At 36.6% G+C, this 288,358-nt stretch overlaps 1 long non-coding RNA gene across 2 annotated transcripts; it reads right to left on the bottom strand.

Annotated features, from left to right (window-relative positions):
* Positions 1 to 59,880: 59,880 nt before the first annotated feature.
* On the bottom strand, positions 59,881 to 285,075 carry LOC308178620. 2 transcript variants are annotated; one of them, XR_013939856.1, is made up of 3 exons: positions 284,890 to 285,075; positions 61,200 to 61,312; positions 59,881 to 60,912 (listed from the first exon to the last, which is right to left on the bottom strand). It is a non-coding gene; the product is annotated as an uncharacterized lncRNA (long non-coding RNA). The 2 variants fall into 2 exon arrangements; XR_013939857.1 differs by lacking the exon at positions 284,890 to 285,075 and adding an exon at positions 96,290 to 98,221 and having other exon boundaries at positions 61,200 to 61,315.
* Between the last annotated feature and the right edge of the window lie 3,283 nt (positions 285,076 to 288,358).

Raw genomic sequence — 288,358 nt, 5'->3', positions numbered from 1 at the left:
GAGACAGTTCTCTTAAATGTTTTCATAAATGACTTGGATGCAGGCCTTCTTCTTTTTTTTTTTTTTTTTTTTTTTTTCCAGGCATCAAACATTATTTTTCATATAAATATAAAGCTCAACAGCCCCACTTTATAAGATAATGCAAATACTGTTATTCATTCAAGTTATTGCTAAATTTTGACTAGAACAACATTATTATTCGTTCCTATTCTTGAAATTATTAACTTCTAACACCATTCAAGGGTACTGTGGGCCTAGATGTAACTAACTGGATTGTAATAGTAAAGATAAATATATTGGGTGTGTCAAGTAGGGAGGTTGCACACATCCCTGCAAGAGGGGATTTTATCTTTCTTCTCATTGGGCAAAAACCCCATTATACCAGTCAGCTCATTGACTAGAGCTGTCTGAAAACTCAAATGTTTCTAATCTACTAATAATTTAAATGAAATGGCAAGTACTGTAGTCTCAGTCACAAAATAAATAAATAAATAAAAATAAATATCCTCTTCGTCCTACCACAGAGATCAATAATGAAAGTGATAAATTCAAAGTTACATGCTTGATGATGAACAGTTTTTCCTTTCCTTTCTGGGAATTAGACCTTCAGAAGGCATGTTTTCGTTATCTGTGAGGTTTGGTTTGAAAAGTTTGCTGTTCTGACTGCCACTGTATGAAGTAAATATAAAATGACAGCTAACTGAGGTTTTCTGCTGATGCTTCTGCAAATTTTGCAAATAAGTTCTTTGAGGATGTCAGACCAAAAGATCTTTAGGATAGTGGACAGATCAGAAAATTAAGGAAAAAAAATCATTTTTTAGAGGAAATAATATGTACATGTGTGTGTTAATATATATGCATGAATGTATATAATTATTCAATGAAAAAAAGCCTAAAATATTTATTATTCCTTTCTACTGTCTTGGAATGCTTTTGGACATTCATGATATTTATGCTAAAAATAGGATATTTCCTTTAACATCATTCTACCTCCTTCCTTGTAAGCACTATTGCACTGTCATAATCTTGTCTTTACTCATTGTGCCCACATTAATTTTAGGGGCAAAAAATCTGGTTACAGCACTGAGATTTCAATTTACACTTATGAATTACAATTTTATTGGTGTTAAAGCTATTGGCTATGAGAAATCTTTTTCAAGCTGTCAGATGTTATCCCACTAGTAAAAGATGACTGAAAGGACTGTGGTTCCTATATTATTTTACAGATGTAATGCTTACCTAGCATAATTTTACATCAATCAATACATGTAAATCACTTTCAGGATCTTTGATCAAATGAGATATATTATTGCAAAGTATTGTTAATTAGAGTGTCTAGTATTAATGGGTTGTGTGCAATGCAAACAAAACCAGACCTGTTTTATCAGTCTCTCCTCTTTCTGTCCTGGCGACATTGTTCTGGCTAACCTGGAAGCTGAAATTGGCCTAGGTATTGGCTGGGGTAGACGCCAAAGTTCAGTGCAGAGACATTTAGGAAAGGAAAATTCTTTAACATAAGAATTACCTTCACTTGTCAGCTGGATGCTTACCAGTGTTACTGGTGGTGTAACTGTTGCTTCTGGGATCCAGAGATCATTTCCAGCAACTCTCATTTCTGTAACAAGACTCTAGGATTGGATCTCTACATAGGGAAAAAGAAAAGAAAGAAAGAAAGAAAGAAAGAAAGAAAGAAAGAAAGAAAGAAAGAAAGAAAGAAAGAAAGAAAGAAAGAAAGAAAGAAAGAAAGAAAGAAAGAAAGAAAGAAAGAAAGAAAGAAAGAAAGAAAGAAAGAAAGAAAGAAAGAAAGAAAGAATAAGAAAGAAAGAAAGAAAAAGACTGTTAACAATATAGTTACAGATACTTCATAGTTATATATGTCCGCCAGCTGAAAGAGCTGGCGGACATCATCGCGGAACCTCTCTCAATTATTTTTCAACGATCCTGGGAATTTGGAGAGGTCCTGGTAGACTGGAAGCTGGCAAATGTTGTGCCGATTTACAAGAAGGGTCAGAAAGAAGACCCTAGCAATTACAGGCCTGTCAGTCTCACGTCAGTGCCTGGTAAAATCATGGAGAAGATGGTTCTCGAACTTATTGAGGCTCACCTGGGGTACAAAGCAGTCATTGGTCCCAGCCAGCATGGGTTTGTGAAGGGCAGGTCCTGCCTAACTAACCTGATTTCCTTTTATGATAAGATCACCCGTATGATGGACCAAGGGAAACCAGCTGATGTGATTTTTTTGGACTTCAGCAAGGCTTTTGACACGGTTTCCCATAGGATCCTACTGGACAAAATGTCCACCATACAGCTAAATAAAAACATCATACGATGGGTGAGCAATTGGCTAACGGGCAGGGCCCAAAGGGTTATGGTAAATGGGGCTGCGTCAGGCTGGCGGGCGGTCACCAGTGGGGTCCCTCAAGGCTCCATTTTAGGGCCGGTACTTTTCAATATTTTTATAAACGATCTGGATGTAGGAATAGAAGGTATTTTGAGCAAGTTTGCTGATGACACCAAACTTGGAGGAGTTGTGGACTCGAATGAGGGTGGAAAGGCCTTGCAGAGGGATCTGGATAGGTTGGAGAGCTGGGCGATCACCAACCGCATGAAGTTCAATAAGAGCAAGTGCCGGGTCCTGCACCTGGGATGGGGAAACCCTGGCTGCACGTACAGACTGGGCGATGAGACGCTAGAGAGCAGCCTAGAAGAGAGGGATCTGGGGGTCGTGGTTGACAGCAAGTTGAATATGAGCCAGCAGTGTGCCCTGGCGGCCAGGAGGGCCAACCGTGTCCTGGGGTGCATCAAGCACAGCATCGCTAGTAGGTCAAGGGAGGTGATTGTCCCGCTCTACTCTGCGCTGGAGCGGCCTCACCTCGAGTACTGTGTGCAGTTCTGGGCACCACAGTATAAAAAGGACATGAAACTGTTGGAGAGTGTACAGAGGAGGGCTACGAAGATGGTGAAAGGCCTGGAGGGGAAGACGTACGAGGAATGGCTGAGGTCACTGGGCCTGTTCAGCCTGGAGAAGAGGAGGCTGAGGGGAGACCTCATCACAGTCTACAACTTCCTCGTAAGGGGGTGTCGAGAGGCAGGAGACCTTTTCTCCATTAACACCAGTGACAGGACCCGCGGGAACGGGGTTAAGCTGAGGCAGGGGAAATTTAGGCTCGACATCAGGAGGGGGTTCTTCACAGAGAGGGTGGTTGCACACTGGAACAGGCTCCCCAGGGAAGTGGTCACTGCACCGAGCCTGTCTGAATTTAAGAAGAGATTGGACTGTGCACTTAGTCACATGGTCTGAACTTTTGGGTAGACCTGTGCGGTATCAAGAGTTGGACTTGATGATCCTTAAGGGTCCCTTCCAACTCAGGATATTCTATGATTCTATGATTCTATGATATATAATATAGTCAACAATATAGTTGTGCTATTAACCTGGGGTATTAGATGGGGCTCTGTCTCAGACAAAAGACTTTTATAAAAAATTCAGGTCTTCCCTCTTGTTCAAGCAATACCTTTCCTATGCCTCCAACCTTGTGGTGGGGTCAGGAAACAAGAAGTCATAGTGACCATTAAAAGTCCTCTTTTCCCCATTTTTTTTTCCTGCCTCAGTCCAGGCAAAGCCTCTTTCCTACTGGGATTTTCCTACTTGAATCACAATTCTAGGTGTCCACGAGGCTGGGAAGAATTATAATCATTTTGATACCTTTGCTTGAAATATATTTGCTTCAATGGCATTTAGTTAATATGTTTCTAGATTACTTTAATATGAAATTCTGTGTACATCCCAGGTTATAAACTTGCAGGTCATATACATTCTGTCCATTACATGTCAGTCAGAGGAAATAAATTGAAATGGTAACAATATAGTTGCATATAATTACTGCAGAGATAATGTAAAATATTTCCAGAGGTGATCTAGGCCCTCTTTAAGAGGTGTTTATTCAAGCATATGGAAAGAAATTGTTTTCTGCCTTGGACAGTTAAAAAATAAATGGAAGTAGGTAAATTTGTACCTTATTACTGTCAAGACTTTTAATGCTTTTGTAATACAGAATAAACATTATATGGAAGTAAATCTAGATATAGTCATAGAACAACTGACAGCTAGCTAACAATTTCACAATTACAGCTAGGGTATTTTAAAGCTGTCATTGTTTTCAAGACTGGTACTGACAGTTACCATATCACTTATGTTGAGAAAGACTCCTAATTCGTGGTTGTGAGGCTGGATCTTCCCTTGAAAAATCACTCTTCTTGAATACCTGTAGTTGAAATCATGTCATTACAATGGCCTTTCCCTATTTTATAGTTCTTAAAGTGCTTAGTCTACATAAGTAATCAATCACATCTTGAAGCCACTGTTCATATGGACAATTAAAACCTAAAGAAAATGAAAGGAAGTAAAGGTATAATTTTAAATCAGTTCAGTTAAATATGCTGTAAGTGGATTTAAGATCTAGTAGTAGTCTCCGAGGGTGAATTTTTATGTTTCAATTAATGCACACACTTCTGTATAAGCTGGAGCCAATTTTTGCAGATAAAATGGATAATAGTGAAAACGGTTATGTTAGCATATGTCCTCTCCCACATATAGCTATCCTGTTTGCTTTACGAGATGTATGCTATGTACATGAAAAAGGGACATCAGTTTGCATGGTTCCTTTCTATTACTGTAAGTCTTCATAATTTCAGTTATGGATCGTTATGGATGACACACCCAAAAATATTTATTAAAAATATGTGTGTTTTTAGGAGAAGAGTAACGGAGTTTATATTGTGCAACAAATTGCATAGTCAAATGGATATAGTTAAATGGAAGCGTATAAAAGCTGTTGTGCAAAACAGAAAGGTGGGCTTCATGTAATGTCAGGCACTTTAAAGACTTAGGCAATATTATAGTAAAATTAGGCAATTTTATGCGACCACTGTTGTCAGTTGAAATAGGCAGCTTTAGGATTTTGTCTCATCCTAAAGCAGACTCCAGAATAAGTCAGTAGACTTATTCTCTTGAAGTACCTAAGCTTCAACATCAAAGAAAAGCTAAGGATGTCTGCTGAGATGTTGATGGTTACAATGCCATGATGAATCTCACTTTGGGATTCTGTGTTATAAATGTGGGATGACTGGCACAAGACTCAATGTGCCACAGGACAAACATTGACTCAAAATACATACTTTGCTTTTTAAGTCATTAAATCAGACAATGCGCTGTTGCTCTCCATTAGTGTGTGACATCATGTGATGTATCAGCATATGTCTGCCATCCACTTATTTTTCTGTCATAACAAGAATTCATTTCATACATATGTCTTTGTCGAAACCATCCTATTCTTTCAATCTTAATGAAAATGAACAAAACAAGCAAACAAAAGAGTTTTCTTAAAAAGGTCACCTTTGATATTATTTTATTATGCATGCTATGTATTTAGGATTGACTTCTCATGCTTACTTGTATCTTTTCTTTCTCCCAGATGTTTTTGAATAGTCTTATATGTTGCCCGATAAAAAATCATCTCCAGTGAGATAGTATAGGGGTAACCTCATTGTTCATGCTTCTTTCTTCCACGAGTATTATAACTCTTAAGTATCTTTCAACAAGATATTTCTCTTGCTGTCCTTTCTGAGAGGGGCCTGTAGTTCTCAGATATGTTCTTTAAACTGGATGATTGCCTACAGCATATATTCAGTCCATCTCATCATGTCTTCCTCCCTTCAAAGAGCACAGAATGCCTGTTCTTTGTGATGTACTGTGTAGGATGATTTCTTTGTTATGATAATTGTTATAACTCTGGCTTAAAATTTGGCGTAAACTTTTTTCTGGCTGTCAAAACTTTTTTTTTTTTCCTAATTTCCATCACAGGAGCATCTTGACACTACAGCAATGTACTCTGAAATACTTTCACTTCATTCTGTTTTGTACACTGGATGCTTCCACTGAAGCCTGGAAAACCTGCCTGGGGTTCGTTATAGAATCTAACAGGCATGGAAATATACATAATACATTCTATGTATTATTCTCCTACCTATGTGATTTTACTGAGTAGGGGGAAATACATACAATTTCCTTTTTTTTTTTTTTTAACTTTGAAATAAATACACTTGGCATTCAAGGCTCACTTTGTATTTTCTGCTTCTGTCAGTTCTCAGCCCTGACCCACCTTCCACCTGCTGCTGAGTGATCCTTCTCCTAGAGAATCCTTGACTGGTGCCTTCCATGAGGGGTCTGAGTGATCTTCACACTTCTGACACACCTGCTTCATATGGTTCAGCTGGACTGAACTGGTATTTTTAGATCTTGATTCAGGCTTCCTTCCTTTTCCTCTAATCTCTCTGTAACTTCTCAACATTTGTTACAGGTTCAGACATGTGGCTGATGATCGCTGAAAGCCTTCTCTATTTCAGTGTGAAATCCAGTTAAAATGGTAAGCTCACTCAGTGCCAGCTCTTCTAATAGGATCAGAGTATAGCTCCAGGCAAGAAGAAGGATATATCTTTTCCTACAGATTAAGAGAAAGTAAGTCATAGAGAAAGATAATTTTATAGTAATATGGGAGGCTGAGTTTGGTTGTATCCCATCTTTTTGTGTGTCTGGGGGGGTGAGGGCGGAGGGGTGGGGAGCTGGTCCAGAACTAATATTCTAAGGTTTTAGAGTGTTGCAAAATGACTGTGATTCAAGGCAGTAACCGTTCACTCAGTGTAGAGCTTGATGTATAGGTAACTTTATGAAGTTACATTTAGATAGCATAATCTCAGTATGAGCAGAATATGAGGTGCTTTTCAAAGAGCAGTGTCGGGGAAAGTGTGCTGATTCAGGCAATCAAAAATATAATGAAAACATAATAATTTGAATTATATATATTTTGTCACTGGACTTGTGAAATGCATCATCATAAGTCTCCTTTGTAACATTACCTTTGTAAGTTACCAACTGATGCAGAATTATATGTATTTCATAGAATCATAGAATGGATTGGGTTGGAAGGGGCTCTTAAAGATCTTTCATCAAGATTTGGAATTCCTATTACATAACACTGGAGTTTTAACAGAAGGAGAATAAAATGTTCAATTCTATTGAATTTCAATTGGATTTATTCACTTGACCTTCTTTGGATATTAGCTATTGTTTAAGATCACAAACTTTTTAAAAGACATTAAACCTTGTGAAATATATGAACACTTCTTTTGTTTCTGAATATTTCAAAACAACTGAAATATTATGGGGGAGGAAAGAAGGGAGGTAAGAATAAGGAAGAAGAAAACAATGTGGGGAAAAATGGCAAGGAGAATAAGTACATAGAAACAAATGAAAATGGAAAGATACTTTCCATAAAGCTGCAAACATTTATAAAATGTTTAGAGGTTCAAGAAGCTTATTTCTGGTTGAATAATATTCATTCACTCTTCCATATTTTTTTTTTTTCCAAAATAGAATATCAAGAAAATAAATTTGTTTCTGGTGAACCTAAAGCAGACATTAGCTGGGCTTATGCTGAAATGTTTTATAGAAATATTAATTTCATGGTATTAGACATTTCAAAAATTTCCTTTCTTTTCATTTGTGCCCATTTATAAGTAAAGAGAACAATTTCAAAATTAAAATTCAAAAAGACAAACAAATCACTTAGAAATAATTCCAATAAATGTAACATTAGTTTTAAAAATACCAAAACAGTTCTTATCAAAATATTTCCTTAAACTATTCATAACCAAAAGAGAATTCAACAAATACAATTTGGTTAAGAGATTTAGTTCACTCTGAAATGCTCTTTTGGGGGACTTTCCTGTTTGTTGAAGACATTTACTCAACTTTCTTCATAACATCAGATAAATGAAAATCAGCGTGTACCCAATCATTCAAAAATTCTGTACAACAAAGACTATTTTAATCCCTATAGTTAACTTTCTCTTGCTGTGTTACTTCTGGAGGTGATGAAAAAATTAAAAGAAAAGACAGAAGTGGTTTTACTTTCTGAATAAAAGTTAAATGCGAAAGTGTGTTAGGAAGGATGAAGGAAAGGGGTGAAAATGAAGAGGGTTCCAAATGTTCTCACTATAACATTACTCTGGCTGCTTCAAAGATTTCTACTGAAATTTTATCTGTAGCTTCTCAGTGTCCAGAGATAAGAAGAAGGTGATGACAGGATGATACTAATGTAAGAATTGCATTCATTTATTGTGAGAGATATTTGGGTTGTATGTCTAGTCTTGTATATGCCATTTCATTATGAAAAGAAATATACTTTTTTCCATGCCAAACATACACACACACAAAACACAACAAGCAATAAAAGCTACAAACAAATGAAAAATGACATAACAGAAAAACAAAAACAGAAAAGCAAACAAAAGATTAAAAAAACAAAACACTCAGATAAGACATATCCTGAAAGTGAGCATATCTAAACTAAGAAGAGGAAGTGAGAAAGAGTAAAAAAGAAAGGAATTAATACATGGAGATGAATATACAGTATAAGACACTAAAATGCAAAGACTGAAAGCTCATCCTTTAAACTTTCTTACCTTTCTTAACTGACAAAGATGTTGCATATCAGTAAGATATTAAACATTAAATAGCTACATAGACTCCTAACTTCTATGACATCTTCCACTATTTGCAAGAAGAGGGTAAAATGTATGTTTGCAATTTGAGATCTGCTGTGTTAGATTTCTCTGGTGCAATTTGCGATATCTTATTAAACTCTGTCTGGCAGAAATAGAATCAGTTTTAAAAAGTGCTGATATTTTTAATGTTCTTTAACAAAATAATATTTTGTATTAATTAATAAGAAAGAATCTATTGTGAATAAACTAGAAAAATCACTAATGAGATGTTCCTTATACAGATTTTGGGTCAGGCATCAAGAGATAGGGCAATAGTATATGAGGAAAAATATTACATAATGTTGTGACTGCATTTTGATAGATGAGTAGGTGTAGTGGGTTTACGTGGCAAGGTTTTGGTAGCAGGGGGCCATAGGGGTGGCTTTTGTGAGAAGGATCTAGAAGCTGCCCCATGTTTGGTAAGGGCCCCACTGCTGACCAGAGCTGAGCCAATAAGTGAGGTTGTTTTGTGCCTCTGTGAGAGCATATTTAAGACAGGGAAAAAAAAAACAAAAACAACACACCGCGCCACACAGCAGCTGGGAGAGTGGGAATAGAGCTGGGAGAGGAACAGCCTTGCAGGTGCCAAGGTCAGTGAAGAAGGAGGGGGAGAGGTGCTCCAGGCGCCGGAGCAGAAGTCCCCTGCGGCCTGTGGTGCGGACCATGGTGAAGCAGGCTGTCCCCCTGCAGCCCATGGAGTACCATGGTGGAGCAGGGTTCCACGCTGCAGCCCGTGGAGGAGACCACGGTGGAGCAGGTGGACCTGCACCGACGGAGGCTGCGGCCTGTGGAAGACCCCTGCCGGAGCAGATTCCGGCCTGGACCTGTAGCCCGTGGAGAGGAGACCACGCAGGAGCAGGGGGTCTGGGGGGAGCTGCCGCCCGTGGGGGATCCAGGTTGGAGCAGTTTGCTCCTGAGGGATGGACCCCGTGGTACGGACCCATATCTGGAGCAGTTCTTGAAGAGCTGCTGCCTGTGGGCAGCCCACGCCAGATCAGTTTAGCAAGGACTGCATCCCGTGGGAGGGACCCCACAGCACAGGGGACGAGAGTGACCAAGAAGGAGCGGCAGAGAAGAAGCGCTATAGACTGACCATAACCCCCATTCCCCTGTTCCCCTGTGCCGCTCGGGGGGAGGAGGTAGAAGAGGGTGGATGGGAGGGAAGGTGCTTTTTGTTTCTTTCCTTTGTTTCTCGCTTCTCTAGCTTGTTAGTAATAGGTAATAAATCTTACTATCTCCCTACGCTGAGTCTGTTTTGCCTGTCACGATAATTACTGTGCGATCTCCTCGTCCTTATCTCAACCTTTGAGCCCTTTTCATCGTATTTTCTCCCTGTTCCTCTTTGAGGAGGGGGAGTGAGAGAGCGGTTGTGGTGGAGCTCAGCCGCCCACCCGAGTAAAACCACTACAGTAGGAACCATGTGAAAAATTTTATTCCTCACAAGATTCACAGAAATTTGTTTCAATAATTGCTCATTGTCATCAAAAACCTCACAAGAGATAACCAAAGATCATTTCAGAATGCATTTGAGATTGTTTGGGAAGGCTGCCAGTACCCTGGCATGCTGAAACCCAGCCTTTTATTCTCCCAGCAGCCAGACAGTGCTGCAACACAGATGTCATGGTGAACAGATAGGCATTTGAATGCAGGGAAACTGGCTCAGATTCTGCTCGGGCAAAGAAGATAGGAACAGTAAATGGAAAATGTTCAGGTTAGCAAAGCCTGGATGGGGTGTTAGTAAAGTGGAGGGGAGACTGGCTTTGAGGACATGCCACAGGAAAAAGGCATGCCAAATGCCATATAGTGGGGCAGTAGAAGGACTTCCTTGAGCCTGGGAAATGAGGCAGAAAGATTGAGCCTATTAGTTTCAAGTGAAGAAAGGAAAGCATACTTGGCAATATAATGAGACAAAAGGAAAAGGATATGACCAAATGAAAGGATACAATTGCACATGATCCTTTGACATCAAACTGCAGCTTTCATTGGTCCCAAATGCACATCCTTCAGTTCCTATCTCCTGTTAAGTTGTATATGAAAGGAGAAGGCATCTTAGATCTTAATCAGTATTAGCAGCAGTATGACAGGCTGTTTTTTTTTCCCGACACTTCCACTAATTCCTAGACTTGATAATAGCTTTCTTCCCCTATGACATGGAATACTTTTAAAATGATTGACACTAAATGTTATTATACTGTTAGTGGACTCAGAATTAATTTTAATCAAATGCTCTAGGAATACTTTAGTTGTGTTTCCAATATGTTGTTACAGATTTCAGTGATATAGCCAACTGGTGATTTATCATTTACTACATCTGCCAATTGATACATTAATATTCTATATTTTTATAGCAAATCTAAAAATTGTCATTGGATCTGAAACAGTACTTCTTACAAATGTTAAATAAAATATGTAATGCCTTAAAATTATTCCTATGTTTGAAAGGGTATGTCCTGCAAGTCAGAAAATGCTCTGCCTCAGAGAATAAAATAATGAATATTTAAATCTCTTCTGGATTTACAGGGGCAATTTTTTCCATCCTATTTAAATTATGTTTAGTACAGGGCCAGTCAGCAACAGAAGCCAGTTGCTTTATTTTTTCTTTTATTCTGAATCAGCTGGGATATGGACCAATCTTTTGTGAAGCTGTTCCAGCACTGGGGGATCAGAAAAATGACTTCATGTGTGAGTTGTGCTGGCCACATCTTCTTTACAGATTCAGCAGAGAATGCCAGACAATTTCCATATGCAATCTTCAGACACCAGTTATCAAGAACCCTGTAGGAAAGGTAATTAAAATTCTCTTCATTAGTAGCTTCTTTTCCTTTTCTTCTCTATATTTGATATAGATCTGTGATCTGGGAGGATTCGAAATTCCCCACTTATTCTTTCCATTTAGTAAGACAGGGAGCAGCAGAAGCAGTGAGATTTCATTTCCTTCATGTGCATATTGAAACTATTGCTACATTCGGGAGAAAAAGAGCTACCTGGTAGAGTAGACCTGTGTCCATTGTCTAAACAGACAGAATTTTCCCTACAGCCTTTGTCTCTGCTACAGAGGGCTCTCTTTTACCAAAAGTGGTGAAACTCGTGGGAACATAACAGTTTTTTTAATTTCTGTTTCTCTGTTGAGCTAGACTGAGACTGGCAAAGTTTCTAAAGAAACCAAGAAGAAAACCCAGATGGAAAGACAGAATGTGATCACCTAAACCTCTTGTCCCTGAGAAAATGAGCTGAATAACAACCACCCACCATTTATTTTCAATGTTGTTTAAGGCTCACAACTATTAATTACATTCCTTTCTTGTTCTCAATTACTTGCTACATTTCAAGGCTTTTTTATTTTCTGAGTTCTAACTTGACAATAGAGTTTCCCATAATGTGAAAAATCTGTCAGGATTTTGGTGCCTGACTAAATTTTCAGGGGCCAGCTTGACACAATACTGTGGCTTTGACACAGTTCTGGATCAAAATATTGAGAATACCTCAGTGTAAGTAATATTACAATAAATGGCATAGGGAAATTTTAAATTATATGGCATTATTTTGCATTGCTCTGACATTTGAATTTCATGATTAATCTACTTCCTAAAAGCCTTTACTGTAGTTAGAGCCACCAGAGGGGCATAAGTTGACTTGAATCTTATATGCAGATATAATACAATCTCCAAAAGGACTATATATAACTTCATCTTACTATTAATTTCTGTATTTTGGTATCAGTACAAATTTGCATCCTAACATGCAAATTCTCAGCAGAGAGCTCACGGACCTTTGGATTTACTGTGGAATTTGTGAAAGTAGTATTTCAAAAGAAAACTTTCTGACAAAAGCAAAAAAAAAAAAAAAAAAAGAAGCATTTAACTAGTCTTGAATGATGTACATTGTGTACAGATAGACTCATCATTTGAGAACAAGGTCAGATGGAAATATCTCTTGTTCACTCTATGTGCTTAAATATGTTGTTCTTTTGAAGACAGACACAATGTCCTGTCTCATATTGCTTCCAGTTCTTGCACACTGATTAAGAATTTACTGGAAATTACAGTTCTCTGGCATGTAAGGAGGAAATTTTGCCAGAAGAAGAGGATAACAACTCTCAAAATGTTCACCTCTGGCCAGTGAATTTGGAATTGCTTGATTGGTGAGTGCGGTGAGCTTCTGACTTTATAACACTGTGCTTTTTCAAAAGCGCAGCTCAATATAAACAGTTTCCAAGGTTCATTTTTTTTAAGCAAAATGAAAAAAAAAATGTATTTGGCATCATATTGTTTCTTCACACAGTTCAATGATAGGAATAAACTATGCATACCAATTAGTGGCTTTAGTGGTTTGTTACCTTCCACAGGGACCAGCCAGCAGAGGGGGAGGGGTGGATTAAAAAGTTTCAGAAGTGTCTACTGACAACAGGACACTGCTGAATTACATAAATTCTAAGTTCTTCAACAAATTTGAAGAAAAATATATATCCTAAAGGTACCCAGCTCAATTCTCCCAGCACCTTGACTTAGTCTTCTCTCAGTTTTTCACTCCAGCCTCCCTCCCTTGCTGACAGAAGGGAATCTGTCCAGCATGTTATCTAGCAATCATTTTTATGTCTGATGCTGCAATGAACTGTTGGAAAGATCTTGATTCCTGATCTTCCCTCTTCTGATTTAAAGGACAGGGTTAAAGATGCTCTCTATGTGTACCAGAAAGGATTCATGCATAAGATTCTCAATTCTTACCTGATGTCCTCTATATGATTGGCACATTTTGAAGCACATTGCTCTAAAGCTATTCACCTGGGCTTTCATTCAGTTAGTTGATTTGACTCTTCTAAATCATAGCACTTAAAAGAGCTTTGAGGCTTCGAAGAGTAGAGACTGGAAAAGCAGATTTACAGAAACTGTAGTTAGTCTCTCCCATTCAGTGCTTCCATATATAACATTTTCCAATATGTGGTACATATATTCTAAATGTTTAGAAAAAAGTTCAACTATTCTTAAAGGTCCAGAGATTCAAATGCAGATTTAAATTACTTTTGCTTGGATATGAATTTGTTAATACCATACGGTTAAATTTTACTTGTTAAGAATTATTATCTAACGATTATTTTCTCAAAGTATGCTGTCCCCCTAAATGTAGTAATATTCTGTTCCTAGCTACTGAGAGTTGCTTAGTTTGCCCTACACTGCATATTTGAAGATTAGTCATATTAACTATAATTAAAAGAAACATTGCAATATAATGCTGTATAAATATTTTTTGGTCTCTGAAGTGATTCACTAGATAATACTTCTCCAATAAAATTTACCTCTGAACAGAAATCTCAGTAGACATTTTGAAGTAAAACTGAAGGACAAACATAAGATGTTTGATCATTTTATTTAAATAAAATGTTTTCTGGTGGGAAAGCATCTCAGCAACAAGTCTGAAAGTTAATTAGGCAATTCTGTGGCAAAACATTTGGAGAATCTTAAAAAAAAATCCCTCCCTGGCATTTAGAAGACTGAAAAAGAGCAGAGGGAATTTGTGGATTGTTGTCAAACTTTCAAAGCAGCATATAAGAACATTTAAAAGTCTTCTGACATTTGAAACTTTTAAGACCTATCCACCAGGGTTACTTGCTGTGGTAAGGAATACATTAACCAGAATAATCCCTAAAATAAATTATGATAGTCAGTTGAATTTGATTGTAGTGACTGAATTAAAATAATTAATTCAAAGAAAATTTACACTCCAAAATGCCAAGAGAAAACTCAGAATCACTATATTTCATGCAGCAAAACTGAGTTTGCATAAATATAGTCCAACTTTACATAACTAGAAAGTGAAGGAGAATGCAGGGAGAAATACTGTAGTTTAAAATCTATTTTTAAATGAAAGCTCAGTTGATGGATCAAGGAACTGATGATGTTTAGGTCATCTGAGAGGCTGTGGGCTTATTAGGGATTACTTAGATACTAAAATGCTAAACATGAGGACATTTATACCATTCACACATCCAAATGAGCTGAATATTTGCCTAGATTCCAACATAAATATTAGCAACACAATAGGCTATCCTGATCACTTTCATCCACTTTGCCTTGCATTTCATGTGCCTGCATTTTAGATTGTAATCAGCTTGGGAAAGGAGCTGTCTAAACTGAATTGAATCGATATAGACCACTTCTGACAATGAAACGATAGATCTGCAACTAAGGGTGTGACTGATTCACTAAAGAGTAGAGTATTATTCAGGAAATATCAGAAATAAAGAATTAAGACTAACCTATATTTTCACACACACAATCCATCCATCATGTAGCCTCAACCCTTTTACAAGTAGTGGTCCTTGAAAGGAGCACTGATGAACCTTATTCTCAAATACCCATAGTGGGTGAAAGAGTGTCCATTGCCATTAGATTCACTTGTGCTGCAGGGAGTCGAGGGACTGACCTGTGCCAGGGAAAGAGGGAAGAATGAACCCTCCTTCATGTCAGGGAAAATGCTCTGGTCAATAAAATTTACCTTGTATTACCTATCCATATGTTTAACCCTCAAAACTGCAGAATTAATTAATTAATTAGTTAGTTATTGGCAGATAGCCTGTAGGTTATTCACATGAGAATATGGCGCTTACAAACACTGCTCATTTTGCAAATAAAAAATCCTTAATAAAATCTAGTTGCAGCTGTGATTTTGTAGTACTCTGCAAGTTCATACAGTAACACTTCAGTTCTCAGGAGTCTAGGGAAACCAAACCAAACCAAAGCAAACCAAACCAAACCAAACCGAACCGAGCTGAGCCAAACCGAGCCAAGCCAAGCCAAGCCAAGCCAAACAAAAGCTAGAAACTTTAATACTACACTGTTATCTTATGACATTAATATCTCATGGATTCTGGAGCACTTTCTGCTTCACATTGTCTGGAAACTCACAGAGGCTTCAAACCTGACTGTATGCTATCACTAAACTGGGCTTGAGGCATGGAGGCACACATTAAATTACAAAGCAGGGACCAAAAATCCTGTATGTGTTTATGGACCAGAAGAAAGATTTTTTTATGAGTAAATTGCTGTCACATCTAAAGCAAACTCCAGAAAGTTAATAGCTCAGAGGTTAACAGCTCAGGAGTATTTGTGAAGGCCAAATTTCTAGGATGTTACGGTTTTAAATTTGGTTTATCTTTAAGAGCGAATTCACTGGCTGGTTTTCTTAGATTTCTCTTGTTTTCAGGAGCAGGAGTTTTCCTTGGAAATAATTAAAAAGGTAATTCCAGTTTTGTCTTTGTAAATCAGTGTATGACAGAAGCCATGAACAGAGGGGAATGACCAGCTAAGATTCTATAAAATGGATACCAAATGCTCCTTAAACAAAAATCCCTGAAACATTTAATGGTAGGTAGCAAAGTGAAGGTAGCAGACTGAGGGGTGGTAAAGAACCTGTTTTAGAGTATCTTAGGTGATTGACCCTGTGGAGCTGGTCCGAATTCCTGCAATCTTCAGAGAGCAAGAGATGTTGTTTGTATGCAAATTCCTACTACAGGAAAATGGATATATGGAGCTCATTGCTGACATGGCTGTTACCGTTTTCCTTGTCAAGTCTTTCTCGCCAAAACCAAGACGAACTGAACTGCAGCATAAGGGGCTGCATTGCAACATGGCAGTGTGACCATGAACTCAGATCCTCTGCTTTCCCAGACTGGGGCACCAGACCCCTGTGCCCCTGGGGACAGCCAGGCACTTCATCTCTCCCTCACAGAGTGGAGAGTGAATCTACCAACAGCAGCTCTGCTTCTGTCTCTTCCTCCTTCCAGAAATTCCCTCTCATGGGAAGAATGACGTCTCTCTGGTTCTTCCCACACAACAGGTTGCCCTGTTTTTTGTGGAGGAGTATTTATGGAGGTGCCTCCTTCTGTAGGTCTGTTTCAGCAGAATTTTTTAAATAAACTAGAAATAAAATTATTTTTGACAGCAGAACAACTTGTAAAAACAGCTGCACCATCAAAGTACAGTGCACGGACACTGAATTTCTCCATATATTCCTGTTCTTCTTTTAGTGCTCATATATACATATATAGTCAAATCATTAAAATATACCACATATTTTATATGAGTATAGCAAGCTGGACACATCCCTGAAATGAATGACAGAGGGTCGAGCCTTATCTCCTTTGGCCACAGTAGGGTAACATTCACAACATTCTGATTGTATGTTTGTTCATGAGCAGTACTACAGGTAGGGTGAGAATCAGTGGCTTAAACATATGTATATAATTTTAGGTGTTGTTGGCCCACAGCTGCCACTCCAGAGGTACAGAACCACCTAAGGCCATATCTGTTAGCCACTTGTAGATGTTCTGCGGGTATCCAACAGCTCCAGTCATCTGTGTTAGGACAACAGGATCATTTCTCTTAACACCATCTCCTAAGAAACTAGATGGTAAGTCTTTAGGAAAGATGGCCAGAAAGGAATAGAAAAGCTAATGAAAGACTTTCTATTCATCTTTCTGTACATAAATTAGTGCTTGCTTGTACACACTCAGAGGGCACTTATTATTACAAGCATTACACAGGTTTGTGTTTCCCTTAGAAAATAACCATGAGACTAGAACATGGAGTCCAGGATTCAGAGTCCCTGAAAAAGCTCTCCAGCCATCCTTGTCTTATATGGTCATAATGTATTTTCATTAATTTATATCTGAAATACTTGCATCCATCTCAAGTAAAGCTTTGGAATTTTATTTCCAAATCCCTTTCCAGATCTCATAAAAAGACCCACAAACTTCAACTGATTAGTGTACATTTTCTTCAGCAGCAGAGGCATACTTGGCAGTTGCTAAAGAAAAAAATAAAAGATTTGCAATTTTTTGAAGGCTTTCAAGTTGTTACATAAAGTGCTTGGTAGATTAAATAACTTTCTTGATTCATATGCTGAGAGAAGAGACTTCTCGCGTAACTGCTGTGCTATCAATTGGTCTGACCCAGTTGTACTGCCAAACTCTTCTACAGTTCAGAACTTGTACTTTGGCTCTTCCTTATGGCGTCAACCTCAGCAAAACTCAGTTTTCAGATAAAGACTCTTTACTCAATTCTCTGTCCATTCACAGCTCTGAATCTCTTAAAGCAAATAAATGCTTATGTTCACTCCCAAAATATGCTGTCTACATTAGCCATTGCAGAGTTGAAGGTAACTGTCCTTCATTTTTTTCTTTGATGAACTGAGTATTGTAGTTTGCAACATGACAGACCAAAATTACTCTTTGGGCAGCTTTTTCTTTATATTAATATTTGCGATAGGTTATGAATGCAGTGTTTGAATGGCTTCAATGATGACTGCTACTGCAATGACTCTAAAATCAATGAGCTTACACTGGAACTCTGTCTATTGCAACTTCCTGTTTAGGAAACAAAGCAAAAATCAACAATCTGTTCATTTAAATCATTGTCTGACTGTAAATGCTATTGAATAGGTGATTTGGAAAAGTAGAAGCAGTAGGGAATAGTGGGGTTAGGGACACCTGTCCTTATATTTTTCCTCGGCTTCTCTTTTACAAACATTTTTCTTTGAATATCTCCAGAGTTTCTTTGGTGAAACGATCCAGGACAGAAGGTTTAGATAGTTTAGGTAGATACACAGGATAGAGAGTTTAGACTTTGACCATACGTATGGCACTGTACAGCTTTTGTCTGAGGTTCACACAGTTTGTGGTAGCTACATCTCCCACTTAGCCTTTGCTGAGAAGTAGAGAACAGCATAAATGTCTTTGGTTTCCTATTTTGAGTATCAGTAAGGGCTCCTCAGAGAGACAAGGATGTCAGCAACACATCCCAGTACTGAAAACTATCATTTAAATGAAGTGGATCTGCAGCACTCTTCTCTTCTAGGCACTCTTCCATAGTCAGGCGTGTGTTGCTACTGTGACACTGAGGAGTCTCTCAAAGCTTTGAGCCTCTAAGTGACACATCATGGGAAACAGAAGGTGCTGCTGGTAACTCTCAGCAATTTCAGACAGGTTTTGCTGTACAAGATAGAGTTGGGCTGAATTTTCATATTTTATTTCAAAATCTGTAAACATAAAAATTTTCCTTTAAAATTAATGGCTTGAGCTGTTGGCATACTATAATATACCAGGGGCCCTAGACATTGATGTATTTTGCTTATACTGCTCACTTTTGGGTGGGATGTTTTTTCAACTTGAAAGGAACTATGACATCAAAATTGTCAAAGAGCAGAATGCTCTGGGGTTGGATGATGATGCAAGCCTATCAATGACCTAAAATGCTCACAAAACACTAAATACTTCATATCCTGCTCCTCATCTTTGTTACTGCTACCTGAAAACAGCAGCAAAAATTCTGTACTTGTATATTCATTATCTTTTTTAAGAAGGTTGAGCACATTCTGCACACAAACAGTACTATCTGCTCAAACATCTTCATAATGTTAAAATTTTATGAAGTATTTTGCAATTAATAAATCTCTAAATCAGTCTGGAATAATTGTTATATCACAGGAATAATCCTAAAATACCTACATAAAGTTGAATTGACAGCATATATTGCATTACAGAATTATTTACCATTGCTTTATTCTTCTTTTCATAGTTCTACTTCCTGCTGGTTTTCAAATATCTTTTACATTCTTTCAATCAGTAACTGCAAATTGAAAATATATGCATACTGATATCACAGAAATAAGAAAAAAATTACATTAAAACCCAATAAATTTTTATTACCTTTTACTTTTTCGCTTGCTGTATTGCTTACAATGGAAGTATTTATGCTTTAAGCATATTCAAGCATGAAGAAACATGTTTATACATGTGTAAACGTGTGTCAAATTCAAATTCTTGCAAAATGAGGTAACTAGCTTTTTATTTTTTTATTTTTTATTATTTTTATTTTTTTCCTTTTTTTTTTGATGTTTGTACTGCTTTTCCTCTAATAAAAAATGGGTTACATTCATTATATGGCGCCTGCATAAAAATTCCTTTTTTTTTTTTTTTCTTCTCTACTGGATTACTGACTGAAGCATACTCTGGAACTGACAGAAACAGCACTTGCAGGATAATGGCCATGAAAGTGAAATGACAGTATTGGTTTCCAGTCAGAAATACGCAATGTTATTTGGAGCACTGGTGAGCTATTTGCCACATTTCTTGAAACAACATCTATTGGCTTACATGACAAACCATATGTTTATCTTTCCTTTCACTTATTAGATTCAACTTTAACATAGATCATTTTATTTGATTGTTACTTAGCAATAAATCATTATAGGATATAAGCCTAGTTATGCCCATGGCTTTCAGTCTCAAGGCATACAAGAAGCGTCCACTCTTTCTGAAGAAGGATTATGAAGCTAAAGGAAAAATATTGGTCTGCAGTATTGTCTTAATTCCTCTGCCTGTTTTCACATTGAACACTGGCAGTCCTCCTTTAGACCTCCTTTAGATTAACTTCTAAACTAAAGAAAAAGCCTGTTTCCTGAATGTCTGTACATACTATGTCTGTACCAGGGTATATTTTTGTCCCCAAACTGTGCAGTTACAAGTCCTAAAACTGCATAGAAGTGTAAGAATAAACATAGGTAACATGGGTAAAAGAGGCATTAATTAATTTATCCTGCATAGCAATCACTAGTAGGGATTTATCAAGTGTTCTGGATGGAATTAAAGGTGCTGTTTCTTAGAAGAATACTTCCAAGAGAGTGGAGATAGAAAGGCTGCCTACTGTCAGTCAAGGATTCATCCCAGATGAGCTTTATTGGCGGAGAAATATAAAATTTTATCTTCATGCATGGCAAACTTAAATCGAGGTGCCTAAAACCACAAAATGAATTACACATCTAGGCATCACCTCAGTGCCAATTTAAGCATCTAAGCTCAGTAATGACCCTGTAAATGCATCATCTTCAGAGCAATCTAATTCATATATTCCCTTTCTAGACATTTATTACTGTGTTCATGCATTTTACATTTCTGTATATTTTGTTCAAAACATAATATTTTTCTTCTAGACTTTCAAAGGACATTTTAAACTTGTGTTGCATTTGTGGTTTATATTCTTGCTTCGGTCCTTTAAGTTTAAATGCTTCTCTGGTGTGTTGAATAGGATATTTCAAACCCAGAAAGTAAAATGCAAACTGCAAACATTGTAAGTTTCAGAGAGTTTTTATGCTTAACTCTTTTCCTCTATAAATAACTGTTTTGTTGTTTGTATAACAAACTTTTCCATTCCCATTTCTTCTGTTTAAAATCTGAAGCCAAATCAGGCAGGTATTCTGGTGCATGAAAGAAATGACACTTTTCTAACTCATACCATGGAAGAAGTAATTTACTGTCCAAATACCACTGAAGGTAGAAACTCCATCCCTACATTTCAATAAAAGTACTGCACATGTGGGGCTGAAACATTGCACTCTTTTGCATCCAAAATGGTGTCTGAATGACTTGACAAGTCTTAGTGACTTGTCTGAAGACTTAATATTGGTCATAAATGCTTGGTAAACATTATTTTTTTTACATTATTTTGAACATGCTTAGTACATCATTTTCATCCTTGTCATTTTAGACATATCGTTCTCCTTCTCTGTCTCCTAATGTAATTAACATTAAGACGATGTTTGTCAAGGATGTAATTTTAAGGACACCTTCTGCCATATAGACCTCATTACGAGCTTTTGAAATATAGAATACTAATGAAAGCCCCTTGTGGCAAGACACTTAGTTTAGGACCCACATAGCTTAGGGTGTCTCAGTTTAAGATATTGCTGCTAATGAGACAGACGGTCTCGTTTACAGAAATATCAGTGCTGAGGTAACTATAAAGTTGAGACCCAACAAAAACACCCATTCCCTATAAATAAATAAATAAATAAATAAATAAAAACTCAGACTAACCTGATAGCAAAATTTCCTCTTCATGTTTTTTTTTGTTTGTTTTTGTTTTCCTAATAAATGAATTACAGAGAAAATATAGCAATAGCATCAATACACTGGAAAAATCTGTGGGCTTACAGTATGTGGTTTAAATTCCCATTTACTTTGCTTTCAGGCAAGTGTGGATCAGTTAAAAATGCAAAATTTCACTGTCATATGACTAGTCTGTTAGTACTGCTAGTAGTTCAGGCTTAAACAGCCCATGTCTCCTCATGGCAGGGTAGTGTCTCAATGGGACACACGTGGTCTGTGTTTCTAGGGACTGTATTCTTACTATAGTCCGATTGGTTTTACATCTATAACTGATCATCAGGACCACTGAAGATTAGGACTGTATGCCTACAAGGTTAAGCAAAAAGTGAATGAGAATTTTCAGACCACTAGCACTGCTTAAGCACAAGACTGGCCAGATCTTCTGTGTCTCCATGACCACTGTCACGATATCAAATCCTGTGTACAGTTCTGCTCTCCTCCTTTCTCTGTCAAAAGAATATAGCAGAGTTGGAAAAGAAGCCAAGGATGAACAAACACAAAGAATGGCTCCTGTGTGAAGAACAATTAGGTAAGATTTTTCAGTCTGGAAAAGATATGATGGGAGGTCTATTATGATGTCTGTCAAAATTATGAGTGACATAGAGAAGAGGAATAGGGAATGGCTGTTCACTCTGTTGTAATACAGGAATTAGTGTATCAGCTGAAATTAGCAGATTCAAAACAAATGAATAAATGTTTTTTCTGAAACTCCTTAACATGGGGTACTGTGGTGGGGGATGGTACAAGTTTATCTTAGTTCAAAACTTAATTGGAAGTTAAAACTTAATGGAAAAACAAACAAACAAACAACAACAACAAAACTATAAGACAAATAATAATTACAAAAATCCTAGGGCTGTTAAATGTGAAAAGAACAGTTCAAGGTAGAGACAACCTTGAGCTGCAAGTTGCTGAAAACTGGGATTAACTGGAACTGTCACTGCATGCTCATCCTCTCTTCTCCAGGTGTTCACTGCAGGCCACTGTCAGAGACAGGGCAGCAGAATAGATAGATCCTTCATCCAGCTGGGTTATCTGATGTTATCTTCTTGTGCTGGTACTCTTTTCTCCCTGTGCAACTGATGCTATTATAGCCATACCATCTTGTTATATAATGACTTCCACAAAAAAGCCAGTGACTACATATATAGTTACCTGAGATGGTGTCATTCCTTACCTGTAGAGAATAAATGGACAATATTGATTACCTATTTTTTATTCTGCCTGCTGGTTAACATTGCTGAGTGCTGAGCTTAAACAAATACTCTTCTTCTTTGTTCTGTTTTTTTTTTTTTTTTTTAAGATTTATTTCCTTTATATGACATACCAAGAATGTTCATCATTACACATCATTGTTCTTTCAAAGTATTTCTAATCTATCTATTTGCTCTACTCAGCAGTGGTGAGGCCTCACCTGGAATGCTGTGTCCAGCTCTGGGCCCCCCAGTACAAGAGAGACCTAGACATACTGGAAAGAGTCCAACAGAGGGCTACAAGAGGATTGGAGCACTTCTCCTATAGAGGCTGAGAGAGTTGGGACTGTGTAGTCTGGAGAAGAGGCTCAGGAGGATCTCATCAATATATATTAATACCTGAAGGGAGGGAACAAAGAAGATGGATCCAGGTTCTTTTCAGTGGTGTCCAAAGCCAGGACAAGAGGGAATGGGCACAGACTGGAACACTGCTCCATGCTGACCCAAAACAGCTAAAGTCCAGTTCTCTTGGTCACTGGCAGAAAATTCAGAGGGGTTCCCAGATTAGCACAGAGGGCAATAAAGATGCAAATTCAAGGTTTAGAGCTATTGGAGTTTTGAAAAATAAGTTTGGCGTCTTGCCCTGGAAATAGACGTCTGACACATCAAGGGTCTTGTCATGCCCAACATTCACAGACAATTTGTGAATTAGGCATGTTTATCATTGTTCAGTTGTGAATTTATCTGCATGGCAGTTGTCTTCAGTTTCACAAATTAGGTACCTGTCTAGAGCCGAATATGTTAGTTTATTTTATCATCTTAATAAATACATAAACCTATTATCTGATAATAAACTGATTTGTCATGGTGCTCAGATTTGTTCTATAGTCTATGACAGCTTGCTTACCAAATAAAGCATTCATATTGTTTTCAGTTTCTTTGTATTCCTGGGAGAATGGGAAAACTATTTTAGGTAACAGCTTAATATCAGTAAGGCAGTGTAAGCTGGAGTGTTTCTAGAGTTTCTGGAGAGATATATTTCAGCTTGAACCACAACAATCACCTGAGGCGTAAATGTATTAATATGACATTTACACACTGTGTGGGGTCATTTCTCTATTCTCCAAACCACCAAAGCATTGATATTTGAATAAACTGGAAAAAGCACACTAGAAGATACAATCTTTTACATTTAAATCTCAACTTTTCTGAATGATCTATTTGCTAGTTTAATTACTACCTTTCTGTAGAGATCTTTAAATCAGTGATTTCCCCTTTATCATGAAAAGAGTGTCTGTACTGCTGTCCCTTCCACTCTTTCTGTACAGCCTGACCACTGATTGTAGCAATGCTTTCCTGGGAGGAATACAATCTCATTGTGACTTGAGCCAAGTGGTATGCTTTGAGGAAGGGTTATGTAGTGATTTATTGGCTTAATTTACCTGTCTCTCCTCAACTTTCTTACTGTTTTCTTGTGGTGAAAAAGGGATCTCTTGTCGCTTCATGCACCAACTCCTTTCTTACAGCTGCCAGCTTTAATCTGATCTCTTCACTTTCCTCAGAGACTCTTGCTCACAAGGAACGTGCATTGGCTGGAACTCTTTCCTTAACTGATTTAAAAACAGCCATCATCTCCCAGACCAAGGAGTCCACATTCTCTTACCCGCTGCTACCCACAAGGCATAGCAAGAGATCTGCTTGACATAAACAAACTACTGCAGGGAGTTTTGTCTCCCATCCTAGCTATATTGCAGGTGGGCACAATCTGAAAGATACAAAAATAAATGGAGCTATTATGCAGCAGCTCTTTGGTGTTTCCATATGACTGCTTCTGGCTGCATTAAAGTTCACTGGATTTTGCAAACACAATCAAGTCTTGTTTCCCTAGACATTGTGGCTGTGCAGTGATTGTATGGTATAGCACATCACTCATTTGTCATTTACTGCTTGTACATGCCCAGGGAGCAGTTGATCTACTTGGTCTTTTGCAGAAAAATGTACTTAGATGGCCAGATATGAGTCAGCTATGCAGTTGTGCAGGACCCGAGTTGACAGCCATGCAGCTGCATTACTGGATTATTGTGTCTGAGTAAATATGGTCACAAACACTTCTGTTTCTAGTTGATAGCTTATAGCTGGTTTGCATCCTGTCATCCAAAAGTTCTGGAAAAACAAGACTCAGTCTGAAAAGTATCAAATAAAGATAACCTGGAGTCATATAGGCAAATTTTAAAGGTATGCATTATGTATGTACCTACTATGAACAAGTGGGAAATGCACATTCTGGAGGTGTTGAGGTTCCAGAGCTGAAAGCTCTTAATAATGGAAGCCAGAAGTGGCTGGACAAATGGCAACAGGCTCTGTGGAGAAGACATACATTTAGCTTCCTTTCCAAATAATCCATATTCTTCCTTTTTTTTTTTTTTCTTTTCTTTTCTTTCTTTTTTTTTTTCCCCCTCCACTTTTGGTACTTTCTAACCATAACAATGGTACTTTCTGGTATTAGTTTTTGGTACTTTCTAACCATGACAATGGGCAACATATTTTGTATTTAATTTAATTTAATTCTTCCTATTCACAAAAATAAATTTGTAAAATCAATGGCAATGTCATGTTTGTTATGTAAAAATGGAGTCTCACTGGTTGCTGTTTGCCTGCCACTTCCAACATCACATGTGGGTGGCATAAATATATATATTTTTTTCTTTTACAGCAAACATTTGCTAATGTTTCCATTCTATAAAAATATGATTCCAGTTTACTTAAATAAAAATTAACTGAGATAAATTTAGAAACAGAAGCTAATGAAATTTGTTGTTTGCATTTTTCATTTTCAAGTGTTTTCCGTATTCTTGTGAATATATTTCTATTGCTTATGAACAGCAACAGAACTTGTAGTTGCATTACTGGGCAGAAAGGTTGCACTTTTCTATTTATAAGTAAAAATAACAACTTTAGTCAGACTCCTCTTGAGAAAGAATGAGGATGTTTTTTTCACATAAAAATGGAATTTGGAAAGTAGAAACTTAAGACCCAAGGAAAGTCTAGTAGAAAATGTTATATCAATGGCTGTTCAAAAATCACAGAATCACAGAATTGCTGAGTCTGGAGGGCATCTCTGGAGGCATCTCTCTTTTCCAGTGTTTGTTGACAATCATGACAAAGAATGTTTTTTTCTGGTGCTTGAATGGAATTTCCTCTATTTCAGTTTGTATCGATTGCCTCACTGGGTACCACTGAGAAGAGTCTGCTTCCATCTTCTTTAATCCCCTACCAGATACTTATACACATGGAAAAGATCTTCCTGAGCATTCTCTTCTCCAGGCTTCACTGCAGATGTGGCTCACCAGTGCTGGAACAGAGGGGATGGATCACCTCCCTCAATATGCTAGTGACACTCTTCCTAATGCATCTTAGGAGGCTGTTGGCTTTCTTTTCTGTAAAGGGACATTGCAGGCTTGTGGCCAACTTGCTGTCCATAAGGACCGCCATCTCCCTTTCTGCAAAGCTGCTCTCCATCTGGTTGGCCTTCAGCGTGCATAGGGCTATTCCTCCTCAGGTGCAGGACTTGGCCTTTTTCTCTATTCACTGTCATCAGTTTCCTGTTGGCCCATCTCTCTAGGCTGTTGAGGTCCCTCTGTACAGCAGCACAACCATCTGCTATAACAATCACTCCTGCCATGTTCGTAACATCTTCACACTTGCTGAGAGTGGAGCCTGCCCAATTGTACAAGTTATTATTGAAGAGACTAAACTGTGCTATTATCAGTCCTTGAGGTAAACCACCAGTGGAGACCAGTGTAAAGTTCTTAAGGTGTGATTTCCCCTTTTTAAATTCATGCGGATTGATCCTTCTTGCCCTTGTTAGGAAGGGTTTGGAAATGGCTTCAAGGATTATTTGCCCCATCACCTTCAAAGGGATAGGACAAATATTAAAATTCAGATTTTTTTCTCATATCTTATGCAAAAATAAATTGTGTTTATTCCAAAAAGACTTAAATTATTTGGAATTTCAGCTACTACAGATTAATGTGTCTTCTTGGTGAATGTGTCTTCTTGGAGGTCTCTGACACTGATAACACTGATATTACATTGTGTGAACTTCTAATAACTTTTCCAACAGTCTATAACACTTGCTTTTTGACCTAGAAGTGCCAAAGTGATTTTGATTTGCTAAAAGAAATTCTTTCTTCACAGGCTATACTGCCATAACTCAGATCACTGGCAGTTTTCAGGTGGGACCATCTGAAAAGGTGTGACTGGGGAAGAGAAAAGACCAAAACAGTAGTTGATTCTGGTTTGTTCCTTTCAAGCGGAGTAAGGAACTCTCTCTAAACTTTATGTTTATAGCTCTGCCTGCTGCAGGTGTCCTGAACTTCCTGCAACTATACAGGAGACGCTTTTTTTTTTTTTTTTTTAACTCCCTGCATAAACTATTACCCACAATCTGTACCTGAAATAGAATAAACCGTCTTGACACTGGTTGATCAATTCTAATAATGTTCCAGTCAATCTACTGTTATTCACTTTCTTTGGCCATTGTCAACTTTACCTAGTAAAATAAGTATCTTAATATATCGGGTCACAATGAACTGAAATACATCATTACCATAGTTTATACGTGTTTGTCACTTTACAAGCACAATGCACATGAAGCTTTCTGCTACCCAAGATGAAGGGAATAAGTAATCTAGCACAAAGGCTGAATAGTCAATTCACATAGTCAATAGGTTCTCGTGTAGGGGAAAAAAAAAACATATATATATATATATATATATATATATATTGTCCCTGAATCCCCTTGGTAGTTTTAAAACATGTTTAAATAATTACTGTCTCAAATACTGTTCTAATACTTTTTCTCCCATCTGGGATTAATTCTCTTTTTCCTTGCAGTAGTGTACACAGTAGTCAGAAGTACTGCCACTGAACTTGGCAATTTTATGCTAGAGTAAAAGTGGCATAATAAATAGGAAAATCTTCCCACAATGATACTGCTCTTGAGCTAATCCAATGAAAGCACTGTTGGGTCCCTAAAAGAAATACATGGATTACCTGTGTATCCAGCAGCTTGGATATTTTCTAATGAATGAATTTCTGTGAAATCATATGGCATCAGTTATCATAGTACTGAAAATGACCCTGTAGAAGTGGCCTTGAGAAACCCTTGATAAAAGAAGAGCGGTAGACTGGCTTTACAACAACCAACAAAAGAAAAAATGTTCTTCTCAGTATGTGACAGCTATTCTCCTTGCTACTGGGCTAAGATAACTTTCATCAAATTACTCTACTCACCCCTCTTTTCAGTTTGATACAAAGTATGGCTGTTGGTTGCTTTTGTTTCTTTTTACCATGCGGAGGGATAATAAACTGTGCTTTCTTGATCTTCTTTCTGTCTAATATCTCAAACCTTTAGCCTATCTGTGAATCATTCTCCTCCAGTGTTCCAAGGAAAGAATTAAATCTGCTTGCTGCCAAGATCTGTTTGAATGATGTCCACCTTTTGAAAACAACGGCAATTGTTTTCAAAATGGTTCCCAAAATGATCACTTCTGTGAATATGGCAATAGCCAGCCTACAGGTAAGAATGACACCATGGCATCCGCAACACTGGAAATTTGATGACTGACATGACCTCTCAGCAGTTCATAGATCGCAATAGAAAAACACTAACGTAGCTGAGAAAACAAAACTACACAGTTCTATATATCAGACTGAAATATGGCATTTCCTCTACGTGCAATGTGTTGTGGTTTGTTTACAGAATAATTATTCTGATCTCATAAACTGCATATGACTGTCACTTATTAATATCAGATCATCTTATATTCCATGACAATTGCTTTTGAGTTATTGTCTTGTTCTCTGCTGAATGCCATTTAGTTTAATGAGACAGTATCACCTTATTAGAATGCACCTAGGAAACTGTCACTGTGGCCAGGGTGCTTCTAAAATGGTTGAGACAAATTAATATTGTCAAACCCAAGAGAGAGATTATAAATTCTCCTTTAAGCTGCCTTTGTGTCTTTCAAGGACAATTTACCCCCTGCAGATTCAGCTGATGCTTTAAGTACTTCACACTGTCATTCCGTTAAGTGTTTTAAAATGCTTTCTAAACTCAGATTTTTTCTATTTATTTATATGTAAAAGAAAAGCAATGCAACTCCAAGTTTTAAGGTATTGATATAGATAATAAATGCAGATGATAACAGAATTGTCAAGGGAACAAAAAGATTTTAAGTAATTATTGTGTATAATATTTACATTTAGCTGATGCATCTAGAAAACATCATTTGAAACAGTCAATATTCAGGCTCATCTTCATTGCAAGCAGTTTTTATTTGAAAGTAAGAGACCTATATTATTAAATATTTATTCCATTTCAGACAGAATTATTTTCAAATTCCACATAAAAAACTCTAAAAGAATCCTCATCTCAAGTTCAGCAGAGTTTTAAGCATTCTTGTAATATGAAATTCATCACGGATATAAACAACGTCAAAACATTGATCTCCTCTCCTGCAGTGACACAACTCAAAAAAAAAAAAATCAGTTTCTTTACCTTAACCAGATCTAAATGACCTCAAACATTTTCACAACCTTTAATCATGCAGTTTCTCAAAGTGTGCGCTCTTCAGAGTGTCCTAAAGATTAACAAGGTCAACTTTCATACACCGAGGTTCACCCAGTAAACTCAGTAGGAAATATTTTTTCTTCTTTCTCCCAGGTAAGCCTCTACTTTTTGTGTCTCACTACCAAGCTTGCTGTGAGAGGGTCTCTTTGCTAGTAGATGGAGCATCGTCTCAGTATACCTTCTTACTGCTTGGAAATAGAGTTTTCTTGCACATCATTTCTGACTCATAAAAAGGTGGCCTGTAAAAATGCAATTACTTAAAAACAAATGAAGCCTAAAAATATCCAGATCATTAACGGAACTGTTGTATTTGTCTTCAGGATTTTTGGGCTCTGCTGTGAAATTTGATTTCACAACATAGAGAATTTGAAGTTATACTCTTCCACAGCTCAATTTTGCATCTGAATACAATATTGAAGTAAAAAGGCTTGAAAAACACCCCTAAATATTTAAAGACTTACAATAAACATTTCAGGCCCAATATCTGGAACAATTTCATAAAAATCAAAACATTACGTAGGAATATGACAATTCTGTAGAAATGTCACAGAGGTACAGATTCTGTTTTTCAATAGTTTTTTCCTTCAAAAAAACTTCCCCTCTCTGCATGTAACTTATCAAAAATTACATTTTTTAAAGTTGAAACCCAATACTTCAGATAATCTGAATTACTTATTTTAAAAAACATTTATTGAGAAATTTCAAAATTTAGGAAGATATACAAATGTATGCTAGTTTGGGCCATCATTGTATTTCAAAATACCAGTTGAACAAAAGTTCTGAATTTTAATTGAATTATAACATGATAATATGTCAACATTCTTTTTCTCTCCGCCCCCCCCCCCCCCCCCCCGCCCTTTTCTGAAACAAACAATACTAGATACAGGGAGTAAGACAAGACTCAAGTACTTGAAAAATCAAGCTAGCAAGTAGGAAAAAATCCTTACCTGAAGTAAGTCAGTCAAATTTATTTCTATTACAATTCATGTAGATACCATATTTAATTTTAGCCAAATATATTCCTTCATCCAATACGCTCTCTCTCTTACACCAGCACATACCTTCAGTGCAAAGTTAGAGATCCAGAAGATGACCAAAAGAGGAATGCTCTGAATTAAAGTAGAACATTGAAAAAAATGCATAGGGAAAGATCACAAGATCTAGGTATACTGCAGCTTCTTCTTTAAGTTGTATTATTTGCATTTCAAATAATATTGATTTATTGATTTTTTTTGTTCAATAACATTTATGGTTCCTATTCTTTATCATGCTCCCATTTTACTGATGTTTATATGTTTCTTTGATTTTTGACTTTCATCACCTTCTTACTTCTTTGTTATTTGAGCCATGAAATAGTCTGTCTTAAAATACAAAAGATTACCATTGTTTCAAAATATTTTTGATTAGAGTTTACCTTTGCCTCAAATAAGACATTCAAGTAATTTTCGTGGCAGCCTAATCTGGAAGTGTAGCATATTGCTGCTACATGTTGTGCAAAATTTATGTTGTGCTATGTGCTAGCAGTTGGGGAAAACTGGACTTGCAGATTTGTAGAAAAAAGTAAAGGAAAGGGACAAGAATACTTTGAAAATAGCTGTTCCATGTTGTTTTCTCCATCCCCAGCTTAATATTTGCAATATTTTTTCTATTCATTTCTATAACTTCATGATCATTGAGTTTTATGATTAAAGTACCTGTTGTATCTAATGTTTCAATATCCCATCTCATACTAGGCAGACCAGAATTGGTTATTTTACAATAACAGAAACATTTAGCCCAATCTTATTAGGACATTTTTGAAGTCCAGAATGAATTAAGGAAAGGAAGAAAACATAATTAAAAAGCCTCCGTCTTAAAACCATGACTCTTAAGGCCAATGAAGCAGACTTCTTTGGAGTCTTAGGCAATCTAAATTAGGTAGCTTTTAGATTGAAGGAAATTAGTTTATATATAAACATAAAAAATATGCCTTGAAGTATTTCTGACTACCCAAAGGAAACAGCCTATCATCTTGTCAAACTAGTAAGAGGTATACAGGAAATAAAAGGGAGGTTTTGTAACACTTTATTTACAAGAGAGGTTAGTTTCCTTTCTAAATGAAATAACCATTTTATGAGTAGGAACCTGTTTGAAACAAACAAACAAACAAAAAATTCGAACTACATCCTCTACATCCTCTCTTTTTCTCAACTACTTATTCTGCACTAGTAAAGATAGTTCTAAATGAATTTCACTTTCATACAATTACATTAATTACATGATGAATTTACATCATACATTCATACATTACATGATCACACCATGTATGATTACATCATACAATCATACATTACATGATGAAATTACAATGAAATTACATTTCATACAATTACATACAAATACATTAACACATGCTGTGTTAGAATAAAGTTGCTTTGTATTACTCAAAATCAAATAACAATGGAGTCATGAACTCCACTTTTTTTTTTTCTCGATAAAATTCCAGTTTTCTACATAGACTGTCATTTCTATTACTATTTTATCACTCTATTTCTTCTTCTATTTTCTTTTTCTATTTCTTTTATCACTCTATTACTTTCATCCTCTTTCTTGGAGAGGGTCAGGAGAAAGGCAGCCTTGACAAGGACACTGACCTGAGAGTCAACAGAGTGGACCATGAGTACCTGATCTTTCAATGGCTTTATGAACTTGGGTAAATCTTTTGTGACCAAGTTTGAAAAATGTTGTTGTTTTAACTGATTAGCTGTGAAGAGAAGAAAGAAGAAATTAATAGCCCTGTGTTAAGTTCACAAAATTGAGCAGGCTGGCATAAAAATTGTTTATGATGATGATTAGAGGGGAACAGGCTTTCACTTCCCTATAGCTTAAGTATCAGCCTACCTTCAGGAGTCTAGGTGTAAACCCAAATTTGTAATTAGTACTTAATGTCATTCGTAATACCTAATGTTCAGGGAGAGCTGTGTTAAATGTTACAACCTTCCAAGTAGATTGGAATCCATAACCCCCAAAGAGCATTTTAATCATTACACTTCATCAGGAAGATGCTCTGAGGGATGAGTAACCCTCAACCTGTTTTCTTGACATTGTTCCGCTTCGCATAAGTATTTGGGTATCTTCCAAAGAGATCACTCATCCTGAGGAAAGAACCAGTGCACCAGTTCCTTATTCCACTAATATTTTGCTTATTTGTCTTGGAAAGGAAAGGGAAAACTAATTTTCCCTCCACCTATGAGTGTGAACTGACCAGTTACATAATCAGTTTCACATGGCCTTGGATGAGTCAATATCTAATTACTCTGTAAATAGAGTAACTTCAACGGAAAAAGAAAATTTGGAACATTTAGTATGCGAGGTTTCTCAATTAAAAATCAAATCTAAGGCTACACAGATGGAGAATGGAAAAGAACAAGATCTTCTATATCCTAAAAACAGTCTGTTTACAGCTTTCCAGACTATTGTCAGTTTAATGCCTGCTCTGTATGTGACTGATCTGATAAGTGTTCTTGGAGAATGTTTTACTTAGGACCTGATGATAACTGCTTTGTATGCCTGTTTTGCCCAACTTCTCAGGGTATACAGGTCTAAAACAGGTTTGGACATGATCAGATGGTCTTCAAGTATCTAAGGAAATTTAATTATGGAAATTTACATCCTGATGGATTTAAGGATTACCTTCATCCTTAGTGTGAGGTTTTGGGATACAATTAGAAATGTAAATGTATGGAGTCATAATACCTAACTTTGTTATCTAGCACTTCTATTTTGTGTACAATGCTTCCATCCTAAAACGTTCTTCTATAAAAAGGACAAAGTAAAATATCTCCAATTTATATGCATTGTGCAACTAAAGTTATTAAATCTCACAATATTTAATGATCAGATATGAGACAATGGAGGAAAATGTGAACCCTTATAGATAACTAACAAAACACACCTGCTACTATGATATCAAATAATTTATTCAGTGACCGTACTGAATGTTTTATCTTTGCCAGAAAACAAACAAACAAACCTGCAAAGATTATGCTGTTAAAGCTAGCTAGAGAGTTCTCCTCATCTGCAGGATTCTACAAATATTAACTAATCTATACTCATCTATGGCATAATTGAGGTTGCAATCAGATTTTCCTTTTTCAATTGATTCAGTAGTTAATGATGATAGGATGCCTAAGTTTAGAATAGTCGTCCAGTATCACAAAAAGCAAATCATAGTCTTTTGTTTTAAAGAAGAAGAAAAAAAAATAGCATTTCTGTGTCAGTCAAGAGAGTACCAGCAACAAGAAGGTAACACTACAGACAGAAAACAGAACCTTTGCTTCAAATTCAAAGTTAGGAATGGGATAGAGGAGGTGGCTGTCAGAGGGTGGAGAAGGGCATGGAAGTTCTGCTCCAGGACATTTCAGCCATGCCAGAAAGCTGCACCATTATGTGCCCAGTTTTGCCTGAATCTGGGTTGACGGAAAATATCTTGACCACATGAAGGATGTTCCTCTTAATTTCCCTCAGTGTTGATGTCTTGAACCACCCTGAATACTGGCAATAGCTAATAAGCTAATCGCTATAGGTTGAAGCAAAATGATCTTATTACCTGACACCTTGCCATCTTCATTAGAGAAGATTTATGCTAACTATAGAGAAAACATCACCAGATTTATAGACCTAAAGTAATAAATGCAAAGATGCTCTTTAGTCAGCAAAAGGACCCTTGTGGAGATTTATATCAGAAAGCCACTTCATCAGTCTCTGATTAATAATTTATTAAAAGCATGGACTCATTCCATTATTTCTTTCTAATATTTTCACTTTTTTTCTTTCTCCATCAAAAACATAATTCATTGTAATATGCTATCAAGGGTGACTGGTGTAACTGAAGATGAACTTTAAAAAGAAATATGCAATTATTTTTTAAAATATATGAAAAGTTTCGTGCCCACAGACTTAAAAATGACTAATAATTACCAATTTAAAACAATATTTGACCATCCGCTATTACTTCCTGAAGACAAATATTGGGAATACATTTTCACAAGGTTGAATAATTTTATCGCCAGCAATATCATCTCTAGTTATTGAAGTTGAACTCTTAATAGTGTTAACTCCTACAAAGATAAAACTAAGGATAAGAAAGTTTTGGCTGAATATTGAGATAAACAGTGAAATCTATTATACTCTACCATCATTTCTAGAAGCACATCCTTTTCATATTTATTTTAACCTCACTGCCCCACAAGTCATGCTGATTTCAAGATCAAGGCACTTTATGGAGTTTGACTTTAAACACAGCTGATTGAGAAAGAAGACCGCATACATTTCAAGTTAACCTTTCTGTGATTGCTTCTATTTTCTTCTTTTTATATGGCACCCACTTACCAGGCATTCTAAAGTTCTGAATAAGAACTATGTCTGCCTGCTGAGGAAAGAAATCACTCTTATTTTTTAACTCCATTTGCAAAACATTCTTCCAGATATATAATATTGTCAGATGTAACTTGTGACTTTTACCATCTCCTTATAGAAAATATTTTGGCATAAGGAAGGGATTTCTCTACATTCTCTACACATTCTGTCTTTTCACTAATTAATTTAAAAAATATATATACTCGGGAATGAAGATGGTCAGATAACATGATACTGCAGTACCAGTTGTTTGCATATATTTTTCCTGATGGTTTAGAACTGGTGACACAGTGTATTAGTGAGTCTTTCAACATTCCATGCGTCAACTTTCCTGAATCCATGAAGAAGAAAAGATGTAAGAAAAAAAAATAAATGAATTATTGATTGATTTGGGGATGTGAGCTTCACCTGTGGTGATTAGAGGTGATTTCTTGGATTTGTTGCCTACACAACACAATACATATGTGTTATATGCATACATAACTGAACTTATATGAAAAGCTGCACTAGATTTCTTATGTTCTTATTATGGTCAGCCTTCAGTCTGGCAGATGAGGAAGCAATCCAGCAGTGTCTTTAGTCATTATGAGAAATACCAATCTTGTCAGTTAATTTCACACAAAACTGTGTGTGACCAATAACTCTTACTCATGTCTGTTCTTGCTAGATGTAAGCATATTATTTTGGGATGAACGGTCTTTATGATGTGCCCAACACGCTTTATTTCATGCAGTCATCATGAGGGAGATGAGCATGAATAGGACATAATTAATGATGGATTTGTAGTAAGTAGTTTCAGATATTTATACTTCAGAAATTCATCAGAGTAAATTAATTACAAATGCTATACAAAAATCTAGGACGTATATTGGTGTGTTATTTTTCTCCATTAAAAACATAGAAGTGACATATATTGGAAACTCATTGCAAATGATCCATCTTCAAAGATATCTTGTGATAATGTTTTTGCTATTTTCAATCCTAATATGGGGTGTGATATAATTTATCAAGCCAAACCTTTCCAAACCATACCTGGAGAAAGCAGCTCTGGATAGTATATTTTGTGATTTCTGGAAGACAAAATTATCTTAGCCAATAATATATTAAAAGCCTTTTGTTACATACTGTTCCTATGACTCTTAGGTGACCTATTATTCTATTTAGATGGCTTGTTAATTAGGGACTGAGAGACTTATATATAATATATATCATATATATATTATGTATTTATACATATACATATATGTAATATAGTACATATATATATATAAATATTATATATAAAATACTAAATCTCCAATATCTGTTCTTCATAATCTAGTTGTACATTGGGTATGTAAATAACAAGCTTATATTTAAACTAATGCCCACATTAACTCTGGTATGAAACAAAACAAAACAAAACAAAAACAGTTTTCAGTTATGTTTTCAGAGAAAAGATAAAATTTGAACATTTTTACATCCAGATTAGTGTACTACAGAGTACAATGGTGTGGAAGGTGCTAAGGGGCCCCCACATGCCTCCACCTCTGTGAGAATGAAGAAGCATGGTATTCTTCTCTTTATCCAAAACTACATCTTTTTTTTTAAATAAAGATTAATAAATTATGAACCACATTTTTCACATGGGCATTTGTATTAGCCCAGGATTTCTGCTCATCATGTCACTAGTTTCTCAGGGTTTTCAGGCTCCTATTGAGTCTAAAAATGTACCTTCTGGTGATAGTTTAGAAAAGATGTATATAGAAAGAAGTCAGGTCTACATAAATCATAGAATCATTAATGTTGGAAAAGACCTCCAAGATCATCTGGTCCAACCATCACCCTACTACCGATGTCACCCACTAAACCATGTCCCTAAGCACCACATGCAACCTTTCCTTAAATACCTCCACAGATGGTAATTCCACCACCTACCTCCCTGGGCAACCCATTCCAACATCTAACTACTATTTCTGAGAAATGTCTCCTAATTTCCAACCTGAACCTCCCCTGGCACAACTTGAGGCCAACACAGTTTTGCCAATCTCCATTTGAGAAGAAAGAGGATAAATATTTCTGAGGAAAATAGAAAAATGTTTCCTGTGGATGTTATGTTTATGCAAAATTGGCTGCTACTAGCTCAAGGTCAAAACTCCCCCCCCCCTCAGTCGTTGGAATATAGTTGTATCTAACTGTGCATTTTCTCTTTGTATGGTATCTTCTGCCTCCATTAAAATCATCTCGTAGTGCAACCTCCACTTTTGATTATGCTTTGGTGGTTTTTTCCTGCTGGGCAGCTGAACACCACCAACAGCTCTCTCACTCCCCCTCCTCAACAAAAAAGGGGGAGAAAATATGATGGAAAGGGCTCAAGAGTTCAGATAAGGACAGAAGGATCACTCAACAGTTATCATCATGGCCTAAACAGACTCAGCACAGGGAGATTAATATAATTTGTTGCCTATCACTAGCAGACTAGAACAGTCAGAAACTAAAAACAAACTAAAAACACCATTCCCCATCCACCCTCTTCTATGTCCTCCCCACAGGCAGCACAGGGGAACAGAGAATGGGGGCTGCGGTCAGTCCCTAACGTTTCATCTCCGCCGCTCCTTCACGGTCCCTCTCTGCCCCTGCTCCACGCGGGGTCCCTCCCACGGGATGCCGTCCTTCCCCAACTGAGCCTGCGGGGGCTGCCCACAGGCAGCAGCTCTTCAAGAACTGCTCCCACCTGGCTCCGTACCACAGGGTCCAACCCCCAGGAGCAAACTGCTCCAGCACGGGTCCCCCATGGGCAGCAGCTCCCCCCAGACCCCCTGCTCCTGCGTGGGCTCCTCTCCACGGGCTGCAGCTCCGGCCCGGGGCCTGCTCCTGCGGGGGCTCTCCATGGGCCGCAGCCTCCTCCAGGCCACATCCACCTGCTCCACCGGGGGCTCCTCCACGGGCTGCAGCGTGGAGATCTGCTCCGTGTGGGACCCATGGGCTGCAGGGGGACAGCCTGCTCCACCGGGGGCCTCTCCGCAGGCCGCAGGGGAACTGCTGCTGTGCGCCTGGAGCACCTCCTGCCCTCCTGCTGCACTGACCTTGGGGGTTGCAGGGCTGGTTCTCGCACATTTTCTCACTCCTCACTCTCTCAGCTGATGTGTCACAGCAGGATTTTTTTTTTTTTTCCTCCTTCTTTCTTTCCCCTTTCTCCAATCTGCTCTCCCAGAGGCCCAACCAGTGTCGCTCACTGGCTCAGCTCTGGCCAGCAGCAGGTCCCTTTTGGAGCTATCTGGAGATGGCTCTGATCTGACATGGGGCAGCTGCTGGGCTCTGCTCACCCTTGCAGCCTTCCTGCTACCAAACCTTTGCCATATTAACCCAGTACATATGCTAGAAAAATACATGATAGATAAATGCTAGAAAAATAAGTGATATCCTGGATAAGAAGAAACTTATGTTAAAAATCACACTGGACAAAAACTGCAGACTGAAATTGCTGAAACCTGTAACAGATTTGCTATATGCAATGCATGTAGATATAGACAGAAATCTTTTTAGTATTATTGAAACCAAATATTCCTGGGAAAAGTGTGAAATCTTTTGCTATCTTAAGTTTCCAAATACATATGCAGCTGAAGATATAACATTATCTAGAACCTACACTTGGACCTGGGTGGGGAGGTCAGAGGAGTCATACAGAATCATTCTGGTGATTAATCACATTAAAATCATGTTGGGCTTAAGCATTACACCAAAAATAAAGAAAGGGGAAAATATTCTGCAAATAAAGTAATGTTTTAAAGATCAGAAGATATAAAAATAAGAGTTGCCAAAAGTTAAGCAGATCTAGATCCAGCAAAGGAAATCAATCAATTTTTTATCCAAGACAGGCCAGAGTGTATGTAGTGGTTAAACTTTCCATACTTTTTAAAAGCAGATGTTTTAAAAGCAAACAAGTGGCTTTTGAATTTGATAGATTCCAAAGCATACAGGGAAAATGTTTGTTTTGGGATCTGGCGTATTCTATCATACTCCTTGATGAGATCTTTTGCCTTCTCTATTCTCTGGGTTAAAAATGCTTGGATGGAGATGGCAAGAAAAAAATAAACAGCTCAGTTTGCAGGCCTTTGAAGCTAGGTCTGATAGTGAAGTAATGTATGAATATACAATGCCCAAAAAAGGAGCTAACTTACTCAGGACTCTGGAAATTGGCTTATCCCAAGGGATATATTCTGCCTGCTAATCCTCTTTCTCCTCATTTCCTATCTTGTACACATAGAATTGATATGGTAGTGGAAGTTAGTACAGTTTTTCTCTCTCCAATGCTCTGGAATTCAAGCATGGCATGCCAGTGTAGGGGCTTCTAGGATCTGGGTGGTATGTGTCTGCATCACGCCAGAGAGCCCAGTTCCTTATATACATTTATATTTTTGCTTGAAGTTCTGTCTTTTATTCCACGTTCAACCATTTCTATTATAGCAGTTTGGAGGTAACATAAACGTGATATAAAACACGAAATTGGGAGTGATAGATCACTATAAAATGTTTTCTAAAATCTAAGGAATGAAATGGTCTTCTGTAAAATCACCATTACGGAAACAATGGCTTTTGGTATATAAAGAAGCCCTTTTTAAGTGCTATAAAATATCAAACTTTCACATCTTGTCAAACTTCACAAAGTTGTTGGGGTTAGTTCAAAGCTCCATTTAGCTGCCATGTATTTTTCCCCTTTATTTCCTTTTCCATCATTTTTGATTACCAAGATTTGATGAACTGTTATCACAAAAACATAAGTAGTGGCCACTTGAATCAACTTGCTTTTCTGTCAAGAATGTCTCAGCAGTAGCTTTCATTCCTTTGAAAGATTTCTCTTCAAGTCAGATGGAAAGCATTATTTTATAAAGAAGTACCTTACTGCTTTATAGCTCAATTTTCCAATGCTTCTGGAGAGAGACAGAAAGACTTAGGAGTTGAAGGCACTTGGCACCCTCCAGGAGGCACTCCGCACAGCAGAGGATTGAATCATTAGATATGGTATTTTTCATAGCACACATACAAAAAAATATTGGCTTTGAGCTCTGTTTTGTGAATCTGTACAATGTTCTACTTCCAGGTAATACTTTTACAAGTACTGTACTTGCTATACTGTAATCAGAAATTGTTGGGTTGTTTTTTAACCTGCTTCTGTAAATATTATAGAAGACCTATTGTTGTGAAATGTAATGTTAAATATGGTTTCCTTAGGTAGTTTCACAAGGACAGGATTCATTCTCTTATCTGTTGAGGAGTCTTTTTTGAGATACAGTGAACACTGCTTAATTGCTTATGTGTTTTCCAACACATCTCTAAAGCTTGTGACATTCTTATTATTAGAATGTGGATCAGAAGAATAAGTGGCAAAGGAGAGCATAAGTGCTATGCATTCACGTGGGTTGCAAGTATCCTGGCATATAGGTAAAATAACATAACAAAATTAGGTGAAAGAAAAGAGGATGGTGAATGATGTGTGGATAGTTGGGAAAGTTATATCAAGACCAGCTGAGGTGCTAGGAATGGAAATTTTCATTAATTTCATTAATTTCTGTGATTCTGTGAAATTAATGAAACTAGTGTTTCAATGTCTAAGAACAAAGAGGAAAGAGATGTAAGGAGAGGAATTACAGAAACCATACTGAGAACATGACACATTCTTAGGTAGACTGCAATAAATAATGGCTGAAGATAAAAGTGAGAGTCCAGGCAGCAGTGGACCAGAGAGACCTAACCATAGGAGCAAAGAGAACCTGTAGAGGGAAGTCAGACATGGGGGGGGGGGGGGGGGGAGAAGCATGATGTAGGGAAGAAAATTCACAAAAAAAACCTCACTTTTCCAGTAACAACTTAATAGCTGTTAGGTAACTCATACATGTTTTGTCTAACTGTTAGGAATTCAGTGTCCATAAGCATCGTAGTTTTGCTTGCAGTGTCCTTTACCTGCCAATTTATATTTCCTAGATATAGCTTTAGTGCCTATGGGCTGCTGGGAGTTTTATTTTCTGAAATGTAATGAAAATTTATAGTGTTGGAAATCTTAATTTTTAGTACTGTGATGCCACTGGGCAGGAAGGGATGAAGCATTGTCATAAGTGAGAACATGGTCAGGGAGATTTGAAACGTGGAATAGAAGGCACAGAAAATAATGCACTGAAATAAAAGAAGCCAGTAGAAATAAAAACAAGAGAGCATAAAAGTAATTGAATAAACCATTGAATTTAATTATGCTACCAAAATACTACTGAAAAGACTGCATGGATTTATATACCATATAAACTAGTTCATATTAAAAAATATATTATAATTCTTCAATTAAAAAATGTTAGGTTTTAAAATTTTATTTTGTAATAAAATGTTGCAGTTTTAAACTGAGAGGTTTAGGAGGTAAGAGAGGTATTTTGAAATGTATTTTGGGAGACAAAATCTAAGCATTTTTAATAGAATATTGAAAATTCTCATTTTTATTCAAGAAACCCTTTAAAATAGATTGTGAAATGACTGTCTTTAAAACCAATGCAGCATTGTTTTAATTTCTTCAAAATCATACTTTTAAAGTAACTTTATCTTAATAGAGTTTTGTTTTCATTTCATAGGAATCTTTTTTTTCAAGGAAATTGTATTTGCATTATTTCTATTTTATTTTTTCATTTTGCAGTGGTTAAAACTGCTTTTATTCTTGACATCAGAGAAGCAGATTAGACAAGCACTCAAGATATTTATAAAAATAAGAAAGCTTATATTCATTTGGAATTATTAAAATAAAGTAAGATAGACAGGAATTTGGGCTTCTTGTTCCTTGTTTTCTTCCATTTTCCATTTCCAGGAGAAACATGTGAAGATACCACCCCATGCTTGAGACATACTGGATGTTGCTAAGAAATTGAGATATAGTCATGAGTAAACAGTGAGACTATTGAGCATAGTGACAGAGTAAACAGTGACTATTTGCAAGACCAGCTATTTTAGTATGTCAGGTACAAGGTTCTAGCCTGAGTTCAGAGAGTAAAGTAATTGCTTGATCTTGCTTAGAGCAAGTGTTTGCAGATACACTTTTGGGTTTGTCTGGAATTCTTGAATATGTCATACTAGCTAATATATTTTGTGGAAACCAGAAGACATCCAGTCAAGGAAGCTATGGTGCAGAATCTCTATTATTGTGCTCCTTAGCTGCTGACTGCCAAACAAAGGTTTTTAAAAAACTTTTTTGTTTGTTTGTTTTCATTATATCATGCATTGTTCTTATGGAGGTTTCAAGGTCTGAAAGCTGTAGAAATCTACTTCTTCTTCAGTAAATTCCATAAATAATTATTGCATCAGAGTATCATGTTATATATCAAGAGAAATTTGCTAAGTTGGAAATAGCATAAAGGCCTTTAAATTTTTAGCATGCTACATATTTCATCATTTATTCATATTACATCAAGTTACAGCTGCAATGGTACATTATACAAAAGCACTAGGCCATTAGGGAGAACAAAAATAAACACAAAATACAATTGGATTTTGAGTAGCTTCATTTTAAGTGAGCAAAAATCAGAAAGGAAAGTTTCTATGCTTTGAGAATAATTCTTCATTCTCAGCTCTTATCTGGGTCTCTGTGAACACTAGAGAAAAAACTGAAGATAATTCTGTCTTCTTTCACTCTACCTTTGTCTTCCTCTTTTTACTGTGATGTAATTCATGAGTGAAGAATTCAGAGTAATTAATTAAACAGAACACCATATTCAAACATAAAACCATTTCTTAAAACAAATGAGGTGATTTAGTTGGGTCAATTGGTGATTCAGTTGGGTCAATTTCTTCCAGCATTTAGATTTTTGGCAATACAACAAAGTATATGAAACACTGAATTCTACTGGATTATGTTGCATTAGATCAATTAAGTGAATATAACTCCTTAATAGCATGACAGACTGAAGACAGATATTGAAAAGTGATGAGCTTTCTTTGCCAATTGCATGAAGGGTTAAAAATTTGTATGATAAAAAACATTGCTTGTATTAACAAAAATTGTATTTTTTGAATTGTCAGTTTAATATAGCAAGGCAAAGACATTTAAAGATACCTTTTATATTAATCTTACAGATGTATTTGAGCTGGGGAGAGCAATAAAAATGAAATCTCTCAACATATGATGTCCCACAGGCACATGTATAATGCCATATTCTCACTGTATCCATTAATAGTTAAAATCCCGGTGACACAAATGCGAATATCGTCTGGCTCTTAAATAATTAATTTTATCATAATAATTGCTCCTCTTTGTTGTCCTTTATCTACAATTTCAGGAACTCCAGTTTCACCGATCTACTTTCCTAGCTTTATACCAGAACACCAGAAGTTACAGGACTCTGCTACCTGTAGCAAAGAGAAGCAGGAATCGTCACAGCATTTCTTTGGTTTATCAGAACTTCCTGATTTTCCAGAGTCACTTCACCTCTCAAAATCTGTAGCCTGAGGGTGAAAATTGATAAGAAACTGGTGGTTTTTTTTTTTTGGTTTGTTTTTCATTTCAATTCCTGGCACTTTTTACACATGACACTGAAACATGCTTTTTAAAAATGTTTGCAGTATTTCTTATTGCTGGAAATGAAACTGAAAAGGTCAGTCAAATACTTTAGAACTTTTAAAGTAAGGCACCATTTTTTTTTTTTTTCTTCAGGACTAGAAATGGTTCAATGTTTGATGATTTATTTATTTTTTTTTTTACTATCTACTTATGAAATCGCTACTTCTTAAAGGCTCTTAGCAACAATAACTGTTAATAAGGACTACCCTCTACCAAACAAAACAAGAATACCCACCGGTATCAGTTTGCACAAATTATTCGATCCAAGATACGTAGTCCTCTAATCTATGACAAGTTTTCTATAGAAGTTCAATTCTAAATCATAACTCACCACAAGGGAAAAATATTTAATCATAAAGAAAATACAAATATATATATATATATATTGCTGATAAGCTCGTGATTCAGAAAGATGAGAAGGAAATATTAATCCCAAATTAACCACATGATAAAACACCAGTGTTCACATCAACATAACGTGTGGACTAAAGCACCTACCTCTTCCTCTTTCAGTTCCATCTTCTTAAATGTTTATTTTCTCATTCTTTTCAAATCAATAGATACAATAGATGAAAATATCAGAGACTGAAATTTTCAAACTTGGATTTGACATTTTCCACTGGGTGGAGTTTATTCCTTCTATTTACTGGTGTCAACCAGTTTTCAATCTCATGCTGAGCAGATGCTTTACTAATGCTTTGCACAGTGGTTAATCAAATATTTATGCAGCACATGAATGAAATATACTTACATTTCACTGCAGATGATTGAGTAAGTTCTATACAATTTCCCCCGTGAATAGAGTCACTTCCAAACACTTTCAATTATTCATGTCCTAATTTGCAAATATTGCAAGGAATTCTTATCTGGCAATGCTGCTAGTCCCATAGCTGAGGAGAAGCAATGAAATAAATCCTTCCATGTATAGCAGATATATGATAATGAGTGATTCTGTTCTCTCAATATTGTATGCTCAGTGCCAGGTCCTGGCTAATCCGGAAATCAATGCTAATATAAACATATATAATTTTTCTCTCTTTCATTACATCTTTCATTCTCTCTTTCATTACAACGGAAACATTCCGACACTTTGTGTGCTCTGGAATTTTGAAATGCATGGGTTTAATCTTAAATAATATGGAAAATTCTTATGAAAATAATATATCAAAAAACAACATATGCAGAATCTTGCCTCTGCCCTCAAAAATGTAGATTAGAAGCATTTTGAGGAATTTGAAATGGATGGATAGAAAAGACAAGGTCCTGATTCTGGAGACTCCTTGTTTATGTAGTCCTTACTCATACAAACGGTTTCATTTTAATTTTGCTGTAGTAGGCAGTAATACATAATGTATACTTTATTACCTTTCAGTTGTATTTTTTGTTGTTATTGTGACAAGCAGAATGCATGATTTTATTCTTAGGTAATACATTAAACATTAATTAGAATTCTATACATAATTAAGATAAATGTGTAGTTAACCGACACACAGTACTATGTCTATAAACCAAACAAAATTTAAAAAGGAAAAAAAAAATATTGCTTCTTAAATCTGAGCTGGCATCAAGCTGGGAGGAGCTGCAAACACACTTTAGGAGATTATTAAAATACAAAATGATCTTGAGAAACTGGAGAAGTTATCAGGAAAAAAAAAAAGTACTTCACTAGGGAGAGAAACACTAGTTTTTTTACATACATGTTGGGACAACCAGATTATCCCACAAAAAAAAAAAAAAAAAAAAACCAGAATGAGACTAAACTGATCATATTAGTGTTACACTGTGGTAAACAGGGGTATTGTCAACATGTCAAGCAGTCTTTAAGACCTTACTGATAATGCTTCAGTTTGAATATTTTGCTCAAATGTTGGAGCTGTGTTGTAAGCAAGACACAGACCATTGAGAGAATATTGAGAAGACAAGAAGAAGCAACAGTGCTCTGTTGTATATGACAGTCTGAAGAAATTGTAATTTAGGAAAGTGAGCTTGGTGTTTACAGTTCAAACTTTGTAAGAAACAGCTCTGTATGAAAAGGAAATGTGCAATTATAATACCAGGAAAGTAAAGGTCTTCAGCTGTAAGTACGCACGTTTATAGTAGACATCAGGAAAATTTTCTGGAACAGAACGTTATGAATGCGAGGAAATGTGGAAACAGGAGTTTTTAGAAACAGTTTTTATTAACTCCTGTCAGAAATGGCTTATGCAGAGCTCATCTCACCTTTGGCTAGGCAATAAAGCTGATCTCCACAGAAATCCTTCCAGCTTCACAATCCAATAGTCTTACCTCAATGAGAACCTTTTTCTTTTTTTTTTTTAAAAAAAATTTCTTCTCTTTTCCCCTCTCCAAATTGTATTTCTGCAGCTGGAGGCTTCCTATGTACAAAGATCAACAGAAAAGGCACTCCTGAGGCTTTCATTTTCAGAAAAAAACATGATGAATTATCAGCCCTGTGAAGTAGTTCATAATTCAACACTTTTTTTTTTTTTCAGCCAAAATATAGGCTTTTAGATAGCCTAAAGATGAAAAAAAAAATAATACCTTAAAAGTTGAAGGAATGGGAGAAAAAAGGCTTAATTAAATCTCAGCTTTAGCAACTTGCATTATCAATGCTACAAAATAGAAATTATTCAGAAAAATCTTACGAAATAGTTTAATACAGTTATATATCATGACAATCTGTAGCAGTAATGGTGCTACAGTACACAGAAGAAATTTATAATACGATAATTAGAGTCTCGAGAGTTAAAACACAAATCATCACTTGTCCATGTGTTTCTTCACAGAAAATACAATTATATTTATTGCATGAAAATTAAAAATACATGTTGCTATGCTTGAGCGCATCATCTTGTATTTCAAAATTTATCATTATACACATTTTTATTACTTTGCACAGATGAAGTGAAAGAAACTTGAAGCTCATAGGTTTCTTATTAACTATAATAATCACAATATTTTCTTACTGTCCTGAAGAGATGGGAAAATGTGTGTTTTTCTCATAACTGGAATATTTGCTGAAGAATATAACATACATTTCCAATGGAAACTCTCACAAAAACAGACAAACAAACAAACAAAAAACTAACTTACTTTTAATTATTTGTCAATCTTCAGATAGAAATAAAAATAGAAAACTGTGTAACAGTATGAAAAGGTCTGTGTGAAAACATCATAATTTAATATAAACTGGCCAAGCATGCTTATTTACAGTACATTAATTACAGTGTGTCTCTTCTATGTAGATGAATGGACTTTCTGTCTAACAGTTTGCTTAATCTATCATTTCTATCATTTTTGAATTTAAGCAAAAGACATAATCTAAAAATATGCTTTGTTTTGCCTTTTTTTTCACCTCTGACTTATTCTATTTCCATATATTTTATTTGTCATAGAGGAGAAAAGTTGAGTCTTATACTCTTCAACCCAGATATGCTGAAACAAAATGTCAAAGTGTTTCATTGCCTCTCAGTAGAAATGCCTTGGAATTTTTTCTTGATGGTTTATTCAGAAAAGGAATTGTGGATATCAGAACTTCTGAATAGAAATTCCACGTTCTCATCTTCTATTATGAAACAACAATTACTTTGTAGCATAGGCAATGTTCTTTATCTTATATTTATGAAAGTTAATGACATGACCTAATTAAAAACAAAAACAACAAAAAAACCACTGTTAACTTCTTATATGAAGATCTTTTCTATAATAACAAAAACAAAAACACAACAACAACAACAACAACAAACAACAAAGAACACCTGTACCATAGGATTCTTTTCTCATATATTCAGGTCCTTTCTATTTTTGCAATTTATTTTCTCAGCTGCTCTACATAAACAAAGCTAGTACTGTGACAAATAAACTGTAGAAAGAACTGAGAAAAGTGAAACAGATGTTAACAAATGGTTCAAAAGCGAGAAAAGGTGTAAAAATTTCACTGGTGTAAAAAATTAATCTTTCTGTTAAATTCATTTATTTTATTCCAGTTGGGAATGGATGCACAAGTTTGCAATAGTCTGGATCAATATTAAATGAGTGAATACGGCTTCAGGATACACAAGGGACAATCACCGCTGGAATGAAGGTTTACCGCCAATAGAGAAAACCCTTTCCTTCAATGAAATAGTGATCAAGGTGGTTTTAAAGGGAAGCAGAGGAAGCTGAGGCTGCGTAGGAAATCTGGTTGCTATACCACAAAGTTTTAAAATAGGATTGACATGGGAAAGAAAGTAAAGACAAAATGACAAAAAATGTAGTAAATGTGTTGTGAAAATATGTTTAAGAAATACAATGCAGATACAATATAGCAACAAATGTTCTTGAACGCAGGTATAAAACATCTGCAGCAGCGAACTACATACAATGTCCAAAGATCCTTCAGATTATAATTAACAATTAGAACATTATTTTAATTAACATGTATTAAATTACCATACCATTAACCTTTTTTATTTTTTTTAATCACATTTCATAGAATTAAAGGCAACCCAGAGGATAGTAAGTGATGGGCTAAAGCTACATTAGCATTTGCAAAAAACAGTTAGGCTTAGCTCCCTGCTAGAAAGTTTATATTCATTACGCATACAAACATTATTATATAGAGAGGTTCATATTATGCATTTTTCATTTCTTTAGAAAATGTTCATTGTCTTCAAACATAGCTGCTGTTACAACTCAAGAAAAAGAATAAAATTTTGAATACCATTCATTAAACTGTAAGTGAAAAATTTGCTTATTTTGATTGGGATGACTTTGTATTCAGAAAAGTCATCCCCCCCCCCCCCCCCCCAAAAAAAAATGTTGTTGTTTGTTGTTGTTTGTTGTTTTGTTTTGTTTTGTTTTTGTAAGCCTATGAGACCATTACCTTTTGTTCTTTTTTGGTGGGGCAATTATTTAATGCAAAACTGTCATCTCTAAAAGATATAAAAAAAATATGTTTCTCACATGACTGAAGGTGAATTCAAGCTGGTTCCAATGGGGTATAAAAATTCACTATCACTGAGAAAAAATGACAACATTCAGCTCAGTTTATCAGAATTATTTTTAAAAGATAATATGACAAGAGTAGATATAAATTTATTTTAAAATACAACTTTTTGCATTTCATCTTACATCTTCATTTTAGATCTGTGTTCCCCATTAAAATGCTTTTATAGCTATGGAGGAGAAATTGATGCAAAAGGAATAAACATGAAATCAGAATGCCAAACCTTAAGATTTAAGAAATGGTTTTTTTCATAGAATCCATTTCATTTCATTTCATTTCATTTCATTTCATTTCATTTCATTTCATTATCAAACCAGGAGATGACACATAGAGACAGCTGGGGCTTCATGGAGATTTTCTAACTTTTCAGTCTCTTGATGGTCTTTTTTTAAGCCTTGTCCCCTTGCAAGCAAGAAACCACAAGTTTAGAAAATTGTTCTTTGAATTCATATTTAACTCTACTTTTTCGAGAAAAAAATCAATGCATTCTTTTGGAAGTCTAATGCCCAAATTAGCAGAACCAAGGATTTAAAATCTCACACTGGGCCAAATTCTACTAGCTTTTCTCATACTAGTTCCTTGACTAGTCAGCAATGAACTGAAATCAATGAACTTTTTGCACAATTCTCATTATTAGTAAATGCAGAAAAATCTGTATGGTAAACTGGTAAGCAAAATGATAGAATATGCTGTTCAGTGAATGTCTTCTTATACTTTTATCTTTGATAAATGCAAAGGTTCTCAACCAGTATTTGAATTCTTATTATACTTCAAAGCTTTTTTTTTTTTTTTTTTCAACTAATCCTCTTAGTCTACATAATATAACCTGCATTTAGGATCTTGATGTTTGAAAAAAATTCTGTCAATAGGAGTTAAAAACCAAAACAAAATAAAACAAAAAACAACACAGCACTATAGCTGAATATTTATTTTGTACTTTTTTTTTTATTTTTAACACAAAAAGCAGTGAAACAGTTTTACAAGGACCTAAGTGGCCAAGAGTCTCATAGGTTCTGTTGCTTTCATTTTAATTCTTTCAATTTCTTTCTTTTTGTGTGTTTGTTTGTTTATTTGCTTTTTTGTTTGCTTTTTTTTTTGTGTGTGTGTGTGACCACTATTCTTTACAAAATGTGCTGTGAAATTTTGGCTCAAGTGATGTTCAGCATAAAACTCATATTCTCTGTAAAGAAGAGTTTTTCTTCAACTCAAAATGTGTTCTATTCTCTTGCTTTCACTTTTCTCGTGTTTGTTCATGGTGTCTTTTTCTCTGTTTTCTTATTGAACATAATGCTGTTAAAAACCCATAGTTTCACTGCTTTCCCAAGTACCATGTTCCACTGCATGCTTATGATTGAATTCTCTATATACTTACTCTACAAATTATTTTAGCAGATGTTTAGTGTTCGTCTAAAAGGTAAAGTCAAAGCCTTATTTCCCTACCAAATCCTTCATCTTCATTGTCAATCCAGTTAGTACTTAATACAGAGCTGAAATGTTCTCAGACAAGAGGAGAATTTTTTTGAAAGTTAGAACTAAATCAGGCAAATTAATTCTGAATTGCAAGACACTGGGTAGTACTATATATTTTCTTACGTGTTCCCACAGACAATTTTAACTTAATTGTTTAGTAAATGGCATAAGTCCAGAAAGAAGCCAGGTATGAAAATTAAGCATACAATAATACAGGCAATTTCCAAGAGCTTTTGTTCCACTCTCCACTCCACCACCCCTCACCTCCTGCTCCAGCATTTAATAATTCAATACCTAAGGATATCTTGCTGCAGAATGAAAATTTGCTGAGTCAAATATTTTAGTTTCTAGAAATTCCAGCTAAAAGAAGCAATGTTCTGTAGAAGTCTCTCTAAATCAGTCATTCTTGAGAAATCTCTGCTTACTTAGAAAGATTAAGATGAGGAGAGACTAGGTAAAAGAATTTATATTAGAGTCAACACGGCCAGAATCTTGTGGAGTTTTAAAGTACCTTAGAGTACAGAGCTCCAAGGTGATAATCTTACAGAGTAAACACTTAAAGAGCAACATAGCTAACCACCAGGTTGCAGACAAATTGATATGGATATTTCCTGTTCCTACTTCGTGTTCCATGAAGTGGAAGTCTTTAATGATTTTTTTTTTGACCAATGTCAATACATGGATTCATGACTGGTGGGAGGCAATTTTATACCCTGTGTTCAAAGAGAATGATGCTTTTTGGCATTTGGATCTTCAACTTTTTTCCTGGAAATAAACAATCCTTTGCTGTCTGAATTCTTTACCCTAATGCATACACCCCATGAGGCCACAGACTCTATATACAGTTGTCTTACATTGCACAGATAAAAGATCTGAGTTATGCTTATTCTACTTGTGATGATGCAAAAGCAGTTTACTGCATAGACCCTAGATGCATTTTGATTTTTGTTCTGACTTTTGGGCCTAATCATTTAAATCTGGGAAATATATTCAAGGATCCATATCATTTCAGGAACCAACCCAACCACATCATCACAAGGCTAATGGATTTTATTTCTACATATTGATTGAAATGTAGCTTTATCCCAAGCTGGAGGACTCACACATTCTCTTAAAACCAAATGTGTTAGCTGACAAGTTTCCTGGGTGCAGTTGCTCATTGTTACTGGCCCCAGCATGCTGTTTGGATTGCTTATGTCACTATTCCACTGCATTTAAAACATCCCTGCCATTAGGTGAGATATTATATTTGAACCTTTTAATATCATATGACTCATTTTTATGGGATTAGGGAGAGATTGCACAAAGTATTCTGCTGCTGAGATGAAGGAGGAGGTGGTGATGAGATGGGATGTACATGGATCAACAGCCTCTTCAACCAGTTAGCTGAAACTGGTAAACAAGGTAGTTTCACAGCCTCAGCTCTTTCAGGTTCACAGCAAGACAAGCCTTCTTGCACTATAATAAGTCTACTAGTCATTCAAAACGGATGAGCAGCACTTGTGAAAACCATAGGCACCTTTAAATAATCAAATGTAATGCTGTGAAAGATGCTAAGATTTTAGCAACAGAGTCCAAATGATTTGTAGGTAAATTAATGCATGAGGGCCTACTTGAATTCATGAGGCATAGAATAATTTCAGACTATAATGAAGGGTTTTGTTTGAATTCAAATTGCCAGTGATACAGAGGCCTGCATGTTTGCAAAAACAGTCAACACAAAAAGTACTTTAAAAAAATTGAAAGAAAAATGAAAGAAATGTTGAGCTTTTTATGATTTTTAGGTAAGTTTGTAGAAAATGTTGTTTCTTCTGCCTCTAAAAGCAACAACTAATATCTACAAGGAGGTGTTATTCAATTTCTCCTGGTTAGTTTTTATCAATGTGTGGATGTAATTTGAGATGTTTCTTTCTTTTCTTTCGCTGTTTTAACTTTGTAAGTTTTCTTGCAAAATGTGTGCCATTCCTTGCAGCATCCACAATCTTTCTACATATTTTGCCCATACTCAACCAACAATATATATATATATATATTAGTTCTGAGTTACACTGCTAATTTAGAAAATGACACCATCTTGCAATGCATTTAAAGGAAAAATAATTTTGGATTACACAACTACAGATATTATTACAAATTTTCAGTTTGATTGGTTTCATATCAATGGTAGATAATGGCACTGAGTATTGGATCTAAATATCTGTTACTGCAAGAAATCAAATAAATTACTGAAGGCTCTCCTGCAGGTAGTGCACATAAATTAAAACCACCTTCTGAAAATTTTTGTTCTCAGTTTGTACAGTAATCTATGCACAATCATTTCTGTCAGCATGGCTAGTAACAATGCATGTCCCACCTATGTCCTGGCTTCAGTCTAGGGGCAAGACTGAGCAGTGCAGCACTCCAACTGCCCCACTTCCCATCAAACCTGTTCCTCAGTGAACATGTTTCCATGGAGATTAAATCTGAGCATCAGGGCCAGGAGTTTTTTTCCAAAAGGAACAACATTTACATAAGAAAAAGCCAGGATCCTGGTGCGTGCAGCCCAGCAGGTAAGGACAAGCTTTGTAACACTACACATATTCATGAATAGCCATTCATCGTTGCAGTATTTCTATGGAATAATACAGTCTTTGCCTGATTTTTCACTGTGTCCACCTCTACAAAGTTTTGATTTCTTCCTGGAAAATGCCAGTGACAACAGTTACAGTGATATAGGTAATGAAAACAAACTACTCTGTGATGTAGAGAATCCTTTTGTAATTGCATTGTTCTGATCTTGCATGTCTCCACAGATCTTCCTGCAGCAATTTCTCACAACTTTGAAATTTTTCCAGCAGTCCGAGCCAAAGTTACAAACTTAGGCCTTATCCAGTTGGGCTTTGCATCCTCAGTTACAAGCATCTGAACCCCCATGGAAGGGGAAAGGTTACAGAGAGAAGTTACAGTAAACTTCTAGTCTCTTACATAACAAAACAAGATCTATTAATTTAGACTCAAAACCCACTAAAAATGACTCCATCTTGGTGAAATAATAAATTGGAAGCATGATAAATAATTTTAAGATATGCCTGTCTTTTTTAGATTCCTTTCTTCCTGGTGAAAGCCCTGGCCCATTAGTATTAATACACTAACTTTGGTCTTTGGAACAGCTTCTTAGTTATTTAATGTATTTTATAATGAAAGGTTGAAGTTGTCTGGAATATTGGTTAGAATGATATCCAGGAAAATAAAATTTACTGTTTAGTACTGAGGAAGGAAATCCAGCTTCCTACAGTGGTAGAGTTCTCCTATGTAGCTACTCATATAAAAGCAAATATTGCTCCTGATTCTTGTTTGATTCTCCAATCAAATGACCTGACAGTTTTCTGGAAGAAGATTAAAATCCAAGTCACTGACCCCTGCTGTCTGCCTGTCCCTCCAACTGAGGTTGCAGGGACTTCTGATCCGCCTTTGTGCCAGTTCCTTTCATCCTGGTTCACAATTGCATTAAATACCTTTCCCAGAAGGGGAAGGGTGAAGCTGGGCCCTACCAGAGAGACTGGGTATGGCAAGAGTTCCACCAGCCGGATTTAAATTGCCTCTGAAAATCTGTCAGGGGCTGGATTTAAATTCTTTATCCCATACCCCTCCAACCTCTTTGCCTTGGAGACTTAATGTGATAGGCCTTTGAAAGCATTTCATTAATGATTGAAAAGTCTCTGTAGGCCAGAAGTTGAAAGGATGAATTTTTCATATGTGTAGTGAAGAAGTGCAGGTAAATAATACACATTTTTAGAGACTACTGTATATTTACCATTAGGTTTTATTCACATTGAAAAGGAAATGCCTTTCTTCTAAGTACATAAATAATTCTAGTAGGGAAAAATTAGTTGTTATTCTTTCTGAACGTTGAGGTATGGTTTTTCCTTTTGTCTGAAAAACATTCTTCAACTCTGCAAAATATTTTTCAAACATCAAAAGCTTTTTATTAACCAAAATCAGTGAGAATGGGGAAGGTTAGGGGAGAGATGTAATCTGTAGTCTAGCACAGCTCTCATTCTCTGAAGCTTGCAAAGCATTCCTACTCTGTGTGTGTGCATGTGCACACAGGCACGTGCATAAATCACTTGCTCAGGTGAAAAGCTTACATTAGCAGCAAGTGCAAACTCACATAACCAGGAAAATCAGAGGCTGACACAAAATGGCAAATATACTGCAGCATTAAAGGTCACTTAGAAAATTTCTGACAGTTTGGAACATTAGAAGGTCAAAAATCAACAGCACATTGTCCTGTTTGGTTAGATGGTGCTACTACACTCTCTTTATGGACTCTTATTATCTAAAATAATTGCATGCTTTTTTGAAATCAGACAGCCATTCAAAGACCGTATTTCCCATTATAGTAAGAAATGAATCAAGTGTAGTGAACAGCTTATTTTATTCCAGCAGTCCTTTTAACATGCAAATAGTAGAGCCAATGAGCATGCTTCTGTTTATGCCATTAAAGATAATGTAGGAATAATTGACGATCCTTTGCAAAGTTGATGAAATTCACATAAAATGTATAATACATTTAGAGTAAAACAGCCTGTAAAACAAAAGTTAACATATCTTCTTTCTGTGACGGAAAACAATACTTATTTATATTTTTCTATTTACTGGAATGGGTATCCTAGAATACAAAATACAGGGATACTGTACTACTGCAACTAGGAGCACAATTAAATCTCATCCACATTAATCATAAAAGACATTTACATTTGCTTTGTGTGATAACAGGTAAGTGTTAACAAGGATGGGCTGTTGGCAGAAGCAAAGTTGTTCAAGAGACTTTTGTCTGAATGGATATGCAGCTTCATTGTGACTGTTAATATTCTGCTTGTCATGCCTTTGTAGTCCATTGCATAAAAACATTTAAAGTCATTTACAGAAAAATATGAGACTATAGACAGCATGAAAGGGCAGCTTTTCCTGCCTTGTGATAGTACAAGGTTATGGTGGTTTGAAGAGATAATGTCTTTAGGTAGAAATTATATCGGTTTCCAGACAATACTGTGGACATGCAGAAATAAAAATAGAATGACTGCAGGTAATTCTGTCAAAGGCTTAAATGTAAGTGAGCCATTAAAAAAAAAAAAAAGGCACAAAAAAGAGAAGTGGGCATGGGGGCATAGGAACTTTTCATCTCAGTTTGTCATAGGCAATTCAGAAGGTGGAGCAATGAGGGATATTGGCCAGTTTAGCAGCAGTGCACCTAAAGGTTGCCTGTTATTCACCTATGTGAACAAAAGATCTCATAAATATTTATTTATTTATTTATTTAATATTATTCCTGATCTTTCTTCTCTGAGATTAAAACAGTAATAGAATCACTGCTGACCACTGATATATCAAGCTCCCTGTCCTATCATTTATGGATTTCAACCACCCAAATTATGCTTGTTTTTCTAATTGTTTTGTTTTGGAAAGCCTGAAGATTGTATTTTATGAGAAAAGGCACTGAAGCACAGACAGACTGGGAAATGTCTTGTGGATCTTAGCAGAGAGAGAAAAAGACATAGAATTTCTTCTCCCAGCTCACCCCATTATGTTACGAAGAAAATAAGAACTCTTACACAAAACTTTCAGATTCCCAGAGAGCACATTCATTTTCACTCCAAATTTCAAAAGATACTCTTGACAACTCTTTAAAGTAAGGATTTCTGGGAACCTATTTTCTCACCCTTCTGTTACTAGCCCATCCTGATTTCACAACACGCAGACTGTGCACCTTACAGAGACCTCTATAAATGCATCCTGCTGTTTCCACAAAGAAAATGTGTGAGCCATGTTCAAAAGGATGTCATTGTTAAAGGACAAAGAAGTCATGATGTTGGCCAAACCTTAAAACAGGTTTTGTCAGTATCATGACAACATCAGAGAGTATATGGAATTATATTAGTGAGGATTATTGAGAACTTTACCATGAGCTTCACTGTATTTCTTAACATTTGAGAAATATGTGCATCTGGACTGGAGTTGCAAAAGGTGTTTTTTGAAAAAAGGGACATGAATGCTACTTCATACATTATAAAGCAGAATGTATTGAATTTGTGTGAATTTGTGAACACTTGCTTCATAAGGGATATCATAATAGAACATTAGTGAGCTCTGAATGGGATTATGGAGATATTTTACAGTAACCTACAAGTATAGTAACTGCAGCAATTTAGTTATTATGAATTACATTGGATTCAGAAACTGGATTTACCTCAGCACATTTAATGATTTAACTTTTTTTTTTTTTTTAAGAGCTGAGGAGGAAGTATTTAACTTATTTTTTATAAACAGGAATGTTTAGAAACAGAAGCATATTAAACTATGAAACCTATGAGACCTTCAAAGACATTGTTTAACTGTGAAAACTCTGATACAGCCAGTGGGAGTAAGAAAATCTGTGCCTGATTCTCTACTACTTCATTTTACTTCAGAGCTATCTAGATTAAAGATTAGGGGAAAAAAAAAAAAAAAAAGGATATATATATTTTTAACATTTAATATGATTTTGGTTATTGACATTCACTTCTTAAAAATGGAATCTAGGCTTACAAAAAAATGAAATGTAAGGGAAAAACAGTTGCAACCCTAGTAGAACAGATATGTTAACTGATTTTTGTGTAATATTCTACTCTTAATCTACAGCCATGACATCCTAAAAATCATCTGCTGGAATGGAAACGCCAGTGATCTCTTATTCCAAACCTCTCAGCATTTGATTTTATCTTAGAAAAAAAAAAAAAAAGAAGAAGAAAAAAAAAAGGAAAGCAGTCACTGGTCTAACATGACAGATGATGTAGTAGTAGAAAGTTGTCTCAGATTTAGGTCATTGTTATAGACAGGATTTGAATATAATAAACAGGCTCCTGATTTCATGAAAAGAGATTTTGTTCTTTCAAAGTAAGCCGGAGTTCTCATCTGTTTTAGTCTGTGATCTGTTCTTTCTGAGGAGAATTAATTAAAATGTTGAAATAAATAAATACTAGGTCATGTCTAGAGGGTTTCTCTTTTTGACATTTGAATGACTAACCTCTCTGTTGCTACAGACTTAAAATAAACCCCAAACCTTTCATTTTCTGAAGAGAAAGTTTATGCAGAAAACTAATTCTAACCTTCTATTCCAATTCTTGTGACAGTAGTCCCTTCTCTGTGAAAGCAGAACTGTCTGCCAGAAAATTTCTCAGATGTCCAGAGTCAAAGTATGAATATTAGTGAATGTAAGTTTTCTGTAGATAAGAGAGATCAGAATAATTTTGTGACCTTTCAATTAAGTCATGCATAATAAGTTTGTTTGCTCTTATCTTCCGTTTCATTTTTTTTCTGCTTCTGTGTGTAAGCCAAAAACTTGGAATGTATCTAGCTACGGAAAAGATAATAGAAATATTAATGTAAAAATTGGTTTTATACTGCTTTATAGAACTACCAATTACTGTAACATATCGCTGTGACTTATATCTACAAGCAGACTCTTACCTCCTAGAATCTACCAGGCATATTTAGTGGCTTTTGCTCTTTGCTGCTAATGGTACAAGTCTTGCTGCGTTCTTTTGTTGAAAGCAATGATAGACTTGTTCCCTGATAAAAGGTATACTTAAAATATGTACAATAATAAAAAAATCCCTTAGGTAGTATTCTGTAATGTTCTGTAATATTAATATTTCCCATAAATAAAGACTACAATAAATTGGACACTGGGGTAGGATACATTGTACTCAACTGTAGAGGTCTACAATGCAGAGTTTTATAACCAAGCTGAGCTGCTTTCATGATTGGTGGAGAGGAGTGAACATTTTTGAAGCATGATTCATGAGATGTCTTTTCAACACCTACCTTCGGGTGAGAGTCATTGTGCCCTGAAAGTGGCTATTTCTCTCTAACCATGAAGAGAGCGTAGGATGACTCTTTCAATATATATGAATAGCAGAGATGGGTGCCTGCATTTGTCAGATTAATCCCATACACAGCTGTATACACATGCATCCATTTGTTGAAATACTTTGGCTAAGGTTGGAGTGCACAGTGCTTTCCCAAGTATAAGGCCACCCATAGGTGGATGTATTTTAATACCAAGAAACTATCTACCCCTAAGAGTATTTTAATGCCTGACTGCATAGATGTCAAGCAGTAACACAGTGTAGCTGGATCATGTTCAGACTGCTTAACCCTGGTCCCCCACCTAAATTTCCTGCTAGGCAATGGCTGTAGCAGCAGTCCACATCATTTAGCTGGCAGATTAATTTTGGTTATGTACAATTCAAATAAATGAATGGTAGTAATACAATTATCAGGACATATGGAATAACCATGTGACATTGCCACAAAGGCAGCTGATCATACGAGATGGCTCTGCTGGCAATGACGTGCCCCTCACCTAAAAAGGACAGTTTGTGTCCTGGATAAAAGTCCCCCATACCTAGTTCCTCTCTGAATGCCATCTCAGGCTGGAGCCTTAATGTTGACTTGCATCCACAAAATGTGCATGTAAGCAAAATATTTAGAATGAAATACATATTCAGGTCTGCCTTCCAAATGATGTTTCTAATCTATGTGGCATAGAGTTAAAAGATGTGAGAAGACCTTCTCATCTTTTTAACTGCTGTTATCTTCTTAGAGACAATAGCCTTTAGAAACTATTTCAAAGTATCTTCTTAACATTCTTATAATAGCTTTAAGACAGATTCATTTTTTTCTTCAAATACTCACATATTGACTGTATGAGAACAAACCTCTAATTTCGCTCAGATCACTTTAATAAAAGTAATAACTTTTTCTATGCAAAATGTGCAATCCTTTATTCACCTTAGTTGTTCTTCAGTTATTGGTATTTTAGAATTCTAAAGTGCGTATTACTATTTTAAAATTATAACTTTATGCACTTGTAGGGTAGGAAGGCTCTACAGAGCAATCTGGATAGGCTGGACTGATGGGTTGAGGTCAACTGTATGAAGTTCAACATGGCCAAGTGCCGAGTCCTGCTCTTGGGGCACAACAACCCCATGCAACGCTACAGGCTGGGGGAACAGTAGCTGGAAAGCTGCCCGGCAGAAAGGGACCTGGGAGTACTGGCTGAATATCAGCCAGCAGTGTGCTCAGGTGGCCAAGAAGACCAACAACATCCTGGTTTGTATCAGAAATACTGTAGCCAGCAGGACTAGGGAAAGTGATTGTCCCCCTGTACGCAGCTCTGGTGGCCACAACTGGAATGCTGTGTTCGATTTTGGGTCCCTCACTACAAGAAGGACATCAAGGTGCTGGAGCATGTCCAAAGAAGGGCAACAAAGCTGGTGAAGGGTCTAGAGAACAAGTCTTTTGAGGAGCAGCTGAGGGAGCAGGGGTTGGTTAGCCTAGAGTAAAGGAGGCATTATTACTGAGGAAACCTGCAATAAAAGTCCAGAATACATGCACTTTACTTATCACATTACTCATCAGTGTAACATACCAGTGCTTAGACGGCAGAGAAATAGTTATTCAAGAAGCACCATATCATGGGAGCTCAATGAATGATGCTGACTACTCATTACACAGAGATTCACTAGTGTTTACCTTTTGTTTTAATGCTATCATTTAAAACAAATATCTGTATGCTACTGAATATGGGCTAATTTTCTCCAATGGAAAGATTTTTTGCTGTTACAAACCTACAAAATTCTTGTTGTTCCCAGTGGGAGTTGGAGAAACTTGCAGTATTTGGTCTTTTTGCTCATTTTAGAAAACATAGAAAAAATCACAGAAACGTTTTCACAATGCTAGCAATTTAAAGGTACTTTCTATTTAATCACTGGGTTTTCCTAAATCTATATCAACATCTTTACCTTCAAATTAATCTATTCCAAACAGTATGCATTCTGAATACCCATCTTCCCACTGTGCAGATTTACTCACAGAGGGTCTGTTATCACAACAAGATTAGTCACATCTTGCAAATTCCCTGTATGTTTTTAGCTTTTCTTAGTAATGTTTTTTTTTTGTCCGTCCCCTCCTTCTCCCCCCCTCCCCCCCCATGTCATTCACTTGGGTCTAGAACAATTTATAAAACTTCCCCCCCCCCCCCCCCCCCAGGAATATCAGTTCCTGGCAGACTCAGCACTCTTTACATAAAGAAGTGCCAAGTCTCCCTTGAGCAGGGTCAGGGGAAAGTGTTTACTCAGTTAATTTCAATTAATTGAATATCCATTTTGTCATATAAAGATGCACAACAAAGTACTCCAGTATAACTGACTTAAATAAAACTGAGAGGTTGTTGGGCACAAAACCAGCAACCAAATTGTGTTCAGCCATAACTCTAACTTTTAAAATGTTTTTATTTAACTCGTCACTAGACACACTTGTCACAGACACGCTAAACTCAGACATTCACCCAGTGATTTTCAATTTAGAAGGTAGGTCAGAAAAAATAGTGTAAGACAGAAGAGCACTAATCAGGTATCTATGCCATACAGACCTCCTGTTCACTCTGAAAGTTCTTTTAATGAAGAAAATGTGCAGAGCAATGAGATCAACAGTGAAATTTCAAGTATCTTTTATACACAGGGATCAGTGGGTCCACAGCCACATCACCCCAGAGTTCCAAATGAACTACCAAAAATACAGCAAAAAGTAGTTTTAATGTCTGCCCCTCAGATGATAACTCACTGAAGAAGAAACATTTTTTTAATATGTAGATGGAACAAAAGAGTCTTGTGTTTTGTACCAGGAGGTGCTGGTCCATTATGATCCCAGTAAGAAGGGCAATCAACCTCTGTAAGTATCCGTTAAAATGATCCAGTGTTGCATAGAAATGAAAATCCCTTTAGGCAGTTTGTCAGTATTGCTACAGAATAAAAATCTCTTTCAGATGCCAAATGAGAGACTAGGTCAGCATTTCAGGACATCAAAGGAAATATTTGAATTACAGACTGAAACAAGGAACCTATCAGACTTACTCAAGCGAGTTGTACCAGTCTTTCCTTCTTCCACTTACAGGATCTAGTCTCACAGCTCCCCGGGAACACCACATTCGGAAGATAAATAGAGACTGTGGATTCAAGACCACAGAATAGTATGTCTCCCAGGGAGCAGAGAAAGAGAGATAGCAGTCACAATCTCTTTCCTTCCTAGAACAAGCTGAGAAAAGAAAACACATTAACTTGTTGGTTGTTTCTTGTTAAGGTCTTCCATCCCATCCTAAAGGTATACTGCTGTGTTTATCCAGACTTCCTGATGTATTAAATGATCTGGGACAGGTTCTTCCCTGTAATTTGAGAGCAATTCCACTTTTTGTCTTCTTGCCAGGGTAACTTCATTCAAAATGTAAGCTTTTCACATTTTACATACAATCAAAGAAGAGTATTTGTGTACAGTATTATTTCTCATTAGCAAGTGTCTCTATTTCCCATTCTCTCTTGCATTACCTTTAGCAGCTGAGGAGCCAGTGAGTTGAATATTCAGCTCGGTGATCAAACTCCAAGTGTATACAGTTTTCAATCCCAGATGAGAAAAATGTTTCACACCAGAATTCCTGAGACTCCTATGACATAGTGAAAACATTGATTTGAGATTTCAAATATTTGAAGATACTAAATAAACATACATGGGGAAGGGGGTGTGAGGTGGGTGGGTTGTAAATGAAGAAAAATACATAGTTTTTCACGGTAATGTGCAAAAGCATAGCCTCCTTTATCTCTAAATTACCTGTCTTGTCTGTCAGACTGTTTTCTGCCTATGTTCAGCACTATCTCTAAATCCAGTGGTGCCAAAAGAAAATTATACCCTTAATTTCTTATTAGAGAAGCTTTTCTAGCCATTTTTGGGGACTAACCTTCTTATACACCATGAACCACAACACTCTGAGGAAAACCTAAAGCTCTGAAGAAACACAACAGGTTGTAACTGTAGGAGCAAAGAACATTCCCCTGACCACTCTCTGTGTGTAGTTTGAGGAAATATTCCTTGTATTCCTGATGCACCCATGTCCAATCAGTCTGTCAGTGAGGTTGGCTGCTATAATGAGTTTTATAGAGAAAATAACATAGGGAAGTTAAGTTTCCAAAGGAATCCCCCACCACCACCACCACCACCCCCAAAAAAAAATCCGCAGATCTCTCAATGACAATTTTAGTTGCCCTCTTTAAGAGTTTTGTTGTAAAACTTCCTTGATTGCATCCCTATTACAGAATAGATACATGAGCTAACTGCAGAGTTTCCGCATTGACATCAAGATGTTGGGGATTTCATACCACAAGTTATTTCCTCATCCACTGGTGTACAATCAGACAATATCTGATAGAACTAGATTAAAATTAGTTTTTACTTTCAGTTTTTCCACACTCAGTCCTTCAACGTCTTGTTTATTCAGCCATAGATTCTCAAGTGACATGAATCCAGCATGAACAGTGGTTCCCAAGATGTAGTGAGAAAGTAAAATCCTTCAGGGATTTTCTGATAAAACAGTGTAATGTTATGAAAATCTCTGAAGGAAACATGAAATGGATTAAAGACAAGGAAAAAAATGGAGAAAGGCAAGAACAAAAGACTAAGGAAATGTAAGACATGAATAAAAGAGTGCATTGAGATGTAGCACAGCAGAGCTGCAGACAGGCAAAGATTAAGTGGACTACAGACAGAAAGCAGAGGACGTCTGGTCATTATGGGATTATAGAAAAGCAATCACACAAAAGGAGCACCAGAAGCCAAAAATAAGGAAGATGTTCTGATTCACTTGAGATCTATAAGGCTATAAGTATGCAGGAGAAAATAATATACATATATATGTACACATATATTATACACACATATATACATATATATGTATACAGATATATTTTTATATGTGGGGGACAGGAAGAAATGACTTATCTTCTTACAGCATGGTTATAAAAATGATGCAATTGTAATGGAGACACACATGAACAAACTCAGAACAGGTTAATTGAGTACTGATAGCAACCTGTCAAGCACAGCATATGTAGATTTATCTTTCTCTTCTGGAAGCGAGATATGCAAAATGTCTGTGAAAAGACCTTGAGTAGAGAAAAACTTATATTTTTTAGAATCAGTATTCTGTTTTTAAAACATGATTAAGCATCTGCAATGTAAATAAACCTCCTCTGATCAACAGTCCTGTCTATAGATTTCCCTTGGTCTGGATCTCGGGGCAATAAATTTTTGAGTTTGAGTAAAACTTTGCTCACTTTTGCCTGATTATCAAACAAAGTTAAGGAGTAGAGTTTATCTTCTGTCAAGAGATGCTGTACCTAGCCAGATGACCAGTCCTGAAATGGAGACTATTGAGGACCAAAAAAAAAAAAAAAAAAAAAAAGTTGTTCATTGCAAACCTGTTTGAGGGCACAAACTTGGAAGGTCTTCTCAGGAAGATGAGGATTTACATGCCAGTTTTCATGCCAAACCGGACAGTTGTAGTCCAGGAGTAGAGGGTTGCAGAGCTTGTTGGAGGGAGTCTGTCAGGCACCTTTGTAGGACTTTCAGCCTTCATTCCCCCCATCCCACCCAACCCTCTGTGGCTTTCCTTTAGTGCTGCACACCTGCGCGCTGTCTGCAGTGCAAAAATGTGGCTGTTGAGACAGCCTCTCCAAGAACGTCTCTTAAAAAGAAATGACTGCACATTACATTTAACAGGGAAATTAAAAATCCTCTCAAGCAGGATCCAATTTATTTAGAACAGCCTCTACAGGAAGTCTCTCCCCAGGGATGTAGTTCTGGTAGAAAATTATGCACTGTGCGTGTACATGATAAAGCATTTTTTCAGAGATGTTTCATATTCAAAGATACCATGAGAGCTCTGGTCAACACTGTCATATCATTGCACTGTAAAGGAATTGTAAAAGGGAGCAAAAAAGAAGTGTCATTCTGGAAATACAAACAATTACTTTGGTTTTTTTTTGCAGAAAGTCATTCGGATATAACAGTGTTTGAAATCTACAAAACAAAACAAAACAAAACAAAAAAACTCCTTATAGAAACATTGATACACGGTTTGTTGAAAAGCAATGATTGGAAAGAAAAACAAAAACAACCAGCCAAAAGCAAACCAATTTGATCTAGTCACATAAGCTATTGCAGACTGTTGATTTTGTCTTCCTTTATTGTAGTTCCTAATGTTTTTCTGTCCCACTGAGATGGCCGTTATATGGGTATACTTCAGAGAGAAGTGATAAAAGAGATTTTTTGTTTGTTTGAGAAATAAAGCTTTGTTGTTTTTATGTACTGCATTACTGGGTAGGAGTATAAATAGACAGCAAAACAAATGTATCCTATGTATAACCAGACTGAAAAATACAGCAGCAGGACTGAGTCTAGACCAATATGCTATACTATCTGCAAGGGAAAACAAAAACACTGAAGAGATCAGGCTAGATTTCTACAAAAACCTTTAAAAGCTACAGTGTACTGAAGTCTCCACTTACTGCTTCTCCTTTATATTCTTCCTATCTAAAGTTCACCTGAAATAGCTTTAAGGATTGTGTTACAGCCTGCTTTCTGTGAATAAAGCACACTGTTTTCCTGCCTGCAGTGCACATAATATTCTCTTATCTGAAGGCTCCATTTGTATCAAGAAAGTGAAAACACCATGTAAAGACCAAAGCTCATTTGCTTCTAATCACTCATGGTAATTTTTCTCTAGCTGAAATTGTATTTTGATATTTTCAATATTTATATCTTATTGACATATTTATTGCAATGCATGTATAAGATATGCATTCCTCTTTGCATTACACTTGTTCTCACAGAACTTTCCATTTCCAAAGGTATTTCATAATCAAGGAACTTCCTTACAATATTGTAGGGTAAAATCAAATATCTATACAATGTCTCTCTTAAATAAGTAAATAAAAAAAAAAAAGGAAAAAAAAAAAAGGATTAAATCAGTTGAAAAGATTGGTGATGCTAGCAGCTCAGGTGCCTGAGCTCTTTATTTGAAGCAATTTCACCAGTGAGACATTTTCTTCTGGTAGCAAACTGCTTACAAACTAAACATGACTTTTAAAAACGTGTATTTATTTTCAAATCCAAAATACAGATGTTGACAGAATATTTGTGCTATAGATTAAGCACCTGCTTGATAACTGTAATCATAGACAAACAACAACAGATGCATTGTTGTCCGTGGTTCTGAATATTCATGCACATGTGGCATCAGATACATTTTCTAAACCCTTCTTCTCCCTTTTTGTTTCCTGCACAAAAAAAAAAAAATGTTTCCACTGGTAGTTATGGGTACAGTTATGTTTCTGCACCTGTTTCAGGGCTATTGTTTGGTTATTTGACTACTGAAGTGTCTGGTGATGCCTAAAACTGAAATCGAAATGAGAATGATCTCAGATGCGGTTTAATAAGCAGAAGAAGTCTGGTAGCTGACGCTGTTCTCACTGTTGTGATAATTGATATTTTTGTCTGTTTGAATCACTGAATGCGAAAATAAATTCTACCTTTTGGCTACTTTAGGGCATACACTACGAAGATAATGGAGTTGGCAATGGATTTAGGAGCATCAAATGGAAGCTGTCACATGAAAAAAATATATTATTTTGGTTTGAAATACCAGTAAAATGTAACCACATGGAAAAACGGTATGCTTTCCTGTACTACATTATTTCTACTTCTTGCAGGTGAGAGAAAAGAAAAACAAAAGCAAGTCTAGGATTGGGAAAAAATGATTTTGGTTGCTCATCTGCTGTAGCAACCAGAAAAAGAAATATCTTTGTTTTCAGATTTATAGGAACAAGTTTTGCTTGCAATTATACCAGGAACTTCTTAAAGACAGGCCTTCTTTTTGTTTAGCACTGAACACCGATGGGACTGAGACAGCTGGAGTCCAGGAGGCTGAAATTTGTGTGTTGATTTAGTTGATCAGAATAAGCAGAAAACAACTTGAAGAAAGAAACAGGTATATTACAAAATGTAAAAAAGTGTAAACAGCTAGGGCTCAGCAAGCAGCATAATTTAGACTACGGCCTGTAGCAGTTTTCATCCAGGATGTAAGCCCTTTTCACATACACAGAGCAAAAATATATGTCCCCAAAAGCTTTGTTGATCAAAGTAATGTCTTCAAAGGCCTCACAGGCACTTCGATAAAAGGATGCCACATTCTACTTGAAATGGCCACAAGTCTTTCACAAATAGCAAAAAAAAAAAAAAAACAAAAACCAACCAAACAACAACAAAAAACATTTGAAATTGGAGCTGCTTGAGAAATCATTAAAAGATAGTGTCAATAAAAATGTTAATAAAATTCATAATATATTTTCCCCTTATAAATTATTCTTTTTTTTTTTTTTTTTAATGATGCCATACAGTCTTTTTTTGTTGGGGGGTGGGGGGAGGGTGTTGTTGTTGTTTGTTTTTTTATTAGGTTTTTGTTTTGCTCTGTATTTTGCTTGCTGGAATTCTTAAAAATACAGTAAAATAAAACAAAAGTGTTGCTCATAAATTTGTCTCTCCTGGACTCAGCAAGCAAACATACCAGTAAAAGGTCGGCTCTGTGAGGACAAAAAATGTTGGCATTCCATAAAAGCTGGAGGCCTGATTGGCTCCCGTTGCACATTCAGGCCTGTCAAGAAGTTGTAGCACCTTACATCTTACAGCTGAGCAGAAACCAGGGATTTTTTTTTCTGTCATAAACAGCAGTACTTTGTATCAACTGAATGCCTGTAAGGTGTCCTTATCAGACTAGAACTAACAGTAGGGCATGTTATGAAATCTGAATTTCCCCCCTGGCTTTTAAAAGACCTGGATACAAACAAGAATTTCTGAAAGATAACACACGACAGCAGTTAAGTGCTAGCGTGGATACTGTAAATAAAAAAGAGCTTGTAAGTTACTTGTAAGTTGGATTGAAGACCTCATGAACAGTGGGATTCTGGACAGTGACTTATAAAAGCATAGTCATTTGAGCATTTATTGGATAATTTATATTGCAATTTTTAAAAGCTTGAAAAACATACATCTTGTCCACCTAAGAGTTAAAGAGGGGCAAGTGAAAAACAGTAGGTGGTGCTTATTCTGAAGGCCTTGAAAATTTTGTAATTGATGCTCAAGGTCTGGAAAAGGCTATTACTAACTCAGCGTAGAGGTGACGAACCAGCAGTGCCAGAATAGTTCTGTTTAATTTTACCTAACTTTCATGGGATGGAGATGTTAAATGTGATGAAAGAAGCCTTGATTTGCATTAAACATAGCAGAAAACAGGATTTGTTGTAAACACACAAAGTTAACTGTATCTTCATATAATATAAAATTTCATTCAGGAAGCACAGAAAAGACATATCCTGCAACAGAATGTGAGTTTATCACTATAGGTGCCTGTGTAACCCTCATCTAGGTTAGAAAAAGAATGACAAATATTTGATTAGTGAGAAAACTAAATCCAAATTATCAACACTTATTTAAAACTAAAACGACCATACCAACATAGCTCATTGCTGTTCAAGAGTTATTTCATCTGATTTTCTTGGCTGTTATGTGATCAGATGCATTGCAATTTATATGATAAACTAAATATTCATTCAAATGAATGATACTTCTGACATTTGTCTGCACTACTAGTAATTATTACTGTGACATTGAAACTGTGTATGTGGGCAGTATGATACTCAAAACTCATAATTTAAGTTAGTAAGTAGGTTTTTCACATTTGATCCACATCAAAACCAAAATTTTCAGTCTTCTGCTGCAATAGTTTATAAAACTAAACAGATAAATGACCCCAGGAAAGAAGATAAAAAATAAGAAGATAAAAATATTAGTGTAGACTGATAACTGGCATTTCTGGACAACATACTTTCTCTTGTTTATGTTGAAAGACATATGAAAGTATGTTTGGACAACATACTTTCTCTTGTTTAAAACATTGATACAAGAACACTGCTGTGCTTTTCTGTTTGTTTGTTTGTAAATAGTTCTAATTAACATTAATAAATTCAAATGCTGTTTATACATACATAGTAATTGAACTGGATTATGGAAAGAGTATAAATACAGTGGGATTAAGAAACAGCGGAAATTATTATGTTATTTTTTTCCATATGAAAAGCCAAAATAATGTGGGAATAGTAAATATGGGATGGAGCTTTGATTCCCTGATGAAAAGTATAACATTTGAAGAGAATGGCAGACTGAGAGCTTTATTCAAAACAAACAAACAAACAAATGCTTAAATTGAGTCTGAAATTTTAAGAAGGAAAAATGAAAAACTAAATCTTTTTGAGAAGCACGCATATAGATGCGGTGGTTTTGCCCTGATGGGCAGCTGAACTCCACCACCAGCTCTCTCACTCCCCCTCCTCAGAGAAAAATGGTGTGAAAATAAAATGGAAAGGGCTCAAGGATTGGGAGATCCCTCAACGATTATCATTATGGGCTAAACAGACTCATCATAGGGAGATTAATATAATTTATTGCCTAGAACAGTCAGAAACTAAAAGCAAACTAAACCCACCTTCCCCTCATCCACCCTCCTCCTCCCAAGCAGCTCAGGGGAACAGGGGATGGGGGCTGCAGACAGTCCCTCGTGCTTCATCTCTGCCGCTCCTTCACGGTCCCTCTCTGCCCCTGCTCCACGCGGGGTCCCTCCCACGGGATGCCGTCCTTCCCCAACTGAGCCTGCGGGGGCTGCCCACAGGCAGCAGCTCTTCAAGAACTGCTCCCACACGGCTCCGTACCACGGGGTCCATCCCCCAGGAGCAAACTGCTCCAGCACGGGTCCCCCACGGGCGGCAGCTCCCCCCAGACCCCCTGCTCCTGCGTGGGCTCCTCTCCACGGGCTGCAGCTCCGGCCCGGGGCCTGCTCCTGCGGGGGCTCTCCATGGGCCGCAGCCTCCTCCAGGCCACATCCACCTGCTCCACCGGGGGCTCCTCCACGGGCTGCAGCGTGGAGATCTGCTCCGTGTGGGACCCATGGGCTGCAGGGGGACAGCCTGCTCCACCAGGGGCCTCTCCACAGGCCGCAGGGGAACTGCTGCTGCGTGCCTGGAGCACCTCCTGCCCTCCTGCTGCACTGACCTTGGGGGCTGCAGGGCTGCTTCTCTCACATTTTCTCACCCCTCTCTCCAGCTGCTGTTGTGCAGCAGGATTGTTGTTGTTGTTGTTTTGTTTTGTTTTTCCCTCCATTTCTTATATCTGCTCTCCCAGAGGCCCAACCAGTATCTCTCACTGGCTCAGCTCCGGCCAGCAGTGGGTCCCTTTTGAAGCCGTCTGGAGCTGGCTCTGATCTGACCTGGGGCAGCTGCTGGGCTCTGCTCACAGAGGCCACCCCTGCCACGCCCTCGCCATGTAAACCCAATAAAGTACAATAAAAGAGTCACAAAGCCTCTAAAGAAACTTTGAGGTATATGTGGAGGGGAGATCATCTGGTATATGAATTACTTCTTTGTATTGTCAAATGTGTGTTTAATACTTTAGAAATAAAAAAGACAGTCCTGGCCCCCAGGAGCTGAGAGATAAATTCAAATTGAACAGCAGATACACACCTAGCTATGTGTGCCAAAACGTGATACATATATCTAAAAACGTCCCAAAATATAGTTTGAGATTAATGAGTGCCACCAGGGGCACTTATCTCATTGAGTCAAGTAATACAAGATTAGATTTCTGTTTAGATCTTGCAAAATATTTTTGAGCTATGTGAAAATTTCCTTAAACATTAGTTATGATAAATATTCACTGTATGTTTAAATGTGAATGAAAGTAAACGATCATACAACAGATATTTTAGTAAACTCATAGTAAAATAACATAAATCAAGGACTTAGAGTCACAGAGAAAGTAATGATGCTTTTGGAGGCATTAGGCAAAAACATAATACTTTATGAGAAGTATTATTAGAATTAAATTAGAAATCTCTTATTATAATCAACAGAGGGTCAAGAGCGTAAATTGTGTGATATTTAGGTTACGAGTCACAGATCAAAAGATTAAAATTTACTATGGGCATGTGCAGATGTCCATATATCTCCTATCTATATGTATATAACATATTTATATGATATATACACATACATAAATAAGTAAAGGCAAATTTATCTCCAAAGCAAAATGACTGCCAGTGAGCAAAAAAAAAAAAAAATCTATATAAACTGGAAGAAATGGTTGGCAAGTACTTACAAATTTGATCATAAAACGGATTCATCTGTTCTGAATGGAAAATCTGTAAATAATTAGTCAGTTCTTATGAACTGATGAGTACTAAATTATGTAAAATCTTCATTTAATATTGTTTAACCTGATCTTTTGTCTTGTGATGATTTCCCTCCCAGCTTTTAACTATTATTCATAAATTTTATTCATAAAACATCAAACTTAAAATATATAATCTATCTAAAGCTCTTTTCTGTTCAAGTAACAGATCTCCTCAGTAACTAGCTAATTTTACCATCTTTTAAAATCTCTGATCTGATTCATAGATACTCATCTTCTTAACACATTTGTGCTATCTTACACAAAGCATATTTGACTGTGTTTAAAAGAAGGGGAAGTTTAATCATACTTGATATTCTCTAGTCAATGTAGTGTCTAAATATTCATTAAGAAAAAAAATCACGTAAGAAGGAAATGGCACCCTGAATAGAACTGACTGTAAGGTCAGGTTTAAGATCTCTGCACATAATAGAAATTCTAAACAAATGAGCTCTATGAATACCAGAAAACACTGATGCAAGCCTAGAAACCATTCTGACTAGCAAGGGATATGTGTTTCATTTTCAATGTGTGATTGTTAATATAAATATTTAATGAAAATATTATTTAAATATTCAGATATTGAAATAAATTAATGGAAGTACCACCAAAAGCAACTTGCTTAATGTTCACTAAATGAAATGGAATCATTTATCTTGAAAATTATTTTATTCTTTAAAGAAGTTGCGCACTTCGCACATTTTAGAACAATTTAATTATTACATCATTATTATGAATACTCGGTTTTTTGTTGGTGGTGGAGATGTATTTTCCTAAATGAGATGATAGAATTTGGGGGGGAAGAAAAAACAATGTATGCCTAGGAAAGGAAAATGTACTTTATACAAAAGCTTGACTTATCTGTATTCAGACTCACCAGAACCTTGTATAAATGTTAACTTTTCTAGTATTAAAAAACAACAACAGTGTTTGCAGGTGTACTAGATAACTGAGCAGTCATACTTTCTAATGAGCATTTTGTTGTGACCCAGAATAAAATGAGAGAAAAGTGAGACCATAGGTCATCACCTACACCAGCTTCTGTCAGATGTTCATTTAGAGTAGTGCTTTAGCAACGTATCTTGACAGAGAAATAAAAGGAAAACTGGAAGTTTATAGCCAGTCACTAGAGATGAATATTTTAAAAGCTCTGTGCTGACTAAACTCTTCTTAAACCTGAGAAAGGATTGCATAACATGTCCCTCTTCCAACATTTTTTGAATCTTTGGTTATAAGATTTCCTTTGATTTAAAACTTGGCAGCAAATTAACCTTATTTTCTCCACACTCTTCCTCCTGTTGGCAAAAGGAGCATCCTCGAAGTTACTGTTGTAACTGCTGTAACAACTGGCTGAGGGGTGCCTGGTCTCTGTAGCTCCAGTCAGGGCCATATTCCAAGGCAGTGTTAGGCTGCTCTTTCTGTTCAACAGCACTAGTTACCAGGGAAATCCGTGCTCTTTAAGGTTTTAAGGAAGAAGTTACAAGAAACTTGCGTGTGCATTGCCCACATTCTTCATGAATATACTGAACTGAGAAAATACCCAGAACCAAGCCCAAGGCATGCTCTCTGGAGCCTGTTTAAATATCCCTGCAGACTGGTAGCAAAGCTTAATTAGCTAGTGTTGGAGAGCACTCTTTCAAGACATACATTCACATTTTACCATGCATTCATCTAAACTGTACTTTCCCAGTCAAATGCTGTGACAAAGTCAGGGTATTCAAATGACTTCCTGAAATCAAAATGCAGCTTTTCTTCTTATGCACTAGATGTGAAGGACACTAGATATTTTAGAAAAAGGTGGTACTCTGCTTTAGCAGGAGTTTTTTCTTGACAAATCCAAATTGGTTGTCTTTTTAGTTACCTTGCAATTTTCCGAGTGCTTATAAATTGATTTTTTTACAAGTTTTTTCCTCAAAATTTCCTGTGAGGTCAAAAGTAGGCAACTTAGTTTTTATTCATTGTAAAGCCTCCTATCTTTCACTACAGAGATGGATAATATGTTTGTCCTTTTCCAGCCCTCTGGGATCTTCTCTGCCCTCTTTGAAATCTCAAAGGTAAATGTTGATGGTTAGTTCTTTAAGTATTGTAAGATGAATTTCATCAGATCATACTGACTTCAATATATCTGTCATCTAAATATTGTTTAAGCTCTTCCTGTTCTATTTCAGTGTATGTTCCTAGCATCCTTGCTAAAGTTAAGATTTATATACCTGTTCATTATTAATTGTTTGTGAAAACAGCCTTCAGTTTACCGTTGATCCAGTAGAACAGGAACAGCCACACATCAGTATGTCATAATTTAAACCGATGCCTATAGATGCAAAATTAAAATGTATGCTACAGAACCATATAGAAATATAAGCCAGACAGTAGAGGGAAATTATGTCAGAGAGTAATATCCAGTCAAGATGTTTCATTTTAGTTTGTTGGTGAAAATCTGAATGGAAGAAGTGTTGAGGAAGAAAAATAGTCACTTTAATGGTAAAATGTATTTACACAACTGCAGCATCTTGGTGTCAGCTGCAGAGACTACTCCTGGAGCACTAGAGATTAGGGGTGCACAGGGAGGCTAGGGCTGTCTGACACTGCTGGCCTGCATCAGACACTTTTTCATAACTAGTAAATAGTGTTTGGGCTTGATTCTTTCTTTTCTTCATCTTCACAATGATAAGATCCATGACAGTGTCTGAGTCAAAATTAAAAGGAGGAATTGTCATTTCATGTTTTATTTGGATTCTGTGATAACCCCTCACATTCCTTGTGCCTGTGCTGCTGTTAGACTAGTCATTCTGCCTCTTATCTGTGCTGCTAATTAGTCCGTCTTGCTTTGCATTTGTCCTCTTGAAATTACATTCTTTTCTTCCTTTTTTTTTTTAATTCAACTTGTTCAAAATTAATGATATAAACTATTCTATCTTCTCACAGCCTATTTAGGGGAAACGCTAAAATGGTGGAAGACAACTAACACATCGGATCACATACAGACACTTTGCCTGAATAAGACATTTGAGAAGTTCTTAAATCACTATGGTTATTTTCTATCTATTTATACATTCAAAGGCTAGTGATGCCTTACCCACCCCCCCAAAACAAACAAACAAACAAACAAAAACAACAAAAATGCTGCATGACTAATTCATAAAGACCAAACCAATAATCTGTTGTAGGGATTTCTTTTAATGCCAGTGGTACAAGTTTATCAAAATTAACATTTTCTCCCCAACCCCAACTAGAAACAAATGTTTGTGACAAATACATCTGAAGTGCAGCAACATACTATGCAATTCCAAGTATGTTTTGCTGAACATATTAACTAGTAATATAATTTACTATTGACACATTTTGTCTTTGCAGTCAGCAACTATATATTTTCAACACAAAAGAAGCTATTTGTATGACTAAAGATTTTCTGAAAAAAGAAATCCATAATTAAATTGAGATGATGAGAGCATACTCATTGCCAGAGATTAATCATACCCATTTTGTTGAGAAAGCATTTATTTTTCTTTTCCAGTCTGTGCTGTTACTATATATCCAGTTCCTCACATAATCCATTTCTGCTTTCTAGAATTATATAGCACCAGTGTTATAGTTAGCCTGCCTGATAAAGCAGCATTATTTTCAAAATAGGAAGCCAGAATGAAATGAAATGGTAACTACCACCCCAAAATGACTACTTTACTACTATGACTAGGTGTACAGAAAAATGACATTTATTAGTGCCTTTCCTTCCGGACTCTCATAGTCCTTTAAAAATACTGCACAATTTCATCAGTGTGATACCACTGAAGCATAGCCACCAGTACAGTGGAGCAGATATTTTGCTCCCACTTGACAGTTGTTGGTTATTATGACCTACTTCTTTTTACATTTATTTTTTTCTGGAAAGCAGATGAGGGAGAAATCCACCTACCAGGAGATAGGCAAAGACCATCTGCAATGACTAATTTCACAGTTATTCCAGGCAGCATTTTTACCAAAATCCCAGAAATGAAAACCCAGTTGCTGTTATAACTTAAGCCAGTTGATGTAAAATGAAGCAATGTATTCAGTATCTTTCCATGATATTACCAATGAACACAGATCTGCATTAAGATCGTAAAGACTTTTGAATGCCTTTCTGAATTCAAGCCGAGTTCCTTTGAACCATTTAGATTGTTTAGTCACATAAGACTAGGTCCTACTTCCTTGACTAGTTAAATATACTGAGCTCAGAAATCTGATTAGACAGATCTTTGTATTATACTGACATAGAGGAAACGAAATGGGAATGTGTGATCTACATACAGAAATTAAAGATTATTTTATCCTAAGGTACTACCTGAAGTACCTGTCTTACATTGATGAAATACTGCTAATTTCTCCTGCAGTCAATGGAAAGAGACAGATATTCCACAGAACAAATATGAATTATTCTCTGAAGCACATCTCCCTCTCCCTTTCTTACCTTACTGATCCCAGAAGTACCATGGCATGGATATGTTCTTAACCTACTTTTTAGCTGATATATGTGCCTATGATCTAAACGTATGGAGAGCCAGACTGCTTAGCCTAGTGTTGTGCATAGACCTAAATAGGGCTACATGGGTCTGTCTACTTGGATGAATATCCCTTGACCCTGTGGATGAAATCCTGTCCTTTGGAAGTGATTGAGACTTCTTCCATTGCTTTATCTAGACTCATAATTTTATGCTTTTTCTGTAAAAACAGATGAGGAATAGATCTCCATGAAAATAATTTTTATTTAAAAATGTACTTTTCCTGCCACATATTGAACAAGGTCCAAGTTTGCTTCTTTCTTATACAAGTTTACATATCAATACTCACCATCAGGTTGTAAGATAAATTAAACAAACAAACAAAAAAGTGTATTAGCTACTGAGTCCTTGACAATCTCACTATTTTTTGAAAGTTTCTATACTTTGAGTCAGTACATTTCTTGTATATGTATGTAAGAGAAAGTATTCTGAAGATATGACCTGAATCTTACACAGCAAATTAAGAATTGATCTGTTTTCTAACACATTTTGCATGAAATAAATCAATTACAGCCAAACCATAATCCATTCTAAATGCAGTAACTCAGCAGCTCAGATAATACATGACCAAATCAATAAGAACAAGGCAAAAATCTAAGTCAGGTTGAAAGGTTCAGGAAAAAAAAAAAGTGGATTAGAGAATAATCAGGTTAAGAAAAGTATGAAAGAAAGGAATGATCTTTACCATTCTTTTCAAAAAACAGATCTTCTATTTCAGTAAGAATTTGGTTAACAATATGAAAAAATGTTAGTAGAATTAGCCTTTTTTAAAAAATTATTTTTTATTTGTAACTAATTGGGCCAACATTTTTTAAGCTGCAGCTAAACTTCAGGCCTGGAATTCCACTGACTTAATACTGTCCCCCCAACCACAAAATCTACTCAGAAACTAGAAACCAACAGGAAACAGGAAGAAACTATACGGAGACTAGATTAGGAATGAATAGGTTTACATTCACAGGCAGGATTAACAAAAGAACCAAGGGTTGCAACTAAAAATATTTTGTTCCTTTTATTCCAGCCTTCCAGACTGAGCTTAGATATTTTCAGGATATCAGGCTAAGCTTTTCTTATATCTCAAGCTAGGCCTTGAATCAATTCACTGCAGATATAAAGATAAGAAGTCAGCAGCACCTGTCACACAATATTTCGGCTTTCTGCACTTCTACATCTGATTTTTATGTAGTTTTATAGTTAAGAGTTGAGATGGAAGGTATGGCAAGGTTGATTCTTGCTTGGTAAGGAAGCGGCAAATTTTAGGAAAAAATTCTAAGGACTGGCAAAGGACTTTTCAAGTGATTTGAGTTGCATGATGCTTAGGTTTATCTGGGTTGCTAGCACAGACAAAGAACACTAAATGATCTTAATTTCTGCAGCCAGTACCTGGTGTGCAGGAGGAAAGTAATCTTGAAGTTAGTCTATATTTTGTGCTTTCAGTTTCCTTTACTGACCACTGGAAACAAATCTGACTTGTATTCTAACTCTTTAATTTGCCTGCTCTTAGAGTGGTCTTTAGATTTGTTCAAGAGCACAACTACTTAAGAGGATTTTATGAGAAAGAGATAAACTTTAGAGAGAGAAACTCTAAACTTAGAGAAAACTATCAACATATCTCAAAAAGCTATCCAATTTATGTTGTTTAGAATGCCTGCCAGTGAAAGGTAATGGAGGTAAAGTTAAACATTGCCTTTTGTGAAGGAAAAATATATTAAATATTAAATTTCGGTACCCCAAATGTCTATGAATACAATTAATAGTAAAGAAACAACAATAATAAAATATAAACCAACCTAAATCAGGTCCACACTCGACATGAATTGAGAAAAGTCTATTAATTGCAGTGAAGCAAAATACATTTCAGGAGGTTATGAACCTGATGTCCTGATCATGACTTTTTAATTGCTTTGAGAATATATATATATATATATATATTTTCTGCATAGGCCTTGACTGATCAAATTTTCAAACTGCTGGTAGTTTGGTAGTCTTCCTCAATTTTAGTGGGAATATTTACAGGTCATAGCATTCATAGTATTGTCTGCCTTTTCTGGTAGAGGTCTGGGAGATTGTTTCTAAATAGAATAAGATGAGTCTCCCTGATAGCAGCAGTACTCCTGAAAAACTGACAAAGAATATAAAATGAGCAAACTTATGAGGTGATATGTATGCTGACTTTAGAGCTTGAGAGGTGCAGAAAGAGGTAGTTTATATCATGCTTTATGTAATACCTGAAAGTGAAATCTCATTCATACATGTGAACAGTCTGTGGATCCCAAAGGGTTTTATTAACATTAACCATCGAAGTCTGTTTATAGAATAATAGAAGGAAGCAGTGTTAGGGATCCCATAAACATGGGAAAGAAGATATGGTTGACAGGAGGTACAACTAGCAAGCTAAAGCAAATTTCAGTTCCCAAGGACACATTAAATCAAGGTCATTAGATCTAAGAATATTCCTTAATCATCCATTAACTTTCACATTATTCTTTTCCCCTATAATAGGAAAGTACTGAGCTGACTAATTGTGCATGCAAGGTGAGTAACAGCACTAAGAGATATTCCAAACGCTTTCTGGAGGCATAATTTAAAGAGGAACAAATTCCCATTTAAAATACTTAGAAGGAATTGATCCTAGTCTGACTACAACAGTAGTGATTGCAGATTTGAATCTTCAATGAATATGGAAAATATGGAGATAAACCATAAGTTGTTGTTAATGCTAGTATGGATCTAATATTACTAACAGCCCCCAAATTTTGGGGGGCAAAATTCTTCTTTCAGACCAAGTTTCCTTTTAATATTACTAACAGTAACACCTGAAAGATATAAGAAACTACAAACCAAAAAAAACATAGTAGATCATTCGATACAGTGCAGGAAGTGACACCAGACAATCACTCTAATAAAATATTACATTCTATCTTAAACAAGCCACATCTTCACCAGAACTGAAAGGAATCTAGTCCAGGACTTTGCTTCTCTGATATGTCAGAAATTTTCTGACATGGGAAAGCTGTTCCTGGCCAGAATATACTGATTTTATTGAAAAGCTTAGTTCTCCTCTCTGACTTTTTTCATAAACAATTTTCATCAAAGCTTTATTTTTGTGCCTATTTCATAAATGAAAATATTAAAGATCTGTTGCTGGACTAGTATTTCCTATTATTCTTCCTCTAGTCTGATAGTTTTAACACTATTTTAGGCATTTTTCCTTCTCTCTGCATATCTTTGACTGTCTCACATGCCACTCTAACTAATCATTTCTCACAGTGAACAAGGTTGCTTGTTATTTTGAAATCCAGAAAAATCCACAGTATTTATATTTCCTAGAAATTCTGTCATATTAACAAATAAAACTGTGAGATTAGTCTAGCGTGATATAACATCAGTAATACCTTGTTACATTATATTTTTTTTTACCCACATCTTTAATTAGGTTTTCCTTTAAAATATTAAGTCTTTAATTCTATTGGTGAAAAATGGCTCAGTTTGATAATTAATTGCATCACTTCTCTTTTTGTTTCTTAGTGGTACTGTGCTAAATACCATTCAATGGACAGTAGAAAAAGGAATATATTTGTGGCAAACTTTCAGGTTGAATAAGTTAAGAGACTGTGTTTACCCTGTATCTAGATAGAATATAGGAGTATAGTAAGTACCTGGAGTTTTAATTACACCTTGGTTTGAGTAGTCTGATAATTGCTATCATGTGTATACCCCATACTCAACATCCTTTCTTTAAACAGAGACAAAAGATTTACCCAATATTAGTCATGTTTAGATTATCTTGTCATGATGCTCTATTTATTATACAACCCCTATATTCTTTCCTTCTTCTCTTTACTTGTATGGGGGAAGAAACTTTGAGGTTTAATTTTCTCAAATGGTTTACCACAGATTTACAGTGAAAATTTCTGACTTTTTCCCATGCTTCTTGATGTATATGTTGATTTATTTTTTTCACTGTCCTTTATTACACTCTTTACCTCCTACAGCTTTTGCAAGACATTTTTTTTTCCTCAAGGTATCTCTAGTCTCCTCTTCTTTCTGTGGCCTTTATGCATTTTCTTTAGTGTTATACAAATATCTTTCGCACACAAGCAAAAAAGTCAGAAAACAAGTCTCCAATTGAGCTCATTAGTCCACACTTTCTTTTCTCAGTTTTAGTATTAAAAGCATGTGGGGTGCACCCAGGTCTTCATGCCTATCTGCATATCTCAAATACCTAACAATTTATCCTTGTCTTGCCTTGCCTTGTCTTGCCTTGCCTTGCCTTCCCTTCTTTTCACTTCTCTTCCCTTCCCTTCCCTCCCCTTCCCTTCCTCTCCCTCACCTCCCTTTCCCATGTATCTTGCAAAAACAAATAAATAAAAATAGATAAAAATTGCCAGACTATTATAGTGGGAGTATTCTGAATACCAAAGCAAAATCTAGTTAGGATTCAAATCTATGTCTTAAATTGAAGGCTGTAATAGAGAAAAGGCAATCTGGAACTCTACTTTAAATCTGAGATTTTAAGTCACTGCATTTCATAAACGGCTACTTTATTGCAAGTAAGTTAATTTAATCAATTAATCATGTCTAAACATACCCAAGTTAGTAAAACACTTTTGATAGAGTTATGATCTATTTAAATAGCATCATCTAAATTTCATTAATTTTTTAACCCTCATTAATTTCTAATTTTCAGGTTTCGGATGCTTTTTCACACTGCTGACATTTTGGAATTGTACTTGTCATCACATGCTTCCTACACTGGCACATGATATGAAACCAAATATATCCTTGTTCTCGTGTGCAATATAGAATCAGAAGACTGAAAGATTTAAAAAGTCTCTCTTTTCCATTTCATCTGATTTTCTGCTTAGTTGTGGATAATTTTTCAGGGCAATGTATTGGAATTTTTGCGTACTATTTTCCATGTTTATTTTGCAGACAAACATCTTCATATTCAAATGTTTTTATATGTATACAATAGGACGACACAGACAGAATGAGACAGAGGATTAAGTATTAAAATGTATTTTCCTGAAAGCTGGAGTGTAAGTATAAACAAATATTTTAACATCTCCAAAACTGTCAGCTTAAATGTTCTTAAATGGTCTGATTCTTTAGGAAATTAACAAATCTGTAGCAGAGACAGTATACTGGGAGAAAGAAATGTGTGAAAAGACAAATATGGAATGGACAACAGGTGGTTCACATATGATTCATTCAACAATTCTCTATGCTCACTGTAGTATGGCTGATAAGTCTGGAATTGTTATGTATTTCCTCTGGTTCTTCTGACAGTCATGTTTGCCTTTTAAATTGTTTTAATTTTAGCAGTCATGCATTTTCTTATCCATATAATGACTGTTTTGTTTTTTTTTCTTTTCAGAGTTTGTGATATAACATAACATATTACGTTCAAGATTTTCTTTATGAGCAAAGATGTAGCACACCTTATATATAGGTAAAGCCAAGACTTTATATATAATACAAGTGACATCTTAGGATCTAATCATTATTAGTTCAAATCTAGTTATTAATAAGAAATAGTAATAAGAATGAAATTAAAATTGTTTTACCTACAGTTTTACCTACCTAAATTGTTTTCTAGCCCTTTTCATGGTGCTATTCTCACCCTTTCCATGCTCCCCTGGGTCCTAAGTTTTCATACTTAATGTCAGTGGCTGTGATGACAGGGGCACCAGTTAGCATTTGGCAGACCTCACCAGGACAAATATGATGTTGATGGTTTCTTCTTTCTCACTCTAGGATCCACTTGTGGTCATTTCTTTGTGTTTGCTAGTACCCTTTTGAGCCTTTGCTCTTTCTTCACTGGTTTGCAGCTCCAGGTAACACCCTAGTTTGCTGTAGATGGTGACTTTTACTTACATTAGATATTATTTCATTTTTCTCTTTGTTACCCAAAGAATCATCAAAAAATACCATTTTTATGCAGCTGTAGGTCTGCATTTCTCTAACTGACCATTGGTGAGTTGTCTGTAGTTGTGGAGGCTGCAGTGCAAAGGTTGGACCCCATCACTTACCACCCTGCGCCTGCACTACTCTTCACTGCGTCCTGTGTCTCTGCTTCTCAAGGCTTCTGCCACCACACCAGGACTGTACCTCTCTACACTGTCATTGTGTTAGAGTTGTAAATACTTCATTCTGTCATTAGGTGTATAAAACTATATTGTGAGTTGTACCTCACAAAGTTACACAAAATGAAAACAAACTATCGATAGACACCTGGCCAACTAGAGTGCTGTCACAGCTTAGCCAAGTTTCAGACTTCAGGTCAAGAAAATTTCAGAAAGAGCAAGCCTGACAATCCTCAGTCCTGATGCCTACCTAACTTCCAAACAGAGCTTATAGCCTGTTATTAATAATGTCAGTACTTTGTTTGAGGATACATGGTTCTACTGCTTTTTGGTAAAATCTTCATTAATGGTACTTAAAATCTTGTTTTGACATCGTCAGAAAGCTGTCTATTGAATCTAAGTATAGGCACTTTCCCTTTCCATTTAATCATGAAACCATTTAAATCAACATGAAATCATATTAGATACAAATGCAAGGATGCTGGCACATTCTAGCTGCAGTATACAAAAATAATTCTGATTACACTGGCAGATAGCAGCACTTCCCATGCACCTTAGTGGATGGAAATGAAACATTAAAAATGAATTTGTAACCCAGACCTCTGTATCTACTTATTTGGCATATTATCTTTAACATTTTCCACTTTATTTCCTCAATCTGATCAGTAGCTGGTCATCAAAACATATCTGGTACCACACACATCTGCAAAGTTCCCAAGTGGACCTTGCTCACTGGAGGTATGGCTCTCTCTGACCTGTATGTGTTTCTTGGCTTTTCACCCACACTCCCTCTCCAAAATATTCCACTTCATGGATGAAGATGATAGTCTGCATTTGCTGCAGATGGGCTGGGACCTATCTGGGTCCACTGGTGGGAAGATAGCTTTCCAATATTAAGAGTAATCCCTATTCACCTTTCTAAGGTAAAAATCTGTTTTCAGATTCCCGTTGACTTCTTTTTTTCTTTTTTTTCCAAAAAAGCATTTCAATATCTTTAACCGTAATTTAAAATCTTCTGCCCTAAGCATATGTGTTAACAGAATTAAATATTGCATAAAAAATCTCATGTAATCAAAGTGACATTCAGATGCCAGTAGTGGAAGCAGAAATGTGAGCAATAAGCACGTGGATTTTCATCTCTGAAGTGCCAAATGTTCCCTCCCTTCCTCTGTCTTTTGTTCATCATCTATTTGGTGCTTCAGGTTCAGTTTGGTTGTATTGGAATGCAGCCTATTGTTCAAGGCTTCACAAGAGGACTGCAAAATGTTATGGGAGTTAGGAGCATCTGGCTGGTTTGGCTGAAACTCCCTAACAAGCTTAGTTACCGTAGAAGCTAAAATAAAACATGAAGCTGAAGCAAAAGATAATGTTAATGAAAAAACTTCTTGGCTTTTGCATTAGCAAAACAAAAATATAGCCAATTTCATACCGTTGCAAGTTTACCAAGCAAAATGATAAAATATCTCAGCAAGTAAGAAACAGTTATTGGATATATTACCAAAGCCACTGAGAACTATCAACCAAAAATATACATTCTTTAAACTTAAGAATTTGTCTGCAATAGTGAAAAGCTATCATTGTTTTTCCCTTTCTTTGTATAAAATATTTTTTTCTGTCTCATAAGTATTTTTAACCATAAATTTTATGTTTTCAGATTTTATTATTTTCAGGGAGTTGGCTGAATAAATAGCCATGGTTGCTAGGTATTGGTAGGTATCTCCATTTCAACCCAAAAGTGGACTTTTTGCTGCACAGTAGTGATCTCTGTGTATGTTTATTCATCTGTATTATCACCAGTGATCTCTGTGTATGTTGGCTAAATACACATTGGTATTATCAGCCTGAATGTGGGAAGGCGTGTAAGGGTGCCTGGAATTTATAATGTTGTAAAACTCTAAGCAAAATGTGCCTCTGCTGAGAAGGCTTCTGCTTTTTTGTGTCCTTTCAGCTGTGAGCTGAAATGCAGTCCTGTCTGTCTACAATAAACCAGGTTATCTTTGAGGTTTGCAAATATGGAATTAGTCTGTGACGTAGACCTGAGAGACACAGTCTGTCCTATTTCTTAACGGAGGAATAAATAAAACTCATACAGTAATTAGTGTGAAGATACTTCCCAGCTTACAAATTCAAATGACTCACAGTACCAAATAAAAAGGTTAAGTTTCTTTTTCTAACTTTCTTATAACAAAAAATGAATTCTGATGAGATATCCTGCTAATTTTAATGACAGGCTTAAGAACTTTAAGATGAGATTTCAACAATATTGACTTTCCTGAGTTGCAAAATCACTTTGTTTCCAGGGATCTGAGTGATTTTCACTCTTTATCTTTTCAGGGATTTCCATCCCCCTAAATATCTCGTTAGTAGAATAATGTTAGGTAAAACAAAAAATAATAATAAAAAAATATCGGTGTCACTTGAGATCAGATCTGAATTCAGATTAGTTCTGTAACCTGTAGGCACTAAGAACATCATAAACGTATATCCAGTGGGACAATATAAGTGTTCAGAAAAGGAAGAAAACTTCTAGTACTTTAAAGATCCCAATTTTCACCTTGAACCATGAATTTTAATATATGCCTATTGTAAGATTTATTATTATTAATGGTAGCTTCAAATACAGATGTTATCTGATCTATATTCTTGATCTCAGTCACTATATATAACAACACATTTCACTGTTCAGTTATATGGTTTGAGGTGTTTCACTTCTTTAATAAAGTTGCAAAGATAAAAATTGAAACTTCCTTCCTCTTAAAGTGTGTGAACCATGGAGCCTTACTCAGAATGGGCACTGTGCAGCCTCTGAGACAAAGCAAGACAAGGGACATGGGCATGGCTGTCAAAGAGAAGAGAGCAGAAGCATTCTTCAGGAAATGCAAGAACTGATGGTCCTGAGCTATTTCATATTTTATTATTTAATATATTTTATATACATATTTAATTATTTATTGTAATATATTTTAGTATTTATCACAGTGTTTAAAACACTGTTCATGTGTTTTCTTATTTGTCTCTTTTCTGAATGAAAATAAAAAAGCTAGACCTGCTATAAGCACTTTTAAGTATTTTTTATGGCCTTGTCACACTTCTCAGAGCCACTTCTATCACACAAACATATGTCTGATGAAAACTTGGTACACAATTACAGTGCAAGCAAGGCAGTGCAGCTGATTTCTGATAGCATTATAATACTTCTTTTTTAATACAACCTTATTTACATTTTTTTCCTAACAGTCTCACATTGAGCGGAAGTGAGATTTCTGCAGTTTTCCCAGATCCATTTTTAAAAGCAACAGATTTCTAAGGCATAGAAAGCTTCAGTTCCTAAGGCATATGGGCCCTTTATTTTTTCTCCTGTAGTGGGACATAGAATTCATTCATACTAAATCTCATTGTTATCCTGTGTAGATCTCTAAAATTCCCCAGGTTGTCTCTGGTTCCAGACTAATCCAAGCCACATTCATCTCCCTGCAGGCGTCTCTGCTTCTCTAATCACCTCCTTAAGATATTTAATAAATATACAAAACAAGTCCCTTACTGAAGAATGTACTAACATACTTCTGGCAAATTTTTGCCTTGATGAAAATCAAACATTAACCCAAGTTTTTGTTTTCTGCCTTCTAGGCAACTTTGCTTTCTGCTTTTTGGTACGTTACAGGTGTTTAGAGAGAGTGCAGCGTGTTAGAAGCCTAGAAAACTTTTCTGCTATTCTGGACTTTATTGTAAGAGATTTCTAAAACAAATTTTCTCAACAGATCTGTGAGCAGGCTATATTTTGCCACAGGTATTTAGAAGTGGCACTAGCAGCGAGCCTCAGTGAGCTCTGGTTTGTCTGGCTTCTCAGGGAACAGACACCAGCTCCATAATCAGCCACCTTCCACCAGAATGCAGATAAGGACCACTGATGTAGGTCACACACAAAAGGCACTTAATCACTGCTCTTCCTTGGAAATGCAGTTTAGCTCTCAGCAGTGACATTATGGGCACTTAAAACCATCTCTGAAAAGAAATGTCAAACAGTTTAATTAGTGTTTTCTTCAGCCAGGCTATCACCTCCTTAGTCAGACCTCTGCTCTTTTCCAGCTTTCCTCAGATTTTGCATGTCTCTCTTAAGGAAGTTAAGTTGTAACTCGATTACAACACAGCAACTTTAACCCAAACGTAACAGCAAAGGCCCTTTTCTGTAACTAAAAATTGTGAAAGGTGGGAATGAATATTCAATTAGTGGCTCCTTTGGCAGCAAAGAACCATGAAAGGCCCCTAAAAATGTCAAGTAGTAAACACCAAAAGTAGCTTTAAACACAGACATCTTGCCAAATGATTTTAACTTCAGATTGTATTTTCACAGAACAGTTGCTGTGAGAAGGAATAATACGAGCTTAGTCTAGTCAGAACATTAACTGGTGTACAATTTATAGACATAGCCCTTCCTACAGAGTGAGCCAAGAAAAAGGGAAACTCAGAAGTGAGGAGTGCTTTATGCAGTCTTTTCTGAGTGCTTTGTACATCCAAGAATAAGTCGTCTGATCTCACCAGCAACCAGACACTGAAATTGAACAGCCTGAATAGAATCACATGCCATTGAAGAATTCCTGTTGTCACATATCACAGTGAAATGAAATGGCAGTTTTCCTGGTGCTTTTTAAAGTAAAGGAACCTGTTCCTTTATTGTCTGTTGGAAGGATCCTGTAGTCATGCAGAGTATATTTATATTGTCATGTATTCTACACCCAATTCTGCATTTCAACTTAGTCCCTCACCCGCCACCCTGCCATCAACACCCTCTACATGCTTGGCCACATTTGGATTTTGCACCAGTGCTTTCCAGCTGTCTTCCTGAGTGTGGAAACTTGCACGCAGTGGAGAGATGAATAACACTCCAGTTCTACACCTACGTGGATAATAAGTATGTGTAGTATAACCTGTATAAAGGTTGGTAATATGGATATAACTCTGCCAGACCCAGCTCTATTTTACTTCCCAGGAATCTTGCAAAGCTGTCTAGCAAACCAGGCACTTTCTTCAACAGTTATCTCATGCTCAGTTCTGGCAGGCTACTGTGAAATGCCATGGCTGGTGATCTGTGAAACAGCCTTTGCATCCTCTGGATTAAATCCACATCAGTCATATCAGTTATTTTAGAGGCTCATATATAGTTGCCTATATAGCCAATCTGAGAAAGCTCATGTCATTTTGAACATTTGCAAAGAACAACCAAATTATTATTTAGTATTCAGGAAATTTTCTGTGCATTTACTGTATAGAAAACATAAAGAGTCATTCTAACAGTGGACTTGCATTGATTCAAATAAAAAAAAATAATAATAATATAAAAAAAAACAGTGCTAGGTGGTTTACTGCAGGCCTCATATCAGAAATTACATTTGCCATACTTCACTGTGCTGCTAGAATCTCTCTCAAAAAGTTCACACTAAGTGTAAGCAAGGCCCCCTAGAGCCCAGAGTAGACGGTCACTGGTCTCCCAGATCATGCACATTGACTGTCTCCATATGAGCTCTGGAGGCACCACTGAGACTTTCTGTCCAGATGCCATCTACAGCACTACCAAATGTCTTGCTGGAAGCAGTACAGGGGAAGACAGAGTGGTCAAAGTCCATATATATGTCTTCTAAACACAAGCCTCTTTAAAACTTACTTTGAATGGTGGATGGGCTCAGGTCAAGAGGACACAATGCCGAGGTGTAAACAGCATGCATCAGAAGCACATCTTATCTTGTCCCTCCTTTCAATATAGTTCACCAACCCATCTTCGCCAGCATGAAAGGGCTGCCAAACTTCCAACCAGAAGACTGAAATGTGCACTTTGTTTATAATAAACAGCATTTGTCCAGCCTGGCATTTTTTACACAACACAATTTCAAAGCTAATGTCACTACTAGAACCATCATAATATTGTAGTACCTGCCGTAATTTTGCTGCACAATAATTTCCATGTGATTTAGAAATCCATAACCTTCCACAGTTGATTCACAATCCTCACTGTTCTGCTATAGCGCTCTTAGCAGGTGGTTCAGCAGTAGCTTCTGGATGTGCTCTGAATTCAGATGTGCTATGGACTTTTATGTACAATAGTTTAGGGAGGTCTGCATTCATTGTGCTTACATGGTCTGATCCTGGAAAAGAAAAAAGCCTGCTCTTCTTCCTCACAGGAGGAATCCCCTCTGCTGATTCTTATCTTCCTATCCTCAGCCTTCTTAAACCATAAGCTCACAAAGGCTCATGACAGCACTGCAGCCACCCATTTTGAGAAAATTCACTCAGCTTTTCTCAGGACATTCTAACAAGTTATTTGGGTCATAAATCATGCTTGTAATTTGACAGTGGTCACTCTAGCTGTAGATGAAACTGGAAAAATGTACTCCCGGCCAGGCACAGAATGATGAGACAAAATATGTTTGCTTCTTCATGTAAGGTAGGCTTCAGATACTCACCAAGACACATGATGAAGTCTTGCATTTGACCTTTGGCACTAAACTTCTTTCCTTCTCAAACAAACCAGTTCTTTTCTTCTCGTAGGTGCCTTGGTACAGCTCCAGCTTTTGCTCTTGCTTTTCCCTTCACTGCTCCCAGCAACATGTTCCTCCTTTCAAAATCAACATTATATTTCTGCCAACAAAGATATTGGATGCTATAATTTACCCTTACCTTTCCCTATAAGAAGGAAAAATTACCTTGGGAGGACAACTCTGGGACCCAGAGGAGAATTGGAAGAGTGAGGCTTGAGTATATCATTTTTCCTCTGTTATCGGGAATGAGTTGAAATAATTGGATAATTTGGTTTAGGAGTGTTATTATCAGTGGACCTAGACTAATAATTAATTGACCAGAACATCAAGACTAACAGTAAATTCTTGGCTTCATATATAAGGTGTATCTCTATAGACCACCTGAATTGGATGCGATATTTTCTCTGGACCCTATTCTTGTGGACTGACTGTTGAAATACAGATATAACAACTGGTGAAGAATACAGGTAGCCTAGTCTGTGATTTGCAGTGATGCAACTAGATCCTTGCCATCTGCAGATTACCCCAAGTATATCTACACTGTTTAAGACACAGTGTATTCTGAAACATTTTCATCATACCCTTGGCAAGATCCTTTTAGGACATCCCACACTTCATTTATATCCATTGAACTACTTCATTACCTAACACCAAAACCCTCATTAAACTGTTACATTCTTTACTCAGACTGAACTTACTGTAGCAGCAATTGAGACAAAGTGAGTGCTGCAAGTCTGAAAGCAAAGAAGGCAGACTAGACACACTCTGTATCATCAGAAGCGCATATATTGTTTTCACATTCAGCTTTGAAAACAGTGATTTGCAGTAATCCAGCTAAATGCATTCCCCTAGCACCCAAATAAAGGACAATAAACAATTGCTTTCAAAGGAAGTCAAGTTTCAAAAGTGAGAGGAGAAAGAGACTGCATCATCTACTAATGATTGTTAGGGATTTTACTTCACTCAGACAATTGTCTGATGGATGTCATTATACAGCTCTTACAATTCTAAAGGGATTGCAGCAGAGGGCTATTTCTTAGAACAGCAGTTTATTGTGGAGAAAAGGTCCTGAAAATGGAGACAAAAGGGGGACTTTTAATCAGAGCACTAATGTGGGCTGTCTGTGATGAAGCTCTTACCATTCTGCCACAAGAAGTGTTCGGCACTCAAAGACAGATTCTGTGCAACGGTAATAGAGGCTTTTAAATCATTATTTGCACTTTAAACATAGGGAGATGTTTGATTGATTCACAAAACATTACTCAGAAAGGAAAATAACTGGGAAGATGAATTATGACCTTCTTTTTTCTTTTTTCTTTTTCTTTTTTTTTTTTTTCCTGGACACAGTAGCCTGTGGTTATTTCTTACTAAAAGCAAATCTAGTAGTTCAGGCCCAGTTAATTTAAGTTCTGTCTGCAAGTAGCCTTCTAATTAGTGACAGTTTCATTGTTCCAATGACATGGATATATCTCTATAAAGGAAAATAATAGCATAAAGAGAAAGTGACTGATCTGGTAGGTAGGCTAATCCCATAATAGGTTTTGAATACCAGGATGAAAAAAAAAAAAAAGGCAGATAAGTAGGGGTCAGTTCAAGGGAAGCATAACAGTCAAGTGATACTCAAAGGTGAAGAAATACTTGGCAGCTCTGCCTGGTTCATAGGGCTAGAATGTTTTCACTGAGACATTCTGAATTAGATTCATCACATTAAGAAAGAGACTATGGTAACTTTAATGAAGAATGAAATAACTTGCAGCTAGTAAAATAAGATGCCAGAAAATTGCATTTTGCCATATCAGGTACTTTTCAGATGCAGAAAAATCTTCAGGGTTTCACTCTGAAACACTATGGAAGCCCAACAGATTCCAAGCTGGAGTTCACATAACTTCACTGAAACTTCAGTGACCTTCACTGAAAGGTGTGTTACAGAGAATAAGTTTTTAAGCTGCTGCTTCATTTTTTTATGATTACCACATTAGGGCTCCAAGCTAGTGTGCTGCACACAGAAACTGAATGATGTTTTTTAGTTTGTTTGTTTTAATTTCAGTTGAATAGAACAGAAATGCAATGTTTGTGATTACCTGAAGAATTCTGCTTTTATTTTTCTAATAGGTCTTAAAACATTTTTTGTACAGCTTTGAATAATATGGAATTATACAGAATACAGCTGAATTCCACTGGTGATATTAGTAATTCTGTGCAAAACTGAAACAGAGTACAATATTTTGCATGTGCTAATATGCCAGTCAGGACTGTTCTTTCATATGTGTGGAAGTGCACAGGGGCAAAAAAAAGTACCATCTAATGCACCATTATGTAAATAAAGTTAATCATCCACACAAAATATCCCAAGAAACATAGACATAGAGAGTAAAAAGAAAGCAATTTAATAAGCTTATTTATCTTGCACTAAGAAAGTTATTACTCCATGATTTAATTTATTCTAAAAAGAAAGAAATACGAAAACATTCATTTAGTTACATAACTGCAAGCTTTCTGATTACTTGCTTTCTGATTACTTTCAGACAGACTGTATCATTGTTATTTTTGTCTTTGCCAAAAATATTGAAAAAAAATATGAGAAAAACTTGCAATCTAAGTGAAATATTGAAATGAAATATGAAATATTTTCAAAATGGTTATATTTCTTTAAAGAACAATAAACATCATTGTTTTATATGAAATTGCAAAACAATCAGTTTCTAACATTGGTATCTTAAGATTTTATTTTACTTTTTTTTTTTTTTTCAAATAGTCAATACACAAACGCATCAAAGTTATTGATAGTATTCAGAAAAACAAAGCTTTTTGTATAACATTAATTTCCTCTGTATTCACTGTCAGAACAATGAAAAGGAAACCACTTAAAAACATTTGCCACAATATATGAAATATTAAAATGTTTGCACAGAATGTTTCCATTTTTCCTAAACTTGTTTTTTATATTCAATAATCAGAGAAAATCTTTTTTTTTATAATGTGAACAGAAGTAATCTCTGAGTGTGTCTAGATTCTCTTTGTTTGGGATTTCCAAGGAGGAAGAAGAGCCTGGGAAATGTTGCCTTTTAACCATGAGGAATAACGAAATCTTTGTTTTGGGGTAAAAGGTAAAGACTGAACACACGTTGAAAGCTCTTACCAATGGGTGTTCATCATTCTGAAAGATGAGTCCCTATCTTTCAAGTGCCCTACTTGAAAGTTGCCCTGTACTTCTGTCTTCAGTTCCCACCCCAGATGATTTCTGCATCTTGGCTGACAAGCATCCAAAACACACCATTTCCCTTTCACTTCTGTAGCTCGTTATTTGGCCCATTTGCTTACTTTCCATATTCACCTATATTGGCTGTCTTTTCTAAGCACTGCGCTCTGCCAGGACTGTGATCAGATTTACCTCCTGCCCACTGAACAGCACCCAGCAACTCTCCTGTCCATTCTTCTCTCCCCACTACCCTGCCACCAGCAGTCCTGCCTCACCTTGTTTCCCAGCCCTTCTTGTCTTCATACCTTGTTCCCTCTGTCACTTGAAATCTCCCCTCCTCCATCTTCAGCTCTTTTTCCCCCTATATTCTCAACAGGTGTATACCTTGTCCCTTAAGTCCTTCTTTCCTCTTTTATTTTTCCCCTCTCACTCTAATTCTACTCTTTTAGTCCCTAGGTGTCTAGGTAGTTTCTAGTAATTAATCTGTTCTTCTTTTAATTCACTGCACTCTCCCCTTTTAGTATAACCTTTTCTTGGCAGCTTTGCCCGTTCTCTCCATAAATATTATGTACCAAATAACACTGAGTTTTTTTCTAGTCATGCTTACATTTCTTTGATCTTTATGAATGACTTAAAAAAAAAAAAGGAAAGAAAAAAAAAAGATTAAATTCCCTTCACACATTCTTATCCTTATCCATCTTATAAACCTTAACCTGGCTCCAAAAATGTTTTGAGACATCGGAGGCTTCAGTAAACAGCTCATGTCTGACTGTTTTTGCTGGACTACTACATGGGAAGAGCAGGTCTTTTATTTCCAGTGCATAACTCAACATGTCTCTATACAGGTGCATTATATTTGTTGAAGTTATGTAACAATAATAAAATCAACTTTGTTCTGAGACAATACATGAAAAATTACTGTTAGTGATATATTTTTTTCTTTGTATGTAGAATTAGTGGTGTGTGAATGCAAGGAGATATAATGAACCATTTTATCACTTTTAGACTTTGATTAAATAAAGAGGGAAAAAAGGTAATTATGTGAAAAGATACATTTGGGGTGGTGGTGAGGATAAAACTAGGAAGTAATGGGTTAGAATTAACTCAAACCAAAGCAATCCTCAAAAAATATATATATTTTTACTCTTTGCAAGCAGGTATTGAAAGCTCATATTCAACAAGTAGTGTTTGTTTTGTACTGGGACAGGATATTACTTAATTAACACAGCAATGAGGGATTGATATGAACTGCAGATGTCTCCACTTTCCAAAATAAATATAATAATCATTAATTGGCAAACGTACCCTACATAATAGTAACTACTTCACAAATGTAGAATAAGGGTAGCATTTCCAAACATAAATTCATTTTCCTAAATGTGGATTTAGTAATTTAAAAGTATAAGCAAGGCTTTCCAAAAGCTTCACCTATTTATGTGGACTTTAGTCTCCCTAGGTGTCTCACCTGAGATAAGTTGTTTAAACCTAGACTGGACAAAGTCACGGTAAACATAGTGAGGAAAAATAGCAGGAGAAATGACTAAATGTGTATGTTTCTGAACATGTGTAAGAATGTATATATACCTCTATTCACATAGGTATGACCTATTATAAGTATTTCCATTCACACCTATATATATCCTATTTATAATTTCTATGCTATATCTAAAGCTCTTCAGATAGATGAAGTCCCATATTTATTTATTTGCGTGAGATGTCATAATATAATACAATTTAACACAACCCTTCTGGTAGACAGAAAATTATCAAAACTATATGACTTCTGTTTTTTTAGACAGTCAGAATCCTTATTACAGAATGTTTCAGAATAGCTAAATAAAAAATAAAGATATGAAAATAGCCTGGGATGCACTAAAGAAAAAAAAAATAATTAAAAGATCTGCAAAGAAGGGAGAATATTTATTATCCCAAATTCTGTTGCTCTTTGTAACGTGTTCCCATTATTTTCATCATCTAGGTCTTAAAATGTTTTTTCTTTTGTTGCTTGTTTTTTGTTTGTTTGTTTGTTTTTTAATTGTCATTTATCACTGTCTGCAACAGCAGTTTGTGCGTTAGATGCTTACCACATTTTAAGTTTCATCCACATGTTCTTGCATTTCTAAATACATGTGTTGGATGATTCTGCCAATGGGACATGTTTAGCTCCATTTCAAAAAAAGAAAATCAATTAGTTGAGCCATATAATTCAGGGTAAATTTTCTGTCAGATCCTATGACTTGGTGGAGCTGGTTTGCAAATGCCTTCTAGCTTGTTGTATGACATCTTGAACGGACTTTTATTCTCTTGTCTCTCAATAAGAATCAACTCAATTTATACCTAATGAGTATGCATACAGGAATTTATACTTTTATCACATCTGGCAGTGTGCTGGACAGCTATCCCATCAATTTTCTTGAGAAACAGACAAATTAAAAAGCTTTGGATTAGGGGGACCTCAAGTTGTCATGCAGCTTGAGTGCCTTTACTGTAGTTTTATCATTAGTGTCTCTTCTTTGAAAGAGACTTAAAATAGTTGTTATCATAAACCATCTTTTCCTCCTCCACACTACTACTTCCTAACATTCTGATGCTCAACCATCTGGATGTGCCATGTTAATCTGTCTTATCTGGTCTAAGCTTATATTTACTGCCATTACTTAAGTCTCCATCATACTTTTCTGGATCTTCTAACATTCAGCTTACAATATTATCTTAAAACGTTTGCCTGTATTATTACCATAGTCAAATCCCCCTGCCTGGTCTTGCTTCCTCACTAACTCCATTTTAGCTAAGGAGTTGGCAGAGGCCTTCCTTCATCTTCAATTTTTATTGTACTGCCTAGATGTACCTTCACTCATCCTAACTTTTCAGAAACAATAGTTTACAGACTTGATTGTGTAATGACAAGCTTTCACTGCCTTTATTTACAGTGATTATTACATACAGCAAACCATGTTCTATGTCTCCTCCCTAGCACTGAACTTAGAAAAAAAATCCAAAATGAGACTAACAAAAGCAAATCAAATACAAATTTTGTGTGTTCCCACTCTTCTCTAGCTCCTGAAGGTCCTTTTCTATTTTCTGACTTTGTCTCTGTGTGTTTCTATTCTTATCCTGTGTGGACAGAATGCGGTACCAACAAATAATCATGAATTACAGACATGCTTGGTGAGACGCTCTGGTGAGGCTGCACCTTAAGTCCTGTGTTGAGTTTTGGGCTTCTCACTACAAGAAGGACATCAAGGTGCTGGAATGTGTCCAAAGAAGAGCAACAAATCTGATGGAGGGTCTAGAGAACAAGTCTTATGAGGAGCGGCTGAGGAAACTGACATTATTACACTAGAGAAAAGGAAGCTCAGGGGTGACCTTATTGCTTTCTACAACTACCCCAAAGGAGGTTGTAGCGGGGTGGGTGTCAGTCACATCTCCCAAGCAACAAGCAATAGGGCAAGAGGAAATAGCCTCAGGTTGTGCCCGGGAAGGTTGAGGTTGGATATTAGGAAAAAAAAAATTACTGAAAGGGTTGTGGAGCATTGGAACAGGCTGTCCAGGGAAGTGGTTGAGTCATCATCCCTGGAGGCATTCAAAAGATGTGCAGACGTGGTGCTTAGGGACAAGGTTTAGTAGTGGACTTGACAGTGCTAGGTTAAGGAGTGGACTTGATGGTCTTAGAGGTCTTTTCCAAGCTAAATAATTCTATGATTCTGTGACGTTCCTTGGGCTTTTTTTTTTTTTTTTTTGTAAGGGAAGAGAAGGACAAATAGCATTAAGATTTTTCTTAGGGAATTTAGTATTTTGAGTTTATATCCTGAGATATTTCATGTGTTTTTGTTTTTGTTTTTTCCTAAAAGAAAATGTTAATATCTGCAAATGGTATTTGAATTAGACACTGGATTGCTTTCTGTCTCCCAGACAGAATGATAGGGAAATTATTTTATAACATTTTTTTCCTCCACAAATTTTGCCACAGTAGATGGAATTATGCCCTTTCCCAGAATTAAAATTATGGAATTAAAAATACATACATATCAAATATAAATAATGTCTCTTCTCATTAGTTAGGTACAAGACTGCACGGTCAGTATGGCAGGGCTGTTAGAAACTTGTAAGCACATATCGTCCTCTATATATTCTTCCAGGTATGATGACATCATAAATTTTGTTATCTGTTTATCGTGGCTTATATTTAGTGACCCAATACCTAACATTCGGTGAAGCTAATGATTGTATTTTATGTAGTGATATTCCCTGCTGAAATACTCTCCTAATAAAAGGCATGCTGGGTAATGGTTTAACTTTTCTGTGTAGATAATAAAAAGGGCATTTCAGGACAACAACAAAATATTTTTCCTATTAGATCTTTGGTCTTTGTTGTACATCTACTTTTCAATTCTGTGGAATGAAATGAAATAAAAAAGAAATTATTATTTTGAAGTTGGGCTTCCACTTACTATGTTTCGATATTACCATGAGTTTCGTGAAAAAGGCTCTCATTCATGTTCCCACCTCCCTCTTTACAAAGTGATATGAGGATCCTTTTACATAACTTACCTATTAAGATTTTATGTTTACTGAACTGCAGCAGAGAGCTTAACATAGGCATGAAACTACAATGTCTGGACAGAAACAACTGTTTTAGCTGTCTCCAAAGAGTAAAAGCTATTTTCTGCAAATTTAAGAGCTCCTAAAGTGGGTTGGTACTGAATTGAGTCATGCAGAGGCTACCTGAGACCTCTCTAGCAAGGGGAACTTTTAATCTGTCCTATGTCTGAGACTAAGAAGCCTCAACAAGCCTAAAGATATTTTGGACTGTCCCACTACATCTCTGACTAGGGAAAGTGAAACTGTATTCACCCCAGGAAGAAGAAAGGTAAATGATTATTTATTTTAGCCTTGAACAGAAGGCATAGCTTCTTTATTTGCCTATATTAGAAACCACGGGGAAAAAAGGGAGGGATTCAATCTGAAATCAAGATATGTAATTAAAAATGTCAACATGTAAACTAGGTGTCTGAACTTCCATTACAGTCAAAAGCTAGACTATGTAGAGCATGATTTGAGTAGATAACATAAGTATCTGGTACCATCTGATATACTCTGGGGTTTCTTGTCTGGTATCTACCTGATGTCTGTGTTCAAGCAACACACAAAGATATGAAGAAAAGCACAGTTGATATAATCTAGCTCTAATGCTATCTTCAAGTTATATGGAACAAGATAACAGAAAGTCCTAAAAAGGAAAAATAGAGAATAAGAGATCATGATCCTCCCATTGTTTGAAAATGATAGGATGTCTCTTCCCTTTTTTACCCCTTTGGTTCAGATTAGACCCACTTCTGCAATTCCCCAAAAGGAGTTCTGGACAGATTGATTCAAATATAATACCAAAATACGTATTAGCTTTTATACTATGTAAAATATATTTTAAAAATTATATTCTCTGCAGTAAAATACAAAGTGAGGATCAAAAAATACAAGCATAAGAGGCAGTTGCTGACAGAGGATGTCACAGATTGCTGAGTTGCACTGTGAAGACACTAACCACTGACTAGCATGAACTTCCTTCAAGATATCTTCAGTTCAAGGACCATTCATTGTTTGGAATATAGGCTGCATGGAGAACATTCTGATTCTTCCTTTGCTCTTGTAGAATGCATATCTTCAAATCATAAAATGTTATTTCATTATCAATGGTTCCTATTGACATGCTTAGCATTTCTCATAGCAGATACAAATAAACCCAGAAACTCAGCTTTTGTTATTTTCATTCTACAGTTGTATTTGACTTACTCAGAAAACAAACAAATACAGCAGGTACATAAGAAATAATTAAATGATAGAACCTCAGCTGTACTTCAGTCCCAAGGGCTTGGTCCAATGTCTGAAGATATTTTATTCCACTACAAACAAGAACTACTGTGCTTATCCCCCTGGAATGCAGCATTTATTACTTACCTGGCAGGTGTGAAGTGTTGCATGCTAAAAGGATTATCTCCCCCTCCTTCTCTCCACCTCCTGTTTTGTTCAGGCAAAGCAGAAGAAGAGAGGGAGGAGATAATCCTCTTCAAATAGAGCATTTGTTACCTTAGTTGCGAGCATGAAGCCCTGCTTTCCAAGAAGAGTTATCACAGGACAGTCTCCTTATACAAGTATTAAACCCCATTGTAAGCAAACTAAATATTCGTATCAATCTGACAGCTGCTTTCTTGAGAAAGTTCAAGACTTTTTACCATTCTTTACAACACCATATTGAAACCACGTTCTTCTTATTGGATTATTGGTATAGAGATTTTTAGCCAACAGATACAATCAGTTACAGTGATTGTAAAGCAACGATTATTAATATTTTATTTTGCATTTCCTTGCCTTTTTTTTCTTTTTATTTCAGACAAAAGCCTCCAAAACAAACAAACAAATAAATAAATAATCTCTTTACATGTTGTTAGAGGTTTGTGTTGGATGGATTTGCTCATTTCAAAAGCATCAATTCTTTGTTTCACAGACAACTGCCTTTGTGAGCAGTTCAGCAACGCAGCTGCTTGCTACAGATCTGCTGGAGGAGTTTCTCTTGCTGGAGGTGAGTTCCTCCGTCTTTCAGTTAAAATTAGCTGAGTCAGTGCTGAGCCATAGCAATCTGAGGCATTCTAAATAAACTTGACTACCGCATCCACTCTGGACCTTGCCATGTAGTCCTCGCCTCCCTGCTACAAGAACTAGTGCTACTCTATGCTCATTCTGACCCAGTTTGGCTTGAAAAAAATTACAAATATAGAAAGAGTGTCACACAGGCTTGAGTACCACCACAAAGTAAAGAGAACACCCATGTGGCTATAGGGCAAGAGAGGGAAAAGGCACCACAGGGGTTTCAATTTAGCTTGGTTAATGCTGTTGTGGAGCTGCAGTGTGAATGAAAACACCCTTCCATTTAACTTAGGCCCATTTTGCTGTAGTGGGTTACTGAGCAAACGGAAGAGTCTCAAGTCAACAAATTAGGAATTCATGAATTTCCTGCAGGAACAGGGAACTAAAGTGGTGAAGGAAAGTGTTAGTTGATGTAGACAAGGAGAAGTGGGAGAGCAAGCCTGCCCACTTTCTTGGAGCAGACAGAATAACAATTATAATCACACCAAAGGCTGTGATTTGCAATTACAGTATTTTTTATCTAGACGTGGAATATAGTCAAAAGGGATTGGTACAAGTAGGAAAGAAAAGATTCTAATAAAAATTGTTCCTTGAAGCAAAGAGATTGATAATTCTGTGGAAGCTACATTGGGGGACATATCTCTGGCTTTTTCTTTGTAGCTTCATGCAATTTCATTGAGTCCTAAAATTTCCTATAAGACATTCAGGGTATCTGTATTGCCAGAATAATTCTTCAAGGAAAAAGGTACCATTAAGCAAGTTTTCATGCAAATTGATCTGCAGGAGCAGGTTTGCCAGTTAGGAAAACAGTGCAGACTCCAATATACGCTTTACCTAGGCTTCCTTACAGAAAGATTTAAGGACAAAGTCCCAACATGTCTACTCCTATTTTTAACTGTCATTCAGAAGTAGAAAATGCAAAGGGCACAGCATGTGTTTCCAAAGTAAGAAGAAACAAAGAAAAAGAAAATTGCCACACGGACAATATTTCCTTGTACATATGCCAGCTGGCAATGTAGCTGTTTGGTTACGCTGACATTGATTAAATCACTCCCTTGTGCAGAACCTCTGATATTTTGTACTTTCCATCTCTCTCTTAACTGTGTGAAAACTTTTGTGTGCAATTTGCTTCTGTTATCCTTTCTTTTGAGAGAATTTCTAATTCATTTGCAGCACTACCAGCTTTTCAGGATTCATGTAGAGGTTCGGTAACTATGCTTGCTTTTATTTTCAGCCATTGACAGCATGCTATAGAAGAGGAGAATTGAGGATAAATGATGTGCTTAGTATTAAACTGCCTAAAACACCCACTTTGTTCCAAGAATGCTGTTGCTCTCTCTCAGTGCAGCTTTTTCAACCAATTCTGAGGAAAAAAAAAAAAAAAAAAAACCTCCAAGCTAAATTAATGTTTGCACCTATTGTTTTACACAATAAAATAATGTTGTCAGGGAAAATATTTTTCCAAAGTGTACTTCTTTGAAGAACCAGAACATTCAAGAAGCTAATACTGTTAATGCAGAAATGGTTTAGAATATATGTAAACACATTGACAATGGCAATACACATCTGGATTTTCTGTGTAGGGCATTACTCTCTATGTTTTGCTGAGTCACAGGATCTATTTAAATGACAAGGTGATTCAATGAGGAGAGGATACTGTTTGAATTCTGTTCTTTTTTAAATAAAAAGGGCTTGATATTGTACATCCAAATACTGTGTGACTAAATACCTAGGGCTCATTATGCTTTCAGTAGTTATTTTGTGAAACCAGAAATTTCATTAGTGTATTATTTGCTATTTTTTCACTTACTGGTCTCCTGCTAATAAATTTGTCAGGCAGTAAAGGAACAGAAATACTGTAAGATCGTTTGAATTGAACAGCCAATATAAACAATCTGTCATCTCTGTGTAACACATACTGAACATTCAGAAAATGCTTATGTATTCTAAGTATGTTCACAGCCAATCTGCTTGCCTCATAAATGTTTTTCAAATTAATGAAAAACTAACATTTGTCAAATTTCTCTGATTAATATTATTCAGTCTATATTTGTTTCTTCTCCAGCCTGTAATTTTTTTTCTTGCCTGTCAAGACAAAAGGAAATTGTGATAAGATCTGAAACATATAACTGAAGACATGAGAAGGATCTCGTTATATATCTGTATTTAACAACAGAGTTGGTAGGTCATTATGTATTCCTTTGCTAGTGTCACATGTTGCCCCTGTGGGCCAAAATGGCTTTTATTTGGTGTACTAATAATTTGGTATGCCAAGAATCTTCTGAAAAGCAGAATGACTTATATGGGTGGTACACAGAGTTTAGTGATGACTAAACACACTATATATATATATATATATATTTAAATAGATAGCAACAAGACAAGTCTCCTCTGAGCATTCCATATGAGATCACCAACCCAACTTTAGCACCCTTGATACTATTACTCCTTTGTTGCAATCAGCTTATAATGTAGTGGGATCCTGCATAGTTTGTATGAGATTCTGGTAAAAAAAAGTGATAGGCTGACCGTATGATGATAAATATGTTATAGGACACTGGTGTGAAAAAGGATGATGAAGATGCAAAAATTTGAAGAGTCCCATTTTTTTTTTTTTCTTTTTTCCTCCTTTCTATCATTTTTTTCCTGGGTTATTGTTACCTATTATCTTTGAAAAAAAAAATATGGAGGACAGAGATGGGTAAACATCCTTGATCTATTATCCGAATGAAGATGCTTTCCTTCTGTTCTGTTTAAAAGCCTAGCTTGTAATTTTTTTGTGCAGGTATACTGCAAACATCATTGTGACTTTTTTTTTCCTTTTTTCTTTTTCCCACCAAAAATACATTAAAAAGCAAATACCCAACATTATTTTCCAGATTTCTACAGTAAAAAAAAAAAAAAAAAAAGTGTTTTAGGAGATCAATATGTTTGGCTTAATTTCTCAGCACCTGACACATTTCTCATACAAAATATTCAATCAATAATCATTCGTCATGAATTTGGTGCTCTTTCTGTATAGTTGTTTTTTATTATTATTTCAATACAGAAAAAGGTCTTTCTGTGTTTCATGGCAGAGGATTTTATTCTGTTTCTAATACATTTACGTATGATGAAAGCTAGCTAAAAGAAAAGCAAATCCTTAGTCATTCTGATGCCACAGCAGCACCAGCAGTGAAAATGAACAGGCTACAGCTGGATTGCTGCAGTGGAAAGTAGTTGAATAGAACTAGACTGGACACTTTATGGAGGCTGGAGATTTCATATATCCATCCATAAAAGTATCACAGTACAAAATGCACCTAGAGAGATGTAAAATAATAATAATAATAATAATAAAAAGTATCTGTTCATGCTCTTACAGATCCATTGGTCAATATGGTTTCTTTACCCCTTTCAGTGTACGAAAACACAGTAATTCTTAGTACAGCCATACTCAGCAATCCATCACATTCATGAAGAGTGTGACAGTTAGTAATTCAACAGCAGCAAAGCAATTTTTCCTATAAGAATCAATGTAATATGGGGGGTAAGAGGGTAATTTTTTTTTTTTTTTAGAGAGAAATCTGAGAAATACACCCAATCTAAATGCACAAGTGGAGTTTATGTGTTTTAAAGGCGGGGGGGGGGGGGGGGGGGGGAAGGTAGGAACACTGTCATTAGGACTGTCAAACACAGGAGATATAAGCCTTTTGGCATCTGGCTTTTTGAGAAGAGACCACTGTTAAAAGGATCTCAGCTGCTTTGTCTGTAGAAGTCCATGTAAATTTTGTAGCTTAGGCATTTTTGTGGCCTCTCTCTGTGTTGTCATTATCTTCCTCAGACAAATCAAGGTCAATCAAATCAACTAGGGGTAAAGGAAATAAAAATGGGGTGGGGATGTTGATCAGGATTTATATATTAATAATGGAACTCAAACATTAAATTGTAAGGGAATGACTATATCAGCTCAACTTTCGTAGGTCCATGGTGGTGATGGGGGAAGAGGGGGGAGGGGAAGGAGGGGAGCAGATGGAATTCACCCCAGAATATTGAAGGAATTAATAGATGTTGTAGCTGGACCTCTCTCAACAATTTACCAAAGGTCATGGGAATCTGGAAAGGTTGCTGCTGACTGGAAACTTGCCAATGTTATACCCACCTACAAAAAGGGCATTGGAGAATGCCCCCAGTAATATGCTCAGCTTCTGTTTAGCCCTGAAGTGATCAGGCAGTTGGACTAGATGATCTTTAATGATCCTTTCTAACTGAACTACTCTACTATGATGTCTAGAAAAGCAACAAATTTCTAAACTGAATTATGTTGTGATCTGAAACTGGTAAAGACAACTGACTGAATTTAACTCTAGAATATTTGTTGGCAAGAAGTGGCAGAATTTATAGCAAATGCTAAAGAAAGTAACAGCATTTTTTTTTTTCCCAGCTCTGGAGTAATAGACTTGTGTGCCAGGAGAACTGCATGCAAAATGTGAAGTGTATCAAATGTTTCTTATTAAACAAATTGTAGTGTACGGAGGATGTCCTTCAAACATTTTCAGAGGCAGGATTCATGAAACATCCCTTGGCATCCCTTTATAACAAAGCCTATTTCCAAAATGAGAAGAAGGGAACATCCAATATGAAGAATGATCCAGAATGGTCCAATTAAAGAGCTGAAAAAATGAAATAAAAGCAGGGTGTTCAACTGTATATACCTGTTGACATTTACATGACAATACTTGACATTTATTGTGGCCTACCTCACTTGCTCCCAAAGACCCACTCTTATATCCATGCAGAAGAAACAGAAGGAATAGGAGGCATTTTCCTACAGCAGTTGGCATGGCCTGCTATTTTTATTTGTTGTCCAGTGCTATAATCCTTGAGAGTGGTTCTGACCCTGACAGTTAGTATTTGCTGCTAACAACATTATCCTAGTTTACATCAGAATGACTCTATAAGCACAGATAGGGAAAGTGTTTCCAGGAACAATAAATTCACAGAATTCACAATGAAGAAAATATCATAATTACAATACTTTTGATGTATATAGAAAATAGAATCTTTATAATGGCTCCAGTGTTTCCTTTTTTCTTGGTCAATTCTACCAGTGAGAAGCACTAGGATTACTACTGTTATATTCCCAAACCAAGATTTACCTGAGGTTTTCTAGGGGAGTAGGAACATAGCTACCTGCTATCTGGGTGATATTTTCCTTCTGCTTAGCTTGTTTATCTAATCCTGAGTACAAAGTGTTTTGAGAAAAGAAAGTCCTATGTACATTGGCTAATATAAATTTATTTACTCTGAGACATACCTCTGGATGTAGTATTTTAATTTTGTAACTGAAAACCGAACACAGCCGATATGTACAAATAATGGTGCCAGTGACTTCACCATTTCACCACTAATTGCAGACAGCTAGATCAACTCCTTTTTCAGAAAAGCCACAACTGGTGAAAGTTTACATAAAAATGAACTCATCTGGACCCAGACATTTTCTGTCCTTTCTCCAACCCCTAGGGTATAAGCTTCCAGGCTGCTGGCAAGAAAGTGTATACAAAAATTTTCTTAGGAACACATTAGGTCAGAGAACGTATGGGACAAAGAGAACAAGAGAAATCTGAGCACTTTGCAGATGCTGATTCACAGTCATACAGATACATCCATATGCATATTCAGAAGGTTCATGCAGGTCAGAGCAGGGGTGCACTGTGTGCATAATTTTTCTGTGCAAGGAAGAGTTGTAAGAACCAGACACAGAGTGTAGACTCTCTGACTAGGTGAGTCATAAGCCTCTCACAGAGCCACGGTCCACAAACAGCACTGGTTAGCCATTATTCCAGATGAGACTACCATTTCACGTGCCTGATGTAAGGACAACTTCATCAAGAAATTCATTCAGTTTGCCAGGAGATGTATGTAGAGCTCCAGCTGTCCAGACAGCAGTTGCTCTCAAGTCTGCTTAGAGGTCCCTATTACATAGTGTTCATATACAAGATTTTTTTTAGTCTCGGAGAAGGGACAGAGATAATACTTCTTTGACTCTTCTGCGTGTCTCCAATTTTTTTTTGAATGCTGTTTTAATTGTGTTTAATTTTGCCTCTTTACACAGTGTCTAGCCAGGAAGATAAAACAGTTCTTTGTTATGCAGAAATAAGGAATCTCTTATGCCTGCCTTATCTTTAAGCTGATCACACTTGTTCTGAAAAAGGAACATAAGGTCTGAGGATTTAGGGTTTGGTGATGACATTTATCTAAACAGCCATACCTGCCTGAGAGTAATCCACAATCAGTATGTGAACTTCCTTATAACCTCAAAACTGAAGTGGAAAGTGAACAGTCTTCTTCTTTTTTTTTTTTTTTTTAAATGTTTAAATCCTTCTTTTATATTCATTCTGATATCACTGATTTAAGTCAATAACAGTATCCAGTACAGCACAGAGAAAATACTTCCCACCTGAAGTTTAGTCATAGAATCATAGAATCATTTCAGTTGGAAAAGACCTTCAAGTTCATCAAGTCCAACCATCAACCTAGCACTACCAAGTCTACCACAAAACCATGTCCCTAAGTGTCACATTCACGCATTTCTTAAATACCAGCAGGGATGGGGACTCCACCACTTCCTTGGAGGGCCTGTTCCAGTGCCTAATCACCCTTTCCATGAAGTTGTTTCTGATATCCAATTTAAACCTCCCCTGGTGCAATTTGAGGCCTTTTCCTGTCATCCTATACTTGTCGCCTGAGAAAAGAGACGGATAGCCTCCTTGCTGCAACCTCCTTTTAGAAAGTTGTAGAGAGTGATAAGGTCTCCTCCCAGCCTCCTCTACTCCAGAGTAAATAAACCCAGTTCCCTCAGCCAGCTTCTGACATTCCTTTTTTCTTTTTTCCTTTGTTTGTTTGTGTCTAGAGAACCCATCTTTCTGTGCCTCTGAATTTATCTATTTCTATTTAGAAAAGATTAAAATATTTAAGCATTTTGTGAAAACACTTGAATGCAGAACTGTAGAGAGGGAGTATTTATCTGACTAGGTGAAATGAATATTTTAGATGTTTTCTTATCTATTATTTCCTTCTTTTTCCAAAATCAAGTTTTGATTGAAATCAGAAGTAATTCTGCAAAAGAAAGCAAGTGCCAAAGTACATGTCAGTCATTTCATAAATGAAAACAAAACCAAAACCCATAAGTTTTATACATTTATGTGAAGTAGCTGAAGATATATGTTGTAATTCATAAAATAATATTTCATTAAAAATCATTAAATGATCTCAGGCTCTATAATAATAAATAAATTTAGGATGGCAATTTTTTTTAACAGTTTCTAGAGTTCCAAATAGTTGTCCAAAATGCTTTGGATTGAGACATTATCTAGGTTATAGTAAGAACAGGATTTTTCTGAACTTCACAGGAAAAAAAAAAAAAAAGGCTTAAAAGGCTTCCAACTCCCAGATATTATCTCCCTTAAATAAATAAATAAATAAATAAAAATTAAAATTGCATGCAGAGAGATGTGGTAGGCATTGTTGAAGTAAACACAGGACTTCTAAGAGAAGAGAGGGTAAAAAATTAATTTTACTACCAGAAAAATGTAGCAAAGGCAAAACCAGGTGTTCCTCAGTTTAGAAGATTCTGACCTTGAGTATTGTTAAGCTGCTCTCCAATGAGAGGCCTCGGGTACTCTTAAGTAGTTGATAGTTTATCTTGCCTACCCACAAGCTGAAGAAATGACAGAAGAGCAAACAAACTGAAGAACAAATGTTCTGTAATGATTACATCTAAATTTTCATTTACAAATATCTGATTAAATAAATATGAAAATAGAAATTTTTATTTTAATGAGTTTGGTTGGAAATGACCATAAAAAGTAGTAGAAGGTATTAAATGGCATCACTGAACATTATAAATGAATGAAGAGTATCTCTGTCACATGAAGTTGCATTTGAGAACTTGACAAGGACACTGAAAATCAGCATTTCTGATCTTACCAAAAGTTTCATTAGAGTTTAGAATCAATACATCCAGTAAAAATGTAAGACAGCGATTAAGCTCATTGTAACGTATCTGAAATACATCAGGTGAACCTCATGCTAAAAGTATCTATTTTTCCCTCTTGTCTATTAAGGGAGCCTCTGGAGATTTACTTAGCCTGATGCATCTGTACTGTAGATGTTAAAGCAGGTAAGATGAATGTTACCCTTACCATATAATTGCATCCAAGGCATGGCATGGAACCCCAGAGAACAAGTGGTTTGATTTAATCATATGTCAGAAAAAAGAAAGTCACCTTCTAAACTATAAACAGCACTTCCCAGAAACATCTACATGTTCTTTCAAGTAGTCTTATTCAAATATTGGCCTGGTCTGACCCTTGACAGTTTTTAAAAACTGACAGATTTGTTGTAACTTAGAAGAAGCTTCCCGTTTCCCCTATCCTCACAGTTAGACTTGTATGGAGAAAAAAATTCTACAGCTGAAGATTTGTAAAAGTTCTCATCCATAAGATTCACTGTATCAGTTTCTAAAAATTTCCCCCAAATAGTTATGATTTTCTGTCCTCTTACTTAAAATAACTATTCTCAGAACTGTCTTTTAGAACCACAGTAAAATACTGGATTTTTTTTTTCCTGAAAACAGAGATGCTGAATAAAATTTCAGCTAGTGTAATACTCGATGGCACATTTTCAGCATGTTCAGTGAAGTTTTATAACTGTAAGTCCTTATGCGGTAAGATAATACAAACTCACTAGGTACTTATTTAGATTATTCGCTTCTTGTTTATGAGAGTATTAAAAATTCAGCATGCCAGTGGGACTTTTGAAGTATCATTGGTATTATTATTATATTTATAACAACTTGAGACTTCTCGGATTTTCTTTAAAAGTTGTAGAGAATCCTGTCAATATGGAATCTTCAGATATATCTTCTGTCAAATTTCAGGCCAAGCTATTTCTTAAACCAGGATGAAAAAGCCGTGTTGTTTCAAAACAAACCTTCAAATATCCAGATGAAATTTGGGGCAGAAATGAGGCAATCTTAGGCAGCAAGGCAATTATATGCAAACTGTGTTTTTGCAGTATTATTACACTGCTTATAGAGACCATGAAAACTAATATTCTGTAGCTATTATTTTTCTGTTTTAGTTACAGTTTCTAACTCTTTCTTACTGCAAAAAATCATAGGTGAGAACCACTAATGAGACAGCACAGAAAAGGCTTTAAACCTGTTTAGTTTCCATCTCCCTGTGGCCTCTGTTTTATTAACAGAATAGGCCAGTGTTTCACTCCCTGAGTAAAAGCAAGTAAATCCATTAGCCACACTCTCTGAAAATAAAATAAATAAATAAATAAATAAATAAATAAATAAAGTCACATGAGGTGTAGTTAATACCCTCTTAAAAATCTATATAGCCTTATTATCAGAGGTATATGAGATATGTTATCAGATCCCAAAACAAATTAACACAATGGGATAAAGGAATATCCCTAGATGATTTCACAGCAGCTGTTTTCTGGTACTTCTGAGGCCAAATATATATATATATATATATATATATATTATCACTAATTTCAACTCTGGTTTGTATTGGTTCAGGTTAACTCCTGAAATAAGTGAAAAGTCAAAGACTCCAAGAATAATCTGATTTTTTTCCTAATTTATTATTAATCCCCTGTGTAGTCAGATGACCTGACTTTTGGACATTATGTCCAAAAGAAAACTCTTAACAATTTATCATGTCCCTTTCCATATAGACTAACAAATACTTCTATGTTTTATAAGGAACTATTGATTGTTTTTTCTGCTGTTCCTGTGAAATGCTACACCAACACTCTCTAAATAACCCATGCTAAATAAAGGTGTTGAGGAAAATGTGATGTGTAATAAAAGATACTCCAAATAGTTGGAAATTAGCAAAATTAATGAGTTTTTCTGGAATCCACTGATGAACTGTGCACACTTTTTAGATTTTTACTGAGTGGTAAATTTTTATACTGAGTCTAAATTATTCTTAAATTATCAGTGTCTTTTTATCTGTACACACTGCCTATGTACACACTTTAACTCGTCATTATTCCACAGCTGGTTACCTAGTTGTTGTCCAATGCCATAGTGACTGCTGTGAATGTTTTGGTTCACGTCTGTATTCTTGTTCATTGGCAAAAGAAACTAAATATTCATATTTTGCTCATTCTTCACATTTTAGATGGTTGCAGCTGCAATTTCTGTAGAGTGGCTTTGTCAATTTTCAGACAGCTATAAGAATTTGACTGGATAAATAAATTTCAGCAGGAGTTAGTCTCTGATCAGGGAATATGTTATGAAAATACCTGAAAATCTCCTTCTTCTGAAGAAGAAATCAAATGCAACCTTCAAAGCTGGGGGGATAAAACATCCAGGATCAGGAAAACAACAGGCAGAAGATGGAATTTATGAAAACTTAATGAGTATATTTATTTCAAATGATAATGAATACACAAAATAAAGTCAGGGCTGATAACTGATCTAACAGCCTTAGAACAGTGCTTCCTAAATACAAACATTTTATACATTTTAAAAAAGTTTCAGAAAAATGCAAAAGAAATACTTTAAAGCAGCTATATAGCTCACAGCCAGGATACATACATAAATGTCTATTTGTGTTTAACTTTAATGGGTTTACACAGTGGGGAGCATTGATTAAGTTTATACAAGTTAACTCAGTTTGCATCTTGTGGTACAAACTCCAGGTTATAGACAGCTGTTATCATTTTTATGTGGTTGTGTTCAGTATACAGGGAAATCTACAAGTGCCATATTTACAGAGAGGTTAACTGTGTTATAAGCTTCATATCATTAAACTGGTGTAACAGAAAGTCTAAAACACAGGGCAGAATGCTTACATGATGATGTAAAGATGTGCAAGCACCTGTACTGCTGGATGCTTACCTTAAAGCATTCAGCTTTGGATTGCTTAAATCCAAACTCAAAAACATTAATTGAACCAACAGAAGGGGTGTTAACACTTATAACTTTTAACTGATACTTTAGCATATAGAAAAATTATTAATAGCGCTCTTTGCACTCCAAAGGGAAGTACACAGCTCACATATGATTCATTTAGACTGTCTTCTGACAAATTAGTCAAAAGACTATTTATTATGCCTTACTAGTAGGGTTTAGAATATTTGCAAATATTTGAACATTGGTCTATTTAGTGTACAGTGATAATCAATTCATGTACTAATAGGATATTACTTGAATTATCTGGGATTCTGGTATTTTCCCTTTGTTATCCAGACTTTTGTTTAAATCATACCATGTGTACAATTTCCATAGCCAGGGCTCACTCATTTGTTTAGTCTGTCACAAACGCTGTTCCAGATTCTGAATTGGCTCCAGTAAAATGATTCAGATCATTTCTACACCCGGTATACCTTTAATCTTCCAAGCTAGGATTAAGATAGAGGTAAACCTTATGAACTAGCCCTTAACACTTTTTGCAGGCACTGCGATAGCAAGGACAGCATAATGTTTCTGGAAGATGTTACAGATGGACATTTTGCTCACCTTTTTTTGTGATCTGTAGGCAAGTTAGATTTTGAATTCTAGTAGGTAATTCACAAGGGGTCCATTTGTCTGTCAGAAGAAGTGATATGTTTCTCTAATTCTGGTGGTACAACATGTTGTTGCAGTTCATTTGTTTAAATTCTGATTTTGATCTTTGTAAATACTGTTACATTTCTCTAGTATAACTCAAATTTTCAAAATTGCTATTTGGTTACTAATAAAAATATAGTTAAAAGGCTAGGAAAACAATTTCTGTAATTTCGCTATAAATTTGGATCACATTGCATTTGTTATTCAATTATCTGAGGGATCTCTAAAGGTCTTACAGGGAAAATTATATTTATGGTTTCACAGGGTCTGTTGCTGAGTACTAAGTATAATAGCAATGTATTTGCAGTAACAGATATGCAAGTGAAAACATTGTGAAAGCTTTTTTTTTTTTTTTTTTTTTTCCCTTTAATATCTCAATGTTATTAAGCTACTCTGCATTGTGATCCCTCATGGTACCACTGTAAACAGAGACGAGGACAATATTGATTAGGCTGAGTATACGGGAAGGAATACAAAGAGGAAATATACCCATTGAATTTTCTACAACTTTTTGAGAAAGTAGATGGCTTTCATAACCATCAATGAAACCATTTTATTTCTAGACATTCTGTGCCTTTGCAGAACTGGATTTTGCAATTGATTGAACCATCCTTTTAAAGATACAACTTTCATGTTTAGACAAACAGTTGGCATATTGCAACTCAATAAAGCCTACAATCTTGATTGTCAGTCTTATGTAACCATGGAAGCAAGTGAGGAAAATTCACCAGAGCAAAACATTTGATAGGAAAGGGAGATGAATTCTGTGTTTTAAATTAATTGGTAAAAGCAATTTTAAGAAAATGAGAAACAGAACAAAAAAAACAAACAATCAAACAAAAAAAACTGAGCAAGCTGGCTTAAAGAATATTTTTACTCTATATTTAATTCAATTATACCATAATCACCTGATATTCCTGCCCCTAGCAGAGATAGGAATATTCAACCCATTAGTATTTCTACTGGAGTTTTCTCCTGAAATGATTGTATTGAAGTCAACTAGGAGTTGCCTAGAAGCCAGATGAGAGTCATGAAACATCCAATTGGAATGGCAAGATCTAGGCAGCACAAGTCTTTGTCCTGACATCTAATTTGGCTGAGGTGTAATAACAAATCCATAACCTTTTTCAAGGATGAAAAAATTGCTTTTACAGTAAATGACTTTCCTTTATTTATTAAATCCCACCTTCTTAAATATTTTTCAGTTGATTTTTTCCAGTAAGTACTGCGGGGAGTGCTTATGCAATGTCACAAACTTGGGTTGGATTAAATTGATTTTTTTACTATTATTAAATATCAGATAGATGTCTATAATGCTCTGCTTTGAGTTAGCATGCCACTGAACAAGTCACTGAGCAAACACAGAGGTAGACAGTCCTTCTCATTTAGGTAAACAAGAAGCCTCTAAATAAAATGAAGATTGTGAGGAGTGTTATATACAATGAAATATAAACAGATGTTTCATTTCCTTGTGATTATTTTCTTTTTTTAGACATATAAACATAACTGGGGAAGGTACAAAAATGGGTATGCCCGTAGAGGTAGTGGAGTCTCCCTCCTTGGAGATCTTCAAAAACAACCTGGATATGGTCCTGAGCAACCTGCTGTGGATGTCCCTGCTTGAGCAGGGGGGTTCGACCAGATGACCTCTGAAAGTTTTTCCAACATTAATCATTCTGTGATTCTGTGAACCTTGGGATTTCTCTTCTGTAGTCATATTCTAGTTTCTGAATTTGCCTTCCAGCCTAGCCATTAAAATATGTGATAAAGATGTGACAGAATACTGGGGTATTTTAAAGCATTAAGAAGAGAAAGTGTTTATTTTCTGTGTTAATTTGGGCAATGAATGTTAGTTGAAAAAAAGAAAAATGAACATTCAGCACTTGTAGGAGAAATAGAAAGATGCTTGTTACGGCTGGACAAGTGTAGAAAAGAAAAGGAAGTCTGGTGAAGATCTAATAGCAAGAGTATTTTATATGTGCATAGAAAATTCATAGAGAGTCCAATATTTGGGGACCTAATAAGTGTAATGACTGAGGGATAATGAACAATTAATTTATGGGAACTAAAACATTACCATATATGTCTTAACTTGACTTATACAGTTAATGTTTCCATAGCCACATACAGAACACACACTTTTGTTTATCCACACTCTAAAGTCTTATTTATGCATACAGTGAGACTATGGATTAGAAAAATGGCCAGTACAGAAAAGCTCCCTTCCCTTCCCTTCCTTCCCTTCCCTTCCCTTCCCTTCCCTTCCCTTCCCTTCCCTTCCCTTCCCTTCCCTTCCCTTCCCTTCCCTTCCCTTCCCTTCCCTTCCCTTCCCTTCCCTTCCCTTCCCTTCCCTTCCCTTCCCTTCCCTTCCCTTCCCTCCCCTTCCCTTCCCTCCCCTTCCCTTCCCTTCCCTTCCCTTCCCTTCCCTTCCCTTCCCTTCCCTTCCCTTCCCTTCCCTTCCCTTCCCTTCCCTTCCCTTCCCTTCCCTTCCCTTCCCTTCCCTTCCCTTCCCTTCCCTTCCCTTCCCTTCCCTTCCCTTCCCTTCCCTTCCCTTCCCTTCCCTTCCCTTCCCTTCCCTTCCCTTCCCTTCCCTTCCCTTCCCTTCCCTTCCCTTCCCTTCCCTTCCCTTCCCTTCCCTTCCCTTCCCTTCCCTTCCCTTCCCTTCCCTTTTTTTTTTTTAAGGAAACGTTAGGTTGTTTTCGTTGTTTTCATATTCCAAGCAATTTTTATGCACATTTCTGTATTACTTTGCTCATGCAATGCACATGGAAATTTTCAAAGTAGCTGCTTTCTGTAATTGCTGACTTTAGCTCCAGCATGGAAAGCACTAAAATCCGGGCCTACCTAGCATTACCAAGATACCAAGTATCTGTATTCAAAAATTGAATCAAACAGGAAACTAAGCCATCTTTTTACTAATAACCTAGATATTCAATGACTGTAATATAAATTTCATGGTTGTAAGTATTTAATTTACATGACCTTCCAGATAAAGCATTCAGAAATGTTACATTTTCATTTTTGATAATGACAGGTCCTAGGACAGGTAGCATTAATGTTTGGAATTGCCATCTTATAAGTCTGCAATCAACTTCACAAAATAGCTACGCAAACACTAGAAATTTGAGCTCTGGTTTTCAGTGATTATAAATGTATTCTTAAATGCATTAAGTTTGCTATAGGCTTCTGAGAGTGTTCTGTGATTTACTTTTTTAAAGAAATTATTCAATAGGTTAGCAAATCTTTAGAAGAAATATTAATCTATAGAACCTGTGAAATTCAAAGATTAAGAATGTGACTTCATCTTAAAATAAATTTTGTATTCACCTATGCCTTATCTCTGTAGCCAGAAGACCTCTGTACCACAATGTACCAAGGAACATTTTCATCCAAGAAATTACATGTTTTAAGTAGTTCTGAAACTCACATAGTAGCTGGCAAACACACTTTAAATTAGACTTTTATGGCCTACACACCAAATTTATATCTGGAGGTTGTACAAAATGTTATGTAACTTCTAATTTGGTTATTGGCTTGTGTAAAATGTGTGCATCATTCTTTTTAAACAGAAGAAGACATGATCTTCAGAAGTCCATTAAAAATGGATGTAACATGATTTCATATTTATATGTATGCTTTGAAAAATAATGCATTTCTATTTTAGAAAATAATGGTATATATTTTCAGAAAGAATGTGAGAGATGTATGAATTGAAGATGTCTTTAAAAAGTCTAAATTCTCCATTTTTTCAGAATTTTATCTTTTAAAGAAATTTTGAATATCTTTTTATCTTTATATTCTGTAGTTCATAACAAACACATATGTTAATTGACAGCTTTTCATTAAAGAAGACTGCGCTAAACAGGTGTGTGTTCCAGTCAATAAATGTTGTGTAATACACCATCCCTGGACCGGTTACTGTACTTATGTTTACATTGCTGTATTCTTACTTAAAAATAAATAATTTGCAGAATCCATGTAGCTTCTGTTTCTATCAGAGTTCTACACGATGAAAGAAGTCTCAGAAACAAACAAACAAACAAACAAACAAACAAACTTACATTTGAACGAATTTGAAAGTTTCCTCTGTGGTAATTCCAGTGTATTGTGGGAGAAAATGTAAAAGTGTTTTCCAGGCAATCTGGTTCTTTCTTTACCAGGACTGTTTTTCCTGGGCCCAGATTTCTGTGTCATGTATAACAGTAACATAATAGAGACTCCACATTACAGAGCCCAGCTTTTCCTGTTGTGACTCAGAGATTTAAGATGGAGTACTCAGACTGCAGGTAGACAATGCAGTGGAACACAGGCCTGTCTCTGTATTAAGGCAGAGGATGCTCTGTGACTCTTCATCTATGCACCTCCAGCACTGACACCATTACACTAAATAAAGGTCAGAAATGTGGGAACCTGCACAACTTGTAACACCTTTCTCACACTACATTATGTCCCTCTTGGAAGAAACCTGGTATAGTGGTTTTACCTTGCTAGGCAGCTGAATTCCACCACAACTTCTCTCTCCCTCCTAAGAAGAGGAGGGGAAGAAGAAAAGGAAAAAACCTCACATGTTGTGATAAGGATGATTTAAGTAAAGAAAAAATAATTATTAAGAGAAAATTATTATTAATTAAATAATTTAACTAAAGGGAAAAGGAAGGGGGGGCAGGGGAGGGAACAAGCAAAGACTGTGTGGAAGCACAGAGAGAGAGGAAAGAAATTACTCTCTACTGCCCATCAATGAGCGATGCTTGACCACGTTCTTGAAGCAGGGCCCCAATACGCATGGCCGTTGTTTGAGAGGACAGATGTTTTCACAATGAGAGCCCACCCCTCCCCTCTCCTTCCTTTTTTCCACCTTCTATTTCTGAGTATGACATCATAGGATATGGAATATCCCTCTGGTTAGGTTAAGTCAGCTGTCATGGTGATGTTCCTTCCTCACCTCTTGTCCACCCCCAGCCTGCTGGCTCTGGAGGGGTTAGAGGGAGTCCAGATGCTGAGCCAGTATTTCTCAGCAGAACAATGGTGTAATACCAATGCTGTTCTAGCTACACGTGCAGAGAATAGCACTGTATGGGCTGCTGCAGGGAAAATTAAGTCCATGCCAGCCAGACGCGGTATAACTGGGCAGACCCGTCTTCCCTAGAAGAGTTAACAAAAAAAAATAAAAAAGTAAAAAAAATCTTCACCTATTTTGCTAGTGCAAAAATGATTCAAAAGGCACAGTAAATGCAATTGCAATTCTATATCTCTAAGCAGCAAGCACTATTGGTTAAACAGGTAGTAGTGGCCTCCTATTTTCTGAAGTCATTCAAAGTAGCCAGTGTATTCATGGCTTTATATTTACTAAAATTAAGACAAAGACAGAATTTAGAAACTCTTTCCTCAGACAGGTTCAGCTTAGATATACCGTATCTGGAACAAGGTGTTCCTTATAGCTGCTTTTCAGGAACTGTAATTTATTGGCAAAGTGTTGTGATCCATAAATTGAATTTTACAAGGATGAAATGTTTGTCTTGAGATACAACAAGGAAAGTATTTACAAACTTCTTGCTTTTAACCAGTTCTCTGGGGCTTCCTATGAATGTTTTTGACATGTACAATATTGAGCCTGCAGTGATACAGTTTTGTCAATAAATGTATAATGTTTTGGACCACACAAACTTGTTTTTTCATTCTCTATCCATCATACAAAGATAATTCTTATTTAGTAACCCTCAACTCATTATGTTCAAATCAAAATAACACAGAAAAAATATTATATTGAATTGATATATTGCCATGCTTGGGTATTTAAAGCTCAGTAACAAGTTAGAACATTCAATAACACAAAAATAAGTACTGACAAGTAAAACAAATGCTTTCCATACTGCCACCATTTCAGTACTCTAAAACGCCCACAGGAGTTTCTTTGCCCCCCATTTATTCAAGGACTCACATGTTTCTATATCTTACTGTAAATACCATGGTAAAAAAGAAACACTGAAGGTCAGAAAGAACTCAGTTCCAGGTCTAAGCCTTGCTAATGCAACCATGTAGATCTGACTGACATTTTTCAGGAACCATTATTGTCAAGGATGTCAGCATTATACAGGAAAAAAAAAAATGACAACATGCTATTTCTGTGATATGTTTCATATATTAGGCGGTGGTTTGGACAGACTTCCCCCACACACACTTTTTTTTTTTTTTGACATTATCTTGTTTTATGCAGAGCTTTTGGTTTCTGGATAGATATCCCATAATGCCAAAAATATCTTTCCAGGAGCATGACATCAGGTTTTACTTGATCTCCATTTTCTTGTCTGACATGTTGTGTCATTGCCAAGACTATAGCTATCCTACTTTATTTCCACTTTTATGGTGCTTAGACCTAACCTTGTCAGCAGAGTTCTTATCCGATTATCAAGGCTTGAGGTTTTTTTGAATGTTAGTAATTTATCTCACTGCAGACAGAGCTTCCAAACTGTGAACCTTCTTATAAATTTGAGTCTTACTGATTTAAGTTACCTCCAGTTTTCCTGAGTGTCAAACTGAGAAAATATTTAGTAAGCTTGAGAGAAAATAGACTCTTTCCTTCAGGATGTTAACCTAGTTCCCATTATTTTTATCACTAATTAAACTTGTCATATAAATATTATGATATTATAGTTTCCATAGTATAATTGCATAAAGGAACTAGGAGGCATTTTACATGATTTTCAAGAAGAAGCTGTTGTTTTCCACCAATTCTTTTGGCCAGTTCAAAAACATATTTTTATCATGCATCTTATTCCTTCTTTCCCTAATATCACATCAGCTTTTACCTTCTGTCCTCTACCTGCTACTCATCTGTTCTAACGAGCTGTTTTTTCACTTAATATACGTGTTTTTGTCAAATATGAAAGTAATGTTTAAAAATGTATTAAAAAAAATGTTTTTGGAGTACTAGGGCTAACAGTGCAAGTGTGGGAAAACACTTCATGAAAACACATGAACAGAAACATTTGACAAAGAAAATATCCTCTGTAGAAGTAGATGAGTGAAAATAATAATAATAAAAAACATACTGCAGAATATGTTGAAGAACTTGATTTAAATACATTTTACACCTCACTTTCTTTGTTAGTAAAAAAAAAAAAACAAAAAACAAAACAAAACAAAACCAAAAACCACTAATGGCAACATTTGTACTATACTACGTTTATATCACTTACAGAATGTCAAGCTCTTTTTACACTTGATTTTATTTATTTGAAGGTTGTTCTGCATGAAGGTAGGGGTGAGAAGGGCAGGAGATGGTGCATATTTTTTTCCTGGATCTCAATAAGAAAGGCCTGGAAAAAAATGGCTTAATGAAAGATCTGTTTTAATAAGATAAAGTAAAAAGAGGAAAATTCATGATAAGTACATCCCTTCAGATAGTGGAGACCCTGATTTCATGCAACACTGGATGAGTTCCAAGTGGATTTTCCAACAGCAATCCCTTTCTCACTTTAATACCACAGAGGAAATCTCCCCCATTTTGACCATTGTAGTTGTTATGTGATTTTAATCCGGATCAGGGTCACTGCATTCACCCCTTGATCCACATACAGCTTGCCTTTACCAAAGGTATTATAAATTACAGGTTATGTTAATAATGGAGTTTCTCAAACTCTAAGTACAAGACCTAATAGAGCACACATGGCTGGTTCAAGGTCACTCGCTCCTCGAATATAAGGTCTTCTGCAAGGCTCCAAACACAATGATGCATTCCGATCCTTGTGTACTGTATTGTATGTCAGACCAACTCCAGGAAAAAAAAAATACACAGGTTTTGCTAATTATTTATATGTTACAGGACAAGAGCTAAATTCTTACTATAGATTTACTATAAATAAAATGAATGTTAAGACTAATAAGAGCTGATTTAATTATAATTCTATTAAGGTCAGGGCTCAAACGCTGCAGTTCTTTGTCAGACAACTTCTTACTGAAATTAATGGTATAAATCAACCTGAATATCATTAATTAGAAATGATTCAACATCCTTAAGGGGATACTTCAAGTTTATATCCATACATGAAACTAAAATTAAAATATTTACAACACTGACTCTTGTTGTGGTACTACAGACCATCAACTTTTCTTAATTTTATATTATTTCATCTTATTTTGTCCTTCTTTCCGTAAGATATTTCCAATTTCTTGACCCATTCTCTCTATAGTAATTTTTATGTTCTTTTCCATACCTCATAAACACGATGCTCTTCCCAAGCTGCAGCTTTGCAATGTTAATTCCCTCCACCAGATTTAGAGGCTTTGATCCAGCCTACTAAACCCACATACTTGAGAGGCACCAGTAAAGATAATGTTATATAAGTTTGGTTATGGTGGGTGAAATCATCTGCAGTGTACAACACTGTGGTGCTGTAAAATCATAAAGCTGTGCCGTCTTAGACATTATATTGTCTGGTGTATATAAAAACAAGTCCATGTAGATGGGAGTTGGAAAGATAAAGGAAGAGTAATCCAAAACAAAAGAAAAAGCTTCAAGTTATCATCTTTTCAAAATAGGTGAATCAGGAAATACAGAAAAATTATGGTTATAACATTAATGGCTAAGAGTAGTAGTTATACATCTGTTATGCATCTCACCTCCCTTTTCTCCTTCTGCAGTGACAGAAGGATATGGAGCAGAGATCTGTGGAAGCAGATAATGGAAACTGGAGAGCAAGGCTTTGCTTACTATTGGAGTAGCCAGAAACAAAGAGAGCTCTGTCTAATTAAGGTATTTACCATCTTGGCAGAGCTTCATGACTTGTCTGCTGTTTTCAAATAGATATACCTTACAAATGGAAAAGGAGGACTATGTTCAGTAGTTGTAGGAAAAGTCATTTTAAAGTGACTAGCCTATTTAAGATCTTACAAAATGTTTAGTATTCTGAGTAGTATTCTGAACTGGCTGTACTTTGTTGCTTTAGTTATGTGGAAGAAAAAAATATCCTGATAGAAACAACAGATCGATCTCAAAATAATGAAATAAATCAAGAAAACTGTGATTTTGCAACAAATTAAAATTTATAAGTCTAGATATGCTTCTTATTTTCAATCAGGGTGTATCCTCCAAGGATAGTGGTATCACAGTCCCTGTGACTGGGAAATAAATCTGGATCCCTATTCTATCTAGGTCCCAGATCTGTAAAAGCAAAATGCTCAGAAAGCTAGAATATGGGGTAGGAAAGTCTCACTTGCTATTAGTAGTTATATGTCACTTGCAATATTCCTTTAAATACATCCAGCAATCCATTAATTATCTTCCAAGGCAAACTGATAATTCTGTCTTTTCTATGTCGTGAATAGTAAAATGTGAATGCAGTAATTAAAAGCATTCTACCCTGACTCTTCAATTATTTCTTGAACTAAATATAACCAAATGACAAATTTAAGTTTATATTGTGGAAACTATAGATTATATATATTAAAATCTTGGTAATAAAGGTGAACTGCTGGACTCAATATAAGTGGTATATATTTTAATCCAAAGTCCAATGATATAAAACTATTAATGATGTGATGACAGGAATTCTGAATGATGGATACTTTATGACAATCATGTATGTAGATATGTGTAAAAGTAACATGTAAAAGTGTGTGCGTGGGAGGATTGGAAAATAATCTCAAGAACTTGACTACAAAAAATCTCAACCAACCATTCAGTCTCCAAAACTGGCTAATTTAACAGAAAATGTAAGGTATATAAATTAGTGTGTAGAAAACACATTATGGATCTGGCACTGTAAAAATTTCAATTTACCAATATGTTAGTCTTCTTTTTAGAGTTAATATTTCAATTTGTTTCAATGATTCATCATGTATCCTCCAAGAATAATACAAAGTACACTGAGAAATTAATAAAGGAATAGAAGAATGAAAAAATAGGATAATGGGTAGATACAAAAGATAAAATAGCAGATGATGAAGAAATGACAAGAGATTACTTTAGATAAACTGGTACATTTGTATAGTGAGACATACAGGAACCAGTAGATTGCAAAACATCAAGATACATACAGAGATTTCTGTTACATTTGACTATTTTTAAGTCAACTGATTTCATCTTCCAGGGTCTGGGAAAGGCTGAAGATGTCAGAAGAAAAGCAAATGCAGACCAAAGGCAATTGTAACTCTATGACTATATTTATGCCTGTAAACTAAGGAATGGCAAGGCCCATCCTTTTATCCTAACACCAAGCAGCAAAGTCCTGTCTAATATATCCAGTTAATTTCCCTTATTCCCTATAGAGGCTGGCCTCATGAAAATGACCCATTGGGAATAAGCATTGGTTCATACAAAGACTCATGCAAAGCCCAAACATTTGGGGAGTAAAATGGTACTTGGCCCATGCCAAAAACAGGCCACAGTAATTAATACACAATACAACAAGATAGCCGGTGGAGTTGCAGTGCATGGGCCTTGGTCCCCACCCTCTTTAACTTACTTGTATGAATGTAGCTTGTGTTCTTAATCATGAAATATTCTGCAAAATACATTTTACCATGCTTGAACCTTATTTAGCTTGTGGCTAGTTTTCATTTTAGAATAATTACTTTAATTTCTGTCTTGCTAAAGTGTTCTTGAAAAATTGCTTGATATCTGGAATTAGCCACAGAATAACAAAATATTGGCCAAATTCCTTGTTTCTGCTTCTCCAGTATGTTCTAACACAGTGTGGAATGAGTTAATCTATCTTCATGCTTCTGGAATATTTCTTTTCATGCATGTATGGCATGTCTGACACCCTAAAATCCAAACTCACCTCAAATTTCTATCTTTGTTTAAATAAGTTAAGAAAACAGAAAATGATTTATGAAAAGCTAGGGGAGCCATGACATTAACTGTGAAGAACAGCTGCAACAAACCTCTAGTAGAAAAGGAGTGAGGATGGCTAAGTGGCTTAAAAATTGAAACGTTTAAACATGGATAATATTTTAGAAAAGGCACTAGAAGATAAATCCTGATAAAGCAGATAATTGATTGCATACTTGTTTCTTATCTGTAATCTGGAAATGCTTTTTCTAGAAAACCTCTATTCTCCTGGATTTTTTTATTGGTCTTAAAGTCACCAACAAAAATATATTCAGACTTCAGACTTCATAAATAGTTATCTATATTAGAAACAGACCTGGAACAAAAGGTCACTATGGTCCAGCACACAGCTTTCAGCAAGATTGCTTTTACTCTTGATGCATTTTGATATTTATCTTTGGATACTGATCAGACTTTTTGTTTAACTGAGAACACATCACTAAAATCAAAATCACCTATATACTTAGTTTCACATTTTCTAGAAACTACTAATAATATAGAAGGCCACAATAAGCCATTATTGCACATGTGTAATGTTGTGCTTGATGCACCCCTCGGTAGGATTGGACCTTTTGGCTTTCAGGGAACACTGTTGACTCATATTCAACTTGCCATTGACAAAACACCCCAGATTCCTTTCCATGGGGCTGCTCTCCAGCCTCTTATCCCCCAGCCTCTATGTAAAGGTATGTCTCAGGTGCAGAATCGCTGGTACTTGCTCTCATTAAACTTCATATTGTTAATGATTGCCTAGCCCACTAAATTGTCAAGATCTCTTTTCAAGGTCTCTCTGCCATTGAGGACGTCTTGAGCTCCTTCTAATTTACTGTTGTGTTCAAACTTAGTATATATTTGAGTCCTGCATCCAAGCCATTTATGAAAACATTTAAGTGAAGTGGCCCTAAAATGCAGCCCTATAGAACCCCACTGATGACTAGCCACCAGCCTGATGTAACCCCATTTACTATAACTTTTGAACCTGACTTGCCAGCCAATTGTTCACACATTCTATTATGTATTTATCCAGTTGTATCCTGAACATTTTGTCCAGAAGGATACTGTGAGAAACAATATCAAAAGCTTTGCTGAAATACAAAAAGATTACATCAACTGGCTTCCCTTGGTCAACTGGGTGGAAGGAATTTAAGTTCATTAAACAGGACTTTCTCCTCATGAACCTGTGTTGGCTGTGACCAATGAGAGCTTTGTCTTTCGGGTGTTTTTCAATAACGGCTAGAACAATCTTCTCCATAATTTTATCAGGCACTCAGGTGAAACTGACAGGCCTGTAATTACCAGAGTCTTCTTTCTTGTCCTTCTTGAAAATTGGGACAATATTTGTCAGATTCCCAAGGCCATTGAAAACTAATGGAGAGAGGTCCCATGATGATGTTGGCCAGTTCTTTGAGTACCCTGGAATGAAACTCATTGGGCCCCAAAGACTTATATGTACCCAGCTGGAGCAGCTGGCATTTTAACATTCCTGCAGTCATGGTCCTCCAGCTCAGGGCTCTGAGGATTCCAGGGTCCCCATCAATGTTGAAGACGGGTGAACAAGGCATTAAACTTCCCTGTTTTATCTATGTCATGATTTGTGAGATGAACATCCCCATTAAGTAACAGACCAATGTTCTCCCTGGTCCTCCTTTGCTGTTAGCATATTTTTAAAAGTCCTTTTTGTTGTGCCCCTAAACGCCCCCCCCCCCCCCCCCCCCCCTTTCCCCCAGTGTTGGTCGTTGGTCAGCTTCAAATCTAATTGAGCTTTGGCTGAATGAACTTTTTCCATAACATGGTGAACAGCATCTCTGTGGTCCCCAGGTCACCCAACCTTGCTTCCAGTGGCCATACACTAACACAATAGGACATGACTATGTGATGTACCAATCCAAATCTCTCTCCTATATGTACGTTACAATTCAGAAAATTTCACACCTATGCTTTAATGAAAAATAATATCTGATTTTTACAAACTAAGCACTTCAAAATGGCAATGTGACCTTTCCTACTATGCAATTTCTGTAAAACAATCACTTTTTAAAACACCTTGTTATTGAATCCTCAGAGAAAGCAACTCCATCAAAATAATAGTAAAGGGATAGCATATTTTCTTTGACAAGATATTCGATATCTAGGAATAATGATAATTTCATTGTAGAGCAGGAAAACATTCAGTTAAAGCACTGCTAAATAAATGAGAGGAAAAACAAGTAAGAGTTATTGGACGTTTTTCAAGGTTATAAATTACAGAGTGTTTCTATCAAAACTGATATTGGATTCAATGTATACTTCACACTGTGCTAAGGATTTTAACATATTTTTAACCACATTAACCACATGACATTAATAATTTTTACAAGAGACTGAAAAAGATAGAGAAATGGGCTGTTATAATGAAAATTAAAACTGACATTTATCAACATCTTTGTACTAAATTCAAAGTACTTGAAATACTTATTCAGTGAATTGAAACACTTATTCAATGAATATGTAAATTTAAGTAAAAAATATTAATCCCTTTCAGACTTGAGCTTTTGTGGTATCACGAAATCCTGTGTTGTTGTTATCTATAAACCCTCCTGCCTAGCCTGAATTTTCATCAATTATTTCACCCTCTGAATGTTAATCTTAGATGAACAATACATCTGCAAAGTTTCATATTTTTTTTCCTTCATCTTATGAACATGAATTAGCAGTGTGCCCAAGTGACCAAGAAGGCCAATGGCATCCTGGCCTTCATCGGAATATACTGTGGCCAGCAGAACTAGGGAAGTGACTGTCCTCCTGCACACAGCACTGGTAAGACTGCACATCAGGTACTGTGTTTAGTTTTGGGCCCCTCACTACAAGAAGGCTACTGGGTTGCTCAAGCATTTGCAGAGAAGAACAATAAAGCTGGTGAAAGGACTAACAAACAAGACTTATAAGTACTGACTGAAGGAATTGGATTTGTTTAGTCTGGAGAAAAAGAAACTGAAGGGAGACCTCATCACTCTGTACAACTACCTGAAAGTAAGTTGTGGTGAGGAGAGTGTCAGTCTCTTTTCCCAGGTGACAGGTGCTAGGATGCAAGGAAATGGTTTCAAGTTGCCCCAGGGGGAGGTTTAGATTGGACATTAGAAATAATTTTTCTATAAAGAAGGTTGTCAAGCATTGGAATGATCTGCCTAGGGAAGTGGTGTAGTCACCACCCCTGGAGGTATTTGAAGGATGTCTAGATGTGACACTAAGACATATGGTTTAGTGATGGGACTTGGTAGGTCAGTTTGACAGTTGGACCTGATGATCATAGAACCACAGAATGGTTTGGGTTGCAAGGGAACTTAAAGATCATCTTTTAGCTCTTCAGTTTCATCAGGTGGTTTTGAACCTGCTCTTTGCTTATAGTGGGAGGGACTTTGCTCCCCCAGCCTCGATCTATGTGTTTAAGGAAACCAAAGACTTGTGAAGCCTGACTGGCAGTGAAGGCTGAGGCAAAGAAGTTGTTGAGTACCTCAGCCTTATCTATGTCTGTCGTTACCAGTTCACCTCCTCATCCATCAGAGGGGCTCTCCTTGGTCTTTCTTTTATGACCTGTGGAATCCCTTCCTGTTATTTTTTGCATTCCTTGCCAAGCTCAGTCCCATCTGTGCCTTGACTTTCCTGATCTCATTCCTACACATCCAGATGGCATCCCTGTACTCTTCCCAGGCCATATGGCCCTGCTTCCACTGCCTGTGCGTTTTTTTCTTACACCTGAGTTTGCCCAGCAGGTCCTTGCTCAGCCATGCCAGTTTCCAGCCCTCCCGGCTCACTTTATTACACATGGGGATGGAGAGCTCTTGCACTCTTAGAAAAGCATCCTTAAAGAGTTCCCAGCTCTGATCTGCTCTCCTGTTCCTAAGGACAGTGTCCCAGGGGATTTTATCCACTAATTCTTTAAGCAGCTGGAAGCTTGCTCTTCAGAATTTCAGGGTCCTGACTTTGCTCTTTGCCAAGACCATATTCCTCCAGATCACAAACTCAGCCAGGGCATGATTGCTGCAGCCCAGATTGCCTCCAATCTTAACTTCTTTAATGAGTTCATCTGCATTGGTGAGTACCAGGTCCAGTAGTGCTTCTCCTCTGGTTAATTTGCCTAATACCTGGACCAGGAAGTTATCCTTGATGCACTCTGGGAGTCTCCTGGATTGCTTACAGCCTGCTGTGTAGCTTTCCCAGAAGATCACAGAATCACTGAATCACAGAATCATCTAGGTTGGAAGAAACCTCCAAGAACACCTAATCCAACCTCTGACCTAACACTAACAAGTCCTTCACTAAACCATATCACTAAGCTCTAAATCTAAATGTCTTTTAAAGACCTCCAGGGATGGTGACTCAACCACTTCCCTGGGCAGCCCATTCCAATGCCTAACAACCCTTTCAGTAAAGAAGTTCTTCCTAATATCCAACCTAAACCTCCCCTGGTGCAACTTTAGCCCATTCCCCCTTGTCCTGTCACCAGGCACGTGGGAGAATAGACCAATCCCCACCTTGCTACAGCCTCCTTTAATGTACCTATAGAGAGCGATAAGGTCACCCCTGAGTCGCCTCCAGGCTGAACAACCCCAGCTCCCTCAGCTGCTCCTCGTAAGACTTGTTCTCCAGACCCCTCACCAGCTTTGTTGCCCTTCTCTGGACTCGCTCAAGAACCTCCATGTCCTTCTTATAGTGAGGGGCCCAAAACTGAACACAGTACTCGAGGTGCGGCCTTACCAGAGCCGAGTACAGGGGGACAATATCAGGGTGGTTGAAATCCCCCATCAGGATGAGAACCTGCAAGTGCGATGCTTCCTGTAGCTGGAGCAAGAAGGCCTCATCAACAGGCTCCTCTTGATCTGGCGGCCTGTAGTAGACACCAACCACAAGGTGTCCTTTTTCTTAACATAGAGGGCAACACCCCCACTCTTCCTTCCCCACTTCTCTCTTTGTAATCCTTTTGATATTTCAGAGTCTACTTGTTGCAAACTCATTTGACCCTACATAAAAGAGTAGGAATGGGTGGTAGTCTTCTGACTTTAACAAGCTTGGTATTCTTTTTGTGATATCAGAAATGCAGGCCCTTGAAAGACAGCAAACCTCTTTAGAGAGGTTGTCTGGATGGTAAATGGGTACTTCAGTGCCTCACAGTGAGGAATCTCCAAATACTAACATCCTTTTTGCTTTTTTTGGTGGCATCAGTTCTAATACAGGTGGTAGGTTGGACCAACTTTGTATGGTTGTCATTTCCTGGGTCTTGACCATTACTAAGCATTGTATTTGTTGTGTAGGGGCACTTTGGAGTCTAGGGGGAAATTTCTCCTTCTGCTCTGAGCAGAGAGGAAGGTCCAGTCTCCCTTGTCTTGTGAGTCAGTCAAGTCCATCAGCCCAGAGTTAGAAGCTAGCTTACCTTCCCCTTGCAAGGACTTAAGGCAGGTCTCCTGTTCAGTCCATGTCAGCACACAACACCATGCATTAATCTCTTGCTCAGATTCCTGGATACTACACTACGTGCTGAGCTCCTCTTGAAACACACCAACTTGCTTGAAAAGTTCATCCAACTGGGCACAGTTGCACCCACAACACCCACCTCTGCCTTCAGGCCCTGGGGAAATTCCAGATTCTGGAGTTCCCTGCAACTGAAGGCCTGTGCAGCTCTTTCAGACCTCGAGGGGTCTGTTCGGGTGTAGGAGTCTGCCTGGGGAGGTTGTGGCCTCTTTGTCTGGGCTTCAGCCTCAGCCTAGCAGTTGTGGTGAGTGGGTACCATTTTTTCTTTCAGTAGAAGGCTGTTTCTCATTGCTTCCAGAATAGAAGAAAGGAGCCCACTTTCTGCAAAGTGTCACACCACATCCTGCTCACTGTGCTCCCTAGGGGCTGCCTATGTATGTGTGTGGGCTGCTGCTGCTGCTCCTGGCCCTGCCCAAGCCCACATCTTAGGGCTGCCAGCTCCTGGTGGCTCCCTCTGCTCCCTGGGATTGCCTTGATGCAGGAATCTTCCTGCACACTGCAATACCCAGCTCTGCTGCAGAGCATGCCTGCCCAGAGCTGATCGTCTCGGGGAGTCCTTCTACATTCTGTCCAGTTCTTCTATGGCAGGTATGATTTTTCCAGTATGTTTCTGCACAAGTGAAGCTGTCTTTCAATTCCCTATTTAGGGATTTGTATTGCTGTTAATACAGCTAAGAACAGAATTCAGCACCATGTATCTGTGTCTACAACTGAATACAAGAAATGCACACAATAGGATCACTCCTTACCCTTTGCTCTCTGCCTCCTGACAAGCAAACTTATAAGGGTTATTCTTTGGGGCATCGTTCATCTCCACAAGGTTTCTTGATAATATTCTGCTTGAAAATTCACCCTTCCATTCTGACACCTTTACCTTGACTGATTCATTAAGATCTGAAGGAAGATAGACATATACTGGGTCAAATAAAGGAAAAAAGTGAAATTTTCTATTATGGCTTAACAATAGCTACTGCTGGGCCTGGGACCAGAGCACGATGTCATCTACTGGTTTCCTTCTAAAGTCTGTGAAAGATTAAAGGATGCTGCATATTTCTTACAGTGCTCCGCATTTTAAATACTGGGAATCATCCCACAGAATAGCCAAAGCTGTCATAAAAAGCCTTTAAAAAAAGCTGATCAGAAACATTACATGTTTCAGGCCTGAAAGAAAGTATATCAGCATTTGTTATAACCCTTCCTCATATAAATTAATAGATTAGTTAGAACTGGTTTTAACCCTAGTGATCTCATTTGTTTCCTTGTTATTTATATCAAGATGTCACTCTTTTGTGTATGGGAAGGGAAGGGAAGGGAAGGGAAGCAACACACTGTATTCACTGCATTCACCTTGAACCTAATTCAGCAGCACTTCTCCATCACAATCCTTACTCCAGAAAGTTGGATTGCATTTTCAGACAGCTGTCTGCCTCTTGCTAGGTAGATAAAGATCTTTTAAACTTATTTGGGACACTGTTCACTTTGATACAGTGCAGTAGGAATAACTTTCCTGAAAATTCACTTCCTTAGTGTTGCAACTTTTCATGGAGCATATAAAACTGCAGAAGTACAATGCTCCCTTTAGAGTATCAATACAAACAAGGTCTCTGAATATATAGCATATGCAGCCCTGTGGCATCTCCTTAGCCACAGAGTAAGAGCAGGGTGCAGGGAGAGACGTGATCTCTACTGCTGCAATGGGCAATATGCTAACTCTGACAAAAATATGTGCCAAATGTCTCTCTTAGGTCCTTTTGCCTCTGTCACAAAGACAAAAAGCACAACACAGCTTCTAGGTACTTCTGGGCAGAAATAATATGCATTCTGGAAAAGATTGTTTTTGAAATAAGATGTGGGGGGACTCTGGACTTCAGAATTTCTTAACTTGCTTTGTGTGTGTGCGCGCGCGTGCGTGCACACTACATTGTTATCTATACACAATATTTGGTGTAAATAATTAAATTATTGGAAAGTAACCCATTGGATTCTGGAAAATAATATCTACAACCTAAATAACTGATTGCCAGAAAATTGTATTACATTGTTCTTCAAAAAGGGAGACAATAATTGCATTGAAGAAGCCCTGGATAGCTAATAAAGGGGGTGGCTTGATAATTCCTGTCACAGTATATATAGTTAGAAGAGGTCTAGCTTTTCTCTACAGCTTCTTAGGCATAATGATATCATGACATACTTATGATATGACATCATGACATATGATGAACATTTTCCTGCTTTTCTAAGAACTGGGCACCTGTGTCCTACCTGCTAAGAATTTTATGCTTCAGAGTTTTTGTCATTGTATTTTTGAAACTTTAGATAGTTTTGGTTCATATACTTTGAGAACTCTTACTCTGAAATGTTTTAACATGTAGTTTATAATGTAAGGTAGTTCTGCCCTACTTGCATTGCTGTTATGTTTGCATAAAGGAAAATATTGCTCTGTGATTGCATAAGATATGAATTTCAGTGTATAACTTATCACTTATGTCACTCCAGAAAATATATCCTGTCTTCCATGTTAGCAAAGACAATTTTTATTCATTGTAGTTAAATGGTTTCTAGCCCAAATCCAATATTGAGTCTGTTATTCCTGTTTAAATCCCGTTCAGTGAGTGATTTTTTTGCAGTCATGTACATACTAGTCCTAGCTGAGTTCACATAATGTCTAGGGTTGTTTCAAAGACAACTGTATGTAACAGACAGTGAAGCTGTGGCAAACAGCACAGAAGTTCTGAGTTAAGTTGAATGAGTAACATCAATTCTCAGAACTTGTATTGTTCAGCCTAGAGAAGAGGTAACTGAGCATTATAATTTATGTTTCTGTTTATGGAAAGCCAAGTTAAAGAATGGCTTGTCTGAAGGCCTGGAGTTGAGACTGGGGGTTATGTGAATCATCTTGGGAATTAACTGATTTTGAACGTTTGCTGGCAGAATGAAACAGATTACCTTCAATTTAAGGGAGAGTAGGTATAGATATAAGGTGCATAATTACTTAACATTTTTATGTCTTTCCCCTTCCCAAAGTTCTATTTTGAACATAAATATTACTTTTATCCTGAAGGTTTTCTAGGAGCTAAAAATGATTACAAGTTTTCTACATTTCCTTAGGAATAAAATTTCTCAGACAATGATGAATTTTTTAAGAGAGTATGTCCCTCTCTGAGTTAAAGACTCAACAGAAAGTGAGGGTCCTCAGTGGACAACCCATCCACAAATCTGGAGAGGCCTTTTTGGGACTAGTGACATGACTAGAAAGGGAATGGATCTATTAGCAGATAGCTGCTTGGTTCAGTTCCAGTGAGAAACTGTAAAACCTAGGGGTTTATCTCATAGCTTTGGTATTCCTTTTATCTACTTGGACCTTACTTCCCAAATACAGCCTAAAATCTGTAAATCAGGATTCTTGACATTTATTTTCTTGTTACAATTTCCTATTTGAATTGTTCCCTTTTTAACATATCTGATTTGCATATTTTGCTTTCGCTATCTAAAAATCTCTTCTACTTAGGATAGATTGATTTGCATTATTTGACTTCACTTGATTTTATTTCTATAATATTCCATATGGAAATGATCCAAGCCAAAGCTTATAGATTATTACACCTTGTTTATCTAGAGTAAAGGATGATAGATAATACTTACACCCTTCACATATCAGAGCCAGAATAACTTCAGTGGATTTCCATGATGCTATACCCGATTACATGATCTGAGGGTTTGAACTCTTCTTCAGACTGTTCTTGCTGACAGTAGGCAATTTGTGACCCAGAGTATTGATCCTAGCACAACCAGGAAAGAGTTCTGGACAATGATACCAGAAATACGACAGTTTCCATGCAGCCATATACAAGCACCTATATGTTGACATTATCTCTAATGTATCATGTTCTCACTTATGCTTTGTTTGCACAGACTTTGAGGAAGTCTAGGAGCTCACCAGCACATCAGGAAAAATGAATACAAGGTTTTCTAAACAAATGAGAAGAAGGAGAGTATTTCTACAAAACAGAATAGAAATTTGTGTAGAGAGGGCCTTAAGTGAAGAAACACTACCACCTGGAAGTAGCAAAAAAAACACTTTTTGCACTGTTCTGACTTGGCTTATTGTTGTGGGTGAAAAATAAATAAATAAAAAAAATGTGCTTTTCACTTGGAAGTAGCAATATGACTTATCAATAGCAAAGCTTATGTGACTTAACCAAGATTCGGTGAAGGCAAAGTACACCTGATTATAATCGGAAAATACACTTAATTACACACTGTATAAGAGATGTTATATACTACTCAAATACACTGAAAGAAAGACATTGTATACTACATAAAGACCACATTAAAAGCTGGGTTAGGTGACATAACATCAAGGAAGCCCTCTTGTTGACTTGTGAGGTTCAGAGTAGGCCCCCTTGCTTTCTAAACCCCTTAAACTGAGGAGAGAAGGAGCCTAAGTGCAGACAAATCCTCTCCCAGTCCCAGATTTGGTCAACAGTTTATGCCTAAAGGATTATATGCGTTACATGAATCCTTTATGCTACTGATGATGACTGACTTATGTACACAGTCACACTTACTTATCCTGCCTGTTTTCAAGCTCAGTAAATACTGTAGGTATCTCATTTCAGAGCAGCTATGTTCAAAACTAGCTGCAGTATAGCTGTGTGGCCTTGCATTATACCAGAGCTCAAAGGCTTACAAATGCGCTTCTCCATAACGTTGCTATTTGTGAATGAAGCAAGTAATGTAACATGAGGGAAATTAAAATGCACTCTCAAACCTCATCTGACCTCACTAGGAAAGTTAGAGCTTAGAAAAGTTCAGCTGCTGTGATTTTCTAAATGAGAGTACTGCAGTGAATTAGAAATAAAGTGCTGTAACAAGATGGTGTGATTTTGGTGGCTTTCTTTTCAGTAATCAGGGAATGAGGCAATAGGGGTAGTTAAGGCTGGAGAGAGAACATTTGCTGCTATACTCACATATATTTAGTGATACCTTTTATACAGTTTCTTGGTTATTATCCCAGATAGAATGATGTTATTTCTACATAAGCCCAATTTCTCCATCCCCTTTCATTTTGTTCTTTGAAATGCTGGTACATAGCCCTTTGTACACAGCATTCTCATTGTTACTGTAATTACTTTCTATGTTGTCAGAAAGACAAGCAGATAAGAGACAATATTTCACCTTTCTGTCTTCCCCACATTGGACACTGCTGTTGCTTTTTGGACTCAGGTGGAAAACATTCTGCACCCAATGTAGAGCTGCTATGAGAAAATTACTTTTCTTTTGACTTCATTGGTATTTTTCTGCCGTAGAAATTTGGGAGCAAAAAAAGAATTGTGATTCTGAGCTATATTTTTCTCCTCCTTTGATGATACTCATTACTCAAAGCTTTGGATAAATGCCAGTTTATAGCCCACAGTACACTAAAATATCTGATAGGTTTCCCTTAATACATATACACATATATATATATATATTTAATCAAGCAACATTTCTGTCCTCTTCTGACCTACTGTCTATCAGCTAGTGCAGCTGTATCAAATAAGCCACCTTTCCCTTTCTCTATATTGTCTTGGTAAAAATAATAAAAATAATGATTTTCGTCTTTATTGTGATTGTGGAAAGAATAAAATTGATCCTGTTTCCTTGTTTTTGGAAGAATATTGATTTAATTTTGTACTTTGTATAATTTACTGGCCAGGGATATTGAAACAAACTACCTAACTAAATAATCCCCAACAGACTGGCTTCAAAAGAATATTTAAAAGAATAAAATAAAATAAAAGATGAAAGGCTGATATTGAATATAGATATATTAAAAGGAAAAACAAGCCTATCTCCCTGTCTCTGAAAAATGAACTAACAAACACACAAAGCCCTAAACCAATCCTCATTTCTTATTATGTAGAATAATGTTTTACAAGTAATAGTATTTCGAAAGATCCCCCTCAGAATTTCTTAATTTTTTTTTTCAGTCTGCAGAGATGACATGAAAAGATGGCAGTGAGAAGGTTCACAAGTTGATAGGTTAATTGTGTCCTGTGCATAACAGAAAACTGCAAAAACTTTTCATAACTCCAAACATTGTTTCACTAAGGCTCACAAAACAAAAGCAGCAACTGTATAACTTGTAAACCAGATAGACAATGAAAGGCTGATATTGAATATAGATATATTAAAAGGAAAAACAAGCCTATCTCCCTGTCTCTGAAAAATGAACTAACAAACACACAAAGCCCTAAACCAATCCTCATTTCTTATTATGTAGAATAATGTTTTACAAGTAATAGTATTTCGAAAGATCCCCCTCAGAATTTCTTAATTTTTTTTTTCAGTCTGCAGAGATGACATGAAAAGATGGCAGTGAGAAGGTTCACAAGTTGATAGGTTAATTGTGTCCTGTGCATAACAGAAAACTGCAAAAACTTTTCATAACTCCAAACATTGTTTCACTAAGGCTCACAAAACAAAAGCAGCAACTGTATAACTTGTAAACCAGATAGACAAGATGAAAGGGATCTTTGCAATACAAAAGGTTAACATAACTGCAGGTCCAAAATTTATTTCCCAGCTCAATAAAATTCAGCTTAGAATTCTACTTGTGTTCTAAGTGTTAAACTAAAGAATTAAAACTAGTGTTCACCTTGAACTTCTGCATTAAAATTTCATATCATAAAGTAGATGCAAACAGAACATGTAGAATTTCAGATTGCCGTGGCTATGTGTCTTTCCTTCCCAGGTACATTTCCAGAACTTTATAATAATTTGTTTTCCTCTGTCCTGTCTGGACTTGCAAATAGCTAAGTGAATAAGTAATTTGAGAGAAGACACAAATAGGCACACTAGCTGTGAAAATATCTTAGAACTCTGCAAAGAAAATTAGAAAAAAAAAAAAAAGAAAAAAGGAAAAAAAAAGACTTTACTGAGCTTACTGTTGAATAATCTATTTAGAAAAACAAGCAAAAATCTAGTAAGTATCGGCTATAGAGGTTAGTATACGTGGCTTCAAATTTGAAGATAATCTTCAGATATTAGTCATGAATCTCGTTTTTTTTTTCATGCTTTAACACTGGAACAATATTTCATTTCTAAAAATATTGTTGTAATATTGCAATCTGTTATGAACTGCTTACTTGTTTTCATGTCTTCCAATGTGCTAAATCCTAGAAAACAGGAAAGGCTCAGGGTTGCCTTCCTTATTCTTCATTTGAATCAGAGAAACTTTTGGTAAGACAAGCTCCAAGTAAATTTGAACAAAAGCCCTTACCTGCAACATCAATATTATATCGATCTCTGGCACACATATGAAAGACCTGACTGTTACTATTTTTGCTTTTCTCTATTTTTCTTTATTTTTTGATAGCAAGATATTATGTTTTTGAAGATGGAACAGAATTTTAAAGGTCATATATACTCTTACATTTTACCAAAGTACAGAAATACTTGAAAAGAGTATTTGAATTCCTGAGCTCTCTCTTAAAATAATCCAATATTATTTGTGTTTAAAAAAAGATTTTTCTGTATTATTCTATCTTTGTACATCTTAAAATGCCACCAACCATATTAAATTTCAGTGGATATTAAAAGCTGATTAACAGTTACAAATGAAAAGTAGACCATATTCCTAACAGAGAAACACAAAATTTCCCTGAGTCTTTGTACATGGGATAACAAATATTTTTGTTGGTTTTATAGGTCCTTTATGATTGTCATTCCCATTTAAAGCCTAGAAATAAAAGGTGGAAATCAATAAAGCCATTGTGTGTGAGGCAATAGTGTGCTAAGATTTCGTACTCTCTGTGGCTTTCCTTACAAATAAACGGCACGTTCAGTTGCTTCCTAAATAATGTAGGTCTCATCTTGACACACACTCACACAAAATCATAAAATGTTTGCTTCACTTCATAGATTAAAATGGAGAGCATAATCTACATTAATAAAATATTTCCACTAGATTCATTTGAATTAACAGTAGCCAAATAAAATTCTGACACTTAATTTAAAGCTACATGTACAGGCCTTTTCTATAGCCACCAAAAAGAGATGTGATTCTTCAGGCAATTATCCATAAGGCAGATGCCACGTGGAGCTGTTCTTCCAGTAACCATGGAATGTATAGTTTAGATTATACATCTGATGTTTAGAAAAATAGATTAGATGAGACAAATGCTAACCATCAAATACCCCTCATTTAACAGATCTCCTAGCTTTATATTTAACTACACATAAAAGGATTTCATTATATGAGATCCAAAGTGCAGGAAAAAAAAAAAAAAAAAGATGGAGCACTGTAAGCCAGGAGAATGACATCATCTCTGTACTTGCATTATTCACAATTTGTTTGGCACAGCACTTACCTGAGTTTCCTATTAACATCTGAACCACTTTGGTATCCGTGTGAGGACTGAGAAGAATATAAGACTTGTGAAAGGGGATAATGAGAAACCTCAAAAGCATGAATGACATGTACTTATTTCCCCTAGCTGCCATCCAATTATCTCCATTTCTTTACCATTATTTCTATAATACCTTTACTGACACCGGAAACAAGCATGAAAAATTCTTATTTCATACTGAAATGGTTAAAAAAATAAAACAGCCACTTTTTAAAAGTTGCAATAAGAATAAAACATAGTCCTGGGAGCAGCGAAATACATGAAGATATTTCTTCTGTTTTTGCATCTTGTGATTTGATTCTTTCTAATAAATTAAAACATCAGACTAATGCCCTTCCAGTATTTGGTATGTTGGTGTCTTCCATGTGTTTTATCTAAAGATAAACAGACATACCCTGAGCTTTTCCAGCCAGCATAATGGATAATTTCTCTTGATTTTTATCAGGTCATTTATTTTCACAAACAAATATATTATCAAGCAGCTTCATTGGGATAGAAATCCTGTGACAAAGTGTGAATAAAATTGCCAATGTATTTGAAAAAAATGGATTGAAATAGTTAAATGGACTCCATTTAACAATGGAATCATGTTAAAAGTACTTTGGATGTATCGAGACTTATTGTACACAGCTACTGAAGTTAACGTAGCCATTCACTATGTCTGATTATTGATATTAGAGATAATTGTCTTAAAGATGCAAAGAAAATTAACACAGTTTGATACAACATCAAGGTGGGAGAATAAAGTAGGAAAACAGAACAAAACAAAACAAAACAAAATCTCACAAACCTTTATATATTAAGTGTGGATAAGTCTCTCTCATAGATCAGGTGCAGAAAAGAGGGTCAATGCAGCTGCAACTGCAACTGCTGCTTAGGTATTTCATCTAAGTCACAGAATCCACTGCATTGTTTCAGCTCTTTTATGTCCTCTGACACCATTAAATCCATTTGCTCATACTGTCCATCCAGCTGCATGAATGTTATTGTGGAGCAGACCTGAAAGAACATTGCAATGGAAATTGGTTCACTCAGAATTCACATTTGCAGTACAGATACTGTAATGAGGTAAAGAAATATCTAACCTAGGTTGCAGCAGTCCTTGAAAATTTTCCAGAACATTTACTGGCCTTATTGCACCCAATGATTGACAAGGAGGCTGCAGCCAAAACAAAACAAAACAAACAAAAACCACGCCAAAAACAATCAAACAAACAAACAAAAAAACTACAGCAAAACCAGCCCCACCCTTTATGAGCAAACAAGCAAGCAAACCACCCAATAAGATTAATAATAGAAAATACACGAGAGTCAAAAGAGTAACACAAATTAGATGTTAGAGGAACCCTTATACCTTGACAAATTCCTAAACTTGACCATAAATTATATTTTAATGTATTGTTTCTCAAGTGAGTCTTTAATTAAAACTTTATCACTTTTTCTGAGCATTGAAAAATGTGCTTGTTAGAAAAGAGGCTAAAAGTAGATTCATCATCAGAAGCATGAGATTTTTTTTTTTTCATATGGGGTGCAATTTTAGGCATATGATTTGCACTGTCACAAACTAGTTTCATCTTGTCATCTCATGGTCTAATTATGCTGTTTTCTCTTAAGTAGTTACCCGTGTATTACTCTTACTGTAGATGACCTGCCAGTAAACATTACTTTGTAAGCATTTATTTTAATTTAGAACAAAGCTGAATCCAAAGAATTCCTCTTTAGGAAGATAACTGTACAGCAAGAGAAGTGGAGGAGGAAAAGGACGACAAATAAAATGGCATGGTCTGATCTTTGTTTATGAGAACATTTTTCCATCAACTGTCTGTGGAAACATAATTTCCATTTTGCCTTAAAAATCAGTCAGACAACATTGCTTAACACGTATTCTTCCTTGTCAAACATTTCACTGATGCTTCACCCTGTAGACAACTTAATAAAAGGTATTTCGCCCTTAGCATGTTGCTGAAGTTGTGTGTCATTTTCTTTCCATTTGAGATGACATTTGTGGAAGCAAGAGGACCCAGATACCGTATAAGCAGCATCACTGTCAGGATTGTTAACTCTTTTCTTGCTGCCTACTTTACAGCACATACAAAAAGAAACTTGTACACACTGTTTACTTTTCTGATGACCATTGCTGATGCTGGCTTAACAGTTTTTTAAAAGAGGTGAAGGCTGCACATTTTTCTCTCCCCTCTGAAGGTAGCACAGAGGTCCCCAGGTCTCCAGTACACAGGAAGGACTTATTAATAACAGTTGACATGTTCCTTCACATAGGTTTTTTCCAACTACTTTATATAAAGCAAAGTGTATATGCATAGTCAGCCATCTTTTAAAACTCATTATAAGGGTATTTGAAATGTGAAAGGTCTGCTTCCTCAAGGTTATCCATTTCTTCGCTGCAAAGGAAATAATAAATAAAGGAAACAAACAAACAAAAAACAAACAAACAAACAAAAAATTACAGAAGCAAACAAGAAAACAGCAAGAAGTGTGTGTGTGTGTGTGTGAACCTATAGTGTCATGTGTGTACGTTCACTAGCGACCTTCAGTCCTGACCAGATAAACAGGAGAAAAGGGATTTGGCTACAGCAAATGCTATGGTCTTTATCTTTAAAGACTAATTATGTGTTTATATAAAACTCCTGGATATTTTTTATTCTTTGGATTGCTCCATAGTTTCTTGGATTCTTCACCTTACCAGTTCCAAAGTCTCTTATCACTTCATTCCACAATATACAATAAGATGCTCTTTTGCATACTTTAGCAACCTCTTCCCCTCACAATCTTCCCTGCTTCCACTATGTCCCCCCAGTTTGGGCTCCTGTTCAACCCTGAGCATGTTATTTTCCTTCCAAGACCTTGCCTTAATTTTCATGAAATGGTCTTTTCCAGGTCCTCTTCCTCTTTTTAACAGTTAATTAGGGAGGTATATAGCAGGCCTATATACATCAGCAAGCCTCAGCAAATATTTCATATATCTCAGATGTTTTAGGAAATATGAGCTACTCCTACCATCTCTATTGTCTTTCTTTTTGCCCTTTCTCTTTCCCCTGAGATTCTTAAAATAATTGCGTAAAATTATTTCTGGCAATACAGCTCCATTAGCTAGTGAAGGAGAGATCCATGCATGCTTTAAAGCCTATGGCACAGGACTCTGGAAGCAAACCTAGATCCCTGCTAATGAATGATGATGGAAAAATTCACTGAAAAAGAATTTCTAATGATTTCCTCCCTTCAGGCCCTGACTACAAGTGAGAATGTGTTGGACCAATAGCAATAGCATAATAATAGCAATGTAATTCTCTGTCTTTCAATCAACAAAAACAGGAGGGCTTAGGAAGTTGAAAGAAGATGAGAACTGTAACTTGTCCTATATGATAAATAACTAGGGAACAGCTTTCTTGATAAAATATTCCTCATAACTTTTACTTACAACAAAAATATACTTTTATCTATAAATTGATGGTCATAACATAATTGTTAATAGAAGTTCCCAGTAGGTGGATCTTATTTAAATGGAAAGTGAATTATTCTAAGTAATATGTATATTTTATATTGTATTTATAGGGAATTATTCAGATCCATAAAATAGCTAGAACAAGTCAGTAATGACTGTAACATAAAATGAAAAAAAATGGATGCAGTATGCACAATGAGAGAAGCAATAGGTTTGATTTACAAGATTAAAAAAAAAAAAAAGCTAGGAAAACACCATGAAAAAATATACAGTGACATTGATAAAATCCCTCTTTTTTGTACAAGTTACGTTTAAAAACCCTTGAAATGTAAGGGTTTAAAAAAAATATTGTCTCTATCCCACTCCTATGACAAAAGCCTCATGGACATTGACAAGGCAGAATCAGAACACGGAGGTGCAATTCTTCTTCTTCTTCTTCTTCTTCTTCTTCTTCTTCTTCTTCTTCTTCTTCTTCTTCTTCTTCTTCTTCTTCTTTCTTCTTCTTCTTCTTCTTCTTCTTCTTCTTCTTCCTCTTCTTCCTCTTCTTCCTCTTCTTCCTCTTCCTCTTCCTCTTCCTCTTCTTCCTCTTCTTCTTCTTCTTCTTCTTCTTCTTCTTCTTCTTCCTCTTCTTCTTCTTCTTCTTCTTCCTCTTCTTCTTCTCCTTCTCTTTCTTCTTCTTCTTCTTCTTCCTCTTCTTCTTCTCCTTCTCTTTCTTCTTCTTCTTCTTCTTCTTCTTCTTCCTCTTCTTCTTCTCCTTCTCTTTCTTCTTCTTCTTCTTCTTCTTCTTCTTCCTCTTCTTCTTCTCCTTCTCTTTCTTCTTCTTCTTCTTCTTCCTCTTCTTCTTCTCCTTCTCTTTCTTCTTCTTCTTCTTCTTCTTCTTCTTCCTCTTCTTCTTCTTCTTCTTCTTCTTCTTCTTCTTCTTCTCCTCCTCCTTCTCCTCCTCCTTCTCCTCCTCCTCCTCCTCCTCCTGCTCCTCCTCTTCCTGCCAGATTTCATGCCAGTCTCCTTACAATTTAGTGACTTACAATAAAAGGACAAGATTCAAAACATATTTAAACCACAGTTTTTGTATATTTGGTCATGGTATTTGTTTTGTTACCTGTTTGATTTAGTTAAATTAGTGTCACTTTCCATTTCCAAATTTTACTAAATTCCCTACAGCATCCTTTGAAAAACAAAAATAAAAATGACTAAAAAAAAAAAAAGTTAACTATGGGAATGATGAGGCATTTTTGAGGAAACGCTCAGCCAAACTCTTATATTTTCATTGATATTATTTATTTACATTTCAAATATTATTTATTTACATTTCAATAGTGGTCAGAGGTCTCAACAAATATCAAAATCAACCATTGCCAAGGCTACTGCTGTACAACCCAATCTCACAAATTTCTCACTATTTCAACCTAAAATTAAAATAGTCAAAAAAAAAAAAAAAAAAAAAAAAAGGATAAGGAGAGTAGATTCATCCAGAAAGATTCAAATAAAAGCGAAAAGGAAGTTTATCTTACCATGCAAATATAGGCTTTTGGATGACTTTTACATCTCTAAATATAATCCCTCACCAGCACACTTTTCCATGGAATGAGTCCTAGCCCTCAGACCAAGTAATGTAGTGTGGCTTGGGCACATACTGCTTGGAGCTACCTTTCTCTCAAGCAGACTGGTGTATTAGCAATACAGGGCACCTGTCTCAAGTTTTCTGTAGCTCCCATGTGGTGCTCTGTGGCACATACACAAAATAACTATTATTTCGGACACACACAAAATTACTATTATTGTGTGCTTTTTCTAGTTCAAAGTGCTGTAATAAAACATTATCAATTTGTTAAACCCAACTTACAGAATAGGTTGCCTCAATTCCAACCACTCTGCTACGTGTAGAATCTTGTTATGGCCAAAAGGAGCAAATACATACAAAATAGGAATTTATTGCTAGTCTAATTAAAGTCTTAATAGTCTAATCACATAATCGTTAATAGACCAGTTAGGAATATGCTAGCTCTTCTAATTCTGATTTCATACAGGTATAGCGATGTATCTGTTCAAGATTTCTGGAATCCATCCTTCTAGGCACCTAGGTATCATGCTCATCCTTCCACTGCCCTCTGGCACTTAGGATCAACAGTTTCAGTCAGGGAGGTCTGTGGTGAATTTTCAATGTTCTTCAGGATAAGGATAATGTTATATGGATGGTTCCTTCCTCCCCACTCTAGGATCTTCTCTGCATCATTTTTGCTAACATACTTCATGATTACTTACTGGGTTGCAATCTAGGGTACTTCCAAATTCACATCTATATTATATATATAGTTTACATGTGTTGTATACTTGTTCTGTGTTCTCCGTTACCTCTAAATCTGTTTTTACTGAGCTCCCGATGTTTTCATGACTGGCAGCTGGTTATTGGTGAGTACCCCAGGAGCCTCTGGTATCAACCTGTATTCCCAAAGCTCCTTCTGTCATCTAGTGTCTTTACTCTTCTATGCTGTATTTCATTTTAGGTTCAAATTTAGTTCATTCTACACAGAATAATGATTTTACTATCAGTCACAAAACATGAGTAACAACTAGTGCTATACCAGAAATCTGTGCAAAGCAAGGCAAAATTTAAACAAAGTGGGTAATAGTCAACTGATCATTAGTAGGTAGTTGCTGTTACAAGCTAAAAGAAATTTCTGGAGAAGCCAAGAGAAGTCCGGACAAATCTCTTTGTTGCTAGCTTAGCACAAAGTCTGGTTTGTACAAGCCTTGACCCTTACACAATTTTCAGGCTGCTAGGCTACAAATGTGACTGTTATGATACTTTTTTTTTTTTTTTTCTTTTTCCAAAAGTGAAATTTCTGTAACCTGAAATTTGAGGATGTGTGGTGCGGTAATTAGGTTCTAAAGATTAACAATAAAATATTAGAAGATTGTATGGGGTAAAAAATTGAAACTGTCCTGCAGCACATGCTGCTTTTCAAAACTGAACATGGAAGTGAAGCTGGGAGCTGTTTGATAAGCAGACCCTGATGTTGGTGTCTAAGTTAGGAGCTCTGGCTCCCTGTAAAGTAGATATAGACTCCCTGTATAGTAGAAGGAAAAATTCCTAAATTCCATGTCCTGAAACATCCTCTGTAGGATACAGTGGATTTCCCAGGTATCCAAAGTACAGGAAACAGCAGAAGAAAGTTGTTAAATATCAAGAGGAAGGCAAAAGAGCCTGAAAGATAGAAAGGCTAGAATGTATTGACATCAATGTTGCCAGTGGAAGAAATGGTCCAGAGATGCAACTGGACTGAGGTTAAAAGGAAAAATATTGCTTTTAATAGGATGTCTGATATAACCAAGCAAAACAAACAAACAAACAAACATAGAAACAAATAAAAAGTAGGCAAACTTTCTGGCACAACTTTCAGCAGTTTGTTTGTTGTTAGTAATGAATGAACTTAATTGCAGATCTATTCTGCATATAAAATGTAGCACCCCTATATGACAGTCAACATTTTTTGTTGCTCCGAATGTATTTACCTCTTGACAGTGGAACTACATAGGGTTATTTCTCTTCCTATATTTATTTTATGTATTTGGTTGTGTTACATTTTTCCTCCATTGATAGCCTACTTTAAAAAAAAGCCTTATCAGATAATGTAGAAGTGTACAGAACAAGATTTAAATGATTTAACCCATTTCCCGTTCAATAGCCTTGATTTTTCAGTAAAGCCCATCTCAAAATTAAACGTGGTCAATGGCAGCTCTCGGTTGCCTGCAAGCTGTACTAACTCATCAGAGCAACCTATTTTGGCAGATGTGCTCATCCAGAAAATAAATAACATAAAATTCAATGACTTTTTCGTACAGCACCAGACAAATTTAAGCTACTCATAACATCAATTTATAAAGAAGCACTGAATCACAGAATTATCTAGGTTGGAAGAGACCTCCAAGAACACCTAATTCACCCTCTGACCTAACACCAACAAGTCCTCCACTAAACCATATCACTAAGCTCTACATCTAAGCGTCTTTTAAAGACATCCAGGGATGGTGACTCAACCACTTCCCTGGGCAGCCCATTCCAATGCCTAACAACCCTTTTGGTTTAAAAGTTCTTCCTAATATCCAACCTAAACCTCCCCTGGTGCAACTTTAGCCCATTCCCCCTTGTCCTGTCACCAGGCACTTGGGGGAATAGACCAACCCCCACCTTGCTACAGCCTCCTTTAATGTACCTATAGAGAGCGATAAGGTCGCCCCTGAGCCTCCTCTTCTCCAGGCTGAACAATCCCAGCTCCCTCAGCCACTCCTCATAAGACTTGTTCTCCAGACCCCTCATCGGCTTTGTTGCCCTTCTCTGGACTTGCTTGAGCACCTCGATGTCCTTCTTGTAATACAGCGAGGGGCCCAAAACTGAACACGGTACTCAAGGTGCAGCCTCACCAGAGCCGAGTAGAGGGGGACAATCACTTCCCTAGTCCTGCTGGTCACACTGTTTCTTATACAAGCCATGATGCTGTTGGCCCTCTTGGCCACCTGAGCACATTGCTGGCTCATATTCAGCCAACAATCAACCAATACTCCCAGGTCCTTCTCTGCCAGGCAGCTTTCTAACCACTCATCTCCTTATAAATTACTTTGGCTTTATAGGTAACATGAAAAACATATGGTAGAATGTATTTGGAAAGGCGTTTATGAATCCTGAAAAAATCCTATAATAAATTTTGAAACTGTTTATTCTGGGATCCTTTGTCAATGCTGGTTGGTGTTCCTAACTCTTGGCTCTACTTTCAAACACCATTCACTAGTATCAACAGAATTCTCAGCTTTCTCTACATTTTTATGCAGTCTTAACTTTTTGTTTAGCTGATTTTTTTTTTTTAATTTAAAAATAAAGTTGAAATGATATTATTATTAGATGCAAAAAAAATTAAAAAAAATAAATCCTATTCTTAAACATTCTTAATTCTTAAACATTTTGATATGGTCTCCCACAGCTTTCTCCCGGAGGAGCTGGCAGCCCATGGTTTGGACAGGTACACTCTTTGCAGGGTTAAAAACTGGCTGGATGGCCAGGCCCTGAGAGTGCTGGTGAATGGAGTGAAATCCAGCTGGTGACCAGTCACCAGTGGTGTTCCTCAGTGGTCAGTGTTGGGGCCCATCCTCTTTAATATCTTTATTGATGATTTGGATGAGGGAATTGAGTAACTCACCTTCAGTAAGTTTGCAGACAGCACCAAACTGGAGGGACGTGTCAATCTGCTGGAGGGTAGGAAGGACCTGCAGAGGGACCTGGACAGGATGGGTCGATGGGCAGAAGCCACTGGGATGAGGTTCAGTAAGGCTAAGTGCCAGGTCCTGCACTTTGGTCACAACAGCCCCATGCAGCGCAACAGGCTTGGGGCAGAGTGACTCGAAAGCTGTGCAGAGGAAAAGGATCTGGGGGTGTTGTTCGATGCTTGCCTGAACATGAGCCGGCAGTGTGCCCAGGTGGCCGAGAAGGCCAACGGCATCCTGGCTTGTATCAGGAATAGCGTAGCCAGCAGGACCAAGGAGGTGATCGTCCCCCTGTACTCTGCTCTGGTGAAGCCACAACTTGAGTACTGTGTTCAGCTTTGGGTCCCTCACTACAAGAAGGACATCTAGACCCTGGAATGTGTCCAGAGAAGGGCTATGAAGCTGGTGAAGGGCCTGGAGCACAAGTCCTGTGAGGAGCGGCTGAGGGAACTGGGGGTGTTTAGTCTGGAGAAGAGGAGGCTCTGGGGAGACCTTATTGCTCTCTCCAGCTAACTAAAAGGAAGTTGTGGGGAGCTGGGAGTTGGCCTCTTCTCACAGATAACTAGTGATAGGACTAGAGGGAATGGCCTCAAGTGGCACCAGGGGAGGTTTAGGCTGGAAATTAGGAGACATTCCTTCTGAGAAAGAGCTGTTAGGCATTTGAACAGGTTGCCCAGGGATGTGGTGGGGTCACTATCCCTGGAAGTGTTTAAGGAAAGGTTGGATGTGGTACTAAGGGACATGGTTTAGTAGGTGATATTGGTAGTAAGGTGATGGTTGGACCAGATGATCTTGGTGGTCTTTTCCAACCTTAATGATTCTATGACCCTATGATCCATGAATTGACTATGTAAGCCTTACATTTTACAGGCTGTTCATTACAGAATCATATGAAATGATAAATTAATGCATATACAGGACAGTAAATATTTCGCTAAAAATAAATATGAGGAAAATAAATAAATAAATAAATTATAGCCTTAGTTTGGCGACAGGTATTTACCTCTAATTAGTAGTGTTGTAGCCTGTTGCCCTATTCTGCAAGCATGGCACAGGTCCTCACTTTGCAGAGCTACTTCTCACTCTTCATTGTTCAAACTTCAGCCACATTTAGGAACATAACTCATTTTTTTATAGTTGTCACACTAGCTTCTTGCTTCGAGAAAATACAGTAAATGATGATCATACTGCTGACAATAAACAGAACTCAGAATTTCCTAAGTGCCAGCTCCAATTACAATTAGTATATTGCAGGCTTCCTTAACATTTCATTTGCATCTTTTTTTTTTTTTTTGGATCCTCTTACCTAGATATAAGTATGAATAATAGTACATTCCTAGATGCTAATTCCTAAAGGGATTGTTTGATAATTTATCCACATACTGTATGAAAAACAAGAGAGAAAGTTTTGATGCTAATTTCTTCACTGAAGCCCATAACTGCTATAGAGGTGTAGAATATCTTTGTGAATGACTTTCCCATGATACCGGTTGAAAATACGCTGCACAGCTAGATATATTAATATAATATAACCTCCACTGATTAAAATATGCACTTCATTCTGAATATCTTACATATCTCTGGATCTATTTGGATTGATACAAGAGTTTGTGGGGATGTACTGTAACTTACTGAAGCAACCTTGTTTCTTTGGAATTAGTTCACTACTGGTATGTAGAGATTCTATTTCATTTATTTCAGAATTAGTTAACTGAACTTTCCATTACATGGTTTATTTATGAAAAATCTGAATATCTCCCTACATCCCATTTTGCATTGTGAGTCTAGATAATGTTCGAAGTTGATAACGACAAAAGAGTTCTTCCGTTACACAAATTCAAAAGTAAAACCATGTATCACAACCACCATTATTTAAATAGAAGCTTATGAACATAAGTGAAGTCTTTCCAATATTCTTTCAATTTTTTAGCATTATTTCAGTCATAATTTTGACATCTTCATAAATCTCTTTCAAAAATCTCAACTTCTGATTTCTAATTTCCTGTTCAACTTTAAGTTGAAAATCATCTCCAAACAATACATTTTATATAAACGTTTTCTGCCAGAGTCTTCTCTGATAAAAACATGAAATATTTACTTAACTATTAATAATCCTTTTATTTTTAAAGCCTACAATGTTTTGTCTATGTTTTGTGAATAGGAATGGTGAAGGCAGTACTGTAGACTAAAAATTCACCACTGTATTCAGTTGGTACTCTCTACAAATCCTAAGGGGTACCTTATAGTAACTGCAGTAGAGTAAATGAGAAAATCGATTTAGATTCTGTTGAAATACTTAATTAGCTCACCAGTATCCTTTTGGCCTGTCTTTGATAAATCCCTTCCTAACTGATTTTGTCCCTTCCTTCTCAGAATCTTTGTCAAAGTCTTAGGTTCTATAAGAACCTTGCTCTAACTGAATACTAAGTTATCACATCATATTCATTCATCTTGTTTTTCTTTATTTTTTAGATTTCATTTATGCTCCCAGAATCCCATACAAAGGCCTTTTGCTTTAGCGTATTCAGTGCTTCAGTGTATCAAAGAGGCGGAAGTAGATAGGGATTTAGAAAAGAAAAAAAATATAATCTGCAATTATGCAGGCATGAAAAAAGGAAAACAAATAAAGTATCTGAGTTCTGTGTAGAAATTCCTGGAAAGAGGGGAGGTAAAATGTATGCATGACAACCTGGGCAGGCTGGGAATCTCTCTGGGTCAAAGAGATCAATGCTGGACAGCCATCTGTTCACTCTAACAGCTCAAAATGACTGTGTTAGAGGCTAGGACCTCATCTCATTTTTCTCATGCAGTTCCATAGTCTGACCTCTACTCAGTCTGACCTCGCCTACTCAATTCTACCTTACTAGTTTACCAGAAACGGGCAGAAAATGCCAACTATCTATGGCCTTTATGATGGCAGTACTCCTAAGGGTATTACCAGCTTGTCTGTTCTCTGAAGAGTCCTAGAATACTCAGGTAGAGATTCCAGACTGCAGTATCTTTAACAAGACATGTGAAGTCGGATAAAATCTGTAAGACATCTTTAAATAAAACTTTTTTCACCTTTAGGAATAAAACACAGATATGAAAGGGAAGATGAATAATTTAAGGTGGATGCATCTTCGAGATGGAAAGTCTTGCCTTAAAAGCCTCTTTGAGTTGTTGCATCTGGAAGCCTCATCAATCATCAAAATGAAGAGTGAGGCTGTAAAAGTAAGTATCCAAATCCTAGGAAAGAGAAGAAATGCTTTTCAACGGAGGCATGCAGTTTCTTTACAGTATGGGAAAACAAACAAACAAACAAACAAAAACATGAAAGAAACTGTTTGTTTTAGCTACTTCTGTTGAATGCCTTTTGCCCCATCCCTCTTTTTACTTTGGTCAACAAAATGTAATCTTCTTCAGTGATGCGCTGGAAGAGTGCAACACAGTCAAAATTGCTTTCATAGCGTGAAACTACGAAAAAAGGCCATATAGCACATATTGTTAAATACTAAACACAGCTATATTTGCTATATAGCCTCAATTTTTTGAAGAAGTGTAGAGAAATATAAAGTTTAACTTTGTTTAAATAGTAGTACTATTTAGATTTAAAAAAAAGTAATAATTGAAAGGTAGCAAAGGAAGCAATATTCACAGCACTCAATTCCAAGTATTTGTTATATATATACTGTCTTTGTGACTGTACTGTAGAAATAAAGTTGTGCATTGTAGACAGAAAATTAATATCTTCATTATAGTTCAGAAAAATAAACAGAATGTTAGAATGTTACTGTTTATATATCATCTTTTTTTTTTTTAAATCTTTGGAAAAGTCAGTCTTCAGTGACATTAAAATAGTAAAGTAAAAGCCTCTTAATAACATAAAAGCAAAAGAATATAATTCTTTCTAACGAATGAAATTTTCTGGTGGGACTTGTGGATTGTAATTGTGTTTTGTTTAGTTTTTTAAATTTTTTAGCAATTTCAAAGGGAAGGGAAGGGAAGGGAAGGGAAGGGAAGGGAAGGGAAGGGAAGGGAAGGGAAGGGAAGGGAAGGGAAGGGAAGGGAAGGGAAGGGAAGGGAAGGGAAGGGAAGGGAAGGGAAGGGAAGGGAAGGGAAGGGAAGGGAAGGGAAGGGAAGGGAAGGGAAGGGAAGGGAAGGGAAGGGAAGGGAAGGGAAGGGAAGGGAAGGGAAGGGAAGGGAAGGGAAGGGAAGGGAAGGGAAGGGAAGGGAAGGGAAGGGAAGGGAAGGGAAGGGAAGGGAAGGGAAGGGAAGGGAAGGGAAGGGAAGGGAAGGGAAGGGAAGGGAAGGGAAGGGAAGGGAAGGGAAGGGAAGGGAAGGGAAGGGAAGGGAAGGGAAGGGAAGGGAACAGACGTTTCTTCTTTTCATGAAAGCAAATGTAATAATCTGGCTTCACAGTGATAAATAAAAAAATGTAAAATTTCCTGGCATATGTTTTATCAGAGAGAGAAAACCTGAAACATGCCCACAACTCTCTTGTATGTGAGAAGTACTGCTACCAATTAAATTCCTTAAAAATTACTTATATTTAACACAGTTCTCTTTATGAAATCCATTAACATTATGAGACAAGAATAGACACATATCCAGCCAGGTCTCACAGCCACTAAAGTTTAATTAGCTGTTTATTAGATAATCCATCTTTTATGGGATGTTCCCCATATTTAGACTTGACAGGTTATTATTCTAATGGTTAGTAGATTACTTTGGCTATTAAGTTGTTTTAGCATAAAATTCAGGATCTATCACTAATGGGCTTATATGACAAGGCAGGCAAGATATGCATGTTTAAAGACTATTAAGCTAGAAAGAAAGGCTTCTCATTACTTGTAGTATACTTTGGATCAGAACTTAAAAAAACAAAAACCAAAAAAAAAACACAAACAAAAAGAGAAGCCAAACCAAACCAAAACAAACCAAAGTTTACATTGTTTTCTATAACCATGTGATAAAATAGAAAATCAAGTATATCGTGTTTGACATTTCTGAGAATATCAGAATTCATTGCAGTCTCACTATGTAGAGTATTTCTCTAATGATAGAATTAGCAACACTTATCAGGAAAAAAAAAAAAAAAGAAGAAACGAAGGCATTTAGACAAGATTTCAAGGTATGTCAGATCTCCTATGTATTAGTTTCCTGCTCTTCCCATTACATTCCATTGTATTTTGTTGTGTGTTACAGTGAACAGTGTTAATTTTCAGTATATTTTCCAGTAGAGATGAGAATAGCTATATTAAATATTTCTGTCATATGATTCAACATCTAACAACATGCTCAAATATGATTTAAGTAACACAAAAATAATCTATGTTAAGGAAGGGAAGAAAATGCCTGTGTAGCCCATTGGATGAGCAGAATGAAAATATGTCAGTTTCTGTGATTAATGGAAAACAAATTAGTGTTTTGGGCTAATACTTCTGGTCACCTCTGATTCCCATTCAAGTCATGAAAAACTATGTAAATCAATGACAGACATAAAGTGGTTACAACACAATCTAATTCAGAATATTTAGGTCAGATCATCTGCTAGAAAAGATTTTTGATGAATGTGTTACTGCTCATGTTGCAATAAATAAAGAACAAGAACATCTAATTTAAAAAAATGTTTTAAAAAATATCTTTGGCTTTTCAATACACACATAAACATAGAAACCACATTTTAATTCAAGATCAGCTAAAAAAAAAAAAATCTTTTCTGCAAATTCCTGAAACAAGTATCCTTCTGTTTCCTGTGTCTGTCACCCATGCTTTTTTTGCAACTTGTCTTTTCCTAAGCTGAAGGAAAGTCACAATAACTCAATTAGCTATTAACAAGAGCAGTATTCTAAGTGACTGCCTTTTATAGTCAACTAATTATGACAAAGTTAAGCATCACAAACAAAAGAGCACACTAACATTGTCCTTGGAAATAGGAAAAAAGGCAAAATTGGAATTCATTATCTTTCTCCTGGGGCAAGCAATGGTAACATATCTGTCAATCATTTTAAAACTATGACCACTGTACGATCTCCCTAGGTGAACTTTTAATTTATATTCAATTATATTACAGATGTACTTTCCATATCTTACATAAATAAGTTGCTAATATCTCCCAAGATTTTTAACAAATTGCAGAAAGAGTCTTTTATTAATAATTCCATTATAATTTAATGGTTCTGTTTGTCATCAGGTCATAGTTTTTGTTGTATTCCCTTAGGGAGCCAATGCTGTACAAATTCTAAGTAAATTAGTTTAAATGAAAACAAATTAATAGTGAATCATGCAAACTGACCTTTACTTATTAATGGCACTGCAAGATTTTTAGCTCTAAGACAGTAAATATGGTAGGATAAATGATTAATTTAAGCTTTTCTCACATGAATGTGAAGGAAATTTTAATTCAGTAAAATACCCTGAGTGGTTTTCCTTGTATAAATATTATGAGTGGAAAGGAGACATATGAAAGCCAAGGCTTGGAGGAGGAGTTACTCTAAAAAGGATGGAAGAGATTAGGGTAGAACAAAACTGACATATCAAAGTTCTCACAAGCAAGTGATCTTTAGGACATGAATTCACTCAAGTGTAAAACCCTTGTTCATAGGCTATCAGTGATTCTGTTAAAATACTAACACATCAGATTATCTATCCACTAAGTAAGGCACTTTGTGACTACTCTGTCAAAGCAGGCATACCCTAAAAATCAGACGCATTTCGACTTTGAAATATACTCCTAGAAGCTTCAGGTTTCTGATTACTAAACAGACAACGTGACCAAGTGCTGATTTGGTTAACTGCCATCAAGAGAATTGTGCCTCTGGCTGACAATAACAGTCATCAGTGTTACATGAAAAATGCAGGAAGTTTTTAAATATGGGATATATGTCTTTTTGAAAATAAAATAATCATGTTGGGCTATGTTGGGTGGAGACTGTGAGCATGTTTACGACAGATATATGGAAAAGTGAAAGTGACATTTAAATTAAAAACAAATAAATAAATAAATAAAATTAAAAAGCCATGTTCACAAGGTCCTATACATTCTGTATATCAATGAAGTTATGATTTTCCTGGCATGTAAGACATGAATTTGGACTGCAGTGAATGGAATGAGTTTGGGTTTGGCATGGAAAGTGGAGATGAAACTCAGCAGTTTTGGATGGTAGATTTAGGAGCAGCTAAATAAGTGGGACCATCTTGTCTTGTACTGTCTCACAGTGCAAAGAGGTCAAAAGCTTCTCTTCTTCAACAGTTGGAAAGTTGGATGAGTTCTATGGAATATTGGCTTTTGATATTTTGTGCTTTACAAGTCAGAGACCTGATTTCAAAGAAGGTCCACAGGTGTCTTAATAAATAATAAACAAACAATAACAGCAGAAAGAATAATGCTAATATAGTATCAAAAAGGTATTTTCTTATAGGATTTAGGAGAGAGTGTAACTTCATATCTGTCAGTAGGGAAGACAAACTCAGACTTTCATAACAAATTATGCTGCCCAAATTACCTTCGTGCTAGGTAAATTTTCTTCTATGCTACTATATGTGGTGTTACAATCTATTAGGCTGGCTATTCTGAGTAAATTTATGATGTTCCTGAGAAAACTGATTTGTTATTCAAACACACTTAGGAATTCCTTTTCTGTGATTTTGGGGATTACAAAGTGTTCCAAAAAATGTGGTAGAACATAGTTCTTCCAAAATAAAGCAAAGAGAGAAGATATTTGTTTTGTTCTTTCTAACGAATTACATTTCTTCTGACAGTGTAGATGGGATAAGATTTTTTTCTTAGTCTAAATGTCCACAGTATTGAGGTTTATTTCAACACCCCCCCCCCCCCCCCCCCCCCCCCCCGGGAGACTTCTATCACATTTTTTATCTTCACCTGATGATGACAGTTCTATTATTCACCTGGTACTGCATTTTTTTACATTTTGTTTCTACTTGTATTATCCAAAGAGTTCTTAAGTAAATCCTCTTTCTCATTACTATGTACAGCTTTCAACAAAGCATACATCATTGTGCTAAAACATTGTCCTTAAAAATTTGTGCTGATTAACCTGGTCATATTTGCATGTCTAACTTGCTCTCCATGTGTGATTCTAGCTACAGCTTTTCAGAGTCACTGATAGAACCTGACTTTATTTTCATCTCCAGTACTTAACATGTCAGATTCAAGGTACAAGCAGATTAGACCAAATAAGAGTGGCTATTTAAATCATCTCCTGCTTAACAGCTGCAAAGTTTTGAGTTAATCACATCCCAAGACATGAACATTCTTCCCTATGTGCTCTATTACTCAATAACAGTGGAAGCGCAATTTAACTTCAGAAGCTTCAGGAATGTCATGTAAATATCCAGAGCACTTAACTATGGTTATGCAGCCTTTTCAGTTATTCTTTTTTGGACAAAGAATTATACTGTATATTCTTTACACAAATTCACCCCTACACATATGCACATGACATCTAAGCAGCGTATGCAAAAAAAAAAAAAAGTATATTACAAAAAATCTTAGCTTATACCTTGGTATGTCTGAATGTCAGGCATTTACTTATGATAAGATTGAGAAATGATCTCTCCAACAGAGCAAGAACCTGAGCATTTTTTGTCCATTATGAAGTTTGTGCAGATAATAAGTTAGACAGTCTGATAATTGCCTATTCTTAGTCCTTCTAGAATTCATTTAAGAGACGGTCTTTGTGGTGGAAAATATAGGTCCAGGAACTTGCTGATTGACAAGTCATAGACTCATAGAATCATAGAATATCCCGAGTTGCAAGGGACCCATAAGGATCATCAAGTCCAACTCCTGGCACCGCACAGGTCTGCCCAAAAGTTTAGACCATGTGACTAAGTGCACAGTCCAATCTCTTCTTTAATTCAGACAGGCTTGGTGCAGTGACTACTTCACTGGGGAGCCTGTTCCAGTATGCAACCACCCTCTCGATGAAGAACCTCTTCCTGATGTCTAGCCTAAACTTCCCCTGCCTCAGCTTAACACCATTGCTGAGGGTCCTATCACTGGTGATTACAGAGCATAGGTCACCTGCCTCTCCACTCCCCCTCGCGAGGAAGTTGTAGACTGCGATGAGGTCTCCCCTCAGCCTCCTCTTCTCCAGGCTGAACAGGCCAAGTGACCTCAGCCGCTCCTCATATGTCTTCCCCTCTAAGTCAGCTGTCAACTCTACACATTATTGACCACACCCATTATTAGGTTTCAGCTGCTACATTGAAAAAGCAGAGACATGAAGGTTTGTTTCTACTCGTGCTTTATTTAGCTTTATATAGTCACAGAAATAAAAACCTGAAAGTTTACTGGGTGATAGTCTTTATATATATAGCTCACATGTTTGGAAAACATCATTTTGTAGCTCTTGGGACTCTGAGAAAACCACACACATAGATTCCCCCAAATGCCTAAATATTTTCATACTAGGCAGATCAGGTCATCACATGATTTTACATCAGGTGAAGACAATGCAGAGAGATATTCGCCAAGATAATTTAGCAAACTCTGAGTGAGAACATCTACCTTGTCCTCTTCTTACTACTGTCCACAAGATGCTTTCATAAGATGTACTGTACTAACTTTCGTGTTTTTTATTTCTCTAACATCAGCACTACTGCTCCTGAATTGTCTAAAGTCAAACAAACTTAAACAAATAAAATTACATCTTTAGGAATTATACTTTACCAAAAAATTTAGAGCTGCTCAATGCTAGTTAATGGTAAATGACAGCTGGCAACCGTTGAGAGCAAAACCAAGAATAGAAGAGTTAGTGTTCAAAGTCTTGAAAAAAAAATGTGGTTTTATCCCACTCCTTGTTCCCTTTCCCTGCTAATGAATAAATAAATAAATAAACATTTCCCTTAAAGAATGGAGAACTATATCTAGTATTGCTACATCTTTAGTTAAAGTGATATCTCAAAAAGATGCATCCCACACTTGTACGAGTTAAATTCATTGTCAGTAAGCTAAATGCTCTTGCTTTCTAAATGACTTATTTTCAAAATGACATGTCCATATCTTTTCTTAAAATTGATTTATTCTTATTTTAGAAGCCTAAATACAGTCTGAACAAATAATTGAATCTCTGTCCCAGTTTTTCAGATAACCTGCCAGAGCAAGGTTTAATTAATTTCACGTGATTCACAGCAGCCTTTTTCCACTGGAATTCTTGAACCGCTAAGACAGCACTCTCAAATGCTGGCAGTATGCATCAGGGTGTGGGGAGGGCTGATGGAGTTCTGAGAGCTGCAGGGGCTGCCTGGTGGTGGTGGTGGGGGGGGTTTGCACAAGCTCCAGGCCAGGCTGTAAGGCCAGGCTGTAATGGAGTCTTGGTCAGGGGGAGGGGGGAAGGCTTCAGATTAGGTTGGACTAAAGAGGGCTAAAATGTTGGATTTACTTAACTACTACTGTCCTGCAGTGGTTAGAGCACTCTCCCTGGAAACAGAAGCTTTCGTGTCACTCTTACTTCTGGCAGCAACAATGTAGTAATTTCTTGAAAGCACTAGGCTGCATTGTGCTTTCAAGTGCAGACTCTCTGTCTGGTGTAATGCCATCCCTATACAGTATCAGCTACTATGGATGACCTCTTCTGTCAATGATTCTTTTCAGTATTATCCTGATTATTTTTATAATAACCTGATTATTATATAGGAAGATAACTAATGTCTCAATCTCAATTCAAATCTACTGGTATAAAACTACATTGGCAGTTCTTTTCTGTAATGATTCTCTTTTCTGTAATGATTGTGCTGGCTCTAGGTGGGGAGGAATTTCTCTTTTTCTATTTTCGTCAGTCTAAAGCTTTCACTGAGGTTATGGAAGAAGATTGTAAATGAAGGTCAGATTGAGGGGTTGCAGAAAATAAAAAGACAACTTTATGGCAGCTTAATTTTTTTTTTCAAACATCCATTATACTTCCTCCGTTATTTCACAGGTTATTAACATTAATGTATTTGATAGTCTCCATATACTGCAATTAAATTCTATTTCTGCATCAGTTGTGGGGGGTGCTTGATGACGTTTATTTTGATATGTTTCTGGTCTTATAATAGTCTCTTACTAGCTGGAAGCCTGAACTCATATTGAGTCTCATGAGACCAGGTACTGAATCACAAATGGAAGGAGGGTCTTATACATATGTGTTTTGAGCTTTTTCACCATGCAAAAGTACTTTAAAAAATAATGGATATCTTTTATCAATATATTTTTTTATTGTTATTATTTGTCAGTATTATGTTGGGACGCTAAAACATGAACTATGCTGAACAAATATGAAACATTGATTAGGCACAGAAAAAAATAAATAAAATATACATTATATATATATACTTAAACAAGCATATAGGCTAAATCTGTAGTGTCTGTAATTAAGGTATATTTATACTGAAGTTTATTGTCCCACACCTCTCAGGGCTGAGAGCAATATTTTTTAATGTAGTTTGTTTGTCTGTGATGGAGACTTGACTTTGATTTGTGCCTCAAGGGCCACCATTAGGCATACAATAAAAAGCAGTCAACATAAGTTTGGCTACTTCTGCTCTAACAGTTTGGTTCTCCATGTTTTAACATTAATTCATTTATTTTCATTAAGTTATTTTTAAATGAAGTTTTGAGAGGGAGTGCTAATGTGGACTTTGTGTGTACTGAAGCATCTGAATAAATATTAAAACCGGGTCACATCTGTGTTCTGACACAAATAATGAGGTTTGTCTTGTTTGAGAGTCTTTCTGGCTCTTCGCCATGTTCTGGAATGATTATGAAATGTCTAATATTTTGTGAATGCATTTGTTAGCAAAAGCAGGTGCAAAGTATATATGTCTGCTTGATAAAATTCTACCATTTCTGACCAACAGATGGAAGCTGTTGATTAAAATGTAGTCACTTTTTGATCTTAATTGGACAGATCACACTGTATAATAGACTTCAGCTTTAAAAAACTTCTTTGCATAGTGAAGAAGATTTCGGACACTGCATTTTTCATTAGTGTATAATTGAATCTATAAATTACTGCCTAGAAATGCACAGCAGTTCCCAAAAGAACATCATAAATTTAGTATCTTACACTCAAAACTTGTGAGGGTGAAACAAGTGCTTGTCACATTTTTCTAAAACTTTGCTTGGTTAATTTTTCATTTTCATCACAGCTCGGGAGAGTCAGCAGAGGATACTAAGATTGTATATACTTTCCTATCCTACCACTGTGCATATTTGAGTTTTCATTAACTTATGATATGATTTATCTTAATATTTTTAGTAAAATGTTCTCAATAACCAACTTTAATGAAAAAATATCGATTATAGGAATACTAAATGATGAATTGAGTTTACGACTGTTAACATCCATGATACCACAATATAAGTATATCAGAAGTCTCTATCTCAGAAGAGATTTTTTTTTGAGGCACTGTAGGAGTTATAGAATCCAAGTACTAATCTGTCTTTTGTTTTTGTTTTTGTTTGAAGGAAAAATTAACGTGATAATTCATTTGCTGGTCCTGCATTGACAAGGTCGTTTGCTGAATTCCACTGTACCTCCACCATACCTATCCACTTTCAGAAGATACCATCCTTACTGGATGCAAAAGAGTGAAATTTAAATTGTAGCCAACATAATTTTATTAGGGAGCATTGTTATAAAATTCTGCCTTCAACTAACCTGGAATGGTGCCATTTTTGCTGTAATTATGCTTTCATTTTCTTTCCATTCACATCTAGTAGATAGCGGGAATTATTTTCTAAGGTTGCTATCTTTAACAACTGGACAACTAAATGCCTTGACCTACAAAACCTGATATACATGAAAAGCAATCTAAAAGGCCCTCTTATAGATTTGGACCATAATCTATCTCTCTATATATAATTCTAGATATTTAACTGTGAAACACAAAGAGAATCTCAAGCAAAACTTCTCATGAGATGCCTGAAAACTTAAATGAAACTTTCCATTGACAGCATACTAGTCAGTACTTCAACTAATATATTTGGTTTAATTCAACTGCACTTAATGGACCTGTGTTGATTTATACCATCTCTGAAGAACAGTCTTGAGAAACCAAGAGATTTATCCTGAATTTGAGGGTTGGTAGAATGAGTAGCTGAAATGTTCAAAACCATGATAAATATCTTAGGTACTCTAAAGGAACGAATTATAAATGAAGAATGTTTTAGTTACAGATATAGAAAAACTGTATCTAACCACAAATTTCACCTTCATAATTCTGGGATTTATTTTTTTTTCTTAAACTGTGCCGTGAAAGTCAGAAAACTTGAGTAAATTTGGGGACAAAAACAATAATAAAGATTTATTCAACCATGTGGAATAACTATTTCTAACCATCATTAATTTGATTATTTTAAGCAGATAAATATGAATATTTACCCAACTTAATTTCAAATATATACAAATTACATTTTTGTTGAAAAAAATACCGTGACATTTTTCTCATCCACACATATCAAAACATGTTAATTTATAGTTTACTGAGAGTCTAGATAAATGGAAAAACTATAGCAATTGAATTAACGTAGTAATCTGTTCAGTATTTTTTTATGTAGGGCTTCTTATCTGAAAACAAATGTCATTGAGAGGACAAGTTAGCTGAGAGAAGTGCAAAGTTGAATGGTTCCAATGTGGAAACCAAAAATGAGATGAGGTACTTATTAAACAACAGGCACTTACGTTTCTGCTTGTAAATGTGTTACACATCATTTCAAGGATAAATTTATAAAATGAGAATTTAGGGTCTCATTTTGAAAATGATCAGTCTTTTTGTAGATTTGGTTCATGGAGGAACTTTGGGATCATGCAAAACCTTTAAACATTTGATCAGAAGTACAGGAATATTCCCACATCCAAATTTTTATCTCACCTGAGAAATTAGTAACAAAGATTCAGATACCTTTTCTAATTAATGTTTGTTTATATAAAGAACAGTTTGACTTGAACAAACACCACAGTGGAACAGCTAATGGTATGATAATCTCAGAGAGATTGATTGTGGTATGTGGAGATTCTGAATAAGAGAGTGCAAAACCCTGTCCTTTTCTTTTGTGCATCCTGAAGGAATATCAGAACCATTGCCATATCCACTTTTGAGCAAATTCTGTTCTGAAAGCTTATTTACAGGTTTATTTATGCATATGTATTCTTTCATTTATATATAAATGAACCCGCTTCCACAAATAAATAAATAAATAAATTTGTTCAATCAAAAAAAAAAAAAGAGACAAGAAATCTCCATTAAATCTAGATTTTTTTCTGAAGATGAACAAATAAAGGGATGGCTTGTGGAATATTCATCCTTCCCTTTTTATTTCTAGCCTAGGGTTCTCTGTAACTGAATGCCTGTAGGATACATGCTTGCTTTCAGGCAGTTTATAGTGATGAAGGTTTGAATGTGTCATGCAACTTCTTCCACCAGTACTCTAGAGACCTAAACTGCTAATGTGGAAAAAAAAATCAATAATAGAAGTAGTATGAAATGAGCAGTGTAATTGTATTTGATATGAAATCTGATTTGCATCTTTGATGAAAAATGAATTTGAATGGTTTAAATTAGTCATGGATTTTTGTGTGCTTTGAAAATTTCATCAAATATCTAAGTTGACTGCAACACCTGGGGCTAAATCTAAAGAAAGAGAGAGGTGTCACAGTACTTAGCAATGCAGTGACTATTTAAGCTAGATACAAAGTACTTTATAAAATATTGGGGTAAAGAAACTCACAGCACTGAACATTCAATACTATGACTTTCTCGTAGAATTTAATGAATAGCCCCTAACATAGATTGTAAAAAATGTCAAGTGGAGGACTTTGCTTCAGACTCTGACACTCTTGTAGGTGTAAATAACTCATTCTATAGAGCAGAGAGGGAAATACTTTCCTGAAGCAAGAGGTGAAGTTCCCAGTTAAAAGGAAAATTATCACCAGCACAAGAGGTCAATGCACTAGACTTATTGCAGATGTACTGCTCAGTTACTCTGCATGCTCATAGCAGTCTCACTTAATTACATGCTCTGAGTGCACCAGAGAGTTATGTCTTCAGATATAAAGTAGAGTTGCCCTGTGAATAACTTAAGACAGATTGAGGAGAAACAGTTGTCTCTAATCAAGATACAGAAATATATTTATGTTTAACATAAATCAATTACTAAACTAGCCACAAAATGGGTGATTGTGATCCAACTTACTATCAATTCAGTTACATAAAATACCATCTGAGTAATGCCAAAAATACTTATATATATATATAATTTTATTTATAATTATTAACTTTTAAATTAAAAAAAAATAAAAAAATCAGGAAAACTGTAGGTATAGGAAAACTGAAAATAAAAGGGAATATTAGTTGGCTGAAGGAAGTCCTTAAACTGAGTTGAAAGTTGACGGAAGTGAGGAAAGCATGACTCTATAAAATATTGTGGTTTCTTCTGTATTTTATTATAGAGCTGAGAAGGCAGAAATGAAATCAATTATTTTAATAGATATTGGATCAAGGCATTGATAATTTTAAAATAAATTATTTGAACAAATTACTCCTGAAATATTTATTTATCATATATTCCTTTTCTGGAGTAGGTAGGAGAATTTAATACGTATGATTTCTTTTAAGTTTTAGGATAATATATTCATGAATAATATTTCCATTATTCACATTCCTCCACCAGTACAGCTTGAAATTTATCATACTGACTGCATAAAGTACTTCTGCACAACTTGTTTGACTTCAAGAGTTAGTAAATGAAAGGCTTAGACTTCTTTGGAAAAAAATAAAAAATAAAAAAAAATCCTGAAGTACATTGTATTTCTACTATGCTTCTGAAAGGAAAAAAAAATGGAAAGGCTCCTTTCATGACTTAAAATTACAGCATATGGACAGTAAAATTTTCAGAATAACAATTTAAAGAATATCCTAAAGAATATTCTAAAAGGGAAAATAATATAAAGTAAGTCTTTTTCAACATGTATATCCCATCATTTTACTATAATAAAGTATATTTGTGGTAAGAAAAGGAAGAACATATGAGCTATGGATCTAGATTTGCTCTGTGCAACAGAAACTGGTTCAGTGAAGGTTAGAACTGCATCAATAGAAATGATTTTGAAAAATTCTGTTAGTTTTAAAAAGCAAAGCTATGAAATGAGTTGATATCCCCAGAATGATTTCCTGTTTTCCTTCTCTTTATCCCTCTCCCTCTCTTAATTCTAAGCTTTTCAAACAGATCACAGAATGGGGGTATCTGATTATAGAAAAAAAAATGATCAAACAAACAAAGTTCATATCCCAGAAAATCAAGTCTGGTGTAAATCATCACATGCCTATTGCTCTCCCTAACGATGTACTGGCAGTAAGGGGGGAATTGTGTACCTTGACCACTCAAGTCTTGTCCTGTTCTTAGGAAAATCACACTTTAGACTATTTGTTCTGTATTTTCTACCTTTTAAAGACAGTTCTTCAGTGTCTTTCATGCATCAGGTTGCTGCTTCTTGACAGAAATCCTTAGCTGTGAAGGGTTTGTAGTGTTGCATCAGTAACATTGGGCATTGAATGTTCATATCACTGAGCATTCAAAAAGAAACACCTCATTCAAAGGAGAATCTAGACAGAATATTCTGGGCCAGCAGTCTAATGTACCAGCACATAGTCTGCTATATGACCTAGAATACCTTGGCATTTTTTGATCCTGTGACCCCTGTATGTACACACTGTACTGAACTTCTTTCCCTTCCCTTTGGTCTTAGGTGAATGATGTGTGGAATGTCATGCACCGGTATTCTCATGTTCTTAATGATCTATTCATAAATGACACTCTATTGCACTATGTTTATGCTCCTGCATGCTGCTAGCAATTAAAGAAGACATTCCTTCTATTCATTTACATTCAAGAATGTAGTTTGTCTTACATGCACTTTTAAATGTTTTGTCCATCTTTCTGCCTGTTCTGATTAAGTCTTCACTCCTGTCCTTTTTCCTCTTTGCAGGTTTGAGTTTGGAACATTATATATTGCTTTCCTAGCCAGTCACTTTCCATTTATGCTTTATCTCCTCACATGAAGACAATATGCTGTACTGAGGTGTCATGTTGTGTTTTGTTATATGTATGTAACCAAATGTGACATAACAATGCCAAAGGGCAGCTAGAATTATTCTCATTTTCAGACCAGGAAGTTGTTGTCACTGTGGATATCCATTCATGGAGGATGGTGCTGACCTACAATAAATGCCCACTATCATGTTTATTCCTGTCTTACATAAGTTTAAAAATGCCAGAGGAAAAATAGAGTCCCATATTATCTTCACATTATTATTTTAGTCATTATGATTCCATATGATACTACTCTTTCTACACTTTATATTTCTATTCTATGGATTCTGTAGATCTTCTGCAGCCCAGAAAGCAAACCATATCCTAGGTGATTCTCCTCCTCTACTGTGCTCTTGTGAGACACCACCTGCAGTACTGCATTCAGCTCTGGGATCACCAGCACAAGAAGGACATGGAAGTATTAGAACAAGTCTAGAGTAGGGCCATGAAGATGATCAAAGGGCTGGAGCACCTCTCCTATGAAGACAGGCTGAGAGACTTGCTGTTGTTCACCCTGGAGAAGAGAAGGCTCTGGGAAGATCTTATAGTGGCCTTCCAATACCTAAGGGGGGCCTACAGGAAAGCAGGAGAGAGACTTTGTATCAGGGGGTGTAGTGACAGGACAAAGAGTAATGGCTTTAAACTAAGAGAGGGTAGATTTAGATCAGATATTCACAATAAATTCTTTACTGAGAGGGTGGTGAGGCACTGGAACAGGTTGCCCAGAGAAGTTGTGCATGCCCCATCCCTGGAAGTGTTTAACACCAGGTTGGATGGGGCTTTGAGCAACCCGGTCTAGTGGGGGGTATCCGTGCCCATGGCTGGGGTGTTGGAATTAGATGATCTTTTAGGTCCCTTACAATCTGAACCATTCTATGATTCTATGTTAAGTCTGGACCCAAAAGACTTTAGTTTTGATCCACTGAAGACATCCTGTGGAATTTTAAGAAAGTTACGTGGGACAGACTTAATTTTACCTAAACGATGTGTCTATTTCAATCCCTTCTACTTTCAGAGGACAGATGCATACACTTATGGTGCTTATCACATTTACAACCTCTGGAAAAATCTCCTCCCTCTCTGCTTAGAATAAAGAAAACCTAGATGATCTCCTCAGGTTATGTTCAGATTCAGTTGTTCCATTTTTTCTGTTTCATGGTAAAGAAAATAGCTTCTATACTAATGCCTCTGTTACCCACCTTCCAAATATGTACAATAGTTATTTTTGACTCCAGAGGGTGTTATCAGAGCACAACTGTGGCGTTCTCAAATTCAGAGGTAATGGGATAACTATTTGCAATAGATAAACAATAAGAATGTTAACATAAAAAAAAAAAAAGAGTGCTGAGATTTTCTAGTTGGGTTAAGAGTTGTAAGAAGACTTTTTTTAGGCTGAAGTAGATATATGAAAGCATGTAGATGATTTCTCATTCTGCTCATCAATTGTTAGGGGTAGGGGATTTATTACAATAATTAAAACAAGTTTATTTTTGTTTAATGAATATCAGTAGGGGCATTTTTAATTGTGTGCACCCCGAAAGTACTCTAAGAGATGCCTGGCAAAATGAATAAACAAACAAACATACATTATCATTCACCTAGCACAGACATGAGAAAGACCTCTCTCTGGTCTTTTTATCTGAGCATGCATAGAGCAATCTTTCTTCCTGAAACCAAAATCTCTACATAAATCTACATTATTTCATGGTATAATAGAGAGAATCCTCCCTCCTGTCTTGTCAGTATGTACATTTGAACTTCTTCTCCAAGTGGTTAGATGGCAAGAACAGTCAATGTGCTGGATACTCATGATTCCAATAGGGTTTGTAGGAAAGAATCACCACAGAGAATTGTTTGCAGACATTCCTACAATTCTCACTGTATGTAGAACTGTATAGACCAGGCAGGATGAACACTTCTTTCTAGAATAGAGCTGTAAAGCAAGTACTATTGTAATCTGTGTGCTACGTATTTGTAGATAAATGGCAAAAGAGATACTTTTATAGTGCAGTTTAGAGTGCTTAAGTAAGCAATATGTTCACTAAAAAAGTCTTTCCTGAATCACAAGCAGAGGATTAGGGCAAAGGTAGCAGATGCCAAGGTTTCCAAAGAGACAGTATTATTTTGTCTTTCTGATGAAAACCCTTCTGTAAGATAGTGTCTTTCCAGTTTGTCAGCACATTTATTTGAATAATGGAATCATTAGGGTGAAGTATAGCTTATGGTCTCAGACATGCTTAAGTGCATAATGCAATTTTTGTTGTTGTTTTTAACAGATATGTGTGTATATGTGTTAAAAGACAACCATATTGAGATAGTTTGATGTCATCATCTTCTATCATTCTAAGACAAAACTTCGTTAAACATCATCTTGAATGAAATCTCTGTTTTTCTGTAACATTAGAAGGGGAAGTCACATATACTCCTATGTGGGACAATGTCAGATTATTCCAAAAGTTCCACTTTGAAACCTCAAGGCAGATAAACTCCTAACTAAAAAAAAAAAAAAACAAAAACAAAAACAAACCTTGACATTACTCAAAGAGACACTTAGGGCATTCTTACAATGTTAAAGCATCTGTCAAGAAAGACACTGTCATTTGCCACCTGATCTAATTATTTCTGACAACAGATGTGAGCTAACTACAGAAATTCAACATCTTTAATACGCAGATCAAGTTTTATTAACAAAGCATGAATGCTAACAAGTTTATAAAATACAGTTTAGTTTATGCCCAAGTTGTCAGTGAAAGTGTGATTACATTTAATAGGTGAAAGGGCAAGTTAATTAAGTTAAAAGTTACACTTTTGCTCATCAGTGTATTTAAAGTTTAATTACCATGAATGCATGACACCAACAGTTCATAATCCCATAGCAGCTATAGGAGTAATCTTACAAAATAAAACACCCATTGTAGGGAGTATCCAACTCAATTTACTTTTCTGCTTCTGCAGATTAATTTGAATTTAAATTTAGAATACAAGTAAAAAATATTTTTTACTATAGCTATTATAGGACGTTTTTTAAGAACACAGAATCTCAACAGACAAAAATGAGATTTTTTTCTCAATTATTCCCAACTATAATAACAGGACTGGTTGGGGAGAAAGAATAAACACTCAGACAATGCTTATTCTTTACATATCCATGGTATGCTTAGTTCTATTTTATTCTATCAAACCTTCACTTCTCCAAGCACTAGAATACATTAAATCTCCTTCAGTTTTAAAATAAATAAATAAATAATACTCACCTCTGTATATCTTTAAAATTGCAACGCAGAGGAAATGTTTCTGCAGTACATATATTTCATATATACTCATGGTAAAATATTTACTGACATCACCACCAACTGATAAAACCTAATATGCATTCCCAGTATAAGGCAAAATTCTGTGAGAAACCCCACATTATATACATCCTTTATACAAATACTAGTGACTTTTTTGTGTTTGTTCCAAGTGATTGACTGTAGTTTAAGTGATTAAGAATGAAGTGCTTTTTAACATTCTAAGAAATGAAACAGTATTTTCACTTGGTCATTTAAATGCTACTGCTGAGTATGAAGCAATTCACTGTACATTTAAAACTGTTCTTACTATCTATGACTATTTGTATACCTTTGAACTTAATTATAAGGTAGAATATACACAAGTACAACTTTAATTGTAAACTGCATTAAAAGTTAACACCGTAATAAATACTGTAGGCAATAGATCTTGTGTCAACTTTGGTGGAATTCTCAAAGTTATGCCAATAAGCTATATCACAGAGCTGGTCTGTAGTTGATTAATTTCATTAAAATAGTGTGTCCACAGAAATTATGTTGACAACAGCTAAGTCTTTTGAGAATATAGTAATGGTTTCGTGGAAACAGCTGCCTATATAATATGCACATGGGCCAAGACCTAAAAAAATACCTACTCTTGTCATTTTTCCCATTGCGCTAAAGGAACTTCAGTACCAAACTATGGGAATCTGACAGGTCCTCTTAGAGTATATTTTCTAATCTTTTCTAATTTCTAAGATTTTCTAATCAAAGTCTTTGAGTGTATACTCAAATTGTAGGCATAAATGCTAATGAAGATAATAGATCTGCTCAGATGCAAATGCATAATATAATATCTGATCTCAATCATTCTTTATCAAAAGTGATGATTTCTCACAACTTCCTACTCAGTACATTGAAAGAATGCAAGATGTAACAAATATAAAGAATGTTGACAGCTGCAGAAGCTTGTTCTGTACCAAGATTGCCTCTGGCAGACTTCCAGAGACAAAAAAAAAATATATTTTATCACTGTTTTGGTCAAACTAATTTAGGGAAGTATTTTTTCTTAATTCTGTGTTAATCTCTCTGATGTATACAGTGATAATTTGTTACTGAGAAAGATCAGTTAAAAGTGATAATTTAATTCCCTTGGATTTTGTGACATTGTAGTGCATAACTAATAGATTTTCTAAATAAAGCCATTAGGGATATGGTACAAAACACTACAGTATAACAATAACCAAGTGCTTTTGAGGATATCAGCTATGTAGGTCAAAATTGGAGACTAAGGGATCAGTTCTGTCCAACAGCCATGGAACAAAGATTCAACATTTAGGACAAGTCTGACCTTAAGGGATTGGTGAATTCCCTGGTGACTGGATAAAGTAAAACATTCTCATTTTTAAAAAGGCTAGAAAGGAGGATTTGGGAAATGAGGGACCAGTGAGCCTCACCTCTGTGTTTGGAAAGATCATGGAACAGATCCTCCCGGAAACAACGACAAAGCACATGCAAGACAAGGAGGTGATCCAAGACAGAGAGCATGGCTTCACCAAGGTCAAATCATGCCTGACCAATCTGGTGGCCTTCTGTGGAGTGATGGAATGAGTGCATCAGTTGACAATGGAAGACCAACAGACGTCACCTACCTGGACTTCTGTAAGGCCTTTGACACAGAACCCCATGATATTCTGATCTCCAAATTGGAGAGAGATGTATTTGAAGGGTGGCCCATTCAGTGGATAAAGAATTTACTTGAAGGCTGAATCCACACAGTGGTGGTTAATGGTTCCAATGGACCAGGATGAGATAGAAAAGTGAGCCCATGCGAACCTAATGAGGTTCAATACGTCTAAGTGCAAGTGGTGCACCTGGGTTGGAGCAATTCCAGTCATGAGTACAGACTGGGTGGAGAACTCATTGAGAGCAGCCCTGCAGAGAAGGACTTCGGGGTTCTGGTGGATAAAAAACTTGAAATGAACCAGCAGTGTGTGCCTGCAACCCAGAAGGCCAACTGCATCCTGGGCTGCTTCAACAGAGGACTGGCCAGCAGATTGAAGGAGATGATTGTCCCCCTCTGCTCTGCCCTGATGAGGCCCCACCTGGAGTGCTGCACCCAGATCTGGGGCCCCCAGCACAAGAAGGATGTAGACCTGTTAGAGCAGGTCCAAAGTGGGGCCACAAAAATAATCAGAGGGCTCAAGCACCTCTCCTATGAAGAAAGACTGAGAGCTGGGAATGTTCAGCCTAGAGAAGAGAAGGCTCCAGGGTGACCTTATTGCAGCTTTTCAATACTTAAAAGGGGCTTATAAAAAAGATTGAGAACAACAATTTTGCTCCAGCAGACAATGACAGGGCAAGGGGGAATGGTTTTAAATTAAAAGAGGTGAAATTTAGATTAAAAGTTAGGAGGCAAGTCTTCACTCAGAGGGTGATCAGACACTGGAACAGGCTACCCTGAGAGGTTGTGGATGCCCCATCCCTGGAGGTGTTCAAGACCAGGTTAGATGAGGCCCTGGCCAAACTGATCTAGTGGGTGGCATCCCTGCCCATGGCAGTGGGATTAGAACTAGATGATCTTTAAAGTTCCTTCTAACTCAAGCTGTTCTATGATTCTATGATTCTTTGATTCGTACTTTCGTAGGTCAAACTCAAATTCAACCAAACATTTCATTTTGCTAAAGTCTTTGTCTTGCTGATTTTATTTTTTCCAGGTTATTGTACCATTTAGTGACCAAGTACACTGGTACTAAAGAAGTTTACCTTACATTTCAAATGCATATTCAAGCTGTTTTCTTTCAATTTATCCTTGAATATGGAATACCAATATCAATCAGGATAATCCCAACCTTGGTCTGTCACACAGTGTTAAAGTTAGACTCTATCATATCTACCTTCAGAAAGTAAAGGTGTCAGATCTCAGTATCAAATAATAAATAGATAGATAAATAAACAACTGTTTATTTATTTATTTATTTATTTTCACCAAGAGAACTGTTTTACTCCTCCATTGGCATCCACTAACAATATTGAACTCTTAGCTTGATTTTTAATACTCCTGTTTTACTACAGCTGTAGTTACAGATAAGATTGATCTCCTGTTTACCAGCTGTGCATTTCAGGCCACACAACCATCAGATCTTCCTTTCTAATAAAATAGTGCCTGCAAATCTTTTCCTGTATATGGACTGAAGGGGACTCATTTTCTACTGTTTATACCACTCTTAAATCTCTATTCACAGACTTGTCTCTGTCAGCTCAATTCTTACCTTTGTGTTTCTGTCCTTAGTCTTATGTTCACAGGAATACTGTCCCACCTTAACATCTCTGCTTTGCTACAGGAGCCAGGAACCAGCATGTTATGGTGAAAAACAAACAAAAAAAAACAGCTGTAATAGAAACTGGAATCCTTGCTCTCAGTGACAAATTCTGAGCAAGGAGAAGAGGAGAAATTAATCCTTTTCCTGCATTCAGGTATCTGCTTCATAATTTTAAGAACTTCATTTAAAGTCCAAGAACACCTGTCTCTTTTGCAAAGCCACCTAAATTAATTTCCATTCCCCAAATTAATGAATAATAATATATTTTATCCTTGAAAAATAATCTAGTTGCTGAGGATTGAAAGGATCTACAGACTAATTCCTGTAGATTTTCTGGAAGTGTCTTGTCAATACCATAACATTTTTTAGTCGTATTAGCTAGAGTTTAGATGTGAAAGAAAGGGCATGTTTAAAAGTATTTGCTCATGCTGACCTTGGAAATCAGAAATTGAAGGAACCTTTTTAGTTTTCTAAACACATACCTGGTTTTGTTTTCATTTCTTTCTTTCTATTTGCAATACTAAGGTAATAGTATTTTCTAAAACTGACAGAAGTTCATATGCATCATCTAAACTATATGCAGATATCATCTGAAAAGGTCTTAACTCTTTTTAATCTTTTTGTCAGAGTCTCTGCTGACTCTCCATACAGTCTAAAATTGTCCAAATAGAGGACATATCTCGAAATAACAGTATGCACAGTGAAGCTGACATTTTTTTTTTTCCCCCTCAAAAGATGACTGATGCTGAGTCAAAAATGATTAAAAACAGACATGAAAAAGAGCTCTCTTGGAACATTCCTTGATAGTCAAAAACAGTACCTGTCTTGAAAAATAATGATATCTGAATAGTGAGATCTCTCTTTCCCATAGTCACACAGGTATTTATAAAATCATTTGATTTGCAATTCCTTTTTATTCCTTATTCCCTCTATATCAATACAAAAATGGAACCAGATCAAAGGTCATCTTGTCACATTGCCATATATATATTTTTTTTTCCCAGTACATCAAATATCCATACATTAATGGTCATATACCTCATCTGACTGAAACAAGCTGTTCTCTGTGGGAGACTTGTGGTAGGTTGGTAGTTAATGACAAGTTGAGTGTGCATTTAGCCTGTTCTGCTATACATATACATCATTAAGTTCTTCGTGTAAGATTGGTTGAAAATGTTTTGCTACTCCCAGGTACTAAAACAGAAAGTATTCCAACTAAAAAGAATGGAATACATGTCAGATTTCTCTGTCAGCTGCAGGTTCAATATATGTTAGTGGCCCTTCACTTACTAGCATGATCTTTGTTTCCTTAACAACACTTTTGATCTCCTTCATTTTAGGGTTTTCTGCTAATGTGCCTCACTATAGAGCTTAGGAACAAGTCCAATGTGAAATGAAAGATTATTCCAATCATATTGCAAATAATTGTAATTAATAAATGCATCTGATGTAAATCAATCTTTATATGAAGAGGGGAAAATATAATGCAGAGAGGAACTGATCTTGTGAATTGGAGAACTGAGACAGATAGGACAGCAAGTCCTTCAGCTAATAAAGCTAATTTTTGTGAAAAGTTTCTTGACATTCATGCTATTTTTTCCCTCTTTTGATTGCCTCCAGTTTCATATAGTTATATCACACTTGAAGAAACTGAATAATCCCTCTTCTTCCAAGCATTTATTGCCTCCATGTATTGGATAGACCTTGCAAAGAGCAGCCCTAAATGTTGACTTCTGGACAAATTCCTCTGCCCTATACCAGTGAAAATCCAGGTAGTGAATGGACACTAAGAGTTGTTATATAGAACCTCATGTTGACAGAGGCTTGTGGATGTGGAATCTTACACCTGCTTAGTTCTCATTTGTTGGTGTGGTCTCCAAAGTTTGAGGATATTCTGTATTTAACAACTTAATATTTCTTCCCCTAAATTTTGTGTTAAGGACCATGTTTTATGTACTTTGAACACTCATAAAGTGCTGTTTTAGCTGAGAATGTTGAGTTTGTAATAAATGCGCAACCAGGTTGTAATCTGGATGTATACATAGAACAACAACAACAACAACAAACCTTTAAAAATAATTAGTAACGGCATGAAAGATAAGTTTAATCATGCTTATGGGAAGAATATATTTACCTTGTTATGAAGAGAAAACTTCAAAACAAGTGAAATACTACAAGAACCTTCTAGGAAAAAATATTATTTGTCCAAGATTTCTCTCTTTCTTTCTTTCTTTCTTTCTTTCTTTCTTTCTTTCTTTCTTTCTTTCTTTCTTTCTTTCTTTCTCTTTCTTTCTTTCTTTCTTTCTTTCTTTCTTTCTTTCTTTCTTTCTTTCTTTCTTTCTTTCTCTTTCATTCTTTCTTTCTTTCTTTCTTTCTTTCTTTCTTTCTTTTTCTTTCTTTCTTTCTTTCTTTCTTTCTTTCTTTCTTTCTTTCTTTCTCTTTCTTTCTTTCTTTCTTTTTCTTTCTTTTTCTTTCTTTCTTTCTTTCTTTCTTTCTTTCTTTCTTTCTTTCTTTCTTTCTTTCTCTTTCTTTCTTTCTTTCTTTCTTTCTTTCTTTCTTTCTTTCTTTCTTTCTTTCTCTTTCTTTCTTTCTTTCATTTCCTCTTTCTTTTTCTTTCTTTCTTTTTCATCCTTTCTTTTTCTTCCTTTCTTTCTTTTTCTCTTCCTTCCTTCCTTCCTTCCTTCCTTCCTTTCTTCCTTCTTTCCTTCTTTCTTTCTTTCTTCTTTCTTTCATTTCCTCTTTCTTTTTCTTTCTTCCTTTTTCTTCCTTTCTTTTTCTTCCTTTCTTTCTTTTTCCCTCCCTTCCTTCCTTCCTTCCTTCCTTCCTTCCTTCCTTCCTTCCTTCCTTCCTTCCTTCCTTCCTTCCTTCCTTCCTTCCTTCCTTCCTTCCTTCCTTCCTTCCTTCCCTCCGTCCCTCCGTCCCTCCGTCCCTCCGTCCCTCCTTCCTTCTTTCTGTTATTATTATTATTACTTTTAGCAGTTATATTTCTGTAATAAATCAAATTCTCCTTGCCTCTTAGAAAAGGACAAGGGGGGGATGGTGACAGATGATTTTCTCCTAAAACCATAGCTTTTTTTCGTTAAACTTCTAAACTGCTGATGAAAACTGGATGATTAGGGTCACTTTCATAAACACATTGAGAAAATAAGTGTTTTATTTTTACACGTAAGATATTTTCTTTAAATATAAAAATAAAATTATATTTACATTTCAGAAGCAACTATTAAAGTAGGGCTGTAGCAAAGTGGGATGTGTCTTTGAAAATTATTTTTTTTTGTTGTTAACCTTAAAACATATTCTTTTTTATTCATCATTGTAAAAACAGAGCTACAGGAAAATAATATCTTTATGCAGTACATCTATATTAAAAATTACAGTGCCATCAATTATAGGAATTGAATTATTAATGCTGTTTTGGTGGCTAAGTATGAATCTGCCTATCATATAACAAGAAAAAACATATGGCTATATTTAACTTCTGTGTTTCCCCCTAATAAACAATGTGGGATTATTTCATAACAGCTGCAGCATTCACTTTAAAAAGTAAACAGTGACATATTTGCCATCTGGTTTAGTGACATTTTACGGTAGTTAAGAGCTGTCATTCTCTGGTAACTCCAGATTTACCACCTGAAGTTCACATTAAAACTCTGATTAGCTTATCATTTGATATCTATACTGTAGAATAACCTGGCCAACATTTTAAAGAAAGTCAGTACCTCAGCAGTTAAAATTATTTTTCTGGCCTTGGCACTACTATTCCCGCCTCTTTTTTCTGTCCCTCATTGTTATACAGCTATGCACCACCACGTGTAATAAATTCACTATTACATATATTATCAAAATAATATTAAGTACTGGTCTCAGTAGGCATGTGAGCTAATTTTACCTCTCATATAAAAAAAGTTTTCCATCATTATTGTCCAGTTGGAGGACAATAAGGCTGGGGAAGAGGCCTGCACCCCTTGCATTCATGGGAGTCCTTAGACTGGCAGCCTGAAGCGACATTGAAAAGGCTGGTCTAATGGGCATGCCTTACCTTATTAAATTGTGGATTTTTGAAATTAATGCAAATGCATGTCTATCTGAAATATTGTTTGCTGTTCATATTGGAGATATATACTCTGGTAATTCACAGAGTTCAATGAAATTAATATCATAGAGTCCCTGTCTTTCCATTACTTAAGCATCTTTCATACCATTTGCTATGCTCATGGTGTGCCCTACATTTTTATTTTATACAGTGACTCCATTTCCCGGTATATACCATAGCTTCTGGGAAACCATTCATAACTAGAACACTTTAATGCCTATAATAAATATTTGTAGTATAAAATGTTTTATGTATAATTCTGTTCATTATAAAATTATTTTCTCCATGCATGTTTAGCTTTAGTGAGTTAGAAACACCAAAGTATTCATGGAATACAGTACACTAAAAAACAGCATGTTACACTGAACCATGTATTTGTTATAAATATTTGGAAAAATGGTTAGAAATAGAGAATTCTGTTTTACACAAGTGTGTGTGTGTATGTGAATGTGTGTGTGCATCCACAGAACTTGCTACTGTTTTATTCCAGGGTAAAAATTTATCCTGAGTAAAAAATTGAATGGAGGTTCTTCAGTGATTCCCAAGTCACTGGTAGACCACAGGAATTATGTTTCTAGTCCTCTAACAGTTCAACAAAATTCCTTATATTTCCTGTAACTTCCTTTCTTCCTTTCTTAAAAAATTTGATGAAAGATTAATTATACTCTCACGTATATATTCTCACATGTATATTCTACCTCCAAAAGAAACGGGGGGATGCAAACCATACTTCATACCAAATAATTCAGAATTTTCCAATGTTATTTTCAGTTTTCCCAGTTGGTAATTCAGCAAGTTTTTCTGTCCTGGTTTCATCTAGAGTTAAATTTCTTCCTAGTAGCTGGTATGGTGTTATGTTTCAGATTTAGCATGAGAATAATGCTGGTAACATACCAATTGTTTAGTTGTTGCAGAGCAGGGCTTACAAAGAGTCAAGGACTTTTGAGCTCCTTGTGCTGCCCTGCCAGTGAGCAGGCTAGGGATGCACAAGGAGCTGGGAGGGGACAGAATCAGAACAGCTGACCCAGACTGGCCAAAGTGATATCCCATACCACGTGGTGTCGTGCTCTGCAACAAAAGCTGGGAGAGTTGGCTGGGGGCTGGGGGAGAGGGGCAGTGATCAGGGTCTGGTTGGGCATCAGTCAGGGTGGTGGGCAATTAGATTGTGCATCACTTGCTTTTTATATTATTTTATCATTATCATTATTATTAGTAGTAGCTGTATTTTCCCTTCCTTTCCTGTCCTATTAAACCGTCTTTATCACAACTCATCACTTTTTACCCTTTTTTTCTCATTCTCTCCCCCACCCCACTGAGGGTGGAGTGATCTAACAGCTGTATGGTGCTTAGCTGCCTGCTGGGTTAAACCACAACATTTTCTTAACAGCATTGTCTGTTGCTACACAGACTTTATGAGTTTGTAGTCTAACAAGATTTCGCATCAGATAAGAAAGTTATAGTTCACCATTTCAGTATTTGGAAAATTATTATTTTAGTGTTTAATGGAAAAATGGTCGCAAACATTACCTGAGCCTCTTTACCCTATTTGCCTTTTCGGTTATTTGAATTCATCAGTCTTCCAAATTTGCATATTGAGAAGCACATGACAATAAATTCAGTCCTTATTTTTACTGACTCTAAGGGAATTAAATACTAATGTGCTCTGTCATCACGTATGTCGGGGGTCATCTAGGGCTTTCTGCCTTTTCTAACAAGAATAGCGACCTAAAATAACAGATTATACATGCTAATATGTTTCTCACTCATAACAATATTTAAATTTACTAATTATTTCTACATTTTTTTCTTTATGTTAAATATAATTTCTGCTAAATAGGAGTTAAACATTATCAGGAATAATTTAAATAAAATAATAACGTCTAATTGATGTAGATTATAACCTGTCAGGAACAATCTATATATCAGATCTTTACTAGAAGAAAATGCGGGTAATAAATACTATGAGAATAGTTAAAAAAAAAAAAAAAACTATTTGAAATTTCTACTACTTACGCATTTTTCTTCAAGACAAAGTCATTAAAATGTCCACTACAATTTTGCAAAAGTCTGACTCTTTGAGTCATCTTGAAGTTTCTTAATATGCAAGGGAAGGTCACTGTGAAGGTGAAGGCACAAATGCATTGATCACAGCAAACAAAGTTGAGATTTACTGCAGAAGTCACAGAGGACAAAAGCCCAAATAGTTAGCTGTGATGCTAAAGCAATGTTACAGATCCTCAGTTAGGAATTGTAGGAAAGGTGGCTAACGTATCCAAAATCTGTATTTCAAAGGAAAGGCCTTATGCCATTCTCAGGACTCTGACAGATTGTCCAGACCTCTGAGCTCTGTTTTCAAAGCAGATGGAGCTGAAAAAATCAGGTGAGACTGAGGGAGGAACTTCAGACACACCTTTTTCCATAGCATATCCTTCTGGTTTGGCTGTTAAGTGTCAAACCAGTGAGTTAGTTCTTCTGAGTGACTTTTTGGAACTGCTACACTTTTACTGTTTGTCAAACAGAATGACCAGGGACCTAACTTTCTGTTCTGGATTCTGTTTCAGGTCCAAGGCAGTAAAATACTGTACTGAAATCCTGTATTATAATTTTATTTGTCATAAAGAGGGTGGTTGCACAGTGGAACAGGCTCCCCAGTGAAGTAGTCACTGCACCAAGCCTGTCTGAATTTAAGAAGCTATTGGACTGTGCACTTAGTCACATGGTCTAAACTTTTGGGCAGACCTGTGCGGTGCCAGGAGTTGGACTTGATGATCCTTATGGGTCCCTTCCAACTCGGGATATTCTATGATTCTATGATTCTATGATAAATATTTTCTCAAATCTAAGCTGTTATCTAAATAGTTCAATAAAATTACCATGTAGATACACTTTCCCTTCTCTCTTTACGGGCCATATTATGAGCTCCATATTCACATTAGAAAGCATCGGTTATTTTCATGAGCAGTTTCTATGCAATTAAGTGTTTAGAGACTGGACATAGAAGAGGAATTCAATAGCTAACGTTTCCTCAGCTTCTCATCTAGAACTCCATTCGACTGCCTTTATAGGTACAGTCTTGTGACCTTTTTCTATATTTCAGACACTTTTTCTCAAGAAACTTTAGATTTTATAGTGCTGTCTCTGATAATACTAAAAGAAATTCAATAGATTGCGGATAGTCACTCCGTACTTGAAGCAAGTATGAACAAGAAAGAACTGAAAAATTGTTTTTACTGTGTAACTGGCATGAGATAGCTGTTTCATGAGTTGTTAGAGCCACTGAGCAGAGTTCAATTGTGATTGTACGTTCAAAAGGGTCAGGTCAGGTGCACTCACCAGAGCTGACTGTGACTCTGTATGTTTTGTGTCTCTGTTCTGGAAATCCCTCTAATGTGAGCAATGTGTCCAATCAATTTTATCGATCTTTTTAATAATTCACAAAGTTTCTGCTGCATTAACTTTAAGCTCTCATCTCTTGCCCATCGACAGCACACTAGATCATTTAATTTTTCTTGTAATTTAGGTCTTAGAAGAGCAACTCATAATGACTTAAGAGCCAGGAGTGTCAAACCCTTGCAGTTTCTTACAATAAACTTGAGAGAAGTAACTATCCCAGAACTGGAAACATCAAGATCCCTTTTCTGTCAGCCTTGTACTTTCTCAGACTGTGAGTGTTGCAGCTACTTCTGCCAATTTGGGGATCATTTCCCTATTGTGATGGAATTGTTTTGTTTACACAAAAACTGTTCTGTGAACTTTTTATTTTCCTTGTCTTCTAATATCTCTTCCTTGCATCTTACTGAATATATGTATTAATGTTAAATATTAGTTTATTCTGAAGAGCTCAGCAGCTTATGTGCAAATTAAACTATAATGCTATTCTTTTAGAAACCCATGCTAGAGAGAACTGTAGTCTGCTAATGAGTACTGAGGGACCATTTGTAGAGTCCCAAGAAATTCAGAGCACTCTATTGCTGTTCAAACTTGTGAGTATAATCTTCATAAAATGTTATGAGCTGTTGCATGTATTAGGGCAAAATAATACCTAAAATAACCATTTAACAATCACTGGAATTAGTCTAGGGATGTATATAGTCTATGTTGCATGATGTAGGTGATTCCCCACTTATAAATCAACAACAATAATAATAATAATAATAATTCGTTTCAATATAATTTAACTAATATGCAAATATGCATAAATATGCAAAGCAGATTGGAACTAGGGTCTTTATTTCTTTTTTTTCTCCTTAGCACATGGCTTAGTATACAGAACCCTGACAGAATTAATTACATATATAGTTCTTTACATTTTTGCATTTATATAACTTTTTTTGCAATTAGAAAGTTCTGTTCTTAAGAATCTTTTTATTATTATTTTATTTCATTTTAAATAATTTTATTTATTTTAATTTATTTTATTTTTTTTCTAAGCTCATTTTGTCAAAACTTCACTAAAGAAATATTTTTCAGATCCAGCATGCACTGTTGTTAAACAAAAATGGAAAGGGGGCACCCATCAGAAACATAAGAGAGGTAGACCAATTTTCCCTGCTGTATTATAAGACGAGATAATCTTCAATAAATGCTTACAGTGAATTGGTCTCTTTCAATCTCACTAACTGGAACTTTAATTTACAAATATCTTGAATTACTTTCAGGCCACAGAGAGACATTATAATCACATGATTAGGGCACCAAGATAAATAGAAGTTCAAGTCCCTTCTCAACCTACTATAGCACTACCATTTTGCCCTCTAGGATCTATTCACTCAGCCTAGCCATGTGTGACAGACCTCTGAGCAATACAATGCTTTGAGCTGGGATTGCTTGAGTGGATCCTGAAAATGAGCATCCTGAACTCCACTAAAATAGCCTTGAAAGGCTCTGTTCAGTTTCCTAAATAGAGGAATCTAGTGTTTGAGATTCCTTGGGGATGTGAAACATCCACAGAGGGTCACAGAAAATATAAAGCAATTATTTACTGGTTTTCACAGACAACATAGAGTTAAAATTTAGCAAGCTATTAGCCTTTTAGCAACCTATTAGACTATAAGCTGTGTGTTCATTATGCCTGCTAAGGCATCTGAAGGGTTGATCAGATGTTGACAAGTTGACATTTTCCACCACCTCTGTTGACAGTGATGGCAGTGTTTTACAACTGGGCTGACTCCCGCCCCCACCCCACCCCCTTTCTTTTATTTGTTTCCCCTTTAGGATTTTATACCTTCATACGTTGGATAAGGTTTACATGTCTTGTTTTTAAATGAATTGTATTGAGGTACAATTAGACTGGAATTTCAGCAGGCAGACATGTTGGCCATACAAGGAGTTTCTTGATGAATTTAACCACAAAAAGAGAGCATGCAGGTGGTAAAATCAAGGACAGGTAATGAGGGAGGAGGAGCGTAAGAGTATTGGTTAGGTATTTAGGGAAAAATTTAGTACTAAATTCACCTGAAGCTATGATGATTGAAGGACAAGAATGGCAAAAGACAAGTATGCTAGATGCAAAAAGCAGTCCAGGAAATGTGGGCAATATAATGAAAGACAGTATGGAAAAGACCCAAATACTTTACACAACCCCTCCTCACCCCCTTTTTTTTCTTGGTCTTCACATGCAAGTTATATGCTTGTTTCACAGCAATCAAGCAAGTCATTTGTCATGCAGAAGATTGAGGGCAAAGTCACAGTTCTCCCTTAATCACCTGGCACACAGTTTCTGGGTCTTCATACCCCTAGCTGATCTAACTGCCACTTTATCCATTAACTGCCTCTGTAGAGTTTGCTCCCACTTACTGCTAAGTAGGTGTCCAGACAGACACTGCAGACAGACAGGAGACTGGTGCTCCCTAACCAGCAGTGAGCAGAAGGCCAACAATGCAGACCTTTTTTAAAAAACAACCTGCCTGTGCCAAAAGAGCTAACAAAAACTGTTAGCTGTGGCAGACCATAGAAGCTGTAACAAGTAACTGAAAGCTCCTTTTTTAACAAAAACAAAAATCAGAACAAAAATAAGAAGTAATAGACAAATAAGCAAACAAGTTCCACAGAAAGCTTGGTTTAGGGATGAGTGGGGGGTTGAATGGACGAAGTATAAAAGCTGTGGACAAAATAAACAAAAAAATACTGCACTTCATAAGAAAACTTTGTCTAAATAAGTAAATACACTATCAGAGGACAAATAAATATCTGAAAACCATCAGAAAAAAAAAAAAATCAAACCACTCATCCCCCACTACACCATCTGCTAAGAAGCAGAAGGATAAAAGTAAGGAAAGGCTGCTCCAAACCCCAGTAACAACCTTTCCTGCAACCAAAAACCTGCCAAAGTTGTGTGTTCTTTTGCTATTTTGTGTAGGTTAAGACAAAGATTGTTTGTTTGTTTGTTTTACAATATTTCAAACTTCTACGTTTTCTAGGATTGCTCCTTTAACAGGTCAATGTAAATAAGAATCGATATTACCTCTGTTCTTTGCTTCAAAGCATATTTCTGCTGTACGTAACATGCATGGTATCTTTGCATAGCTGGTACTACATTGTTGTGTCAGTGTTGTGGTTCAACCCAGCCTGCAGCTAAACACCACACAGCCGTTTGCTCACCCTCCCCCCTCCCTCTCTGAGATGGGGGAGAGAAACGGGAAAGTGAAGCCTGTGAGTTGAGATAAAGACAGTTTATCAAGACAGGAAAATAACAATAATAATAATAATAATAATAATAATAATAGTACTACTAATGATAATGTGTACGAAACAAGTGATGCACAATGCAATTGCTCACCACCTGCTGACCGATGCCCAGTCTATCCCCGAGCAGCCGGCGCCCCCACCCTGGCTAGCCACCCCTATATATTGTTTAGCATGACATCAGATGGTATGGAATACCCCTTTGGCCAGTTTGGGTCAGCTGTCCTGGGTCTGTCCCCTCCCAGCTCTTGCTGCACCCCTAGCCTGCCTGCTGGCAGGACAGAGCGAGAAGCTGAAAAGTCCTTGGCTTGGTGTAAGCACTGCTCTGCAACAATTAAAACATCAGCATGTTATCAGCACTCTTCTCATCCTAATCCAAAACATTGTGCCCTACCAGCTACTAGGAGGAAAATTAACTCTGTCCTAACTGAAACTAGGGCAGTCAAGCACCTATTTTTTTCATATTTATCTGTGATAAATAATTTTTCAGGGCTACAATTCACCTTTTGACATTGGTTAGGCTCCTTTTGTAATACTACATCTTCTGAATTCAGTATCAGTCATTCCAGACCAACTGGCTACAAGTACAGTGCTGACAATGCAAGCTGTCATCGTATACAGTTGGTCAACACTGAACAAAGAATCACACTGGATTTGCACATTCACAAAAACATAAGCCGAAATGTCAATAGTCAATTGTGTGAGGATAGGTCATGTAGGCAAACTATCCCTGAGGCTTCCTTATTTTCACATTTAAGGGCTGCCTAGTCTCTTCAAATAAAGTCTGTGGTGGATATAAGGTTGAACTTTGGGTCAGCCATTTCATTAAAGAGCTGCAACTTTACCTACAGAAGTTTTGGAGACGAATTTGAAATTGGAAGACCTAAAGATTTGGCAGTCATAAATATATAACTCTTACACTCAAAACTCACCTTTTGTATATTCATATACATGTATATAAGGATGTCTATAGGTATGCATATGTAGATGCATACCTGTATGCATCTACATATATACCATGGAGATATATATGTATGAGTATGTAGAAGTATATAAATATACTTATATACACTTCTATTTAAATATACAGATACACCTTCACCCTTGTCTTTCAAACATTGCAGTCACAACAACATCAAGTACAGTCCAGGTGGTACCTGGGAAGATAATCATGGCTGTGGGTTTAGTGGTCGTATGTCTAATTCATTGTGTATGTAATTTTTACTCATGTATTGAAATCAACATGATAATACGATCCAACAAAACTAATAGCCCCATTAGCAAACTTTTATGTAAAGAAGAAAATAATTGCCATTTATGTCTCAAAATTTTCTTAGTAAAGGAGTTCTTTGAATAATTTTGATTCACTTCTTGCTAGAAAACTTGCTTTGTTTTTGGTTTTATTTATAGTCACTTGTACTAGGTTTTTCTTCCATGTAACATAGCGTATTAACTAGATTGCTGACAAAATTGACTATGAAAAATGTTTGCATGGGAGTGGGTGTCTGATGGAAAGCTCAGTGATAATTTAATATGAAGAACAAATAACAATAGGAAATGTAAAGTGGAAAGGCTAAAATACATATTGAAGTTGAATTTTTTCCTCTGTTTTGGGGTAATTGAAGAGATCTTGCTAAGGAGAAGAATTTTCATCACTTTTATATACTTTAAAGTTGCTTATACTCAGTGAAATATGTCAGTAAATGAGAAGTGGAACCAAGATACTTTCAATAATTTACCATCAGTTCTGGCTAACAGGGGAGGTCCCAGTTAACTGGAGGTTGGCAAATGTGATTCCAGTCTACAAGAAGGGCAAAAAAGAGGATCCAGGGAAATACAGGCCTGTCAGTCTGCTTTCGGTACCAGGGAATTTTATGGAGGAGACCCTCTTGAATGTCATCACAAGGCACATAAAAGACAACTAGGCGATCAGATGCAGACAGCATGGGTTTAAGAAGGTCAGGTCCTGCCTAACTAACCTGATCATCTATGATAAGATGACCTGATTAGTAGATGAGGAAAAGGCTGCAGATGTTGTCTACCTGGATTTTAATAAAGTGTTTGACACTGTTTCCCACAGTATTCTCATGGAGAAACCAGCTGCTCATGACTTGGAATGGTGTATAGATGTTCTTCTGGGTGAAGAATGGAGTGGATAGCCAGGCTCAAAGCATCATAGTGAATGGAGTTCAATCCAGTTGGCGGGTGGTCACCAGTGAGCCAGTACTAGGGCCAGATTGTTTATTTTTGTCAACACTCTTGATGAGGGGATACAGTGCACTCTCAGTAAGTTTGTGGGTAATACCAACTCAGACAGAACTGTTAATCTGCTTGAGGGTAGGAAGGTTTTGCAGAGGGATCTGTATAGATTTGGCAAGATCAATGGATCGAGTTCAGTTGCATGACATTCAACAACGCTAAGTGTTACATTCTGCCCTTGGGTCATAACAACCACATGCAGTGGTATAGGCTTCCTGAAGAATAGAAAGAAAGCTGCCCGTCAGAAAAGGACCAGGGGGGTGCTGGTCAACAGCCAGCTGAACATGAGCCAGCAGTGTGCCCAGGTAGCCAAGAAGGCCAATCTGGCCATCCTGGCCTGCATTAGAAAATACTGTGGTCAGTAAGGCTAGGGAAGTGATTGTCCCCATGTATGCAGCACTGTTGAGATTGAATCTTGAATATTGTGTGCAGTTTTGGGCCCCTCACTACAAGTATGTGCAGAGAAGAGCAACAAAGTTGGTGAAGGGACTAGAAAACAACACTCAAGAGGAGTAACTGAGGGAATTTGAGTTGTTTAGTCTGGTGAAGAGGAGGCTAAGGGAGACCCTGTCACTGATTATAACTACCAGATCCAGAGATTTCCCTTAATTGCCTATAGAATAGCTCATCTGTGCCATCTTCCTGGATGGGCAGTTGATAGTAGACACCCACGACAACATCTCCCTTGCTATCCATCCGTTAATCCTCACTGAGAAGCTCTCTATTGCAACATACTTAGAGGAAATGGCTGTACAGTCTAATTCCTCCCTTACACACAGTTCAACACCTCCACCTCACCTGCCCTGCCTACCCCTCCTGAACAATTGATAGCCCCTCATCTAAGTACTCCAGTCATGGGACTTGCCCCACCAAGTCTTAATAATACCGATGATATCATAGCTCTGGGAAAGGACCAAAGCTTCCAGTTTATCCTGTTTGTTCCTCATGCTGTGGGAATTTATATACAAGCATTTCAGATGTGTTTCTGAACCTGTAGTGCTCCTTGGAGCAGTGTGGATGCTCCCATTAGCCTTTTTACCCTGAGGTGATGCCATACTATTCCTTGACTTAACCTCAGTGTTCCTAAAGGTATCCCCCTGCCATAATGATCCGAGTTTAAAGCTCTCTCAATTTGTCTCACTAGGTTACAGGCCAAGAAATAGATGTAGAGCTTAGTGATATGGTTTAGTGGTTTAGTGGAGGACTTGTTAGTGTTAGGTCAGAGGTTGAACTAGGTGATCTTGGAGGTCTCTTCCAACCTAGATGATTATGTGATTCTGTGATTCTGTGAAATGTTTCACCCACTGAGACAGGTGGGTCCTGTCAGGCCCCAGAAGACCTCTTGTCCTGAAGATTCTTCCATGATTATGAAACGCAAAAGTCTGGTAAAGGTACCAGTCTTGGAGGCAGGCATTGATGACCTGGGCTCACTTATTTCTTTTCCTATATCCCCCCATTACTGGAAGGACTGAGGAAAACCCTATCTGCGCTCCTCATAAAATATATGTGTGTGGTACACAGATGACGAGTCATATGATGATCTTTTAATTTTAACATTTATATCTCAAAGTGCCTTTTCTACTATGTTGTAGTCTTTTCAAATTTTATCTGGCTAATTCTGCTTAACAAGACTTTAACCCAGAATTCATGCTGTCATAATGTAACCTTTTTATTAATAAATAAATAAATAAATAAATAAATATCAACAGCCTCATCAGCAGACATAAATGTAATCCATACCTTCACCCTCTATCTTTACCAAAATATGTGTGTACACTGCTATGGGTGCTGTTATCTTTAATTCTGTTTACTATTTGGATGAAACTAAAATGTATTTCAGAAATACATAATTTTATCTATTTTCCTTTGATAAAGTGTTTAGTTTACATTGCACATATTGAAGCAATAGTAATCATTGCCCATAAGCACCTTGTGTGTTCTTGTGGCACTTGGATCTGGGAGACTTGTTTCATTGCAGAAAAACTACACAAATATTTATGTTTTGTAGTGTCAAAGTCCTTAGTGAGGAAAATCCTGCTAAAATTGCACATTCATAATGACTAGAATGTAAAGTGGAAGATAAAGTCATTTTGCATAGGCTATTTTTTTTTTCCTTTTTGATTCACCAGTATAATTCTTAATTATCTCATGATCTTTTTTAATAACCTGCTTGCAAGAGTCATCTGTTTGTGTGGTGAGTTTCTGTGAAAGCAAGAGACCTGTCCAGTAATAGAGTTCTGTGAATAACAGATTGTATTTCCTCTTCCAAAATGACTGCAAAATGAGAAAACTTACCCACCCAATCAGATTGCTTTTGAGACATGTCTCACAGGTGCATTGCACATTCTGCTCATGGGAGAGCAAAGTGGGCACAGTGCTTGACATCCATAATCCAGACAGTGCAGGACTAACACCAGCAGGAATATATATTGCCCTCACTGTGGAACCATGCCTCCAGTGGGAACTCTCCTTTGCTTGGTATTCATTCAGGTCTGCCTCCCCATCAGCACAGTGGCTTTGCTGTGACGCTGCCTGCCTGCCACTTTGAGACTCCTGATCTCAGTGCCACAGCACACACTCACTCTTGGTTTATTCAGTGTGGTGGATGCACAAGCCATTGGCTTGAAAATTGAGTGGAAACTAACAAGTGGGATGGCTTTCTTCTTTTCTAAATGAGGTCATCTTATATGAGGTCATCCTATTTATGGGTATTTGTACAGAAGAAAAGGGAAGGCAGAAGGTTAGGACAGATTTTCCCTTCAAAATAATGCCCGAGTGTATTTCAGTGATTTCCTCCCTTTCCATTGTTTGGCTAAGAGTTAGGAAAAATCTGAAGAGGAATTATGGTCTTATGTGTGCTGAGGAAAAAAATGTGTTTTTAATTAATTCCTTTTAGATGTACTGACCCTCATTTTATGGAAGCACAAATTGAAACTTTCGTTTTACTTGCTACAAGATGTGGGAGGAAGCCAGCCATACCAACATCACAGCTGTTCACATTTTTTTTCCCTGGCCTCACAACCAAAACCATCAAAGATCTTTTTCAATGTTAGCCAGCCAGAATAACACTAGAGCAAATGAAGGTTTGGTGCAGATTTGGTGTGGTACTGAGAAAGACTGGATCTCTTATGGATTTTGAAAATTTTTCTCTGAAAAGGGAGAGAATAGGCAGTGATATACATAGTGAAACAACATAGTCCTAAAGCTACAGCTTTTTAAACACAAAATTGTGAGCAGTTTGTATATCATGAAGAACTTGAATAATTGTATTTCTTTACCAGAACCTTATCAGTTCTGGTAATTAACCTTGTTCTTAATTGGGGTTAGCAAAGTGTCCAGTGAAGTATTCACATGCTCTTTGCTACTTCCTTTCATTTACACCAGTTAAGCACATCACCCAACAGTTTAGGCAATTCTATCTTTCCGTGTTGCACTGATCATATTCACTTTACATTCTGGATTTTTAATAAGGAGAATGAAAATGAATTGCTTTAGGAATTTTGTAATTAAAATATTCTATTTAACTTGTGAAGTGTTAAATGATAAAGGAAATCGTATTAAAATATTTTAACAAGTATTATTTTAATATCAATTTCTTCTGAAAATAGAATTGTTAGCTCAAGGTCCAAATAAGTTCTGTAGGATTCTTTTCGTTGCTTCTTTCTGATTTCAGATAATCTGCCAAACCTTACCAGGTGGATCCCCAAGCTCAGAGTCTACTTATCTATGAGAGCTCACTCACTCCAAGTTGTCTGCTCCATGAGCTACACCGGAAACTGACCTGAATACTCCATTATACTGCATTGCATTTAGCTGTGTTGTTGAAACAATGGCAATTATATTCAAGAAGTTTTATAGATAAACAAAGCAAACCACTTTGTTTCCTGATGAAAATAATTTTTTATTCCTAAGAGGAAGGAATAAATATAAAACCCAGAACTGTCAAAATCCCTCACTTTGCACGAAAATATTTTATGATGTTTTTTTGGAAAAAAAAAAAAAAAGGAAGAGAAAAAACAAATGTTCAGTTACAATAATTCAGCTCTAACTGAAAATCAGCGTTTTTAAAGCTCTTTTTCATTACTACAAAATTTAAATTACAAGGCAGATTTGGCTTTATGTTATACTACTGCTTTCTTAATATCTTACTCTCCTCTAGGTAATTTTAAAGCTTAACTTGAAAACTTCAGTATTAAAGCTGACGACACTCCAGCAAAAATCCAATGATGGACAGTATTTTTGAAACATTTGTTTTATGCTCATTACTGCCAGCTACAGCTAAAGAGAAAATAAATAGTTCAGGTTGGCAAATTTCTGCAAAGGGAGAGAGAGCCTAGTATAGACTTCTAAAGATATTTCAGAATAGCAAGGGGAAATACATTTCATTTTGGTTCTGTTAAGTAAAGCATTTAAGTAAAGCATAAGTAAAGTATTTTCATTTACCTAACCAAACTAAAATGCATTCATGTATTTATTTATTATAACTGGGATCCCTTACTTTGCAGTGCAAATTTTAATTTCCATAGATTCCAGAAGAATCTTCTAGCTCTTTATGTACCCCACAATACAACCTATATGAAATAGAATCACTATCCTATACTATATTGTACCCCACAATACAACCTATATGAATAGAATCAGTACTCATAAGAATTACTTTACTCAAAGTTGGTTAAATAAATCAAGAGTAAAGTATTCCCCAATTATTTTTGAAATAACTTACTGCAATTTTTTTAAAGATGACCTTTTTTTTTTCTGTTTTCTTCTTGAAAGCATTAGACGAAATAAAAATAATAATGTATATTGTATATAGACTTTCAAGAATTCATATTTGTTTTACATTAGAAGTAACATATTCAACTGATTTTTATTTTTATTATTATTTTTTTTTTCATTTGGTGCTTGTTTTATTCTTACTAGCAGTTTCCCAGGATAACATTAGTTTTGACAAGAAAACTTCCTAGGCAATAAATAAATAAATAAATAAAAATCCGGTAATCTCTCTATAATTCTTTATTGAAAAGCATGTATAAGCAGTTTATTGTGATTCACTGGGGTCTTTTTGCCAGTTTTGCTCTTTTAAGCAGCTCAAAGGAAATTGCAGACTAAACTAATACCAACTTTTTAATTCTTGCTTGTGAGACACTTTTCAATCCCTGCAAAGCCATTTTGTTCCATATATTGTAAGTAAAACTGGAAGAGTTAACTTCCACAGCATTGAGAGACTTTAATTGTATTAGCTGCTGACAGGAGGATAATATTTTTAAGTAACATAAAATCAGTTCAGTGATTGACAGAGCATATACAATAAAGTCAATGTAAGAAAAATTCAAAGTAGAGGAAGTCATAACATTCAAGCAAGCTGAGGGGATTTTTTTTTCTGAATAATCATCAAAAATACAGGCAACCAAAAGGCTAAAAAGCAAATATACAGGAAAAAAAAAAAAAAAAAACAAAAACACTAAGACAAAAAAAAATATATACACACACAAAAATTTTTCATCTCTTCATTCTTTTCATTTACAGTTGTGGAGTTAGCCCTAAGTCTTAAGTCCCCATAGTCACTACCAATGAGAAAAGGAGTATAAGTATTTTAGTTGATGTCAGTTTGTTTCTCTTCATCCTCATATGACATAACAGGTACTCTTATGGGCAGTAACTTGCAATCTTTGTTTCAGAAGCAGATTGAGTTTCAATATGATTCTGAAATATATGCATTGTTCTTCTAGCATATCAGGCCCCTAAAATATGAGGTTACCACCTTTCAAACATGCTGTGTGGAGATAATTCTGATTTTCTTATTTGCCGTCTCTTTTTTGAGCCTCAAAAATTGAAATCTGGAAAAATATTTGTCAAAATAAAACAAAACTAGAAAGTCATTGTGATCACAAATCTGTAGGTCATAAATAAAATCTCAACTGTTGCTAGACTAATGCAAACTGTGAGTTGAAAATTCTGATTTAAAGCAATAAAGGGAGCAACATATTCTGTCATTTTTAATCAAGAAAAGCTGCATCCTGGAACTGGATTTTTAAGGAGGTTTCCCCGGTCATTATTGTACACTAATCCAAAGGCTATTTACAGTCTGCCTCTGCTCAATAAAATGCTGAAAGTGCATTTCCTATGCATAGCACTGAAGTTTACATTCAGGATCATCAGCTCAGCAGGCTGAGGCTGGTGTGGAATGGAACATCTTAGGAACGGAGATTAATCCATGTTTTTCCTTGGTTTATACTGCTTAATATATGCACTTCTGTAAACAGACCAGGGGTGAATTCATACTTGTGCAGGTAATTTCCCAATGTAATATTTAAGGAGGATTTTGTTAGGCGAACACTTTCACTTACTGAGGATAATATGATTTGTGTATCTCCCTTGTCTATCTTTCGGCCTCATTTACTATAACAGACTGTGTTATTCATTGACACAGTAAAATGGAATATGGAGATCAAACTCATAACAAGATCTTAAGAATTTAGTTTAGTTCAGTGCAGCTCTGTGAGAAGATACAGACTCAAGCCATCAAAGCTGTGTGGTTGGATGACTGCTGAAGTCCACACCAATTCATAAGATTTAAAGCAGCTTTTCAGCTTCCAGTTTTGAATCCATCTAAAGTAAGCCCACAGTCCAGTGGAGACAAAAGGGAAAAGAGAATAGCCTTCAAGCATGGAAGGTATTTTCAATAGGTTTAAATAACCAGCTGAATAGGAGTTAGTCTGTGCAAGCTAGCAGTTGGTTTGTGTGACAATGCAGATGATTCCTTGACTAAAGGAATGGGGAAATCTCTAACACTACTATCTGAGGGACTCTGACCCTGAGGAATTCATGAAACTTGAAATTTCAAGAAACTAGTCCATTTATACACCTCCCACATATCCTCTATCAGGTAAATCATACTTCTACCAGTTTGGTTGCATTTGGAAACGGCAAGAATGGTTAGGAACTGTAGAAAATACCTGTGCCATTCTCATAAATTAATACAAACATTTTGGTAAAGAACAGGTATTAGTAGTTTACCTTAAGTCCTTAAGTCACTGGAGCCTTGCTAACTTTTTTTGTACTTTAAGCAGTTTCAAGAAAACTTTATTTGTATTTTTATTTTTATTAAATAAAGTGAGATCTTGCTTGTGTGACACTTCATGGCTATGAATGGAGAACTGGGATTAAAATGGTTTCCATACTGAGTTAACCTTAAAACAAATGGGAACATTTCAACAAATTGATTTGCGGCTGCCAATAACTCTCTGTAGTCCTTCTATTTTTGGAATTATGTGTTTGTATAAGACCTTTTCCAGCACAAATTTTGTTTTGACTTTATCCTTCTTGATCCTTCCACACACTATATTGATTAGCATGGCTTTTTCAGACTCTGCTTTGCACTGCTGTTTTTATGCATCTTGCTACCTTAGCATATACATTCAACAGTATTTTAAACTAATTAAGCTCCTGAATTTTATCTTGTATCCAAAAAGTTATCAGTTACGCTATGATCAGTTTTGGCACACTGTTCATGGGAATACATTGACTAGAAATAAATAACCGACAACTAAAAACATTTTTATTTCTTAAGAATCTCATTTCCTTATTTATCATGTTATTTTAAGGTATTTACAGAAGTCTTGATTTTTTCAGACATTTTATTGGTTCATAGAGCTTAGCATCTGTAAAGTAAAGGAAAGTTATTTGACTTCATAAGTTTCCAAATAAAATTGAACAAGACTTTTTATTCTATATAAGGATAGTTACAAATGTCTTAGGAAATATTTTTTGGGTGCGTGCTCTTGAAAATTGTTGCTATCTTGATTGTGATTCATCATATAAAATCCTACTGTTCCTACTTTGTTGACATGTTTTTGTTGACATGTAGACAGGGCATCTAATGCCACCATGTATTATCCTGATCAATTTTGTTGAGGCAAAAAGATAGTGCCATGCCGACACACACAGCCAGCAGCCAAGATTTAAGTGATTTGATAGAGTCTTTGTAGAGGGTGAAACAGTCTGTTTTTTCATTACAGCATATGATTGCAGTAACACGGAATGGGAGATGTTGTAGTAACAATGCAGTTATGCTTGTGCTTAAAGTAGTTGCGTATATATATATAATAGAATATTCTATATATTTTGGATAGAATAAACAAAGTATGAGTGGTAACTTAGAGTTAACTTACACTCTAGCACATGTGAAGGGAATATTTGTTTTATTCCTCGATTATTTTTTCTCATATTAAAGAAGGTCATTATACTAATTTCACTATATCATTTCCCATAGAATCTGTTTATAGTGTGGCTCTTGCATATATGTCTTTGGTAAGTTGCTTTCCTTCATCTTTTTTTTTTTTTTTTTTTATAATATCAGAGGCTATTTTTTTGTTTCTGTGATTTTATTTAATCCTGTACAATTTCTGTGAATAAACTGGTAATATAGTAATATCTGTGTACGAACGCAATACGAAAAATAGTGTAACTCTCCAGAATCCTCATCTGTTACTCATCTTCTTTTTTGCAACTGAACCGTTCACTGCTAGTAGGAGGGCCACCTTCTCTGCACGTCTGGTGCCCTGGAAAAAAACTTCTACTCTTTTTAGCTTCTCTCTTACCTTTTCAAATACAAATTGGATATTTTTTTTTTCTTTCCTATATTCATATTTTCATTCCCCTGACTTCTGACACTGGACACTCTCATTCTCTCAGTACATCAGGAAAGCTGTTTTTTTTTTTTTTTCTTTTGGTTTATTCTGTCTGTTATTCCTATTATTGCTATTATTTTAAAATTTGGATTATTTCTATGAAGAACAAGGAAGGAAAAGACATGTTTACTGTAAAAATTTTAAATTCAACAACTGGAGACTTTTCTAACAGATGTTCTGCTAAAGCTGGAATTTTGATTAACTACTCTGTTTTGTTAATTCATCTGCCTCCATATTTCAGAAAAATCATTTGCAAGGTTCTATTGACTCTCCACAGTGACTGTGAACACTGTCCATGAGAAAATTATTCTCTGCTTGATTTTCAGCTCTGTTTGTTTATCCCTCAGAAGCAAGCTCCAACACTTGTTGGAGCATGTGGCAGACAGCTAATGACTCATAATGATAGACTCGTAAACAAGCTAATGTATGCTAGGGAGGGTTTTCTTCTTCTAGAACACCCTACCAGAGGCATGCCCTTCCTCGTCCTTTTTTCTTTGCTGGTGTTATGTTCAAAGTGGAGGAAAGATACTTTCAGAGATACTTAGTTTTTGAACCATGTCCCTCAATTTTAAATGAACATGATACCTGGCATATTTGATCAAGAAAACAAAACTGTGCTTGTGAGGTGTGAAGCCTCCCCTCCATCTGGAGTTTTGGTTGGTGGTGGAATAAACCAGCAGGAAAAATGGATCTTAGCCCTGCACAGACAGATCTGTGACAACCACAGACTCCCTTTGGATCTCTTTTAGAAAGAAGAGCATAGCTGCCAGAATACCACACAGCTGTTGCACAAATATATATCATAGAACAATCTACAAATATCACATCCTAATAATTCATGGACTTATAGATGCACTGAACCACCACTGTTCTGCATAGTGGATGGAAGTACTGTTGAATATGTTTACTTTCTATATACTGGCTATATTATTGTGTATCATGCAGTACTAATTAGGTTGTGGCTCAGCACCAGACAGAAAAGCTGCCTATTTGCTTTGTAGTGCTGGCTGCAATCTGGAGTCCTTGGTGACTCTTGTGAGGAAATACTGCACCTCCCTAAGGCATGCTTGCTTTGGTACAAGCTGGATGGCCACTGTAAAGCAGAACTACAGGAAAATGTGTGCCTGGCACAGGTAGAGTGATTAACTCTGGTGATTAAGAGAGATGTGTTTCCCTTTATTTAAATCTGTCTCCTCTGTAGAATTGATTGTTTTGTCTTTAAAAACTTACTTTTTTCCTTTTTTTTTGTGTTCTAGTAAAATGTAAGTTTAGATACAGAGAACATGATTTTGTTAGTTGTAGTGTGCTCACTTTAATAAAAAGCTGCAGGCATCTCCACCTCAAAGCTGTTGCTTATTTGGAGTCCTCTCAAAGAAAGTTGTTTGGGTACTGAGAGCAGGGAAGTTTTTAATCAGTGATATAGGAACTTGTTTTGTTTTTCTGATAAAGAAAAGCATTAGCTACTGATAACTGGATCAATGGGTTTTCTTGTCACATTGTTTCATTCAGTACTGCTAATATCAGTAGCTGTCATCCAGAGGAACAGTTAAATTTTGAAGATGACTTCTTTGCAAATAAATCCCTCACTAAATTAATAACATTGAGACTTAACATCAAGAAACACAAATTCATGAGATTTGAGGTGAATAAACTTCCATGATCATACAATAGTATAATGTAAGAAAAGACCTAAATGGCACAAAGCATTAATAGAACTGTGTCCAAATACCCTTTTATCTCTTTGAACAAGAGGCATTGGAGGTGTTGTACAACACATGGCCAGCTTTCCAATTCTTTATATGTGTAGTATACAAGAGAGAGCCAGATCCTTTATCATGTTCTTTTGCTGAGAGCCAAAGCTTTACAGAATTAAGCATTCAATGTCATGAAAATAGCCTTTGAGTTACTTTTTTTTTTCTTTTTTTTTCCCTGAATAGAGCAGTTGATCCTGCCTAAAAAGTATCCATTCTGGCTTCCTTCATTGGTGTTCTGACTGCAAATAAAAGATGCTAAACTTCCTAGAAAAAGCCTTGAAAATCAAAATGTGCTAAGCTAGTGAAAAAAACAATTTGGAGGAATAAGAAAATTGAATCAGGGTGACAGACAAGTGGAAAGAAAGGATGCAGCTTCTGGCTAAGCATGAAGGGAAATCAAGTTCATTGGAGATGAATTTGAAAGTCAGTAGAGGAAGAGGAAACTACTGTGCAAAGTGCAGTTCAACAGAGGAGAAGGAATGTGCGGGCAGGAACTAAAAGCAGCAGAAACAGGAGATGAATATCCTGAAACCTCCACCCAAATTATGATCCAAACAAAGACCGTAAGAAAAAGAGATAGCTTGATATATGACAGCACCTTCAGAGGCAAGCAAAGGCAACAAAATATCTGGAGGCCACAAGCTGGGAGGGAACAAGACAGAATGTGGTTGGTGTTGGGTATGCAATGACCATTTTAGAGATATCAAGAAAGAATATGGAGAGGAGAGAGACATGGAGAGAGACATGGGAATAATATTCTGAGTGGTGACTGAAGTAATAAGATGTGTGCAGATGATAAAATGGAGTGGGAGAGGAGGGAGCATCACAATTGTGACGTCACTGGAAGAGTGAAGAAGATGACAAGCATGTTTACTGCAGTGGAAATGTGTGTGCATGGGTAGGGAAGGGGATTAAACTGGAAAAATGAGAAAGCAAAGCTAGAAACAGTCCAACATGGAAGGGGAAGCAATCAAGCAGCAGTAACAAAAGAGTAAACCTAAGGATATAATGCCGAAAAGGGTTGTGGGGAACAGCAGGTGGTATGGGAGGGGAAACCAAAGGAAGTATGTGAAAAGTGCTTTAGTAGCACAGCTATAGTGCTTTACCAGACAAGCTTGCACTATCTCAACCCACCATGGGTGGGGAAGAAGATGACAAGTTGGAGAACAGAAACACTCAAAGGAGTACCTGACCATGCTCCTAGGGAGTGCCCTGCTGTTCTCTCCAGTTACCACTGTCTGGATCCACACAACTCAGAAGGCCAGCAAAACCCATTCTGCCATCACTGCCACCAATATTAGTCTCACAAGACATTTCATGGTTGAATGGCCTTTTAATTAGAAAAGCCAATGCAGAAGCCAATAAGTACTATATGAATTTTTCTGCCAGAGATGGACAGATTTTTTCTTAGTGTCAGTGTGTATTTACAAAGAGATATTAAGCCTCTGTCTACTTGTTTTTATGTACTGAGAAAAATGATGTGCTTTAAAGAGACAATTTCAAATACCACACATTTGAACTCCCACCTGCGTTTTGAAGCAGGTATTTGCAACCCTCACTCTCCCACATTCCCTACCTCTGTCACTTTCTGCTCCATTATATTAGCATTTTAACAATGTACTTTGACATTTAAAAAATGCAGCTTTCATGGTGCTCTTTAATTTACACAGAGCAGACAGGGATTTGCAGTAGGAATTCTCACACAGTTTTCTTTCCTATGAAACAGTCTATACTTGCATGGAAACAATACAAATCAAAACCCCAATAAACCAAAAAAAAAAAAAAAAAAAAAAAAAAAAAAGCCTTCCTGGGAGTTGGTATTCACTCCCAGGGCTTACTTGGTTAGCACCAGTGTCTGGGTATGTCTGGTTGTATCTATATAAAAGCCTGAATATTTTTAAAGAGAGATCCTTGGCAAGAATCAGCTTAGCTGTGGCCTAATATTGTTTATGGATCAGCACACTGTAAGACTAAATATGATCTTCTATTATCTTGAGTACTCCGTAGGATTTAAAGGCAGAAAAATAAGAACCAATAATGTGCTTAAAGGTAAAATATTCTTGTTTCTTTCCCATTTTATTAAAACTCTGTTGCAGAGCATCTCAGGTGAAACACAATGCAAAGTCAGATCCAAACAGCACATGTTCAGCATGTAGAAGGATCAGAGCCACCCACATTACCCTACTGAAATCCTGAATAAAAATGTTTTGCACCATTAAGCTAAACATACAATATTAAATAAATATAAAAGCAGAGGAAAAAAAATAGACCTGTCTAGCTATTCGAATTCTGCCTGCTATTACACTGAAAATCTTAATACTGTCTCTTAGGAAACAGCCCCACCATTTTCTATTTATGAGATAGAACTACTTTAGTAAATTAATTTCTTATTCAGGATTTGAGCCTGCTTAGGGCTTGTGCAGACATTTCTGCAGGATACTTGTCAAATCTGTTACTGCCTGCAAGCAGGACAAAGCACCTCAGCCAAGGAAATGGTACTTCATTTGATATAGGGTCCTGAGAGCACTTGCCCTCATTTTAGGGCTATTTTTTTTCAAGGCAAGTTCACTGATAAAAGCTACTGGGGAGAGACGGAAAGAGCCAGAGTATCATAGCCATGTTTGGCCAAGCACTCCATGATCCAGATCCCAACGTCCCATCCCAGCCTCAGCCTATTGTCATGGTTTTGGCTGGGGTGGAGTTAATTTTCTTTGTAGAGGCTCACACAATGTCGTGTATGAATTTTTGATGAAAATAGTGGCAATAACACACCAATGTTGTTTCACACAGTAGTTATTTCAGAGCAAGGCTTACAAAAAGCCAAGGGCTTTTCAGCTTCACGGGCTGCCCTGCCAGTGAGGAGGCTGGGGGTGCACCAGGAGCTGGAGAGGACAGAACCAGAACAGCCAACTCAGACTGAACAAAGGGTCATCCCATACCATGTGGTGTCATGCTCAGCAATAAAAGCTGGGGTAAAGAAGGAGGAAGGGGGGGACATTCGGAGTGATAGTATTTGTCTTCCCAAGAAACTGTCATATGTGATGAGCACTGCTCTCCTGGAAGTGGCTGAACACCTGCCTGCCAATGGGAAGCAGCAAACAGATTCTTTGTTTGACTTTGCTTGTGGGCGCAGCTCTTGCTTTACCTAGGAAACTGTCTTTATATCAACCCATGAGTTCTTAAACTTTTATCTTTCTGATTCTCCCATCCAGCTCACCTGGGGAAAGTGAGCGAGCATCTGTGTAGGGCTGAGCTGCCTGCCAGGGTTAAGCCACAATACCCATTCCCTTCCTCACAGATGTGCCTGATGCTGCAGGCTGGGGCTGCTCCTGGCTGCCCCCCAGCCTGCCCTGCTTCCTGGCTGGGGACAGACAGAGCAGGGTCCAATGTCAGAGGTGTTTGGGATGGGTCCTGTCTAGTGAGACCCTGTTCTGCCTATCTGGTTGGCAGCCCCCACCACTCCTTACTCCCAGTCCATGTAAATATACAGCAAAACAAAGGGGTTATGTGATTTGGTGCTGTTTCCCATTGATGGAAAACTATTTTTCTTCTTTTCTTCTGGAGGCAACTTCACAAGAGGAGTTTAATTTGGGTGTAGCTCATTTTTAAAATAACTAAAGGGGAATGGGAAAATATGTGTTCTTCTCCATCAAGCTCCATAACATACTGTGCTACCCTGATGCTTTCTCTAGTTTGCTCACTGATTTGACTACAGTTTCCTCACTGAAGCTAACAATTAATAGATGTCATTAAAGTGTTTGGAAGGTTAATGAGATGACTTTTTTTTTTTCTCCTAGAATGAGGAAATTTCCTTCTTTATGCTGAGTTTACACAACTGTTGCATTGTATCACTTTTTCAAAGACTAGCATATGTATATGTCTAGCAACTTAGATCCACTCTTGCCATTATCACTTTGTGGTGGTTTTACTAAAGTGGGCAGCTGAGCTCCACCACAACCGCCCTCTCACTCCCCCCCCTCCTCAAAGGGAAAGGGGACGAAAATATGATGCAAAGGGCTCAAGAGTTGAGATAAGGACAGGGAGATCACTCAACAATTATCATGATGGGCAAAACAGACTCAGCATATGGAGATTAATGTAATTTATTACCTATTACTAACAAACTAGAGAAGTGAGAAAAAAAAGAAAACAAACTAAAAACACCTTCCCCCCATACACCTCCTTCTATGTACTCCCCCCGAATGGCACAGGGGAAGGGGGAATGAGGGCTGCGGTCAGTCCCTAACCTTCATCTCCGCTGCTCCTTCACGGTCCCTCTCTGCCCCTGCTCCACGTGGGGTCCCTCCCACGGGATGCCGTCCTTCCCAAACTGAGCCTGCGGGGGCTGCCCACAGGCAGCAGCTCTTCAAGCACTGCTCCCACACGGCTCCGTACCACGGGGTTCATCCCCCAGGAGCAAACTGCTCCAGCACGGGTCCCCCACGGGCGGCAGCTCCCCCCAGACCCCCTGCTCCTGCGTGGGCTCCTCTCCACGGGCTGCAGCTCCGGCCCGGGGCCTGCTCCTGCGGGGGCTCTCCATGGGCCGCAGCCTCCTCCAGGCCACATCCACCTGCTCCACCGGGGGCTCCTCCACGGGCTGCAGCGTGGAGATCTGCTCCGTGTGGGACCCATGGGCTGCAGGGGGACAGCCTGCTCCACCAGGGGCCTCTCCACAGGCCGCAGGGGAACTTGTGCTGCGGGCATGGAGCACCTCCTGCCCTCCTGCTGCACTGACCTGGGGGGCTGCAGGGCTGGTTCTCACTCCTCATTTTCCCAGCTGCTGTTGTGCAGCAGGTTTCTTTTTTCTTTTTCTTTTTTTTTCTTTTTTTTTTTTTTTTCCTTTATTCAATCTGCTCTCCCAGATGCACAAACAACATTACTTGTTGGCTTGGCTCTGGCCAGCGGTGGGTCCCTTTGGAGCCTGCTGAAACTGGCACTTGTCTAATATGGGGCAGCTTCTGGATTCTTCTTAGAGAAGCCACCCCTGCAACCCCCTGCTACCAGAACCTTGTCACGTAAACCCACTATACAATTACAATGTTATTCAGCCTGAATAGTAGGGTGGAAGGAAAGGTCTATTTAGGGTACGTAACAGTAGGAGTATGTGAAGTGAGGCACAGAGACTGCCTTTTCTACACGTAAGTTGTAATTCTAGCAGAGATGAAAGGAACCCTCCTTCTCCCACAGAATAAAAGGATTTGAAAAACACTCAGAAGAGAAGCTTCCAATGAATGGCAACCTCAGGCTTTGTAGTACTGGCTTCCTGATGAACATGAACACGCTAACATAGTATGCCTGTACATATGGGTGAATAACCCACATATTCAGTATTTCAGAAATGGAAATATTCGGGTTTCCTTAGTCCAATCTAATCATGCATTAGCAAGTCCTAAAGAAAATCAGGTGTGAATTTTAGCACAGTTATTTCATACGTATCATAAATTATACTATCAATGTTATACAACCAAAGATGAAAACAAACAAACAACAACAAGAACAACAACAAACTTGATTAAAACCAATCCCATCAGTGGATTTAGGTTATCATCTGTGGAGTAATGGAATTAAATCTCAGGAACTTAAAGCCTGTTACCAACTGGGGCAAAATTTCATCTAATTTGAGGATAAAAGATCTCATTGGAATACATGGAAGTTTTCTTTTGTTTTTAATTGGCTTTGGTTTGGGTCCAAGGAATTAATTTAATTGTCCTGGGCTATTGGTGTTCTGCTGTTCACAAGCTCTAAATCCAGTTAAAAAAGCTATTCCTTAACAAGGAATCCAGATAAAGCTAGGCGTGAACCAATTCCTTTGTCTTTTCCTCTACATACTTGTCATTGCTCATGGTGTCTTAGCTGCTACCCTTTTTTTTTTTTTCTTCTTTCTCATTTTACTGACTCTGTGCTCATAGAAGAGCCTAAGCAAAACAGGAGCAGTTCATGAGACAAAAATGAGTTTTTAACATTTGTTTTCATTTTACACTGGAGCAAAAGATGTCTGGAAACTTTTAAAATTTTCATGGGAAAGGGGACCAAGTCTACCTCAGAGTAGTTAATAACTTTAATAGGTGGGGAATCACTTGTCTTGCTGGCTCACAGAACTGTCTAATATTGAACAGAGACCTTAACCTGAATTTTCTGTAAAACACTCATCAAATGGCTGTAGTCAGTAGATTTTGTTCTTGACCAGAATTCTTATCTTTGCCTTCAGAAGCCTGATGAAAGAATCTCTGAAGAACACCAATGGTTTTCCGGGGGGGGGGAAAAAAATAAAATCTGTCAATTTCTTTATCAGTTTCATCTAGTTGGGGGGGAGAGAGAGAGAGAGAGAGAGAGAGAGAGAGATTTCCCATAGGAAACAATGCCAGGGGGAGGTTTTGTTAGGGGCAAAATGTAAGAAATACTATATTAGGTGGGTTTTGTTCACATTTTTAAAGTGCAAGATCTGACCAATAAAACTCAAGGTTTTAATAGTACTCCACACATCACAACACTGTGACTTTGAAAGATTATTGAAAGCTACTTTACATTCTTTATTTACTCTTCCAATAAAATCTGTAGTTCAGTTGCCCACCAAGACATGTCAGTCAAGCTTTAAAATATGTGCCTGAATCTTTTCATGTAGTTTTCTAGTGATACAACCTCAATGTGGAATTTCTTGTTGTCCATAGCCTCCTCTCCAATTTAGTTTTGCTTTTCTCTACTTCAGCCCTACATTTCTTTCCTACATATTTCCTTGTCCTTAAATACACCTCTATTGCTCTTAAACTGTTTTCCCCAAAGGATAAATTTCAGGTTGTGAACATTTTCTCTTTGTGTGTGAGCTTGTTAGATAACTCCCAGCTTTCATCTCTAAATATGTTTGTTCTTTTACTTTCTGCTTGTTTACTTCATGATTACCTTTTAACTGTGAAAGACTGTCACTCTATACAGTATTCCAGGGGTGTCTTAGCAGTGCTGAAAGCAGATGACTTCAAACACACCTTATCTCACATCCAGTACTGTTCTTTAGATTACTGCTCTCCATGTCATCATTATATGATAAGCCCCAAAGGACCAAATTTGCACTAGCTGGTGCAAATTGGAGATTGAAATGAATATAGCTTTATGAATTACGCTAGCTGTAGCACCATCCTTGTGTCATTGCCATTTTGCTGAATAGGGTTAAAAGCCCAATATTCATAACTAATGTAAAATGATATCTAAGCTTATCGCCTCAGTTAATGCAGAATGGTGTCATCAATAATTTTTATCTTCTGACTCTCAGCTAACAGAAAGTGTGCAATATGGAGAATTTAGGCCTTCACATGGTTGTTCATTAAAACCTTTTTTCCTGTGACATTTCCCAGGTGATAGAGACATGTTGATGGGACATGTTGAAATGTTGATTAGTAACTCTGCTGCATAAGGACAGGTGAAGAAACCGCAAATCTTCACTGTTCTGAGAATCAGAAAAGGTAGCAGTCTGAATCAAAAGCCCATTCTGCTCGGTAGGAAGATGACAAAAGAAAGCAGCAAAGAATGTCAGCAGCTTTTATGCCAGAAACAGTCTACAAGTAACTGAATATCCAGAAATGTGAAGCAGAATAAACTATAGAATAAACTATATTTTGTGCTAAGCAAATCTTTCACTCTCTCTATATTGTGACCTTTCAAAGTGCAGAAGCTAAAAGGAGCAACATTTTAGAACATCTATTTTTCTCATTACAACTGCAGCACTATCACAGCATATTGTGGGTGATACAGAAAAGAAATTAATAGCGTGTTTGTACAGCATGGACTTTCACACTCCTGCAGTCAGTCTCTCTCTGGCTCTTTTTCTTATGCCTGATGAGAAAGAATTTCTTCAATGAATCAGCTATTAAACTTCATAACCATGTAGAAATTGACAACAAAAATGTCAACAACATTTTCTTTGGGTACTCTAAAAACAAAAGGAAAATGCTAAGAAAAATATTCCAAGTTTTCTTTGAATTCTTTGCACAGTTTAACAAAGAAAATTCAAGCCGTGCAGCCAAATGTTTGATACTGAGAAAAATAAAGTGGGAGTGAGCCTAGGTACTGACTGGATTTTGCACCTTATGACTGACAGCTTTCCTATAATATTAATCGCTCAGCTTGTTGCCTCTTCTATTTGAATAAACCACTGGTAATGTTCAGAAAGAAATGTTCAAGTAATACCTTGCAAATGCTCCCATCAAAAGTGTCCAAACCTTTTCAACAGCGAATGTAATGGTTAGGAGTAAACTAAGGTTAGAAACTCATAAACTCCCAAAGCTGTAATTCAATGTTAGAGTCACAATAAACTGAGTTCAGTCAGTGTAGAATAAATATGTTTTTCCTTTCTAGAAGAATTTTTTTTTCTCTCTCTAGGGCTTTTTAACTATTGAAGAACTAAAAGATTCAAAATTGAAATGTTGGAAATGTTGTTATCGTTGTATAAATATGATTGGATCTAAAGATATTATTTAAAAAAAAAAAAAAAAGTCTGGAAAGCCACCCCCAGGCCACTGAAGCAGTCATATTCTGTATTATTACAACTCAGTATTTTTGGAACTCTTCTGAGTTCTCATAAAAAGTGGAGTATGATGGGCAGTGGATTTTAAGCTTTAGGAGTACAGCTATTAGAACTACTGCATTATGAACAAGATTTACTTTCAAGTTTCTGTAACACTTTGAGACTTGTAGAACTTCTGAATTTCATTAACGGCAGTTGCAGTGTCTGTCTTTCCATTTTGCACAGATTCTTCTGAGATGTGCATGAGTGATTAGGCATCCTGGAAAGAAAAAAGAAAATGTGCCTTTCAGAAGAAGGTATGTTGTAGGATCCGTGACTTATGGATCTGTGGCATGAAGGATGAAGGAATATGAGGAACAGAAATGGCTGAAGTGAAGCTATAAAAGAAATAATGGGCTTGCAGGATATGAATTAGTGTTGAACTCCTGTAATGCTTTACCTCTAAAGAAATCACAATATTCAGAAACCTCTGTACGTATATGTTTTCTGAGAAAAAAAAAGGAATATGAGTGGGACTTGGTTAAAATTACATATTCGTCCAGAAACAAATATCTGAACATCTTTTAAACCTTAAGGTTTTCTTAGTTCCAGTATTCTTTCCCCAAAGTATAGGCAATGCTTCACATTTGATTTTGTAGAGTAAATGAGACAGGGATTTTACAGCCTAAAACAAGTTTGCCTAACTGTAGCTATTTTTAATTTAATTTGTAGTTTTAGAAATGGCTATCATCAAGTCAGTGAAAAGTGACTATTTTAAGAAGGTATGAATCATGCTATATGTTTAGCTATCCATCTCTTCAACTTCAGGCAGAGCCAAAATGCTCCCTCCAGTTTGGACCAGATGTCTAACTTTGAGACAAGATAAAGTTAAGTGACATGACTCAAATTTATAAGTGATTTACTCTTGGCAATAAAGGAATTCTGAAATTGAGCTCTGTCCTACAGGCATGAAGGTGTTTCCTAAACATCTTACCATTTGTTCCCCTATCAGGCTAGGTAAGAATGCACAAGAATCTGTATCTCAGGCACTATCTGAAATTTGAGAACTTAACCTGAAGTTAACATCTATGTCATCATAAATGCTGCATATGATTTTTGTATGTGTTTGTGAAGGAGGGGGAGCAGGTGAAGGGGTGTGTGTGTGTGTGTCTTTATTTATTTGTTTTTGTTTGTTTTTAAAGATAGAAAAAAAAGAAAGACCAAATGTAAAAAGATGGAGTGGTACTCCCCAGAATCTGAAGCTTTTCTAGATTTTGCAGCTCCTTAAGGGGAAGAATCTTTAGAAAGGATCTTTTCTTTGAAGTTCCTAACAAAGTGGGATGGAAACCCTCCAAAAGCCTTTGTAGAATAGGCTTCCTGTTATATTTTGCACTACAAAGCTGAGAGAGACCACACACTGTATACCGTAGAGTTCACTGTGATTGCCTCATATATTTTAAGGCTCATGTAACTGTACTGTTCATTATGCATCTGCTATACTTGTAGATAAAAATAAATAAATAAATAAAGGGTATCTTAGGCCAATTTCCTTCATGGGAATATACTTGAGATAAAACACACTCATGCAAGTCCTTTTCTTTTGTGGAGTAGTACATAAACTCCAAGGATTTGTACAAATCTCTAGTGGAGAGAAATTTTCACCATGAATTTGACAAATATAACAAGGACATGTGTTCTAAATAATTAAATGGACCATCCTGTACATTTCTGAAATATGTTATCTTTCTATGTAAAAATGATAATCAAGAAGGCTTTGTTTCTTTTGCTGGCTGTTTTAAATATTTATTTTTCTACATATCAATTACATTTTTTTCTCTCCATTTCTGCCAAAAAGATGGACAAAAAAAAAAAAAAATCATTACTTTTCTGCAAGAAAGTTCTTGCCTGTACTATGTGCTTAAAATCAACTAGATTATTTTTCCTGAAAGGAAAAATGTTAAGTTTGCATTAAATTAATTAAAAATAAACAAACAAACAAATGAAACACTTTTTTTCAAAGACAGGAGCTTTAATGATGAAGCTCAGAATGTGTTATAACTGCTAAATTAATTTAAAGCAGAAGGAGTTATGCTGCTTCAGGTATAACTGCTGCAGTCTATCCTGCCACGCAGCAACTGACAATTAACTAACCCTTCGTAAAGTGAGGTAAAAGTCTTGATTCCTGTCTTACACTTGAACAGATAAGTCCAAAGATGTGCAGTAATTTTTACAAATTGAGGAAAAGTATTACAATTTGATGGCTCCATGTTTTAATCATTAGAATATCTCTACAAAGGAAATGTTTATAAGCAGTAATATTAGTTCTTCCTCTTGACATTGAAGAGGAAAGAAGGGAGCAGACACAGAATGCAGAGGGAATAGAGGCATTATGTGCATGACAGTGGGTCATGGGTTCAATACTCCCCTGGAGAGAATGGTTCTGTGCAGAGTTAGACAAGGGTCCAAGTGGCTCTTTATGCTCCTGAGCTCAGATGTACCAGAACAGATTAGTTTACCAGCAACACACTTCATTCTCATCCTGTGGTAGCTGAAATTTTTAAGTGACAAAGGAGCCTTCAGCACCATCATTTCTAGTCCAAAGACATTGTCATGAATTTTTCACCATTCTTTGCAAACTACAGGGAAGAGGTGGGGAAATGCTAGGAGTGTTTTGAACAAGCATTGATTCTGAAATGTTCAAGCATGCGTCTGTAACTCTTACTTAGCATTTGAACATTTGTCTTAGAGGTAAACAAGAGGATTCTAAAATATAAAATGTACTTAAAAGATCAATTTAACCCTTTTGTCTCTGCTTAGAAATCCATTTTATGGTGAATGAGCCTACATTCTAATCTAATGTTCAGTGACTTTTACTGTAAAACAAATCTTTATCAAAATCTGTCATGTGATCACCCCAGTAGGTTTGAGCAATAATTGGTTAAAAACCTGTGCAACTCAATCTGTTAGCATTATGTTTTTGGCTTGATTCCTCTTGTTACCAGTACTGTACCCAGTTATCCTCTTCCTCACAGCTAAAGTAAGCGAGACACAACTGTATTAAATCAGCAAAGTAATTAAATATTAAGGCACGCTAATTAAAGGATTTTTTTTTCTTTTCTAAAGACTTTGAGCAGTTGCTTTTGCTTTTAAATTATTTGTTTTACTCACTGATTCATAGAATTTTCCTTACGTCCTGCAGAATACATTGTGAATGAGTAGTGGTAGGTATATTTGTTTCAGATGAGTCATCTGCCTTCTTTACCTCATGCTGGCAGAAGGGTGTTCTCTCTTGACTCATACTGTGCTAGGGTTTACTCTTTCCCTTAATTCCTCAGTACAAGAGGATGCACGATAAAAGTGAATCACACCTTATAAGCCATGTCATTCTATGGACAATTGGTTATGCTGGGGTTTTATGTTGCTTCTGCCCTAGTATGGGTAACTATACAGTTTTTCATTTAGTATAGATATACCAGCAAAAAGTCTGCTAGAGTTCATTGGATCTTTCTCATTTCTCTTTTCTCATGGAAAATCTGAGAGTCTAAAAAACCACATAATGTTTTAGTTCCAGGGAAAACCAAATCTCTGTCTTATATTGACAGCATTCATTAGGAGAAAGTCATTAAATCCGTTGTGCTGCAAATGACTTTTCACTGTCTCCTTTCTTAGGGATCTTGGTTGTGATCTTTTCTTTCCTCATTAAAATGATACCATCTACTCTGCTAAGTGTGACCTGTTTCAATCTTGCAAATGTTGCTGGTATTGATTTATTTCTGTCCTGGAGATAATAAGGCTTTTGGATCCAATCCTGTGAGATTGTGAAGGCATCCTGAAAAGTCTGATCTTCAGCTGAAGTTGAGTATGTTCTGCCTGTACAGTTGCTCTCCCAAGTGCTTCTGTCAGTTGCTGCTTTTAGAGATTTTCAGTACTTTTAAGAAGTGCCTTTAGTTTGTTGGTACTTTATTCCTAATTATATGACCAAGCTGTATACCTTTGCTTTTAAAGCACATATATTGGCATCCTGTCAGGCAGCATATTGATATTTATACTTGAATTGTTTGGCTTAATGTATGACTTGGCCTTGGCTCTAGTTATCTAGAAGAAATATTGATTCCTTCTGAACCCCATTTTACTCTACAGTCTTCATCTACTAGCTTGTTAACTGTCCCATATCTTAGATCAACAAATTTGACAGAGTTTGCCTTAGGGGGAAAAGGAGGGTGTTACAATTCCCATGTCCTGAATGTTATGCCTTTAGGGGTTACAGAAGCCTTGGTATTAAGTACTAGCTGCTTCTAAATTGCTGTAAAGAGGTCAGTTCACTGACTTATACTGAGCTGTACTAAGGAGAAAAAAAAAAAAGTGCAAAACTTTGAATTACTTTGGATAATTGTAGTATGTTTCCTCTCATTGTTACTATCAATAATTGAGGATCATACCTCTAATCAAACAAGATGGGATCAAGAACCCCAGCCTGTTCTGTCTAAATCAAAGTTATTTCAGTTTTTATGCTCCATAGTGATACCCTTCCAGCTTTAGTGGTTCCCCCAGTAGGATCTGCCAGGGTATGTGGGATCTGCAAATGGAAGTGGAAGGTGAGAGGTCTGTGTCAGTAAGAATATCTGACCTTTTCAGTGCAAAGGGAAAGGGGAAACAATAAACAAAACACACAGACACATAGACACACAGACCTGACAGACAAACATAATTGAGACAAGGAAAAGAAACAAACCTTCTCAGTCACAGTAAATGATGAGCTATCAAGGAACTGTAAGCAAACTGGGACTTTGTGACCGATGAGGTTGCAGACTTAAGGGTCCAGGATATTGGAACTGAAGAAGGTGTTTGGTGAGACTGATGAAGGAAGTACAGGGGGAGTGAATCGGGGAGAAACAAAGGAGGAACAGACAGAAAGAAATATAAAAAGGTCTGGTCTTGTCTAAAGCATGACTGGTCAGTACACTTGACTGACTGAGCCCTGTGCCCAAGCACCACAATCTGTCCTGTTTTACTAAATCTCTTTTTAACTCTCTGCACGATCTCCCTCTCTATCCTGGGTGTACGTGTGCTGAAAGGACTTCAGTGGCTTTAGTCCTGACCCACTGAATAGGAGGAAGAGGATTTGGCTGTCTGTGCTTTTATCAGTCCTGTATCAGTAGGTTCTGTTGAAGGCAGCATCTTGTCTGTGGTCATAAATGTAGCTGGCCTTGTTGGTGTCCCCTGTGTATGTCCATGTGTGTGTCCATGTATGTGTCTCTGGGATACATGCTCAGCCTTGCTACAGGTTGAGCCTGCACACAGAAAAGCAACAGCAGTATCTCTCAGCCTGGGCACAGACCTGAGGTCCCCAGTTGCCCTGACCTGGGATCCAGCATCCAGACAGGAGGAATCACCATCCCCAGAGCTGCTGGAAGTGACAACACTGATGGCATCCCTTAATAGGACCTTTAGAGGAACAAGGTCCTATAAACGTGTATTTGTTTAGTAATAACTGTTCAACCATTGTTAATGCTGTTGTTGTAACTGCAGAACTTTCTGAATTTGTGAACTTCTTTTGCATGTTTGAATTTAGGGCTACAAAGATGGTGAAGGGCCTATAGGGGAAGACATACGAGGAGCGGCTGAGGTCACTTGGCCTGTTCAGTTGGGAAAAGAGGAGGCTGAGGGGAGATCTCATCGCGGTCTACAGCTTCCTCACACAGGGGAGTGGAGGAGCAGTCACTGATCTATTCTCTTTAGTGACCAGTGATAGGACCTGAGGGAAGGGAGTCAAGCTGTGACAGGGGAGGTTCAGGCTGGACATCAGGAAAAGGTTCTTCAATGAGAGGGTTGTTGCACACTGCAACAGGCTCCCCAGGGAAATAGTCACAGCACCAAGCCTGTCAGAGTTTAAGAACCGTTTGGACTATGCTTTCAGTCATATGATCTGAATTTTGGGGTAGACCTGTGTGGTGCCAGGAGTTGGACTTGATGATCCTTGTGGGTCCCTTCCCACTCAGGATATTCTATGATTCTAATTTTCTATTTTAGTTTCATTTTAATGTTATGTAAAAATAGAGCCTGAAATCTCAGATGATATACAAGGTTCTATAAATGTACATGCATATTTACTTGTTATAAACAAGTCTGTGAAAGTATATAATACTGTTATAAATGTCATTAGTACAAGATATTGATCACTTTCCATTTCCACTCCTGTGATTTTTGGCAGATCCACCTGCTGACTGAAACAGATTATTGAATGTCAAAGTTGTTGAACCAGTAACACTAAAAAACTGTCAGATGCTTAGCTGTGCTTTGAAAACATATGCTTTACATACTCGTATTCAAGGATGTATAGAGGTCATGATTTTTAACCACATTGTTTTGAATCATCATTGTTTTAATACTTTCTTGGATTTGGCAATTTATTTTTTAATACATTGATCCTAGAAAAGCTTGATGAGCTCTTGGTACTTGCCAGATGACTGTCATTTCAGAGAAGAAGGAAAGAGAATAATAGGCAAATTTTCTCTAAAAATGCCACTTAACAAGAAGATATTGTCTTTGTGTGAAAAGATGTCTGTACAGGAGAGAGTAAGCGTGAAGGTGAGGGACAACTGAAAATCCCTGGCAGTTATTTCTCTGCTGTCTATTATCTGTTTCTATTCTGTCATTTGCTTTTTGAAAGAATTAAATATCAGTTATTATCTTTTAGTTTGTCTTCCTCAATTATAATTTTCTACATGTAACATTAATTACAAAGGCTATTAAAATGAGATGAGTGTATCAAGATCATAGTCTGGCCATCTATGCCCTGTGATGTGTGTACTATAAAGTACATTTCCAGCACAGGAGCAGTGAGCAAAGGTTAACCATTTCATTGACCAGCATGAGAACACCAAAACAATATTTTAGTTATATTTATTATACCATTTGTATTTAGAAAAAATAGGTAGTTGCTACTACACTACAGGACGAACAGCTGACACTGAAGCATTCATATCAGTAGAAATGTTCATTTAGGCAAAATGGAATTTACTTGTGAATTAAAAAAAAAAAGACTTTTAGTTTATACATTTTCAAAGGTATATACTCACGCTGGGGATTGGGACAGTCTAGTTTGTGCAAAATAACCACTGAAATTTCTGTATGTAGTTGATACAGAAGAACCAATACATGTTATACATACCTCTGTCTATACATACCTCTATCATCTATGCAGACAGTTTAGGTATCACCAAGGAGAATCAAAGCCAGTTAAATGTCTACTACTTCCATTGTTAATATGGGAAATTTAGAATCATAGAATCATAGAATATCCCGAGTTGGAAGGGACCCATAAGGATCATCAAGTCCAACTCCTGGCACCGCACAGGTCTGCCCAAAAGTTTAGACCATGTGACTAAGTGCACAGTCCAATCTCTCCTTAAATTCAGACAGGCTTGGTGCAGTGACTACTTCCCTGGGGAGCCTGTTCCACTGTGCAACCACCCTTTCGGTGAAGAACCTCTTCCTGATGTCCAGCCTAAACTTCCCCTGCCTCAGCTTAACACCGTTCCCACGGGTCCTGTCACTGGTGATAACAGAGAATAGGTCACCTGCCTCTCCACTCCCCCTTGCGAGGAAGTTGTAGATTGCGATGATGTCCCCCCTCAGCCTCCTCTTCTCCAGGCTGAACAGGCCCAGTGACCTCAGCCGCTCCTCATACGTCTTCCCCTCTAGGCCCTTCACCATCTTTGTCGCCCTCCTCTGGACACTCTCCAATAGTTTAATGTGCTTTTGTACTGTGGTGCCCAGAACTGTACACAGTACTTGAGGTGAGGCTGCACCAGCACAGAGTAGAGCGGGACAATCACTTCCCTCGACCAACTAGCAATTTATAAAAAGTGCTTGATTTTTGTGTCTCATTTACTCAGAGAACAATCAAGTTGGTCCTGTATAGAGTATCCCATACTGTGGTAAGGAGTACTCTAGTAAAGTGCTTCTCTGGGGTGTAGAAGATGGATATCAAATATCTGTTAGACTGTGTCAAGGAACCAGAGCCCAGGGCTTTCCATTTCTAAGCACCAGTCCTAACTACTGTGTCATTGGATATTAAGAAAAAAATATTCACTGAAAGGGTTGTGAGGTATTGGTACAGGCTGCTCAGGGAAGTAGTTGAGTCACTGTCCCTGGAGGTCTTCAAAAAACATGTAGGTATAGAGCTTAGTGACATGGTTTAATGGTGAACTTGGCAGTGCTAGGTTAAATGTTGGACTAGATGATCTTAGAGGTCTTTTCCAGCCTAAATGATTCTATGTTTCTACGATCATAATGAAAAACTAACACATCTAATATGGTTACAGTCCTGACCATGGACTTGGAGAGAATTGTCTGGTTACTTGGGCAAGACCAGGGTCTTCTCTGGCTACACATGAAAGGATCATGGAAAGAAGCTGGCTGCAGAAAGAAAACACTCTCCCCCATTCTGAAAGCATATGGGAAATATCAATTCTGACAGATATAGAACTCTCTAGCTAGCAAAGTTATGTATCTGCAAAGGTGAGCAATTCTGAAGAGCTGGCAGATTGTTTGATGGGATTGCCGAAGTCTCAGGTTAAGTGAGACTTAGGATTCCTGGGTTCTGTTCTAGTTTCCATCACTTTTTTTTCTTTCTTTTTTTTTTTTTTTTCTCCTTTTTATTTTTTAGTTGCATTTAATAGCTGGTCTTTTTCTGCTTTCAAATATCACAGAATCACAGAATCACCTAGGTTGGAAGAGACCTCCATGATCACCTAGTCCAACCTCTGACCTAACACTAAGAAGTCCTCCACTAACCCATATCACTAAGATAAATATGCAACATTACAGATTTTTGAACATATTTAAATAAAAATATACTTTGGCTAAATGCCTTCAAGTGCCATGTCATTGTGATAGTAGTCTGATAGTCTGATATATTTCTGAAAATTGGAAATTATATGTTAGAATTTGATGCAGATAAGGAGTCAGAACATGACAGCAAGGTAGAAAATATATTCTGAATATTAGGTGGGAAGATTAAGCGAGAATACTGGAGAAATGAACGGGAGTGGACAAAATAGTGATTCTTCTAAATGTGAGAAAAATACTTATGGTGGTGACCTCATATGTGGAGTACAAGAAGAATATATTAGTTTCAAAAATTATTAGAGAAACAGCTTCTGAAATACCTCTGAGGTTACAAAGCTGAGAAATATCCTATCTTTATGTTATGATGAAATAGAATGTATAGAGAGGTGTAGAATGTGTAGAGAGGTAAACTAAATAGTTATGCTTATATGCCATGTGTAGTTCTGGGACATGCAGTATTACTACAGTTATGTACTAAGAGCATTGAGTGTATGATTGTGTAATATTAAACTTCCACAACAAGATTTTCATCAGTGAAGAATATGTGTAGTGAGAAGTTTTGTCATAAGGACCAGAAAAGAATGTTTTGTCATCAGGTTGTTCAATAACCTTGATAGCTTATTAGATTTGTAAGTAGAAAGACAAACCTTGTAGAGAGGACTGACTTAAAAATAGCTGTCTGTCAATAAGCCTAAGTAAATATGGTGTTAGTGTGTAGTGACAAAGTTCTTTCTTCCTTTCTTTAAATGGACTGGAAAATGGAAGACTGGCATCATGATTCTGAAAACCAGAATATGAAACAAGTTCATGATTCTATATGCTCAAGTAATGGGATCTTTCCCCAATGCACTCCACAGGTGAGTTTGTGAACTGGTAAAGAGTTATTGGCCTAGAAGAGAGACTTTCCCCTGACAAGCTTTAGAAAGAAGCCAGATAACCGAAATGCCTTTCATAGAGCTGAATGAATGAGTTTATCACATTTAGATCACAAACTTTATGCAGTTGAGATACATGCTTAGTGTTTCAGCCCACTTTCAGCCCATAGTTAGGTTAGAATAACTATAACTATTAATTTAGGTTATTCTTTTATGCTAGACAAAGTAATAATAAGAGCATTGACATTTAAAAACAGATGTCAGATCTTACTCTTCTTATTATTCATATTTATTGCTCAAAAATATATATTTTGCTTTTTGAAGGACCTTTATTGAGTAGGTAGCTTAGTGAATCGAGTACAAAAAATGTACCTGTAAAAACAAGGAGGAGTGGGAGTTTTCTTCTGAATAATGATTTTCTTGTATATAAACCAGAAATGAAATATTGCTGGTTGTCCAAAAGAAAGTTTGTACTACGATAGAGATACCAGATGATGAACCTGTTAAAGTATATGTGAAAAAGTCACCAAATTGACTTTCTCTACCACAAAAACTTGATGAAAATGTGCTATAAAAAGTTGAGGCCTAAATGTCACGTTAAAAATTTGGTTTGTAGTTTTTATCTCTCTCTTATTTTGTAGCATAATATTTGATCTTTATTATTCCAACAAACCTAATTTAAAATGATTTTGGTTGAAAAAAGAAATTCAGAGTACTAATTTAATTTTGAATGCATGTTTTCATAAAAGGCAAAGTGATGAGAGGTGAGACATTAGTTCTAAGGGCAAATTCTATTAGAGCAAAAGTAATAACCAAATTCCTATTGACTTCAGAGATATAGAATCAAATACAGTTGACTAAACTAATATTAATTTTTTTTTAAAGCTATTTGTAGATTTAAAACTATCTTTTCTATCTGTAACTGGAAATAAGAATCAGTGACAAGCTGCATAGAGTATGAGGCATTATTCCATGGAAGGAAGCACTGTCAACACTATCTATGATGAAAGCAACTGTGGTTATATCATTCTTTCCCCACTTTTCTTCCATATAGAGGTCAACTAACACTTTCTCTCTGGAAAAAAGTTTCTGACTCACTTTGTTTATATTGCATGTAAAGCAGGAATATACTGAAAATTTGAGAAATTGACATTGCAAAAATATACTAATGAGAGAGTTTGAGGGAAAAAGACGTGATCTTGTAAATACTGAAAAGATATAGTGTCCTCCATGGTTCAAAAAAGATTGGTTTCTATAGCTGCAGCATAAAGCAAAATGGCCTTTAGTGGAATGGGAAAACAGTTGTATCTGCAAGAATTAATCATTTTAATAAGTTGGAAGGAGCTTGTAAATGCAGATGAATTTCTAGTCTCAGTCAAATACCTACCTTATACAGTTAAGCCTGAACTTTAGCCAGTGGTACCTAGCTCAAGTATTTGTAAATTTTCTTCTCAGTCTGCCAAGCAAAGATACTTGAAAATCTCAAACAATCTCAAAAAGCGGAGTGATTATTTTGAGGTGAGAGACTGCTCTATCTCGAAGCTTTGAAAACAGAGAAAAATATAAACAGTTTTGGGACATTACCAGTATAGCTATAGATTTCTGGAACTGCATGTTCTAGGTTAGCTGGAAGCAAAAGATTTCAAGGCCATTTAAGTTCCTTCTGAGCCCAGCAATTTTCTGTGTACAGAGGTTTGTAGATGGGTTGTATCCCCATATAATAAGGCATATTATATTTTTGTATGATTTAACTAAAAGGAAACCACCAGATATAATGCATGTCAGCATTTATCCTCTGAGATATAGAAATATCTCTTTTTTCCAGCATGTTACTAACTACCCAGGTGAGGAGATAAAAATTGTTAAGTTGTTCAAATACTTCAATTTAATTGACAAGACAGATTACCAGTGAGAGGAAATATCATAAATAAATAGAAATAGAATGGATATGTTTGTTACTTAACCATGTACAGTTATTTCTGTGTGGCACAAAAATGTTTGTAGGACATGTAAGAACAATAGCATTTGGAAGTAAGGCATTTTCAAGAGTATAGAAAATACAGGCTCATCAAAAAAAAAAAAAAGAAAAAAAAAAGAAAGAAGCGGCAAGTGAGAGAGACTTACTATTGAAAAAAATGACACATTTAAAATGTCAAAAGAACAGTCTGAGAAACTGACAGTAAGTACTAAACCAAGAAATATGATAAAGAGAGAGGAGGTAAGGTGTAGAACTGCTCCATATTTCATGTTTACTGATTGCTTACATGTCAATAAAAGATAGGGTCTAAATTTCACTTTTGGATTCAAGGCAATACTATTTTTCCTCAACCTACAGCTGATCTATAGCACTATGTGGCTCATATGATGTCTTTCAATTACATATATATATATATATATATATATATTTGATAGGGTTCTTCATTCTTTCCCCATAGTTTCAGACCCTTGATCATTCTTTTCAGAATTTCTTTCATTTACTTCAAGGTAACCATTAAAAGAATGGTAGTGCTACTGCCTTTAGCTGAGTATCTTTCATCCCAAATGACATCAAAATACTTTCCAAACTCTGTTTACAGGGTTGAAATTACAGAAAAGTTAAAGCATCTGGAGTAGAGTATGAGAATTTCCTCAACAGTCTGGGTAAGCAGAAACATTTCATTTCCCTTGCAACCAGATATGCTTTTCTGCTAAATAGGAAAATGGTGAGCAGTTGCTTACAATCAGCTCACCTTTCAGCTAATAGAAAAATTGGACCTGTGTCAGTCTATGTGCAACTGATTGTAGGAAACCTTCCTGGAAGCCTTCTCTACCACCCCAAACCCACCAGGATGAGCAGGATAACTTTGCTAAGGCAATTCTCTTGGCAGAAGTCCTTGAGGCATCAATCTAGTGAGCACTGTGCCCAGACTTGATGCCTGATGCAGATGATGTCCAGGATGACTGAATGACTTGGACTCATTTACACCTTGATAAACTATTAGGACTTTGATATTGAAGTTAAGATGGAGGATTTAGTTTATGTTTCTGATGCTACGAGACAATTCACAAGAAGAAAGGAAAAGAATAACTCATAAAACACATTAACTGCTGTGTTACAACAACACACCCTATTCCATGAAGAAACTGCCCAAATAAATTCTAACTCTTCCCTCCTATTTTTACAAACATATTTAAGCTATCTGGAAAACAATACAATATGAGCAGACAATATCTGCTGATGACACTAAGACAGTCAGTGTGGTATTGTTCTGGGTCTGGCTGGGATGGAGTTAACTTTCCCTGCAGCAGCCCATACTGTGCTGTGCTCTGCGCTTGTAGCTAGAACAGCATTGGTGTCACACCAGTGTTTTGTCTGCTGCTGAGCAGTGCTGGCACAGCATCAGGACTCCAGCCAACCCCCCGCAACAGAGGTTGCGGGCATCACTAGGGCAGTTGACCTAAACCAACCAAAGGGATATTCCATACCATATGATGTTATATTGGGCAATTATAGGTGGGAAAAAGGAAGGGGGGGGGGGGGCTCTTGTTATGAAAATGCCTATCTTCCCAAACTACTGCTATGTGTATTGTGGCCCTGCTTCCCAGGACGTGTCTTAACATCACTCATTGATGGGAAGTAGAGAGTAATTTTTCTCTTCTCTCTCTGTGCTCCTGCATGGCCTTTGCTTGCTGCTTTTTTGTTTGTTTGTTTGTTTTCCCTCTTCATTTTCCCTTTAATTAAATCTTCCTTATCTCAAACCTTGAGCCCTTTGTGTTGTATTTTTTCCCCCTTTCCCTTTGAGGACAGGGAGTGAGAAAGTGACTGTGGTAGAGTTCGGCTGCCCATCCAAGTAAAACCACCACAGGTATGAATGAGGGATCATTGCATAGTTGTGGAAAGGTTGCATAGGTGGTAAAATGATAGCTACAATGAAATATAAAAAATATAAATAAAAGTAATATGTGCAAAATAATATTAAATTTACTGCTATTGTGTAAATAATTATGGATCTTGAACTAGCTTTTTTCCATAAGAAATAAAATTGTGGTTTATAAAAGCAGTTCTGTGAAAACATAAGCTCTGTCAAAAAAAAAAAAATTGTCACAGTCAAAAAAAAATCAGCAAATTAAATGTTAGGAACAATTAGAAAAGGAAAAGGAAACTAGACAAAACAACCTCTATGCCACTAAATAAATTCATTGAAAGATTGTATCATGAACCTTCTGTTTAAAACAGAAAGGCCATAAGAGAAAGAGGAAAGGTACAGGGAACAGGAAGGACAACTGCAGTTAGAGACGAGGAGTCTTGCGTCTGAAGGAAAGAAAATGGAGACAGATCTCAGTAGCAGCATTTAGCATTTAGAAACAGGAGGGGGTTGAGGAAACCAGCTTCAGCGGCAGTCTCTTGCAGTACAAAGCAAGGAACTCCAGTGAAACTAGCAGGTCATAGACAAATCACAACTTCTACACAGCTAAGTTCTTTACCACAGGATGCTATTCTATAGAGGACAAATGATTACATGAGTTCAAAAAGAACTAGGAAAATGCATGTAAGGAAAGCTCTGCCAATGATTTTTAAATACCAACAAGCCATCTGTAGCCCAAAGAGCTGCTGAACTTTACATCATAGCAAGTGAAGTTGAGTATTTTGGGGACATACGACCATAGTATTGCATTGTCCATATTTGCTTTTCTAAGTATCTGCTACTAGCAAATATTGGAATAGGTAGACCTTAGATTTAACTCACTGCGGTTCTTATTATATTCTCATGCTCTAGCTATTCCTTCTATCAACTGGATATCGAGGTCTTTCTACAATCATGATAGTTCCTAAGGACAGCTAAAGCTTTGTTGTCGTGACAACCTGAAATTGACATCAGAAGAAATTAAAGTAGCTTTGTCCTATTTGAGTTTACAAATATATCCAGTTCTTAACCATAAGTCTCTTAACACTGGAAAGCTGAGTCTCAAGAGGTCTAATTCAATTGTAAAAGCTTTTGTACATACTCTTCCTGAATTTCTATAGTGATTAAAACATGCATAGACTGAAATATTTAAGAAGGAAAGAAGGAAGGAAAGAAGGAAGGAAAGAAAAGTAAAGAAGGAAGGGAGGGAAGGAAGGAAGGAAGGAAGGAAGGAAGGAAGGAAGGAAGGAAGGAAGGAAGGAAGGAAGGAAGGAAGGAAGGAAGGAAGGAAGGAAGGAAGGAAGGAAGGAAGGAAGGAAGGAGAAGAAAGAGAGAGAAAGAGAGAAAGAGAGAAAGAGAGAAAGAGAGAGAAAAAGAAAGAAAGAAAGAAAGAAAGAAAGAAAGAAAGAAAGAAAGAAAAAGAAAGAAAGAAAGAAAGAAAGAAAGAAAGAAAGAAAGAAAGAAAGGAAAGAAAGAAAGAAAGAAAGGACGGAAGGAAGGAAGGAAGGAAGGAAGGAAGGAAGGAAGGAAGGAAGGAAGGAAGGAAAAGAAAGAGAGAGAAAGAGGAAGGAAGGAAGGAAGGAAGGAAGGAAGGAAGGAAAAGAAAGAGAGAAAGAGGAAGGAAGGAAGGAAGGAAGGAAGGAAGGAAGGAAGGAAGGAAGGAAGGAAGGAAGGAAGGAAGGAAGGAAGGAAGGAAGGAAGGAAGGAAGGAAGGAAGGAAGGAAAAGAGAAAGAAAGAAAGGAAGGAAGGAAGGAAGGAAGGAAGGAAGGAAGGAAGGAAGGAAAGAAAGAAAGAAAGAAAGAAAGAAAGAAAGAAAGAAAGAAAGAAAGAAAGAAAGAAAGAAAGAAAGAGAAAGAAAGAAAGAAAGGAAGGAAGGAAGGAAGGAAGGAAGGAAGGAAGGAAGGAAGGAAGGAAGGAAGGAAGGAAGGAAGGAAGGAAGGAAGGAAGGAAGGAAAAGAAAGAATCTACATCTGAAATATTAAAGAGTTTACATGTCAGTACCTAGAATTTTGTATCTCAAGGGTAGTTTACTGGACAGTAAGAGAGGAACAATGAAAATATTATGATACGATGATCTAAACACTAAGAAGGTGAAAAACGATAATCACAGACCAAAAACTGCTTTCTCAGACCAAATCTGCTGTTGGGTAATGTCTATTTTATGGTGCTGTGTCATAGTTCATCAAATTCTTCACAAGCAGTTCCACTCTAGTAAAAATTACTAGAACATTCTAATCAATTAGCATTCATCCCATACCTCTTTTAGCATTCACACACACACACACACACACACACGTTGGATACACATTTGTAACATTACTATGCATCTTTCAGAAATAAAAATGATTGATAAATATGAAATTATAAATCTTACCCAAGAAGCTAATAGACATATTGTAAACACCTACAAATCCTGTCAAAACTCATTCAGAAAGTTCATATTTTTTGTGTGTTCCTTTGAAATGTATGACCCTGAGTTAACTGCAGCAATAAATAATAAACTACACAACCAACTTCCATCTCTTCAGAATACATTTGCAGATTATATTTTTATTAGGCTCATAAAAATATGCAGTTCAAATGTGGCTAATTATGAATTTAAAATATTTATTTTTACACCAGCAATACCAAAATCATTTATAAGAGAAAAAGAGAAGAAAATTGTCATCAGCTGAGGAAACATAGACAGTATCAATTATTAACTTAGTTCAAAATTTGAACATGGTACTGTATGAGTTGGAACTTCACGATTCTGTTGTAACTTCTTATAACACCTAGCAACCCAAAAAGGCTGGTGATATATAGGCTTTACTAAGATTCTAGGCTGGACTTAGTCTATTGAATGTTAACCATGATCATCCAAGAGTGTCTGCTTAATTATCACTCTTCTGTACCATTGACTTTGCGACGACTAAAATCACGCTATTAGTTTAATTTCATTATTACTTGCTTTAAAGTTAAATAGATGATTCACCTGACTGCAATATTTGCTTATTTGTTTTAAAAGGTGGAATACATGTGGTTATTCATCATAAACAATTATTTTGTTAAGATTAAAAAAAAGGGCAAGGAAAATGTTAATGAGAACATACAAAAATATTTTCTTTTTATCAGATTTCTAATAAAACTAGGGAAGTATTAATACAATATTAATACAGTATCTGAGATATATTGTCATTCATTCGTAAATGTATCAAGCTCTTAAAAGTACATACTTTTCACTCACCAAATGATTCTTAGTCTAGAGACCATTCATTAGCAAGAATTTGGACAGTGAACATCATGTTTTATTTTCCTCTCGCCTAAGTGAATGAACAAGTTTGCTACTTTATATTTCACTTTCTGACAGCATTCACTTTCACTTTCACTTTGAACATGCAGCTTTAACTAGTAAAATCTGTACTTAACATGTAGAACCAAAACTTAAACAAATGAGAATGAAAAGTGAACGAACTTTCTGGTACATCTTTATGTCACTACTTATTTCACAGGGAGCTATATATCTTTTTATAAATGTTTACACGTTAAGGTGTTGGAAGCAGATGGATATGGCCTGAAGGAAGCTTCAGCCCATGGAGAGCCTATTCAGGAGCAGGTTATCCGGCAGGAACTGGAACCCATGGGAGACCCATGCTGGAACAGGGGAAAAGTGTGAGGAGGAAGGAGCAGCAGAGGCAAACCATTATGAACTGACCACAACTCCCATAGCTTGTCCTTCTGTTCTTCTTGGGGCAACAATGAGATAAAAGAATTGGGAATGAAGGAGTGAAGTTGAGCCTGGAGTGAAGGGGGAAGTAGGGAAAAGGTGTTTTAGTTTTGTTTTCTCAAACAAAACTGAAATTAAAGTTTTCTTCCTTTCTATTTTTCTCTTTTTTCTCTTTTCATTTAATTTTTAGCTGTCCTGTGAAGATAGCTAAGAAGTATGTGAGTGTGTGGGTGCACACTATATCATAACAGGCCTGATTCATCTAAAACACTTAAGTGAGAGTTATGAGTTTTAGCTCTGCAGCTTTTCAAGGAGATTTAATTAGAATGAAATATTACATGGATGCAGAGGAAGGAGCTGGACTTTGTCAACTACACAGTTCTGCACAATCAGCAATTAGATATAGGCATAAGGAACATGTCTATTATTGATTATGTATTCATGTATGATTTTTAACTCAGTAGTAATATAAAAAAATAATTGTCTGAAGTAGCCTGAATGTCATTAATGATGCTATAACAGTAATACAACAGAAAATGAAATATTAAAATTAAATATTTATTTTTGCATTACTAATGTATTCCACTTGCAAATATTGGTGTAAAAGCAGACAAGGCAATGCATCTTATTTATTCAAATGTGCATTGAAAATAAAGCTAGATATTACTATGAAATTTTAGGATGGATTCTTTATTCATAGTATTATGTATCTGATATACAGTGGATGTGAAAAATGTAGAGATTACAAAACATGTACTTTGATTACTATGAAATTCATCCCATGGAGAGCCCATTCAGAAGCAGGTTATCTGGCAGGAACTGGAGCCCATGGGAGTCCCATGCTGGAACAGGGGAAAAGTGTGAGGAGGAAGGAGCAGCAGAGACAAACATTACAAACTGATGCAACCCCCATTCCTCATCCCCATCTGCTGCCTGGGGCAACAAGTTGTTTTAAGCACAGTGAGATGTTACTGTAATATGTCCCATTATACCTTTTAAATTATGTTTCTATAGTATTTTTTGTGATGAAATAAGCCACTGTAAATAGGAAGGAAGCATATCCAACTGTATCTTAATATGGTCCCTACTGACATGCAGGATGACCTCCATTTTAATGACTGTTCCATTCAACAATCATGGAATGGTTGAGTGCAAAGTAGCAGTGCTTTAAATAGTAGCAAAATCTACTAGCAATATTAGCAAAATATAAGGATGAAGCGAAAATTAGGCCAAGGAAACAACTGGTCTGGGACCAGAAAAAAAATGATAGATTTTCCAGTACTTGTATTTTAAGATCTGTTATTTTACTGAATGGTGCCACTTACCTGGGTCAAAATGATGTTTTGTCAACATTCACACCTCAGCATTAGAATCACCAACCTTTGTTCATTATCATAAGCAAGGAATTTAAGTGACTGTGAACAATGCCATGTACACGAAGCGTCCAAATCTGTGATATATTCGTCTGAGGATGCTTTGACTCTGTTTGTCTCACTGTATAAAACAGTGAAGGTCTGGATGTGGCATTTGGAAACACATTCCAAGTTCCTTTAGCTAGCAATTAAAGCAGCTGAGGACTTCTGCATCAAAGAATTCAACAGATCAGAGAAACAGTACTGTGGATACTTTCTCTTATTACTGGCACAAAGTGAAGCTTGTGGTGCCACATCTTCACTGCATTTACTAGTTGTGAAACTAGGTTAAAAATGTTCTAAACTACAGGAGGTATCAAACAAGCATGAAAATATTTATACAAAAAAGAAATCAAACTTGTTAAATGGTACCCTTATTTACCGGATGACCAAGAATTGTAGAACATTGAATTTTTATTCTAAAACATCAAGTTAAATCAGCAATATATACCTTTAAGCAATTAAATTTTTCAGAGAAAATTAGGAGAACATATTAGTGTAAAAAAGTCGGTACTAAGGCTTTTTCTGTGAAGGTATAAATATGCAAAATTTCTTCTCTTGAGGCAAGTGACTGTTTTTACAATATTATGACAGAACTTATAAAATCCCTTTATAAATTGGTGAATCAAATCTGCAGTCTTTTTCTAGGCAGTGTAAATATTTGATGTTCACAGAAATTTTGTTTGATTACGTAACATAGGATTGGGCCACATTTCATTGACTGTTTTGTGCAAAGAGAAGTTAAAGATGTTAAACACTGATGCAAGCCAAAATCACAGAAGACATGACTCTGCGATTGACTGAAGAAATTAATCTATCACAACTTAAATGCAGATCAGGATTTCATGGATTTAATAGTAATGTACAGCAATACACAAACAAGTTCAACCCTAGTTTGCTGATAGATATGATTTATTTTCAAATGTGTTGAATAACATCTTCCATATTATTTACTGAACTTATATATTGTTTTATTACAGAAAGAATGTTTAATAGAGACTTTTTCTGATCTATCATTAGCAGATTAATTTATTCACAATACAACACCCAGTTTGTCAATCTTTGCTTTGTTTCTTTGACAAATTATTCAGTTCAAGCAAATCACTGACACCATTCATGCCTGAAATCAGGGCACAAACTACACCTAGAGATCTTAAGAACCATAATAAATCACCATTTTATCTGTATAAATCTCCACTAATGACCAGATATATAGAGATGGCAGGTCATTCATACGGATTAGAATTAAAAATTGAGTCCAGCTAAGGACTCATAAAATCTGCAATCATTATTTAGAGCTTCAGAATTGTTACAGATTATATTATTTAATCTATACATATTTAAATTACAGTACTGCTCTCCAGAACGTAATAGTCAACGTAGATTTAACTTCTTGTACAGTGAGCTCCAATCAGCATTTTTGACTCTTCATTATTTGAATTTATTATTCATTATTTCTTTTATTATAAAGAGAATGGTAAATTAATTGTTTAAAGGTGTACTTGTTTGGAAGTTGTTATACCACTGGAAAGGAGTGACTAAAATTGCTGAAAAGAATATATGTAAGAACTGATGAGAAAATGGAAAGCACTGTAAAGCACAAGACATACACAAGGAACTGGGAAGAAAATCAATGGATCAACTCCTTCTCTGATTTATGCCCTTTACAAACACACAATGCTGGATTTCAATGGTTATAAATCATTGTGTCTCCTCTGGAACCAATGGAACTACATTTAGCCAATCTGAAGCTTTGTCCAACAGCTAGAAAGAGTGTCAACAACTAGTGTACAGAGAAGAATTTGGCCCTGTGAAGGCCTGGGGCATTAAAGAAAGTACTACCTGAAAAAAAACTGTGCTTATTTTTATACCTTTTCATTTATGACCATCAGTGGAAGTAAATGAAAGGCCTGTCTTTTTTCTCCTAGTCACTTAATGTTATCTTATTTGCAAACTCTAGCATAATCACTTGAAGTAAAAATACAATTTAATTGCTTAATACCATTTGCTCACAGACTCTGCATTCTGCTCTGTCAGTAGTCTCTTACTCAGTAGGTACTCGTCAATAAATAATATCATCCTCCTTCTTGAAAACTGTGAGGATTAAAAACAAAAGAGGAAAAAAAAGCTGTTACCACTATGGAATGGCAGTCAGAGAGCTCTTACCAACAATAAAATGCATTGTTTCTTAAGGTCATTGCTGGTTTGTATCTTTTAAGTTACTTTGAAACACAAGCACCACACTAGAAAGGTTCCTTTTTCTGTATCTCTGTGGCGATAATAGGGGCAATAGAATGCTTCCAGGTTCTGACTGAATAGCATTTTTTTCTTCTGGAGAATTTTGATCGAGTTACAAACTAAAGTGGGAGAGAAGGGTCTCATTTGGAGGATGCCGCCTAGTGGCAGTCCATGTAAAGAACATTGATGCTTCAGCACAGTGGCACTCAAAGGGAACCTGTGATTTTTAGGACAATTGAAAAACAGGATTCAGAGATTCCTCTAGGAGTTGTATCAACCAGCTGCTAGTTTTATGGCACTAAGATATTTTAGATAGGTACAGAGGAGTGTAAGAGAGAATAAGAAGAGTTCATGCCCTCAGAGAAAGATACTGAGCTGATAAGAGGGTTCTTCAAAAACTTTCATCTGCAAATTTCTTGTGTCATTTAGTTTTCTCTTTGTAAAACTCAATCAAATACCAGTAGGTAGATTTTTCTTGTTGTTGTTTTTTTGTTTGTTTTTGTTTTGTTTTGTTTTGTTTTGTGAAAATAGCACTGTATGTTCTGGTCCCAGCTTTTAGGAACCAGTGTTTTATCATTTTATCTAGGTAAGATTAAACACCAAATAAATGGACAACATTTATGGGCTCCTCCTTGTATTCAGTATTCTGACAAATGGTCCATCCTGTACTTTGGCTACACTAAGAAGGGAACAGACAGAAAATACATGTTACAAATAGCAAAGTAGTAGTAATGTGTATGTAGCTGGCCAACCCTGACTAGTTATTAAACTAAGATGACAGCAACATGAGAAATGGCAAAAGTGAAAAACTGTACATAAAGAGAGGTATTACCTTTCAGAAATGCTGAGCAAAGTAGAATTTACTGGGGTAACCACATCATGAATAGCAAATAAGTGTATAAAGTCAGCAAAACTGAGACCCTTGGGGAAAGTGTAAATAGGACTAGCTGGCTAATTTTGGAGTGGATGGGGGTGGTAAAGGTGAAGAAACTAGAAGGTGAAAACAGCTGTATAAAGGGTATTAACTCATATGATCGGGGCTGAGTAGGGTACATATGAATCAGCCTGGTGTTTGATCACCACAGTTTGGAGCTGGACACTGGAACCACTTTTTCCTCTGTATCTGTGTCTGACTTACCTTCATGATCAGGAGGGACAACTTAGTCTCCTCTTCCTCTCCTTAGCACACTTAACAATGTTTCATTAAAATGATCTTATTTACTTTCTTATGGTGCCATGGCTTAAATACTAGTGAAGGAGAATCCCACTCCAACATTCTCATCCTGCCTTTACTTTGGGAAGGGTTTACAACTTTCACGCAAGAGCAGTAATTCAAACCTTTTAAAGCAGAGAAAACTAACTGTTGGGTTACAGGGTTTCTCTTCAAAAGCGTCTGCATACTTCAGGGTGAAAATGGCAGGGATCAATGAATTGTATACTTCTTTTAAAGGCCTTTTTAATAATTTTAAAATCATGATAGAAGTATTTGAAATACATTGTATTGTCCTGTCTTGTCTTCTCACGTAGACTATGTTTATATCTGTTTTCAGTAAGAGTATTCTTGATTTTCAGCACTAGGAGAGGATTAAACTCACCTTTTTTGCTCTTGCACTTAAAATCTTACAGTTCAAGCAAAGGAAGGAAACAGAAAATTATGGGGGAAAAGTAAAGCAAACTTTGTTTTTAAAACAGTAGCAAAGGGAATATAAGTGTTTAGCTTGGAATATGTAAGGGCGATAGTCGAAGGCTATTTTCTAACCTGCCATTTTAAAATATGTTTGTTCCCACTCTGACATACTGTAGCATGTTAAAAAAAAAAAAAAGTTGGGTATTTTTGATTAATAGCTTGCATATTATGCCTTCTTTAGTTAACAGTTTTGAGATTTTTTTCTATATTAATGAGCTTTAGCCCATCAAAAAGGTTTTCCTGATATTAGAATCACAGAATCATAGAATTATTAAGGTTGGAAAAGACCTCCAAGATCATCTAGTCATCATCCTGTTCTTTTTGCTCCCCCCCCCAAGTATTACGCACTAAATCATGTACCACGTCCAACCTTTCCTTAAATACCCCCAGGGGAAGTAACTCCACCACCTCCCTTCTCTGACTCTGCGTCATAATAAACACCAATGTCATACCAATCCCTAGGGGATTCTGAGATGCACATACCCTAAACATCCTCCAACAAAGGTTTAAAGAATTACTGCTTAGTACTTATATTTGAGCTTTGTTCTCCATGTAAAATATTTATCTCTGCACTACTCTGTATGGTTGTACATCAACTGATAGCCATCAGGGTTAGTTTTTCAGTAGAAATGGTATTAGCTCTGATTAAAAGAAGCAGTACCCAAAAGAAGCAATTATCGTCAAAGCTGAGATTCAAATACACTTTGTATAACTATTTGTAATACCGCTATATTCATGTTTTCTTAATACAGGTCTCCATTACCTTATCAAATGATAACAAACTCAAAAGCTATAAAAAAAGTATGGCATCTTGTTGCACATCAGAAAACAACAGATTAATTTATATTTATATTTCTAACAGTGTTGGGCATATTTAATGTCAGAAGTTACATATAACATGTTTATTCACATCTGCTGTTCTTAACATTTCTTGGTATACCAACATAAAATCAAAGACTGATTTAAGAATACGACATTTGCTCACCAGGTTCACATATGGAGGCATGGCCAAAAATCACAAGTGTCTGATGGTAGACTAAGTATGCACAGCCTTCAAGAATGACCTTGACATGCCAGAACAGTTATTGGGACATGGGATTAGGTTCATTTTATGACTTGGAGTTGAAAAGATTTCAAAGGTGCTCTAATTCAAACACCTGCTGAAGGCAGGCCTAACTTTGAAGCTAGATCAGGCTGCTCAGGGCATGTCTTTCTGAGTTTAGAAAATGTCCAGTGATGGAGATTCTATAATATTCATGGGCACCTTTTTTCCAATGTTCCTACTGTTTCTAATGATTAACATTTTTAATTTTTAATATCTTGTAAAGAACTTTGTTGCTGCAGCTTGTGACTGTTTTTCTCATCCTTTGACGTTGCACCTGTAAGAGTCTTGTTTCACCTTCTTTATAGAACCTCTTAGGGAGTTAAAGACAGTAGTAAAACTCTCTTTTCACCTTCTGTTCTCCAAATGGACAAACCCACTTTCCTCTGCTTTTTTTTTTTTTTTTTTTTTTTTTTTTTGTGTGTGTGTGTGTGTGTGTTTTGGCTTTTGAGAGACACCACTTTTAACAAGTGGCCAGATAGACTTAGGACTGTGACTTCTATTCACAGGTCAGATTTTCAGTCACCTTGCATACTGCTGATTCATTCTGTATTTTCCTAATTCAGCTTCAAGGATGCCATTGAATTTCAGGTACTCTACCCTGACCCAAACATCCAGTCATCATGAAAGGCTCTCATGCTGGCCTGGAACAACTTCACCCTTGGCACATTTGTGATGACTGTTCCCTGTCACCTTCTTGTTCTTTATGCGTCTGGACATGCCTTCCAGGAGGAGTCACTTCATAAATTTCCCTGGGATGAAAGTGAGGATGACCAGGCCTTCCTTCTTGCCCTTCTGAAGATGGCAATATTTGCCTTTTCCCAGTCATCAGGAACATTCTCATCAGGGGCCTTCCCCTATTACTATCGCTCTTCAAAGATGATAGAGAGTGGCACTGCAATGACGTCAGCTCTCCTGGGTATTAATCGTCTTCTTTCCTCTTTCCTTTTTCCTCTTTCCCTTCCTTTCCTCATTACCTTTCTCCTTCCTTTCCCCCTTCTACCTCCTCTCCCTTCTCTGCAGACTCTTCTAAAACAGTCAGTCAATCAGTTTTATACTTAAAAAGATGGAAAGAAGCCACAGAATTTGAAAAGCAAGTTGCTAAAATATAGATTTTTCTGTTATCACCAACAAATGTTAGATAAAGTTTTCACAACTGACCTCTTAACTGTGTAAAATACAGATGGAAAACTCAAAGGTCAGCATCTTCGAAGATAAAGGCATTTGTTCATTAGTAGAAGATATCTTTGCAATTTATGCCATCATTTATTGTACCACTATTTCACTAAACAGATGTTCATTTTTATGCTTATCTTTGAAGAACATAGAAACTATTCTTTCAAAAACATTGACCACTGATATAATGATTCACTTCTATCCAAAAATGGGTGCACTATAATGAGCTGCAGAACCAAGACATGCAGTAGACCTGTTTAATTGGATCTCATCTTGATAAATTGGCATACAATGCTAGTGACAGTAACAGTTTCATGCTGTACCAATTCTTCTGTACTTTATTGAATTTGTCTAAAACAAACAAACAAACAAACAAAAACATAAAAAGGTTGTTAAATGATTCAAGGACAATGGTAAGCAAGATTCAAAAATAATCTGCAATGAGTTGTGTGTTGTTATCCGCATATGAAATATCTCAATAGATTTCAATTAAAAATGTTTAAAAAGCAGCTTTTCTATTATGTATGTTATGTATTCAAGTGTCTGGGCTTTTCAACTCATCTTGTAAATTAATAAACTAACATGAGAAAGTCAGTCCTGGCTGTATTGATGTGAATTGAAAAAAATCTCTTGGCTTCATTATCCATAATTACACTTTAAATATATCCTAGTATAAGAAATCAGCTGCCCATAAGGCTTAAAAAAAAAAAAAAATAGGGCAAAACACCCAGGGCAGAGATTCCAAACTCCATGTTCTTAAGGTCATACTTGATATTTTCCATGAGCTGGCAAACATAGAGTTCCTTTTTTGTGGGGGATATATTTTCATCAATGAGGTTATAATTCTCTCACTAAAAAACAGTTCAATTTTTGGACAATGCAGTATTTCATTTTTGGAAAAGAGAAAGCAAACATTACTGTGTCCCAAGAGAAAAATCACAGTTCATAGTTAAGCTCTCAAAAAATCCTCTGAATATTGAAAATTCTGAGCTTTTTCTCAATGAGATGTAAATAAGTTAGAGGAAGAAATATCCTGCACAGTTTTTTGTCTTTGAGAAATCTGTAAATATAAATGCTTTCGTAAAGTTAGCCTTAAGCTGAAAGTAGACGGTTTATGGCTAGATCAGCGTAGAGACATTGAAGAGTTATGGGATTCCCAAGTGGATGTGACTGGAGGACGTATGCTCACAGACAACCTACCTGTACTCTCTGAAGGATGACAAAGCCAGGCTATGGGAAATCAGGTGCTCTGGACTGAATTTCTAGATTACAGAACAGGAAAGCCAATACTTTACTCAGACGTGAGCTGTATGACATGATTCTCTCTCCCTTTGATGACTCTCATGAGTCTGATAGAACAGGTAGCTGACAAAGAAGAGTATAGGGTTGGTTGTCTGGGTTGTCCCGTTTGACTGGTGGCTAGCAAATGTGACACCCATCTACAAAAAGGGCTGGAAGAAGGATCCAGGAAACTACATGCCTCTCAGTTTGACCTCAATGACAGGGAAACTCATGGAGCAGATTAGCTTGCATGCCATCATGTAGCACTTACAGGACAACCAGGTGATCAGGCCCTGTCAGCAGGGGTTTATCAAAGGCAATCCTACTTGATAAACCTGATATACTTCTACGGCAAGGTGACATGTCCAGTGGACATGGAAAAAGCAAAGGATGTGGTCAGTAAGGCTTTTGACAACATTTCCCACAGCATTGTCCTGAAGAAGTTGGCTGCTCAAGATGATCTGGATGAAGGGACCAAGTGCACCTTCAGTAAGTTTGCAGATGACACCAACTTAGGAGTGAGTATTGATCTGCTCAAGGGTAGAAGGGTTCTGCAGAGGGTTCTGGATAGGCTGGACCAATGGGCTGAGGCCAACTGCATGAAGTTCAACAAGGCTAAGTGCAGGGTCCTGCACTTGGCGCACAACAACCCCATGCAATGCTACAGGCTGGGGAAAGAGTGGCCAGAAACCTGCCAGTTGGAAAGGGACCTGGGAGTACTGGTTGATAGTCGGCTGAATATGAGCCAGCAGTGTGCTCAAGTGTCCAAGAAAGCCAATAGCATCCTCACTTGTATCAGGAACAGTGCAGCCAGCAGGACTAGGGAAGTGATTGTCCCTGTGTACTCAGCTCTGGTGTGGCCACACCTCGAGTACTGTGGTCAGTGTTGGTACCCTCCCTACAAGAAGGACATCGAGGCCCTGGAGTATGTCCAAAGAGCAACGAAGCTGATGAAGGGTCTAGAAAACAAGTGCTACAAGGAGCTGAGGGAGTTGGGGTTGTTTAGCTTAGAGAAAAGGAGTCTCAGGGGAGACCTTATCGTCCTCTTCAGTTACCTTACAGGAGGCTCTATTGAGGTGGGGATTGGGCTCTTCTCCCATGCACCAAGTAATAAGACAAGGAGAAATGGCCTCAAGTTGCATTATGGGAGGTTTTGGTTGGATATTAGAAGAAATTTCTTTACTAACATGGTTGTGCAGCATTGTAATAGGCTGCCCAAGGAAGTGGTTGATTCACGATCCCTGGAGGTTTTCAAGAAAAGTGTAAATGCAGAACTCAGTAGCACAGTTTAATGATGGACTTTAGTACTAGGTTAAATGTTGGACTAGATGATCTTAAATGTCTTTTACAACCTGAATGATCCTATGATTCTACGATATCTGATGTGCTTACGGGCAAGGTCTAGTAAGCCCAGATTTGTTTCTTTGTAATGCCGCCTCTGTTGAGTGTAACGAACAATTACATACATGAAACTGAAAAAACTGAAAATGCAAGTGAGTTATTTCTGCTTTAGCTATGTCAATCTGTCATCCTCTTGAATTTCTGAGAATGAATCAGGCTCTGGCTTCAGCTTCAGTTGTGTCCTCTGCAATGGAAAATCAGTGAAGTTTGACAGCTCAGGGAAATGCTGCATGTGCCAGCAGCAACGTTAAAACAAGCAAGTATACACTCAACCTTTCTGACTTCTTTCTGTTAGCAAAGTGCCATCTTAATAACCAGATATTTTTCTGCTTCATAGTGTCCCTCTAATGTATCATATATCAGATGTATCATATATATCACATATCATATTGTATCAGGAATTATATATATTATAGCTTCATCAAATCATTATCAGAATAAGTTGGTATTTTTGTGTACACATTGATGCATTGATGACATCAATACTTGCAACATCTTGCTTTGAATAGACTACACTTTTTGCAAAATAGTGTCCAGTTCATTCAACAAAACTAACCGAATTATACCCATCTCTATCTAGAAAAGCAGTAGGCAGTGTAATACTTTACACTGAGAACAGGAAACTTAGTGGTGATGTTAATACTAATTCTGATTCTTAGGATATTTGTACAAGGTAAGAAAATACAATGAATATGATAAAAATAGAACAAAATGATGTTTGAAGCCATTGGTAGCCTGCCACTGAGTTTGGTGCAGCCAGGATTTCACTGTGATGTTCTAGAACTTTTCAAAAAGTAAACAAAGTAAATTGCAGGAACTAGTCCCTCTCAAGAATGAACAGCTAATCAGTTGTCCTTTAGATTAGAACAGATATGGCTGACATACGTGTATTTTAAACCCAATATTTACATCAGGAATCACACTTATTTAGAAAAGCCAAAGAGTTCCAATGGCATTTTATGCACCACTACTACTACTACTACTACTACTACTACTACTACTACTACTAAATTTACCCCTAGGGACCTCATCATCATCATAATTATCATCTATATATATTATGTATATATTCTCTATTGTATTTTTAATTTTAGTTGTTTTTTTTTTTTTTTTTTGGGGGGGGGGGGGGGGTTGGGTCTTAAGCCAAACCCTGGTTCAGTCTCACATTTTCACTTTTAGCTTCTACTATAAAGATTTCATCCCATTTGCTTCAGGCTTGCTGGGAGTAACAGTGAGATAAACTACAGGCTTGTGTGTTTGTGGCTGTTTTATCACCACTAACATGCTTCTCATGCTTCTGTAATCTACAACAGGCTTCTCTCACCTAACATGTCCGAAGTGCTGTGAACACAGTAAGGGATAGGCTAGTGCCTCCTGTTCTGGTTGTATAGTATTACTCAGATGATGGAAATTCTTTTTGAAATGATATCTACTGATGTGTAGAAGATGAAAACAGGCACAAGTCTCTGGGGCCTGATGACATGCATCCCAGAGTCCTCAGGGAACTGGCTGATGTAGTTGCCAAGACTCTTTCCACAATATTTTAAAAGTTCTGGCGGTCAAGTGAAATGCATGGTGACTGGAAAAAGGATAACACCATTCCCATTTTTAAAAAGGGTAGAAAGGAGGACCTGGGGAACTACGGATTGGTGAGTCTCACCTCTGTGCCTGGGAAGATCATGGAAAAGATCCTCCTGGAAGCAATGTCAAGGCACATGCAGGACAAGGAGGTCATCCAAAACAGCCATCACAGCTTCACCAAAGGTAAATTGTGCCTGACCAATCTGGTGGCCTTCTATGACAGAGTGCATCAGTTAACAGGGGAAGACTGACCAATTTGACGTGATCCCACACAACATCCTTATGTTCAAATTGGAGACATATGGATTTGAAGGGTGGACCATTCAGTGGATACAGAATTGTCTGACTGGATGCACCCAAAAAGTTGTGGCAAATGGCTCTATATCCAAGTGGAGGCCGGTGATAGGTGGTGTTCCTCAGGTGTCTGTCTTGAGAACGGTGTTGTTTAATATTTTATCAATGATATAAACAGTGGGATAAAGTGCACCCTCAACAAGTTTGCAGATGAAAGCAAGCTCAGTGAAGCAATTGATACAACAAAAGGAAGGGATACCATCCAAAAGGACCTGGACAAACTTGAGAGTGCAAGGTACTGCACCTGGGTCAGGATAATCTCAGATGTGAGTACAGACTGGGAAAACTCATTGAGAGCAGCCCTGCAGAGAAAGACATGGGGGTTCTGGTGGATGGAAAACATGACATGAGTCAGTAGTCAATGTGTACTTGCTCCCAGAAGACCAACTAGATCCTGGGCGGCGTCAACAGAAGCATGGCCAGCAGGTCAAGAGACTTATAAAAAAGATGGAGAGTGAATGTTTAAATGGGCAAATAATTATAAGAAAAGGGAAAATGGTTTCAATCTAAAAGAGGTAAGATTTAGATTAGATGTTAGAAAGAAATTCTTCACTCAGAAGGTGGTGAGGCACTGGAACAGGTTGCCCAGAGAAGCTGTGGATGTCCCATCCCTGAAGGTGTTCAAGGCCAAGCTGGATGGGGCTTTGAGCAACATGATCTAGTGAGAGATGTCCCTGCCCATGGCAGGGGGGTTGGAGCTGGGTGACCTTTAAGGTCGCTTCCAACCCAAACCATTCTATGATTCTATGATACTCAATAGCTGATGTAAAACTAAAGTGTAAACAGTTTTAATCCCAAAGGACCTAATGTTTACAAGTATCTTAAGTGTGGGAGACAGAAGGATTTGGCCAACTTCTTTTCAGTGGTTTGTGGGGACAGGACAAGGGGCAATGGCCACAAAATGTATCACAAAAAGTTCCTCACCAACATGCGAAAGAACTTCTTCACAGTAAGGGTAACGGAGCACTGGAACAGGCTTCCCAGGGAGGTTGTGGAGTCTCCTTCTCTGGAGATATTCAGGCCCAACTGGACGCCTACCTGGGTAACCTGCACTAGGGAACCTGCTTTGGCAGTGTGGTTGGACCCAATGATCTTTTGAGGTCCCTTCCAGCCCCTACAATTCTGTGATTCTGTGATTCTTTCTAAAAAGCCCCTTTTACAGAGAATTCTGATATGGGATACAGTCCTTTGTGGTATCAGCATATATTGCAGAACAGAGCTTCATGCATTTTGCAAGCTCAGTTAAGATCTATTTTATTATCAGCATATTATTCTGCTGATTCTGCAAGTTATTCCACAAAGGGAAACTATCATGCTCCCGCAAAGCCAAAGGCTACTTCTTAGGACACAAGTCTACCTCTATGGGATAACCATCAGAATGAAGGCTTTAGACCTTATTCCTGTATAAATTGGCACCTACTCAGCAGGATTCTCTGTACAGAGTGAATCTGTAACTTTTTCTGTCTCATTTCTCTCTGATCATAAGATGAATATATTCTTACACAGCAACAATGTAAGCTTTGTCTGCTCCTTTGAGGAAGAAAATAAAGAAAGACCTCATAAAAAATAAAAGGGAATCCTTTACCTTATGGAAATTTTTAAGATAATATTATCTCCTTTAAAAGACCACATACAACTCTCTCTTTCATATTTAAATGCATTTCATTTCTGTCAGATATAAAATTCTGATGTCATAAATTCAGTATAATGCTTAAAAGGTAATATTTTTTCATGCATTTGAGTTTCTTGTTTTGATTTGTTTCTAAAATCAGTTACTAATATTTTTTCAATATAAAATTGAAATGAACTTTAAATTGAAGATTATACTTAGGAAACTAAAATTAGAAACATAATAGCAGATTTCTCTAATCTGTCCAGACTTATTTACACACGAACATACTTTTTACTTTACTTTTTCTGAGATGGGAATAGGCATTATAAATTCAACAGCTTTTAAGAAATTTAGAGAACTAGGATTTCAGGATATATTTTTAGACCTAATGCAAGAATCCAGAAGTATATGTGTGCATTCTATTAAATCTTTGAGTACACCGTGTTTCAGTCAAGGATTCACACTTCTCTTTTCTTCATCTTTCAGTAATGGTTGCTATTTCCCTTTCTCTGGATAACTCAATAGGATAAGTTGCTTTAATTAGCTGACATTAAAATATTAAATTAAACATTTGAGAGTTAGTGTATTTCACAGAATGAAATGAAATGCCCTTCTGTTTATTTTGGTTGTTATTATGGAATTTTATCAATAAAGTTTCTCATTGTATCTTAATATGCCCTAATGCATCATGTCACAAACTTCAGCGTACACAAAATCACAGGGCTGTAAACTAAAGATTGTATAATGAAAATTTATCTTCACTGTGAAAAAAAGTATTAGTATTTCATCACTACAAGAATGACTCCAACGTTCCTAACTTCATCATACTTATCACAAAAACTGCAATTACGCAATTCTCATTAACAGAACAAAAAGTAATTTCTACAGCTAAATAATATTTTAAGATCCTTGCAAATGGAGAATATTGAGGTACCTGTCCTATAGAGGAACGACTGTCCATTTTCCTATATTCACATTTGACAAAATGAAAAATATCCTGTAATTTTAAAACTTTTTAGCAAATGAATAGTAATATCTAGTGATTCATGTCTGCAATATTAAATAATGTCTCACCTAACACCTACTTTTCTGTATTATGCATTGTATGAACTGGATAATTAAGTAGAAATGTATTTATTCTCATTTCCCATCAATTTGTGGACAAAATTATGTCTTCTAAATTTAGCAGTAGAGTTATCATCCACAAATAATGACACTGTCAATGTTTAAATCACTTGGCTGTAGTACACTTTTTATACTTTCATTGTTCTAGTGTTGCTTCATTACTGCCTTGAAAATCATCAAGCAAAGAATGGACAATTACACTTCCAAGTGGGTAGTAATTAAGAAGCTTGGAAACATTTTGGTATTTGCATATATTTAAGGCATGAATGGAGAAAATGATGTCTTTTCAGGTAAGTGTCAGTCTAAAAAGATGTCCATTTTAACTAGGAGCTTATATATTGTTGGCAATGTAGAATACTCTTGTCCTGTCACAATATACCACTTCAACAATGGGCAAATCTTGGAATATAAGATCACTATTAAGTGATAGTTCTGAACGTCTATGGGTGACACTACAGAATGCCGTTCCTTCTTTTTTGGCACCTGTTTATTTTTTATTTAATTTTTTTCATATTTTGGTGTTTTTTAGACATACAAAATGTTCCAGTAATTTTGTTCTCAGAGGCTATGCTAGAATTGTTTAAACAGTCCTATCCATTCATATGCTGTCTTACATCTGACATTCCATTATAAGTAGCTGAGAAACTTCTACTCCATAAACTACAGTTCATGATATTTATTTCTATTGGTACTGAGGCACGTAAAATAATTTCTCTACTTGTTCTAAGAAGTTCCTTCTCCTTTAACAACCCTGCCATTACAGACACTGTCAGGGACACAATCTATACAGGATGCAATCAACCAATTAAAAACACACAATTGACACAGATATAACCTTTGATCATGATCTTTTGCCTGCTTCCCATCCTGCGTTTATTGCATCAAAGAGCTATAGTCACATATCTTTTTTAGTTTCTCATCATTACAGTGTAAAAATAATCTCTGAATAATGGAGTGATCCTAAAAATGAACTTGGATCAAGTTCTTTAAGACAGTTTAGAGCTGTTTTCAAAATATAGTTCAAAGTTGTATGTTTATTTCAGCAATGGTTAAAATATTTTCTAAGTGAAATTTCAGACACATTTTATGTATCTCTATACATGTATAAGGATGTGTATTGAGATACATGATATATATATACATATACATTTTACTTATAAAAACATTTTATTGAAGTTGAATGTACAGAACTTGGTCAAGAAAATGGCAAGTGAGAAATTAGATCCTTCAGCAAAGAGAGTACAGATTCAAGTGAGAAGATTTTCAGTTTCTGTATCAGTCATTCCCTGTTCTTTTTTTGACTGATCAGTTTTCATACAGAAGTCTCAGTCTATGATCTGATTAATTATGGGGAATTTAACGTTGTATTAATTTCAGATCTCTTCTGAAATTCTTGTTAAATCGTATTACTAAGCCCAGTACTGCCCAGTACAGTCCACCTTCCATACATTCATAGGATTAAAAATTGCACCTGTTGCACAATATAATGAAAATCTGTAAGAACTTCAGTTGTCATTCATGTATGTATCACTGAGTCTGGATTTCTGGAGAGATGTGATAAGACCTTTTCAGTCTGTGTTTGAAGAAGTTGATGCAATATTATTATTTAAAGACCGATACTTAAGGTGTATTTAACAAATCTTTCCAATAAAGCATATTAGTATTCATAAATGCCAAGCTTTTATTGTTCACATTAATGTACCTTTCCAGCTGGAGATTAGTATCCTAATTACTGTATTCTACTTTCTTATCTGGATTTACAGCATGAAATCAGATGTCTAGTACAATATCAGATTTTAACATACAAAATCTTGACCACAAAGCTACATACGTGTTTTTTGTTTCAGATAGGTAATGCAGAACAATTTTAGGACTACATGGAAAGTGTTTTGTTTTATTTTTGAATGTTATAATTAGCTTTTGTCTAAACATAATATTTTTATTATAAAATCAGTGGCATTATGAAATGAAATAATCTAAACTTGAACATTCCTGCCCTCAGTTAATGAGTCTTTCACACAGATTATCGTGTTTAATTTAGAAAGCGTGGTTTGAAGTTGATTTTTTGTTCTCCTAAATTTTACAAGCTTTTTCAAATTTAACAGAAAGAATCTATTTCACTCATCTCAAACCCCCAACATGTGATGTGGCAAAACCTAAAAACAATTAAGAATTAAACGTTGTTATTTCTTTTTATTTGCATAACTGCTAAAAGGCATAAAAATATTGTTTCCAGGTAAGTCTGCAGTATACTGGGATGTTCAGTATAAGCAGGTAGGATTATTGATTGAAATAGAAACAAAAATAAAACAAAATAAAACTTTTTCTGCAGGCCATGAAGTGTAAGTAGATTTTCTGAGTCACCAGTTCAGTAACAGTTTACAGTAATCTTTATTCCTCTGCCACTTCTTCCCTAAATATTTCTATCCACTTTTTTGCTCATCCTGTGGGGTTTGGTAAAAACCTTGTGTTGATGTGCTCCCTTGTCACCAAGGACTGTGAAGGTCCAGGTAATCTTTACTGGTATAGGATGTAGGATGACACCAGTTTCACCACAACTATGACATTACTTCAGTCACTCAGGTTGGGTTTGGCTTCTGGTTTGGCTTTTGGTTAATGACACCAAATCCCATTAGTATTTTTTTGGATTATTGAAATACTGATTCGGGGGGGGGGGGGGGGGGGAAATGCCGTTTGTTTGCAAATATTTTCCATTCATTTTTTGCTATACCAAAATGCTTATAAAACTGCAGTATCTATAGAAAGCCTATGATTAAGGGACAAATCAACAGTAATTTCTCGAGAAGCTGAAACCTTTAATCTTCAAATGGCTACTTCTAGAGTCTTGCCAAGAGTCATCTGGAAAGGATAAAGCTAAAAATATAATTACAGGAAAAAGCAATCTTAGGGCTGTTTTACTGCTAATAGACAAGATGCTGTTAAGCTGTATTACCAGACAGAAGATGTGGCAGCTTGGGGATCTGCTGGTTTAACAAATTAGGAAAATTGCTTATATGAAAGAACAAGATTAAAGAATGTTAGCATTAATTGTGAATCCAAGTCTCAAACTAGAGTCCTGAATGGTCTATATGAATAAATAAATAAATAAAAATTACCTGAGGCACCTCTTATTCCACAGTCTGATGACCTATTTCTTGGCAGCTGCTAGGAACATCTGAGTGATGAGACAGTATTCTGTACCCCAAATATATAGACTCACAAACTAGTCCTAAGAAATTTTGAGGGGTTCATTGGAGTAGGTGATGCATATCTTTTAACATAGAAATGAATAATCATGTGTGGGAATTGTATGCCTGGTGTGGAAAAAAAAAAAAAAAAAAAAGTGTAGCAAATAAACCCTTAGTTATTGTTTAGAAAAAATCTCATAGAGCAAGACTGATTTTATATATTTATTTCCTAAATAGAGCTTAGATATATCAGAGAGAATGAAAGTAAAAAAGTATGTTGAATCAGAGGAAGTTTCATATGACTTCATGAAGGTACTGCCCTTGCTTGTAAATTACTGTCCCTCATCTGAATCACAGTAACCCCTCCTATGCACATCATAGATTGTAAATGTGAAGCAAAATGGACTTGTTTAAAACCCTGTTGTTTCCTTCCTGTGACAGCGCAGATACAAGATCTCGTACTGTGGCTCAGCTAAGGGCAAGCTTCTTACTAGTAAAAGAACTGTAACCTCTTAAGGACACCTTAACATGATCAAATCTTACCTCGTGACCACACCTACTGGCTCAAAACTTTGGCAATTTGAGCTTTGAAAGTTCCCTTGGGAACTGTCTTTTTTTCTTAGGAAAACTTACAATAGGGAGCACTGTGAGTAAATGTCTTTCAATGACAGGAAAATGTATTCACATAAAGGCAAGATTTAACAATATCAAGAAGCAGTTTCGATAAGGAACCTTAACGAAATTGCTTTAAAACATTCACATCTGTAATGATTAGTATAGTGAGACCCCTAGACAGGATCAATTTGGAAAATGGAGAACAAACTAAAAAAAAAAAAAAGCATTGATTTGAATAGAATAAAATGAAAATGTGGGATAAAGGAAAGGCAAAGACAGGGAAAATACTAATTCTCAAAGTAATGTCTTGTGAAACTAGAATACCTTTCAAAAATATTTGACACTAACCTGATGAATATTTTGCAAGTCATAACAGCAGTGACAAAATTACATTTGATTTTAATATGAATGAACTGCATTCATTACCAATATCTGGAATCTTGCTTAAAAATACAGCTCATGAGATTACAGTGTTTCAGTTCTGCTTTAGTCTGATCAGGGACCATGCGTGGAAACTTTAATTCCTTTAAAAATGCATCCATTATTATTGATAGAGGGAATTTCAGAAGCCAGGTTCGATAAATCTTGCATGCTAAGATGATAAAATAATGAAGTGTTTGAATATGAAGACATTCAAACCTATTTTACCTTTTTATAGTTTTAGCTATCATAATGATATGCATATACCTTACCTGACTTTTGCTATGATTTTATAATGAAAATACACTACAAAACAACAACAAAAATTAGACAGTTTTAGACATTGCTCAAGAAAAAATAATATGTGATGCAGCTAATTTTTTTTTACTGTTCCTTTTTGTGACTAATGAAGACCATGATGTTTCAAAGATATCTGTTCAATTAAAATCCTTTAGTCATATAAAATAATGGTCACAACTATACTCTGATCTCATCACTTGTTGAAATATTAAGAAATAACTTAGAAAAGGAGAAACAGTTCTCTTAAAAAAAAATCTGTATGTTATACTTCTTAATATTTCACAAGTTCTATTCATAATTCATCTTGCCCTTAGAGGTATGTGGACTTACAAGCTTGATCCAGCAGGTAGATAATACACACACATACACACACCAAACAAATAATAAAGATAACAAACACAAAAGAAAAACAAAAACAAAAACAAAAAACACCTGTTCTAGAGATTGAAATGGTACTATTTTTCAGGAATCTTGATTGTGTTTCTCTAAACGTATAAAAGTTATTTACGTGCCATGTAAACAATACGTATTGTTATTGTGAAAGCAGCTGCAATCATAAATGTTGCTTTCTCTATCAAAACTCCAACTTTCATGCCATTATAAAAGCACATAGAGGTATTTTTTCATGTGCCTTCAATGGTAGGAATCATGGCAAGATCATCAGTTGATGTAGGCAGGCATTCTCTGACCACTTCTTCTTTAGGGATGTGGACATTTTAAATTTAAAAGTTTAGTATTCTGACAAGAGCATTGAAGGGAAATTGAAGGGAAATTGCATGCAAGAACAGGTCTTTGAATCTTATAGTATTATTTCCTGGAAGCTGTAAACTTTGTTCAGGTTTCTGTTTGTGACCAATTCTACTTCATGGTGATAAGTGTAACACAAACTACGTTGATTTCTCTTCACAACCGAGTCATCTCTATTCCTCTCTGCTCTAAAAACAGGACTCTAGAGCCATACTGCTCCCCTGCCATTTCCCTGTGTACTGTATCAAGTATATTCAGAAGTATGAATATATGTAACCAAACATATGTAACCATATGAAACCATGTATATTCATGTATATTCATGTATATTCATGTATATTCTGTCCATGTGTATTCAGAAGACATTGTAAGATCATTTTTTCTCATAAACTGATTTTCTTAGTGACTTTTGACCTAGTGTCTCTGATATTTTCATGCAACTCTAACCCCCTGCTCCTTTTCCTCCTACTTCCACATGCATTGAAAAATAACCAGGGTTCAATAGGTTTTACATTACTTACATTTATGTATTTTTTAGATGTATTATTTTCACAGGAAGGAGTAGCACCGTCTTAGGGCAACTGACATTGAAAAGATATACAATCCTTCCTCATTTAAACAAACAAACAAACCAGAATCATAACAAAACAAAATTATTAAAAAATTATGCTGTCTTTAAACTGGAGTGTTCATGAGTTAATACACATTTTGTTTCCATTAAAATATCTGATTAGAGAAACTAACGAGTATTGGACAGTGAGTCCCCCAAAAAAACATTATTCTGAAATTAAAATATTGTTCATGTTCTGATCAGTATAAATTAGCATGTGTTTTAGCTGGCTCATTTTATTTTCATCCTAGACAGATTCTTGTAATTCCTGATCCTTAAGGCAGAGTGGTGGTCACTCATCTCAGGGCAAAGGCTGCAGCTCTGGCTGGGCGGTCTGCACTGTCTGCCCCAGTGGTGGCTGATGTCTCCACCTAGACAAAGCTTCTGAGGGATGAGGCTGACAACATTTCCCACAGCATTGTCCTGAAGAAGTTGGCTGCTCAAGACTTGGATGGGTATATGCTTCATTGGGTTAAATACTGGCTGGATGGCTGAGCCCAAAGAGTGATGGTAAATGGAGCTAAATCCATCTGGAGGCCAGGCACTAGTGATGTCCCCCAGGACTCAGTACTGGGGCCAGTTCTCTTCAACATCTTTATCAACGATCTGGATGAAGGGACCAAGTGCACCTTCAGTAAGTTTGCAGATGACACCAACTTAGGAGTGAGTATTGATCTGCTCAAGGGTAGAAGGGTTCTGCAGAGGGTTCTGGATAGGCTGGACCGATGGGCTGAGGCCAACTGCATGAAGTTCAACAAGGCTAAGTGCAGGGTCCTGCACTTGGCGCACAACAACCCCATGCAATGCTACAGGCTGGGGAAAGAGTGGCCAGAAACCTGCCAGTTGGAAAGGGACCTGGGAGTACTGGTTGATAGTCGGCTGAATATGAGCCAGCAGTGTGCTCAAGTGTCCAAGAAAGCCAATAGCATCCTCACTTGTATCAGGAACAGTGCAGCCAGAAGGACTAGGGAAGTGATTGTCCCTGTGTACTCAGCCCTGGTGAGGCCACACCTCAAGTACTGCTTTCAGCTCTGGGGCTCCCATATAAGAAAGATTTGGACCTATTAGAATGAGTCCAGAGAAGGGCCACAAGGATGTTCAAGGGACTGGAACACCTCTCCAGCAGGCTGAGGGAGTTGGGGTTGTTCAACCTGGAGAAGAGAAGGCTCCAGGGAGAACTTATAGTGGCTTTTTTTTAAAGGGGATCTGTAGGAAAGTTGGGGAGGGACTCTTCATCAAAGAGAGTAGGGATAGGATAGGGGTAATGGTGAACTGAAAGAAGGTAGTTTTAGATTAGACATTAGAAAGAAGTTCTTTACTCAGAGGGTGGTGAGGCACTGGAACAGGTTGCCCAGAGAAGCTGTGGATGCCGCATCCTGGATGTGTTCAAGGCCAGGTTGGTTAGGGCTTTGAGCAACCTGGTCTGGTAGGAGGTGTCCCTGCCCATGGCAGGGGGGCTGGAATTAGATGATCTTTAAGGTCTTTTTCAAAGCAAGCTATTCTGTGTGATTCTGTGTGTGAATTGGTGCATATAACTATCAATGAAACTGATAGAATGCCTGTTGATGCCTGTATTTGTAGGGTATGAACATAGAAACAGAATCAGAGCACTTTTAACTTAAGGATAACCTTCCTGTAGTCTAGAATCTGTCCTCCACTGCACCATCCCAGAGATGGATCTTCACTTCCTCCAGCTGTGACTAAGCTGCCATTCCTTAACACCTGTTTTGAAGAACTGCAACACAAACAAAATAGTGACAGGAGATGTAAGAGGAGCCTTCTTTCAAAGGTTTCAGAATCACTGAAACGGAATGCAGAGAGAGTCAAAGAGACAGCACGTAGGATGAGCTATATTGAGTTATATCAAAGATGCCCTTGTCTGTATAAGAAGTTAAAAACTACCAAAGATAGGAGACTAAGCTCAGCATGTACAGTAATTTTCATGCATACACAATCTACTAACTTTTTTGTGACTTGGAGGCTTTCTGAACAATATATCACTTCTGGGTATCGTTGCCATTTTTATCCTTGAACACATCCAGTCCATCCTTGAATTTATTTAAATGCTTGGCTTTACAGAGTGACTAAGAGTTCCAAATTATTACTGCACGTTTCAGAAGGAACCATTACTTTTTATTATTTAGTTTTAATTCTTTCTGATACTGTCATTTGACTCCCTTACTTTATTGTACTGGAAGAGACAATGAACATAATATCTTTGTTCACTCCTCTGCAAATCCCTTAACTTTGTAGACCTATCTCCCTTGATTACTTCTTTTTCAGACTAAAAATCCTAGCTAATTTAGTTGTTTCTTGGATGGAAGAAGGTCCATTCTTGTGATCATTTGTAGATACCTTCTTGACTTTTACCTTTCATCCTGCCACCGCATCTTTGACACAGAGAACTAGTATTTAAGTAGCAAGTGAACCACACATTTATTCAATGACATAGTCATTTTCTATGCTTTTCACTTCCTTTCTTTTCTAATAATTCTAGGCATACAGTTTATAATTTTGTTCTACTTTATTTGCTTTCTCTAAGACCACTTAAAGAAAGGTTGACAAGGATGAAGTTATCAAAAAGCTGTAGAAGAAAAGAGAATTAGGTCTTTGTTGTCTGACAAAGCCTTCTTCAGCTGGAAAAGTTATATTTATTAACTGAAATATTTAAGCTGCCTGTCAGAAAAGAAACTGGTGGATCTGAAGATACCAGATCATAGATGAATTTCTAGATTATGGGTTGTAGCTGTGCTTCATATTGTCATAGCAATGATGAGCACCTGCAGCATGTGAATGCAGACACAAAAATACTGCTATATCTGTCCTGACTGTGAGAGTTCCATGGATCAGTTATGGATCAGGACCCTTAGTGTTTACTTACTATATGATGATATTGCTTCAGAAACTATCCCACTCTAGTAAATTATAAGGTAGTCTAGACACAATATTGAAAAGTTATTGCATTCTAAGGAGTTCAAGCCTTTTGACAACCTAATGACCAAACAACATCAGAACTGAATCAGTAGTAATCCACTCTTCTATAAAGGATGCTGCAGTATCGATACCAGGTGTTTTGAAAAATGTCCCAAAACATCATTACAAAGATTAAGCTTCAAACAATCTTTGCAGGTTGTTTCCTTCCCTCCCCACTAAAGAGAGTACATTACTTTAATCTTTTAATGAATAAATCATAAGTGGTATTTTCTTGCCCAAATTGTTCAGCCACCATAAGCAATATTGAAAATAGTGTCCTTGGAAGGGAGTTTTTTTAACATCATTTCTCTTGGAACAGTCATCTGCAGCTTGATGTATAGAGCTCTCTCCACTTGTATTGTTCCTAAGATATGTTTTAGATGTCCAAAATGATACCTGAAAAATGCATGGAAATGTGATGCATAAAACAGTGCTAAAACAAGAGTTTAAGTGATTTAAGATACTAGTTCAGCTACTGTATCATCTGCAGTCTTGAAAACTCCATTTAAAATATGACTAGGTAGTGACTAATAACATAGTACTGACTGCTGAAGAACTGATGTCATTTAAGGTCTTCTTGACAGTATATTATATATCTGTAGACACACCACCAGAACTTGATTATGAGAACTGCCTATACAAAGTTGCCTGTAGAAGTGGAAACTTAGGTGGCACCACTTAGAAACTCATTCTCTGTGTTTCTAAAGGTACTTAATACCCAATGACTGCTTGAGTCAAACTATATATGTACTGCTTTGGAATTCCTCTAATGTAGTACCATATAGCCTGAGTGCAGCAATGTGTCTTTATATATTTGCAATTGTATATTACAATGGTATGTTGGGAATAAGCAGTAATAAAAAATCTCCAAAGGGATGTTTGTATACTTCAAAGAAGTACTAGGACATTCTATTCTACTAAAGATTCAAAATGTCATTGTTTCTTAAATTATTGTAAACAAATATGTTTGCAGATACACTCATCACAACATTTTGTTATGGCTTCTGTGTAAGCAGACTGGTATATATTAACTTCATGCTGTTTGTTGTTGTTGATGATGTTTTTGGTTTGGTTTGGTTTTTGAGGGGGTTATTAGTTTCAGAATATTCACTTGAAGTTGAATAGCTCAAGAGAGTTTTTTAGTCCTAAATTAGGAGCTGTATTATGAGTACTCAAAACTCTTGGAAAGTCAGGCAGTGGGGAAGTCAGACTTGAGCCTGTATATGAAAGAAGGAACTGCCTGCTATGAGGGCACCTGCTGTTCTGATTTGAGCTGATGACAAATTCATGTGAATTAGCTACAGTAAATGGAGATGACAATGGCTCTTTCTATGAGCAATCTTGCTTGATTAGCTGGAATTTGAACTTAGGAATCTCTGCTTCTTTCAGTCTTGTATAATAGACTAATCCCAGGTCAATCAGAAGAGCCCTGGGCATGGTGGGAATCTTCAAGAAGAGTCATCTTTCTACATGTTAAATTGTTTTCTTTGAAGGATGCAATTAAAAACAATCACTTCAATAGCAGCAGAAAATGACTTTTTAAAGCTGGATTTGGTTAATGATTTGGTTTGAATAATGGGAAGTATGGCTTATATTTTATTTAGCCTTCTGAGGTTGGAAAGCCATCTACATGAATTGATATAAAAATCAAGGTTATTCTTTGGGAACAGGGAGAAATAGTAATGATTTTTTCAGGTTACAACCTAGCATTTAGCTTCTGCTGTTATTTTATATCTTATTAAGCTCTTTGGGAAACTGATTTATAAGAAAATACTTTAGCATTTCACATTTAAACAAACATAATCTGACAGAACTTTGAGACATCATGCATATGTAGGAAGCTTTCCACTTCCTTATTTCTCAGTCTGTCCTGTGAAAAGATATTGGAGACTGTTAATAAAATAACCGTGCTAAGTGGAAGACACAGTTGACATTAACATCACATTGTGTTGTTTACTGGGACTACAGAGGTATTTTAGTATAACAGAAATTTCATGCTATAATGAGGGTTATATTGCTTAAGTGCTTTAGTTTTCTTCTATACGAGATAGTATTTCTTCAGTGCTTCCTATAAATGTAGAGACAGTTGTTTATTCATGGTCTCTTGATGCATAAACTACGTGGTGCTAGTTGAAACTAAGCAATTTGTGACTTGGCTTTCCACAAGGAGTTGTTCAGGAGCTTCACTGCCCCTCCACCTCATTTTGAGATACGGAATCAAGGTTGTGTGCACAGTTTCTAATATATATTCATTATCTGGGTCTGTATACTGAAGATTTTGAGGAAGTGTCTAGCTCTGTGGATTGATCTGTGTCAGTAATCACAGCAACATTTTTGTATAATCTTTTTACTAGTGTATTCACCATTATCCTCTAAATCAGCTCAGAATATCCAGAACAATAGACATACAGGTCCTTTAGTGAATAAGTGAGCTCAACATGGAATTCTTTGGGATTGAAATACCTTCCTAATTAGCTCAGCAGAGGATCTATTTTGAAATAGCATAACTCATCAAAAGAAAAGAGCAGCTTGGTGGTAGCAGTATATATAAACAGTGCAGAGTCTTGATCTGAGCCTGTCAGCAGCATGAAAAAAAACTTCTGCATTGCAAAAATATTAACCAACCTCACAACTCTGCTATTTGACTTAATTGGGGAAAAATAACAATATATTTAAACAGAAATTATTTCAGTCATTAATCTAGTACATGTAAAATAATTCCTCTAAAAAGCAATTGGCACAACTTAAATTACTTTGAACTCAGTTGAGAGAGAAGTTGTGTGCCATACTTTGCATAGTTTTTATTAAATTACGTTAAGATACCAGAATCAACAGCTACTACTAGTATTTGCTGTTCAGTCCAGCACTTTTATTCTGATAGTAGCAGGAGGTTCAACACTAGGTAGCTCTGTAGTAAACGTGCTGTTGCCATTGCTACTAACAGGCCATAACCTTGTACTAGCTTAGTTAAGCAAGGCTGAAGGACTTGGTTGGCCTTATTTAGACTTTTCTGTTCTTACTCTAGCTATTTTTTGCTGAAGCTGAAAATTGTGCAATTGTTAGGGAACAAGAGGGTAACTTCCCTTTAGCTTTATTTTAGCTTTATACAGCAATATAGTTTTACCCTGAATAAATTATACCACATACTGTAAAGCTCTAAAAAAGCCAAAGTTCTGAGTCTAACAGCTGTCAGAAAAGCCATCATAGCTCTCTTCTGAGCAGCTGACTTCAAGTCAACAGATATTTCTCCTGATCATAGGAATAATTTTGGTTTACAGGACTGTTTGCTAGGAAAGGTGCAGAGCTGAAGCTGTTCTGATGTTTGAATGATGCCAGTGCACATGTGTTCACCAGACACGGTTGATAATGCTTTAAACCGTGACTGTTTCTGAAACAAAATTGTAAAACTGCACAGCTGCTGATGTGTCCTGCCAAAAATATTGAAGAGTGGGAACACTGGGTCTTATGGGCAGATCTGGCTTTTTCTGATACAACCCCCCCTCCTTCCTCACCCCATTTTTTTGGGATTTTTTTCCTGTGTTATTGGGGCAGCTGCAAGTGGCTAAATATGGCAAAATTCCTTGTTAGTGAAGAGAGAAATAGAGAAAGATGGGGTCTCTCTACTGGGAGAAGGGCAGGTGGTAATGGGCAAAGCTAGAGTTTACACAGAATTGCAGAGCCATGATAGACTGAGTGGCAGAGAAGGAAATAATTGCCTTGTCTCCGAGCAGATGGGTTAAATAATATTGCTTTGCTCCTATGTCTTTCAGCTAGGAAAGCAAAATCCTGGACAGCATGGATAGCCTTGTAGTGCCAACCCTAGCCAAAACACACACTAGGGATAGTTGCTGCATGTGCAGGAGTACACTGTGCTCAGAGAAAAATATGTGCTTCCCCCAGCCCTTCCCTGCCTTCTGCCAGGCTCACACAGCAATGAGCCTCTTGTGAGATCTGAAAAAGGGAGCAGTGAAGTAGGATATCTGAGGAAGATTAAGTGGAAGAGAAATTATAGGTATATTCTGACCTCTCTTCCGAAAGATTTTCCAAAATGTTTATTTTTTAACAGAATTATTTCAGATTTCCTGAGATTTCCCTGCTCAGCTCTCCCTGAAGCACGGTGTGCCAGCCTGTAACCCAGGACTGACACAGATGTGTTTGCAAGCACCCTGAGGTGGTAGATCGGCGGTTCTCGTACAGGGTCCTTCCCCTACGCTTGGGCAGCTGTCATCCACCCCAGGCAATCCAGTACCGCTGCTGCAGCCTAGAAAATGAACATTTGCCTGCTCTCTGGCTGCAGAAGACTTGGGGGCAGCCAGCTGTCTCTTTTAGCTGTCGTTATTTCTTGGTTCTTAAGAAATCAATAGTGAGTGTAAATAAAAACAGGTTTAGTACAGGCTGTCCACCAAGTAGGTGGTTTTCAGTATCTGCTGATATTCAGATATCAACATCTGCTGGTTTCAAATATCTTCACCTGCAGTGGAAACTCCTCTGGCTTTTCTTCTTCAGATAAAAAAAAAAAATAAAAAAATAAAAGGAAAAAATGCATTTAACATCTTTAATTCATTTTCTTCCTTGCTGTATTACTTTAAGTATCATAAGTCACACCTGTTATATGGGACATATTGTCTACTTTTCTGCAGCACAAGGATACAAAGCATTCAGACCCAGTCCTAACAGAGCTAGGGTTTTAATGATGTACATTTTCTCGCTAAGTATCTCACTAGGTCAAATATTTGGATCTGCAGAAACTATCTAATTTTGTAGGAACATTTCACCCATTCTTTCAAATTATATTTCTGGGCCTAATAATGGAGAAGACTATATTCCATGATATGTTGATGGGGGTTTGTTTTGCAAAGAAGGAAGTGCTTTCTTAGTTTTTTTTGTTTGTTTGTTTGTTATTCCATTTTAAGAAATGCCATTAATCAGTAATTGCTATTAATCAGTAATAGATAGCCCCTCCCTATTTCCTTTTCTATCTTGGCTTCTAGGGAGAAAAAGCAAAAAACCAACCAAACAAAAAAACTTGCAGTAAAACTTCTGTCACTGTAATGCAATTGATAGTACAGGAACACTGGCACTGAGAAAGCCGATTTCTATAGCTTTAGAGAATGGGCAGATGTGATCTTCTACATACAATCCCAAAGTATGGATCATGCTTTTGAACTGTGTTATAGCTACAGGAAGAAAACCCTCTAAAACCACTGAGACTACTTTGAAAATGCATCTTGTTTATGATAGCACCTGCAAAACACTTAATCACTCACATTTTTTATTTAGTTATTTATTTTTTAACCATGCATAGAGGGGTACCCTGGATACACTTTCAGATTGATTTCAGTAGAGAGTAACAAAGGAATCCCTTTCACCTCGTGGGGGGGGGGTGGGGGGGTGGGGGTGGAGAAATTGTGTCTACCTGTCACAAAGCAAGTAACACAGCATTGACCTGCAATTCTGGCTTTTCCTCTTGGCAGCTGAGTCCTTCTTTCTGTTGCTAGAGTTGTTTCTTGCCTCCTTTCCCACATCATCAGTTATAAGAACTTCCTGCACTCCAACATTTTGACAAATTGCCTAATGCTTTTCTGAGCAGCTGCCCAGTAGGGATACCTTTCTTGAACATCTTTGATCCTAAAAGTTCTCTGAGTCACTCTGAATATAAAGCTGGAGCTGATAGCTATGCTATCATCCAAAATAAGGACATTGGAACAGAGTGCAGCCTGAAATATATGTGAGTGAATGAATGAAGATAAGGTGAAATTCTCCAGATATTCATAACACATAGGCTGTATTAGATTGCATGTATGCTGTGAATTATAAAATTTACATGGGTATTGCACCTAAATTGTAATGTTCAGTCTTCATAATTTTAAGTGTTTGTTTCTGCCATGCTGACAACCAGTGAAGAGAAATTCAAAAACACTTTAATTTTATTTAGAAGTGTCATCTTCTTTTCGCTGTGTATATAGGAAAAACAAACAAACAAACAAACAAACAAACAAAAACCAACATATTCTGATGGCATTATCAGCCATAAGCATTATAAATTGACACATTTCCTGGTATACTCAGCATCATAATGAACTTTAACATGCTGCACATTGACATTCAACCACCATAAAAATACATTCATTACAGGACATTTTGTTGAGCCTTCACTCATGTTGAAAGATAACAAAGAACAATCTACAGTCTTAAGTTTTATTTTGAAATGTCAGTTTCTATTCATAAATATCAATAAAAAGTATTTATCCTAATAGCATTTGGAGACAACAAAAAAATAAGCTAATCTGTGCTCCAGGATGCTACCATCAAGAAATGGCTACCTAAAAAATACACTGAATACACCATATACAGTAAGGTTATCCTTTATTTTAAGACATGCTGAGTCTACTTTTAGCCCATCCTTAGTTGTTGCACTTCAAGGTTCATAAAAATTGTCTATATATATATATACATAATTGTACTATTTAGGTTAATAGATATATCAACACAGCTCATAAACCTCATAGTCCTTGTCTTCTCTCCTCTCATTTAATAAAGAATTCTGCTTTGTTTTTCATGCTGGCAAGATAAATTCATTTTTTTCAAATTTTATGATGGAAGACAGGTTTTGAAACAAAATGGAGATTTCTTATTTCACAGAATCACAGAATCATCTAGGTTGGAAGAAACCTCCAAGATCACCTAGTCCAACCTCTGAACTAACACCAACAAATCCTCCACTAAACCATATCACTAAGCTCCACATCTAAACATCTTTTAAAGACCTCCAGGGATGGTGACTCAACCACTTCCCTGGGCAGCCTATTCCAATGCCTAACAACCTTTTCGGTAAAGAAGTTTTTCCTAATATCTAACTTAAACCTCCCTTGGTGCAACTTTAGCCCATTCTTCCTCATCCTATCACTGGGCACGTGGGAGAATAGACCAATCCCCACCTCGCTGCAGCCTCCTGTAGCCTTTAAGGTACCTGTAGAGAGCAATAAGAGGTGACTGCCCCTGAGCCTCCTCTTCTCCAGGCTAAACAATCCCAGCTCCCTCAGCCGCTCCTTGTAAGACTTGTTCTCCAGACCCCTCACCAGCTTTGTTGCCCTTCTCTGGACACGCTCAAGCACCTCAATGTCCTTCTTGCAGTGATGGGCCCAAAACTGAACACAGTACTTGAGGTGCGGCCTCACCAGAGCTGAGTACAGGGGGACAATCAGTTTCCTAGGCCTGCTGGTCACACTGTTTCTTATACAAGCCAGGATGCTGTTGGCCTTCTTGGCCACCTGAGCACGCTGCTGGCTCACATTCAGCCGACTATCAACCAATACTCCCAGGTCCTTCTCTGCCAGGCAGCTTTCTAACCACTCATCTCCCAGCCTGTAGAGCTGCTTGGGGCTGTTGTACCCTAAGTGCAGGACCCGGCACTTGACCTTGTTGAACTTCATACAGTTGGCCTCAGCTCATCGTATTTCATTCTAAAGGCTGGGTTTTATTCTACAGCCAGATATCTTGAGTTGTTTTGTTTGGTTTTTTGTTTGTTTTTTGACAAGCTGAGCTGTTTAGGGAGTTTATGTGCTAACCATAAGACTTTCTGAAACTATGGGCTGGTGATCTCCTCTAAATTTGACAGTTCCTAAGGTAATAGCTGTTGTTAAATTGAAAGGCTTTTTTTTTAATTATTATTTATTTTATTTATTTATTTATTTATGAGTTAATCCTCTAATACAATCTTGAAGTTTAAGGAGTAAAGAAAAGTCAAGACTAACCATTTTACATTGCTTTCTTGAGAACATTAAAAGCAACATCTGATGAGTAGGATCAAATCCCCATAAATAGAAGGTTTTGCTTTTAAAAATATATATTTTAATTACTACTTACAAACAAACACTGATTTTTCAAGACATCTAGAAGAATATCAAGAATATTAATGATGAAATTATTGTATTATCATAATGTACAGTGAGATGATATTAGTCAGGAGACTCTCCTATGATGAATCAATGTAAAGAACCAAGCTCCTGTGGAAGGAATAGGCATGAAGGTAAGAACTAGAAGAGTAGTTTAGTTGGTCAGAGAGAACTGCGCTGGGAGCTGGGATGGAAACAAAGAGGCTCATCTTCTTCTCTACAACTTTGTTCTTTTACTGTCAACAAACACCTACAGCTTGTTTCAAAGCACCTTCTTTTCTCATGCTGCTGCTTCAAAGGGAGATGCTAACCAGTTCCTGCTGTCACCTGTTTCTGTAATTCAAATTTCAGCAGAAATCTTTGTAATACATCAGAATCAGGGAGAATATTTAGCTGTAGAAAGACTGCCTTGTAGGGACCTAACCCCTGCAGCATCTAAATATATAATAGAAAAAGAAGCAGAATCCTTAACTCCCGGTGGGCTGTATTCACTACAGACGTGTGCTTTTGCTTGCTGGTCTTGTCCCTGTAGGTTTGTAGATAACTCTCTCTGGGACATAGACACAGAAACTATATGATAACTTAATAATGAAGGTATTCTGCTGGACTGGGAGGCATAAAGGTTTGAATGCCCCTCCAAGAAGAATGCCAGGAGATAAGGTCTACCCGGTTTCCAAGCTCTTTCTAAATAATAAACAATATCATTTTCTTTATCATAATTTTAATAGCAAATGCTTCAATACTGCTTTGGTCCACCCAAAACCTTCACTGTCTTCAGGAGATAATGCAGAGGAACCTCAGAAAACTGAGACCTTCTTTGCAAGAAGAAGGTTCATACAGATCCCATATTAAGCTTTTTTTTTTTTTTTTTTTTAAATTCATATTCTGGTCAAGGGAATTCTAGCATTCACTTATTATTGAGGTCATTCTCTAACCACTGGGAGGGAAGTTTGGGTTTTGAAGCTTCAGTCTAGATTCTTGTCTGAAGGACCTGTTGCATTCCTTAGATTGTGGTGTTGCAGTGCCTTAGTCAGTGCTAGACACTCCGCAAAACACCTAGATACTTCTCTTTTGAAAATTATTGGAATTAAAGAGCTTTGTATGCCAAAAAGAACTACAGAAATCTACCACAGTGCCTCATTTCAAAAAGAAAAACTATATAAAAGTTAACAAAATAGTTAAATGAAAGTTAGAAAGAAACCCAAGAGAGGTAATGTTTGAATTCTCTCAGGCAGTACAGATTGGAAACTGTATGTGAGACAGAATCTCTGCAGCAGACCTACCTAAAAAACTAAAAAGATCTAGTAAACAGGTGAGTATATGGGACTACTATAAATTAAACAAAACAAATCTTTGTTTAAGAGATGAAAGTTGAGTCCAAATGAAGAAAGTCAGAGAAAAGAGAATATAGACTTGTGAGTTAAACAGTACAGGTTCAAAAAAGTGTTTAGGAGTAACTTGCTAATGACATTAAAACTTCTAACAGAACTTTGTTTTAAGCAGTGAAATCAGGATGGCTGCCAAAGAATTGATGGGGTTCCAAAGATGGTGTAGGTAAAGAAACACTTAAGGAAGAAATGACCATACTAGATAGATAAAATGTATTGCATTTATGTTCTCCTAATGCAACCATAATGGTTACTACCTTTTTTTTTTTTTTAATAAGATAGTAGTCTGAGAAACTGTCTCAAATTGAGACATCAGTAAATGCCTATTGAGGTAAACCAATAAAATGATTAATACGATTTTGTCGTGAAGAGACTATACTCAGCCAAGAACTGTAAAGGTAATCAAATACAAAATTGCTAACTACCAGGTAAAATCAGAAGGCTGGAAAGGTTCAAATAGGACATCAATTTTTAAAATAGTCCAGGAGAGAACTAGAAAATGAACTGGTAAATCTGATTTAACTTCGGGCAAACTGTAAAGATTGGAACTGGCAGGGGAGAGAGAGAGAGAGAGAGAGAGATGGGAAAGGAGGAAGAATCAATACAGATGCTATAGAGAATAGTCTTTCCATCCAAAATCAATATGTTACTGTAAAAAAGTCAATTGCTACTTTGGGAATGTTCCCAGGCTGTGGAACTTGATCCTATACACCAATAAATTGTTAGAATACTCTATGTCAGGCTTTTGATTCATACCAACTATCACTGTCCTACTTACGATTTAGTAGCTAACACAATCCAGAGACCAGTCTCAACATGCAGGCACCACATTTTGGAGAATATGAAACACAGACTGGATACTGCTAGTGAGTTCAAGTGCCAGAGAACAGTTGAATTAAATTAATGTTAGCATTAATGCATCCTTAGAATGTGAGGATAATGAAGATCCAGTCACTGTAAAGTACATATATTTACAGGGTTTTAATAAGATCTGCCATTAAAGGTCCCTAAAGAAATTGAGCCATCTTAGGAGAATCCAAAAATAAGAAGCTGTACATGGAGACAGTAAAAAAGATGAGAGAAGGGAAGTGCCACTAGTTGTACAAACATGATGACAAATTTCATTTCACTGTAAGGAAATATGTAGGGAATATTTTGAAGGCATTGGTTATTGTTTAATGGGAGAAAAACAAAACAAAACAAACAAACAAAAAGCCCACCTAGTCTCTGAGAGCACCCAAAAAGGTAGGCAAACTGTTTGATGTTACTGTAAATCCGACCAAATAGAAAATAATTATAGGTTTATAAACCTGTATAAATTCTACGTTTTTCCTGACTCCTGGGAAACAGATACAGTTCTCATCCAAATACCTAGGACAAGATAGACTACTGTTTCCAGCCTGAGGAAAACTGGCAAGGGGAACAAAAGAGACATAATAAAATGAATGGAACAGGGACCTAACCACAGAAGGGTTTGTGGTCTTGTCATTTCTTAGAACACAAGAGCCTAATAATATGCTGAGCCCAATAATATGCTGGGCAAAGGGTTTCTTTTTGGAAAAGGAATTGTTTTCTCATAACTCATAATTAAACTGTGGAATTTCTTCACACTGAAAAAAATACCTAGAACAAATATATAAAACACAAAAGAAGTGAGACAAATTAGGATCATCAGTTTGTATTAGAATGATTTAGTCCAGATGCAACACCAAAGCTATCCCTAAAGTGGTAGTTGTCAAAAACTAGGAAGTAAAATTGTCTTATACATGAACCTTTTCCCTACGTTTTCACTCCTGGAATGCTTGGAACTATGTATGCTTCCACTATGTTTGGACACAAACTACCAAAGGAGACAGAGTTTTTGTTTGGGCCAGCAGGGTCATACCTAATTAAGTGATAGTCTGTCTACAAAGAAAAAAATAACCAAGCAATTAATGCAATTACTTCATTAAAATGACTATACTTAACAAATCAGGTGTGGACAAGCTAGGAAATAACAGACATAAACATATAATAGTTGATCATATATTGAAAATCACTTTCAAATTACAAATGTAGTATGTATCAAATGAATTTTACACAGGCTTGTTTAATTCTAGGGAATGTTAACATTTTCAAGCTTGACTTCACAACATGAACTATTTTCTACCATCATTTTTGGATTCAGTATTGGTTTTTAGCTTGGATTTTTATTTCTAGAAACTTAAAATATTTACTAATTTTTTAATATGAAATTTTACTTGCTTATTAAAATGTTTTTACTACTGCATATAATCACAAGATTTAATAGAGAATGTGAAGTTTTCTTGTACTATCACCGCTCCTCTTCAATTTTCATTTAATTTCGTGTTGCACAATACAGTTCTAGTTCAAGTATTGACACATAATAAATACCCTTTTTCAGTTTCCATTATTCTGAGGCTTTATTAGTAAGCATGTAACCATCTGTGCTTGAAGCTGAAGTGACACTACCTCTTAATGTTTATTGAAAATGCCAGACTGAAAACAGCAAGTATCATTTTCTTCTTGATGATCTTTGTAAGCAAAGTTTAAGATAAAGGTCCATTGGCCTAATAATCTTGTTATGTGCATCACTGACTTGAGGTTTCTTTGGAAAAACATATTTCTCATTCAGAAATGTTGAATAACTCCTTCTACAGATTAAACTCTATTATATAAGGAGAGAAAAGAAAGCCCTTAACCTACTCTGCCATTCCTGTTGAATAAAACCATTGTGTCACAGAAAATTTTGGGGGTAAACACGTAATGGATTAGTAGCCTTTCGTACCATAGGTTTAGTTTAAGCAAGTTGATATAATATGGTACAGGAAGATTTTGTCCTCAAAGTCTTAAGAGGTTCCTTTCTGGACTCTTTGAAATCACTTTGCTTTTCTGTGAGCACATACCAAGAAATAGCATATTAATTAATTATCCATTTGTACTAAAACTGCTTATGAGTTCTCAATATCAGTTCCAGGAACTGATATTTGTTATCAGATATCTATGATACCTAATAGACACTGAATCTTTTCAATGACCCTGGTCAAAAGCATGGAGTAAGAATATTCTCTCACTATTCTATGATTAATTTCTATTACATATATTGAAACACCAATTTTTAAATAAAAAACTTGCAAACTGATAATTGATTCAATATGCACTTTACATTGAAAACATTTGTACTGCTCTATTGTTTTGGTGGCTGTATTTTATCAGCTACCAGAAAGTATTTTATAGATATGCCAGGATAATTCAAAGTGAAATTAATTTAGTGATGCCTTGAATATTCTTTTACCCCATGATAGCAAAAGAGGTATGTAACGAGATTAATGGGTTCTAATAATCATTTTTCTCTGATGGTATCAACAGTCAGACAAAATATGCCTAGTTTCTTTTCAGAAGTTGCAAATGTCTTGTACTGGCTGAATTAAAATCACAAATGCTAGATAATTGTTGACTGATCCATTTTAAAATAAGAGATCTAGTGTCCAACCCATGCAGCTAGTTACATTCCATTATTTTCTTGATCCATCAACCCCTTTTTGTGGAGGTATGTAGGGATATTTTAATCTCTTTTATCATTTCTGTCTTCCTTCAGTTGGTTTCTGAAGTGTCACAGTCAGTCAATACTGGAGGTTAATAACCCCAGGATAGAAAATTACTTCACTTGCAACACTTACACAAGTTGTAGTTTGGTTTCCTCTTTCCTTGTCTCACTTTTCTCAGTTCAAGGGAAATTTACTTCCTTCCTTGTGTTTTCACCTTCCTGCAGTACTGACTTTCTTGCTTCATTACTACACCTTTAACTGCTTGGAGCATTTTGAGTCTCTATCCTAATTCAATAGTGTTTATCTCAGAAAGAATTTATTTTCAGTAGGCCTGGCATTATTCAGTGTTATTACTTGATGACGGCCCTCTTCTTCCACAATATAAGTTGCCTTCATTTCATCCTCCTGGAAGCATTTTCTGACTTCTTTTATCCACTGAAATAAAGGAGGAGTTTGCTTTCCAAAAATCGTGGTAGAAATGAGAAAAACAGAGACTAAATAGACTAAATGGTAATATCTGTCAGCCATGAAAGACAAGACTTGTCAAAAAGGCTTATTATCATTACCCTCACCTCACCATATCCATCTGTCACATGTTCCCAAGAAATATCTTTAAGGCTTTCAGATATTAATAATTCAAATTATTATTATTAATATTTTTAAATTAAAAGTATTGGGAGAGTTAAAAGAGATGATTTTCCCCCTGTGTTTAGCATTGGCGTGACCTCACCTTGAATACTGTGCACAGATCTGGACTCCATAGTATTAAAAATATAAAAAATAAATGTTAAGTGTCCATAGAAGGGTAAAAGGGTTGGAAGGCATGTCCTCTGAAGAACACTTGGGTTGTCTAGTCTGCAGAAGAGAAGGCTGAGAGGCGACCTTGTTGCTCTCTGCAACTTCCTGAGGAGGGGAAGCGGAGAGGGACGTACTGGTCTCTGGTCCCTGGTAACCAATATTAGAATGCAAGTGAACAGCACAAAGTTCCATCAGGGGAGGTTCAGATTGGACCTGTGGAAAAATTTCTTTACCATGAGGGTGGTCAAAGACTGAAACAGGCTTCCTAGAGAGGTGGTTGATGTCCTACGCCTGTTCAAGAGGTATTTGGATAACATCCCTGGTAATATGTTATAACTTTTGGCTAGTCCTGAAGTGGTCAGGCAGTTGGACTAGACAGTCTTTGAAGGTTCCTTCTAACTGAACTATTCTATTTGAATGGTATGCAATGAAAATGCCCCAAACTATTTCACAGATAAGAAATTTTCTGCCAATATCATCTCTGCTAATAACTTTGGTCTTCCGAATACATTGCATCAGGATCATATTTGGCCCATTTTAGTTTTCATCAACTGGAGATGACGACTATAATTGTATTAGAATTCAGTGAATCAAGGCATCTGCAAGCCACCTTGTAACAACTTTTATAATGAGAATAAGAGTGTATTTTGCAGTGATAAAAAGTGACAGACCAATTACAGTCAGCCTTAACTGTTATAGGTAAATTAGACACAACAGATTTTATTCATTCTAAACTAATGATTGTTATCAACTTGTCCTTTTATTATCTCTTGTCTTCTAAACTAGCATTCTTCAGCTGATTAACACCTCCCAGCTTTCACAGACAACTATAATATAAAACGTAAAAGCAGTAAGAGCAACTGTACTATAAATGCAAATCTAGTACTAATGTAAGATGCTGAATTCAATGTTTATACAATGTTTCAGTATTAAAAAGAGAGAATCAGACTCACTCCTTAGTATAACAAACTACTAGAACATCCATCGTATAACAGAATACTAGAAAAAATATATTTTTTGCTGATGTAATAATAAATCAAGCCTAGAATGCATTTCATATGCCATAAAGTCAAGCCTCTGCCACTGAAAGATTGTTCACTACTTAAATACCTGAAAGATTTCCTTAATTTCTACAAAAATAATCCAAAACATAGTGTTAGCTGAGGAAAAGAAGAACAATGAGAGCATGGCTGCCTTCTCTAGCCATTCAGGCCCAGAACTATTCCTGCCAGGCCACTGGGGACCAACCTAGTGCCCAGGCACCAAGGATCTCTTCCCATGCTGGGAGACGCAGCTGTCTCTCTCCCGTTTGCAAGTTCAACTGGTAACAAAGCTGAACATGCATCCCAGAGACACACAGACGTACACACAGAGACAGGACATTGGCACAACTGTCCACACTGGCTGCCCCGGCCAAGGGCTGCCTTCAACAGGACCTACATAAAACATAGAAACAGATAGCTGAGACCCTTCCATCCTCTCCAGCTGGTAGAGGCAGAAGTTCACTTAGTGAATGCACACCTACAGTACTATACAGGTTCACAAGCACAAACACATTCACAGATCCTCCAAGTACCATCATGGCCCCTCTGTCTACCCAGCACCCCTGCCTGGATGCAAGGCCCACTTACCCACTTCACTGGTTGCCTAATCATCAGCTAGTCCAGCTTGAAATTTGCTGCAAACACACCCACACCTACACCCTCGTCCCTCATGGACACGATATTTGCAATTTCCCCTGGGTGTACCAGCACATACTGCCTGCCAGATACCCCATCCCAGACTTGAGGTCCCCACTGTTCGCCAGCTAGTCCAGCTTAAAGTTTGATAGTGAATACACATGCACACCTCATGCACAACCAGTTGAAGAAGGTGCAGACACTTGCCCACCCCATCAGCAGCTGGAACCAGGTACATAGGCTGTGACCTATGGGTCCACTAAAGCCACTGGTACAGAGCCCTGCACTTGCCTCACTCACACCAGCACTCCCAGTACTTCATTTGGGAAAACAAACCACTCATCTCCCAGTGGCTGGGAGTAGAAGACCGCCACTAGCTCCGGTAGCTGACACTGCAACCCATGGAGCCTACATCCCTGGTGTGACTCCAGAAGCTGACACCCAGTCCAGTTGCACTGGTCCCCCAACTACCTTTACACATAGATGCCTGACCAAACAGCAAGTGCTATGTGAACTGCATTCTCTAAGCAAGTGTAGTTCAAGATGCAATAAGAAAATATTCATTCTCCATTAAGGCTTTGTTTGGCCCAGTTCAAAAAGTCCACTGTTAAATACCTAAATCACAGGATCACAGAATCACTAATAGTTGACATGGGGCCTCTGGACGCTGTGGTGTCTACCTTTCCTGCCTAGAGGATTAATTAGAGCAGGTTGCTCAGGTCTGTTTCCTGTCAGGTTTTGAATATGTTCAGAGATGCAAACACCACAGCCTCTCTGGGCAACCTGTTCAAGTGTTTGACTGGTTTCTTCTTGTGTTCTAATGGAATTTTGTTTTTTTTTTTTTTCCAAGTTGTGTCCATTGCCTCTTGTCCTGTCAGTGGACACCGCTGAGTCTGGCTTCTACTTCTTCCTTTCCTTCCATAGATATCTGTAAACATTGCCAAGATCTGCATCCTCCCAGCCAGTCCCCCAACCTTCTCCTCTCCAGGCTTTGTCAGCCTCTCCTCATATGAAAGGTTCTTCAGTCCCTTAATTATCTTTATGGTCTTATACTGGACTTTCTCCAGTACATCTCTATTTCTCTTCTGCAGGAGAGCCTAGAACTGGACAAACTCACTAGTGCTGAGAAAAGGGGAAGAATCACCCCTCTCAACCTACTGGAAATGATCTTTGAGATCCCTTTCAACTCAAGCCATTCTATGATATGATTCTGTGATTGTATGATATGAAATATTTTTTTCCTGCTGTGGAAAGATATTTAGGAATCTCTCTCTTTTTTTTTTTTTTTTTTTTAACATTTCAAGGAATATAACTTTCAGAACTTTCAGATAGGATAAGGGACTCTGATTTCTGATCTCTAAATGTTTTTAACTAAGATGGAGTAGAAAGAAAATGCATGAGTTCTTCAGTTACTGGGTTGTGGGATCATGCTCCCTTTTGTGATTTGTCTCTGACAGTGAATCCCAAATTCTTCTCTGGGGCCCCAATCCAAGAGTAAACTGTTAAAAGTAGTAGGTATTGAATCAAAATAGAATCTGAATCAAATTTGTTTATATGCTTGCACACAAGACTTCTTGGCAATTAAAGATATAAACTGACATCATGGTAAGGAAGGCATTAAAATGAACTCTGTCACACTCTCTGGGTAAGTGTTGTATGTAACTAGGGATGCAGTACTAGAGCTTTCTGGAGCAGAGTGAGAGTATTTCTCTAGTTATTCAAGTGCCTGTATAGAAGTAGGTGTCTGTTTGTGTATTTAAGACTATAAAACACTCCACTTAGGAAAATAATTTAAAAAGTATGTAAACCTAGCCTACACCTTCATCTAACGTTCTTGTTGGAACAGAAACTCAACTTTTGACATAATATAGGCCACAAATACATCTGAACTTCCCAAAGCAATAGAATTTTGTTAGCAGTGGCAAAGAAATGTTGAATCAAGTGAGATGAGTCCTATAATACAAGCTTGGACATTGTTCATAAAGGAATACTTGCCCCTAGAGCAAATTATCTATTGATTAGCACAGGGAAACAAGCCATACTTGAAGACAAATGATCCCCAGTGTTCTAGTCTTTTACTGGCTATCTCCTCTATTCATACAGAGCCTGTTCTTTCTCATACCTTGCAGGCTATATGATGTGGTCTGTCATATTTATAACACATTTCAACAATAAAAATGTTTGTTATTAAAGCAAACCATAAAGAGATGTATAAAGCCTAGAGAGACTGCAAGCACATTTTATGCTATTACTTTGAACACATTCTCTACAAAATGAATCAAATTGAAAAACAATTTGAATACTGTTCATGCTGTCTCTAAAACAGCACCATGAAAATGCATCACATTTTCATTTCAGTTGTAATAGCTTCAGTATAATTCTGTTAACCTTGTTACATTTCAAGATAACTAAATTAGATGTTAATTTACATAAATAATTAATTAGTTTGTATTTGAATACTGGTCCCGTCACATTATCTATTAATGAAAGAGTAGGCTAAGGAACAACTTAAGGACTTTGCCTTCTGTATGCATTTCTTTCAGAGCCAATTATTCACCTTATTAATACCGTGTGAATATTAGGGCCACATATGTAATTTGCTTTGAAATTCAGCCCTGGTCATCTGCAAAATTTGAGGGAAACCATGTTGGAGTGGTGACTATAAGCAAAGTGTCAGGACAATTGCAAATATAAGTAAAGCTGCAAATATGTCTAGCTAAAATGTCTGGAGTTTTAATGTGATTTTGCTTATATGATACAAATCTCCTAGCTATACTCCCTAACAGAACATTTCTGAATTTTAATTGCATGTAGCCAATTGAAAAAATAAATTTATGTCCTTGAATTCAAAATGACTGGGATTTTAAATCTGAAATGGGAGGGAACAGCCGTATAAAACATAGCCATATAACACCTTTTGCTCCAGAAAGTGACATGAAATTCCCAGGCCGTTTTCCAGTGTCTGGACTCCGATATAAACAAGACAGAAAGGTGATGAGAACAGATCAAGCTAACACCAGCTGGGCAGTTACTTTGTCATTGATGTGATGATCACAAAAAAAAATTACACAGAAATTAAATAGAACTGGTATCTTCTTGGACCCAGCCACTGCTTGTGAAAGCAGACAGCTGTGATTACTAAGGCCATCAAAGAGGCAATTAAATGAGTCAAATAGAGATTTGACTGGTCATTTACAATCAGGACACCTTCAACAATATGAACATCTGCACCTCGTGCTCCCCTCCCCTTCACCCCCCCCCAAAGAAAACAACAACAACAACAACAACAACAAAACTAAACAACGTCATGAAATCAGAAGCCAAATTATGCAACCAGAGAAGACGAGAAGACATAAAGCAAAAGATTTGATTAAAGCCATTTGCCATAAGTACGGTGACAGAAGTATTAAAAGTACTTAGAGAGTTCCCTCAGAATGAAAATGAACTGAGGCAAAGGAGACAGGAAGAACAGATGCTCACATTCACAGCCAAGAGCTCAAAAGAGTACTGGAGCTATGCTTGTTTTTCTCATCTCTTGTGGGCTGAAGAATGCCTCTCAAATCTGAGTTAAAAGGATATCTTTAACAATATATATACATTTTGCCTTAAAGGTTCCAAGCTACAATCTTCACTGACAAACTATGTCAGCCTTAATTATCTCCAGTACTAGGAATTTTTGTCCTATTTCAAAGGCAATTTTTTGATTATCCCATTCCAACTATGGATATTTTTATTTATCTCAGTAATGATGTCACAAAGAGTTTCTCTTTCCACTTCAGTTGCTGCTCCATGTTTAACCACACACAATCTTTGACCAGGTCAACTTCTTCAATGCTCTTTCTCTTAAATTATGGAAGGAGCTTATTAAGCTCTGCAGCAGAAGTCTTATTTGCAGGTCTCTGGATCTAATATCTAATATTTTGTTGAGGAGTGAATACCATAACAGCACATAGGATTCTACAAGAAGACTTATTGACACTGTTTCTGGAGCAAAATAAATCTCTCTTTTGTATTATTTCTGCCAAATATTGCACTAAGATTACATAATGAGGCAATTAACTGGAATAACCCCTAAATCTTTTTTTGACTCATTTCTTTGCAAGGCAAAACATGTAGTTGAGAAAATACTCTGTTATTTGCTTCCAGGTGCAACCTAACAGGACACTTTAGCAGAAGGGGAACTAAACATTTCTTCAAGAGCTTTAGGTACATTTGTAGCTGTGTTGCACATCATTATTTATTGAACCTTCAATCTTTTATCTATGCATTCGACCATAATGATTTAAAGATCATTGTAAAGATTATTTACAAAATAATTCATTGAATGTAGTAGAGGGCACTTAACTGGAAGTACTTGTGAATTTGTAATGCCTATAGTTTTAGATCCTTCAATAAATATTTATTATAATAAATATATATGCTCTCGCTTATATATATGCTCTCTCTTTAAATATATATGCTCTCCTAATTCCATATAATGCAAGTTTAAGTCAGGTGCCATTTTGTGCTAGCTCAGATTCCTTATCACAGTTGTAGTTTTTACTAACTAGATCTGTATTTCTTAGAAAATGGACAGCAAATATTTGGATGATATTTAAATCTTCCTGACCTGGCACAATGGATAGTAATTTTAGTCTCTAAATAATTTTTGACAGATTCTCAAGTCAATCATACATTGAAATTCCTTAGATTTGATACCAGTCTATCCCCATTTTTTAATTAATCTTGTTTCTAGTATTTTTGAGTACTGGAAAAACTTTTTAGTGCCTCAATCTTTTGAATATCCCAATTTCTTAAGACTCATTAAAATATAAGACTCATTAAAAAATAACTGATCTGAATGATTTCCAGACTAAAACTTCTAGGACTTTTGGGAGTATGGTTTATACTGGGATCACTATGTTTGAAAATAATTGAAATATGGGTGTATTCTCTCACACTCTTTTTTTTTTTCAGGGTACAGTATTTTGAGTCAGGCTTTTGTGGTCCAGGAAGGAAAAGTTCAACATTTCCTTAAATACTGTGTGTTGTTTATTTATCCTCTGTCATTTACAGCTGTGCTCCAGAATCATCTTTCACTAAATAACAAGTTTTCTTCTTACTCTGAATGAATGATTGTTTTGAGCTCTGGATTTTTGGTGTTGTTTTCCAAAAGGTTCAACCTGCAGCCTATCTCTTGAAATTATGTCATTTGAATTCACAGCCTTCTTCTGCCATGATAGTTATCATGGGAAAAAAAAACTAGACAGGGACGGGAAGAAGAAAATGAATGTAATAATCAACTTCATGGATTATTTTCTTTTCAAATTAGCTGTTGCCTTAAGCAGTGTAACTACACAGACTGCATTTCCAACTCTGTGTTTTCTTGTTTCAAACTCATGTGCATCTCTGGCCCTGCCTACTTTCCAGAGGCACTGTAATCCAGTTGGCTTTTCTCTTGTGAGAAAATATACAGAGGAGACAGGATGAAAAGTGGCTACAGGCACATCACTTCATGTTAGAGAGAGGAAAACCAAACCAAACCAAATCAAACCAAACCAAACTGGAATACCCAGCTGCTGTGAATACACTGGTTTCTCTGATAACTTTGAGTGTGAGTAAACAATTCAAACACATTACTGTACTTTAATGAATTGCATGAACTGCAGTAGTCACCCATGCATGCTTCTATCTTAACTTACTTGTGAAGGAAGGTATTGGCTTGGACTAACTTCGTCGTGTTTCAATAGTTATTAAAGGTTTAAGTTAACATATGTACTATAAAACTATAAAACTATAGTACATATGTTAACTTAAACAGGCCAAAATACACACCGATTTAATGGATTGAGAAGAATTCAATCTTTAGATCACATGGTCCTGCTTTTCAAAAAATAACGTTTTAAAACAACAGTGAAATATTTCACTACTTCAGAAGAATCTACTCAGTGGATACCTCAAAATTGTAATTAATGTGAAGACTTCGGATTTTCTGTGAATGGGTGGTGCTCTAGGCGTTTGGCATCCACTAAATCTTTTGTCTGCAGCCTAAATTTAGGCTGCCAGAAATCCCTTCTGCCCTCAAGTCAGCAAACATTTAGGGTTCTCTGAGGAAGGACCTGAGGGCAGCCACAAGAAATAATCTCCAGACTATATATATATATATTTTTTACCCTACTTGATGTTACTGAAATGGCAAATAAAATAGCTGGAGGCTACACAAAAATGTCAGTGCCTATGGATTGGTTATATCCCAAATTCCCATTTCCATCCGGGAATACCAGCAGGACTGCCCCAGAGCTAGCCTTTGGGGTGATTCAATAAACAAACAAGGTAGATGGGCAGCTCTGCAGGCCTTGAGGCTACCCTTAGGGCTGCTCTACATAGTAACATAGACAAAGCATCTGGGACTCTGAATGTGATCACTGAAGCAACCTGTACTTTCAGAGCTGATGCTTCAGGCTCTTGGCACAACACTCATTTCTTGCTAAACAGTCATTTCACACTTTCAAAGTCTTCAGAAACTGTACACTGAAAAGCCTGCTCAGCTATGAGCTACAATGGAGATGTGAACATGTTGTGTGTCAGTGGGGTAGCACTGATGAGTGTTTCAAAGGAAAAAATAACTAATCCAGGGACGACATATGGGAGACCTTGCCACAGAGTATAAGGCTGAATGAGAAAAGTTCTGATCCTGTTGTCCTTTACTGGTGGTATGTATGCCTGGTATTGTCTTTAATTTTGATTTACATTTTTCTTGCAATCTTTTACTTCCATTACAAAATGAACCAAATTACTGTCTCAATATTCTTCTCATGTGTCTTTAAGAAGACATGTAAGTGAAGAAAAACCGTATAGCTTTGCCCCAGTAGATATCACTGTTTAACTGAATCTTCTGTATTTGGTCTTATTAACATGCAATATATGTAAAATATATTCAGTATATAATAGATTTAATGGTTTATTTCTTAGTGGAGATACTAGTTTATGGACTTATAAATATAGTATCATTTGTTGGATAGTCTGGAGAACAAGTTTATCAGCTCATTAAAATCTTGCTGATATAAACTGCAGTTGCTGAAAGAGAAGATGTTATACACCTCATCATTCAGCTAAAGGTTTCTACTCATTTGCAGTAATTTAAAATGCCACAGTACAGGAGTTTAACTAGTTCTTGGTGTCCTAGATAAGTTCAGGCTTGGATAATATTTTGAATACTTAAAGTATTCTGTTTGCTTCATCAAAAGTTTCATGGCATCAAGATGCTGCTTAAAAGCGAGAAGCAGTGATAATGTTATCAAGTGGCACGTGATGAGGGATATAAGCAGAGATAAATAAAGCCCACACACTTTAAAATTTAAAAATCACATTTGGCAAACCCCGTAAGTACATTTTTCTGAATAACATTTCCCACTAATTCATTGTGAAGAACCTTAGAAGTATATTAGGCTAGAACAGTTCTGCATAGTGATTCTGTTTGAACAAGACTATTATTTAAAATCCTTGGCAGGTATATAATATTATATATATAATATAATATAATATAATATAATATAATATAATATAATATAATATAATAAATATAATATAAATAGAACCCCCCCCTTGAATTCTGTGTTAGGGTTTATGAATTTATGAAGTAAGGAAATTAAATTATCAGGGCCTATAAGGTCATATGGAACCATAAGACATAAATGAAAGGATGACTATAAAGCATCAGACCACAGCTTTTAAATATCTTCCTTAATAGGAATGAACATTACCCCTTTCCTCACTGTGCAGTACCGTATCTATACAAGACTTCACATAGCCTCATTCCAAATAGCTACTATTGGTATCTGGTTTCTTTCAGTCTAAGTGCTGGATTCTGTGTGCTTGTGAATTCTAATCTTTGTTACCTATAAAGAAAGATATGTGTACATAGGAACTTATTTAAATTTGTGAAGCCTTAAAGTCTCTTCCAATGAAGGTTTATAGGACTTTCCATTAAACATTGAATCTTGTTCCTAGTTACACTGAAGAGCTAGATGTAGTGAGTTTTGCTTTTTTTTTTCCCCAATGTGTATCCAGTTAAAAACTTTCATTTGACTTATATTTAACCACTCAATTGCCATGCTTGTTACAATGTGCACCCATGAGAAAATGGGCAAATTTACAGGATACATATAACCTGTACTCAGAATAGAAATTATGCCATGGGCAAAAGACAGACTTTAACTAGCAATCTGTATACATTATTGTCACGCAGGCTTGGCTATGCTTTAACATATGTAAGTTGGAATTTCTGGTTTTAGAACTTGGAAATCATGATGCTTCTTCATTTTTTTACCTAAAATTATGTGAATAGATCAAGCACATTTCCAGTAATGCTTATGTATGTGAAACTAACCCATAAAATCTGATATTCTTTTCTACCACTAATATGTTCTGAAAGTAAATGCACTTACTTTCAACCTGAAATGTTTCAATTCAGATGTCACTCAAATCAAGTATTCAGAGAGGGAATTTTACCAGGTTCAAATGAATTTGTTTAACATGAGTTCTAATCTTTTCTTCATTTTTTATAGATATTCTGTCAGCTGAATACACTACTAGAAGTGTCAGCTGAAACAAAAACAAATGGATTTTCTGCAAATATGTAATAAAAAACATAGATGGGAATTTCAAAATGAGTAATGGAAAATACATGTACCATAATTTGTGTTCATTGAGTCAGAAAGAGACACATATCAAACACAAGGTTTTGTCCAACTAAAGCAGTTTGAACTTTGGTTAGAAAACACTTTTGGTAACTTACTCATGTATAAAGGATGGATACCATTATGCTCAGGTCATTGATTCGTTTGTTAAAAGTTACAGGCTTAATCCCTTGTTTACTACACATTCTCATTTTAATCTTGGTAAAATCATCTGATTTCAATATCTTTTCTCAGCCTCAGTAAGTCACTTGATTTCTCCTTCTTGTCTCACTTTACCCCACCAGAAAACAGACTAATGCCTACCTTCTTATTTAACTAAAGCTGAAGTTTAAATGACTTTGAACAGAATCTTATTTTGCTATTGTCACAGAAGAGTAATGTTTGGCTGAGAGCTCTTTAAGATTGGCTGACTTTCACTGTTTGCTTTTATAGCTTCTCGCAGTCTGGTGCCCTAAATATGCTAGCATGGAGAAAATGGAAAAGTCAATACATTTTCTCATTTAAATTTTATGCTTATTGTGTGATAAGATGAAAATGTACACTTGTAACTTTTTCTTGGAAAACTTGATTTACCTTTGGAAACTGAAACATAATGTGACATATTAGCAATACAATAACATGGGGGCAGATTACTCTTGCTCCTCATACAGGTGATCCTGATTTCTGATGAAGGTTTCATTTCAACCAAATTGTTATTTTTCCAGTAGAAGAGTCAGAGAAGAGCAGAGAGAGGGTTTTTGTTTGTTTGTTTGTTTTGTTTCTAAGAAATGTTCCCTTATGGGACTATTGAAATAAAGGTTACAACAATAAAGATATGAAATTGGATTTCTCATGGTGAGCAATTTCAAATATCAAATACATTCAAAGAAGATTATGATCTTTGAGGAGATCATAGAAAGAAATATGTTTTCCGTTAGGTCCTATGTTTAGCTGTATTTAGCAAAGCCTTCTCAATGAGAAAAAAAATCACTGTTTCCTACAGAAAAATAAGCCAATATTTCTTTTTCCTAAGGTATTTTATTGAATTTAAGAGCACGCTAACCTTTATTGTGCCACAACACCTAAAAAAAAAATATTGTTATCAACTATTAAGTTGATGTTGCCTAGAGTTTAAACATTTGTAGCCTTTATTCTGAGGAAAATGCTTGGAGTTACATGTGAGGTTTTTAAGTTCATATGAAATGGATGTTTGTATTTTCTCACTGTCTGCAATAAAAATAATATAAATTATCTTTCTAAAAGATTAATGTGTTTTTCAATTTCCAAATGAATATGTTTCATTTTTGAACATCTTTGACTCATGTTGTCAAGATCTTACTTCAAAAGGCTGACATCTGTCTTTTTGTAACAAAGTGAAAATCAAAATGAGAAACAGAAGGAAATGGAAAAGAAGAGGTGAAAGAGACAGTTACATTTTTGAATAAGGAGATAGATCTTTAAACTATCAATGCTGTAAGTTCAGACAAAAGTGGTGAGTGGATAGAAGAGACTTATATGGACTTCTTAGTGCACTTTGACAGGAAATTAAATACCTTTATATCTGCTCATCTATCATGCATTCACCTTTATCTCATGGCATGTCCTTAGAAAATGGTGACATTTGCAAACAGTTCAATTAAAGTTACCACGTTCTGTGTGATGCTGCAAACTCTACGTATGAAATAAATAATAAATTGCACAGCATGGGTATCTCTTCTTTTCAAGCAGCATGTAGGATCATAACAGTGCGTATATATAACAAAGTTGAATGAATATTGATTAGCCACTTTTACAATTCTGTGGTCAAAGATCACTGTAAGCTTACAATTCAAGATTCAAAATTTATGTTTATGTTAGAAAGAGGATTGGAAAGATTAAAATTTTCTGTTAGCTGAATTGTGTTGAGAACTAAAAGAACAAAATGAAAATGTGCTGTTCCCAAACCTTAATCTCATATTTAGGGCTAAACTTTCCTTCCCTTTCCTTTCTTTTTTAGAATGTCCCAAGATGGAAGAGACCCACAAGGATCATTGAGTCCAACTCCCGTCTCCACAAAAGACCACCCAAAAATCAGACCCTATGATTGAGAGAGTTGTCCAAATTCTTCTTGAACTCCTGCAGTCTTGGTGGCATGACCACTTCCCTGGGGAGACTGTTCCAGTGCCTGATCTATTCTCATCAATACAACTTTTTCCTAATATCCACTCTGATCCTCCCATAAGGCAGTTTCATGCAGTCCCCTTGGGTCTTATCGCTGGTCACCAGAGAGCAAAGATCAGTATCTCCCGCTTGCCCCCCCCTCATAAGGAAGCTGTTATGAGGTCTCCTCTTCTCTAGGCTGAACAAACCAAGTGACCTCAGCTGTTCCTTGTAAGTCTTTCCCTCTAGATCCTTCATTATCTTTGTTGCCCTCCTTTGGATGCTTTATAATATTTCTTATGTTATGGTGCCCAAAACTGCACACAGTACTTGAGGTGAAACCACACCAGTGCAGAACGGAGTAGGACAATCACTTCTCTCAACCTGCTACCAATGCTGTGCTTGATGCACCCCAGGATACAACTGGTCCTTTTGGCTGCCAGGGCACACTTGTGACTCATACTCAACTTGCCATTGACCAAAAACCCCAGATCCCTTTCCACGTGGCTGCTCTCCAGCCTCTTGTTTCTCAGTCTGTACATATAGCTAGGATTGCCTCTTCCCAGGTGCAGAATCCAGCAGTTACTCTTGTTAAGCTACATACTATTGGTGATTGTCCAGCCCTCTAATTTGTCAAGATCTTCATGCAAGGCCTCTCTGCCCTCAAGGCAGTCAACAACTCCTTCTAATTTAGTGTCTCATGCAAACTTCTTTAGTATGCATTTGAGTCCTGCATCCAAGTCACTTATAAAAATATTAAAGAGAACTGGCCCTAAAATGGAACCCTTCTAATGACTAATGGGTAGGTTTGCCTGCCAGTCCAAGTAGAAACCCACTTCCATACTCCCCTGCCTCTTACATCACCACCTTCACCTGGTTTTGAGAGGGTAGGAGACCTTTCATTTCTTGCGTTTTGGCAGGCTGATGCATCTGTCTCAGGGATAGCATAGTATGATTCCACCAGTCAATCTTCTTCTCAGATTGTCTGATGCTCCTCAGCCTGACCACCTCCTCCCAAAGCTCTGTCACCAGGCTAAAGTAGTTCTTCTACCTGGGAACACCTCCCACCGGTGTATTCAGTGCTGCCATCAGACACTGAAAACTCAGGCACAGGCTGCAGCTTGATACCTGGATTGCTGCCATGTTCCTGGGTATCTGTCTTAGTTCCTGTGGATGAAGTCAAAGTGAATACAAAGGACATAGTTTTCTGCTCCTTTACTGGAGTCCTTGTGAGCACGTTACAACTGCTGTTTGAAGTGGCAGAGTAGCCTACATGCACTCCCTGCGCAAACTGCTGTGCCTTGCCCTGATCACTTGCACTCCCTAGGGCTGCCTTGTGTAGTGTGGGGTTGCTGCTGTTGCTCCTGACCCTGCTCTGTAGCTGCTCTCATGAAAGCTGCTAGCTCCTGGTGGCTCTCTGCAGTCCCCTGGGGTTTTCATGTCTCAGGGAACCACCACGTACACCATGATCCCAGCTCCTCTGTGGAATGCACCAGCACCAGGGCTGATTGCTTCAACAAGTGATGAGTGATATAGGTAAAGACTTTGCTCATGTTACACACCATCACTCCATGAAGAGAAAACACAGCACAGCATTACAGTCTGACTGTATACTGTATTAGTCTATGGGAATATAATGGAAACTAAAGCATGAGTCACATCAAACTAAAAATCCAAGGAGACACAACTATAGAATTTCTAGATTGGAGTATTTTAGTATTCAGTACTTTATGAGAGACTTGGAAAGCCTTCCATGAGAAGAGGAGGAAAAAAAAAATAAAAAAAGAGAGAGAAAAAGGGAAAATAAAGTTTTTTTAAGATATTCAGAAGTAAGAAGTGACAATATTTCTTGACTGTACTTTAAGAGTATACACAAAGACATGAACAGGACTTTTTTTTTTTTCTTTCTTATTATTAATGTTCTTCAGGGGGCACATATCCAGGTATTTTAGTAAGAAAGAAGTTCATAGTATGTAATTGTTAGTATATTTATTACAGAATCTATAACTTTCTCAGACATGCTTGATTCTTGAACAAGTTTCTGGTCAGCTTGAGCACACTAAATTACAAGAGATTTTGAACTGAGCTATGCATTCCATGAGGAAACGATACTGAAAAGATGATTGAGAATCACAGTCTGAAAAACTGATTTCACAAAGAAAGTTTTCAAAGTTTCTCTTTTATAGGTATCACATCTTTCTTCAGTCAACTTCAATCAACTGCAATCAACTGTTCTCCAGCTATGCAAAAGATAGAAATTGTGGGTTGTTGGATATAAAGTTGGTATTACAGACTGGTTATCATGCATATATTGTGAATCTTTTGGCTATCCAGTCTTCCCGAAACTTGATATAGATATGCTCAGTAACACTACAGACATATGAACTGTCACTTATTACATGTAAGACTTGGCTCATGACTCACACTTCCTTTCACAACAAAGAATATACCTAATAAATTAATGTGCTGCTGCACTTTTACTCCTGCTGGTAACTTGACTCAGTTGGCAGTAATGGCCACCTGGCTTGTCAGAGTGGACAGCATCCACAGGGGTGGGCATGTACCAGAGTATAGCATCTACCAGGCCTAAAGGTGTCCTTCTTATTGTCAGACATTTCAATATTAGCTTTGCATCCACCTGCCCCTGCTCATGTGACATAGTGCCATCTAAAGTAAGAAGAGGTAGATATATGAGATATCTTCATGTAGAATTAGAGGTGATCTCTATGGGGTTCTACAGCAATAAGATGTATCTCATGTAGGTGCTACAGTGGTGTTTAGCAGAGGAGGATCATCTATAAGTGATCTTTTATCCTGCTCAGTTGGTGAAGGCAGTAAGAACCATTTATATTAAAAAGCATTTGCTGGACTGAATTCTTACTAGCCAAGAGTCAAAAGAGGAGTAAGAGCAACTGAGCAGGTAAATGGATCAACACAGATATAACTTTAAAAGCTGTGAGCTCTAATATGAGCCAAATCAATAGTGAGTAGGTGCATGCTGACTGTGCATGTGTTGAGTAGACACTACAGGCTGGAGTGAGTACCAATCCCTGCAGAGTAGTATAACATAACAGTAGAAAAAATGCTCAACAGAAAGTACGTACTTTCATTGTTTCAAATACTTACTTCAACATGGTACCCCATTGCTCCATATTATCATTCATAACTTTATGCAATGTTAAAAACCCTACATCATGCATTAGAAATAATGCTAACACGAGCAATTAAAGCATACCTCTAATCCATGAAATACAGGACTTACATCTTATTGGCACGAACATATTAAAACTCAAACCCTGAAGAAAACTACTAATCAGACACTGAGACACAGTGAATTAGACAAATCTCTGACAATGAGAGGGAGAGCAAGCAAGCTAACCATTAAGATCACACCTCCTCCTCTACAGAAGATAAGAGCTGTCCAGTGACATGTTCTAACATCAATTCAGCAACTGAGTGCACTGAATGTTGAGTGTAAGGGATTACAATCACAAAAGATTGCTATGTTTGCTCTGTCTTTATAATAGATTTGGGAAAAAGTCTGTATCTTAGTCTTCTGTGGCCAGATTCTGCTCCTGTAATACAATGATGCTCATTGTAACAGTTGTTATCAATTCAGTAAATTACAAAAACTATTAATTACATAAAAGACAATATAGATTTTTCTGTATGATTTTGTATATGATTCCAGTATGACTTTCCTATATAGCTGGCTTTGCTATTTGAAAGATAAACATTGAAATTTTTTCCCTGTATAGAATATTTCTTCTTTATTAAGTCTCTATATAGATACCTCAGATAGTTTTTCCAAGTGGATTGTTTTTGTGAAGATATATAGGTAGGGACCAATAGGTTGTTGCTTTAGGTAACAGCCCAAAATGGAAAGAAATAGCAATTTGGGATGCCACAAAAACACAGATAAAGATCATGTAGAGGGTACTTTTTTAACCTTCAACCCAGAGAAAGGTATATGGAAAATGAACTATGACAAAAAGGTGTAAGAAATCTGCTCACAAGAAAATTATAATCCATGAACCTTTTTTTTTTTTTAATAGCATAATATTAGTATAACATTTTTCTTCTCTTACTCCTTCTCCCTTTATTCATTTCTCATAACTTGGAGTGAGTTTAAAATTAGACAATCTTCTAAAGTCAGAGCAAGTATCATTGCATTTGATCTACAAAGCATCCAGCATGCTTCAGAGTGTTATATAAATAACATGGAGGTCTAATTCTGTACTCATCCTCTCAAGAGGTGTCAGAAGGAGCAGGAGATGATTTTAAAGTTATTTTTATGCTGCTCAGATTTTGCTTTGACTTAGACCAGATGTCGTGTTTTAACTTTTTTTTTTTTTCCTGATAATTTGGATGTCTACAGGTTTGAAAGTTTACAGTAAATCTCCTTGCTATTCTCTTCATGAAGGAGTGCTATGGAAAGAACTGTGCAAGTACAGTGTAGTCTCTGCACTAGGTGAATCTTCTGCTAAAACATCTGTACCCCATTGGAGTGATTTAGAGGGAGAAGACTATAAGAGGCCAGGTAGTCCTTCAAAGACCCAGATGGGCAGCTGGCCCTGTTTACCAAGATAAATAGGTGCCAGAGATAAGAAACCACATGAGGGCCTGTTTTCCAGCTGGCAGATTTAAAAGGCTTCCATCTCAGAAAAGAGGATTCATGAAGCAAGTAGCTTATTAGCTAGAGGATGTTTCCTCTTCAAAGAAGGACTGAAGAGACTAGCTGCCTGATTTGAAGGTTGCTAGGAACTGTTTCATTTTTGTCTTCTCTACAGAGTGGATGGGATTGCTCTCCTAGTCTGATGGCTAATGGAAGTTATGTACGAATTCTGTAGCTAAGTTGCTCAGGTACTCATATCAGGTTTTGACCCATGAACAAATACTGCACCACAAAGGTTTGAATCAACATGTTTTAACTCAAAGGAGATTAGTCACAGAGGACAGTTTTCTTCTTGGTTTGCTACTCTTGATGATTTTTTCTTACAGACAACAGAAATAAAGCCTCTTCTGGTCAGGACTCTGAATATCAAAGTAAGGTTAGTGTAGTCAGCCACTGAAGGTCTTTCTCTCTCTTACTTCTAAAGCGTGTCATTAGATGATTTGTCACCTTCAGCAGAAGCATACTCCTTTTAATACCTTTCTCTGTATAAGCTGCTCTAACAGCAGTGATGTTAAATATTATATTAATATTAAAAGGATCACTGAGGTAAAAACTCATTGTGCTAAGGTTAGCCCTTCCAAACTGCAGTCTGTAAAATTCATAGAATATCTTCAATTCTGTCTAAAGAAAAATAGAATTTAGACAAATCAACATCATACAGTGTAAGATTATGAATGTACGGTGGAGTAAGTAGGGGTATCTACAGTCTATTTTAATATTCCATATAGTCCACACTAGAACTGTGGCTTTTGTGTTTTATTATTTTAGGGGAAATAGTTTTAAAAACATTAGTCCTACTGCAGTGTCACAGTGATAATAGAAAACACCAAAGCACTTATGTTTTAACAGAAATATATTTTGTTAAATGTATTGTTTCTTTATTGGTTCAATCATCTGGATGGATTGAACTGTATAAGGCTGTTAAATCTAAAAATGAAAGATGAGGTGTGTTTCTTTCAGCTTGCAAACATTTGTTATTGGCCTTTTTGTAGAAAACATTTCAAAGGAGAAAATACATTATCCCCTCTTTTGTTTTATGTGGCAACTTGAATAAATCTGTTACTTTCCTTAGCAAAAAGATCCAATAAGTTTTATACTAGAAATATGGCTATTTGCAATGCTGGATTGGATTTGTAGCTCATTAATTTATTGCGTTACCTCCAACAGCAGAAAATACTTAAAGGTTACAAGAAGTACAAAGAAAGTAAAAGAATCTGACAGTCCGTGGAAATCAGCAACATATTCTATACGATTTTATTCAATTTAACATCATTTATAACTCAACAAAATTTATAACTCTTCTCATCTAAGAACAACAAAGAGTCCCAAAGCCAGGTGCTACAATATTTGTCTCTCTCTTCACAGCCCTATAAAAGGGATGACAAGTGAAACCTCTGCTTTCATTTGTGTGTTTGCACAATTGGAATTCATTGCTCTGAACAACTAAAAATCTATGGTACAGACCTCTATGCATACTCCACTCTACCAAACTTCTCTATCAAATACCTGTATATGAATATATGAACTTCATTCCTTTTGTCCATTTCAATAGGAATCTACCATTAGCATTCATTTTGATGTGAAGTTATGTCATTAGTATTGTCTTATAGCATTTAAACCAAATTTTTGACAGAGGAAATACTCTCTGAGAGCCATTTTGTTCTGACTGAACTCTTCTCCTGACAGACAGCAAAACCCTTCTGTTCCCCGAATTTGCTTTGGCAATATGCCTTTTGATTTTCTTCCTTCATAGTCACACATATGTGCTGCTTCCTATTGATATGGATCTCAATTATCTCACATCTCTTTCTAATTCTGTCTTTTGATCTTCCCTCCTTATGATCTGATTCCTTATTGTCTCCATTATGTCTTCTTTCCACCAGGGTTTTGGGATTTTTTTTTTTTTCTCCTTTTAGTCCTACCAATTCAGTCCAGGAAATTTGCTCTTGAACAGTTACTTTTGCGGTAACTCTCTCTTCCTTTGCCATGCTTTCATGGTCAATATCTAGGTCCAAAAGCCTGTGCTCCATATATTTTCCTGCAGCCTTATATCCTGTATATCTTTAAATGTCAATGAGTTCCGCAATCATTTTTAGCTTCACCTTTACATCCTGAATCTTTACTTTGCTAAGCTTTGCTAGATGATACTAAAAATACAAGAAGCTTGCATGTTGTCTCTGAATAGGTACTCTCATATCATGCTGATTCTTTCCATCAATTTATTTCTGTTGCCTTTTCTCCTCCTTAGGTCACTGCCAGAACTGTCTGTGGACATCATCACCTTCCCTTTCTAGCAGATATCTTTGAAGATGAAAGATGCCAATTTGAAAAACTACCCTCTGACACCCTGCTTTAAGTACTCTTTTCACCACTTCACATACCTGCAATACTGCAGTATTGTACTAAAGCAGAAATTTTCTTCTTGACCAGGCTTGTAGTCATTTGATGGTCCAAACTCTGAGTCCTGATTCTTTTTATCTGAAAAATTTAAATGGTTTATATTCATACTATTCATCAAGATGACTACTAACAATAGCCATAATAACTAACCATTTAATAACAATATATTAAACTTCCCTAATCGAATTGGTCAAGGAATAAACAAGCATGCTTAGAGTGAATTTGGAAATGAAAGGCGTTCAGCATTTGGATTACTTTTTGGTTTGAAATATTTATGTAATTTCAAAGTAACTTAAAAAAAAAAAATCCTGAATACTTTGCTATTCTTCACCTAAAGAGTTTTTATCCAGTAATTTTGATATCTAATTTAATATCAAATTTTGATATATAACTTGAGATCAATGGGCACACTAACTGGAAGAGATTTCACACACCACCTTTTAGGACTGCATTCTTATTTTTCTATGTATCCTCTGTTAAAAACAAACAAAACCAACAAAACTTAGATTAAACATATTAGCAAAGCTTAACTTAACTTCAGAGCTTTAACCATCATTTTTCATCTGGTTCTCTGTCAAACATGGCAGATTTCTCTTGAAATATAAAAGATCATTTGTTATCCACAATGCTAATACATAAACTGATATTGGAAAAGCTGGCATTCTCCACTGTCTTACCTGAAACAGTTCTGTTACTGCTGGCAGTGCTGTTTAAAGAGTAAGATTCAAACAGTGTTTTGTTTTAATCCCAGAAAGCAGTTCAGCACTGCACAGTCACTTGCTCACTTCCTCTACAGTGGGATGGGGGAGAGAATCAGAAAGGCAAAAGTGCAAGAACTCATGTCTCGAGATGAAGATAGTTCCTATATAAAGTAAAAGACATGCAAGTGAGCAAGCAAAACAAGGAATTCATTTGCTGCTTCCCATTGGCAGGTAGGTGTTCAGCCACTTCGAGGAAAGCAGGGCTCATCACATGTGATGATTTCTTGGAAAGACAAACACCATCACTCTGAACACACCCCAATCTTCCTCCTTCTTTATCCCAGCTTTTATTGCTGAACATGATGTCATATGGTATGGAACATCTCTTTGGTCAGTCTGGGTCAGCTGTCCTGGCTGTGTTCCCTCCTAGCCTCTTGTGCAACCCCGCTGGCAGGGCAGCACAAGAAACAGAAAAGTCCTTGACTCTGTGTAAGCACTGCCCAGCAGCAACTAAAACTTCTGTGTGTTATCACTATTTTCACCCTAAATCCAATAAACAGCATCACAGAAGCTTCTATGAAGAAAATTAGCACTACCTCATCCAAGACCATGACAACCAGTTTTTATACAAAGCTTCAGAAAGTAAAGTTCCATGTAAGTGAAAGGATGGTATGTATATACATGTACACATCTGTTTCTCTGTGGCAGATTTTGGTCAGCTAAATTTCCTAGACTTTAAGTAATGCTAGAGATCCATTAAAATACTAATCTCCTTTATAAAAGAGGGAAAAAGTAAAATCCCTGGAACGTTACACTTACTGAGGATATCTCTACATCAAGTTCCTAGATTTTTATTTTTATATTTTTTGTCTTTCAAAAAAAAAATTTGTCTGGGATGTGGTCATTTTCAAACAGAAGGAATAGACTAATTAAGCGATAAAAACAGCCATGTACAAATTGCCAGATCCTGAACCTGGCGAAATCAAAGAATTTCTCTTCATTGTTCTTCTGCTTGCTGAAGTGTTACCAGGCACCCACAGTGCAGAAAGTAAGACAGAAGAATAAGAAGACAGAATGCTTTCTTTTCTTAGCTACCTAAGTGCAACATGTAATATTTACACGTATAAAGATTTTCTGAGGAGGGTAAGATGATAGTTAAGTTCTCAGAGTCACTTTAATCTCACGTACATCTCTCTTTCCCCTTATTTTAGTTCTATGGATATTAATGAAATCTGAGAAAAATGTCATCTGTTTAGAAAAAGAAAACGGTTCTGAGTGAAGAACATTTTCAGCAGGAATGTAGTTATAAGGTATTATACTTTGCAACAACACTATTACACTTTGCAACATCAGGTAAATTTTGTTTTTGAAAAACTAATTTTGAAGCAAGTATCCTGTACGTTACTAACACAATAAATTCAGATATAAGCATTGGAGTAGGATTACTTCCTTTTATAATTTGTTTTTACCTTTTCATTTGATCTTTGCTCTCATATATGTGTAGATCTATTCATTTCAGAAGCATTATACAAGGCTGTAATCCACCTCAGGATTTCATTCATACTTTCTCTATCCGTCAGTGTATATCTTGCCTGCTAATTAGAAATAAGGTAGAAATGCTGGGAACTGAAGTCTTTTTGTCAATTACAGGAATTCATTATCAATAAATGTGCTTAGCAGAATTAGTTAGCTTTCTGTAAGATGTGTAGTTGGTAATGATTCCTTCACAACAGAAGAATACATTAAATGCATAAAAGATCTTGTTTCAGACAGGTCCTTTTCAGTGACACTGAAATCATATGAAAAGAGCTGTCATGCCTTTTGGCATAAAAAAACTGCAACAGTTTTACCTCTCCTCTGAAATGTACATTCTTATCTCCTTTGCAATTACAATTATCCTGGCATGTTTGTTCTGTGGTATAGGAGTCTCATGCTGAATAGAAAGAGGATAGACATCTCAGGAAAGACATTGATTTTGACACTAGAAAGAGACAAAGTACTATCTGACAGTATGGCAAAGATCAGTGATATTCCAGTGTTAGTAGTCACTTGACTGATTAAATTGAGTTGTTAAAATGAGTTGTTAAATCTTCAAACCTCCAAATTAAAAACAAACAAATAAATAAATACCCAAATTAGTTTAAGTTATGAGAAATAACTGAGCTTTATACTAAGACCCATCATGCTACTTTTCACAAACAATGTTTAAGGTTTTTATTTCCCTACGCTGCCTATCTGGCAGCATATCTTTTCCAATACTTTCATGTCTATTGCTCTGTTAAACATTTGCTCAGGTACAAATTAAGAGCACATTCATACCAGCACAGAGCAAATGTGAGGACAAAAAAGCATACCATATAACCAATTTAAACGTCTTAATGTCTTGACTCCAAAACAAGGTGGTTTACTACCTGTAGTAGGATCCTGACAATAGAGCTTTTGGGCATCAAAATAGCCAAAGAACTGTATTTCTACTTTGCAGGCATGATGTCAAACAAACAAACAAACAAAAAGAAAATAAAAAGATTAAAAAAATCCTTGTCTTTGTATCAACTTCAGCTCAAAAGCCTCATCTAAATTTCATTAACTATCACAGACAAAGTCAACCCAAAAAGTCAAAGCTCCAACATTCTTCCTGATTTGGAGATAAAAAACTACCCATATTTTCACATGGTATTTGCTTAACATTTTTTAAATGTTCTTTCTTCCACTGAGAGAGAAGGTCAGAACTGAAATGTTGAGATGGGTTTGTTAAAGCTTTCATGAAGGAAACCTTAGTCTTATGCAAGGTCAGAAACAGAATTTTCTTTGCGAAAGCCTAGGAAAATCTAGGTAAAACCATAGGTTTTGAAGGGAGGGCTATAAAAGGTTGTATTGTTGGGTTACAACAAAACTTTAGTCCTGTCTGATTTGTACAATAAACTTATTGGCCTAATATTAACTTTATAAGTATCCAAAAGGTGTATATATATATATATATATATATATAAATATAAAAATAAAAAAATACAGTGTCATAATTAAGGAAATTGCAATTTAGCCCAGCCAGCTTCACTATATATGCAAAGAGAGATTTATAGTCAAAGTGACAACAGATTAGTCAGAATAATGAAAACAGAATACTAAAATCTCAAACTACATAATAGCTCTGTAAATACAACTGCAGAAGATGTCATGCCCTTCTTTATCACAGACATCACTATAGGACAAATCACTTCTATATCTAAAACTATAACATGCCTTGAATAACACCATTTTTTTAAATTTATTTTTTACTATAAGAAAATAACTCCAAAGGATTAAGTGTGATTAAGAGCCATATCAGTAAATCTAGCTCAATCTTCAGTCTAATAGTATATTTGAACTGTTTACTGGGAGAAGCCCAGGAGATGAAAATAGGGAAAAGAAAAGTTTAAACTTTGAAGTAGTAATTAAGAATCTGTTCCCTATAGACGCAGGTATCACAAACCTGATTCTCACAGGACATCTCAGTCATTTTAAGAATTTATTTGCTGTATCATCTCACAGAAGCCATGATCTTTCTGTCAGCACCTTGTTTTTGTAACAGCATGTTGTGGTTTAACCTGGCAGGCAGCTAAGCACCACACAGCCATCCACTCACTCCCTTCTGCCCCACCCAATGGGATGTGAGAGAGAATTGAGAAATAAAAATAAATAAATAAATAAATAAATAATAATAATTTAAAAAGTAAAAGCTCATGGGTTGAGATAAAGACAGTTTAATAGGACAGAAAATGAAGAGAAAATAGTAATAGTAAAAGAATATACAAAGCAAGTGATGCACAATGCAATAGCTCACCACCTGCTGACTGATGTCTAGCCCATCCCTGAGCAGTGCCCCACCTGGCCAGCCACCCCAGTCTTATTGTTTGGCCTGAAACCTTACATTATGTAATATCCCTTTGGCCAGTCTGGGTCAGCTGTCCTGGTTCTGTCCCCTCCCAGCTCCTTGTGCACTGCCAGCCTCCTCACAGGCAGGGCAGCACAAGAAGCAGGAAAGGCCTTGGCTCTGTGTAAGACTGGCTCTGCAAGACTCAAAACACACACCAGTGAGTCATCAGCATCCTCATCCTAAATCCAAAACCCAGCACCATACCACCTACTAGGAAGAAAACTAACTCTGTCCTAGCCAAAACCAGGACACAGTGTCTGTGAAATATAATGAATTATCATTTTTGTGGAGAAGATTCCACATCATCTAATTGTAGGCTTTTATATTGTAGAGTAAATGTGGACTAATTTCCCTAAATTCCTCTGAAAAAGCAGGAATCCTGCTGCAAAGAAAGTATTCTGAGGTGATAAATTAGATTCCTCTGGGAGACATTGTTTTTTTTCTGTTACGCCTATCAGATAATGAACACATCGACACGTTGAACCATATAAGACAAAGAACACTATAACACATAATACCTAGTGGTAGGCAATGAAAATACCTTTCCTAACAATAGGCATACATAAAAGTGGGGCTGCAGTGAGCATCCTGGGACTATCAAGTTCAGTTCTTTTCCATCAGATGCAAACATGCCATGCCTTTAACATATTGATCAGCTCCATTTTATAACTAATTTGTATTTTTACCCTGTTACTTACAGAAGCTTACTACAGTCATAAGAAATATTGTTCTTTGTGCAAGTTTGTGGTGGTGAAAGTATGGAAAAAGTGACCTCATTTAAAACATCTGTGGAGAAAGTGTTGGAATATATTGAAATTAGAAAGCTAAATTTGTAGGGAAAGATTCTCTTTCATGTAATACACTACTGAAAGAAGGTAATATTACTGAGCAATCTGAGAGTGTTCTTCTTACTGGGACAGGACTTTTTCACTTAATTTTAGATATCTAAAAATTTGACATTTATTCTTATCTGGCCAGTATGCTCCCTCAGTCACAATAGAAGCTATGTAAAGCAAAGTCAAGTTGCATTTTTGCCTTTTAAATATCTCCATAGTATCAACTTATATGGAAAGTCTCTCTCTTTACAAAAGAACATATATCTCTATACAAGAAAAATATATGAAGTGCCTTGTAGGCTCTCTTAGAAACCTGACTTTCAAACAATTGAAGTTAGATAAAATGAATGCCACTATCATGTACAGAGACAATAGTGTCTTGGGGCAGGGGAAGGAGAGGCAAATATAACACACCTATTAGTGGTTAAGAGAGGTTTCTCAGCACATACCACAATCTCATTCCCTACTGCAATCTTCTCTCCAATAGGTTCCCACAGACAGCGGAATTTATTCCTAGCTTTTGGAGGTGACTTAATCACTCTGGGAGACATATTTTCAATTAATCCAAATGTTGTCCTTAGACAGCAAAACCACTAAAAGTTTATCAGTGGGTATTGCAACATATAACAGTATCGGTCCTGGTATACCAGAGCAGAAATTCACCTTTTTAGGTGTATATGCTGTAGTAATGTGAGAGAAGTGCTGCAGATCCTTATTAAATGTAGATTCCTTATTAAAGACAGAGGTGTCTGGGCCCTGAGGGCACCAAGAGGCCCCAGTGGCTGACCAGCCTCCCATGGGGAGCCCCATCTACACCCCTGTGTAGCAGGGGCTACAGGGTACCAGCTTGCATGCCATAAGAGGCAGCCCCTGTGCCCTATCCCAGACATCCTAAAAGGTTGATTGCTCATTGTTATTTAGGTAAATAGCTTTAAATACATAGGTTCTATGACAAGACTGTGTTTATTCATATGATGCTCATTTTCTTTGCAGTAAAATGAAACATTTCTGCAGTCACCAAGACACTGCAAGGTTTAAAAACCCCATGAGCATCACTCTGCTCAGAACTTTGTTCTGCACTTGAATCCCTTGGGCAGTAGCATAACATTTCACATAAATGGTTTGTTTATTTACTTCTTAATATAGAAGTACTTAGCAAAATAGATATAAATACCTTTGTGGTGAAAAATCACTGTCTTAAAATGCCCTCTGGGTGGCTGGTAATGATTGCAGTTAAAAAGAGAGGCTGATCTGGGGCTGGTGTGGCAGGCAGCAAGGGCCTCAGGAGCTTCACCTTGCATGTGACTGCCATTTTCATTCTGCAGGAATGAGTAAGTGAGTGTATGTGCTCCAGGGAGCCATCTGTAATGAAATAATCCTCTACAGAAATTAACGGAGTATAATGAAACTAGCCACTGGAAGCTAAAATACTAGTGACTGTCTGATATTCTTGGGAGTCCACTTGCAAAAATTATTCATCAGTTTTGGACCTCAAGGATACCCAGTAAATGGGCTTATGGAAGGATTACCTTCTGTATTGCATTTTCTTGCCTAAAGGCAATCCTGTCTCAGGATTTCTGCTTGCATGTGGGTCCCTACTGACTACACTGAAGCCATATAAAGACTGTACATCATGAAACAGCATCAGACTGCATGTAAGCAGAAATGAGTAAATGCTTTACCAGGTGCTTGGACATGTGCATCTTGGTTTATGATACATTAGTGATCACAAACAGACCTGAAGGCTACATCTATGCTAGTGAATAAAATATGACAATTCTTTGACACTAGAACCAAGGAGCACCGCGTGGCCTATGTCTGTGCCATTAAAATCCCATTACCTACAGCACAGAATAGTCATGTGCAAAATAACCTCATCAGTGGTAATTCCTGAATAATGCTGAGGAACTGCTGTGGAACAGGTTAGTTGATGTGAAACAAAGCTGTGCAAGGGAACATCCTAAGAAAATCAAAGTGGCCAACAAGCAACCTGCTGCAAGAGGTGCTCCTCACCAGGACCAAGATACAGAAGTGGTTGTATCAGCTGCATCTTTTATTTGCTATGGAAAGGGGGAGTTAGCATGCAGGTGTGGATTAAAAGAAAGAGAAGTGAATTTGACAGTCTGAAATGCATATATCAATGCATCATAGTTCATGGTCATGGCCTGGAAAGAGATCTGCAGTGGTCTCCATCCAATGAACCGTGAGTATATGTTCATTTCTTAAGTCAGACCATTGCACCAGTTCATGTGTGAAGTCTGTTTGCTGGCATAGGTACTGGGGTGTAACTGAGACTCTTGTAACAGCTGCCAAATATCAAGGAGAAACATCCACACCACTACTGTGAGCCCAGGAGGTGCTGTTATACTGAGTGATGGGGACAGTTACATGGCAAAATGGCACCCGTTTCTATGTTTTTTTTTTTTTCCTAAGTTACAAAGCACGCTGGAAATAAAATGCCTCTCAGTTTTTTGCAGTGACCATTAAAATCCCTTTTCCATAAAGTGCAGAATATTTTAAAAACTGTTTATAACGATATGTTTAAAATTATGTATTTCCTGTTTCTTCCATGTACAAGTAAGTTTTTGACTTCCCATTTAAATTATTCATAGTCATATAGATATTTGAATAAGTTCCTTGAATTTTATGACCTTTTAAACTCTCACTTTCTTTTTAATTAGTAGCATTAAACTGATCACTATAGGTGGAATACTTTTCACCGTTCAGTCTAGTGAGTGCAAATAAAACAGTAAGTAATTAACACTACTTTTCTAAAGTACTTTGCAAATTCAGTATGTGGGTTACTTCTGCCCAGCAATGGAGAAGGGATAAAGTCTTTGTTGTTTTTATGAAGGAAGTTAAAAATCCCAGAATTTATGTAAGGGAATTGCAATTACTTAGAAGAGTGAGAGAGATTAACTTTCTTCTTTTTAAGAATGCATACTTTGAACTATTTACTAGAATCCAATCTTATACATGGCTATAAGTAACTTCCTATATATATTTTTCAGATACTTAAGGGGATTGGAATTTTAAACAAGAAATAAACTATTTACAACCTTAAAGAAAAATAGAGTTATTTTGTCACCCAACTGACTTCCAAATTGTATACCTGACTTCTAGCAATATAGTTCAACTACTTCTGATTTATTATTAACATCACTTCTGAATTGATTGTATATTGCTATAAACACACACACACATAAATAACTACACCAATAAAAGGTTTAATTGCATATAAAAGTAATTTGTATATAGAACTTGGATCATTTTCAACAAATGTTTTGTTGTCGTTGCTATTGAAATTGAAGCAATAGTTCTCCTGCAGTAGTGCATAAGGGGTATTTAGATTTAATAAGATGTTAATATAAATAAGACCTAATTCCCCCCCCCCCCCCGAAATCAGTTACAAAGTTTCCAATCAATCCTGAGGCTCGTTCTTCAGGTCTAAGTCTCATACAGCATAAGATCAGTTTATCATGTTGGATATGACTCCTGAATCTCTCAGTTTTCCTTCAGCACAAAAAGAAGAGGCAACCTTATCTCTTCAGTAAGTTCTTTCTTCCTCCCTCCTTCCCTCCCACTCTCTCTCCCCCTCTCTCTCACCTTCCTGAACCTTATTTATATTCTTTCTTTGAGATCAAGTACAATCTAAAAAACCTTGAACACAGAGCTAAGGCTTGCCCGAGTCACTCTTATGATATACTGAAAAGACCGATTATATTTAAAGCTTATTCTTCTGTATTTCGTGAATGACTAGCTTGTCCACCACCAGCTCTCAGTGTGATACTCATAGGAATGTACAACCTGAGAAATAAGAAAGTAATTTGTGTTTTGCTTGTAAACCAGACAATTGCAGTATCAATATCAATTGTTTTCTATTCTGCAATCTCAGTAGAAATTAATTTAATATTATTAAACAACAGAAAATAGATTATGCACAAATATCCTATGTTATTGTGCTAGGTTTGCACAGATGCAGACATAATTCGGGAACTTGAGAACTTGTTTCACTGATAGATTATTATTATTAATTATTCTTATTATTGTCATTATTTCTATAATGACATAAAGTCTATTATAGGACTTTACATGGTTCCTGTAGGAAACAAGTTATTCCATCAATTGGCAGTATATTTTTTGTGAAATACCAAATTGTCTTCTCTTTGTTGCTGTTTATCCTAGATAGTTTTATATGCTGTGGTCAGCAGAAATGAAAAGGCATTTTCTTTGTACAAAACAGGTTTCTCAAAACCATGCATATTTTCAGCTGTACCCTTTGGAGCTTCTAAGCACCTTGAGTGAATAAATCCAGTATGTGCACAGAATTTTGGTAAGAAATAATAAAGTGAAGTTTAGACTAGAAATTTTCTGGCAAAACACAAAATTTCAGACAATACTCACCAAGTCTGAACTATATTGCTTAAAATACTGAACCTGAAGAAACCAGTCTACACTTTCTCCTCGACCTGAGGAACCTGGAAACTGCAGTGAAGCCTCAGGACAAGAGTAAACCAGGTTGATACAGGAAAGCCAAGAATTATTGAGTCCCAGGAGAGCAGGACCAGAGGTCACAGAAGTTGACAGCCCATGGGCTTGATTCTGCAGCCATCAGTGGCATTCTGAAATTGACAAGGAAATCAAAAAATGTTTGGTTTGCAATCAACAACTGGAAGAAATAATTCTTTCCCATTTCAATATTATCTACAGATCTACTTTCAAGCAATGTTTTTACTTGTATTATGTTACTACCTAGAAATACAAACAAAGAATTAGTTCCCAATCTGCTGTTCTGTACAGGCACAAGACATGGAGGACACAGCCTATGCTCTTCATGACAGACACACATAGTGGTCAGGACAAAACAGTAAGTCATCTTACACTCACAGTCTAATATGTAATTCCATGGAGTTAAACTGAGCTTGCAGAGTTTCATACAAGTCAAATACCAACTGTTCATTATTCTTATTCAACATCATGTGCAAGAGGCTATTAGAAGTTTCTTATACTTGAGATATATCCCAACTGCACTGAATCTCCAGCTATAGATAATTACTAGCAAATATGCTTGCAAAATTCTTGTGAATCAACAGATTTTAAAAGATGAGAGTATCCACTTCACAGCTTTTGAACTTGCAAGTTGCTTCACATTAACTTCTATCAAATATTTTTTGTTATACAATGGTTACAAAAGCAGCTGCCATACATAATGTATGATATTTGACATTTTAAGGAATACAGAATTGTTATAGAAGTGTATCTGTAAAAGCTGAGTAGGTACTTTGCATTATGTCTTTTTCTACTAGCTAATAATTCTAATAAAGAACAAAAGCATGCCAAAGCACAGAAATCATTTTCCTCCCATGAAAATTATTTTAATTGGTGGAATTTTGACATGTACTCCCTGACAGCCAACTTTATTTCTAGATTTCTGTACTTATTTTTTTGAAAGGATTATTCTTTTTTATCATCTTGTTCCTTACAATCTCTTATTCAGTCAAGAGTTCAAAATAGGAAAATGCAAAATAAGGTGGAATACCGCCTAAAGATTAAAAGATAAATGGAAAGAACTTTTTAATAGTGAAGTGTATGTAATGAAGTCTTCATGCAATCTTTCAGTTCAGTTTTATTTACATCATTGCTATTTGTGCAAGACACAGATAGGTTGCAGGATGTCACACAGGTATACTAGCGAGAATATTTTGCAGTCATCCATTTCCTCAAAACTACTGACTGAAATGCATGTATGGTTTCCTGTGAAAACATCAGTAAAAGCAGATTCCCAGGCAGCAAAAGCTGATGAGATCAAGTAAAAAGAAGTAAACCATGCTTACAAGTCATCCACTCATCATCAGCATTTTACATTCACTGCCACAGTGTTGCTCAGTATAGAAACAAGCACAGAGGTCAACTGGAAAATAGGGAAAACAAGAAGCTGCACAAAAAGAGAAACACAAAGAAAATCTGATCATTCATTTTAGAAGTGCTTTCCGATTTTATTCTCAAGAGAAGTTGCTTTCTGCGTGTTCATGTGTGTACATGCATGTATATTTGTGTATGCGTGTGAGGATGCTTGATCAGATCATCTGGCTCACTGTACTCATATGTTAGGACAAAGTGGGAATGAAGCTATCACTTGAACATGCTCACAGCTGTTTTTCTTTGGCCTTTGTTCCCATCAGCTTTGCAAGTTAAACAGTACTGGGTTATATGCCTCTGAGTGGAAAACTTTGAAGGAAAGCACTGGGGAATTTCTGGATTGAAGGCACTGATTTCTGATCCAAGATTTCTACTTATCATGTTGTTCTCAGTTGCTTAGCTTTTCCTTCATGCTATATTGGGAACTTAGATACCTAACACAGGCTGTGTATTCCCATCCAGGTGACGGTAACCAAAAGTTAGGTGTTAAAATTTGAAATATTAATGAGCCCGAGTTCTGTGCTGGAGCAGGTCCCAAAGGATCTTTGACATTTTAATAACAAACTCAGATTACCCTACAAACCTTATGCATGAAATAGGCTTCAAGATACACAGCACAATTAAAACCAAGAGATTTTGTCATGTTTCTGTGATTTTGGTGAGTTTTGGCCTTCTGATAACTTAGGAAATTCCTATCAGGTGAGAATTAGGGATCCCTGTGGATGGCTAGCTATACTTTATCACACCGCTCTCTCACTCCTCCCTCCTTAAAGGAACATGGGGGAAAAATATGATGAAAAAGGGCTCAAGTGTTGAGATAAGGACATGGAGATCACTGGAATCACCAATTACCATCATGCGCAAAACAGAATCAATTTAGGGAGATTAATGTAATTTATTGCCTGTCACTAACAGACTGGAGCAGTGAGAAACTAAAAGCAAACTAAAACCACCTTCTCTCCATTTACCCCCTTCCACCTCGTCCCCCAAGTAGTGCACAGGAACAGGGAATGGGGACTGCGGTCAGTCCCTAAACTTCATTTCTGCTGCTCCTTCACGGTCCCTCTCTGCCCCTGCTCCCCGTGGGGTCCCTCCCACGGGATGCCGTCCTTCCCCAACTGGGCCTGCGGGGGCTGCCCACAGGCAGCAGCTCTTCAAGAACTGCTCCCACATGGCTCCGTACCACGGGGTCCATCCCCCAGGAGCAAACTGCTCCAGCACGGGTCCCCCACGGGCGGCAGCTCCCCCCAGACCCCCTGCTCCTGCGTGGGCTCCTCTCCACGGGCTGCAGCTCCGGCCCGGGGCCTGCTCCTGCGGGGGCTCTCCGTGGGCCGCAGCCTCCTCCAGGCCACATCCACCTGCTCCACCGGGGGCTCCTCCACGGGCTGCAGCGTGGAGATCTGCTCCGTGTGGGACCCATGGGCTGCAGGGGGACAGCCTGCTCCACCAGGGGCCTCTCCACAGGCCGCAGGGGAACTGCTGCTGCGTGCCTGGAGCACCTCCTGCCCTCCTGCTGCACTGACCTGGGGGCTGCAGGGCTGGTTCTCTCACATTTTCTCACTCCTCTCTCCCAGCTGCTGTTGTGCAGCAGTTTTTTTTTGTTTGCTTGTTTTTGTTTGTTTATTTGTTTGTTTGTTTTCCCTATCTTAAAACTCCCAGAGTCCCAACCAGCATCTCTAACTGGCTGCTCTGTCCAGCGGCAGATCCATTTTGGAGCTGTCAAGAACTGTCTCTGATAAGACCTCGGGCTGGTCCTGGGCTCTGCTCACAGAGGCCACCACTGCAGCTTCCTTGCTAGGAAAACCTTGCCAAGAAAGCCTGATACAGTACCCAATAGTATGCAGCAATTTCCAAGTGTATAGTTAGCAGATATAAGCATTTAATATGCAGCTGGGCTCCTAATATGTGTAGATCTGATTCTTCATTAGGAATATAATCTTAAATTGTTGCTGGAAGAGATTTCCTAAATTCTCCAATAATCAAGCAAAAACTTAAGTCAGCTTCAGAAATAAGGAGCTTTCTCATTGTTGCAATATCAAGCCAATTACAGTTGTTAACATTTTCCTTGTACAATTCCGAACTAAATTTCCAATGAGTTTTCTTGTGCTGGTTTGAGATTTAAAAACACATTTTAAAAACATACATATACTAACTATTTTTCTCCACATGCACTTAAAGCAACTATTTTTGCATTGTCTTTATTAATAACCAGAAATGTTTAACTGGTTTAACTCCCAATAAGCAAATGAAAATATAGATACCTAAGACAGTCATTTTGGATTTATAGTTGTATATATAAGTACATTTCAAATAACAATGAAATTAGAAAAATGTTAAGAGTTTTTATTAAAATATATTCCCTTTTAAAGAGTGTTCTACTTTTCCTTCAAGGAAAGTTTTAAAAATTCCCCTAAAATGTTTTATTTGTTTCAGTGTAGTTAGGCAATGCATAATATAATTAAAATTCGTTTACCTTATTATGGTATAAGCATGCTTTGGATTCATACTTTGAGGAAAGTTAAAGGAGATGGAGGGAAAAAGTCTACCTCCATAAAGTTATTTATGCAGATATTGAAGATTTAGTTTTAAGTCTACACTTTCCTTAAAGACATTCTCAAATTCTGAACTAAATAAATGGTGACATTACCTTATTCCTCCACCTCCATTTCTGTCAAAAATTCATTTGATTGTTACACTACTTTTGTGTACAGCTAAACCCAATGATTGTCCTAAATTGTATCTTGTTAGAAACTTTCTACTTGCCTGCCTTTGTGCTGTAGTTTTGTCTGTGTCTGTCAGCTTTGTTGATAAATTATTATAGATTTTAGCTCCAAGGGGTAAAATGAGCTAAAACAGCATAGGTATCATGGTCACCATGATAAAGAAATGTCCTGGAAATAGCTTGAAACATCAAAAATGTGTAATCTAGACCTTTTTTTCCCTAACATTATAAAGAAAAAGTAGTACAAAAAGCTTTCTCAACATTTTTATTGCTGTATTTGCAGTGATCTACATATGAATATTCACATTTGTTGATAAGCTTTCTGATAATTCAGGGAACTAAATTCTGTATAGTTTATTGCTTTATTCATGAGAAACCTGCAGATAAATTCGTTGTTCCACTCACAGTTCTAATAGATCATTTAGGATTTTTTTTTTTTCCTGCAGAATAATGCAACCAACTTGTGGAACTTAAGATTGCATTGTGGATTTTATTCTTGTTCTTGACATTTTACAGTAAAAATTAATGTTTAGTTTAATGTAAATTTAAATTCTACTGACAGGAGTGATTTCTAGGTTTCCCTTTCTCACTTAAAATATCTTTCCAGTTAGTTTTTTTTTTTTTTTAACTCTTGTGCCTGCTTTTGCTTTACCTTAAGTCAGTTTTCCTGCCCAATTTAATACTTTAATTTCAGTATCTTTTTAGTCACTTTTTACAAACATCTGTCACTGTAGCATGTCTCCCACTGCAATCGTATTTAATCTTATGTGCTGCAGGGCATATACCTCTTACTTAAAATTAGAATAAAAAATGAAATCATAATGGAAAGACATGAAGAAATAGCATGGACCATACTTCCCATTTATCATCTCCTTTGATTCCAATACATGCATTAATTGACAAGATGCAGAGATGCTCACTATATTCCAGCTTATACAGTGTCCACCTGTGTCAGTGCATAGTGGACTATCTTTTGTAATAGTCTCTCTGTTAGTGATAGAAAGATGGTCTGCCTCATTTGCAACAGCAAAATTAATACTATCTTATCTCTTGTACCACAGTTTGACATGAAGTGGGATGTAGCTCTTTTGCTTTAATGAATGTCACTGAAAGGTGTAAAGAAGAAACCAAGTTATGTATTTGGAGACAGAAGAGAAATATACATGCAGTCTTCATCAGTTGTAAGAGTTGGGAATCTTAACCAGGACATTATAGAATCCAGATTGTCACATGATATAAGTTCATATTTCTTCACTGGCTGCTATGTAGTCCCAAATGTACAATTTACTTATACATGTATACTTATTACTTGTACATGTATTTCAAAGTTGAACTCTCCTATCAATTATACAAGGACGTATTTTCTCAGTGAACCTGAAGACATCCAATTGTACCATTTCACAAACAGCCTTCTCCTTAATGCTCATTTGTGCTCAGGGAGAATCTGTTTTAAATGTATAGAATATATATTTACTTTTGCAGTGTCCTGGATTCAGCTGGGATAGAGTTACTTTTCCTTATAGTAGCTGGTATGGTGCTGTGTTTTGGGGTTAGGATTAGAATAATGTTGATAACACGCTGATGTTTGGGTTTTTGCAGAGCAAGGCTTACACTAAGTCAAGGACTTTTCAACTTCTCATACTGCCCTGCTAGCAAGGAGGCTGGGGGTGTACAAGGAGCTGGGAGGGGACAGAACCAGGACAGCTGACCCAGACTGGCCAAAGGGATGTTCCATACCATGTGGCATTGTGCTGAACAACTATATGGGGTGGCTAGCCAGGGAGAGGGGATAGACATCATGCAGGGATGAGCTAGGCATCTGTCAGCAGGTGGTGGGCAATTGCATTTTACACCACTCCCTTTGTATATATTATTACTATTATCATTGGTTTTATTATTATTTGGTTTCCTGATCTGTCCTATACCTGATTATGGTCTTATGGTATCCAAGCCATGCTATGATTCTATGATTCTGAGATTCTATGATTAAGCTGTCTTTATCTCAATCCACAAACATTTACTTTTATTTTGTTTTCCTATTCTCTCCCCTGTCCCGCTGGGGGAGGGAAGGCAGTGAGCGAACGTCTGTGTGGTGCTTAGCTGCCTGCTGGGTTAACCACAACCATATGTTAAACCACAACATGCGTGTACAGTTTGTGATCTCATGTGTGTTGGTAGGAGTATAAAGATGCAGTAATATGTTTTTGAGCTACTGTGTGGGAGTGTAAGTGGAAAAATTATCAGTGAAACTTTGTCTGGTTTGCCC

Source organism: Anser brachyrhynchus, assembly GCF_964034855.1.
Source record: "Anser brachyrhynchus genome assembly, chromosome: 1".
Lineage (NCBI taxonomy): Eukaryota > Metazoa > Chordata > Aves > Anseriformes > Anatidae > Anser > Anser brachyrhynchus.
The sequence above is the reverse complement of the archived record's forward strand: the minus strand, read 5'-3'. Positions and strand labels throughout refer to the sequence as shown.